This window comes from Phodopus roborovskii, unplaced genomic scaffold (genome assembly GCF_943737965.1).
Source record: "Phodopus roborovskii unplaced genomic scaffold, PHOROB, whole genome shotgun sequence".
In the NCBI taxonomy this organism is placed as follows: domain Eukaryota; kingdom Metazoa; phylum Chordata; class Mammalia; order Rodentia; family Cricetidae; genus Phodopus; species Phodopus roborovskii.
The window spans coordinates 55,667,661-55,911,453 of NW_026126480.1; the positions used below are offsets into that span (position 1 = coordinate 55,667,661).

Here is a 243,793-nt window from a genome sequence, read left to right on the forward strand (position 1 = left end):
GCACTCACACAAAATAAAAATAATTTACAAATTTTAAATGTGATATTTATTTATGATACAAACTGAAAATAGAACAGAACTACTTGAGTTCAGTAAAAATAACTATTAAACACTCATCCCAGGGCTCAGAGTGTAGCTTAGTGGTAAAGCACTTATGAAAGGCTGGTCCAGTATCTGTCACTGAAGAACAAGCAGAACACTCACAGCAGATAAAATAATTTAAAAATATTTATCTCTAATTATGTATATATGATGTGCATATGTGAATAAGTGTCCTCAGAATGCAGAACAGGGCATTGGATCCCCTGGAACTGGAGTTACAGACAGTTGTGAGCTAACATGTGGGTCCCTGCAAGCCCAATACATGCTTTTAACCACTGGACCATCTCTCAAGCCTTCAGATATTGTATTCAATGTTAAATATTTAAATTATTGCCATTACAGTTAATGGAAAAGAAGAGCCAGAAATTGGTCCATTATTCAGCATCAAGCTTGAAGTCATTGCCAATTCAATAAAAAAAAAAAAAGGCAGTATAACAACAGGTAGGGAGGAAACTAATAAACTGTCATTCCTTACTGATGCTATGATTGTTGTGGTAGAAAGTCCAAGAGTTTCAAGAAACCCTGAAAACTAATAAAAGTTCAGTAGGACTCCTGAATACAGGATGAACATACTTAGGAAATAGTTCATAATGTTCCTGTGCCTAGCAATAACCAATTAGGAAACACAAACAAAGAAAGTACCATAGTAGCAGTAAAAACTATCTGTGCAAGACCTTTATGAAGAACGTTACAAAATACAACTGCAGAAGGAACGCAGACATCACGAATAAACAGAGATATATAGCAGCTCGTGCTTGAAAGGCTCAATGTCATAAACACATCAATCCTTTCTAGATTAACCCATAAAGTTAATGCAATTGCAGTCGAATTCCAACTGGGGCCTGGAGAAAAGAATCCTAAAATGCAAATGGGAAAATGAAGGCTAGGAGAAGCCAAGACCATCTCAAAGAACACGTCAAAGGGAAGCAGAGCTGTGCCTACCAGGAATTTTGCAAGCCTCTTGCTGACAGAACAGGCAGCATTGCAAAGAGAGAAAAACAGACCCAGAACATGGAATCCAGCCACTTAATAAAATAAAAAATAAAACGGGCACCAGAGTGCTCATTTGGAACAAAATAAACAAATAAATAAAATGTTCCCTTTTGGAAACAGGGTCTCACCATATAGACTTGGCTGGCCTGAAAATCGTATGTAGACGAGGTTGGCCTCAAACTCATAGAGATCCACCTGCTTCTGCCTCCTAAAAGTTGGGGTCAAAGGTGTGCACCATCCACCCAGTGAGCTTTCATTTTCCTTTTCTCTGTTTTGCGACTCTCCTTCTGCCATCTTCCATTTTATCTTGCTACCCCCCTCCCCATTGTCCCCACCCATGTATCCTACTGTATCCTATTCATATCCCATGTACCTATTGTATCCTATTCATATCTCATGTACCTATTGTATCCTATTCATATCCCATGTATCCTATTGTATCCTATTCATATCCCATGTATCCTATTCATATCCCATGTATTCTACTGTATCCTATTCATATCCCATGTATCCTATTGTATCCTATTCATATCCCATATATCCTATTGTATCCTATGCATATCCCATGTACCTATTGCCGGCTTCCCATCCTTCCTCATCACCCAGTATCCTCTCTTGTTCTTTCAGGAGTTTGAAGTTCAGCAGGGTTTGCTGAACTTTAAAGTTTGCCTATACTTACACTTGTTTACATACATACTCATATACATTATAGGCCAGGATCCACACTTGAGGAAGAACATGTGGTTTTCAGATTTCTAAATTTGGAGCATCTCATTTAATATTGTACTTTCCAGGTGCATCTATTTCCCTGTAAATTACAAGGTTTCATTTATTCTTCACAGCTGAATAACCTATTTTGTGTCTATGCAACTCATCTTCATTATTCATTCATCCACTGATGGACATCTAGGCTGGTTCCATTTAGGTTTCAGCTTTACATGGTTGTAGACACAGGAGAGTCTAGACCGCTCCTGTTTCATATCCTTGACCCAGCATATACAGTGTATCCACTGTGCTCATCTGGAACACTGGAGGCCTAAGAACTCCACTCATCCCAAGAAAACAGCAGCTCCAAGGACTTGGGAAGCAGAGGCAGGCAGATCTGTATGAGTTCAAGGCCAGCTGGATTTAAGTAGCACCTCCCAGGAAAGCCACAGCTGCACATTGAAACTCTGTCTCGAAAATCAATTAATTACTGGGTGATGGTGGCTCATGCCTTTGTTCCCAGCACTGGGAGACAGAGGCAGTGAATTGACAGTCTCCATGGTGAGGTCACAGCATCTAGGCCAAGGCCACACCCTCTACAGACAAAGATAACACACGTGTGTGTGTGTGTGTGTGTGTGTGTGTGTGTGTGTGTGTGTGTGTGTAGGGATGGTATTTTCTTCTTAGGTTTGTAAACATTTGGCAGTTTGAATGAAAATGGTCCTCCTTGGCTCCTGTATTTGAATGCTTTGACCTCAGGTGGGGTAGGCTTTGAGGTTTAAAAAGCCCACACTGTTTCCAGTTAGTGCTCTCTCTGCTCTGTGCTTGTGAACCAGAGTGTAAGCTCTGGGCTACTGCCCCAGCATCATGCTGCCTGCTGTCATGCTCAGTGCCATGACCATCATGGACTCTAATCTGCTGGAATCCTGAGCCCTCAAATTAAATGTTTTCTTCTATAAGTTGCTTCGGTCATGGTTGAAAAGTTTCTATATCCCAACAAGCCTCTCTGCTGATGCAACAATCCAAATCAAACCAAATCAAACCGAATTAGAAAAGGCCCACGTTTAACGGACACAATGCTCCTGGATGGCCTTCCAGCCCCCCACCCCCACCCCAGAGAGGAGATGGGAAATGGAGACCAGAAAACCCATGAATCTGGTTTCTGGGGGGGCAGTTTAAATACCCTGTGGGAGTGGTTTTGAGCATCTTTGGGGGAGGGGCCATCATTTGGCCGGCTTTCTGAGATGCAGCAGGGTTTGGAGGGAGATGGGGGAGGGGGCTTGAGTGGAACCTCCACCATAACATTCCAGACTCGGGGTATATGGATGCCAAGGGCATATTCCACCTTAACAATGGTGTCTTATCACAGCCATAAGAAAGGAACCAAGACACAGTCTTTGCTCTAGCACCCCCTGCTGGGCATCTGGAACCTACATCAGTGCTACTGAAAGGCTTTTCCCACTCAACCCTTCTCTCCTACCACGGTCCTCTCATATCCTCTTGTGCCTGAAAGTTTCCCCGGCCCACTCTGCTCTCTCTTCCCTTTACCATTCACAATGTGACCCCTTTCCCTTCTCATTCCATCTCTGCACGGCACGTGGACTGATAGGGCTTCCCCCACCACGTGGTTGCTAGAAGCCATGCGGATGCTCCTCCTGTCGTGAATGTGTCTCCCGCAGAAGACATTGAAGTGCTTACTCCTGCGACCTGTGACTGCGATTTGATTTGCAAAGTGTCTTGGGAGCTGACCATGTGAGATGAGGCTGTCTGTAATCCAACACAACTGTGCTTGATACAAGGCTAACATTTGGACAGAGAAGTGCACAGACAGAAAGCATCATGGGAGGATAAAGGTGGAGACCACAGCGATGCAAAGACAATCCAAGGGATAAAGAAGATCGCCAGGGAACTATAAGCCGAGAGAAACCCAGATGCAGACTCTCCCTCAAAGCGCCCAGAAGCAGCCAGCCCTGCGAATGTCCTAACTTTAGACTTGCCCCAGAGCCAGAACCCAGTGCACCTCCGTTCAAGCTTCGTTGTGTGTGACACTTGATGCACAGTCCCACTGCACTGTGCAGTCTCTGCATGGAGGAAAGCCACACCCACGGGACCCTTCTCAGTTGATGGGCTCCGAGAGGGAGAGCAGTTCAGGTCTGAAATCTGGGCAAGAGACTATTGCTAGCCCTTGGAGGGCTCCTGATTTGGGCTTTCCACTCACCCTTTTCTTGCTTTCTCTCATTATAAAGGTGTGTGTGTGTGTGTGTGTGTGTGTGTGTGTGTGTGTGTGCGTGCGTGCATACATGGGTAAGCATGGGTGCCGGGACCTTTCCTTCCACTCTATGGTGCCAGGGATGAAACTCACTTAAGATCAACCTCTAGCTCCAGCACCACCCATGCATGTGAGGTCACACACACACACACACACACACACACACACACACACACACACACACACACAAACAGCCCAGTGGAGGATCCTTAGACCTCAGGAAGAATTAAGATAACTGCCTGAAACCCATTGGTAATTCTTGAGAGAACTGTAAAAGCTTGCACTTGGTCCTGTTGGGGATGCAGTCACTCAGTCCTGTGTCTATTTCCTCCACTGCCTTCCACCTTGAGGTGATATGGCTCTCACCTGAGCCTGCACCATGATCTTTGGACTTTCCGTCTTTGAGATTCATCCCGATAAACATTAGCCTGTCTCAGGTGTTTCATCAACATAGCAGCAAGTGAATGGATACAGCAAGCCTCTGTAGCCTGGGCACTGAGCATTCCCCTCAGTCCTGGGGTCCTGTACCATGTACACCTGCCCTCTGTTGTGGATGGGGAAGTTTCCTGTAGCTGTGCTAAGGGCCCTTCAGACCCTGTTGGGTCTGCATCCTCTGCAACCCCCCTTACCTCCTCCCTGTAGCTCTTATATACCAGGAAACTGCCTTAAAATTATATCTCTGCTCACCTGAATTTGTTCCTGGCCATCACAGGTGGGAGTTTGAGCAGCTGTTTTGCCATCCTATGCCAGGGACCACCAGCAGTGAACTCCTTGTCACCAGTCACCAGATCCCTTCCCAGGGCCCATCAACTGAGAAGGGTCCCATGGGCATGCTACAGAGCTGTGCAGAGCTGTGCACCAATTGACACACAGAATGAACCTTCTGTTGACCCCTTCCTTTGATTGCTTGAGAGCAGAGCCTGGGGTCAGGGTTTTCTAGAGGATGGCTGGTTAGGACAAGTCCCCAGAGGATGAGGACAAAGGACAGAGAAGGGGGCTCAACAAACACTACAGATTATTGGTTTCAAAATGAGTGTTAAAGTTTAATCCCCATTATAAGAGATTAGGGGATGCAGGTCTCTGCCCTCCCAAGTGGATTAATCCACTCCTGTGATTAATGGACTGATGAGTTAATGGGTTATCTCCAAAGTGGCTGTTATAAAAGCCAGCTGGCTAGATCTCATGAGCACCTTGCCTTTTGCCATGTGATGCCCTGTGCTTCCTTGGGACTCTGCCAACAAGAACATCATAGAATCGGCCCCTTGACCTTGGACCAGAAACATGAGCCAAAATCAACCTCTTTTCTTGATGGCTTATACAGCCTAAAGAATAGTGTTTCAGCAAGAGAAAAGAGTAAGACAGAAGGAATGTGGTCTATGTCCAGAGCCTGCCAGACACAGTGGCTCCCTCAGTGGAGAGCCCTTCTCCACAGAAGGGAGATCTGGTTGGGATGCCACAAGAAACTGCCAGACAGAGCACGTATGTCCCAGAGCACAGCCGTCTCCTCTGCTGCCTCGGGCTTATCCACTGATCAATCACCATTCCACTCTCTCTGGTGCGTGTCAGTCACCCGTCCAACATGTCCCCAAGTAACAGGGGACACAAATCAAGTTCTGATACCCTTCTGGCTTCCTGGGAAAAAATGGAAAACAAAAACCTTCCCTGTCCCAGCCCACCTCTAGGGCCACGCTGATGGAGTGAGGGGTCAACTAAGAGCCCCCCTTTTGATGGCCACAGTGTTGCCTTAAAGCCTACACCAGAAAGAAGCAAGTATGAATTCCCCTGCTATCCCAGCATGAGCTGCACCTGAGCCCAGCTTTCCACCTGCCCACATTTGTCTTCCACTAAGCTCCTGCTCCCACCCCCAAATCAGCTGCACCATACTGGGAGCCCTGAGTCAGGAACCAAGTGGCCGAGTGCGCCATCTAGTGGGTGATATGGCAAATAACTAGAAGGGATGGGAGAGCCAGGACTGTGGTTCCCCCACCCCCACCCTGTCCCCCAGTGGCATGTCTCAGAGAGTGCTGGATTGCCAAGAAAAGGAACCAAAGAAAGAGGCCCAGGAAGAGGAACCAAAGGAGCTCCCTTGGGGGAGCCTGGAGCCCTGCCCCAGATGCGTTTGCCTACCACTAGGGGGACTGGCACGTCACCCAGGCACAATGGTCAGGCTCTGCCCCCTTCTCTCTCTTCTGGAGCATTTACATCTGGTTTTGCTTGGTTGGTTGGTTGACTTGTTATGAGATATGGTCTCACATAGCCATGGCTGACCTTGATCCTATTGCCTCCTCCTTCCAAGTACTGAGATCACAGGTGTGTGCCACCATATACCGTTAGGGATCATGTAAAATCCATCTTGGGGCCCATAAGGTGACTCAAACTGCCACAGAGACTGACAACCAGTGAATTCAATTCTGGGGACTCTGCAAGCTATCCTCAGACCACCATCCACACTGTAGCATGGGCAGGCACATGTACAGACACACATCCTCACACCAGAGAATACAAATATTTTTTTTTTAATCCATTTGGTGCTGTCTGCCTTATTGCCAGAAAAACAGTAAAGAGGTTTTCAGAAAAGAGTCATGGCTGTCCTCAGTGTCACCATCATCGCCTACTTTTGGACAGAACTGGCCCATGGAGTATCTATCTACCCTCTCAGCCATTCAGGAATCCCAGAGGCTGCTGAGCCAACTAGAGGAGGAATGGATGCCAGAGCAATGACCTTCCCCTGTGCAGACACACCTGTGGCTCAGGATGGAAACACTGCCTGGCTGGAGATGCTGCATGCCCGGCTCTTACCTCTTACTGTTGGCTTCTGGGAAGGTGGGAGGAAGCCACACCATCTGCTCAGGGAGGCTTGTTAAGGGGACAGAAACAGTAACCGCCAAGATTTCCACTTCTCGGTTTCTCCACTTCCCCAAAGGCATGGCGGTGGCTGAACTGGCAGAGCTTTGGGGTTTGCTGCCTTCTTTGTTTTCTTCAAGTTAAGATGCAGTTGAGAATGTAGGGCATTGAGTGCTGTGCTTTGGAACAGAAGACCACGTATCTCCTGGGAAAAGCAAGTGTGACCAAGCCTGCAGTTAGGGTCTGCAGACAGTGCTGCAAGGGACCCACTGATCCCAAGTGCCCTGTCTGCTGTGGGTTTCTCACTGCATCGCTCAGCTGAGGAATTGCTACAGAGACAGTCATAACTGACAAATCCTAAAATAGTTTCTGTCTAGCCCTTTCACAGAAAAAGTTGGTCACTGGGCCAGCAAGATGGCTCAGCACCTGCTTCAAAGCCCGATGACCTGAGTTTGATTCCAGGGATCCACATGGTAGAAGGGACAATGACTCTGTAGCTGAACACCATGCATGTGCTATGGTGTGCAGTACTCACACACACACACACACACACACACACACACACACACACAAAATATAAAAAAAATCAAAGAGAGGAAAAAGTTAGTGATGCCTTACAAATTACAACTACAAAATTACAAGAAATACGAGAAACAGAGGACTGAGGTCAGTGACACCCAGGTCACAGACAGGAAAAGGAGAACAAGCTGCTGGGGTTTTTTGTTTGTTTGTTTGTTTTTTCAGCACAATACTTTGCAACAACAACCCTGGATGGAAACAGAGGTGCTGACAGGTTCCAAGAGGACCAGCAGCCACATGGTGTTGGAAATCAAACCTCCTTCCCCAGGGAAGCAGGAGAAGAGGCCCAGCTGAAGCTGGACAGACAGCAGGAAGCACAGAATTTACGAATAGAGGCTGAAAAGGGGAAATGGCTACTAAAAAGTTGGACATGATGGGGGGGCCTCAGAGTAAAGGCCCACGGCCTGACCTCAGGGCCCCAGGTAGAATGAACTCCTCAAACTTCCCTCTGACCTCCACATGTACATATGCATGTACACACACACACACACTCGTAAACAAAGGCGCACACCTTTAATCCTAGAACCAGGAGTTCAAGGCCAGCCTTGTCTATACGATGAAACCCTGTCTCAAAAATAAATAAATGAATGAATAAACAAACAAACTGAAGGGTAAATGACACTGGCCTATAGGCCCAGCCCCTGGGAAATGAAGTTCAAGGTCAGTGGGATGGTGGTGGTGCAAACCTTTAATTCCAGCACTTGAGAGTCAGGCGGATCTCTGTGAGTTCCAGGACAGCCAGAGCTACAAGCAGAGAAACCCTGCCTTGAAAAACAAAACCACAAAAAATGAAGTTCAAGGTCATCCTTAGCTAGGAAGTTTATGGCTAGTCTGGGCTACATAGACTCCATGGGGGGGGGGGGAGAATCGGAAGAGGAGCTACAGACATGAACAGAACACTATTTGAGTCACATTTAAATTCTTTGTGCAGAGGTTTTTGTTTACAGCCAAGGTCTCAGGTAGCCAAGGCTTGCCCCAAGCTCTTCATCCTCCTACCTCTGCCTCTCCTGCGAGCTCACCAGCAGTGAATCGGTCAACCCTTGGCATCTGTGAGCTCCAAACCTATGGATTCAGCAAATGTTTAATCCAAACTATTTTTAAAAAATACGACATCTGTACTAAAAATGAACAGACTTCTTTGTGCCGTTATTCCCTATTTACATAGCATTTGCATTGTATTGGGTCTTAGCAGAAATCTAGAGCCAATTTAAACTATAAAAGAGGCTGCACCTAGGTTATATGCAAATATCATGCTAGTTTATGCAAATAAGCATCTGCAGATTTTGGTCTCTGTTGTGGGGAGGGCAACCCTCTGCAGATACTGAAGGAAGGACAACTAAGTATGTTGAAATCTTTCAAGGGGCCCAGTATGATGAACACTCCGTTAATCCCAGCACTCTGGGGCTGAGGCAGGCAGATTTCTGTAAATTCAAGACCAATATGGTCTACACATCAAGTTTCTAGGCCAGGGCTTAGCTGTGAGACTCTGTTAAAAACAAAATAAAAATAAATAAATAAGCAGAAATACTTAAACCAAACAATAATTTTAAACTTTTAATGTAAGTGAAAGGCATGCTTGGCGGCATACATATGCGTTCTACCTCACAGAAGTCTGAAACGGATTGCCAGAATATCAAGGGCAGTGTGGACTTCATATTGAGCACCAGACCAACCTGGGGGTGGAGAAATAGTTCAGCAGTTAAGAGCACATACTGCTCTTTCAGAGGACCTGAGTTCAGTTCCCAACACCCATGTCAGGCAGCTCACAACTGCCTGTAACTCCAGTAACTCCTGATGCCCTCCACAGTACAAGTAGAGAACAGAAAACAACATTTAGGAGCCAGCACTCTCCTACCACGTGGGTCCCAGGGGTTAGACTCAGGTCGTTGGGCATGGATGCCTGCATCTTTATGGAATGAGCCACCTTTTGACCTATGATTATTTTTATCATTGTATACATGGAAAATCTTTCTAAAAAAAAAAATCTGAAAAGACAGAACAGTGAAATGGTGCTCCATTTGGCCAAATAAGAATATAAGATTGGGGTTAGCAGGTTAGTCAGAGGATGTAGCAATAAACATATAAAATCTATGTGGCCTTATTAACATAGCAGCTGTGGATGGATGCCTCCCCAAATTAACTCCTGCCTTCCTCCCTGCTAGCAGAAATCAACTCCACTTGCACATGAGTACAATCTAGCCGATGAGCTGGGGTTGGGGGAATGGAAGCGAGGGTAGGGAACGGAGGGTGAGAGGGAGGGCACTCGAGGAAGTAAGCCTGTCTGTGCTAGTCAGCATGGGTCACTTGCTGTAACAAACACACGCCAGATTTCTATAGCTTAACTCAAGGTCATCCCTTCCTCACACAAGTCCAGCATTGACTTGGTGTACCTCCTGAGATAGTCCATCTCAGGTCCAGCAGCAGGCCTGGAGTTCTGCCACCCTCAAATGAGGCCAGAAGGAGTACAACCAGAAAAGCTGTGGGCGTGGCACCTTGTGTCTCTGCTCATATCTGATTGGTCAGGTCAGGTTCTGTGGTCATGTGTCCACCACAGCTGCAGGGGAAGCTGGGAAATGCCATAGGAAAGAAAATGAGCTTGAGTATTGAGCACTGCCTAGACACAAGGCCCCATCCAGTCCCTTCATCCCCCACAGGAGACTCGTTCATTTTCACTCTCGAGAGTAAGAAATTCCATTGCTGTCACCAGAGCATTTTTTGTACCAATGGGTCCACATTTGACATGGGTACTGGGGAGCATAGTAGGATTTTTCTTTAGGCCACAAACTCACAAATAACAATGTGGAGACTTGTTATTAATTATGAGAGCACGGCCTTAGCTTAGGCTTCTCCCACTAGCTCATAACTTAAACTAGCCTGCTTTTATTAATTTTATTAATGTACATTTTACCATGTGGCATTTTATGTTTCTTTCATTCTGTATATCTGATTCCTTCTCTGTCTCGCTGATGTCTGCTCTGCACCTCGATTATCTCTTCCTACTTCCTTTCTCTGCCCAGAAGTCCCGCCTATATTTCCTGCCTAGGTATTGTCTGTTCATCTAGTATTAAACCAATCACAGCAATATATCTTGTTATGGGGAAAATATGTTGTCGGGTATTTGTACACTTTGTGAAGATATATTGCTGTGATTGGATTATAAAGAGCTGAGTGGCCGATAACTAGGCAGGAGATATAGGCAGGATTTCTGGGGAAAGAGAGGAAGAGGAGAATGAATCTAAGAGCAAGAGGAAGACACCAGAGGACATAGAGAGAAAGCGGGATATACAAGATGGAAGAGAGGTAACACCACATGGCAGAACGTACATTAATATAAGTGGATTAATTCAAATCATAAGAACTAGTTGAGACAAGCCCAAGCTAAAGGCCAAGCTTTCATAATGAATAAGAAGTCTCCATGTCATTTATTAGAAGTTGGTGATCCCAACAAGACAGTAATGCTTTGGTGTGGTCAGGCCCTCTCTGGAATTTGTGAAGCTTTGGCCAGAAGCCATCTGCTCCCACCATCAAACCTAAGAATATAAATTGCCCCTTCAGGGCATCTCCACGAAAGGTCCTCCATCTGGCCAGACAGGATGCCCCCAGCCCTCGTCTTCTTCCAGTTACAGATTGAACTAAACAAGGTATTCTTGTCATTACTCAGGCAAAGAAAAGCAACAATTCCAGAGACCAGGAACCCCTGCTCTTAGTGTGAGGACAGAAGCCTCTGTGATGGAGAAGCCCGCATTCCAGAATTTTAAACTCTATAAAGAGTAAAGAGGTGGCACACACTCTGAAAAGCTGCATTTGGAAAGAGGAAATGGAGTGGAGAGCAAGACCTGAGACAAAGGGTAACTTCAACAGAGACTCAAGGTCTGCCCTCTGACCGACCTTGGGAGCAGACCAGCTTCCAAAGGGAGAGATGAACGAGTGAGGAGGGACAGTAATTTAAGAAACCCTACAAGCAGGGGTTGGGGAGATGGATCCTTGGGTAAAGTGCTTGCTACACAAGCATGAGTTCGAATCCCTAGTACACACATTAAAAGCAGAGAGTGTTTATACTCACCCTGTAACCCCAGGAGTGTACACGCAAAGAAATACTAGCTCAGAAGGACAACAAGAGTCTGGGGAATCTTAAAAGCCCCAGGCAAGGACGGAAGAGTACAAAGAAAGTATACATGTAGCCTTGGGCTGGCTGAGCAGTGAGACCTGGCTGAGGCAAATCTTCAGAGCTTGGGACCAAAGCACCTGGCCCTGGAGAGGCTGCATCTCCTCGGCTCACTTTCATCCTTGGAAGGGAGCAGGGAGAAGGTGGGTTGGAGAGCAACAGATCCAGAGAGGAAACAGAACAGAAAACATTTACAAGTTCAAGATCAGACCCAAGCAGAAGACTGAAAAGAGCTTAAGGTGGGGAGGGCAAGACCCAGCATGGTTGGTGACAAGGCACGTGCATGGTTACACTTCAGTGGAGAAGAGCAGGCCTGAGCCAATACAGAAGAAACTCAAAACTCAGAGGTACTACAGGATCCTGGGAATGGATGGCACTACAGATATGTGAGTGGCGAAGGAATGAGAAAGGGGAAGTGAAAGTGTCGCTGGCTTTTCCCTCTGGAGGTGGTGTGGGCAGGCAGAGGGGCTGAGGAATACATCAGGGGTGGAGTTACATTGAATGTTTATTCTGGGACCAGCAATATGGCTTAGTGGGTAAAGGAGCCTGCAACCAAGCTTGATGACCTGAGTCTGATCCTCAAGACCTCCATGATGGAAGGAGAGAACTGACCCCCAAAGGTGGTCTTCTGACCTCCACACACATACCATGGGACACATGCACCCGCCTACGCAAAACAAATACAAGTCTGTTTTAATATATTCGTCCTGGCAAGAAAGAATTGGACGTTTAAACAGTCAAAGCTGCAGCGTTGCGCATCTGCAGGAGTGCATCACGGTGGGTGTAGTGCAGCTGTAGAGTGCATGGGAAAGTGGCTGCAATGACACCTGTATGCAGCAGGGTTAGTGCCTGGGCCAACATCTGGGGTGGTGGCGCTGAACCCTCAGCTTCCTGACTGAGCCAGAAATAGCAGCTTGCAAGCTGGTTCCATGGAAGGAAGGGGCGGGGAGGAAGGACCTACCAGCAACTCTCACGAACTAGAGATCTTTGCTTTGTGACAAAGCCTTGTGACTCCACAGTCACAGGCAGGGGATTGAAGGTCCTGACCTGAACTGTGAATGGGTTCAGTTTCTGATATCCCACCCCATCTGCCAAGCTATATCATTTAGAATGCTCTCAAGAAAATGGGACGATACAACCAAAATGCAGGGAGGGTGGTGAGGCATAAGTAGACACTGTGACCAAAGCTACATTCTTAGCTCTTAGCCACTAATTCCAGCATCATGAAGCTGAGGCAGGAGAACTACCACAAGCCTAAGGTACTCCTCAAAAACAAACAGACTTGCAAACAAACAAAAGGTCACAATGTCGTGTGCGCACACACACACACACACACACACACACACACACACACACACACACAGTGTTACATAACCCAAACTGGCTATGTAAATTTCGCTATGTAAATGATCTTCCTGCCTCCAACTCCAGAGTTCTGGGATGACAGGTGTGAACCACCACACCAGTGACACAGTCTTTCTATCTGACCCCTCTGCTTCCCAAAGCATCAGCTTCATTTGATCCTCAGTCTGCCCTGGTCATAGGGCGGCCACCACCTCAGCTGGGTCCTCTCACTCACCCGGTGGGAAGGATGAAGGCCGTGCTGGTGAGCTGTTTTCAGGAGGGAAGGTGTTCTGATGCGTGGGGCTCTCGTGGTGTGCATGGCTCATGTGGCTTGAATGTTACCAAAAGGCTGGTTCTGGCTCCCGGTATGACAGCATTGAAGAAGCCTGTGGGCAACGGTCCCAGGGACTGATCCCACCTGCTCCAACACTCAGCAGTAGAGACACGTGTCTGCGCTGACTAGCATCCTGCAGGATAGAAAACAGAAGACATGCTTCTAGGCCAGTGGATCTCAACCTGCCTAATGCCGTGACCCTTTAATGCTGTGCCTCATGTTGTGGTGACCCCAACTATAGCATTATTTTCATAACATTCTTTTCAGTGGCTGATTCCTGGCATAGGTGACAAACCATGAGGCAGAGAGGGGCACCTCAGAGAAAACGGGAGCAGCAGAAGCCAATGTCTCCCCAAAACAGCGGGGACTGGTGTTCGTCATGGCTGCAAGGGAAGTATCAGGTAATAGAAGCCCTAGACAAGACTGGAGCGTTGCCTTCTAGCCACTTGTAGCAAGCTCTGGGTCTCTTATTGAACCCATAGTCTGTGGCAGGAAAAGGAAAGTGTAGGGTCCAGGGAGCATTTTGCATCCCTGACCACCTCTCCAAGGCTCAGGTCACATGGGCAGTGGGCATATCTCCCTTCAGGTTGAACCAGGGTGTCGGGAGCAAGACCGAGAGCACCATGGCCCTTGCAACACATGCTCTGGAGGCTTGTGCAGAGGATTGAACCTGGACTGGAGCCACATGGTGACTCCGAGCATTGCTTTCCACAGTCTGAGCAGAAAGCCTCTGCCAGAGGAGTTCATTGCTGAGCTAATTGATGGTGTGTCACCAGGTGAAAAAGAGCAGCTGTGAAACTATCTATGCCTGGGTGTGGAGTCATATGCCAGAAATCCTAGTGCTCAGGAGGTCAAGATAAGAGGGTCAGGAGTTCAAGGCCAGCCTTAGCTATGCAATATCCTGTCTCAAAAAATAAAAAATAAAAATCAACAGCTAGGCAGTGGTGGCACACGCCTTTAACCCTAGCACTCAGAAGGCAGAGGTAGTTGGATCTCTGAGTTTGAGGCCAGCCTGGTCTATAAGGGTAGCTCCAGGACAGCTACACAGAGGAAACTCTTTCTCAAAAAAGAAAGGAAGGAAGGCAGCAAGAGAGAAAGAAACACATTATACTTGGTAGTTCTATATCAATGTCACACAAGCCAGGGTCAGCTGAAAAAATACTTCCATAAGATCAGGCAGTAACCAGGCCTGTAGGACATTTTCTTAATTATTGAGTGATATGAGAGGGCGCTGGTCATTGTGGGTGGGGTCACACCTGGACTGGTGGTCCTGGGTTCTATAAGAAAGCAGGCTGAGCAAGCCATGAGGAGCAAGTCAGTAAACAGCACCCCTCCACAGCCTCTGCATCAGCTCCTGCCTCGGGTTCCTACCTGGTTGAGTTCCTACCTTTGTTTCCCTCCATGGTTGGTGACTCTGGATACATAAACTAAATAAACCTATTCCTCCCCAAGTTGCTTTGGGTCATGGTGTTTCATCACAGTAGTAGGAATCCTAAGGCACCCACAATAGTAATATTATCACCCATCATGGGAAATACCAGGTCAAGAGTGGCAGGAAAGAATTCCTGACCCTTGTCCCTAGGCCTGACCTTGGAGTTTCTAGGAGTCGCATGAGGGACACTCTACACTCTCTAAAGTCACCAAATGAAGCCAGGTGAAGCTGTCCCCCTGGCTTCCCCAGATGTCAACCTTCCTGTCTCTCAGGGGCCACAGCTATAGGTCCAAAACTAAGTCTCCTCAGAACTCCTGTCTATAAAAACCCAAATGTATAGGAAGCTTGTCCAGGGAGGCATGGAAGGGTGAGGGTAGCTAATAGCAGAGGGGGAGAAATGATCCCAGAGCTAGAGATGGGCAGAGCCCCCAGGTCCTCTAAGGAAGGAGGTCCCAGGGTCCATGGCTCACAGAACCCAGAGAAGGGGCTGGACACCAAGAGACCACAGGGCATAGCAAAGGACATCTCCATGGCAACTGTGTAGCTTGGAGAAGAGCCTGGGCTGGTCTCTGTGGGGTATGAATCTGAAGCATCCCCACTGGCCTAGATTTGGAAACTTGGTCCCTGGCTGGCTGGCAGTGCTGTTTCCAGAGGCTGCAGAGCCCTTAGGAGGTGGCGCCTGGCTGGTGGGGGTGAATCATGAGGGAGCACCACTTGAGGATTTCAGGTTTTAGTCCTTCATGACATGAACAACCTCTGCCACACCCTCCGATTGCCATGCCTTCCCTACCATGATGGACTTTCTCTGTCTCTATCAGGTTATCTTGGTCACAGTGACACAAACATAATCCAGTCCCCAAAGCTGACAGTTGTACAAGGTCCCCCGAACCGGCTTTGGGAAGGACCATCCACAGATGGATGAGACTAGATTGCCTCCTGCCTGGAGTCAGACTGGATTGAATATAAAAAGCTGGCAGTGCTAAGAGCAATTTAAATTTTGGAAATGAAACAGTCCCTGTTGGCACATGTATCAAACCCTCTGAGATAGGAATTATCATCACCCTTTTATAGGTGACAAAGTGAACTCACTGTCAGTGAGATGGGACTCATGTCTTAGTCTCCGCCAAGGTTTCCTCCAACTAGAAGACTTTATTCGATTATTTACTTTTAACTGTGTGTGGCTTTTTCAGTTGGCCCATCCTATTATAAAAAGTATAGTTGAGTTGTACCCTGAATTCTCATTGTGGCCCCAACAGACAATAGTATGAAGGACATGGGAAGCAGGCACTGCTGAGCTCTGAGGGCTGGCCCGGCAGGTACCTTGCCCAAGCTCACACTTCAGGCTGGGTAGCCTCCAGTGGGGGAACTCTTCATACCCCAGCTCCTTTGTGCCACGCCTGAGCCAGAAAAGACTCACTCAAAGAGACCTTAAGATAGTACAAATACCTCCAAAATACCTTCCCCTCCCCAAGGACAGAAACAATGGGTCTGGATAGTTCTGAACACTTGCCCTCAGTCTATATGGTCTGGGGATGGAAGGAAGGAAGACTTAGATGTCAGAGCCACCTGGAAAGTCACAGTAGCTAGGCTAAGGGAAGCCGGTGTCCAGCAGCCCCAGAGTCCTTTTGTCCCTCCCTACCCTGAGCTAAACAAACCATACAGTGGCTGTGGGTCAGAGAGATGACTTGTGAGTGCCTGTAACTGGAGTTCAGAGAGTGAGGTCACGGGAGGTGATGACATTTGTTCCCAAGGTTGGTAGGACCTGGTTTGTCTGGCCCTTCGTGCTGATAGGGAATGCTGTATGTACAGGCATTCCCCTCTGTTGAAGCATTGATACAATGCTTCCACATAGTACCGAGAGCAAGTGAGAGCAGAGAAAATGCATACAACCCAGACTTCCCAGGCACCTCCTGTACCCACAGCCCACACCCAGCACGAAGCCAGGGCACCAAGACTGCCTGCTTTGCATAATCCCCTGTTGCCTGAGTCACATTTGGAACTCAGGCACCAATCAGAGGGAGACCCAAATTGACCCTTTTTATTCATGATGGAGCAGTTGGAAAAGCCACACACCCTTAAAGGTAAGTAAAAATATTTTTAAAAAGGTTGGGGCTGGGAAGATAGCTTACTAGGTATTTGTCCCACAAGCATGAGGGCATGAGTTTGGATCCCCAGAACTGAACTATGCAAAAGCCAGGAGCAACAACACACATCTGTGACCCCAGCACTATTTGGAGACAGGGGACTATCCCTGAAGCTCCCTAACAAGCCATCAATACAAACTGGTGGACTTGGGCTCAGTGAAAGATGATCTGCACAAAGTGGGAGTCAGGCATGGTGCTGCACACCTTTAATCCATCACTGAGGAGGCAGAGGTAGTTGGATCTCTGTGAGTTCTAGACCAACCTTGTCTGGATAACAAGTTACAGGCTAGCCAGGGCTACACATTGAGACCCTCTCTCAAAACAGAGCCCAAATAATGATAAGTTGTAACAACATAGGGCTGAAGATAAGGCTAACTGACCTTCCACACACAGGACCCAAATTCAGATCCCCAGCATTCATAAAAATGCCAGTTGGGTGTGGCAGTCCATCTGGTTCCAGCACTAAGAAGACAGAGGCTGGAGATGCCTGGAGCAAGATGGCTAGCCAGACTAGCCCAGTCAGCAAGCTCTGAGTTCAGTTGAGAGGCCTTTTTCTTTTTTAAAGAATGAGGCTCATATACACACTTATATGGACATACACACCACATACACACTCATATGAACACATACATCACACATTTACACATTCATGTGAACACACACTCATAGGAACATGCACACCACACACATACACACTCATATGAACACACACCTCTCACATACATGTAACAGGCTTTCTTTTGATCCATCAGCCAGCTTCCAAATTATAACACAGAGGCTTATTAATAGTTTTGAATGCTCAATTATATCTTATGCTTGTCCTGCATAAATTAATTTATGCACTTATAAATTAATTTAACCTGTTTCTCTTCATCTACATGTCTTTCATCCTGTATGTCTTACTGTTTCTGCTTTTCCTGTGTCTGTATAGCTGGTAGCTGCCTGAATGGCTGTCCCCTGGCATCTCTGTCTCTCTGGAGTCTAGACTGCTCCTCCTACTTATTCTCTTTGCCCACCAGCTCCACCTATCCCTCCTCTGTCTAGCTATTGACCATTCAGCTTTTTATTAGAACAAGTCAGTGCCTTAGGCAAGCAAGGTAAAACAGCAATACATCTTTACATAGTTAAACAAATGCAGCATAAACAAATGTAACACACCATTACATAAAGTAATATTCCACAACACATACACACTCATATACACACACACCACACATACAAACACATATGAACACATACACCACCCATATACACATCCATATGAACACACATACACACTCATATGAACACACACACCACACATGTACACACTCATATGAACACACACATCTCACACATACACACATGTTAAAAAATAATCAGTGAGTCAAATAAAGAGGAAGAGAAAAACTGAACAAGACGCCGAACATTCTCTGGCTTCCTGTGGCACAGGCAGAGACTCAGGTCTAAACCCCACCCCTGAGTCAGCAGCAGGAGGTGCTGTGGGAGACCCTGCAGCACAGACCTACCTGTCCAGGCCCCATTCCCTCCTCTATGAGATGCAGGTGCCTACCAAGCTGCAGCCAGGAGCTCTGCAGTGCTGGGTATCCCCACATCAACCTGGCACATAGCCCATGCTCAGTGCCTGGTAGCCCTCCTTTGCCTCAAACGGACCTCACACAGCATCCAGGGACACAGGAGAGTCACTTATGACTCAGACATACAGTGAATGTCCACTCTCTCTCTGGGGGTCAGACTCCTATAGCACAGGAGCAGGAGAGCCCTCAGACCCCATGATCTCAGAGGCAAGCCTGGGAGCTGCTCTGAAGAAAGTGCTGTGGGCCTGGAGAAATAGAGACTCAACAGTTGAGAGTGCTCCCTGCTCCTCCAGAGGATCTGGGCTTGGTTCCTCTCCCCAGCTCCCTCAGCATTCACAACTGCCTGGAACTCCAATTCCAAGAAATCCAATCCCTCCTGTGGCAGCAGACAACCACACATATATACAGCATGTACTTATACAGACATACACACATATGCATAAATGAAAATGATTGTTAAAAAAAAGTAAAGGTATTGTTTTCTTGTAGATATAACACAAAACCACAGACTGGGTAAATTTTAAACTGTAGATGTTTGTCTCACAGTTCTGGAGGCTGGAAGTCCAGGATCAGCGGGCCTTATCTTCTGAGGCCCTCGGGTCAAATCAACATGGCTGAGGGGCAAGCACCAGGCAGAAGAAAGGAAATCAGACAGAACCCATTTTCATGGGACGCCCACTCCTGTGATAACAAACCACTCCTTCAACAACATCATTAGTCCCACCGGGAAGACAGAGCCTCCGGGCTCAATTACCCAGTGAAAGCCCCACATCTTTACTTTATCTTTTCTTTCTCATTTACATGTATGGGTGTTTTGCCTGCATATGTGTTAGTGTACCACAGGCATGCCTGGAGCCATGAGGCCAAAACAGGCCACGGAATCCCTGGAACTGAAGTTACCAAGGGTCCTAAGAGGTTATGTGGGTGCAAGTACCAGCCCCATATTTGATTTTTCAAATGGAAGTCTCACTATATAGTCCAGGCTGGCCTCAAATTCAACATCTTCCTACTTGCCTCACCCTCCCAAGTTCTGGGATTACAGGCCCCTGCCATCCCCACTTGTTCACGCCATTATAATTGCAGTTCCCACCAAACCTGAGTTTTAGATGGATCATTCAAACCCCAGCAGAGGATCCATCCCAGGGAACACCTGGGAGACAGCTTTGGGTGTAGCCGGTACCCCCAAACCTGGCGTCCTTGGAGGCAGGAAGCCATTTGGAGCGGGGTGTGTTTTGTAGGAACTGCAGGTATCTGAAAATAAAAGGGAAGTGGCTGCTTCTGGACTCCAAAGGTGCACCTTCCCTGAGGGACCCATTCTGGTACCTGCACCAGTGTCTGAGGTGGCAGAGGTGACAGCACCTGGCTATTAGCAGGACAAAGAATGATCCTCAAAGGGTTTGATGACTAGCTCTCAGTTGCCTTGGAAACCAAGTTCCCTGTTCAACCTCCTTAGGCATCTTTCTACCCACCTGTTTCAGTCCTTTTTTCCAGCCTTGATCCAAGCCAAGAAACAGAGAAGGGCTCACACCCCTGCAAGGCAGAGGGTGGGATGTGAATCTGGGGAAAGGAGAGAATCCCACAGTTCTGTCTTTTAGGAAGTCCTAGGGTGAGGGGAAGCATTTCTGTTAATCAGCATAAGAGGGAATATAAAATTAAAAAAAGCAGGGCTGGCAGAATGGCTCAGCGGGTGTTTGTTGCCCAAGCCTGACAACCTGAGTTCCACTATGTACTGAGTTCCAGACAACCAGTGCTACATGAATCCTTGTATGGAAAAAAATAAAACCAAGCAAACACAGCGAAACCTGTTTTGAAAGAAGAAATCTTTGTGTGTGTGTGTGTGTGTGTGTGTGTGAGAGAGAGAGAGAGAGAGAGAGAGAGAGAGAGAAAACAATTGTGCCAGCAATGGTTGCGACATCAGAGGAAACTCTGATGAATATCTGGTTAATATCAAGCCACCCCTATGCATGTGGACTAAACACTTCAGCAATTTTGGCCCCGTTAGACCCCACTGGCCTCAGCTGAGCAGATCCCACCCAGAGCCTCCTAGGCAGCAGCTGCCATGATGGTGTCATCCTCCTCAGGCCTTAACCTCCACCAAGATGACAGGAGAGACTGGGGAGCCACACACATGCCTCCACACTTTTTAAATGTTTTTAATAATCTCTGTGTGTGTGTGAGTACAGGGGAACGGTAACACCCAGGTACCAGTTCTCACTTCCATCTTGTTTGAGACAGGCTCTCTTGTTCACTGCTTCTAGGGATTCTCCTATCACCTCTGCCTCCTATGTCCCCAGAGGAACCCTGGGATTACAGACGCAGGTGCCAGCTACAATGTCCTGGGACTTTGAACTCAGGTTCCCGTGCTTGTGTGACAAACGCTTCCCCCACTGAGCTGTCTGTCTCCCCAGACCCCTCTTTCTTGCTAAGACAGCTCTGAATGACTGGTTTGGGCTTCCTCACAACATGGCAGTTCTGAATAGTCACGCCTCAGATACCAGATGGTAGTCACTAGAGAAGTTTGAAAGCCTGAGGCAAGCCACAAGCTTCTGATAACCAAGGTCACGTGGTCCTTCCACCACAGCTGTCACAGGGCTTCTATCTCAGCTGCGGCAAACGGCCTGGCTGAGCATGGAAGAAGGAAGGGTTTATTTTGACTTGCAATTCCAGGACATACAGTCCTCCAAGGCAGGATGTCATGGCAACAGGAGCAGGGGCCAGCTGGTCCCGTGCATCTACAGTTGGGAAGCAGAGAGCGATGGATGCTCCCTTCTGTGTTTTCAGTCCAAGGGCCCAGCCCACAGAATGGCAGAATGGCATCACCCATATTTAGCTTCAATCAACCTAATCTAAATAATGCCCCCTGACATGCCCAGAGACTGGGTCCATTGTAATTCTGCATCCTTTGATGATGAGAGTCAATACTGAGAGGTCAACATTGGAGGGCAAATACCAAACCCAGAAACATCACCCTGGAGAAGTCAGGCTGACATGCTTTGAAGCCACAGTCTACTGTAGCATCATTAGGAGAGGACCACATGTGTTGCCTGGTATGATGTAGTAATCAGCTTTCCTTGCTGTAACAAATAAAGAGAGAAAACGTTTAACCAGGCAGTGGAGGCGCACTCCTTTAATCCCAGCACTTGGGAGGCAGAGGCAGGTGGATCTCTGTGAGTTCGAGAGAGCAAGGTGAACTGGTCATATTGTCTCACCCCAATGACCTAACAACCTTCTGCCCCTTAGAGCTTCCACTACCGCCCAGTACTACTGTTCTGGGGAGCAAGCCCTTAATGCCTGGAGACTCAAGGCACAGACCATAGCCAGGTGCAGCCCAGCACTGGAGTTCAGGGTCAGCATCAGCTGCATGAGACCCTGCCTCAAAACAAAGAACAACAAAGAGCCAAAGCACAGCACAAGCTGACATCCATTTTCAGGAAGTATTGAGGCAACTGGAGAGATGGCGTGGAGGTTAAGAGAGCTTGATGCTCTTGCAGAGGACCAGAGTTCAGGCCCCAGCACCCACACTGGGCAGCTCACAACCATCTTAACTCCAGCTCCAGAACAAATGTCCCCTTCTATCCCACACACATATGCACACACATATTTTAAAATTTGATTGGGAACCGGGCGTTGGTGGCTCATGCCTTTAATCTCAGCACTTGGGAGGCAAAGGCAGGTGGATCTTTGTGAGTTCAAGGCCAGCCTGGTCTACAGAGCAAGTTCCAGAACAGGCTCCAAAGCAATACAGAGAAACTCTGTCTCAAAAAAAAAAAAAAAAATTAACTGGATTTCTAAGAGATGGCTACACTTAGGCTACACTGGTTACTCTTCCAGAGGGCCTAAGTTTGATTCCAAGCACCCACAGGGCTGCTCACAACCAATATTCCTAACTCTAGTTCCAGGGAATCCAACAACCTCTTCTGACCTCCATGGACACCAGGCATGTATGCAGTACACAGATACACATGCAGGCAAAACACCAATACTTATAAAATTAAAACTTTAAAAATTCATCTGTTTTCTATCCCGATCACAGCCTCCCCCATCCTCCCCTCCCAGTTCCTCTTCCCCATCCCCCCCACCCTACCCCCAAAATCCCCCCTCTTCCATTTGCATTTAGGAAACTGCAGGTCTCCTATGAGTATCAATAAAACAGGTATATCAAGTTTCAGTAAGACCAAGCACCTCCCCATGTATTAAGGCTGGGCAAGGCCATCCAGTATGAGAAGTAGGGTCCCAAAAGCCAATAAAAGAGTTAGAGACAGCCCCTGTTCCCACTGTTAGGAGTCCCATAGGAGGACCTCACATATATGAAGAGGGCCTAGGTCAGTCTCACGCAGGCTCCCTGGTTGTCGGTTCAGTTTGCGAACCCCGATGAGCCCAGGTTAGTGGATTGTGCAAGCTCTCTCTCCCATGGTGTCCTTGACCCCTCTGGCTCCTATACTCCTTTCTCCTCTTCCATAGGATTCCCAAGCTCTGCCTAATATTTGGCTGTGTGTCTCTGCATCTGCCTCCATCGGTTGCTAAATGACGCCTCTCTGATGACAATTGGACCAGGTGCCTCTCTGGTCACAGGAGATGGTCAGTTCAGCTATTTATCCACTATTGCTAGGAGTCTAAGATGGGATCCTCTCCATAGACTCCTGGGAGATTCCCCTGGGCAGTACACACCTTTAATCCCAGCACTTGGGAAGCAGAAGAAAGTGGATCTTTATGAGTTCAAGTCCAGCCTGGTCTACATTAGACTTGTAGGCCAGTCCAGACTGCTCAGTGGAATCCTGACTCAAAAGATAATGATAATTAAATTAAAATTTTAAAAAGGAAGAGAGGCAGCTGAAAATCAGAAAGACTTTGCCAGAACTATCAACCAAATGCCACCAAGGCCTTTTCAGACGCCAGCAAACAACCACAGAGACAAAGGACACTTTTGAGATAAACAAAGATGACTGATCACAGCGGGTCTCTGTGTCAATCCTATCTAAATGGCTAAGATTTACTTTGCTGGGTGTGATAATGGCTTTCCGGCTTTGAGAAAACATCATCCTTTTGAGAGAAGGAATTACATGAAGTCACTTCATGTTTGAGATTTATTTTAGAGAGGAGGTAGGACAGAGCCAGTGGTCCCTGGGGGGGTGGGGCTTGTGGGACAGCTAGGCTTCATCTCACCCCTCTCTCCACAGTGTGTGCATTTGACATGTTGAACACAAAAAGGGAAATTTTAAAGAGAGCCACCAAGAAGGAGCCTTTTATCTCTCCCGCTGTTCCTGACAGCAAGGCCTCGTGCAGAGTCCTTTGTCACAGTAACTTTGAGTTGCCCAGGCCCCTCGGGAACAAACGCAGCTATTCAAAGTCACCTTTCATGAAGCCAGAGGCCAGGCTTGGAAACTGCTGTCCCCAGCTGCTATTGTTCGCTGGACCTCTGTTCATCCAACTGGCAGGTCCCAGCCCCTGAAGAAGAATGAGCCTCCTTCCCCAGACACAGGATGTCCCATCCCCTGGGCTCTCTCCCATGTGTAAGGGGACATCAGTGTCACATGGGCCCCATGGGCTATAAGCTGCATCAAGGAAGGCTTGAAGCTAAAAAAAAAAAAAAAAAAAAAAAAAAAAGGCATGCGGGATGCATGACACATCACAGCCACGTGTGCAAGGCAACCCTTCCCAAATGAGGAAGGCAGGGCACACACTGGCCACGGCCAGCCCTCCTTCAGGTGGATACTGATTCTCGTCAGTGCACCCCACGCCTCTGCTGGGAACCTGCCTGCTTGAAGTTGGTGGTGCTCCAAGGTCCCATCCCAGATCAGCACTCAGGAGTCTGCAGTATCCATGGGTCTCATGTGGGCTGACTCAGGCTTCTTGACAGAGAAGGGGTGAGGGGAGGCAGGTAGTACTGAGAGAGTCACTTCTTGGCCCATTTATAAACCAGACTGTATGTGCATGCATGTGTGTGCGTGCATGCACGTGTGCTGGTGCACATGGAGGACAGAGATCAATGTTGAGTACCTTCCTCAAATCACTTTCCACCTGGTTTTCGGAGGCAGGGTCTCTGGCAGAACCTAGAAGTCTCCATTTGGTCTAGACTGGCTGCTCAGCACATGCAGGGACCCTCCTGTTTCCACTTCTGTAGAGTAAGCATATTGGGCTTACCAATGTGCACCAGTGCACCTAGCTTTTGAGAAGGTACTGGGAACTTGAACTCAGGGCCTTGTGTTTACCAACTGGATGATGTTCCCAAGACCCAGATTTTTGTTGTTGTTGAGACAGGGTCTTTGTAGGCTGTCCTCAAACACACTATGTCAGAGAGTGATCTTGAATGGTTGATCCTCCTGACCCTAACCTCCCAAGTTTTGAGATTACAGCTGTGTGCTACCATGCCTAGTTTAAGGACCAGACCGCGAGGCTAGGCCCCTGCTTCTGGGATTCTGCACTGTAAAGGGTGGGGAGGGAAATATTGAGTGTAGCACTGACCCTTAGTAGATGCCCTGGCTGGTCCATTGTTTTGTTGTTGTTGTTGTTGTTGTTGTTTTTGGTTTTGGGTTTTTGTTTGTGTGTTTTGGGGGTTTAGGTTTTTTGTTGTTTTTGTTTTGGGATTTTGTTTTTTTGTTTTTTTATTTAAGACAGGGTTTCTTTGTATAGTCTTGGCTGTCCTGGAACTCATTGTAGACCAGGCTGGCCTCAAACTCACAGAGATCCGCCTGCCTCTGCCTCCCATGCACCACTGCCCAGCTTCAGCTGCTCTGTTTAACATTAAGCAATGCTCCCCAGCTGCACATAAGTCTGACTTCTCCTGAGCAGGCTGGAATTTTACAAATGGTGCCCTTCCAAGGAGAATGCAGGCCAAGCAGGCATCTCCCCAGAGAGACATCATCTGAGCCCTGTCTTGCCTAAGCACTCAAGAGGGAGCTTTTACAAAGAAGGCATGTGGGTTTAAAATGGAACAAGCACTTGACCGTGTCCAGTGGGGACGAACCTGTGTGCTCTCTGGGACATCCTCAGAGCCATGAAACTCTTTGGAACCTCCACAGAGCCAAAGCCCACGTGCCCCAGAGAGTTTGTCAAAATTCACCTTTCCCTGAGTGGTAGAGATGGCTTCATCTAGACAAGGACTTGCTGAGCTCAGACCCTCAAGGTTCAAGGAAAAAGCGAGGCATGCTACCCTCAGCCCTGGGGAGGTGGAGATTGGAGCTTGCTGGCTGCCAGACTGGCCAATTAGCGAGCTCCAGACTCATCAAAGGACCCTGAGCAGTAGGGGCACATACTTTTAATCCCAGCACTCAGGAGGCAGAGGCAGGAGGATCTCTGTGAGTTCGAGGCTAGCCTGGTCTACAGAGTGAGTTCCAAGATAGCCAGAGCTACACAGAGAAACTATGTGTTGGAGAGAGAGAGAGAGAGAGAGAGAGAGAGAGAGAGAGAGAGAGAGAGCTGTCTCAGGAAGTAATGTGGAAGGACAGTATGATGGCTAAACAAATACTTGCTGTGTAAGCCAGGAGACCAGATTTCAATCCCTGTGGATGTAGGGACACTGAGTAATCACCACCCTTCATCTTCAGCTCTCAACACAAAGAAGGCCCAAGAAGGCCCTGAAAGACTAACAATTGGGTCCCAGGTTTCATGCAGAAGAACCAGTGCTTCTGGATGCCCACAGGCCCTGGGTCTGAAGGAGCAACTGGCCCTGCCTGCTGTTGCCCTGGAGGGGTGCAACATAGGGAGTGTTGGGTGAGCAAGGAAGACTCTGAGGGAAAGAGAAAATGACCTCTCCAGAGAAAAGAGTTTTGACTCGGGACAGTCTCCCAGAGCTCACAGTGCACAGCACCACTGAGATTTGGTGTCCTTGGGGCCAACATGTCCTGCCATGCTAGGCCCCAGAAAGCCAGGAATGGAGCTGATTTAAAAAGGGAGTGGGTTCTCTGTGTAACACTGGCTGTCCTGGAACTCACTCTGTGGACCAGGCTTTTCTCTAATGAAGAGATCTGTCTGCATTTGCCTCCCAAGTGCTGGGATTAAAGGGACACTGCCCGACAAGAACTGATTTTTGATCTGATTGTTCTCTCTTTACTCAGTCTCTCAACCAGTTGAGTAGACTTGGATTTTAGAATTGGGGCTGGATATTTGGTCTTTTTTGGTGGTAGTTTGTTTGCTTGTGATGTGAAAGAGGGAGAGTTTGTGTGTGCCATGGTGGACCTGTGAGGTCAGAGGACGACTTTCGGAAGGTGGTTCTCTATTCCACCTTGCCGAAAGGCAAGCTCTCCTGTTAGTTCTGCTATGCTGTTTACTCCAGCCGAACTGCTGGAGGAGCTTACCAGCTTTCAGCCAATTCTCTTGCCCCCACCTTCCATCTCCTTGGAAGAGTACGCTGGAATCGTACACATTTCTACTTCTGAATCCATTTTTTTACATGTGTTCTGGGAGTGGAGCTCAGGTCATCAGGCTTGTACGGGATGAGCCATCTCCCATGGCAGCAATGTGAATTTTTAACCTCAGATGCTTCCTAGGGTTGAGCACAGTACTTCCTTCGTCCTACCACTGAACTACATTTCCCCATTCCAACCATGGGATCTGTGGCAGGTGTCTATGGTTGTTTCCCTGGGGGCTTAAGGCCTTCTGTATCCATTTGATCTCTGTGAGAGTTTGGAGACAGAGGATTAAAGTAGAACCACCTGCCTACATGACTGAGCCCTCCAGAAAACTTTACATATGGAAGATGAATGGATGGATGAATGGATTGGCACACTTACTGTTGTGAGCTGCCCATAGCTCCAGCTCCAGGGGATCTGTCTGACTCCCTCTTTGGCCTCTGCAGGCATTCACATACATCACACACACACACACACACACACACTACATTAAAATAAATATTTTTTAAAAGAAATATAATCCAATAAATGGTTTTTAAGAGATCCCATTGTGAGGCTGAAGAGATATAACTCAGTGTTTCACAGGACTGGCTGTTCTCACAGACAACTCATGTTTAGGTCCCAGTGCCTACATAACAGCTCACAACACTCTGTAACTCCAGTTCCGGGAGATCTGACACCCTCTTCTGGCCTCTACAGGCATTGCATACATGTGGTGCACAGACATACATGCAGGCAAAGCACCCCTACACATACAATAAAATAAACAAATCTAAATAATAATAATAAACAGTCTCATTGCTAGCATCAGGTATCCTGTGTGGTCCAGGACTGTCAGGAATGAAAACACTCTCACCAGGCAAGACAGACTTAGGGCTCAGGACAGGCCAGACTCTCTGTGGGATATGCATGGTTTGAGCACCCAGGTCTCTTTCGCTCATCTGTTACTGAAGTTCTGTGTGCATGGAGTTACACTTTGGGTCTAAAGTATGAGGTTGTATCAGTTACTTCTCTCGTAGCCATGACAAAATACCTGGCAAGGAGCAACTTGAAAAAGGGAGAGTTTGTGTTGACTCGGTCTGAGGGAGCAGTCCATTACCATGGAGCAATCGTGACAGGGAAAGCTTGAAGTAGCTGGTTACATCAGCCCACAGTCAGGAAGCAGGGGGAGAAAAATGCTGCAGCTTGGCTCATTTTCTCAAAAAAGAAAAAAAAAAAAAAAAGGAGGTGGTGGAAAGATGGCTCAGCAATTAAAAGCACTGGCTGCTCTTCCAGAAGACCAGGGTTTGATTCCCAGCAACCACATGACAGCTCACAACCATTTGTAACTCCAGTTCCAACAAATGCCCTCTTCTGATACTGTCTTCTGACTTCACACACAAAACAAAATAAATATATCTAACTTTAACATTTTCAAAGTAAGTACATGGAATTATTTTGCGCGCGTGCACACATGTGTGTGTGTGGTACTGGGGTGTGTGCATGCACCATGATCATGTGTATAGAGGTCAGAAGACAAAATCAGCTGTTGGCCCTCACTTTCCACCTTGCTGAAGCAAGGTCTCTTGTCCACCAGCGCCTATCCCAGGCTAGCCAGCCTGCAGGCTTCCAGGGATCTACTTCCCATCTTGCCATAGTGGGATTACAGATGTATGCTGGCTGTCTTGTCCTTCTTTTGGGACTCACACTTGAGTGGCAAGCACTTTACCCACTGGGCTATCTCCCAAACAGGTTTTTTCCTCCTAATTTGACCAAGCTGAGGAAGAGGGCAAATTCATAAAGTCACACATAGTCAATTGCCCTTGAGAACCAGCTCTGGAAGATGTACTTTAGGAATTCTCAGCTCCCAGAGTCATCACAGCTACACCGATCCCCCAGGCTGTGGTTGGCTCCCACTGAGGCTGGATGTGTGGGAAAATGCAGGCTGGAAGTCCTAAGTCCTAGCTGGCTCTTAGTGGCTGAGACTCCAGCCTTGGGGTCACTTCTGCAGCTGCATCTCAGCAATGATCCTCTGCTGCTTGACAAGTGAGGCCAATACAATCTGCATGTGCTAAATATGCATTTCATTCAACTGCCCTCTAGGAAAGAATCTTTTCCTGGGGTGAATAAAACACTGAAAGTTCAGGGATATCAGTTCAGTAGGCACAGAGCCCACCTTACAGACACCAAACCACATAAACCAAGTGTGGTAACACATTCCTGCAACCCCAGCACTCAGGAGGTGGGAGCTGAATGGTCAATTGTTCTAGATCATCCTCAACTTCAAAGCAAGTTCTATGGCTAGCCTGGTGGATCTAAACAGGCAAAAAAGCCAGACATGGAGGCACATGCCTTCAATCACAACACTTAGAAGGCAGAGGTGAGTGGATACCTGTGAGCTGGAATCAGCCTGGTCTATATTGCAGCTTACAGGCCAGCCAGGGCTTTGTGTGAGATCATATCTATAAGTAAATAAACAGGTTAAAAAGAGAAAAAGGCTGGGGGGGGGGATGGCTCCATGGGTAAAGCTCACACTATAGAGGATTAGATCCAAGTTACAGAAAAGCCAGATAGGTATGGTGACCACCTGAATGCCAGCATGTGAGAGGTGGGGACAGGTAATGCCCAGAGCAAGCTGACTGAAGAGACTAGCACCAGACCAGCAGCTTCAGGGTCAGAGACAGACCTGCCTTGACATGGGAAGTAGCCAGGAATTGAAGACTGACATCAGAGTTGAGCCCCACACATCAGAGAAAACACACATGCACACACACACACACACACACACACACACACATGCATACATGCACACATATGCACACGTACACACACATGCACACATACATACACACACACACACACACACACACACCACTTGAAGAACCACCACTAATGCATAGTGACTGCTCCCTCTGGATAAATGCATTTCTGTGTTTCGTTCATACAGATCCACTGTCTTCCCACAAAATCGTCTGAGACAGTGTACATTCCTTAGGAGGTGGAGGCACAGAGAGGTTAAAAATGTGTTCAAAGTCACACAGCGAGATGACAGAAGAGGTGGTCTGAACCAAGACCATCTGTCTCTAAGGTACTGGCCACTGCCTCTGCCGCCACTCAGCAGACAAACAGAGTTACTGCCAGCCCAAAAGCTACAAAAAAAGACATCCATGTGCTGCTGACAGACTGTTGCCAGGCTCCAGCCGTGCAGCAGACTGAAGGACAAATGGGAATGGCTAGAAAACGGGCCTTACAGCCAGCACAGAGCTAGGAGAAAATGACAGGAAAATTAAGGAAAGCATCAGGGCTTCTCAAGGAGGGGGTTATGACTCCCAGGCCAGGAAGGCAGGTGTGGGGCATGGAAGAGTCACTGGAACAAAAGATGCTTCTGAGAGGTCACTGCTCAAAAGGAGACTCAGAGACAAGAGATCTAGAATGGGCTCCCCAAGAGTTAATCAGAACGACCCAGCCAGGAGAGCCCAGGACAGGTGGCATCAGGATCACCGTCAGGGCCCTGGAGTTATGGAAGCCTGGTGACACTTAAAGGGGCACAGTGCACTGCTGGGCCTGGGGAGGGGGGCAGGCCCACACTGTGACTTGCTGTGAGAATGAAGAGGACCCTGAGCCCTAGGCAAATCTGAAGCCAAGCTAGACACCAGCAGGTGGTGGCAGCCAGCTTTGACCCTGGGGGAAGAGGAGAGAGGGCTGGGGAAGGGGCCTGTCAGAAGAGGTCTCCAGCCAAATCCGCCTCCGGGGATTAGCTGACTAACACCACTGGAACCCTATAGTCAGACTCTGTGGGGTTCCAAGTCTGAAGGAGACAGAAATCATGGAAGTTCTAAAGAGCAATTTTAACAAAGAATCATTAGCAAGCCATGGTGATAAGGAGGAAGATACATTGGAGGCTAGCCCTGGTTACAGAGGAAGACTCATTCCCCCCAAAATAAGGCCTGGAGCGTAATTCAGTGGTGGAGTGCTCGCCTAGCTTATGAGAGACCTTGGGTTTGCTCCCCCGCATTACAAAAGGAGGTGGCCAAGCGGTGGTGGCACACGCCTTTAAACCCAGCACTCAGGAAGCAGAGGCAGGAGGATCACTGTAAGTTCCAGGATAGTCAGGCCTACACAGAGAAGCCCTGTAAAAAAGGAAGCAGGAAGGAAGGAAAGGAGGGAGGGAGGGAGGGAGGGAGGGAGGAAGGGAAGAAAGGGGTAGGGAAAATGGTTGGGAGACAAAGATGCTAACCTAATCTGACCATGGCATCCAAAGGTGTGGTATTATTATTTGCATGGTAGTGGTAGGGGAGTGTTAGACTGGATAATTTCATCAGGTAGAGCCCCTGACTGGATTCTGGGGCCTTATTAGAAAAGGAAGGGCTTCCAGGTGGTGGTGGCACACACCTTTAATCCCAGCACTTGGAAAGCAGAGGCAGGCAGATTTCTGTGAGTTTGAGGCCAGCCTGGTCTACAGAGCAAGTTCCAGGACAACTAGGGCAGTTACACAGAGAAATCCTGTCTCAAAAAACCAAATAAAATAAAGAACAAGAAAGAAAGGCGGGAAGGAAAGAAGGAAGGAAGGTAGAAAGGAAGGGAGGGAGGAAAAGTCTGGCATAGTAGCATACTCTGTAATCTAAACTCTCAGGTGGCAGAGGCAGTAAGATCACGTGGTCATGCTACATAGTGAGTTCAAGGCCATTCTAGGATAAGACCTGTCGTAGGGTTTCTATTGCTATGAAGAGAGACACCATGACCATTGCAACTCTTATAACTGGGGCTGGCTTACACTTCAGAGACTTAGTTCATTATCGTCATGACAGGAAAGCATGGTGGCTTGCAGGCAGACATGGTGCTGGAGAGGCAGCAGAGAGCTCTACATCTAAGTCAGCATGCGGCAGGAAGAAAGAGCGACACTGGGCCTGGCTTGAGTGTCTGAAACCTTAAAGCCCACCCCCAGAGATACACTTCCTCCCACAAGGCCACACCTACTCCAACAGGCCACACCTCCTATAAGTGCTACTCCTTGTGTGCCTGTGTGGCCATTTTTATTCAAACCACCATAGACCCTATTTCAAAAAAATCAAAACAATGAGCTGGAAAGATGGCTCAGTCATTAAGACCACCAGCTTGGTTCTGTCGGTGTTCTGTGTTGGGTCGGTTGAAGAAAGAGAGTCACTCCAAAATGAATTTTAGACTCTGTAGCAAGGAGGTCCAGCCTCTGATAGACTGAACCTTGAACAGCAGTTCAAAGGCATACTTACTGATTGCTACACCAAGGTTGTTTTGGGGGTAAAGCAAGTTTCTCATATCAAAGTCCCTGATCTAATCTATGTTTTCTGAAAGAAAGCACTGCACCCCACTTTAGTCCTTATTGTATACTGTCTGCAGTACCCAATAATTCTAGATACCTAGGTGTACCAGGAAAGTCTTGTGACCAAAGCCTGCAAAGGCTGGAAAGCTGCTTCAGAAACATGACTACAGATAGCAAAGCAATCACTGTTTCCCACAATGATTTCTTCAAGGTCTAAGTACTTGTAGAAAACAACTACTCATTGTGATGTTTACCCGAGACACAGCGAAAACAACTATTTCATTCTAATGTTTACCCTAGATACAATGATTCTACTACATTCTTACAACAGGTTCGATTCCCAGCACCCACATGGCTGCTCACAGCCTTCTGGAACTTCAGCTCTCCAGGATCCAACATCCTCCTCTGGCCTCCAGGGGCTTGAGTCACATATAAACAGACATACACTCAGGCAAAATACATTGAACAAAAGAAAGGAAGGAAGGAAGAAGGAAAAAAGAAAGGGAAGGAAGGAAGGAGGAACAGAAAAAGAAGATGAGGGAAAAGCAGCATGCACACTCTAGAGGTGACTTGACACTCAGACATACCCTCTGCATTTAGCCCAGGGAAGCCTCTAACTCTCGGTGTAGCTGAAGATGATATTTAGCTCCTGACTGTCCTGCTCTACCCTCCATATGCTGGGATTATAGGTATGCACACCATACCCTGTCCATGTGGTACTCAGGCCTCAGGCATGTGGGCAAGTGTTCTCACAACTGAGCTATACCCCCACCCCCCACCCACATCTGAATATGTTATCCAACCTCAGATACTTGGTTACAATCATGAAGAATGGATGGAAACATGGAGGAACTGCAAAGGCACAGAACAGACACCAAACCCATCAAGGATGCTTTTTCTGGACAAAACATCCACCTCTAGGGCTGAGTGGATGAACTAGGGCTTGGGATTACTAAAATCAGGAAGCGTGGGACATCAGCCTTTAAGAATCACACACTGCCATTGTGTGAAAGCAGATACTGCCATCATGTGAGAGACTCTCCAGCAGTCTTCGGGAATCCATCTGCCTGCTGGCAAAGCTGCAGCTCCAGCCACCACAGCAGGAAGGAAACAGTGTGTGGGTGATGCCACATGAAGCCGTGTGGTGATGCCCACAAAAGCAGACAGGAAGGACCAAGTCCCTCCTTCCTCCCACAGACACACAGCAGCTCCAAAGTCCCCCACTGCCTAAGCCCAATGGGGACATAACAGAAACATGGCTTGAAGAGACAGCTCAGCAGGTGTAGGCCTGGCTGCAGAGCCTGATGCCCTGAGCTTTGTCCCTGGGACCCACACAGTGGAAGGAGAGAACCAGCTCTATGAAGGTAGAGAAAGATAATATATAAACTCTAGTATTGACAGAGACACTTCTAACCTCCACACATGTAGGCATATTCATGTAATACATGCTCACACATAAATACATGTAATTAAAACAAGTTTTAAAATTTTATTTTTATTTATGTGTATTTCTGTGTGCCTGCCTGTCTGTCTGTGTTCCATGTCACACAGAGTGTCAGCTATACTAGAACTGGAGTTACAGGTGGTGATGTGTTGCTATGTGAATGTGGGAACTGAACCCAGATCTTCTGCAAGAGCAGCCAGTGCTCTATACCTCCAACCCATCTCTCCAGCCCCCAGACAACTTTGTTTTAAACAGGGTCTCACTATGCAGCCTTGGCAGACCTGGAACCTGCTATGTGGACCACACCTATTTATGCAATGGTAGTCATTGAACCCAGGACTCAGTAAATACTCTTCCAACTGAAGTTTGTTTTTTAAACTAGGATATCACGCAGCCCAGGATGGTCTCTAGCCCTTAGAGACTCCTTCGGCTCCCACTTGACTCAGTACCATTTGACCTAGACTGTGGGGTCCAGTTCTGATGTACAGCATTGACTACAAAGCAGTGAAGATTCAGGACCTGAGATCCCTGAAAGGCCTAGCACCCCAGCCCAACACTGTGGTGACCAGGCTCAGGGAACAATCTCGAAAGAAACTCAGGAAGGAGCTGGAATTTCTGATATCTGCCTGGGGTTCAGGACACTCTGCCATTGTCCCAAGCTTGGAGGCTGGCACAACCCTGTCCCTCAGAGCAAGAAGCCTCAGCAGGCAGAGCCAAGACAAACTGCTTTAGGGCAAGAGGATGACCCGAAGGGTGAGCTCCTGTCACATGCATCGGGACTGGGGATGAACCCAGGGACCTGCGTTAAATGAAATATGTCAGGTCCAGAAAGAAACACAAGGCCTCAGTCACGTGGGGACTCTGAAACCCTGAGAGAGCCAGAGGATGGTCAGGAGTTCAAAGTCACCCTAGGCTACATGGTCAGTCTGAGGCCAGCCTGGGCCCTGTCACAAATGAACACCAGCCCATCCCCTAGAAGCAGAGAAGATCAGAGTTCCCAGACATTGATAAGGGGAAAGGAAATTGGTCAGTGGACCAGTTTCATAGTTCTGAGCTCAGCTACACTGCAGAGCAAGCCGACTGGAGTTCACCATGTACCTGGAAGATAAGAACTGGTTTGGATTTTAGGTGGTTTTGTTTGTGTGTTTGTTTTTATTCATTTGTTTGGTTAGAGACATGGGTTCCCTACATAGCTCAGGCTAGACTGGAATCCCTGCACTGAAGTAAGCAAGCCATCCTCCAGCCTCAGCCTCAGGAGAGCAGCTGGAAGAGGCATGCACACCTCACTGCCCATGCTGAAGAAATTTCAAATACTTCAATAAGAAGATGAGAGAGGGCAGTGGTGGTGTACACCTTTAATCCCAGAACTTGGGAGGCAGAGGCAGGCAGATCTTTGTGAGTTCCAGGACAGCCAGGGCTACACAGAAAAACCCTGTCTCAAGAAACCAAAAAAAAAAAAGGAGCTGAGCTAACCTGATGTCTATGTCTAATGGTTCTGGATTGATTTTCACAGAAGCTTAAGTGTATAAACTGGAATACCTGACTGTAAATTCCTATTGTTACCATGAAGCAATTAAACAACAACAGGATATTGTTCCCAGGCTCCAGGGAAGAGAAGGTAAAGCCAGAGCTTGAAAGACAAAGAGTTCAAGGGCCCTGGGATCACCTGACTTGGGTTTGAGCTGCCTGAGTGGTAGGATCAAGGACCACATCCCTACAGCCCCCAGTCCTCAGGGGCTCCTTGCAAGGCAGTTGCTGTGGGAATTACCAGAGGCTCCATTAAGCTTAAAGCATAACGCCTGCCAGGCTGCCTGCATAGTCATCATCCTTCTTCTCTCCTCCAGAGCCCCAAGTCACCTCCAGAGCCCTCTTGGCTTCTGGATCCAATTCCCAGCCAGGGGAGACTGCCCTGGGCAAATTGCTGCTGTCAATTGGATTGCCAGCATGTCTGCCCTGCAAATTAATGATTTCACTCATCAGCTCATAAATCACCTACTGCCACAAGCCTGGCCTGGTCCCAGGAGAATGTCCAGGTTCCGAACAGGCTAAAAGCAGATCAGCACTCCCAAACTACAATCCAGGGTCCAGGGTAAACCTGAGTCAAAGGGATATTACCATGCAGGATATGTCATAGCCTTGACCACACTTGAGGGGCTGTGTGGCTTCCTGGGGTAGCACTATGGAGGGCTAATCACAGAATCTCAATAGCAAATCCTCCCATTCCAAGGAGCAATTTGCAAATGCTTAGAGAGCTGGGCTTGGGAGTACACACCTAGGCATTACAGAAAGGAGGACTGGGAATTGGTTAACCTGGGCTATGTGAGACCATGCCTCAAAACAAATGGACTGGAGAGATGGCTCAGCAGTTAAGAACATTCCTTGCTCTTGCAGAAGACAAGGGTTTGATTCCCAGCACCCACATAGCAGAGGCTCACAAGCATCTGTAACTCCAGCTCCAGAGACTCTGATACCCTTTCTAGCCTCTGTATTGTATTCACACCTATAAAATAAAAATAAAGATAAATAAATAAATAAAAATACCACTGACAGAGCAGCTCCCAGACTGACTGCAAAGCAGGGTCTGGCCCCCAAGCAACATTCACCCATCTCCTGTCTGTCCTGGGCAGGCTAGGGGTTAAGCATGGAATGTCAAAGCACACTGAGCCAAGAGCTGACTGACCCTACTGCAAAGCTAGTCCAGGGACTAGCCTTCACCACCCATCAGCCGCAGTGAGGTCTGTGCCCCAGAGACACAGCTGCCAGGGTGCCTGTCTTCTTAAAGCCAACTGTGCTTTCTACCCCTGTCCTGTCCCCTACAGGCCAAGGGCCCACTAAGTCCCAGAGGCATTCCAGAAGCTTCCCTGGACCCAGTACCATATCTGAAAATCAGGATGGGCTAGGAGCACAGCCACACTCCATTGCCCACTTTGGCTGGTGCCCCCTGCCTGGATAATACCCATGTCTGCCCCAGCCAGGCCCAGCTTCCCTGGCTCCTCCCTGGCCCACTTCTCTGCCAGTGGTATGCATTTGCCAACATGGAGTGATTTCTAAGGTTTTTTTGAGATGGGGTCTCAGGTAACCCAGGTTGGCCTCAAACTTGATTAACAGCCAAAGATGAGGGACAAACAGGAGCCAAGCATGTAGCAGTCTGTGCTGTGTCACCAGGAAAAAGCCCAAGAAGGATACTGGGTAACTGAGCTTCCAATCCTCCTGCCTCTACCTCCTGAATGCTAGGATTAGTGAAGACAATTCCATTTAGTGAAGACAATTTCTAACATGAAGTCCTTTGATAACTGAAGCATCATTGTATGAATGGGTGACAGGTCCTGTATCCTTGGTCCTCACCTCCGCCCCTGATCTTCATACATTTGAAGAATAATGGAAGCTGCAAACACAGCCAAGCAGTCTGATGCTTCCAGCCCCAGTGAGACCTGAGACACTGAGACAAGGGATGGAATGGGTCCAGGTCTGTGAGACCAGTTAAATTACCAATGAGGCAAGAAAAGGAGATGCTGAGGATGGACTTCAGGCTTGGTTAAATCCAGCTGCCTAGTGTGTGTGAGGACGTCTGTCAGCTATGTGGGCAGGATTTGGGGGCTTCCTTGTCATCACAGCCTCAGCAGAGATGTTCCTAGAATACAGTCCCCTCATGGGCATAGGTTGGCTGTCTACAGGAAATGGGGTTTGAATCTGCAACAGCCATTCATACTTCCCAGCAGCCCTCCCCAAGGGGTCACCTGGAAGGCCCTGGAGGGGCTCAGTGGGCAGCGGAAAAGAAAACAGATTTTTTTGAGAAAATGCCCATCCTGGGAGAAGGCCTGAGTTCTGTTCCTGCAGTACAAATAACAACTAATGAAAGGCAGAAAAGACACTGTAAGTACAAGAGAAAGGTAGGCTAGGGAAGTGTCTGGGTAAACAGAAGCCATAGGCCAAGAACAGCCTCTGAGGGCCAACACCAGCTAACGCCTTTGTTCCCTTTAAATGGTCTGATCAGCCTTTCTTCTCCGTGGTCATGGGGTTGCCAGACATTAAAGACTCAGGACCCTCCACAGTTCCATCTGGATGCCCTGGCTGAAGGTCTGAATCCCAGCCCCAGTCAGGTGGTCTTGCCTATGATCTCAGCACCCGGGAAGTTGCAAAGTTTGAGGTCAACCTGGATTGTGCATAGAAAGATCCTGCCCTCACCCCAGCCCCCAAAAAACAGAGAGAAAGGAAGAAAAGAGGGAAGAGAAGAGGAAGGAGGGGAAGGGGAAGGAGGATGGAGGGAGGCACAATTGGAGCAAACACCTGTAACCCAGCACCTGGAAAGGAGAGCCAGGCCAGTCTGGTCTGCATGGGGCCCTGCTTCAGAAAGAAACCAAGAAAGTAGACAGAGTAGAAAAAGAGAGAGTAGCTAAAGGATGTATGTGTCTTGAACTCCATTTACATAGTCAACCATGGAATACACTATGGAGTGGCAACGCCTCAGGGACAGATACACACACACACACACACACACACACACACACACACACACACACACACACACACCTGTGTCAAATCCATCTTTCATTGTTGACTGGAGACAGAATGCAATGTGTCAGCTGCTCCCAAAACAGTGAGTGTTGGCTAAAAACTGCACCCGCCTACAAACTAGACAGCCAAAAGTAACAGAGGATGGAGCAGGATGGAGGTTACATTTTCTTGTCATATAAAAAGAAGTCCAGGGATTGCAGAGATGGCTCAGCTCCTAAGAGCACTCACTGCTCTTGTAGAGGACCTGAGGTCTGTTCCCAGCACCCATCCTGGGAGGCCCACAGCCATCTCAGGGGAGGAGACGCCCTCTTCTGGCCTCCAAAGGAATATACACAATGAACACATTTTTTTTTTTTTTTAATTTTTAAAAACTCTCAAAGTCCTGGTGTGGGGGCTGAAACATGGCCATCAGCAGTGTATCTGGTCCCCTCTCTTCCGTCTTTATCAAAACAAAGCTCCCATCCTTCAGGTCACATCCTGATTCCAAGCTTCAGATACCACATCCACATGCCAGGCAGTAGAGGGTGAGAAGGAATAGGACAGCCCCCACAACCGCAGCAGCAATGCCTTCCTGCTGAGTCAGCAGAGTTCTCCAGCCGCCCCACCCGAGCCCTTCTGCTTAAATCTCATTGGCCTCTTCCCAGAGGGCACAGATCAGCTCAGCTCTCTGTTGCTAAAACCAAGGGTATGGCTACTGGGTATGCCAAGAGCAACTCTCTCCTACTCTCAGCCCCCTTCCCATACCCCCATGATCCTGACTGCTGAATGAAAGACAGGCGTGAAAGCTTCTGGAAGCTTCTCGCTGATGCTATGGGGCCTCAGCTGAAGGATGCAGCCTTGAAACTGTCTGGAAGAGCTCCTTCCTGGGACTTGCTGCAACAGGCCCAGTGCCATCTTGCACTGAGTGTAAATAAAGACTGCAGAGCTGTGTTAGACTGATCCCCTGAACTGGGGCCCAACAGAGCAGGCTAGCAACAAACAGGCCTCACCTGCTCCTGTCCTTCAAAAGAAAATATTCTGGGAAATCAGGGCAAAGAGACAACAGCTTTGCTTTGCTTTTTTTGTTTTTTGAGACAGGGTCTCTCTGTGTAGTCTGGCTGTCCTGGAACTCACTTTGTAGACCAGGCTGGCCTTGAACTCACAGCCTACCAAGTGCTGGAATTAAAGATGTGTGTCACTACCACCCAGCTTTTTATCTTTTCTTTTTTTCTTTTTCCTTTTTGTGTGTAGCTTCTCTGTGTAGGCTATCTTGGGACTCACTCTGTACATGAGACTTGGTCTCAAACTCACAGAGATCTGCCTGCCACAGGAAGACAGAGGCAGGCAGATCTCTGTGAGTGCTGGGGTTAAAGGCATTTGCCACCACTGCCTAGCAAAACAGACTGCTTTCAACCAAGACAGTAATGAAATTCTCTCTGCCTCAGTTTACCAAAACTAGCACTGTAAAGCTGGGCTCTCTGACACCCACCTGTGGCCCTGGTTACTGAGGCTGAGGCAGAAGGATGATTTGTGCCCAGAAGTTCAAGACTTGCTTGGGCCATACAATGAGACCCCAGATCAATCAAATTTCTTTCAGAATGACATCATATAACCAAAGCGGATAGATCCATATTTTCCACACTTTGTCCCTGGGATTCTCTGCAAATTAAAAATTAAAAGGCAGGAAAAGTTTGAAAGTCAAACAAAGCCAAAGTTTATTCAAAGGGAACAACTTTAGAAGAAAACCCCCACAGCAGGCATGATGTAAATCTCAGGGGCTTCCTGGAGGAGGATGGAGAAGAGAAAGAAAAGAAAAATCTATGTTGCTGGAGTTAAGCTGGAATAGAGGTTGTTTTGGGGCAGACAAATAACTGTGGGGCAGGGAGAGAATTTAAAGGAAGGAGGAGGAGTTCAAATACTGGAGAAGGCACACTTACACTGTGGTGGCACACGAAGGAAAGGGACAGGAAAAGGAAGTGTTGCACCTTTCTGAATCAGGACAGACCCAGCTGAGCCTCAGAGCCCTCATAGGGACTGCAAAAGAGGCAGGAATTCTAGAGGGAAAGTACAATATCTCATTAAAGGGATAATTATTCTGCCCATCTCTTAGTGTGCGTAAAGAGGGCCTGCTTTCCTTGGACTAGGCACTGGGCCAGGTGATTGACTGGCCCAACTGGATTAATTGTTTTTTTTTTTTTTTTTTTTTTTTTTTGGATTGCTCAGTCTCCACCCAGGTCAGAAATGTAGGGGACTTTTGCTGTGTCCGCCCCCTCTCTGAAGATGTAAGCCTAAAATCTCAAGGTTAGGGTGAAGCTGGGGACCAGCTCTAACCCACTTTCACCATGAAAATCTCAGGATTTGGTTCCACTGCTGTTTGCCAAAAGAGATCCTTGTGGTCTGGGCTGGAATTCCAGTCCACACCCTGCAGCTCAGCTCTAGGCGGGAGTGGCCCTTTCAGAAGGATAAGGAACTGGAGCTCCCTGCTAGCATTCCTGGCCTGAGAACTAAGGAGAGTTCTAGAAGATGCCTCTTCAGGAGCGCTGCCCAGCTGCCTGTCCAGTTTCCACTCTTTGTTTGCATCGCCTGCCCCTGCCTTGGAAAGAAAGTTTTAAATTACATGTTTGTTTGTTGTGTGTGTGCCTATGCTGGAGGTTAGTTTCCAACCCAGGCCATCAGGCTTGGTGGCCTTTTTAAAACCCATCACTTTGGACTTGGCTTCTTTCCTCAGCCCTTTACTCTTTAGCTCACTGTGACACTTAACTCTGTAATGAGATGAAGTGCCTGACATTCAAGCCAGTATGGTGGAGGTAGAGGCAAGTGGATGTCTGTGAGTTCAGGGCCAGCCTGGTCTACATAGCAAGTTCCAGAACAGCCAGGACTACATAATGAGATCTTGTCTCAAAAAGAAAAAAGAAAAGCTGATTAAGGTCTTTAACTGATCAAGGGCTTTAAGGAATTCATTATGCTTTTACCCTTTGACAGACTTGCCCAGCAGGTAGTCAGTCTACTGGGACCCTGATCCCTCTCTGAGTTTGCGGTGCATTGCTCTTTGTCCATTGGTCTGTCCATCTGTCTTTCCTTTGTGGTGCTTGCTTTCCCTCTCTGAAGCAATCTATTCCACCCAGTTGCTCCAGGACATAATCTTCACATTGTGATCTCGGGCTGTTGATCAGAATGGAAAGCTGAGCTACAACACACAGCAATGTCACATGCTGACTGATGGGATGTACTTCAACTAGACAGCAAGCCAAGCCAGCTGTCTGCACTGCTTCAGGCTGTACAGAGCCACAGTGGTAACTAGACCCACAGTGCAAACAAGCTGAGGTGTGTAATAAAGGAGGTAAATGGCCACAGAATCTTCTGGAGAGAGGCAGGATTAGGCTGAGGTGTGGAGAGGCCCATATCCTCAGCTGCTGCTATGTGACTAGGGATGGACAGTGTGTGCAGCCTCTCTGAGACTTGTCTTCCTCTTCCCTGCAGATAGTGACAGCTCCATTTCTGAACTGGAATCACCTAGGTAGCCATTTGTCTAATAGCAATGGTGACAGGAGCTTAGGTCTTTGTGGCACCCAGGCTGGCATACTGCCACTCAACAGTTGGGCTTGGTGGCCCTGCTCTGCTGGTGTCACAGGAGGAAATTCCCTGAGAGTGTTTCCTCTTTCTCCATACAGCTCCAGAAGCTTCCCCTGACTTGGCTTTACAGAGACAAGAATGTCCAGGGTAGAGGTGAAGAGCCTGAAGCTGGGCCCAGCATCTGCAACACCTGTCCAGGACTGCTGGTGGCTGAAAGTCAGATGCCTGTGGCCACTGCTGCCTCAGGGAGGCCGGGAGAGGAGGTACCCCCTCGAGGACTCTGTAGATAGCTTGCTTTACTGTGGCTGGGGCAGGAGGGTAGATGTCTGAGATCCTGGCACAAGGCTGGATCCTGCCATGTGTAAAATTCTGGGAGCTGGGAGTTTTAGCTCATGCATTTAATTCTAGCACTCAAAGATCTGAAGCAAGAGAAATGCCATGCTTGGGCTACATAGTGAGTTCTAGGCCAGTCTGGGCTGCAAAGTAAAACCTTGTCTCAAAAACTTAAAAAAAAAAAAAAATTAATAAAAAAAAAAAAAAAGCCTTGCCAGGTAGTAGTGGCACATGCGTTTGATCCCAGCACTCGGGAGGCAGAGGCAGGCAGATCTCTGTGAGTTCAAGACTAGCTTAGTCTAAAAGAGCTAGTTCTAGGACAGGCTCCAAAGCCAAAGAAAAACCCAGTCTCAAAAACAAAACAAAACAAAACAAACAAACAAACAAAAAACCAACAACAACAAAAAGTCTTTAAAAAAAAAAAAAAAAAACGGCTAAAGCCACAGTCCTATATTGAAGGACTGACCTACGGAGCGCTGGCCTACGGAGCACTGACCTAGCATGCACAAAGCCCTGAGATCAGTCCTCAGCATTGCACAAACCAGGTATGGTGGTGTCTATAATGCCAGTGATGGAAGGTAGGGAAAGGATCTGAAGCCCAAAGTCCTCAACAACACAGCCATTTCAACACCAATCTGATCCTGAGGGAAAGAGGGAAGACAGCAGTGAGAGAGGCAAAGAAAAGAAACTTCCATCACAGACAGCATGGCCAAGGAGGCCGCCCTAATGAGTCCTTCCTCTGTGTATCTCTGTCCCCTTGGGGATGATGGGACTGTCTCTGCCCTGACAGATGCCAGGAACGCTGGTTAAGGGCAGGGTCACAGCCTATATTCCAGGGGTCCAGGAACTGCAGGCCTGAACTCAGCTCTTCAGCGGCTTCTTGAGTAATAGTTCCCTATAGCCAGTGGGGCCTGAGGCAGGGAGGGGCCGCAGGTGAAAAGGAGTGCTCCCAGGAGCCCAGCCAACAGCACAGCAAGCCGGTAAGGATTATCCCTGCTCCAGTTCCTGCCCTGGCTTCCCGCAGTGATGGACCACAAGATGGAGGATGTAATTCTCTTTCCACCTCAAATTGCTTTCGGTTGTGGTATTTTTCACAGGGTTCCTGGTGGGACACTGTCACGCCAATTTGTATGAGCTCAGAAATCAGCCTGCTGGCCACTCTCCCTGTACAGTAACTTCCACTATCTGAGAAGCCAGCTGCTCCCGTCTCCCACCCTACACAAGTGTTTCTGCGGTCCTGTCCCTGCTGTCCTGTGTGCTGTAGCTGTTACCTCATCTCACCCTCACAACAGCTTCTGCATTGTTTGAATTTGTCAGTTAAGGTCCTGAGACACAGAGAGGTTCAGGAATTGGCCCCAGGTCAAACAGCTGAAAACCAGAGAGCCTGCTCACACCCAGGCAGAAAGAAGGCTTCCCCTGGGCTGTACTCTGAAGACTAGATAAGGGTTTCCTTAGCCATCAGCAGAGGGACCCTGACATCCTGCCGCCCCTCTCCTGCCCGGGAAACCTCCAGGCAGAACTGGATCTGAGAGTCACAGTCACCTTCCAGTCCCTGTGACTGCTAAAGTGTGAGACAAAGTTGAGAGGAACTATGATATCCCTGTCCCAAGGTTACACAGTGTGCAGGGCAGGTAGTGATGCTATTGGCAGCATCTGGTCATGAGACATGAGACCTGCTGGGCAGCTTCGAGGACACCTGAGCTGTCTACCCTGAGGGACTAGACTGGGGACAGTGAGGGTCTAGACCAGGAAAAGAGCTTCACAGGGCTTCAGCCTTAGTAAATGTGTCTGGCTACTAACTCAGCAACCATCCGCTGAGCACCTGGGAGGCGGGGGCACACGTTAGGCCTAAACACCTAGGGGCCTTCTTGACATTTGTTCCCTGAAGTCTGGAGTCCTACAAGGAGGAGACGGTGCTGACCTGGAAGACCCTAAGGACTCCCACCCTATATCACAGCAGCCTGTGGAGCCAGGAGGCCAGAGCCAAAGGCTAGTAACAGGGGCACTTCTGGGGGCTCACCCAAGGGTCCCCTCATCATGTCATGAAAGGAGCAAATGGGCTTCAGGAGCCAGGACTCAGAGGTGTCAACAGTGACCCAAGACACAGCGCCCCCACCCCCATGCCCTGTTCCCTTCAACCCAGAAAACTCCAGCCATTCCACCAAGTCTCACAAGAGAGGAGGGTGGTCTGCAAGGGGAGGGGCTCGAAGCAGCAGGCTGGCACCTCAGTCTTCATGAGTCAAGCCCCCCATGGCGTTTTCCTCCTTCCCAGTCCAGGACTGTTGGTAACAGCTCTGCAGGAATGTTTGTCATGGAGCCAGTCAGGCACCTGCGGCCTCCAAGCCTTGGGTTCCCCACACAGCCTAACCTCCCATTCCTTCAGCACTCTAGGCTCCGATTGAGCTCTAGGCGTGCCCTGCTCCCAGAAGCTCTAAGCCCTTACAGGAAGCTCACCTCTGCAGTCACCAAGCTGGGGCCCAGCACCCCAAGTTACTGTGACCACAAATTTCCAACCTCCAGCCTGGAACTGGGAGAAACCTGTAAAAATAAAGAATATTCCGGGGTGCAGCCAGTGATATAGGTGTTACCCCACCTACCATAACATGCGTGTTGCTCTATGGGTCCTGGACAAGGAAAAAGGGACACCAGCTTGGCTGACACAAAAGCAGGATCCAGAGGCTGAAGATGGCTCAGCAGTTAAGGGTACTGCTCATGTGCACACACCTACACCCAGACACACCTCAGAGGCTGGTGGATCCCTGTGAGTTAGAGGCCAGCCTGGACTACAAAGTAAGACTACACAGTGAGACCCTGTTCCATAGTTGGTTTTTTAATTGCTGTGATAAAACACCATGACCAAAGAAAAATATAAGAAAATGTTTATTTGGGCTTATGTTTCCAAAGAGTCAGAGACCATGACTGTAGAGGGAAGGTGGAGAGCTAGGAAAAGGAATCCAGCCAGGTCCACTCATGTCTTAAATTGCAAGCAGGAGGCAGGGAGTGAACTAGGAATGGTGAGAATCTTTAAAACCTCAAAGCTTACCTCCAGTGACATACTACCTTTAGCAGAGCGATATCTCCCAAATATCACCACAAACTCGGGATCAAGCATTCAAATGCCCAGGATTATGTAGGACATTTACACCACTACACCTTGTCACAAGAAGGGAGAAGGGTTAGAAGGAGTTAAAGAGGTGGTTTAGGCATTAAGAGCACTGAATGCTCTTCCAGAGGACTCGGGTTCAATTCCCAGCACCTACACAGTGGCTCACAACCATCTGCAACTCCAATTCCAGGGGATCCAATGCCCTCTTCTGACTTGCATGGGCACAGCATGCATGTAGTGCACAGACACACATGCAGGCAAACACCTACACATGTAAAATAAAATTGTAATTTTGGGGTGGGGGCTTGAGACACGGTGTGTAGTTACTGTTCTACTGCTATGAAGAGACACCAGTACCAAAGCAGTTTATAAAAGAAAGCATTAATTGAGGCTTACAGTTTCAGACGGTGAGTTAGTTCAGCACCATCATGGCAGGGTGTACAGCAGCAGGCAGGATGCAGAGGAGTAGCTGAGAGCTTACACTTTTTCAAAAGATAGGAAGCAGAGAGAGACGGGGCCTGGAGTAGGGGTTTTGAAAACTCAAAGCCCATCCTAGGGATATACCTTTCCCAGCAAGACCAAACCTTCTAATCCTCCCCAAAGGTGACACCAACTGTCAACCAAGCATTCAAATACATGAGGCTTTGGGGCTGCTGGGTTTCAAAGCACACAGTGTTTCTCTACACAGTCCTGGCTGTCCTGAACTTGCCATGGAGAACAGGCTGGCCTTAAATTCAGAGATCTTCCTGTCTCTGTCTCCTAAGAACAGAGATTAAAGGTCTGTTTGAGCATGCTTAGCTATTTGTTTTTTAATTTAAGCAAACAAAGCAAAATGAAAAGACTGAGCTGATGTTTTTCTGCAGCTTAGCACTACATATGGATCTACTAATATTTTAACTACTGTCTTTGGTCCCATGGCCCCACACCCAGTGCCCCACTGGACGGACACTCAGGCTACAGCCTAAAGAGACTTCTGGTCCCCCAGCCCTGGTAGATATGTAGGCTTAAAGTAAGTCTCTATCATTCTGTTTACCCACAAAGACTCGGAAGTCAGATGTGGGGGTGAAAACCTGCTAGAAAAGCATCCAGCTGACCTTACTTTTTGGCGGGCTCACATCAAACCAGAAGAAGCATGAAATCCCAATTCCCTCCCTACTCCTTCCTGTGTATCTCTTTACCCATATTCCTGATTCATCCAGACTATGGATAGCTAACTCCGGTCAACTGGTTTCTCCCCCTGAACCAAGGCTGATTAATTAACGCAAATGCAAACTCAGGATTCACAGTGTAATTGAATATCCTCCAACATTTCCCCCTTTTTGTCTAAGTAAAGAGGAATGATTTTAACTCTAACACAGGAAAAATATGTACAATACGAACAATTATCAGGTAAAAATTACATTCACAATGTCCAGTCTATTTGTATTTGGCAAATTCAGAGAAAATACTCTATTATCTATCCTATCTTTGTGAGTCCAAGTTTTATACCTAAATTACTAACTTGTGATACCAGCCTAAAAATATCCTTTTAGACCTTAAAACATTTTCTTAGATAAATAACTTAGGCTTTTATGTCTCTCAGTCATTATAAACTTTTGTGGGTTCTGTTTGTTTGAATTTGGTAACAAAGAAAACAGTAAAGCTATAACTATCTAGTTTTCAATCCCCATCAGTGACTTGAGAAGGATATAATATTACATGAGTAAACAGGACGTGCAGGGCAAACAACTTCCAAAACTATAGAATGGCAGAGACAGCTGGCTGCCTGAACAGCCACTCACGGCTCCTCTGCAGCACTGGGGTATCCACCTTCAGCCTACAGGCTTAGAGAAGCTGACAGAATTTTCTGTGTAGCAGCACACTTGAAGGGTCATTTCTGCTCCACTGCCACAAAAGAAGGTTTCATCCAAACCTCATTCAAGAGATTTATTGGAAGAAAAGGATCCAGGAGTGGCTGCCCTTGCCAGGGTGGCAGAAGACAGCTGGGCAGACAGCCACAAGCTGAACAGACACAGGGTTTATATAGGGATTCTTCGGAGGTGGAGTTTTTCCAGGGAGATTTCCAGAGTGGGGATTAGCCAGATTTCAGTCCCTGAGCTCAGACTGGCTAGATCTCGTGCTCAGGGATTGGTTGGTTTTCTGCACAGGCTTAGGGTCAGATTTGGCTCTGCTTTCAGGGCCAATGTATGTTTCTTTCACTGGTGCATTTTAGCCTTTTGGCTCTAATTTTAGGACTGGGTATATTTCTTTCACTGGCTCTGATTCCAGGGACAACATGTGTTTCTTTGGCTCTGGTTTCAGGGTCAGGGTGCATTGCTTTGGTTCTGCTCAGGGTGTGTTTCTTTGGCTGATCCTTTTTCCCTACAAAATTGGTACTACCAGGAGCACATGCCTCACTGTCATGAAAAGCCTTGGGTTATTAAAACATCTTAAATGTGATGTTCTGTAGGTCTCTGAAGTGTTTGAAGACCACCTATCTATCTAAAGTACATGATTAACCTTGAAAATATATTTAACTACCAGTTTGTTATAGATGACTATTAATTTTCATTTCTTTCTTTCTTTTGCTTTTGGGGTTTTGGGATTTTGGGTTTTTCTAGACAAGTTTTCTCAGTAGCTTTGGAGCCTGTCCTAGACTCACTCTAGACCAGGCTGGCCTTGAACTCACAGAGATCTGCTTGCCTCTGACTCCTGAGTGCTGGAACTAAAGGCTTGCACCACCACCATCTGGCTAAAAACATCCTTTTTGAAAAGAAAACTCAAAAGCTGATGTCCAAGATGGTGTGGGTCACATGACAATCTATAGTTTTAACATTCTAATATGGAATTAAGACATGTGATTTAAGAAATCCCATTTTTCCTTTTATGCCAGCAAGGTAATTGTGCCTTTCGTAAATTATTCAAAAACACTATTATTATTATTATTATTATTATTATTATGCATTTTTCATACCTGATTAAATGAAGGCATTTGTTAATCTTATAACTTAATTTGGATTGAATTACTAAGCTGTTTGATAAACTATCACCTCTCCTTAATCAAGAGGTCTCTTGTGTTCAAATCTAATCTTTATTAATTTTGTAGGAATCCATAGCATTTCATTTCCTGTGGAAACAAAGCATAATCTCTTGCCCAATGCAACACACTTCCTGACTTCCACTCTGAAATTAAGACATGCTTAAAATTCATAGGCTGGTTTAGTTCAGCAGTTGTTTCCACGATCCGATGCTTCTCATCAGCTGTTGTTCTTTTGCTCATTAAAAAATTCAAAGTTAATAAAGCACTGCTCAGTCTATACTGCTTATCTGTAGGAGTGTAGAATGTCTGCATATGCATTATTACATTTTCCCTTGCTCATTTACTTCATTAGTTCAGTGTCAGCCCTTGCCACATCTTAAACTCCACAGGGCTGGGCCTTCTTTTCTAATTATCTTTAGGAGAAACATTGTTTCTAGGAACATGATGCCTACAATCCCTTTTGAAATGATCTTGTTTGCCACATCCAAGACATTTGAAATTTGGGTTTTCTCAAAACCTTTATAGACCACTTTTCCTATTAAAGGTGCATCATAATTATAAGATCCAATAGCAGTCATATTTCTAATCCATTAGTCTATTGGTACTGATCTTGCCTTTAGAGGCCTGATAATTAATTTTTTTGCATTCAGAATGAGCATTTTTAAAAGCCAAAGATTCAGTTAATATCTATCTGATTTCTGGAGCTAATACTATTTTATATATAGTTGAGACCAATCTTTGCAAAAGAAAAAAATCAGTGAGGGCTTCTTTGGGCCTTATATAATTTTGGTAAATGATTCAGACCTCTTTCCTGATTCTTCAACCTTGTTCCAAGCATTTAAGGATGCTCAACAACCTAGTGCTAAGGTGGGGTAACCAAATCCAAGCTGCCTTTGCAATTTAGCATATAGGCCTTCGCTTAGCAACTAGTCTTAGGAAATATTATACCTCTGGCCTTATTTCCTTGTTCTATGGCCCTAGCTGCCTCTTTCCACCATGTTTGTATCATAACTGAGGATCAGCTTCCAATGATGCAGATGCCAATCTTTCCAGTCTTGAGGGATAATTCTGCTCTGAGCTGCCCATGAGTTTAGTATCTGTTTCACATAGTGTGAATGCATACCACATGAAACAACTCCTTCCTTAAATCTCCTCAAACCTAATATTTCTATAGGGTTCCACATAACTTCTTCATAACCTAAGGTTGGTGTTCTAATAATTTTGGGCTGCCCATATTCAATTTCATCATGGAGTGGTACAATAGGTATCTTATCAATCAAATTTTCATATTTGGCAGAGTTATCAAATCACTTTTTAAAGATAAAATAAGAATTACAAAAATAATAGTAATTATACTCAGCATTATGTCAATCCCAGCTAATTGGTTTATTTCTTCATTTATTTTATTCTCATTTGCAAACCATCAAGAATAGCACTATACAGAGTCCTACCTCCCTGAATTATGATATTTCCCAATTTTTTAAAGATTAATTGATTGGTTGATGTATACAGTACTCTGCCTGAATGTATGCCTGCAGGCCAGAAAAAGGCACCAGATCTCAATACAGACGGTTGTGAGCCACCATGTGGTTGCTGGGAATTGAACTCAGGACCTCTGGAAGAGCCGCCAGTGCTCTTAATCTCTGAGCCATCTCTCCAGCCCAATTATTTCCCATTCCTAACATGGGAAAGACTTTTCTTTTTAGTATTATTCAATTCTCCTTAAGGACTTACCAGGTGTCTCACCAAATCTGCTGATTTCTCAATTTGTCCACAGCAACAGTGCCCTTAGCAGTGAGCTTGAGCCACTCCAGTAATTTCCAAGAGTGAGCCATCTTTCCAGAATCCCTGCAAGTGGCAGAAGCCTACTGGCATGAACTCTGTTCATGTGGTCATGCCCACATTGTACACCAAATGATGTTTTTCTGTCAGCTTAGCGGCTGCACATGGATCTACCGATATTTTAATTACTATCTGTATCCTCACAGCCCCATAGTCAGCACCTTGCTCAGACTAAGACCTGGAGGGACTTCCAGTGGATTTAAACTAAGTCTCTAATATTCTATTTACCAACAGAGACTCGGAAGTCAGATGGCACGAAAACCTGCTTTATCAGAGAAGCTGAGAAGCAACCAGCTGACCTTTCTCCTTAGTCAGTGACCCAACAAGGACTCTCTTCTGCCATCCCAAACCAACAATGACTGCCACATTCAAAGTCCCTCCCTATTCCATCCTGTGTGTCTGTCTATCCATCTTCCTGGCTCCTCTAGACTCTGGATAATTCTGGTCAACTAGCTGCTGGCTCTGCCCCCTGAACCAAGGTTGATTTTATTTAACTGATACAAACACAAACTCACTGCGTCCTGCCTAGAAGCTCCTTAAACAGGAAGGTAAGCAACTCAAAATAGCTTCAGGAAATTCCTGAAACTCACCAGATTCACCAAGATGCCCCAGCCAGAGTAAGCTATAAAAGCTGAGAGTCCCTCTCAGAGGAGCAGAGCCACGCTGCAAAGAAGACCTCGAGATCAGAGCAACTGTCTGAGAGAAGCGGGAAACAGCCACGCTGCCAGGAAGAAGTTTACAGCACTGAGGCGCCTGGGAAGGACTCTCCAACCTGCTGATCTGTCACCCATGCTGGGGTGGGCTTCAGTGATGCAGCTGTCTCTGAGTCACTTCTGCTCCTTTTAACTCCTCACCCATATTCCTGTAAGTCACCCCAGTAAAACTCCTTGGGTCACCAAATTGGACTTTGGTATTATATGTACTTCAGTCTGTCATCTGGGTTGAGCAGACGTGTGCATTGTATCTCCCCAGGAAAAGCTGTCACACAACAACAGTGCACACCTTTAACTCCAGCACTCCAAAGGCAGATCTCTTGATTTCGTGGTCAGCCTGGTCTACAAAGAAAGTTCCAGGAACATAAACATAGGGCTATTACACAGAAAAACCCTGTCTCAAAATAATAATAATAATAATAATAATAATAATAATAATAATAATAATAATAATACCACCTTGGGGACCTGGACCTGAGCCTGTCCCTTGATTTCCTGAACTCAGGTTTTTTTTCCTCTCTTCCTGGGAAGAAGTCCCTATCAGAATCACCTTTTAGAACCCAGTCTTGCACCTGCCGTAGATCTGTCTCCACTTCCATTGAGGCTTTCAGAACCAAGTGAGCAGTAGGGGCTGGGCTGGAGTTTGAGCATCTCTGTAGGACCAGGTTTGTGCCCACCTACAGCATTCAGTGCAGGCCCACAGCCTGGACACCTGCTGTTGCACCCCCACCCCACCCCCACCACCCTGGGCCATGCACCAATGCCTAAAGCATGTTCACCCCAGCCCATCCTGTAGAGGAGGAAGTCACCTGTGGGGCCTCCTGCCTGGCTCATGGCCCCCACACACTCCACCTGCCACACTCTAGAAGGGAAGGGCCAAGGTTCTGGCTGCATCCAGCAGTTTCTGGAGCACCACCCAGTGAGGACAGTGGGAATTTTTCATGACAGAGACTGTTCTTTTCTTCTCTTTACTCTTTGGGGGTAGGGGTGGGGCGGATACAGGGTTTCATATAGCATTGAGTCCACTGTGTTCAAAGGATGGCCTTAAAACTCCTGGTCCCCTTCCTCCACCTACCAAGTTCTGGAGTTACACCTACCCAGTTCTGGAGTTACAAGTTTGCACCACCACCACCACACCCTGTTGTGCAACGCTGGGAGTAAAACTCAGAGGGTTCACACATTGGGCAAACACTCTTATGCAGCAGTGCTCAGGACAGCAGGGAACTGAAATGTCCTGGCAGGCAAGAGTAGGAATATCTAAATAAATGGTGGAAAGGAATGCCTGTGGCTGCACAAAGTAATTAAAAAAATATAACTGGGCATGGAAATGGTTACCACCAGCCTCTGCGTTTGAGATGTGCTATGAGGACCTAGCTACATACTGTCATTCTAATTAAAATTCATATTCATAAGGAAATGGGGGGCTGTGGATATGGCTCAGTTGATAGAGCACATGCCTAGTGTGTACGAAGCCCTGTTTTGTAACACGAGTTCTAATGGGTCTTAATAATAAACGGAATCAGAGAGCTGAAAGATCAGAGAAGCAGAGCAGCCAGCCACTAGCTGTTAGCTCTACAAAACCCTCAGACTGAGAAGAGACTGAGTTCCTATCTCCTCCTGCCTATACCCCTCCCCCCCCCCCCCCCCCCCCCCCCCCCCCCCCCCCCCCCCCCCCCCCCCCCCCCCCCTGCCCCAGCCATCACGCTTTCTGTCTGCCTGTACCTGTTTTCACTTTTAGTTGTTGTTGCCTTTTCAGCTGTGGCTCTCCTATTCAGCAGCTGCCTCTGCCTCTGCCAGTTGCAGCCAGGCCACAAGAGCCAAAGCCTGAGGGAATTCTGGTCCTTCAAGCACCAACTCTTTCAAAGCTACTAAGCAAACTTATTTAAACCTGTCCAGCTAAAGGACTCAAGATTCAAAGTTTGAGGTAGAACCCTCTGCTTCCCAGAGAGGCTGAACAGCAGGCAGCTCACCTAGCACTCCTCTTCTGTCTCCCAAGAAGCCCTCAGGCTCCGTCTCAACCTGCTTCTAAACCCTTCTCCACCTGGCCCCTCCCTACAACTTCCTGTCAGCTAGTTGCTGACCCAGCCTCCTGACAGCAAGTGAATTTTATTTAATCAAACACATTTCTGCATCATTAAACAAATGTTCCAGAGCATAGACAAAAGTAACACACTTTTATAGTTTAATAGTGTTAATAGTCTACTGATGGGACAGACTTAGTAGACTTCCTAGGGGAGGCTTTCCCCTCTCCATGGAGCAGATGGGAGGAGGGAGGTGGAGGGTTTTGGAGGAAAGGATGGAGGAGGAACTGGAATTGGAATGTAAAAAATTAATTTAAAATTGAACAAATAATAATAATAATATTCTACAACATGTACAGACCTCAAGACGGAGCTAGTGGCTAGCTCCATCCACCCTCTGATCTTCAGGCAAGTTTTGTTTGTTAGAGCATAAACAAGATATCACCAAATTTTCCCTCTTTTGTATAAAAATAAAAATATAAGGTTATAACTAAAACAAGAAAAACTATATACAATAACTAATAACCAATAACCAGTAACAACTTGTAGCCAACCCCCTGCACAATGACAAATATCCATAACCCATTGAATGACCAAAATCTACCCACCCCACCACTTGGAAATGTGAATGTCATGTTCTTAAAGTTACTTTCTGCTGTCAGGGAGTGATATCATCCTGGGGATCTTGAAAAGAAAATTTCGGGTTAATTGTCACATCCTGGAGAGGTAGCTGTATCATTTGTTGTCAGTCTCTGCATAATGGAAAGAAAATGCAGGGCTTGTCGCAGATCCTGGCTAGAGCAGTCTATGAAGCTGGACTATCTCAGCTACACACCTTGAAATTGTTCTGAGAAGTTTGTAATCCAAAATCAAACGTTAGGTGCTGTTTTTCAGCTTAGTGGTATTATCATAGCCCTGATGAAATTGTCCTTGTGGGGTTCCATCATCCTTTTGGAGACTTCAAAGTTCACCGATAGGCATGGTCATGGTCCACTGCAGGAAACATAAACATTTTAAGTGTCATATACAGCATATCTCAAAGAAGTTAAAGGATGAATATTTGTTATGTTCATCAGAGTACAAAAATTTAATTCCTAGTTATCTGAAAGAGACTCAAACCCAAAATCATGTACAGGAAGCTAGATGAAGCCTTTTTCTATAATTGGTTAATACTTTATATGACCATTAATATATATATTGAGGTATATATATTAATCTTATAAAATTTTAGATAATGATGGGATAGATTTAGACTTCCTAGGGGAGGCCTTACCCTCGCCGTGGAGCAGATGGGACAAGGAGGGGAGGGGAGGGAGTGAAACGAGAGGAGGGACAGAGAACCGGGATTGGAATGTATAAAATAAATGAATAATAGAAAAAGAAAATTGAAGATAATATTTATACCTCAAGAAAAGCTTCAAAGACTCAAAACAGAACCAAAGGATTATAAGATTAGTGGCAATAAAATAGTCCTTTAATTTTTGTTTTTCTTCATCCCATATCAGGTGGCTCTTCTGACATAAGACAGAAATTTTGGATTTTACTTTAACAAACATGCTTAGGTTTAGAGAAGAAGAGAGCCACACTCCAACTCCAAAGCCAGCTTTAATTTTTAATTGGACTGTGACTACAAAAAGACCATCTGCATTATATGTCTGTAGAGAACAGCAGAAACAAACATTTGGAAAGATTTATAAAACTGCATCCTGTTGGAGACTTGAGATACTGATAGGCCAATTCACTCTTTTTCTTGGGACAACTTTTCTGGGTGATTTGTCCTTTTACTTCACACGGCTCATTTGTCCAGTGGTCTTCAGATTCCTTAGTTGAATGCCTTTATTCTCCTTAAAACACAAAAACAAAAACCTTTCCCAATCCTAATTTTTGGGGAGGTTCCTTTATAGCAAGTTATATCTCACCAAGTGAAAAGCATTCATTAGTTTACATTGAATGGCCATGCTGTTTGATTAATTATCACCTCTTCTAATCAAGGAGAGTCTCGTCAAATCTAATCTTCATCGAGTTGGATGGTATTCATAGCTTTTCTTCTCCTGTGGAAACAAAAGCAAAACCCCTTCCCCAATGTAACAAATATCCTGGTTTCCATTCTGAGGTCAGCACATCTTTAAAGTATACAAGCTGATTTAATTCCACAGTTTTTTCTACTAGCCAATGTCTCTCTGCAGCTGTTGTTCCTTTCTTATTAGTATTCCGGAAATTCAAAGCTAATAAAGCACCATGCAATCTATTTCTGGGGTCTTTATTACTCCTTTCTATTTGTTTAGCATATCCATTAGAGTTCGATTTGATCTTTCTATAACTGCTTGCCTTGTAGGATTGTTTGATATATTTGTAATGTGCTTTGTGTTATAATAAGCAAAAAACTGTTTCATTTTCTTAGAGACATATGCTGGAGCATTGTCAGTCTTAATTTATACAGGTATTCCCATGATGGCCATACTTCTGACAAATGTGTGATTACAGAATTAACCTTTTCAGAACTCAAAGCAGTTGTACATTGAAATCCTGAATAGGTATCAATGGTGTGGTGTACATATTTTAATTTTTTAAATTCTACAAAATGAAACATATCCATCTGCCAAATTTCATTCCTTTGAGTACCCTTTCGGTTACTTCCTGCCAGTAGTGAAATTTGGTTATATAAAGAACAAGTAGGGCATTTCATTATAATTTCCTTGGCGTGTTGCCAAGTGATAGAAAAAAATCTTTTTTCAAATGTTTGCTATTGACACAATGTTTTTTATGAAATTCTGAGGCCTCCAGCACATTTCCTATCAATAACTGATCAATTTCATCGTTACCTTGTGCTAGAGGGCCCGGCAAACCCATATAGGATCAGATGATTCCTATTCCTGATTATTTCTTGTAACTGAATAAATAATAAAAGTCAGTTATGTATCATCTGGTATAAATTCAGCAGTTTCAATATGCATAACAACTCTTTCTGCATATTGTGAATCAGTAACTATGTTGTTTCTTAAAATCCATTAATACCATGTGAATAACATATAACTATTGGACAGAATCATAAGAGCTTTGAGCCACTTTACTTAAATTTTATGATTTGTAACTTGCCTTTCCTGATTTATTTACATCAGTGTAGAATGTAGTGGCTCCAGATATTGGTTTCCCATAAAATGTGAGGAAGGATCCAGTTAGTTCTCTTTATAAATTGAATCCTCTTGCTTTTGGGACACTTGTTAGTCTTTTCAAAAAGATTACTGCAAGCTTTTTGCCAAGAATCATTTTCTGCCCATAATTTATCAATTTAATCATTAGTAAAAGGTGCTACAATTTCTGTGAGGTCTATTCCTGCTACTTGATGAGGTCTCAATTTTCCTTTTAGAATCAACTCAGAGATCTTTTTCACTTAAGTTTTTAATTTTTCACAGTTTATGTGATAGAAAAGATTAATTCTAAGGTAATATCTTCCCTCTGCATTAATATTTCTGCAGGAGAATGCTTAGAGGATAAAATAACCAAAATGCAATCAACCTTTGGATCCAAATGATCCACTTGTGCATCCTGTATTTTCTTTTCCACCAAAGCCAATTCTCTCTCAGCTTCAGCTGATAATTCTCTTGAACTACTTTAGTCCTTGTCTCCATCTAAGGTTTTGAACAAATTACTCAATTCATTTTTTTTTCTATTTCAATAGTGGGCCTTAGATAGAAAAAATGTCTCCCAGCAATCTTTAAAAGTCATTAAGAGTCAGCAATCAGCTGAGTAGTGGTAGCACACAGCTTTAATCCCAGCACTTGGAGGCAGAGGCAGGTGATCTCTGCGAGTTTGAGGGCAGCCTGGTCTAAAGAGTGAGTTCAGGACAGGCTCCAATGCTTGGAAAACAAAACAAAACAAAAAAAGAGTCAGCCATCAATCTCTCCTAATTTGCACCTTTAGGGTATGTAGACCTATTTTATATTCAAAATAAATATTAGAATCTCCTCTTCGTATTTTTTTCAGGAGTAATTTGTAATCCCCAACATGACAAAGTTTTCTTTACGTCTTCAAACATTCTTTCTAAAGTATCTACATTTGAGTCAGCTAATAAAATATAGTCCACATAATGATAAACTATAGATTGGGGAAAGTGCTTACATATTATTTCCAATGGCTGACTTACAATATATTGGTACAGGGTACAGCTATTTAATATTCCCTCTGGGAGAACCTTCCATTGATATCTCTGAACAGGCTGAGAATGATTATAAGTAGGTACCCTGAAGGCAAAGTTTTCTGTGTCTTTTTCTTGTAAAGGTGTAGTGAAACAACAATCTTTTAGATAAAACTATAAGAGGCCATTCTTTAGGCAATAAAGAAGGCAAAGGAATTCAAAACAGTAAAGAACCCATTGGCTGAATCACCTTATTAGTAACTCTTAGATCTGTTATCATTCTTCATTTTCCAGATTTCTTTTTAATAACAAATACAGAGGAGTTTCAAGGGATGATTGATTCTTCAATATGCTGAGCATTTAACTGTTCTGTACCAGTATTTCTAAGACCTGCAGTTTCTCTGTTTTTAAAGACCATTGCACAATGCATACAGGTTTTTCTGTCAACCATTTTAAAGGTAGGGCTATTGGTGTCTTTGAGAGATCAGGAGCTGTTAAGCCCTGTTCTTGTACAACCTGAATGGTCAGTGACTGTTCTTTATAATACCTTCTAATATTTTTCCCAGAAACATAATTTATGGTTTGTTTCTGAGATTGGAAAATGGGGCTTTTTATTTATTTTTATTTTATGTGCATTGGTGTTTTGCCTGCATGTGTGTCTGTGTGAGGGTGTCAGAAACCCTGGAATTGGAGTTACAGACAGTCTTGAGCTGCCATGTGGGTGCTGGAAATTGAACCCAAGTCCTCTGGAAGATTAGCAAATACCCTTAACCACTTAGCCATCTCTCCAGCCTCCCAAGATCAGAGGAATATTAATCTAAGTATTTCATTGCTGTAACAAATCACATCTCCATACATTCATTGCTATGTTAGTCATATATGGCTTTAATTTTCTTCTCTGTCCTTCTGGCCCTATACATTTGAACCATCTCACACTGTTTTACTGAGATAAAGTTCTTATCCCTAAACCTGAACATTTACCTCCTGAAGACACCAATTTGGATACCAAGACTCTGGTACAATTATTTTGACATCTTCACCTATGTCTACAAGGCCTTCAATGACAATATCATTTGGTTTTTTGAGACAGGGTTTCTCTGTAGCTTTAGAATCTGTCCTTGAACTCATTCTATAGACCAGGCTGGCCTCAAACTCACAGAGATCTGCCTGCCTCTGCCTCCCAAGTGGTGGGATTAAGGGTGTGTGCTACCACCACCTGGCAGCAGTATGTTTTCTTTCAATAGGCATTAGGTTCTTTAATTGCTCTGGGAAGGAGTTTCCTCCATGTTTACAGGAAATGACTGAACCAAATTTGGCATGGAGGCCTTTGAGAGGACCTTCAAGGCATGTTCCAATGGCAAGATATTACTTTGACTGTCCCCTGTTGACCTACATTCATTTGTCCAATGGCTGCCTTTGCTACACTTTCTGCATAATCCAGAAGGGAGGGACATTCCTTTTGAATTATACTTAGAAAAAAAAAAAACATTGTTTCTAGGAACAACCTGCCTACAATCCCTTTTTAAGTGACCTTGGTTGCCACAATTGGAACACTTGATATTTTGATTTTTTCATATCTCTGGAAATCACCTCTCCTATCCATGCATCATCATGGTCACAAGATTCAATATTGATTGTATCTCTGATCCATTCCTCCACGAGTGCTGATCTTGCCCTTAATGGTCTAATTAGCCTTTTGTATTGTGCATTAACATTTTCAAAAGCCAGAGATTCAATTATTATTTGTCTAGTTTCTAAATCTGGTATCATTCTACTTACTGCTGAAGTCATTTTTTGTAAAAATAAAATCTGTGAAGGTTTCCTTTGGGCCCTGCATAACTTTAGTAAATGACTCAATTTTCTTTCCTACTTCTCCAGTTTTGTCCCAAGCATTCAAAGCTGCTGTGCAGCATAAAGCCAGGATGTGGTCATAAATTAGAGATTGCTTTTGTACATCAGCATACTCTCCCTCTCTAAGAAGTTGGCCTTGGGAGATACCTATACTCTAGCTCTACTTCATTGTGCAATGGTCTTAGCCTCATCTTTCAACCACGTCTTCCATTGTAATTGAGGACCAGGCTCCTAAACTGCTTTAACCAAGTCTCTCCAGTCTGTGGGGATAATTCTATTACAAGTTGACCATGAGTTGAAAATCTGCTTCACGAAAGGTGAATGTATGCTGTTATGAGTAAGCTGCCGGCCTGATCCCAGAGCCGCACCAGCCCCAATTAACACACAGAGACGCTGTATTAGATATAAAGCTGTTGGCCAGTTATTAGTATTTCTCATTGACTAGCTCTATCTTAAATATTAACCCATTTCTATTAATCTAAGTATTTACACGTGGTCTTATCTTACCAGAGGGCCCGGAATTCTTGTCTCTTGGTCCTACATCTTGAATCTCCCCCCTACTACTTCCCGAATCCTCCTTGTCTTCTAGTCCCGCCTATCTTGCTTTCCTATTGCCCAACAGTGCTTTATTCATTAACCAATACAAGAAACATATTTACAGAATGACATCTCCCAGCAGTATGCCATGTGAGACTATTGCTTTCTTGAATCTTCTTAAATCTAACATTTCTGCAGGAGTCCATTTAACTCTTGTACAGCCTTGGGGATATCTATCATTTGGCATTGTTCCTGTAAGGTAACTAATTAAACTAAAGTTGGTTGTTTGAAAACCTTAAGCTGTTCCTCTCTAACATTATAATGCAATGCCTGAAACTGTTTCTCCATTAAATTCTTCTGTCTGGATCTGAATATCTCTATGATCTGTTTATTGTTTTTCTAAAACTTGTATCTTAGCACTCATATTAACCAACTTTTTAGTGATAAAATAAAAATGATAAAACTGATGTTTATAATTGACATTATATAAGTCCCACCTAAATTAGTTATTCTCTCATTTAATTGTTCTATTTTCAAACTTTCCAGCATATTATCATAGAGACCTCTTTCTTTTATTTTTAACTAATTCTCTTCCTTGAGAGTTCCAAATTGTATCATCAAATCTGCTGACGGTGCAGCATGAGGCTGCCACTGCATAACAAGTCTGATCAGAGAACACAGGTGGTGTACAGCCTGGCTGAGGGCAGGTGCAGCTGCTTGCATGTAACCCTGAGCTGTTGAGCTGAGAGTCACAGCCCAAGAAGAGGTGGTCTAAGGAAATATGGCTGTCTGAAAAATGCACACATATTTATGTGTAAGAAACTCGTGTGCCAATAGCTATCTGAAGGCAGAGCCAGCCGGTCCAGGGTGGGTAATTCCTGTGGCGTTTGGAGCCAGATGCTTCTGTAGTTAGGTTGGTGGCTGAAGACAGCTTTAGAGAGGCTACAACAGGAAAATACCAAACTCCCTTGGAGGCTTGGGGAAAAAAAAAAAGAAATTTGTACCTCCAGCATGTGCCAGTGGCTGCAAAGCCACAGGCAAGTGGCTTTCTTTGTGAATTTGTGCCTTTAAGTTGGGCACCAATATGTAATACAAGTTCTAATAGGTATTAATAATAAAAGCCCAGAGTCAGATATTAAGGAATGAAAGCTGAAAGATCAGGGAAACAGAGCAGCCAGCCACTAGAGCTCTTACCTCTACAAAATCCTCAGACTGAAAAGAGGCCAAGTTCCTGTTTCCTTCCGCCTATATTCCTCTCTCCACCCAGCCATCTTACTTCCTGTCTGTCTGTACAGACTCTAGACCTCTGTGGATAGTTAGTGGCTAGCTCCACCCTCTGATCTTCAGGCAAGCTTTGTTAGAGTATAAAGAAGATATCACCACACTGTTTTCCATCCCTTGTACCACACATACCTGTATGTGCAGTACTTAAGAGGTAAAAGCAGGAGAATCAGGAATTCACAGTTATCCTTGGCTACATATGAAGTTACAGACCAAACTGGGATACACAGGACCTTTCCTAAAGCAAAATGAAAATGTGGCAGCATCTACTTCAAAATATTGAGAAAAAAACTAATAAAAAAGAAAGAGAGGAAAAAAGAAAAAGAAAGAAAAGTCAGTATAGTGGTGCTTTACTTTAATCCCAGCATTCTGGAGGCAAAAGCAGATCTTCGTGAGTTCAAGGCCAACCTGCTCTACATAGTCAAATCCAGGACAGCTAGGACTATATGGGAAGACTCTGTCTCAAAAACACTGTGTGTGTGTGTGTGTGTGTGTGTGTGTGTGTGTGTGTGTGTGTGTGGTTTACCTGTGGAGCATCATGCCATGTGACTCTTTACTTTCTTCACCCTTATATTTTCTGATTTTTCCTTCAAGCAATATTCAATTAATTTGAAGTTTTACTATCTGGTTATTTGTTTGAATAACCTGGAACTACTCAATAATTCATGTGTAAGCACAAACATACCATGGCACACACCTGAGAGGACAACTTGGGTGAGTTGGTTCTCTTCCTCCAACTTGTGGGTCCTAGTGATGGAACACACATTGTTGGGCCTAGTAGCCACCCTTGTCAACTAAACCATCTCACCAGCCCTGTAAACAATTTTAGACTTACTTGTTTTATTTTTTTTAGTGGGTAGGTATTTGCCTGCATGGATGTCTGTGCACCACGTGCATGCCTTGGACCCACAGAGGCCAGAAGAGTGTATCAGATCCCCTGGAAGGACTGGAGTTACAAACAATTGTTAGTCATCATGTAGGAATCAAACCCAGGTCTTCTGGTAGAGTAGCCAGCACTCTTAACCACTGAGCCATCTCTCCCTTCCTCCTTGAAGTTTATTTTTTAATGCAATACTCTATGCTACTAAGTGTCTAATGAAATGAGTCAGTTTCCTAACTTTTGTTTGTTATTTTTTTAAAGCCCAGGATCACCCTTGAACTTGTTGTACACCCAAGGATGACTAAGGATGACCTTGAACTCCTGATCCTACTTGCCTTCACTCCTGAGTGTTGGATTACAGATGTCTGCCACTACATTTGTTTTATGTAGTACTGAGCATGGAACTTAGGTCTTCATACATGCTGTAAAAGCATTCCACCATCTACATCCCCAGGCCCCATTTTCAAATATATACATTTTTTTTTTTTTGAGACAGGGTCTGTCCACATAGCCCTGACTATCCTGGAACTCACTATGTAGACAAGGCTGGTCTTGTACTAAGAGAGAGCTGTCTGTATTTGCCACCCTCTGCCTCCTTGCCTCTCCAGTGCTAGGATTAAAGGTGTGTGCTAGCAATGTCCAGCTCTATTTTCCTAGCTTAAATGAGGTTCCCAGTTGCAGTGCTCAGGAAGAGCCTTGCACACTAGAAGAATTCAACAAACACTTAGTGACTGAGTTCACACCCCAACACCCGCTGATTCCCAAGCAATTCTATTTGATGGACTGGGAAGCTTGAGCTATGGGTGATTTCTAGGACAGTCAAGGCTACACAGAAAAACTCCCATCATCATTTCTCAATTCCACCCTGAATGAAAAGAAAAAGAACCTATCACCTGATTTTTAAAATGTGTAACCAGAACCCAGAGCTTACTAGACCCCATCTTGCCTTAAAGAGGTCTCCAGGCCCAAATACCAATTGGGGGGGGGCTCAAATAAGGAGGGAACATTGGGAAATTTGGCCCAGAGGGCTGTTTTTACCCAGATCAGGCCTGGCCAGAAGTTGTGTTGAGTTATGTAGTTTGAAGCCTAAAATGGGCTTGTATTTTCCATATGTGAGCTAAAATTATCTACTAGTTACAAACCTGGCCAGAGCTGCCCAGACATACACTCGAGATGAGTTTATCATATGTCAAAAACTCAGAAGCAGGGCTGGAAAGATGTCTTTGAAGTTAAGAGTACCAATTGCTCTTCCAAAGGCCCTGGGTTTGATTCCCAGCACCCAAAGGATGACTCACAACTAACTCCAGTTCCAGGGGGATCTGTCATCCTCTGCTGGCTTCAGAAGGCACTGTGTGCAGGTGGTGCACAGACATACATCAAGGCAAAATGAGAAAAAGACAAGATCTCCTTAGTAAATTGGGAGTGGGGGGGGGAGAGAGGGAGAGGGAGAGAGGGAAGGAGAGTGGGGAAAAATGTATAACTCAATTTAAAATGTCAAATTAATTAATTTATTAACTGAAAAATAAAGAAATAAAAGGTTTTTTTTAAAGCTCTGGAGCTGGTGGAGTGTTTTCCTAGGATGCACGAAGCACCAGGTTGGATCATGGCGGTATACACACTCAGGAGGTAGCAGTGGACCAAGAGTTCCAGGTCCAGGTAACTACTCCCTCAGCTACATAGTTCCAGAACAGCCTGGGCTACTGGGTCTCAAAAAGCAAATGATGAAGGTAGAGGGTAGGAGTGGGGGAAGGGGTGGGAGGGTGGCTAAACAAATAATAATCCCCAGGGTCCCCATAAATGTGGGATGGGCTTGTTGGCTGGAAGACTAAGTAGGGATCTCTGGAGCTAGCTGGCTGGCCAGACCAGCCCTATCTGCAATCCATCTGCAATTCAGTGAGTAAGATGCAGGGTAATTGAGGAAGACTCTCAACATCAACTTTGGGTCTCTGCACAAATGCACATAGGCACCTGAACACATACACACTCGCATTAATGTAAAAGTGCACACACACAAAGGGAAAAAAATGATGGGCCTGGGGAGGTAAGTCAGTCAGTGAGGTACACCCAGGACAGGGGGAGGATTTTGAGAGCCTGCATCCCCAGCCTTACAGGAGAAGAAACAGATGGAATCCTGAAGCTGATGATGGGTAACCTGCTTCACCCACCCAGCAGATCAGCCTCAGGTTCAGTGAGAAACACTGTCTCAAAGAATAAAGATGGAGGCAGATCAAGGTGGTGCCTGTCTTTCATGCTAGCATTTAGGAAATGGGAGGCAGATGTATATCTGTGAGTTTGAGGCCAACCTGGTCTACATACTGAGTTCCTGACTTAAAAATTAATTAATTAATATTAAAGATGGAGAGCAATGAAGGAAATATACATATATGTATGCATACAGTGTTACGTTAGTGGAAAGGTTAATGGAAACCCACCCCTGGTGTTGTAATAAGTCAATCAGACTGAAGCATTCAGCAAAGCATTCCTGGGTAGCCTGAGGGGAACAGAAAACCAGGAACCATGAGGTGAATCCAGAGGTGGGGGATTTTTATGCCCTCTGAGGGTAGAGGAGTCTGGACTGAGGTGACTCCAGGGGAGGGCCTGCCCTTATCACCTCGAGGGTGGGGTTTGGAATGGGGCTACCAAACGCACAGGTGCACAACACACACACACACACACACACACACACACACACACAGATAAGTGACAAAGGATGGTGACCTTCTTGACACCCTCACAACAGTCTGCCTGTCCCTCCACCCCCAGCTCCAGACACTCCCACCATGAACACAAACCACAGATACACATTCAGCACTGGATGGAGTTTTATTTTAAAGTCAAAGGCACAGCCTAAAGGGGCTGAGGCAGTGACTGTGGATGCCCAGCCCAGACCCCCCAAGGCTCCACCAGCAGCCAGAAGCAGCTGTGCCCAAGGGGAATGGGCGGGTGACAAAGGGGCTCCCCTGGAGGGGGCACCTGCCTCCTTCCTTAGCCCCACTAGGGGAGAAGCCGGTGATAAAAAAGTGATGTATCTCAGAAATGCTCTGGAGGTTCCCCAGGGTCTCTCTCATTCCCATTACAGGTCTTTGGTGGACATAATTGCACACGGTCCATAAAGTGACATATTGACAGGTATCCCTTCCCAGGAGCAAGGCTCCAAGGGGCTCCTGACTCCTTCCCCATGGCAACAGCATGCTTAAGAAAGGGATAGGATGCCCTTCCTTAGTGGAGTAGACCCTGGGAAGGGCCCTCTCTCCTGACGAGGCAGTGTGGGGGGTGCGGATGGGCAAACCCCACTCTGCTCACAACACCTGCTTCCCTGTGTCCCTAACTCTTATCTGGTAAGACTTTAAAAAAAAAAAAAAATCTCTGCTTATAAAAATACTTCTGCTCTGTCTGGGGTGGGGTGGGTAGGGCAATTCCTGGGAATCGGATGGGAGCCGCTGGCAGAAGTCTGGTGGTAGCACCGGGCTTGCAGGTCACAGCTCCTAAGGAGAAGGAGGTCACAGTGGCGGGGAGCTAGGAGGGGGACAAGGGGCCGTTGGCTCGGCGGGGTGTCCCCTTGGAGGCAGAGGCTGGTAGGCGACCTGAGGAGGCAGGCACTGGGGAGCCGCGGCGGGAGGCCGCTGCCAGACTCCTGAGCTTCTGCTTGCGCCTCTTGGCCAGAGGCGCATTCTCCACGCTTTTCAGAAAGAAGCCCTCGCGCTTGCCTCGGTTGAATGCCTGGGAAAGAGCAGGATGCGTGTTCCCACCTGGCCTGATTTGGGTTTGCTGATTCTCCCTTGGAGCCTCAGAGCGCATCCCACAGTGCCCAGATCTACAAGCCCCAGGCCTCCATCCTCCAGAGGTCAGGACCCCCTCCCTATCTATCAAAGGCTGGGATCGGCCTACCAGCGGTCCCCCCTCATACCATGAAAGTGGCGTTGAGCCCCGAGCGCACAGCTGGCCCAGAGGACTCCAGCACATCGGGCGTCCGAAGCGGAGGAGAAGAGCGTGCACTGCCATCCTGAAGCCATGAGCTGCTTCGCAGCCCCTCAAGCTTCAGCCGCTTGGCGGGGTCCACTGTCAGTAGCCCTGGTGGCGAGGCAGGGACATGCTGGAAAGGGAGACTCACTCTGCTCCAGCACCTGTTCCTTAACCAGGATGCGTCTGATCGAGGACTCGCTTGCCTCATAAAAAATACCCCCCACAAACATGCCCAAGCCTTCCAGCTCCGCACCTCTGACCAACTCCTTGGCTTCCTCCGACACACCCTGCCAGGCTTCCCCGTCCAGTGAGAAGCGCCCTTCACGGATTTTGCACATGATCTCAGCTGCCTGGCTTTGCCCGCCCTGGCCTGAAGACCCTTGGAAGGGAACCTGCCCTGACAGCATCATGTACTAGGAGGAGATAAAGAAGTGAGACCGGTTCAGGATGCAAGATGGGGTACCACAGCACAACTACCCTCTCCACTATAGGGACTCAAGAGTGATGGCTCTCAATCCCACTATCACAGAGACATTGCTTTGCATCCTGGTCTCAAAGACACTGCTATCCCCATTAACACACCTCATAACCCCCGGTTCCTCTGAGAACCTTACCAAAATGACACCCAGGCTCCAAAGATCACAGGACTCATCGTAGCCCTGCTGTGCCAGCAGCTCCGGGGCTGCGTACTGCAGCGTGAAGCAAGGCGTCTGCATGGGCCCCGCGGGGCTCTGCGGCCGCAGTCGCGCGAACCCGAAGTCTATGATCTTCACCGGGGCCCCGGGTGTGTCATCTGCGTACAAGATGTTCTACAGGAGGGAGGCAGGGCAGTCAGTGGCAGCACGGTGCAGGTGCCAGGCAGTCCTGCCCCACCGCCTGGGGCCCGCGCCCACCTCCGGCTTTAGGTCGCGGTGCACCACGCCCGCCTCCTCGTGCATAAAGCTCACAGCAGACACCAGGCTGCGCAGGATCTGGCTGGCCTCCGACTCGCTGAAGAGCCGCTTCTTGCGGATGTGCTCCAGCAGCTCCCCTCCTCGCAGCAACTCCAGGACCAGGTAAGTGTGCAACTGCATGCGGAAGGCACACGGTGGGTCACCACCTCCACCTGTCGGCCTCGGTATCTCGGGAGACCTCAAATTCCACTCCTGGACACACACACACCCACTAACAGCTTTCCAGGACCTCTTTATCCAATTTTACTCCTGGTCCCCTGAGCGTCCTTCTCACATTCTGCTCCTCCTCCATCCTCAACAGTGTCCCACGGTCCTGGGGCCTACGCCCCTCAGATCCTGTTTCTAGGGTTTCCTTCTCTCCCATTCCCCCACTCCACAGGCCACCCCTAACAAGCGTCTGTCACCTGGTCATGAAACACCTCATGCAAATTCACCACATTGGGGTGTGACTGGCACAGACGAAGGGCAGCCACCTCGCGCTGTGTGTTCTCCTCCAGCCTAGGGACAAAGCAGGAGAGGTTACAGTGACCTACCCGACCCTTGTCCCCAAGTCTCTCTGTGGGTCCTGCTCCCACCTGCGACTGAGGATCTTGACAGCGAATTCCTGACCACTCTGGCGCTGGCGACACCGCCGACACACGGAGAAGCTGCCTTGACCCAGAGCTGGTTCCCGAAGGTCCAACTCATACTGCTGGAAGAAGGGCGAGTCCTGGCAGCAAGTGGGTGGGGCGTTCAGATTCTCACCCTACAGCTGGGTGGCCATGTTATGGCCATTGGCCAACACCCAAGTCATACCACCAGCAACCGGTAAAACCAGGCCACAGTCCCCCCCAGTGCCATCCCAGGCCAGCCCACCTGCATCATGGCACTCCTGGCAACTGCTGCTCTGCCAGGCCTGTGTGCAGCACCAGATGCGTCCAGCACATCTGTCATCACTGCATTGTTGTGATCGAAGAGGATGGACGGTGCCACGAAAGAGTATCCCTGCAAGGATGAATGTCAGGGGCAGATGCCCATGGGGGCTACTGGGCAAGTTAGTGCAAGAGCCGAGTTCATCAGAGAGGGACCTCCTCAAAGGGGCAGTAGGAGTACTCCTACATATGGGTGCCCAAGTCTGCGTGGACACATTTTATTCAACCTTGTTTTATGATCACTTGGGGCTGTGTCCTCTACCCCCAAAGTACCTAGCATAGACTCGTGGCCCAGCATTGCATAGAAGGGCTGCACCTGTTATCACACACACTTAATTCAGCCATATCCGCAAAGGGGGAAAACAACTCTCTTCCTCACAGACTTTGGCCTCCTCTGCCATGTGGGGCTGCCAAGGAAAGGCAAAGAGACTACAAGGTGGATCTCTGCCTTTCATATAGACCCGAGTCATGGCAATTTCAGTTTTGTTGTTGTTATTGTTTTGCTTATGCTTCATTTTTGTTGCTGTTGTTTTGGGTTTGTTCATGTTGAGACAAGGTCTTGTATGTAAATCAGGCTGGCCTGAACTCAGAGATCCCACCTGGCTCTGTCTCCCGGGACCTGAGATTTAAAGGCCTGTGCTTCCATGCCCACTCTTTGCTTTGTTTTGAGACAGGGTCATGTTATGTAGCCTTGGTTGGCTTCATACTCACTATGTAGCCCAGGCTATCCTAAAACTCACAGCAGTCCTCCTGCCTCAGTCTCCCAATGCCGGGGTTACAGGCCCTATGTTTAAATCCCCAGTATATAAAGGGGGAATGGGGGCTGGAGAGATGGCTCATCAGCTAAGACCTATGTTTGATTCCCAGCACCTACATAGTAGTTCACAACTGATTGTAATCCAGCCCCAAGGGATCTGACATCCTCTTGTGGCCTCCTTAGGCATCAGGCATGCTCATGGTGCATAAACATTCAAACAGTCCAAAAAAAAAAAAAAAAAGCTGGAAAACATATATACATAAAAAAATAGACGAATAAATAAAATTTTAAACAGGTGAGCAAATGTGACACAGCTGTGGTGGCTTCTGTAGCTGACAACATCAGGCAACCCTAGAAAGTGGAAAGGTCCTGGGAGATGGATGTGTCCTCAGCATGACCCAGGGACTGCAGTGATTTTGCCAGCAGGACTAAAGCAGGCAGTAGTCTCCTCCATTGGGATCTGGTGGGTTCCCACTCACCTGAAAGATTCTAGAGTCCCCAGGTGGAGGGCTGCCAGCGGGGGAGTAGACAGGCTCCAGCCGAGTGAATTCCTCTGCAAAATTACCCACATCCAGCTCTGAGCGAATCTGAGGCCGGAATGGGGCTGGGATCTTCCTGGCAGCCAGTGCATCCCAATCCAGACCCTGGGGAGGAAGGGTCAGGGGAGAGAGGTGAGAACAGGCTGAGTCCTCTGTTATATGGAATAGCCCTTTCCAGATGTGCCTAGCCTTGAGTGACTGATCTGAGTTACTCTTGTTAATACAAGTAAACAACCACCATCTGCCAGCACAGCCAGAGGCACACGCTGATAAATATTTATCTAATAAATAAGGACACCTGGAAATATACCAATCCACGTGCCAGGGCATAGCTCAAGATCCAGTGCTTCCCTAGATGTGCTCAAAGCCTGGGGTCCAGTCCTCAGAATGCATAAACTGGGCACACCTGTGATCCTAGGACTGGGAAAGTGGAAGCAGGAGGATCAGAAATACAAGGTCATCTTCAGCTACAGAGAGAGTGTGAGACCCTGGCAGGATATCAGAAAAACCAGTCATATGAACATGTCACATACAAAGGAAGTCCCTCACCTGGGACTATGAAAAGAAGGATCCCAAGGCCAAAACATGGCTGGCCTGCTACCTAGTCACTGGGTCACAGACAACGTCATCCGGGAAAATTGTCACAGCAGAGGACTCCTGCCTCTGACCCAGGCTCCCACACAGGTTCTCCTTCAGTGACACTCAGCCCACTTCAGACTGGGCCCAGGAGCGGCCTGTCACCTGACCCTGCATCTGCTCTATGCCTTCAGGACAACCTCAGCAGTTAGCCTCTTTAACCCTTTCTCAGCCATTCTGCAACCTGTATATTTGCATATTGTGTGGCTTGTGGACCAATAATTAGAGAACTGATATCCATAGTTAAGATGGGAATAAAAGGGAGGTGAGATGGCTTCATAAATAAAGGCACTTGTGTCAAGCACAGTGGTACACTATGCCTTTAATCCCAGCACTCGGGAGGCAGAGGAAGGTAGATCTCTGTGAGTTCAACACCAGCCTGGTCTGCAGAACCAGTTCCAGGATAGTCAGGGCTACACAGAGAAACCCTGTATCAAAAACAAGCAAGTAAACGTAACAATAAAAGAAACAGCCAGACAAAGGCATCTGCCACCAAGCCTGACACACGTAGTGGAAGGAGAAAACTGACAAGTTGTCCTCTGGCCTCCACATGCATGCCCTGGCTTTTGGTTTACTGAGACAAGGTCTCTCTGTGTAGCCCTGGCTGTCCTGGAACTCACTGTGAAGACCAGGTTGGCCTTGTACTCACCACTACACCCAGTGCAAAATTAAGTTTTTAAAAAAGATTAGAATAAAAGAATCTGTGGGTATGGGGTGGTGGCGCATGCCTTTAATCCCAGAACTCAGGAGGCAGAGGCAGGCAGATCTCTTAAGTTCGAGGCCAGCCTGGTCTACAGAGGGAGTTCCAGAACAGCCAGGGCTGCTATAAAGAAACCCTGTATCCAAAAACAAAAACAAAAAAAGAAGAAGAAGTTGTGATTGCCGTCAGCCAGTTATCAAGTGAAACTGGATTACCTGGCAAGCAGACATCAGCCAATCAAACCGATGCAGCTTGTGAATTTATTGTTACTCAAAAAATTCTGACATTATGGAGAAGTGCAAAGAAGTCCGTCTGCTTCTGATATAATGTACAATAAGCAGTCAGAGGCCAGGACTTAGAGACCCCACTTTCCTGCATCTGCACTCACTGGGCAACTCCCCAAGAGCAAAGGCTCTGACCTTGAAGTAGGCAGCCTCCTGCCCTATCTCCTCCCTTTTCCCCTTACAGGCTTCCACTTGCCACAACTGTCAGTTCCTGAACTTGTAATGGCTATGACATCAAACACAAACAAGCTGGGCCTGGAGAGATGGCTCAGTGGGTAAGAGCCCTAGCTGGTGCTCTTCCAGAGGACCCAGGTTCAAACCCCAACATCCACATAGCAGTTCACAATGGTCCATAATTCTAGTCTGATGCCTTCTTCTTCCCTCCATAGACACTGCACACACATGGTTCACAGACAAACAGAGATAAATAAACAAATATTCCTGAATGAAGAAACACTTTCCTTCAGCTCTCTCACTTCTGAGAGAGAGCAACTGCCTTTTCATTCTTTTCATTGTTTATGTTTAGACTAATGTAACAGATCTAACTAATCTCTACCTAGCATCCATTTTTCCTGTCTTTTTTTTTTAGCACAATAACCCTAACATAACCAAGATGATGCACCTTTTTTTTTTTTTTTTTTTTTTTTTTTTGGTTTTTAGAGACAGGGTTTCTCTGTATTGCTCTAGAGCCTGTCCTGGAACTATTGCTCTGTAGACTGGCCTCGAACTCACAGAGATCCACCTGCCTCTGCCTCCCAAGTTCTGGGACTAAAGGCATGTGCCACCAACGCCCAGCTAAGATGCATCATCTTATAAACACTTCCTTATAGCTGGTTGTGCCCAGTAGCTTGCAAGCAAACGCTGTCAGGTGGAGCCTAGGGAAGTACCGAGAAGGGAAGGTAGGAGTAGCAGACAGATGTCCTCCCTGCCCTTCCTCCTCCTGCTTCTTGTCTTGAAGCAGTCTAGATAGCAAGAGCTTCAGCAGCCCTTTGGAGCCACAAAGCAACCTTGGGAATGGATGCCACATGCTAAGAATGGAGGAACAAACCAGGAAAATATAAAAATAAAAAGCTTAGATTTGTAAAGACAACCCAGTCTCGACTTCTTTCATGTGAGAAGCTTCTCCCCATCTCACACACACACACACACACACACACACACACACACACACACACACACACGCTGTATGTGCACATATACATGTATGTGTGCTTGTGTGTGTGTGGTGTCAGGTGTGTTTGTGTATGTGTGTGTAGTAGTAGTAGTAGTAGTAGTAGTAGTAGTAGCCTCTAAAGAGCTTTCCAAAGACAGGGCAGAAGGAAGTGTCATGCCTCAAAGACCTTGGGGCTTCTGAAGAATGGCAGGTGAGTACTCTCCCAGCACCCAGTCTAAGCTTGGGCTGTTCTAGAAACTCCCTGAAGTGAACCCTGCTCATCTGCATCTTGGGCTCCACTCTTGCCCACACCTCTGCCTAGGGTCATGTTAGCCTGAGAGAGGAAGACTCTGTTCTGAGAGCAACCCAGGAGGCCCTGCTAGGCTGGGATTCCAATATAGAGGTGGAGTGCCTGGCCATAAATGGATGCTCTTGTCACCATGTCAGACAGATGCCATATCTGATGCCTATGTGTAAACAGAAGAAGGCATGGGCTAGGAAAACCACGCAGTGGGGTCTAGTGTAAAAGCACCATGCCAGTCTCTGCATTCTCAGGGAGCTGCCCGGCGAGTGGCCTGAAGACACTGGGGTCTCCACATTCTGCTCTTTGACCCCTTATTGTGTGAAGCATCAGAAAAACATGGACACACGTGTGCTACTCATGCTGCAGCCCAGCCTACAGAGGTGTAGAATATGACAGGAGCTCATAGGTTAAAGGCCTCACCTGGAAAAAGGGGTGACTCTTGACTTCCTGAGCACCCTGGGGACCCGCGCCCAGCCTCTTCTTAGGGTCCTTGCACAGCAGCCGCTGTAGCAGGTCCTGTGCCACAGGCCCAATCCGGAGGGGGAAGGGAGGGGAGCACTTCAAGATCCGTCTGGGAGGATGGGTGGGGGTGTCAGGGGCAGCAATCCCCCTCCCAGCCCAGCCCAGGCAGGCCGTATAGCCCTCAGCTGCCCTCCATGACCTGAACAACTTACCGAGACACCTCAGCCTGAGTGTTCCTCTCTCCCTCCAGTGTGAAGGGCGAGGCCCCTGTCAGCAGCTCGAAGAGCAGGATGCCCAGGCTCCACCAGTCCACAGCCTATGGGGCAAGGCCAGAGTGAAGGCCTTGTGTGCTCAGCCTTACCCCACCACCTTCAACCAGATAACCCACCTTGCCATGTCCAGCCTTGCTTCGGATGATTTCAGGGGCCATGTACTCGATTGTGCCACAGAAGGAGAAGGTCCGCTCTTTCTGAGAAGCCAAGAGGACCCATTTGGATACCTTAACCTCTCCTATGCCCCAAGGTCCCTAAAGGCTTAGAGCAGAACTTGCTCACCTTTAGACGATCCTGGGAAACAGTGGGAATCTTTGTACCTGTCCACTCTGCAGCCCCCAGGGTGCTGATACAGCGAAAGCAGGACAAAGGCCTGGCTGGGAGCACTATGGGCCAAGCTCATCATCCACTCACCTCCTCTGTCAGAAACTCCTTGCTCAGCCCAAAGTCTGTGAGGACAATGTGACCTTCTGAGTCAAGCAAGACATTCTCCAGCTTCAGGTCACGGTATATGATGCCCAGCTAGCAGGAGGAAAAAGGACATTGAGTGTTGTCCTGATAAACAACCTACACAGCCTCAGCCCTGCAAGTCCCCACTAGGGATAAAGAGACATCTTGGAGATCTTTAGCCTGCAGGATGATCTCCAGGGTAGGACTAAGCATGGGCAAGCTAGCTATTAGAAAAGCCACATGTAAGTAAGCTCACACCTGTCATCCTAGTACATACAAGGCTATGGCAGGAGGCCAGCCTAGGCTAGCCAGCAATTTCCAGGAGAGTTGGGCTATAAAGTGAAACCCTGTCTAAAACAATACAAAACCAACCAAAAAGGAAAAAGGAGGAAATGAGGCCCTGGGTTGGATCCCCAACACCACACAAAACTGAGCACTGTGGCACATGCCTGTAATCTCAGTACTAAAGAGACAGAGGCAGCAGGATCAGAAGTCCAAGGTCATTCTTGACTACATAAGGAGTTCAAGGCCAGCTCAAGCTACATAAGATGCTGGGGGGGGGGGGTAAAAGATGGTTCAGCAGATAAACTGCTTACTGGGAAAGCCTCACAACCTGAGTTTGATCCCCAGAACCCATATAAAGGTGGAGAGAATTTATGTTACAGGATCTGACCCACATACATGCATTGCACATATACACAATAAAAAAAAAAAAAGAAAAAGAAAGGAAGGAATAGAAAAGGACCACTGACATAAAGTAAAAGGTCCTGTGGCCAAGGTCTCCAGGAGGAGTGGTGTGAACAAAAAGCCCCATTTCAAAGGCCTTAGGGACTGAGGTCTGAGGTCACCACTTGAGGAAGTCCGGTGAAGGTAAGCCTGAGTTCCTGTTAGAGGAAAGCCCCTTCCAGAAGGTTCTGTGGCAGGAGACCCTACCAGATAGTAGTGTTTCATCCCCGGAGGCCAACGCAGCAATTCTTTCAAGGTCCCCACCCAAGCCATCCCTGAAACATGAAGCCCCTCATCAGGCTCAGGGCAGGTCCCCAGAGAGCAGCCAAAAGCCAGGTCCTCTCTTACCTTGTGCAGGTGTTCTAAGGCCAGCACAATCTCACCCCCATACACTCGAACCTCAGCCTCCTTGAAGTACTGGCGCTGGTAGAGGTGAGTGAACATTTCGCCACCGCTCACATAGTCTGGGGGTGCAGGAGAAGTTGAAATGTTCCCCTATAAGATGGCCTAACCTAACTCCCGTCCCCCTCCAAAGCCAGGATGTGACAGGCCCTTACCCAAGATGAGGTGTAGCTTGGCATCCGTCTGGAAGGCGTAGTGCAGTGTAACCAGGAAGGGCGCCTGGCGCACCAGCTCCAGCACGGAGCGTTCGGTACGGGTATGCTCCTGCGTCTTGGCGCGCTGCACCAACGCTGCCTTGCGTAGCACCTTCATGGCATAGAGCTTGCCCGCATCGTGCCCACCCGCCTTCCGCACCAGGAACACCTTCCCATAGGCTGTGGAAGCAGCAAGCAAGCGGATGGAAGGTGGGCTGTAAATGCAAATGCGAGGGCGGTGCAAGCTGGTGGGAAGAGGTGTGCAGGGGTGCAAAAGGCTGACAGAGCCTTCTAAGGAAAAGGTGAGCAACTCAACTCCCTGGAGGGTGCTCAGCTAAGCCTAAAGAGCAATGTGCAGTGCAAACTAGCCTGGGAAGCTTGCAACTCCAGAAGGCCTGAGGGGCGGGGAGGGGGCGGGGCACGTGCAAACCAGGGATAATCAGAGATCTGAGAAAGGATGGAAATGCTGGCACTGGAGGCAGAGGCGCGCTCCCAGACAGGGGAGGGATGTGCAAACCCGGACTGGGGGATTTGCAAAATACAAGAATGGGGCTCGCAAGGAGAAAAGGGGAGAAGCAATGCAAAACTCTTGGGAGGGTGTCAAACCCCCAAAGAGACTAGGAAATCGCAGCAGGGGGTCATGCACGTACAGGACTTTGCAGAGAGATGTCAACGTGGACGCCCTGCAAGTGGGCATGGAACCCTGGTACGGTAGGGCGGGGCGGGAAAGGGGAGCTGTGCCGGGAAAGGGGGGGCCCTCCCCAGCAGCCAGGCCCAGGCCCCGGAGGATGAGCGGGCAGAAGGCCCAAAAGCACCATGCCAGGGGCACTGGCCCAGTGAATGCAGTTCCTCACCTCCCGTGCCCAGCACCTTGAGCAGCGCGAAGTTCTCCACGCTCACCTTCTCCTCATGCCCAGTCAGGTTGGCTGCGGGCACAGGGGGGGCGAATGAGCCCAGCGGGTCGCTGACTCTTGCCACCCGTCCAGAGCACCGCCTTGGGATCCCGCACCCACCTTCGGTGATCTGCAGCTCCACGGCGCAGCCCTCGTCCTCATCCTCGTCTCCCATGGCGGGCGGGTCTCTGGGGCCCGCGCGCGGCTGGGGCTCCGGGCGGCGCCGGTTACATGGCGGCTCCGGCCGGGGCGGGTGCTTCCTGGTGCCGCCTCCAGGGCCGAGCGGGCGCCGGCACCGCCTCCCGGCTCCCCGCCCCGCGCGGCCGCGGCCTGAGTCAGGCGGCTGGAACGTGACGAAGTGGGGCTACGGGTAGGCAGCTGGAACGGGTGGCAGGGTCTCCCCAGCCCGGGGACCAGTTAGAGTCGTGCAGAGCCTTTGGATGGTACCTGGCCTCTGCTGGAGTAAGCCTCCAAGCCAGATGTCTGCCCAACAGGATATGGAGGGCACCAGAGGTTTATGTCTCAGGATTCAGGGAGGGCTGCCTTCCACGTGGCAGCCATGCCTCTTCTGCTCCTCTTAGCCACCTGACACAAAGCATAGCCCACCTCCTTCTTTAGGACCACACCTTAACCTCAGCAAATACATCAGAGAACTTTATATTCCCTGGCTACAGAAGTCCTAGGCTCTTGATGCTGGGCAGACAATTGGGGCTCTTCAGAATACGCTTCAAAAAGAGGAAGCCACTTTTCATGGGTAAAGGTGCTTTTGCCCCAAAGGGAACCTTCTGAGTTGGATTCCTGGTTCCCACAAGGTGGAAGGAGAGAAATGATTTCCACAAGTTGTCCTTAGGTCTATATATGTCTGCACCAGCATACAATACAAACATAAGACATAATATAAAATAAATGTAATTTCAAAAAAATTAAAGAGGGAACCCGCAGGGCTGATTGCTCAAGGACCCCGCTCCACCTTTCCCAGGGAGCCCCACCCTGCCTTGGGCAGCCTCAGGTGCCCTGACTCACATCCTGCCACCCAGCCTAATTGTCCCTGTATTAGTTTGCTTCTCTGTTGCTGAGATAACTCTGACCAAAGCAAGTTGTGTAAAGGAGAGTTATTTGGTTTACAGGTTACAGTTCATACTCAGAACTCAAGGCTGGCACCTGGAGACAGGGACAGAAGCAGAGACTATGGAGGAGCACTGTTTACTGGCTTGCATCCCTTCTCTTGATTAGCTAGCTCTATTATACAACCCAAGCCCACCTACCTAGGGATGTACCACCCACGGTGGACTGGGCCCAACTACATCAATCAGCAACCAAGAAAATGCCTCTGAAGACACACCCTCAGGCCCATCTGATGGAGTCAATTCCTCAACTGTGAGGTTCTCTCTTCCTAAATGTCAAGTTTGATAGGTGAATATGGCATTCCACCCCTTGTCAACTTTGGCATAGAAGCACACCTCCATTCAAGCATAACTTTTCCTTTCTGGTTTGTTCCCAAGATCTCATGTTAATATCACAATACAAAAGACAGTCCAGCTGGACAATGGTGGTATATACCTTTAATTCTAGCACTCAGGAGGCGCAGGCAGGCAGATCTCTGCATTCCAGGCCAGCCTGATCTACAAAGTAGAACAGAGAAACCCTGTCTCAAAAAAGCAAAACAAGCAAACAGAAAATTACAGTGGCTTGATAGTTGAGGTTAACTTTTTTAAAAATATCCAGTCTCTTAAATGTGGGCTGCTGTAAAAATCCAAAATAGTTACATACTTTCTTACTTCAAAAGGGAAGAATCAGACACAGATACAGTCAGATCAAGCAAAACCCAACATCCAGTTGTGATATAGAATCCTGTATCTCAGGGCCCAGTATCTGGGACTCACTTGTGATCTTCTGGCTGCAAAGCACTTGGGCAGCTCTTCTCCTCTGGCCTGCCATTCATAGCACACACAGCTTGTCTTGTAGGCATAAGTCAGCCCTTTTCCATACCTGTTGCTATCCTTGGCATTCATCTCACAGTCCTGGCCTCTCCAATATCCTGAGGTTTCCATTGCAGCTGAGACTGTACCTTCACCACTGGCCTCCTGGCCTCCCTTCAGGGACTCTGACCCTGCCACATAGTACCAATCCTCAGCTGTTCCCATGACTGTTCCAAGCCTTCAAAACCAATACCTTGTGGAAGACTCTTACACACTGTTTGCCAAGTTCTGCCAATAGCTTGAGATGCAGCCTTGGCCCCTACTAGACTGCAGCTTCTGTGTTTCTGAGAAACACTTCTCAGAAGACTTTGCCTCAATGATGCTGGCTTCCCATTCATCACGGTTGATTTTTCAGCCCTAACTAACAAATATCCATTGTCCCATTAAAGCAAAGGTTTAACTTCCACTGATTCTTAATTCAAATATATCTCCTGGGCAACCTTGATGAACTCTGAAAGTTCACGAGCCAGGCCTCCATTGTCTGCATTGCTCTCAACATGGCCTTCTGAGTTCCCACAATAGTTCTTTTAGCTCCGAGCGTTCAATGCCTCTTTCAGTCCAAAGTTCCAAAACCCTTCCCACAAGACAGTCCAAGGCATAAACCCTACATGGCCAGGTCCATCACAGCAATGACCCACATTCTAGGTACCAACTTCTACATTTTTTTGGCTTCTCTGTTTATGTGACAAAAAGCAACTTGGGGAAGAATAGGTTTATCTGGTTTACAGGTTACAGTCCTCCTGGAAGGGAAACAAGGGCAGGAACATGGAGGTACGATTTAAAACAGAGACTATGGAGGAACATTGCTTGTTGGCTTGCTCCCTTTGGCTTGCTTAGCTACTTTTTATTTTCTTCAAGATTTATTTTCAATTGTGTATAGGTATGTATGTCTACATATGGGTATGTGCAGATAAGTATAGGTACCCACAGAGGCCAGAGGCATTCCCTAGAGCTGGGGTTATAAACAGCTATGAGCTGCCCAATGTAGGTGCTGGGAACTGAACTTGGGTCTTCCAGAAAAGCAGCAAGTGCTCTTAGCTGTTGAGCCATCACTCTAGCCCCTCTGCTAGCTTTTTAATACAGCCCAGGTTCACCTGCCTAGGAATAGACCACCACAGTGGACTGGGCCCTCCTACATAATTAGCAATCAGGAAAATGCCTCAATGGGCATGCCATAGACATAAACCAATCTAACAGTAGCAATTCCTCAATTGAGTTTCCTCTTCCCAGGTGTCAAATTGACAACTTAAGCTAACTATGACAGTTTCCCTTCCCAGTCATCATCCTAGGGACTCCAGGCAGAGACATGGCATACCACCTCTTATAGCACCTTCTTGCCAGACTGTGAGCTCCCTAAGGGAAAGAAGAGGAGGAGGTTGGAAGAGATGAAGAGAGAAAAGAGGTACCCTGAGACACAGGGTCAGGGCCAACCAAAGTCACCAATATGTCTCACTTCCCAGATCCCAGGTCCCACTCATTGTTGAGCACTCACCCAGGCCCTACCCACCTGGCCAACACACCCAGGTTTTGGCAAGCCCAAGTAGCCACACTATAATTCCTTTTGCCACCTGCTCCAGACACAGGTCCCTGGCTACAGAAGCCCATAGATAGGAATCTCCAGGCTCCCAGAGTCAGCCAACAGACACAGAGCACAGATTCAAGGGTTACAGCTTTATTCTCCTCTCCCTCCTGTCCCAGACAAAGCTTAGATATCAGCCCAGGCCTGACCCCAGAGAATGGGCCTTGGCTTCACATCTAGACCAGGCAGAGGGCTCCCTTGCCCACTCTTGCCAGCCTCCTTCAGCTGGGGGATCCCCCAGAGATCGCCTCCTCAATGATGGCTGTGAGACAGGAGAATAGCCCTGACCAGGAGCTACCTGTCGGGACCAATAATAACCTCTGTCCACACATTTGTCCCAGCTCCTTCGTAGGGCCACAGTACACGTTGTGGAGGGCCTGGGAGTCCAGGCCTCTTTTTTCAAGGACTCTTCTTGGGGTCCCTGGGTCCCCTGGCTCTTGTGTTGCCTGGAAGACCCACTGATTCTACAGTGAGGAGAAGGCTTTACACCTAAGCCTCCTGACACCACAGTGTCACTGGCTGAAGGAAGGGGTAAGGGGATGTTTCTCCGGTTTCTGCTCCTGGAGGGCTAGAGAGAAAAGCTGGGCTCAGACTTCCTCCCCAGGAAGATGACCAGCAGTCAAGGCAGCCCACAGGACCCTGAACCTTCTGAAGTCTATCCCCAGAACTGTAACCTCCTGTCATGCTGGGGCTGAGCCTCTGCTATCCCAAACTGTTATGTGCCTGCATGTAAAATGCTTGATAGACTTTAAAAACTTAATATGAAAAAATAATGGTTGTGATGACACACAACTATTAACCTAGAACTAAGAAAGCTGAGGCAGGAGACTGGCCACATATTTGTGTTACACAGTGAGTTCTAGGCCATCTTGGGCTATATAACAAGACCTGTCTCAAGGAAACAGTAAAGCGAGCTGGCTCAGCGGTTAAGAGCATTGACTGCTCTTCCAGAGGACCTGGGTTCAATTCCCAGCACCCACATGACAGCTCCAGTTCCAATGCATATGAAACAAAATAAATAAGTTTAAAAAAAAAAGAAAGAAAGAAAATAGTAAGGCATACCTATAATCCCAGCCAGGGGAGGTAGAGGCAGGAGGGTCAGTTCAAGGCTAGCTTAGTAACTATGTGAGAACATTCTCAAAAAAAGAAAAAGAAGAAGGAGGAGGAGAAGGAGAAGATGAAGGAGGAGAAAAAAATGAAAGAAAGAAAGAAACAGAAGGAAGAAAGGAAGAAAGAGAAAGAAGAAAATCTTAGCTGGACATTGGACATGGTGGATCAGGCAAAGATAGGCAGATCTTTTTGGGTTTGAGGCTGGTCTCAAACTATAGTCTATATAGTAAGTTAAGTTTCAGGCTAGCCAGGCTGCACATGAGACTATGTCTCAAAAAATAAAATAATTTAAAACAGAAAATCTCATTTGTGATTTTTTTTGTACTGACTACATTGAAATGGTAATCAATTAGGCAGACAGAGTTAAATGAGTTGTGTCATTAAAATCACTGTACTCTGTTTTCTGACAGGGTTGCTAAAGAGGAAAAAATATATGCATAGCTCACAACATCATATTCCCTTTTTCCCCCTTTTAAGACAGGGTCTTGCATTAAGTCTAGGCTGGACTTGAACTTTCAATCCTCCTGCCTCAGCCTCCCAGGTGCTGGGATGACTGGCATGTTCGCACTGTATTGCTGTCAGTCTGGGCTGATGGTGATTGTAGACAGTGATTGTTTTCAGGCAGTGTTTGCTGTCTGCCTCCCTACACAGAAATGTTCCCTGCCGTATCCCAAGAAGCGCACCAGCTGGTGTTTGATAAAGGATCCTTCCTCGTCGGAAGAGAGAATCGGTGAATGAGATTTGCCAGGGACTCCAGACAAGTCACAGACCCTCACTCACCTTCTCGACTGGCATCTGTTTCATGTTCCGGGAGAGTCTTAATGGAGCCATCCCACTCCACACCAGATCCTGGGGATCAAAAGGCAGACACTGTGCTATGGTGCCAAGCAGGGGTGGGCAAGGCACACAAGACATAGAGACTAATAGGAATAGGGATGAACCTCCTCCCCGAAGGTGCTGGGTCCACTGCATGATGGAGGCTCATATTCAGTGACTCTGTGTCTCACCTTTGCTATGGGCACTGGGTGCCCCCAGGGGGCCTGGCCTGCGCTGTCTGAACCGCTGCCTTGGAGTGTCCCCTGGACTGAATGACTCAGAGCTTCGCCCCCCGGGGAACCTGGAGCTGAGTCTCCGCCGCTGCCCCCCTGCCAGGGTCTCCTCTCCCAAGCAGAGAGAGCTCTGGGCACGGCGCATGGGTGCCGGTGACGAGGACCCTGTGAGAGGCACATGAGGAAGGATTGGGTGTCATCAGAGTACAAAGAGAGGCCAGTCAAGCAGAGAGCCAGTGTTGGTAAGCTGCACAGGAAAGATAAGCAGGGTGTAGGGAAGAAGGGACCTGGCAGAGGAGCCTGGCCAGTGTGCTGCTGGCTCACACAATAGCTCACTGTGTGGTCTCCAGCAAGGCACCTCACCCTCTCTGGTCCTCAGTTTCCTTCTGTACCATCAAAGATGAATGACCTTTCCCTAATGTTTCCTGCTGCTGTGAGGTCGTAGACATGGTATGGGTTGTATAGAAATGGGAAGGTGGTGATATAGGCAGAAAAGAGGAGCCAGGCAGGTGTCTCCGCAGGCCCAGGGAAAGAGCAGCCAATACCATCAAGGCAGGTTGAAGGCAGGAAGCGGGAAAGGTCTGGGAGGTACATGCGCAGGCCAGATAGTATGGCAGATGCCAAGGATGGGAGACATGGGATAGGGACCTCCTGGTCACCAGGCCCTCAGACCCACCTGTCCCATCTGCCTCCCTGCCCTCAGGGAGCTCCGTCTCCAGGGGGCCCCCCAGGCTCTCAGTGCTGCCAGCCCCATCGGCCCCCAGGCGTGGACCCCCATGGAGGGCCCCCTCCCGCCGGGGCCGAATCAGCCTCTTCACCTTGTCTGCCAGCCAGCTGCCCTTCCTGGGGGCAAGAGGGCATAAGAAGGGATAAGGAAACAGAAGGGAGGGAGGGGAGAGTTGTGTCAGGGGATGAAAAGGGTCAGGAAAACCCTAAGACCTGCATCCCAGCCTGGCTCTTAGGGAACTAGAGGTTAGAGGGTAGGACAGGGCAGAGGTTATCAGGATTCCATTCCAGAAGGTGGGGCCTCACTTGGTGCGGGGCAGGGGCCCAGGTTCCAGCACACGGTACTGGTCCATGATTTTCTCCACCAGCTTCTGCTTCTCACGACGTAAGGCATTAAGCTGGTCCCTAGTAGGAAGGAGAGAATGGGTCTACAGAAGTCCTTGCAAAGCTGGCAGAAGCAGGTGTAACCCAGGAAGCCACATTGCAGGTAAAACTGTCCTATGCCTGGGATCTTTTCCTAGGACCTCGGGGTCGGGGGTGGGGGAGAGCTTCCTGAAGCATCAGGGGGCGTGGTCCTTGCCCTGCGCATGCTCACAGGTACTCTCGTTGCTCTCGATGCAGGTGGTCCCGACTCTCCAGGCTGCGCTCCAGCAGTTCTCTGTTCTCTCGGCTCAGGGCCTGTACCTCAGCTAGCAACTGCCTGTTCTCTTCCTCCTGGGCGCTGCGAAGCTGGGTCAGCAGCTGCGGGTAGCAGCAAGGCCAAAATGAATACCAGGCCCGAAACTGTCCCAGTTTGGCTTGCCTACCTTGGCCTCCCTAGGCTGCCTTGAAACTGTGCCACACCTCGCACTGTGTGGTCAGGCGACAGGCGCTCAGGTCCAGCTGCTGGTTGGACTCACGCAGCTGCTGGCTTTGCATTTCCAGCTGTGCCCGCTCCAGCTCCAGCCTCGCCAGACGGCCTCGCAATTCCCCACGTTCACCCTGGAGCTCCCCTCGTTCCCGAGACACCTCAGCCAGTAGCTTCTGAGCTCTTTGGAGGCAAAGACAACTGCTCTCTAAGAGCCAGGAAGGCCACACCCACAGAAAGGAGGCGAAGCAACACACAAGGGGCAATGACTAACCCACCCAATCCACTCCACACGTGGGACAGGGCTGTACCACAGCTGGTACCTGTCGTGTTCATTCTGAAGTCTCCGCAGCTCCTCCTCCAGGCCCCGCTGCCGATGCCCATCCTGCATCAGGCGCTCACGCTCTGCCAGTAAGGCCACCTCCTGTGCTTCCACACTGGCCCTCTGGGCCTGCAACTGCTCATGCCTGTAGGGACAAGGACCAAACCGCTTAGCAAGCACTGCAACCTTAGCAACTAGGCACTGCATTGTGTCTGAAAGTCTGACACCCCCTACACTACAACCCCAGCAAAGCCCCCAAAAGCAGAACACCCTGCCAGGTGCCACCATTCCTAGCCTCAAAGTTGGGGATCCCAGAGCTGCTCAACAATAGAATAGATATGTGGAGTATGGAATTCCCCCTTGGGTCAGACCTAATGAGGGAGATGAGTAAGTGAGCATGCCAGGGAGAGAAGTAGGGCATCTGGGGAGTCTCACCGGCCCTGCAGCTCACGGTGGGCCAGCTCCAGTGCACGCATGTTGGCCTTGAGATCTCGGTGCCGTACCAGTAGTCCCTCCAGCTCTGTCTCTTGTCTGCGCTGAAGCTGGGCCAGGGCCTCATGATCTCGAAGCAGAGCCTGCTGCTGCCCACGAGTCTCCTCCTGAGCCCGTCTTGCTGCCCGAACCTCCTCTTCTAGCACCCCCAGCTTCCTGTGCAACTCCTGGCCCTGTATCTCCATCATAGACTTTTCAGCCTAGGGTGAAGTAAACAGGCAGGACCACTGCTGTGGAACACCCCGCCCAGAAGGAATGAGGGGCGTGGCCTGAAATCAGAGGCAGGGGATAGGAATGTACAACGGAGGAAGCAGAGGGGCAGCTGAAGTACAGGAAGAGGTTAAAAAGCAGTAGAAAGGCATCATGGTGGCATGAAAATGCTAGGCCACACAAGAGGCCAGAAACACGGATGGGACAGATGGGTAGAAAATAGGGAATAGGTGGAGAGAAATGGCTAATATGGAGGACAAGGCTGAGACAGTAAGGTGATGGTGGATGGGGATGGTGCAGGTGTGAACTCTGAAAGCCAGGACAGGAAGGAGGTACAAACTAGGATGGCTGAGGGCAGAGGACAAGTACTATGGAAACAGGTAGGGCGGCTGGCTAGAGTAGGGAAAAGGGCACAAAATGACCCAAATGGGCAGGGGACAATGGTCCCAGGCTGCCACCCACCTGCAGGCGGCTGCTATGCTCCTGCGCCCGCTGACTCTGTAGCAGAAGTTCCTGTGCCCGGCCCTGCAGGCTCCCCAGCTGACCCTCCAGGTGCTGCAGCTGACCCTGCAGAGCTGCCTTCTCAGCCACCAGTGTGGCATTCTGCCAGAAAAGGCTATCAGTGGTCAAGTGGCTAGCCCTCCCATGCCCTGGGCAGCCCCTGTCCTGTCACTCACACTTCGCTCCACCTCGATGAGCCGACCATTCTGGATCTCCACAGTCCGAGGCTCAGCTCTCACCTCCTTCGCCAGCTCCACAGGGTACTGTCGAAGCTGCAGGGACAAGGTTCAGGGATACAAGTAACAGGTGCCTCACATGGATAGGAAAGTGTTGGACCCCAAGGAAAGAACAGAGCAGTCACCCCAAGAGGCTCGAATGGAGGAAGCAGCCCCACCAGGGTATGAGGTGAGCAGCTACCACTGATCCAGCCCTGGCAGCTTGGGGCAAGGGGCTGGCACTGCAGTTCCCGGGATGGCTTTACCTGAATGAGCTCTTCCTCCAGCTTCAGGGCCCGGGCCTTGAGCTCCTTCAGTGCTTCCTCCTTACTGGTGGCCGCAGCCTGCAGCTCAGCTTCCAGCCGCCGCTCCAGGCCCTGGTACCTAATGGGAGAAACCTTTAACACCCAGCCCTTACTTCCCTGTCCCTCCCTGACTCCAGCCATTGTGCCCACCTCTGGTGCTGGCTCTCCTGTTCTCGAAGGAACTCCTGGCGCTCCAAAGCTGCCTGTTTCAGCTCTTGCTGCAAGTGTTCCAGCCGGGCCCCCAGCTCCTGGCCCCGTACCACAGCCTTCTCTAGCTCCTGAGGGCAGGCAGTGTAGGCGGGGGTGAAAATGGAGAACATGCCTCTCCCCCAGAAACAGAGGAGAGCTAGAGACAGGCCTGAGAAGGAGTTTTCTTGCTCTCTGCCTTGCTCTGCTACCCTGGCAAATGTCTCTAATCCTGTGGGTCTCTGTGTTCCCATCTGGCAGACATGGTAGTGCTCAAGAAGCTGAGGCAGGAGGATGGCTGCAAAGTCAAGGCCAGCCTGGGCTACATAATGAGGCTTAATGTGAGACCTCGTCTAAAGGACCTGGAAGTGGAGTGTGGTGGCCTTGCAAAATGGATATGAATAGATGTGGCCCTAACCCTGGTAGGGAATGGAAGCAGCCCCTGAGTAAGGGATCAGAGATGCACACTAGGCAAGTGGCTTCACCTCTTTGAGCCCATAGTTTCGAATGTACCCAGGAGGGTGATGAGCCCTGCGAGCTGCCACACCAGCCATATGCAGGAGCTCAGTGGAGGTGGGCCTGTACAGCACCCTCCACCACAAAGGGGTGGCTACTGAGAGCAGTCAGAACAGGAACTCAGGATCTCAGGCCTAACCACAGTGCAGGATCGCAGAGGTTGGGTCAGAGACCATGGCAGTTGGGCCACAACATTCCAGGGCAGGGGTGGAAGGCCAACTTTGACCTGTGAGCTCCAGGGGGAAGGAGACCAAACCATTCTGACTCCTGGGGACACTGGAAAGATAAAACTACACAAATGTGACCCTACCAGTCACTGCCTCCGAAGACTAAGACTGCTGTTGAGCCATCATCCTAGGTAACAACCCTGCCCTGGCCACTGTAGTTCCCAACACATGTGAGCATGGCCTCTGTATGAAAAACTACAATTCAGCCAGGCAGTGGTGGTGTATTCCTTTAACCAGCACTCAGGAGAGAGAGCCAGGCAAATATCTGAGTTCAAGGCCAGTCTGGTCTACAGAGTGAGTTCCAGAACAGCCAGGGATACACAGAAAAACCCTGTCTCAAAAAGAAGAAGAAGAGGAAGAGGAGGAGGAGGAAAAGAAGGAAAGGGAGGAGAAAATTACAATTCCCACCAGGCCTTGCTGCCTGGTTGACCACTAGGGCCCTGGCAGTGCTAGAGATAAGAAAGCTGTAGAGCAGATGGAAGTAGAGGCCTGGTCCTGCCCACTCCCTGTCCTGGCTATAGCCCTACCAGGTGCCCCTCCACCCAGCCTGGGAGGCCTCCATGCCCACCTGAAAGCCTCTGGATCCCTTCTCTGTCTGTTCTGCTAGCCAGCTTGGTCAGTGCCACCACATCCAGGTAGTGCCTAGAACTGTTCCAGTCAGGTAGTCATCCCAATCCTCTCTACCCCAGCCTCTCTCTCCCACACTCCAAGTCCTCAGAGCCGGCTGTTCCAGGCCCACCCTTTACTGCCAGCCTCCCACAAGTCCCTCTCCCCAAAAAAGGCAAAAGTGTACTGGGAGCCAGGCACACCCTAAGCTTTCACACATTGTTTTATGAGATTCTATCAGATGGGAACATTTTTTTGTTTTCCTCTCATCTCTATTTCTCTCTGCTCCCCCCCCCACCCCTGGCTCTTTTTTATTCTCTCTCTTTGGTTAGTATTTATTTATTTACTTATTTATTTATTTCTGAGACGGGATCTCACTATGTATTCCTGTCACTAGGAATCGGGCTAACCTCAGACTCACAGAGAGCCTGCCTGCCTGCCCTGTAAGTACTTGGATGGAAGGTGTGCACTATCGCATCCAGCCCCCTCTGTGGCCTTAGAGGCTTGCCGATATAGCTGGCCTCTAACTCTCAATCCTCCTGCATCAGCCTCCCAAGGGCAGGACTGCAGGCAGGTACCACCACAGGAGGGGCAGGCAGTTTTGTTTCCCCTTTACAGATGAGGGACATGACACTCAGAAGTAATTTGCTCCAAGCTACACAGCTAACAATCAAGGGAGTCAGACACATCACGCAGTTCCTTACTGCAGATCTCGGGTCCCACAAATCTGCTCCCTACCTTCCCTGTGCAGTGCCTAACCTGTGTCAACCAGTGCCCCCATCCTGTTCCCCACCCTCACGATTGGGATGGGCCTACACAAGGTATTCTTCTGCTGAGCCTCCGTGTCTTGTCTGTACCCTGGGATGGAGTGAGAATGGCTCACACTGGGGCACCCAGTTCCCAGCCCACAGCTCTAATACCCTTAGCATTGCCTCGTGCTGCTCTTGGCTTTGCCTCCCAGTGTGGACTGACCATCTTGCTTGTCTCCAGCCTCCAGAGGTACCATTCACTCACAAAAAGCCCTAGCCTCTCCCTCAGCACAGAAGGAAGCTTTCACCATACCCAACAAGAGCACTGCTTAATTGCTCCTCAGCCTCACCTCTCCTGACTTCCCCAACTCACACCTGGATCTGCTCCTCCCCAACCTCCTCCTGGAAGTCTTCCCTGAGTATCCAGACTGGACCCGTGGCTCCCTGCACTGTCCTGTCTTCTCCACGCCTGTAAATATGGACATCCCCCCCCCAATCTGGTCACCACTATGCACACAGCCTGATACAGAGCCTTGGCTGGCCTCACAGAGTATGTGAGTGAATGAATGAATGAATGAATGAATGCATTTCTAGACGTTCTCTTCCCTCCATCACTGACCCTATACCCCTGTCAGCCTTACCTGCCATAGTTAACACTGCCACTGCCTCTTGAGTTGCCCAGATTCCCATCCACCAAGGTGACCCTCCTCAAACTCAACCCCACATGGGTCTGCCCACACCATGAGGCTTTCCATGCCAGGAGACAGAGCGGCAACCCCTTCAAAGCCGGCCACTTCTGCGACTTTTTCTGGGTCCCCCAGCATCTCCAATGCCTTAGAGTCCTTGTCCATCCTCATCTAAGCTCTTACTCTTTGAGCATGGAGTGGAATCTTGGTGATTTTCCCTGGAGGCCTCTCACGCTCAGGCAGGCATTCTCACCCCCTCCCAGGCACTCTGCTGGCACTTCGTCTTTAGTAAATGTTGTTTTCTCTCTAGACAGAGTCTTGTGTAGCCCAGCTAGCCTCCAATTCATTATATAGTCAAGGATGTCTGTGCTGTCAACTTGACACACACCATCCATCTAGGATCAGGAACCTCATCTGAGAAAATGCCTTTGTCAAATTGTCCACAGGCAAGTCTGTGGACATTGTCCTGGTTGATGATTAATGTGGAAGAACCCAGCCCACGGTGAGTGGCACATCCCTGGACAGGCTGTCCTGAGTTATATAAAAAAGCAAAGTGAATAAGCTATGAAGAAAAGCTAGTAAGCACAGGCCCTTTCTCTGCTTCATTTAGTTCCTGTTTTGTGTCCTTGCCCTGACTTCCTTCATGATGGACTGTAACGTAATCAGTAAGATGAAATAAACCCTTTCCTACCCAACTTGCTGTTTTTGGTCATGGTGTTTAACACAGCCATAGAAAAGCAAACTAGAACAATGGCCTTGAACTTCGAATCCTCCTGCTTCCATATCCTCATTGCTCAGATGACAAGCATATACTACCAAGTCTAGTTTATATGGACTTGGGGCTTTGTGCCAGGCAAGCTCTCCACAAGATGGACTCCATCCCCAGCTCCTGAAGAACTATCGTTTTGTCACTTGCAGTAGGGCTTGGTCAGGTATGAACCAGGTGATTTCCACAATTACCCTGGTCTGCCAACAGACTATGAGGGCTGCAAGGCACAGCATCTCTGTTTTATACAGGAAGAGGGAGCCAAGGCGAAGGGGCAGGGACTATCACAACCGAGTGCAGGATAGACTACAAGATTGGTAGTATGAGTCCCTCCTGTAGCCTACCCCATCAAGGACCAGCCATCAGCTGTATCCTGCAACAGCAAGAGTGGCCTGTACTTTCTACCTTCTGTCCCATTTCAATGCAGTGAAAGATCCCATACTGTACATCCCAGCAACTGGCCCAGGTCCTTGTTTCCCTGACCCACTGCCCCCACATACCTCCCTGAGGGCTTGTTTCTCCAGGTGCTCCCTCTCAGCCTCCTCCAGATGACCACGGACCTGGCTCTCCAGTGTCTGCACTCGCTGCTCAGCAGCCTCAGCTTGAGCGCGTAGCCTGGGCCCCTCACGTTCCCACTGCCTTCGCTCACGGCCTGCTGCTGCGAGTGCCTCTGCCAGTGCCTCCCGCTCTCGGGAAGCAGCCTCCAGCTCCAGGCTAGCTGTATCCATTGCTTCACGCAGACGGGCCTGCTCCCGGGCCTGGGTCTCTGCCTCCTGATGGGCCTCAGCCTCTGCTCTGCGTGCTTGGGCCAGCTCCTCGGAGAGGCAGATAGCCTCTGCACGTCGGGCCTCTAGTCTTTGGGCCTGGACTTGCAGTTTAGCCTCAAGGCCCACAACCTCTCTTTTTAGCTGTGTCACCTCCTCTCTGAGGGCCTGCTCCTCTGGGACAGCACTGGCCAGGGTCTCCTCCAGGATGGGCTCCTCCTTGGACCAGGCATCAGGAGCCCCTTCTGATGTCTGCTGTGGTTTCTGAGGGGCCAGGTTACTGACCAATGCCTCAGGCTTCCGTTCATCCCCTCCTGCCTCTGTCTTCTGCTTAGGCAGTTCTAGTCCCTGATCCAGGCTCCCCTGATCCTTCAGCAGCTCCTGGAGTTTGAAGTCTGAAGATCTGGGCCTGCACTCAGGGCTCTCCTGTTTCAGGACCTGGGCCTCAGGCACCAACTCCCCTTGAAGAGCCTCTCTGCTTCCAGGCTCTCCTAGCCACTCCTGTACCTCAATTCTGATCTCTGGACCCTGTGGTTGGGTGCAGACAATGGGGCCCTGGAGAGAGACTCCATGGCTGGACTTCTCCCAAGATCCATGTGTCTTCTCCACAGTAGAGTCTGATTCTTGGAGAGTTAGGGCCGAGGTCTGGGGATCCCCAGAAGCCCCCTGGAAAGAACTCGCCATCGCCTCTGGGCATGAATCAGGTGCCTGGGGACACTCAGATGACCTTGTGATGTCCGAGTCTGATGCTGAGGAAGCCAGGTCCAATGATTCAGGGTCTTCACCTCCACTGTGGCAAGCCCAGTTATGATCTGGGGCCAGGGGAGTTGGGGGAGCCCCGTTGGACACAGGCAGCATGGAGTCCTTGCTCTGCTCCTCCAGCAGAGGGTGCTGAGGACATATGAGAGGGACAGTGATGGGTGGGGGGGGGGCATTAGGATGGCAGTGGGGGTGGTAACCAGTAAGGATAAAGATGCTGGGGAAACCTACCTGGCTGCCAAGCTGCTCCCGCATTGTCTGCAGCAGGCTTCGGAGCTCCTGATTCTCCCGCTCCACTGTCCTTAGCCGACCCGCCTCTGCTTCCCTCACCTCATCTTGCAGTGAGGGTGCTGCTCCCAGTAGAGGAGCTGGAGATGTGGCCCAGTCAGGACTCTATTCACTCTCCCTGACTCCCCTTCAACACCTCTAAGAAACAAGCCCTCCCTACTCAGAGTCTGCCTCCACCCCAGGTCCTCACCTCACCCTAGGCCCGACTCACCCTCCCTAGGGGAGCCTGGGGGTGGCTCCAGGCTCCTCTGAAGTTCCAGCTCCAGCTCCACATTTTCCTCCACCAGCTGCTCCAACTGATGCCGCAGAGAGTCCAGCTCCTGGGGTGTGCAGGAGTGGGTCAGCGCAGCCTTCTTCATCTGGCCCAGGCCAAATGTGCAAGTCTGAGCGTCCAATGCGCTACAGAAACCACTTAGAGAAATGTTGGGCATCACTGGAGTCATGGGACACCAGGGACAATGGGCAGGTGGTCAGGGCAAACTAGCTCACCGCATGGGCCTCGCCCAGCCTCGTGCGCAGCAGCAGGTTCTCCCTCTGGGTCTCATGCAGTCTGGCTGAGCGCTCTCGAGCAACCTCCAGCTGTTCTTCCAGCATCTCCTTGGAGGCCTCCAGGGCCCCAGAAAGCAGCCGCTCCTCCTGGTGGGAAAGCAGGAAAGGTCCGTGACAAGATGCAACCCTCAGACCCTGCCTCCTTTTCCTACCACTTCCCTCCATCTGCAGCTCTCTCCAGGGTCTCCCCAGGCACCCTTCTCAAGCTTCTGACCCCCCTCCCGTCCCCCTTCAGGAACCGCCTCAAGGCCACGTCCCTCCAGACCATACTTTACAGTAATCCCTACTTGTTAGCATCTCACTGCAGACTCCTCAATTCTACCCATGGCCCCATCCTTCTCTCCAAAACCTGTCCTTCCATAGTCTCTTCCTCTTCTCCCTTCCATCCGCCCATCCTAAAGGGTTTCTCCCAGATCCACCTGCTGTATCCTTACCCATTTTTCCCTGCTATCCGGGTCTCCCCAAAAAAGTTTGACCTACCCACTACTCTCTTGGCCAGCCTCCTCCCGCACGTCCCGCCTCCAGACCACGCCCACCGTGCTCCGCCCACGGCTCCGCCCCCACCTCACCTCCAGCTGGCCCTTGAAGACTTCGGCTGCCTGCAGCCTCTCGCGACAGCGCCGCAGCTCCTCCTGCAGTCGTGGCAGGCGGCCGGCCCGTTCGCGCAGTGCCTCTGCCTCCTCGCGGTAGAGCTCGGCGCGTTTGGCTTGTCCGGACAGGGCCTGGGCCTGGGCCAGATGGTATGGAACTAAGATCAGCCAGCCACGGGACAGAGGGGCGTAGGACTGCTGGGAGCAATGGACCGTGATGAGGAGAGGACAGTGGTGGGGGACATTGGAGCGCACCTCCTGGCGGAGCCTTCGAATTTCAGCCTCCAATCCCTGCACCTCGGCCTGGGAATCCAGCAGCAGCTCGGCCTTCTCCTCCCTGGAGGGATGGGGTGATGAAGGGTGTCTGCCAACCGCAAACCCACACCTGAGCCCTATCATATCCCCTGGGCTGGAGACCCATCCAGGTTCCACTGGCCCCTTCCCCAGCCTGCAGACACTCACACCTCCTGCCGCAGTCGTCTCAGCTGGGCCTTGGCGTTGGTCAGCTGCAGAGCCAGATGGTGCGAGGGACCCTCCGCAGAAACATTAGCAGGAGCCTCTGGCAACAGCAAGCGGGCTGGCTCCCGCTCCAGTAGCAGTTCAGCCAAGCGCTGGTGGGAAGGCAAAGGTCAAGAGGCACCTTTCAAAACCTCCTCACATAAGGCTTCTTCTAATCCCCACAGAATCATTTGGGGTTATGACAACCGACAACTCCAACAGTGACCGCAAACCCCATCTCTCTGCCCAGCTCCTTGTGCCTGTTGCCTTCCCCTACCTGTGCTCCCAGATCACGTTCTCGCACCAGCCTGGACATCATCCCCATCAGGTTCCGTAACTGCATCTCCAGCTCCGCAGCCACCAGCTCTCCAGACTCTGGTCCAGCCAGAGCCAATACCACACCAGCACCAGGCTGGGTCACCTGAGGGCACGGATAGCAATACATCAGAAGAAGGAGAGTGATGAGTGTTGAGGATGGCTTCAGGGGTGGTGACAGTCCCACTTTCTGTCCTCCACAGTCCTGAGAGAGCAGCAGGCAGACACACAGAGAGGGGCCATGACTAGGTAACAAAGGTAGTGGTAAACTTCCAAGCTAGCCATCTTCTTCCTCGTGACTTGAGACAAAAAGCCTGTCAGCTTTTGCCTCCCAGCAGACCCCTGCTGGACTGACTCAACCTCAACAAGTTCAAGGGCTGATGAGGACTTGGTTTCCAACCAATCAGCTATCCCATCAGTCTTCAAGTGGCCAACCCTAGAGAAGGAGCAAGACTCTTCAGAGGCTTTAGAAACACCAGGCCTTTTCTTTCTCCGTGTGTCTGCTGCATGTGTTTGCTCACCCCCAATAAACGCCTTTCTTAACTGCATGAGATTTCTCTGCTGCCGTCTGGTGTGCTTCACATTTTTCCTACCTTGAATGCTTTAACTGAGAGAGAAAATGAACCCAGCAAAGACCCCTAGACTGTGTTACTTCCAGACTGCATCAGTACCTCTTGGATTACAACAGCCAGCTCGCTCTGGACGTCCAGACTGAGGCCCCGGATGTGACGGATGAAGAGCTCCCGATGTTCACACTGTGGTAGACAGGGGGGCCAAAGCTGGCACACAGGGGTCTCCCTCCTCCTGTCAAGACTCCGTTCTCTTCCCCCTCCCTCTCCTCACCTGCACTGAGGCACCCAACAACAGCCGAAGGATGCCCTCCAGCTCGTCCACTGCCTCTTCTGCTGGGCACAAGCAAGGGGTTAAGGAGGGACATGGAGCAGGGGCAGAGGTCAGAGGGCAGGTAGGAAACAGCACCTGAAAGGGGGTCAAACCCCAATGTCTGGAGGTCTGGTGGTGGTGACAGGATCAGGAGCTGCAGTTCTTCCTACAATAGGCCAACGCTTTAAGAAAGCCACTTCCACAAGGGGTTGCCAGGCTCCTTGTCATGCCTTCCCAATGCCTTACCTGGTAGAAATCCCTCAGTCTCCCCCACAGTTGATGGAGGTTCCACATCCTAGAGGCTGCAGGACTGTCATGGCCCCTGATCAGTCGAAGTCCTCCCCCTCGGGAACTAGGAGCACTGTGGTCACCCAGGGAACATGGTTTGAAGACCCACCTACCCCTAGGCCTTGCCCTCCACCCTCAGGCTCCTCCCATTACTCACAGCTGCCTCCCCTCAGACCCACCTCCCCTCAGACCCACCCCAAGCCACTTACATAATACCCAGCACCCGAAGGAGTAAGGCCCCATCACTCAGCTGCAGGAATCTCTTCTCTGTACAAAGAGGCCCCTCATCCTCCTCCTCTGTCCCCGCTGATTCTTCTGCTTCTCCCACCAGCCCAGCCAGTCCCAGTGCCTGTGGGGACAAACAGGAGAAGTCACACGAACTGATGGAAACTCCCCAGACCAGTAAATCCACCCTGAGCCCCTGGTCTGTCCCAGTACACCCTAGGGTCCCTCTCCTCATCAGTGCCTTTGAGTGCCTCTCACCCCGACCCTAGTCTCTCCACCTCACTCTCCTCCCCTCCGCCCACCAGACTCTAAACACCCTAGCCACCCATCCCCCAACCCTCAGTCTGCCCTGACACTCACTTCCCCCACCCAACCCCTCCCACCTGATCCTCACCCAGGTGGCCAGACTGCCACTCAGGAAGTCTTTGAGCCTGGGCCCCTTGGCCCCCTCCATGTTGGGGGTCAGGGTGTAGTCCCTGTCACGCTGTGGCAGCTACACCTGCTCTGAGAGGAAGAGGAAGTCCCCGGTTGGGGGATCCCAGGGGCCCAGCCACAGACCCTGTACAGCTTCCTTCTTCCGGGGTTCTGCCAGGCTACAAGTCCTGCCTCAGCAACACACACACACACACACACACACACCCTGGGGCTCAGATAAGGCTAGATACAAAGCTGTGAGATGGTGACCTCAGCCTGGCACTCTATGGTCACTAAAGAGGCTCTGGATTTGCCATGGAGTCTGAGCATTGTATCTCCTTCTTCTCTTCAGCCTCATGGCAATCCATCTCAAATCCTGGAACCTGCTGCAGATCCTACCTGTCCCAGCCAGCTCCTCTGAACCCCGGAGGGAGTGGACGCTGACCTAGCTATACTTGGTGTATACTACCCTGAGAAATGGCTGTGGGCCAGTAACCTCAGTTGCCAGGCTCAGTTTCCTATCTGTAAACTCCTTAATGGGAAGCAACACTAATGTGAACAAATAAGGATGGAGGAAAACAAATAGACTGAATAGATGTTTATTCAGGGAGAAATAACTCACAACAGAGACAGATGAACGCCAGCAGGTTCCGGTCCCGATGATGCCTCCGGATGCCCTATCTCCATCCAGCAAGCAAGAGAGTGTCCCCTACCCCAGACCTGGTTCCCCCAGGTCACCTCCACACCTGTCCCTACCCCCCAATGGATATGGTCAGTGCAACAGGTGCGGACAGAGTGAATATCTCACTACACAACACAACACAAACCAGAGGATGTGGCTCAGTCCGTAGAGTGCTTGTTTATCATGTACAAGGCCCTGGGTTCAATCTCTAGCACTTTATAAACCAGATGTGGTGATACGTGCCTGTAATTCCAGCACTTGGAAGGTAGAGGCAGGAGAATCAGGAATTCAAAGACACCCCAGGTTACCTATAGTGAATTCTAGACCAGGTAAGCTGACTTAGCAAGAGACTGCCTCCCAAAATAATGATGATGCCAGGCATGGTGACACACACCTTTAATCCCAGCACTTGGGAGGCAGAGGCAGGTGGATCTCTGTGAGTTCAAAACCAGTCTGGTCTACACAGTGAGTTCCAGGACAGTCAGGGCTATTTAGAGAGAGACCCTGTCTCAAAAAAAAAAAAAAAAGAAAGAAAGAAAGAAAGAAAAGAAAAGTGGTGTTAATGATTACACAAATATGACATTGTAGTCCTAAGTGCTTTCATAGGACAGTCAGGAAAGGCCATCCTAAGAAGGCAGGAGATTAGTGCCCACAGAGTTCAAAGCCAGCTGAGAAGGATGTTCCAGGAGTCAATGCATGGATGCTCTGAGGCAGGTAGATCAGGAACTACTCATGTTTTATCTCTTCTGAGATGTCTTGTTTGTCACAATCGGCATTTCTGAAGTCAGGTGACAGGTACTGTTGCCCTTCAGCTGGTTTCAGTCCTGGACGGAACTGTAATTGCAGGACCAAATCCACATTTCCAAAGCCCCAGCAGCAATTCCTGGAGAGAAGGTGCGAGCAACTGAGAAGAGGACCCTGAGGCCCTGCAAACGGTGGGAGCGCCTTTGGGGGGGCTGGCAGCTGTGAGTTACTCCCTGCACCCCAGCTGGTGAGACCTGTTTGAAGAAGTACAGCTCTATGGAGTATTTGGATGTCCCCAAGTGGGAGGCAGTCAGGAAACAGACATAAGGACTCAAAGCAGAAGTGATCACAGCAGTCGCCTCTCCATGGGAATTCTGCCACTGAGCTCACCAATTCGTCTTGATTCCATCATCCTGCTTGTGTGTGGATCAAAATTTTATATGACGAGAACCTGCATCTAATCAGGAAGCAGATCTGCTGGGAAATATAAAAATGTCCAAGTGATGAAGAGCCCAGGACATGGCTAACTTTTTTCTTCAGTGGCATTTTTTATTACACTTGATGACATCTTGGAGTTGATATAATATGAAGTAATAATAACAGCAATGGAGCTGTGGAGCCACAGGCCTGTAATCCCAGCACTCAGGAGACTGAAGCAGGAGGATCTGGAGTTCAAGGCCAGCCTCTTCATCTAAGGGCAGGTGAGACGGCTCAGAAGGCTCGAAGCCTGACAACTTGAGTTCAGTCCCCAGGACCCAACAGTAGAAGGGGAGAACCAACTCATGCTCACTGTCCTCTGACCTCCACACACTCATGGTGGCATGTGGGAACCACACACAAATGTAACCAAAAATTGAAGTAAATACAAATATAGAAATGACAGCAAACACAGACTTCACATGAGCTGGACATGGTTAATAAGTACTTGGCTCTTATTAACCCATTTGCACTGGACTCCTTTGTAAAATAAAAACTATTCTCATCTTACAGAGAAAAACAAAAACAAAAACCCCGAGGCATAGAGGGCTTAAGAGACCTGCCTGTGGCTGCAGAGCTGGTGACAGGCCAGCTGGAGGAGGGTAGCAAGGCCCGAGGATAAGGAGCAAGTGGTGTGGAGTCAAAGTGAGCTGGGGCTGACGGCAGTGGGAAAGAGGGAGTTGCTGAGCCATTCACAGGGGGCTCCACACAAGCTCTTGTTGAATGGCCCAGCTGTGCCTGGGCCTTCCTAGCAATACTATCCAGGGTTGTTGGCTCCAGGCCTCTTGAATCTTGCTCCCACTTGCCTCCTCCAACAACTTCAGTCCAAGGATTCCTAGAGGCACTGCTACTGCTACACTGGCAGGGGAGGTCCTCCAGAGCCAGCCAGAAATGGTGACTGGCGCTCACCTCCACTGTAGCCCCTGTTTCTCAAGCTCTGAGTCACACCCTTCCTGAGCCCTGAGGCAGCCACCATGTCACGGCTGTTCTTACTTCCTTCATTTAGACAAAGCTGGCTGCACCTCCATCTGTCCTCTAACTGCTGAGTCAGGGGAGGCAGAATGGAGAGCAGGGTACCCAATTTGTTGACACAGACATCCTGTGATTCCCAGGGGTCTATTAGACAGAGTAGAATCCTTGTTGGGAGACTGGCAGGGGTCCCTCCCCTGGCTTGAGCCTTCCCTTTAACTTTTTCAAATATGTATGAATGATTATGCTAGCCAGTTTTATGTCAAATTGACATCAGCTAGAGTCATTTTGGAAGAGGGAACTTCAATTGAGAAAATGTCCCCACCAGATCGGCCTGTAGGTAAGATTCTGGTGCATTTTCTCAGTTGATGACCAATGTGGGAGAGCAAGCAAGTCAATGAGCAGCGCTCCTTCCCGGTTCCTGCTGTGGTTCCTGCTTTCATGTTCCTGCCCTGAATTCCTACCTTGACTACCCTGGATGATGGACTATAAGTTGTTAGATGAAATAAACCCTTTCCTCCAAGATTTACTTTTGGAAATAGTGTTTTAATCATAACAATAGACCCACGAGAAAATAATAAAATATTTAAATATTTAAAAAGCAGGGCTTTAATGGTATACTATAACTAGAACTTGTAAAGGTGAAGCAGGACTAGGAATTTGTAGCCATTCATGTAGCAAGCCTTTTTGTTGGACTTTTTTTGGGACCATCAAAAGCCCCCAATAGTGACTTATTTTTTGCATTTTTTATTAATTTATTTTTTACATTCCAATCCCAGTTCCCTTCCATCCTCTCCTCTCACTCCCTCACTCCCCCTATCCTCCCTTATGGAGAGGATAAGGCCTTCCCTAAGAAGTCTACTAACCCTGTCCCATCATCTAGTTGAGGCAGGACCAAGGCACCTCTCTGCCCCCACACCCCTGTGTCTAGGTTAAGCAAGGCATCTCTCCATATAGAATGGGCTCTACTAAGTCAGTTTGTGCATTACAGTTAGATCTTGGATCCACTACCAGTGGCCTCATGTATTGTCCAAGCCACACACCATTGTCCCCTATATCTAGGGAGTCTAGTTTGAGCTTATGCAGGTTCCCCATTTGTCAGACCTGAGTCAATGATCTCTCACTAAGTTGGGTCAGTTGATTCTGTGGGTTTCCCCATCACGGTCTTGACTCCTTTGTTCATATTATCACTCTTCCCTCACTTCAATTGTACTCCAGGAGCTTGGCCCAATGGCTAGTTGTGGATTTCTGCATCTGCTTCCATCTGTATCTGGAAGAGGGTTCTAGCTTCTCTGGGGTTGTGGATTGTAGGTTGGGTATCTTTTGCTTTATGTCTGGTATCCACTTATGAGTGAGTACATATTATATTTGTCTTTCTGGTTTTGGGTTACCTCGCTTAGGATGGTTTTTTTTTTTTTTTTTCCTAGTTCTGTACATTTGCCTGTGACTTTTAGGATGTCATTGTTTCTTACCGCTGAGTAGTACTCCATTGAGTAAATATGCCACTTTTCTTTATCCATTCTTTAGTTGAGGGGCATCTAGGCTGTTTCCAAGGTCTGGCCATTACAAATAATGCTGCTATGAACATAGTTGAGCAAATGTTCTTGTGGTGTGAATGTGCCTCCTTTGGGTACATGTCCAACAGTGGTATTGGAGGGTCTTGAGGTAGGTTGATCCCTAATTTTCTGAGAAATCGCCATACTGATTTCACAGTGGCTGTACAAGTTTGCACTCCCACCAGCAATGGAGGAGTGTTCCCCTTTCTCCACATCCTCTCCAGCATAACTGTCATTGGTATTTTTTATCTTAGCCATTCTGATTGGTGTAAGATGGAATCTCAGAGTGGTTTTGATTTGCATTTCCCTGATGACTAAGGATGTTGAGCATTTCCTTAAGTGTTTTTCTGCTATTTGAAATTGTTCTGTTGAGAATTATCTATTTAGATCTGTACCCCATTTTTTCATTGTATAATTCAGTAGTTTGAGTTCTAGTTTCTAGAGTTCTTTATTGGTGAAGATTTTTCCCATTCTGTAGGAGCTGTTTTGTCTTATTAACCATGGTCTTTGTTTTACAAAAGCTTACTGAGACTTATTAATTATGAGAGCTCAACCTTTAGCTTAGGCTTATTTCCAAATAGCTTTTTGTTTTGTTTTTGTTTTTCGAGACAGGGTTTCTCTGTATAGCTTTGGAGCCTATCCTGGAACTTGCTGTGTAGACCATGCTGGCCTCAAACTCACAGAGATCCACCTGCCTCTGCCTCCTGAGTGCTGGGATTAAAGTCATGCACTACCACCACCTGGCTCCAACTAGCTCTTATAACTTAAACTGCTTTTATTAATTTACATTTTGCCACTGCTTTTTACCTCTCTTTCATTCTGTATATCTGACCTCCTCCATGTCTCACTGGCATCCCTAGTGCCCCTGTATTCATCTCCAGTTCCTTTCTCTCCCTGGAGGCCCTGCCTATTTTCTCCTGCCTAACTATTGGTATTTCAGCTCCTTATTAAACCAATCAGTGACACATCTTCACACAGTACAAACAAATAATCTCAAACACAATTTGGACTGATGTGGAGTGTCCCCTATGCTGCAAATATGTGTTGATTTTATTGACTAATGAATAAAGTTGTTTCAGCCAGTGGACTGGTGAAATATAGCTAGGTGGAAATTCCAAGCAAAGATGAGAGAAAAGAAAGGCAAGTCAAGGAGATGCCATGTAGTCTCTGGGGAAGCAAGATGAGCAAGATGTATGCTGATAAGCCATGAGCCTCATGGTAAAATATAAATATTATAAATGGGTTGATATATAGGTAGAGCTAGCCAGTAAGAAACCTGAGCCATTAGCCAAACAATCACAAATTTTAATATTAGCCTCTTAATAATTATTTCATAAGTGGCAGTAGGAAGCCTGGGGCAGGAGGGAAACTGGTCCAGTGGAACCAGGCAAGACAGAAAGAAACTTCTCACTGCACTGGACTACACTGTCAAAATAAATAGACAAATAAATAAGTAAAAGAACATACATAGTGGCTCACAGCTGCAATGCCAGCACTTGGGAGGGCTGAGTCCAGAAGCTCTAACTGTAAGTTAGAGAGCAGCCTGAGTGGGCTAAGGGGTAGGTTCCAGGCCAACCGAGGCTAGAGTGTAAGACTGTTGTACCAGCCCCCAAAAAAGAGTACAAAGAAGGATAGAGATCTGGGCACTCCAGAGGTAGAGGCAGGTGGATCTCTGAGTTCAAGGCCAGTCTGCTACAAAGTGAGTTCCAGGACAACCAGACCTGCACAGAGAAACCCTGTCTTGAAAAAAAAGAGGGGGGGGTACAGAGAGAAACTCAAGTGTCTATCATCCATCACTCCCACTGCCCTAGCTAGAGATAGTCACTGGTCCACTTTTGTATCCTTTCTGAGGACATAAGCGAGCCTGGCACAAGTGATGCCTTCTTTTGCTTCAGTGTCTTGCAATCTTGTTTCTCTGGTGGTGTTGGGAGGGGGCCCATGATTTCACACATGCTAAACACATAGAAGCACTGAACTGCAGCCCCAGGAAGCCAAAATCTGTTGTCTTTCATGCCTTTAATTCCAGAACTTGGGAAGCAGAGGCAGGCAGATCTTTGTGAGTTTGAGGCCAGCCTGGTCTACTTAGAGGGTTCCAGAACAGCCAGGGCTACACAGAGAGACAGACCGCATCTTGAAAAACCTAAATAAATAAACAAATGTTGCTGGAGGTCAGAGGACAGCTTTACATGTCAATCCTCATTTTCTACCGTCTTTGAGGTAGGGCCTCACCCCTGCACTGTCAGGGTAGCTGGCCCCTGACCTTCCAGAGACTTTCCATGTTAATCTTCCATCTCCTCAGAACTCCAGGGTTGCAGATGCACAGACTCCACATCTAACTATTAGGTGGCTTCTGGTGATGCAAACTCAAACTCTCACACTTGTATGACAGTCTGACCTGGAATTTATCATATAGCCCAGACTGACCTCAAACTTGTGTTAAGTTTTGAGCCGGGATTCCAGGTATGAACCACTATGGGTTTTTTGTTTGTTTGTTTGGTTGGTTGGTTGGTTGGTTTTTGACAGGGTACCACCTATGTGGTACTGGCTGCAAATTTGCAATTCTCCTACCTCACTTTTCCAGGTTCTGGTCACAGGCACATGCCACTTTAACACTCTTAAGCATCTCCCCAGCCCAGACTTGACATCTTAAGAACTGCACTACTCTAGGCCTCTGCTGTCTCTTCTCCATTTAGTCTCCTAATGATGGATGTTGGACACATTTGCATCTTGTACTGTGAAAGACATGGACACAAGAACCAGCTGTCTCAGAAGTCTTTCTTGATCAGTTCCTTCCCAATGAAATCAACTCCTCAGCTCAGCATGAGTGTTGCACCTGTAACCCCAGCATTCAGGAGGCTGAGAGGAATGGTAAATTTGAGGCTAAACTTGGCTACATAACAAAACTATATCTTTTTAAAAAAAAAAAAAATCTGCTGGGCATGGTAGCAAATGCCTTTAATCCCAGGAAAGGCAAGTGGATCTCTGTGAGTTTCAGGCCAGCTAGGTCTACATAGAGAGACTCTCTCTGCCCTCCTTGGAAAAAAAAAAGTAATAAATCTAGAGGGCTGAGGTTGTAGCTGAGTTAGTAGAGCATTTGCCTCCCATGCAGAAAGCCCTAGGTACCATCCCCAATACAACATAAGCCAAATTAAACCAAATGTCGTGGCACGTGCCAACAATCCAACACATGGAAGAAGGAAGGAGGAGCAGGAGTTCAAGGTCACCCTCAGTCATATAAGGACTATGAGGCCAGCCTCAGCTTCATGAAGTTCTGTAAAAAAAAAAAAAAAAAAAGAGTCCTGGGCTTTGTGGCGCAGACCCTCGTCTTTCCAGCCACAAAGGAAGCTGATGCAAGAGGATTGCAAGCTGGGCTCTCAAATCTAGCAAATTCAAGACTCCATCTCAAAATTCAAAAGTAAAAGTTAGCCAAGTGCTGGTGGTACATCCCTTTAGTCCCAACACTTGGTAGGCAGAGGCAGGCAGATCTCTATGAGCCCAAGGCCAGCCTGGTCTACAGAGTGAGTTCCAGGACAGCCAGGACTGTTACACAGAGAAACCCTGTCTCAAAAAACCAAAACAAAGAAACAAAAAGTAAAAGTTATCAGGTTTGACTTGGTCTGGGACAAGGTCTCACTGTATGTATAGCTCTGTAGCCCAGGCTGGATTCAAACTCAAGATCCTTCTGCCTCAGGCTGTTAAGTGCTGTGATCATGCTGTGTGACCCCTCCCACTGATGGCAGTTTTTAAAAAGGCTCAGTTCACACTGCTGTCCAGCAGAGGGACCCAAGAGAAGGGCAAGGAGCAGAGAATGTCAGACAGACAAAAGGACAGTAAGACTCGGCGCCCCTGCCCCTGCCCCACAAGCCCTCTCTAGATGCACTTCAGGTCTGCACAGTGTAGAGCTGGAAAAGACCGAAGCCCTTGGTTCTCTTTCGGCTTTAAGGTTTCTGCATAGCTATGATCTAACAGGAAGGCCAGCAGGACTGCTACTGGGGCCAGAGGCACAGTCACGGTGAAGCTTTTCCTCTCTGTTTGGGTGACCTAGAGTCCTACCTGGTGTCCTCCCTACCTGGCTGCATTCCAACTCCAGACTCAGAAAGTCAAAACATGAAACAGAGCCTCCAGAACTGGCTGGCAACTCCACAGAGACTCCCTCTTTCCCAGCCACCTGTGGAACAAGCTGTTCAGGTCCAGAACTGCTCAATGACCCATGCTGCCCAGGTGGAAGGTCAGATCCAGCTGGAGTAGAGCCTTGAGCCCTCAGCCCGAGACTCACCAGGTGCCAACACCACCATGTGGCCCCCAGGGCCAGCTGCACCTCTGAGAGCTGTAAAGAGTAAAACCCAGGCCTGCCACCTGTCAGTTAGCCAGACCTTCCTTCCTGCTATTCCCAAGGCTCTCACTTCTGGGCATCTTCCCTGCCTGTCTCCAGGCATCACTGATACATAGACCTTCTCTTTCCAAACCTTCTCCAATGCCCTCTCCCTCTACTTCAAATCAAGCTGAAACCTCTGCCGTGACTTACCACCCTGACTACTGTGATTCGAATCTGAAATGTCCCCTCCAGGCTTGTGGCTTGAAGGTTTGGCCTCCAGATGTGGCTCATATATATATATATTCTGGAAACAATGAGAAAGCAGATCTCTAGGGGCTGGTCTTTGGGGGATGTTTTATCCCTGACTATGTCCTGTCTTGCTCTCTGCTTCCTGTTCAGCCATCATGTGAGTTAGGCTGCTCCACCATGCCTTCCCCAACACAATGGGCTGAACCCTCTGAAATCATGGGCTGAGTCTGTGGCACTCAGGAGGCAGAGGCAGGCAGATCTCAATGAGTTCAAGTCCAGTGTGGCCTATAAAGTGAGTTCCAGGACAGTCAGGACTGTAACAGAGAAACCCTGTCTTGGGCAGGGACGGGGAGAGTGTTCAAGGCCAACCTAAGATATTTGAGATTCTATCTCAAAAACAAATAAGGGATCCAGGTGGTGGCGGCTCACACCTTTAATCCCAGCACTGGATGTTGTGTACAAGTTCTGAACCCCAAAATCACCGAGACCCATTTCAATGCAAAAGCAGAGTCTTTTATTGTTTAATGAGTTCACTGTATTAACTCAGTTCCTCAGTCCCTCCAACACAGCAGGTGGGGCGAGAAGGATCTGAAGGAACTGTGGGGTGGGGAATTTGTTGAGTAGAGAAAGGAGAGTGTCTAGGGGTCTACAGCAGTCTCAGGATTGGTACACTTCCAGGCTTGGGCCACCTGTCCCTTGTTGATTGGTCAACTGGGTTGCTATGGCACATAGGCCTTCCCGTGGTGGCTGCTCTGCTCTATAAGCCACTGTTACACCACTGTTAACATAAAGCACATCCAGAGCCTACCAGCTAACTTCTGATTGGTTCCTTGTCACATGGAAGATCAGGAAGCTCCGCACATATTGCTAAGTCACAGTTATACATCTTGCAGGGTCTTTTCTGCAGCCTGTCATGGCTGCCAAAGCAGAGGCAGGAGGATCTCTGTGAGTCTGAAGCCAGCTTGATCTAAAAAGTGAGTTCCAGGACAGCCAGGGCTACCCAGAGAAACCCTGTCTTAAAAAAAACCAAATAAATAAATAAATAAGGGGCTGGAGAGATGGCTTCACAGTTAAAACGACCATTGCTCCTCCAGAGGCCCTGAGTTCCATTCCCAGCATCCATATGGTGGCTTCAGCCTTCTGTAGCTACAGTTCCAGGGACTCGCATGCCCTCTTCTGGCCGCCACAGGCAACACATGCAGGTGGTGAAAAAGTGCACTTATTTATACACAGAATAAAAATGAACTAATCTTCAAAATAAAATTAAAATTCGAATAAATTTGTTTCTGTCAGACATTTTGTTATAGTAACAAAAAAGAGTAACTAATACACTAATCTAGTCTTTTCTCCCTCCTTGAACCCTCTGTTCCCTCTACATCCTTCTGTCCTTCTCCCTGTTTTCTCTCTCTCTCTCCCTCTCCACAAGAACCCCTCTCTTCTTTCTCAACTACCTACTTCTCACAAGACTTTCCCTTTTTTCTGAGGACCCCAAATCCCATCCCAGATCTATTACATTCTGTAGTGGCTTTATCTTTCCTATGGAACAGATATCCCTGTCACTGCAGCCATAAGACTGCCAGCTCTGTCTTTGTATGAATGCCTTTGTCCCCAGCCATAAAACAGTTGTGGCAGTTGTTTATCTCCATATACAAGGAGGAGCATTATATTCAGAGAGCTTTTTTTACTCACCTGAAACCATGCATGCAGGAAGCTATGGTGCCAAGATGCACAAGGCAGCCAAGTCCATGCTTCTGACTAAGAGAATTCCCAGAACGGACAAGACAAATGAGCCTCCATCTAGGTGTGGTAGTGCACACCTGATGTCCTAATGCCAGGGAGATGGAATTCAAAGTCATCCATTCCTCAGTTTCATGTCAAGTTTGAGGTCAGCATAGGCTACAAGAGATTGTCAAAGAACAAGAGAAGTGCTGGAGCAATGGCTCGGAGGTTAAGAGCACTGGGTACTGTTCCAGAAGACCTGTATCCAATTCCCAGAAGCCAGGTAACAATTGAATCTCCAGCTCCAGAAGATCCAAAGCCCTCTTCTGGCCTCCAAGGATAGTGCATGCATGTGTTGCACAGATATACGAGAAAACGAAACACCAATACACACAAAAATAAAACATTTTTCAATTTTCTTGATTAAAAAAGAGTAATTGCTGCTCTTGCAGAGGACCTGTTAGGTTCCTAGCACCAGCTGGCATCTCATGGCTCTCTGTAATTCCAGTTCCAGGGGATCTGATGCCCTCTTCTGACTTTCAAGAGCACCAGGCATGCACATGGCACACATATGTATTTGCAGGCAAAACACTCATGCACATAAACAAATGAAAAGGGAGGAAGGAAGAAAGAGAGCACTTCTGTACACCTATCATTCCAGCTGAGGCAGGAGGATTGCTTGAACCCAGAGTCCAAGATTAGCTTGGACAACATAGTGAGAACCTAAGCAAAGGAGGGAGAGAGCAAGCATGCAAGCACATTCGGTGGGACTGGACAGGAATGGGAGGAAGCAGAGCTCAAGTCCACCACCTTGGGCTCTGAGAGCTCCCAACACACCTGCTCCCTGAGCCCTCACTGTTGGGTGAAAGAGCCAGGCAGGAATCCATGCACACCAAAGCCACCTGGGGTCACCAGCCACCCTTGTAATTAAAGATGAACGTTAAGGATCTACCACCATTAAACACCTACTGGGCAGGAAAGCAAAACCCTGAAGGGAAGCGAGCTGTGAGAAAGTGTACAAACTCCTCAGGGAGGCCCTCCAAGAGGGCCAATAAAGCACAACCTTTGCCCTGGCTACATAGCCTTGGAGAACACACCCTGAGGAAGGAGTCCAAGAGGAAAGAAAGAGAGAAATGTGTCTGAAGCTGCTGCTCTCCTGGAAGCGGGGGATGCCAAGTTTTCACCAAGAGAAACCAAGAGAGCCCCGTGTCTCTGTCTCACTCTGCCCAGACGTCCCTCATCCTCCCCGCCCTCTGCTCTAGCAGACTGTTCCCACATCTTAAAACACCCTCCAGTGTTTACTCTCAGAGTCCTCGCCTGGCAGTTTCATCACTCCAGACAAGGACTCAAGACATGACTCTCAGAAGACAGCTGCTGAAGGCAGGTGTGTGATGAGGGGACCTGGGGGTGAGAATCTCTGATGATCAAAAAGGAGAGAGGGCTTTGTAAGATCCAAAGTTACTCCCCCCCCCCCCAGACAGGATTTCTCTGTATTGCTTTGGAGCCTGTGCTGGAACTAGCTCTGTAGACCAGGTTGGCCTCGAACTCACAGAGATCCGCCTGCCTCTGCCTCCCAAGTGCTGGGATTTCCAGGCCATTCGGGAAAGAAAATGGGCTCCTGCAAGGTGTCTTCTGGTCTAGGAGATGCTAAGGGGTAGGGGGACTGGAAGATTCACTGCTGGATTATTAGGGTGATGGAGATTGAAGTTGATGGGACACAGGGTTTGAGCACATTCATGACACAGAGAGGCCATGAAGCCACGTAGCTCAGCACAGGCTCCTTCCAAGGCTGAGAGTTTGGACTTTTTTTTTTAGACAAAAAACAAGAACCCTGAATCTAATCTCCTTTGTTTAGCTTTTTTCCTGACCATTACCAATTAACTACTACCCTAAACAATGACAAATATCCACAACCCCTTGAATTACCAAAACCCACCCACCCCACTTCTTTGGAATGTGGGGTTCATGTTCTTAAATTAACTTCTTGTTATCTTGGGGTGATAGCATCTTTAGGTAATCCTGAAAAGAAAAAATTTGAGTTAATTGTCAAGTCCTTAGAGAGTTAACTATATCATTTGTTATCCATTCTCTGCATGATGGGAAAGTTCAGGACTTATCTCAAACCTTGGCCAGAGTAGTCTGTAAGGCTAGATCATCTCAGCTAGCCACCCCAAAATTGTTCTGAGCAGTTTGTAGTCCAAAGCCATTCTTTATGTGGTGTTTTTCAGCTTAGTGCTGTGATCATAGTCTTGGTAGAATCTTCATTGTGGGATCCAATCATCCTTTTGGAGACTTCAGAGATCACATTATATCAGATTATTCCTTTCCTTGGTAATTTTTTCCAGGCCATTCCTCCTTCTTTTTTTTTTTTTAATGCTTGTTTGTCTAAAGGTCTTTAAATTCCTCAAGATGGTTGTTTTTATTTTACTGAAAGACAAAAACAAAACCCTGCCCCAACCCTAACTTTGGGGAGGTTCCAAATCTATTATTTATCAATTTTGGTTTCTCCTGAAATTTTTATCTTCTAAAGCTCTTCTATTATCCAGAGCAGTATGACTTTTTACAATAAGCATTAGGTTCTTTAGTTGTTCTGAGGAGTTTCCTCCATAGTTACAAGAAATGATTGAACTGAATTTGACATGGGAGCCTTCAAGAAGCCCCTCAAGGTGTTTCCCAATGACAAAGAGTTACCTTGAATGTTCCTTGTTGATCTACATTCATTAGTTCAATGCCTGCCTTTGCCAAACTTTCTACATAACCCAGAAGGGAGAGGAGTTTTGTTTGGATTATGTTTATAAAAACCATTGTTTCTAGGAACACCTGTTTACAATTCCTTCTATAATGACCTTGTTTGCCACAATTGAAATACATGACATTTCAAGTTTTTCAAACCTCTGGAAATCATCTCTTCTATTCAAGCATCATCATTGTCCTGAGATGCAATATTGATTGTATCTCTGATCCATTCCTCTAAGGGTGTTGAACTTGCCTTTAACAGCCTAATTAGCCTTTTGCATTTTGCATTAGTATTTTCAAAAGCCAGAAATTCATTCATTATTTGTCTTCTGAATTTGGTATCATTCTATTTACCACTAAAGCCAATCTTTGTAACAAATCAGTGAAGTTTTCTTTTGGGCCCTGTACAATTTTAGTAAATGACTCAGTTTTCTTTTCTACTTCTCCATTTCTGTCCCAAGCATTCAAAGCTGGTGCATGCTATAAAGCCAGGGCATGATTATCATATAAAGATTGCCTTTGTACCTCACCATAACCTCCCTCTCTAAGAAGTTGGCCTTGGGAAATTTCCATACTCTAGCCCTACTTCATTGTGCAATGGTCTTAGCCTCATCTTTCTACCACGTCTTCCATTGTAATTGAGGACCAGGCTCTAAAACTGCTTTAACCAAGTCTCTCCAGTCTCTGGGGATAATTCTATTATAAGTTGACCACGATTTTACATCTGTTTCACAAAAGGTGAATATATGCCATATGAAACTATTGCTTCTTTGATTCTCCTTAAATCTAACATGTCCACAGGATTCCAGTGAGCACTTAAACAGCCTTGGTAATATCTGTCATTAGGCAGTTCCTTTAAGGTGACTGGATATAGTAAGGCTGGTTGTTTGAAAACCTTAGGCTGTTCTTCTCTAACCTTATAATGCAGTGCTGAAATTGGCTCTCCTTTAAATTCCTCAGTCTGGGTTTGAATATCTCTATGATCTGTTTTCATAAGTTTTTCTAAGGCCTGTATCTTGGCACTAACACCAACCAACTTTTTTAGAGATAAACCAAGAATTATCAAGATGATAATTACCATTATTTCAGTCCCAGTTGATTAACCCTTCATTTAATTAATTTAATTGGTCAGCTTTAAATCATGTATTGCATAATCATACAGAAACCTAACTCTCTCCATTGTAACTTTGTTTCCCATTTTTTTTTCAAGACAGGGTTTCTCTGTAGCTTTGGAGCCTGTCCTGGAACTAGCTCTGTAGACCCACTTGGCCTCTAACTCACAGAGATCCCCTGCCTCTGCCTCCCCAAGTGCTGTGATTAATGGTGTGGGCTACCACTGTCCAGTTTCTTGGGTCCCTTCTAAGAAGTAAAATCAAGAGTAGTTTTACTAAATGGAAACAATAGGGCAATAAAGAAATACAAAAAACAAAAACAAAAAACTTTTAAAAACATCATGTGGCTGGGATCTTAATCTTTAATCCCAAGGAGGCGGAGGCAGGTGGATATCAGTGAGTTCAAGGCCACCCTGGTCTACAAATCGAGTTCCAGGACAGCCAGGACAGTTACACAGAGAAACTCTGTCTCAAAAACCAAAACAAAAAAAAAAAAAAAAAAAAAAAAAAAATTATGTGGTAACCCACCATGTGATTAGAGAGAGATCAGGGAGGAAGGATATTCTCAAAAACAAATCAAGGTCATGGGTTGGGGACGGTCAGGTTCCAGGAAACAGAGAGCTACTCAACTCTCACAGTAAACAGACTTTTTTTTTTTTTTTTTGATGTGTTCCTGACCCTCCTGCCTTCACTTTCTGAATACTGGGATTACAATTTCAGATACACCTGGTGTTTTATTTTATGTGTATGAGTGTTTTGCTTGTATGTGTACCACATGCATGCCTGGTGCCTGGAACTGGAGTTGCTGATGTTTGTGAGCTGCCATGTGGGTGCTGGGAACTGAGTTCCAGTCCTCTTTAAGAGCATGAAGTAGCACACACCTTTATCCCAGCACAGGAGGCAGAGGCAGGTGGATCTCTATGAATTTGAGGCCAGCCTGGTCTACAGAGTAAGTTCCAGAACAGGCTCCAAAGCTACAGAGAAACCATGTCTCAAAAACAAAACAAAAAAATAGCATCAAGTGCTCTTAACCACAGACCCTTCTCTCCAGGCCCCAGGCTTTAATGCTAATTTCTTTCTGTTTGCTTTCTTTTTAGCAATGAATGCAAGGCATGTGCCCTGTCACTGGGCTTTATTCTCAACCCTCTGTGTAATTCTTCTGCACAGAGTGTCAGAAAACCCAGAAACTTACTTCAGCTTGATTTACTATAACAGGTATTACAAGGCTGGGGGTGGATCAGCAGGAGATTGTTTGCCCTGCAAGGCATGGCCTCTATCCCTAGCACTGCAGAGGAACAAAGACAAAAGCTTCAGATACAGAGATGGGGGAGCATAGAAGAATGGGGGAACACTGTCCTTGGGGTCCTGCCTGTTTGACAGTTCAGAAGATCTTGACAAACCCTTCCTTCTGGATTCTCGGGGTGACATCTCCATGCAGGCAGGACTTGAGTTCCACACCCTCACTTAAAAGTAGTTAGACAGACAGGGTCAGAATGGGTGTGGAAGCCAGCTCAGCCTGTCTGTTCAGATTTCTTGCTGGCCCCATCTGCAGTGCCTTCCTTCAAGGAATGGGACAGAGCCTCTCCACAATGATCAGGGTCTTATGATCTGTTATCAGACACAGTTAGATCAAAGAATTATTGTTATGTCTAGCTCCAAGATGGAGAACAGAATTTACAGCTTCTATGAGTAGCTTTGGAGAAGAGATATTTTAGTTTAGTTTCTATGGCTGCCTTGGGAAGGGAGTTAGAAGCCAGTGACCATGGTTAATAAACAACATACATAGCACTGTATAAATAGATGATAGACACACACACACACACACACACAAATTGCATTCTGCCTAAGTGTGCCTAACTTATACTGTATTGGGTGAGTAGTTCATTCCTACAATTCAGCACATTCGGAGGTTGAGACAGGAAGATTTCAAATCCCAGTCCACAGATGAACACTGCTTACTGACCTGCTCCCTATAGTATGCTCATCCTGCTTTCATATATAACCCAGGACTACCTGACCAGGTAGCAACCCCCAGAGTAATTGGTCTGGGTTCTCCCACACCAATCATTAATCAAGAAAGTGCCCCCACAGACTTGCCTACATGCCTACTACAGACCAATCTGAAGAAGATGGGTTTTGTTTTGTTTTGTTTTTCCGTTGAGATGCCCTCTTTCAGATAACTCTAGCTTATTTCAAGATGACAAAAAAACAAAACAACATCCATTTGGGGCCTTGGGATGTACTACGTTTGGGGTATGGCAGCTTTCAGAAAACCTTAAGATAATGGGACGATTTTCTCCTGTTCCCCATGTCCTCCTTCATAGGGAGTTGAATGAATATTTTGACATGGGCTTGGCCATGTTGAGGACTCCAAGATCTTGGACACATGGAAAATATAGGCCAGGCTCAAGAGGAGTGGCAAAGTTCTCCTATGGAGTCCAAGTATGAATGTTCACAAACTACTGATGAGTGTGTACAAAGACTAGTAACTGCAGCTTCCTCCTTGCAATGTTTATAGATGAGACTACTCACCTACAGAGACCTCCTATTGAAACTAGGTAGCTCTTTTTTCAAGTGCTTTAACTAATAAAGACACGGAGGTGCCCTGTAGCCACAGTAGAGGTGGCTTTGTGTGTCTGTGTCTGTCCTCCTTTACTATCCTTAGCCAGGGTACCAAGGCCCAGGCTGCACAGGACACAGCATTCCTTTCTGTTTGCTAGACTATGGGTGTGATATCTACAATTCCAGCAACCATGCTGGGTTTTCAGGTGAAAACATGTTCAAATTGGCAGAGCACTAAGGTACAGGTGTGCGTCCCCAGTAGTCACCTAGCTGCCATTGCCACCTCGGGACATCTATCTATAAGCTCCCAAGCAAAACTTGATCTATCCTATATGAGGTCTAAATGAAAATCAATTCCTCAAACTCCAAAAGGTAAATATCCAGACATGAGCTCAACCTGGACTATAGGAGGATTTCTGGAAGATGGATAAATGCCAGCATGCTTCAGGAACATATGAAACTGGCTCCCATCTACCAAAAGGAACCATTTCCCTTAGCTCTGACAGAGCCTGGTGACTATGAGCACATCAAAGTGAATGCTGGCCTCCAGGCGCCTCAGTATCACATACACATTCCAAAGGCTAAGCCAGCATCCTAGTGTTGCTGGAGTTTCTTGTCCCACCTGGTCCTACAGTCACCCCAAATGGATACACAGAGATACTATATTAATTATTAAACTGTTGGCGGCGACTAGACCTTCTTACTGGCTAGCTCTCTCTTAATTATTATCCCATAACTACTAATCTATATATTTCTACATTTCCTTATCTTGCCAGGGAACACCTGGCATGTCCTGCCCTCCCGGTCTGGTGGTGTCTCTTTGACATGCCTCTCTGCCTACCTTTCCCAGAATTCCCCTCATCTCCTAGCCCCGCCTGTCTTCCTGCCTCTATTGGCCAAACAATGTTATATTCATCGACCAATAAGAGAAACATAAAAACAGAAGGACATCCCCCATTATCCTAGCCTTTCTCACCTCTTCTCCTACCCTACTAGCTCATTCTCCATATAACCCTGCTACCCGTTTTTTCTACAGCTCTAGCTCTGCTCTCCTTCTCTCACAGAAAGCCCTGGCCGGGTCCAGTCTGTTGGGCGTGTTCAGCCTACTTCTCTCTCTTTGACTCTTCCAGATGCCTCTGACTGTTCTCTTTCATTTCTACAATAAACAATTTCTCCTTAACTATACCTCAGAGCAGTCAATTGTCAGTTTATATACCCCAGACCCGAAATGGTGAAGTAAAGCTGAGAGGTAGATAGCCACAACTTATTTTAGTTTTCTGTTATTGGCACCAGGTAGCTCATGCTACCAGACTGAGAAGAGAGACTGCTACCAGTGCTCAAGGCCAACCTGGGCTACAGTGAGAATCTCACACACACACACACACACACACACACACACACACACACACACACACACAAGTTGGATGGGGTATAGTATTGCACTGTAATCCCAGTACTCAGGAGAAGAGGCAGCCAAAACTCTTGAGTTCTAGTCTAGCCTACTCTACATAGTCACAGGCCAGAGGCACACAGTAAGACTCTAACAACAAGAGAGATGAGCAGGTCATGGTGAACAGGAAGATGAGTTCAAGGTCATTCGTGTCTTATGTGTGCAGTTTGAGGCCAGCCTGGACCACAGAAGATCCTAGCACAAATAACACCCTGTGTTGGAACCCTGCCTCCTGAGTGCTGGGATTAAAAGCATGGACCACCACACCTGGCTCTTTAATTTTAGGTGTGTGGGTGTTTCCCCTTCAGGTATGTCTATGCACATGTGCACAGTAGCCACAGATGCTGAGAGGGCATCAGAAGCCCTGGAATTGGAATTACAGATGGTAGGTAACTCCATATGGTTGCTGGGAACTGAACCCAGGTGCTTTGGAAGAACAGCCAGTGCTTTTAAACACTAAGCCTCTCTCCAGCCCCAGCTCCCCCCACCAACCCTCACCTGAGACAGGGTTTCTCTGTGTAGCCCTTGCTGTTCTGGAACTCACTCTGTAGATCCGGTTGGCCTCAAACTCAAAAGATCCACCTGCCTCTACCTACACATGGTGTAACCTCTCTTCTCAATGGCTGACCCTCAGGCTTCCTGCTCCAGCAGCATAAAGCTAATGTGTCAGGGTTGTTTGGGGGACATTTGTTCAATTGTTTGGTTTTAATATTGGCCCTTTGGCATCTACAGACCAGGAAAGCTACCAGTCCCTGTTCCAGATGCAGCCTCGGGCCTCCCAAGCTCTCAGGCCCAATCCACGTGGCCTGGCTAGCCTTACGTCAAGCCTGAAGCCTAGCCTGCTGACTCTAGAAACAGCCTTACTGCATTCTCCTGGCAGGTGCTGATCTCCTTACAAGCCTGGAACTGCTCCAGGGCTGGTTTGACTACTAGACATGAGTCCAGGTGCTGTGCAATCAGGGCCCACCAGTCCTAACCTATCCTAAGGTGCCACTGAACCCCGGAAGCCCCTTCTCTCAGCTTAGAGACCCAACCAGTCACAAGAGACTCTGGAGGGGATACTTCTTTAGAAGCCTTCTAAGGATTGGGGGGGGGGGGAGATGGGTTTCCACAGGCCAGTGGAAACGAACGTTGGGGCCTGAGAGAAGGACTGCCAAGGTGGTAAGAGGCTTCGGGAAGAACAGGAGACGCAGCTGAGGGGCCAGTGCTCTCCATCGTCCGTGCAGTGGGTGTCCTGTGGTAGGAAGCCCTGTTCCTCAGCTCCTTCATCTATCTCTAAAGATGTGGGAAAGGACAAGTCTCTGCATTGTGCTTGTCAGGGTCGCTGTGACCCAAGCATCACAAGAGGACAGATGAGAAGTGGCCAGTGACATAAGGGGTGGTAGGTAGGAGAGAATCTCAGGAGAAAAGATGGGTAGCTGAGTGGTGGGTCCCCTTAGTAGGAGAGCCCAGAGTCACCACCTAGCCCTCCACCCCCGAGAGCCCTCCCCCTAGCATCCCATCACAGATCTTTCAACACCTCTCACACTGGGCTCAGATTTAACTTGATCTATACTCTGAACAAATCCTCTGGTGACTGGAAAGGCTGGGGGGCAAGTTGCTTATCATTCTCAAAGTTCTGAACTCCTGCCAACTTCCAGGTGGCTTAAGCCAAGCAGCTCCAGTGCCCAGACTGCCTGATCCTTCTACAACCTAGGCCAGTACTACCTTTCAAGCTCAACCTGACTTCTCGGCCACTCCCATCTCTAGGTTCCTTTCAGCTACAGGCTCTCTTTCACCCTGCCTGGCCTCTCAGCATCTGACTGAGGCAGAGTTGGTCCTAAGTGCTGTACAGTGTTGTGGAATATGTAACTAGGCAAAGATGTGTTGCATTTGTTTATACTGCATCTGTTTAACTATGTAAAATGTGTTGCATTCATGTTAAATAAAATTAGCCTGGGCTCAGAGAGGCAGGATTAGCAACTAGTTGACAGAAGTAGTAGAGAGAACTTGGAAGAGAGGGGGATGCCCAGGGCCAGCCAGACACGGAGGGAGTAGAGCCTACAGAATGAAAGAAAGGTAAAAAGCACTGGGGCAAAATGAAGATGAAAAGGAGCAGGTTAAATTAAGAGCTAGTAGGACAAGCATAAGCTAAGGCTGGGCATTCATAACTCATATTAAGTCTCCATGTCTTTATCTGGGAGCCGGTTGGTGGTTCAAGAGAAAGCCTGCTACAGCACAGGCCTGCTGTTACAACTCGCACTATGCCTACACAGATCAGCCAGGTGCTCTGTAAGCATCTACCTCTTGAACTACAACCTCCTAAACACAGCAAGGGTTTCCCAGCCACCCCCCACCCCCCTGAACATGGATTCTGAGGGTCAGGAGCAGGGCTTGCATCTACTAAGGCACCAAGCCCTACATACCTGGCTCTTGGTCCCTCATTCCTGCTCACCACTGGCCACACCTCTCCAAGGCTCCTTCCCTCAGGAAATGTCCTGTATTGAGCCTGGTACGGTGTGCTCTGATGAAGCCTGGCCAGTACCAGAGATACTCCTAGAGTAACTGCTGTCTGCAAAATGGGAGCCCTGAAGCCAAGCTTCCTATCCTGTGTATTAAGAGTAAATGGAATCAGCCATCCCCTCAACCAAGCACCAGCTGTCTCAGGATGCACCAAGCAAAACCAATCCTGGCTTCCTCTCAGCTTCCAGGTTGGCTTAGAGGATAATTCCAGAATCCTGCCCTGGCTGTCCTCCACTTTCTCCCACAAACCCCTGCCATTGACCTCAGCTCCAAAGTTGCTACACAAAGAGCAAGGGCAAAGCAGACAATTTTATGCCAGAGGCAAAGACACAAATCAGATTGTTTATTGCAGAAATATGGTCAAAGTTTCATTTAAGTGGCCCAAGGTGAGGAGGTGCTGGGCCTCCTGGGTAGGAGGGAAGATGGGCAGGGCAGAGGATCTTCATCTGGCCTGAGTCTCAGAGCTGCGAGATGATGTTGGGGGCCAGGCTGCAGGTGAGGCCTGTGCCATCTGGCTCCACATTCAGTACCTTCACTATGCCATTGTCTACCACCATGGAGAACCTGCGGGAAAGAGGTACAGCTGCACAAGCCCAGACAGCTGCCAGGGCCCCTAGTGCCAAGGGGAAGGCTTCAGCTTTACCTCTTCAGGCGGCGATTCCCAAAGAGAGACACCAAAGACTCATCCAGCAATAAATCTGTCTCCTAGAAGACAGGCAGAGACCAGTGTCAAGAGCCCCCAAACAGGTCAGGGGCTGCTCCCCACATACCATGTCCCTCAAGGGACTGCAGGTTGAGGGAAGGGTGGTGCACTCACCTTCCCAAAGGCCCCAGTGGGGTCAGCCAGGAGCCGAACCTGAGGGACAGAAAATAAATGTCACAAGGAAACCTCCAGCGCCAGTGAGATGATGGTGCAGTGAGTAAAGGCGTTTGCTGCCAAGCCTGACAACCTGAATTCAATCCCTAAGACCCCTCAAGGCAGGAGAGAACCAAATCTCACAGGTTATCCTCCGACCTCCACTCAAGCACCATGGCACAAGTGCCCACCCCACGCATAAAATAGTAAATAAAATGTAACGAAAAACAAGGGCTCCTCCCACCTGGGCCTGGCCCCCACAGGCCCCACCTCACCTTGCCTTGTGCCTTGTGGGCTCGACCCCACTCTTCAGTCACAAAGACATCATTAACACTCAGACATGCCAACACCTGCACTCCCTTGGCCTTCAGAGCCTCGGCTTGCTCCACAAACCCAGGCAGGTGGTTCTAAGAGGAAAACAAAGGGTCAAAAGAAAGACAGCTGTTGGTGTCCCTGAGCCTGCTCTTTAGCTTCCTATTCCCCCGGACCTCTGATTAGGTTAAGGTAGCCAATGTGAAACGCATCATTTCCTTTTCACCTTAGTAACTAGGAAGCTTGGACCTAAATATCTGTGGTCAAGAACATGAAATTCCCATGGGCAAAACCTTTGTCTCATTAGCACAAGTCCCAAGTACAGTTTCAGGGCTTCCTTCCACCAGCAGCACCAGTCATAGGTGTTAGATTTAACTGGGGTCCTTTTCTCCCAGCAGCGGATCCTGGAAAGAACCCTCACCTTAGAACAGCCAGGTGTAAACGCCCCAGGGACTCCAAACAGCACACCTTTCTTGCCCTTGAACAGCTCTGCCAGGTTCACCTTCTTTCCAGGCTCCCCTTCAAATACCTCCACTGAGGGGATGGCATCTCCCACCTGGAGACAAGGACCCCAGGGTAAAGAAAGGCCCAGGAAACCACATCCAGGCAGACAAAGATCTTGATGGAACCGGTGCTGACACCCAGCTAAGTGCTCCTTGTCAGTTTCCAGGAGTCATCTCTGTCCTCTGTATCTCCCAGCTGCCCGACATCTTACAAGCTTCAAGGAAGCCTGGCTTTGCTTAAGGCCAGTTGGTGGCAACAGAGAAAGGGAGAGTCCTCCACAAGTGTTGCAATACTGTGTAAAGGAGCCACCCAAGATGGATCAGTGCACAGAGAGGGGTACACACAGGGCTGTGTTTGGGGTTGAGAAAGTGCCTGGCAACAGGAACAGAGAAAATCCTGTCCACACAATGGAAAGCCAAGCCAAAGTGTTCAGGACAAAGGTTCTCCGGGTAGGTGGAGAGTGTCAGCCTCTCTGGAGGCTTCCTGTATCCACAGGAGGAAACAAAAGAAGGGAGGCTGGGCTCAGCAAGTAAAGGCACTTGCCACCAAACCTTACCACCTGAGTTCTATCCCCATAACCCATATGGTACAAACACACAACTGACTCCTGAGAAACGAGTCCTCTGACCTGCACATGCACACATGTGTTCCCAAATATACACCCTAAATACATACCAAAAAGTGTTTTTTAAAAAAGAAAGGGCCTTTAATCCCAATACTAGGGAGGCAGAGACAGGCAGATCTCTAAGAGTCTGAGGCCAGTCTGGACTACACATCAAGTTCCAGGCCAGTCAATGAGACTGTCAAAGAAAGAAGGGAGGGAGTGAGGGAAGGAGGTAGGGAGGAAGGGAGGAAGGAAGGAAAACAATAAAGTCCAAGGACAGGAGACGGGGTAGGTTCAAGAAGCTTCCAGAAAGAACAAACAGAAGCGGGAGAAACATTCACAGAGGGGAGACAGCAATGGGAAAAACAGAGCCCAGTCTCCAAGAGACCATAGCTCTTTCAAAAGATGAGGCAAAATAGCATCAAGTACTATCACAAAAGGGCTGGGGCTTTGAAGAGGGGTATAAGGGGTTTGAAAAGCGGCCACACAGAGAAGGAGTTATTTCAAGAATGCGGAAAATGACATATCATTCGGTGACTTGAAATGGTGGGGACCTGTCCCTGAACGTCGCACAGTTAATGTGACAAGAAGGCTCAAGGAATGTCCGGGGCGGAGGGGCAGTGAGGGAGTCTTGCAAAAAAGCATGACAGGAAGAAAGCGTCAAGGACAGCCTGCGACCCCGCGTGGAACCCAAAGAGCCGCGACACGGTGGACCCAGGAGAGCTAGGACCGGTCACCTTGATCGGGGCCATGGTCACGGAGGCGCTGCTGAAGCTGCGAGCCCCGCTACGCTCCCACCCTGCTGCTTCCCGGCCTGCTTTGCCTGTCTCGCACGTCCAGGTAGCCTCTGCACGGAGTATCGAACCGGCAATGCTGCCCAGGACGCGTATTCCAGGTTGTAGCATGCCCGCCCTATTACCGCAGCCCCTTGCCGGCCGCTGGATCTGCCCACCGAAGGCGGGTGCCGAATCCGCTCCGCCCACACCAGCTAGCTGCACCTACCACGCCGATTTATAGGGGCTGAGCCGTGACGCTTCATGACGCAGCGGGGCTTACAGGGGTCGCGTGCCGTATTTGCGTGCGGAAAGAGGAGCCCAGTTTACCGATGTAACAGTTTCTGACCCTGAACTGCAAACAGGGGTCGGGGTATTATCTAAGCCTCAAATGTGCCTATTGTACACTCATCGAGAGCCCAGCAGTGCACCTGCTTTGCATATGATTTGCATTGTACAGTGAGTGGGGCTCGGCGTACGCCGTTGCAATCTCCCTGAGAAACGCTTCCGGTATCAGGACTTGACCCAGCTCAGTCTTTCCCATCCCTTTGCTGCCGCAAAACCCCAGAAGTTCCAGCAAGTTCACCACTTCCGGGCCGGCGGTGTCCAACGGCTTCAACAGCGGAAGTGGTATAAGTGTGCACTCCTTCCGGTTCCGGCCTCGCGAGCTCCAGTGTAGCAACATGAAACTGCTCACCCACAATCTCTTGAGCTCGCACGTGCGGGGCGTGGGCACGCGTGGCTTCCCGCTGCGGCTGCAGGTACTTGCATGCAGGTTCTGTCGCCCTTGTAATCCGGGATAGAGACACCGGGGCCGACCCTACCTTGCTAAACCTTTCCTCCCCGCAGGCCACCGAGGTCCGCATCAACCCCGTGGAGTTCAACCCTGATTTCGTGGCGCGGATGATTCCTAAAGTGGAGTGGGCGGCTCTTGTGCAGGCGGCGGACACCGTGAGGACCCCGCCCCTTCTGTCACCCCGGGGGCGGGCTCGGGCTCCCTGCCAAGGCAGAATGTAGTTTGTATGCCCAGTGACCACGTAAGCCTCTTTTCCACAGTTAAACCTGGCCGAGGTACCCAAAGAGCCGACTGAAGGCTATGAGCACGATGAGACGTTTTTGAGGAAGATGCACCACGTGTTGCTTGAGGTGAGAATCCTGCCTGTCACTTGCCTATTGCTCCTACCCTGAGGCTCCCGGTGCTCAGCTTTGTCCTGCTCCCCCACAGGTTGATGTGCTTGAGGGCACCCTGCAATGCCCAGAATCTGGCCGTCTTTTCCCCATCAGCCGCGGGATCCCCAATATGTTGCTGAATGACGAGGAAACTGAAACATGACTTTAGCATTTGTGTGCATCAGTTGTGTAGTCTGTTAACTAGATATGTCATGTGTGACCCCGATCTCCCCTCAATTACTCACTGACCACCTTGTACTTGAGCTCCATAGTATATTTTTTTTTCTCATTAAAGGTTCAAAACCAAAAGCGGTTTCTCTTTGCAGCAAATATACATTAAAATAGAGTCTCTGTACAGCCAAGGGCTCTGGGCCCCCGGCTTGCCCCATGGCCCTGCGCCTCCCTGGCCAAACCCAAAAATAAATATAGTGTTATTGCTCTGCAGGGCATAGAGGCAGTGCTGTCCCCCACCCTTCGAGGTGGGAGCTGATGGGGGGCCCTGGCCACCCCAGGGGTCCAGGGGCTGGAGCCTGCTTGGAGTTATTGCTTCAAGGGGGGGCACTAATGCCCGATGCAAATGAGGAGAGGAGCGAAGGGGACAGGGGCCTTTGCTTTCCAAGCCCCCCTCTGCTCTGGAGAGGGGATCGGATTAAGCAGCAGCAAAAGCATCACCCACTGGGAGACTGTGGCCTCCATCCCCTTCCCTCCCTGAGATCAGTTTCTGCCTCCCACACATCCCCTGCAGCCCCCTATGGCTTCCGCAAGGCCCCCTACACTCTTGGGGGCACATTATGGCTTGCAAGGGGCAGCACTGTGCCCACACCTGGGCATTCACTCCCCTAGCTTCTGACGACTCCCCAGAGCGGGGAGGGGAGGGCATGAAGCCTACTCCCAGGGGCGGATGGCATTGCCCTGGCCCTGCCAGCAGGCTGTGGCACTGCCCAGACTCCAGCTTTGCCCCCTTGGGGCTAACACCCCATGCTGGGCAGATCCTGCCAGCCACCCACCCTGTCCCACCCCTTGCCTCAGTCCATCATGGCCTCAAGCATTTCCAAAAACAGCTTGTGCATGGGCACCTTGCCCTCCAGCTTCACCCCATAGAAATGGGCCAGGACTTTGCCTGCTGTCTGGCGGAGGAGTGGCAGTGTGAGCAGCAGCCTGCCTGCCCGCCTCCGTTCAGCACCCCCTCCAGGGCCAGCCCGGCCAGCTTCATACTCCAGCAGGGCCTCATGCAGGGCTTCACGCAGCTGCTCCACAGCCTCGGCATCTTCAATATGCACAGAGTCTAAGGAGGGGAGAGAACCGCCGGTGAAGGTACTACAGAGGGCAGGGGAATAAGGCACTCACTGCTGTCTGGGAGCCTGGGCCCATCCTTTCTCACCTGTGCCACCTCTTGTCCTCCACACCTTCCCCCACTACTTCCTTGTCAGCACAGCACTGGAGCTCAGAACAATTCAGGACCTTGGCTTACTTATTTTCTATAATTGAGCCTGTATTCCTTATCCATAGAAAGGGACTATGCCACCACTGTTGACAGTTGGAGAGTCTTCTGGGGAGACCTGTGTGTGCCTTCCCCGGACACTCACCAGAATTGGCAAGGGCCAGAGCCTTCAGCAGTACATACTCCTCCCGCTCCAGCCGTAGGGCTTGCAGTCGCCGTACCAGCTGCAATAGGGCTGCCCCCAGATCCCCCAGACCAGCTGCCCGGGCCCCTTCTTCATCCAGGACCAGGTCCTCAGCAAATGCCAGCTCATCCTGCAGTGGCAGTGAGCGCTGGGCCACACCCAGCACCAGCACCTCCATCCACACACTCTGTAGTACTGACATCTGGTCAGACAGTGACAGCGAGGAGAAGCCTGGAGGGGGGGGGACACGACGACAGGACCGGACAGTCAAGAATGCAGCCCAGACAAACGTGGCCCACCTGCTCAGAGATGCCCTGACCACCAAGCCCTTTACCTGGGATGCTCTTGGCCCAGCTGATGGTGACCACAATCTCTCGGTCAAAAAGGTCACAAAGAGTGGCCACAGCAGGGAGCTGTCCATCAGGGCTTGCTGGGTCAGGCATGGCATACAGCTTCTCAGGTTCAACCACCAGCAGATGAGACACCAGAGCATTCACTGGGGCTACAGTGACAGGTGCAGGACTAGTCATGAACACAGATCTGGCAGACCTCTGGAGCCCCTCAGAGCCAAGTGTCTTCCCAGACATTCCCCTCTGGCCTTCCTCGAGAGCCGCTGGTAACCCTGAAGACACAGTGCTCACTTCCTCAGAGAAAGGTTGTGAGCACTAGAAAACCTTTCCCTAGGGCTTGGGTATAGCTAGCATACAGCCCCAATCTAACATTTAGTAGGCCCTAGTTTCCCCAACAACTTAAAAGAAAAAACACCCCCCCCCCAATGCTGGTTTGTTTTTGTCAACATCTGGGAAGAGGGTTTTTTGGGGTTTTTTTGGAAGAGGGAATCTTAGTTGAGACAATGCCTCCATTAAGATTGACCCATAGGCAAGTCTGCAGGGTATCTTCTCCACTGACTATGATCGGTGTGAAAGAGCCCCATCTCCTGAGGGTAATATTGTTCCTGGGCAGGTGGGTCTGAGTAGTGTAACAAAGCATGCTGAGCAAGCCAAGAGATGAAGCCAGTAAGCAGTGTTGTGTGGCCTCTGTGTCAGCTCCTGCCTTGAGTTCCTGCCCTTATTTCTCACAATGACGGAATGTGGCCTCAGAGTTGTACACTGAAATAAACCTTCCCTCCCAAGTTGCTTTTGGTCATAGTGTTTTGTCACTGCAACAGAAAGCCTTCTACTTGGGCATCTGACCTATGAAGTAGTTTATTATCCTTGAATGTACTATACAGCCACCTATAACCCCAAACTCCCAATCCTAGTTTGCCTCCCAAGTGCTGGGATTAAAGTGCATGGGTGCTAAGGATAAAACCCAGGGTTTCATGCATGCTAGACAAACATTCCTCTATAGCCTGAGCTATATCATTGGCCAGTGAAGATATTGTCATAATTATTTCTTGGAGAGAAATGGGAGAAGATAAGACCTGAGTGTTAGGGCATGTAAGGAAGCCAAACAAACCTCTCCAGTAGCTGCCCCACCACCACCCCAAAGCTTAGGAACCAGGACCTCACCTGTCTTTCTTGGGCCTCCAGCTACTGCCAGAGGACCAGCAGGAAAGGGGCCTGGGAAAGGCAATGGGTCCACCTCTGGCCTCCGCTTGTATTTCTGTCGCCCACCTCGGACACGGTCCAGACGCACACCTTGGATTTCAAAACCAGACTGTATCCATAAAACACCTGCTCCAGAGAGCCCTACCCCCCCACCCCCCCACACACACTTTCTCCCCAGGCTTCCACCCAGCCCAGTGGACCACCCCCATCTCAGCCAGGCACTGCCCAGTGCTCACCCTCCTTGAGCATGCCCACCCGCAGGCACTTGGTGAAGCGGCAAGCCTGACAGGCCTTGCGTCTCCGCTTGGTGATCTCACACTCATTGGAGGCCGGACAGCTGTACTCGATGCTCCCTGCCAGGAAGAGGCAGGGCTCCAGTGGCAGCCTCCCAGAGCCCAGAGGGGGCCCAGGTGACAGAAGAGCCCTGACTCACCCCAGGCAAGCACCAGTCTGGGGGTATGGGGAGGAAAGGGAAAGCAGGATTCCATGAGCAGGGCAGAGGACAGCTACTGGGCTGGGGGAACCCTGCTTGGATGAGGCCAGGTCCTGGAGGTCAATCTATTATGTTTGCCCTAAAAGCATGCTGCTGAGTTGCAATGTCCTCATCTGCTGTCAAGGGCCACAGTGACCTCCAGGCTAAATCCAAGGATCCACTGAATCCTCCACTCCTTTGCCTAAAGCATTGCTTTCTACTCCTAGAAACCCTTCAATGCTGTCTTCCTTTGCTTTTAGAACAGGAGCTCCTGGTCCTCTTACACTCTGACAGCTCTAAGGTTTCTTTATGTCAGGGCTGTACTGCCTGTCTCAGTCTTCACATTCCCCAGACTTTCAGGTTTGCATTTCTAGCCTGAACAGCACTGTGCTCTAGACACACATGTCCAGCAGCCCTGGGACACCCCAAGGATCCTCCAATCCCCCACCTCTCCTGCCAAGTCTGCAACCACCTTCCATTGCTCAAGAAACCTAAGTAGCATCTTCCCTTCCTCTCAATCCACTCTAAGTGTTGGGAGTCTCACCTTACCCACCAGAACCCAGCTCCTGCCTGCAGCTTCCATTTTGACCTGTAACCATTGTGGCTCACTGGCCTCCCAGTCTCTGTTCTCTGCAGAGCAGCATGAGGGATCCTGTCCCTCTTCACTGATCAAATTCCCCCACTGAGTTCTCTTATGTATAAGTCCAAGTGAAGCAGTGTCCTACAGGTCCTCTCAGCCTAGCTCTATTGTCTTATAATTCAGTTCTGCACTGCATGCTCCTCAGACAAGGCCAGCCTCAGGGCACGCTGTTCCTTGCCTGGAGCTCTGGTCCCAACAGCCACTTTTGCTCTCTTTCATCCTATCACCTTGGAGGCCTTTCCTGAGCACCCTGTGACAAATCCCTCTTTGCAGCTACTTCTGGCCTGCAGAAACCATCAGGTCTTAACACCATCTGATACATAACACGCGTGCTCAGTTACCCTGTGGCTTTCAGCTCTTGTTTTGTTTTTTTGAGACAGTTTCACACTATGGCCCAGCCTAGTCTTGAATTTTCACAATCCTTCTGCCTCAGTCTCATGGGCATAGCCACTCCACGTGGCTGTTTTGCTTTGTAGTGTTTGTGGGATCTGTGTGGTTGCACCATGTGTGGATATGCATGTGGAAGCCCCAGGTCTGTGTAAGGTGTCTCCATCAATGGCTCTTAGCTTTTTTTTTTTTTTTTTTTTTCCTGAGACAGGGTCTCATTATAATATTATGTAGTCCTCATTGGCCTTAAATTCACTAGACAGACAAGCCTGGCCTCAAACTCTGTCTCCTGAGCACTAGAATAAAGGTGTGCCCAGTATGTCTGACTTTTCCACCTTACATTTTGAAACAAGGTCTTTCACTGAACCTAGAGTTCACCAACTCAACTAAAGTATCCCCAATCCTCCTGTTGCTGCCTCCCAACATCTAGCTTTTATGTGAGTACCAAGCATCCAATGCAGATCTTCTTGCTTGGGCAGCAAACACTTTACCAAATGTGCCATTTCCTCATGCCCCTCTTTAGACTAAAAAAAAAAAACAAAAAAAAAAACCAGGGTCAGATGTAGCCCAGGCTGGCCTCTTAACTCACTATGAAGTGAAGGATGATCTTGAACCTTAATCCTCCTGCCTCCACTTCCAAATGCTAAAATCACGTGCTACCACACCAGGAAAGAAAACACTGTCTTGCTGTATAGCCCATATGTACTCCACATGTAGCCCAGGTTCAACTTGAACTCACAATCCTTTTGCCTCAGCCTCCCAAATGCTGGGATTAGATGAATACCTTGTGAACCAACAGCTTGCCCTGTATGTTCTCTCACAATTATTACTGTCAGCTCCAGTTTCCCAAGGCTATTCACAAGGCCTGATGTGTGTTAGGTACCAGTAGCCCCCTCAGCCTCACAGGGCTGTTCCACGGACCAAGTCACAAATCACACAAGCAGCCAACAGGCCTTTCTCCTCCTATACCCAGTAGGGCTGCTATGCCCAGCTCAAGATGCTTCCTCGGGGAAGCCCTCCAGTCCTGATCCTGACAGGCCCTTAGCACACACCCTGCTCCTTGATTCCAAAGCATGCTACAACACAAAGAGGACAGTTCTGACCAAGTCAGTTCCTTTCCCTAGTCTCGCCTGTGTCCCAGACACAGTAAAGAGCAAGGGCAGTAAAGAGCAAGGGACAATCTGAGTGCTGTAGCACACACCTGTACCCCAACAATTCGAAGGCCAAGGAGAAGGGTCTCAAGATGGAGGCCAGCCTGGGCTACACAGCAAGACATACTTAAGAAAGAAAAATAAAGTAAAGGCTATGGGGACTTACCATCTGTGGTTTATTTACTTATTTATGTGTTTATTTTGAGACTGTGTCTCTCTATCAGTGTAAGTCTGGCTTTCTTGGAACTCAGCTATATAGATCAGGCTGACCTCAAACTTAAGAGAGATCCATCCACCTGCCTCTGTCTCTTGAGTATCAACTGTGACTTTACCTGCCTCCTATTCCTTTTGTCTGTTTTTCAAATGAGACAGGGTCTCATTGTATAGCCTTGGCTGGCCTTGAATTTAGAGACAGGGCTTCCTCTGCCTCCTAAGGGCTGGATTAAAGGTGTTCACCACCACTGTCCAACTGGACTTCCTACTCCTAATACTGGTGAGCCTTCAGTTTTCCTAACTGTAAAGTTATCGTGATTAAAAAACAAACAAACAAACAAAAAAACAAAAAAAACAGGCAGTGGTGGTTCACACCTTTAAACCCAGCACTCAGGAGGCAGAAGCAGGTGGATCTCTGTAAGTTCAAGGCCAGCTTGGTTTTCAAAAAGAGTTCCAGGACAGCCTTCAAACCTACAGAGAAATCCTGTCTCAGAAAACCAAAACTCAAAAAAACATACTTGAGGCTGGAGTGTAGCCCACTGGTGCAGTGTATGCTTAGCATTTCCAGGGCCCTGGATTCCATCACTAGCAACCTCCCTCACCCCATCCCTCAAAAACCATAGTGCAAGAGGAAAGCTGTAAAAAAAAAAAAAAAAAAAAAAAAAAAAATGAATGGAGCTGAGCATGATGGCTCAGGCCTTTAATCCCAAATCCCAGCATTCAAAAGGCAGAGGTCGGCAGATCTACCAGTTTGAGGCCAGCCTAGTTCACACAGTGAGACCTTGTCCATTAAGAATGAAAGAGAGACAAAGAGACAAAGAGAGAAGAATGAGCTGAGGTAATTTACAGCTGTGAGGTTCGTCCCACAGTCAGAATGAAGGTGTATGGAAGGCACCTGGCTCTGACCAGCAAGGAGCAGTTTTAGACTAGTGCACTTCAGCCAAGTCAAAACTAACTGGAACCAGCATGATAGCACATTAATGCCTTTAGTCACAATATTCTGGAGACAGAAACAGGCAGATCTCTGTAAATTTAAGACCAGCCTGGTCTACAGGGTGAGTTGCAGGCCAGCCAGGATTACACAATGAGATCCTATTTTAAAACAACAAAATCCTCACAACACACCTCACTGGAATGTCACTATCAGTGTGGTCCAAAGTCCAGTTACTAGTGATACACAGAGACAGCAGTCTGGAGTATGAAAGCTCAGGTAATATCAGAGTGTCATTTTCTGAATAGCTACAAAAGCCTCCCTATGTTTCAGCTCTCAACACTACTGACCATTTTCCATAGGGTTGCAACAGGGAGCTGAGATCCTGAAAGTAGAAGGGGACAGTATGAACCACAGGATAAGCACTCAAGAAATAAGTGTTCAAAAACTAGTTGAGGTCTGGCAAGATGATTCAGTAGGTAAGGGTACATACATGCTGTCAACCCTGATATCCCGAGTTTAATCCCCAGGTCCTATATCAAGAGTGTTCTCCCACAAGTTATCCTCTGGTTTCTACACACATACACTGGTTTTAAATGTATACACACACGCACATACAAGTAAATACATGCTAAAGAATTATTTAAAAAACTAGTTGCAGTGGGTTTGCCTATAACTACAGCACTTCTGGGAGGCTCAGGCAAAAGGATAGAGCTCTAGGCCAGACTGGAACAATAAGTTCCAGGCCAACTACATAGTAATATAATGTCTCAAAATTTTTTTCTTGTAAATTATACATGTTATAGTGGTAAAGTAACCCAATAGTGGTATAAAAACATAATAAGCCTGCCCCAGAGAATGTTCACATCAATGTCTTCACCATGTCCTCAAATTCTGACATGCTCTCCTGAGTGAGGAAAAAAAAAAAAAAAACAAACCACTGACTGAAGAGTGTGCAAGCCTATCCTTTTTTCTTTTCTTTTCTTTCTTTTTTTTTTTTTTTTGGAGACAGGATTTCTCTGTGTAGCTGTCCTGGAACTCTCCACAAACTCATAGAGTGCTAGGATTTAAAACGTGGGCCACCACGGCAGACACCGATCTCTTTAAAGCAAGATGCTAAAATATAACAAACCTTTATCAGTTACCCATAAAAAAAGAAATTCTGTGATATACTGGGGATAAGTAGGCAACTACTAGAGGCATTAAGAAAGCCAGGAGACCAGGGTACGGTGGTGTACCCTTTAATCCCAACACTTGGGAGGCAGAGGCAGGTAGATGGCTGTGAGTTCAAGGCCAGTCTGGTCTACAAAGCAAGTTCCGGGTCAGCCAGAGCTGCTACACAGAGGTGGGGGGGGGGCAAAGTTTTATGACAGGTGTAGGAACCTGCATCCCATCCTTGCTTATATCCCATTTCAATCCAGTGATCTATGCTAGTGCCTCTTTTTTCTTTTTTATTTCTTGAGATGGGGTTTCACATAGTCAAAGTTGGCTTTCAACTTACTAGATGAAGTTACTAGTAATTAATGATGACCTTGAATTTCTGATTCTTCTAGTTATCTCCAAATTGCTGAGATTTTAAATATGCAACACCACACCTGGTTACACAGAACTGAGGACAGAATCTAGAGCCTCCTGCAAGCTAGGCAAGCACTCTACTAATTCAGCTACATCCTCAGCCATATCTTCTTTAAAGAAACGATGTCCCTGGGAAATACAAGGATATTCAAACTCCAGACTGTCAACCACAAGCAGCACTAGACTATGCCATCACTGTACCAGCACTGTTGGAAGGTGCCAGGCCCAAAGGGTACAAAGCAAAGGGCACAGAAGCAGGGAATGAGGGGTAGAGGCTCACCCTGGATGGTCCTCTTGAAGAAGGCTTTGCAGGCCTCACAGGATGCCACACCATAGTGGTAGCCAGAGGCCACATCCCCACAGACAAGGCAGAGGCGTTTGGGCAGAGAGCTGAGCACTAGCTTCCCACTGCCCTGCTCACCAGACCCTGCCCCCTCCCCATCCTCCTCCTCCTTGTGCCCTGGAAGGCAGCGGGCTGGAGCTGGACCTGGGGCCAGGGTCACTGGGGGTTCAGTCTCAGTCTCTGAGGAACCCTTTGGACTGTCAGGACTGGCTGGCTCTGCCTTGATGTAGAGAGGCTCGATGCCCACCACCTGGCTGGACATGATGCTGGTCACCTGCAGGGAAAGACCATCAGGGTCACAGAGAGGCACTCTGCCACATGGGTTGGGCAACACTGGGCCTAAGCCAAGCTTCCAGGCTCAGCCAAAGAGAGGGAGGAGGCAGAGTCCAAGTCAGGGCTGCCCATGATGAAGAGGGCCCCCAGCTGTCACCATGGGAACAGAGTCTCCAGAGCCTCTGGGGCCAGTTAACTGACAGCAGGTCCTCCTCTTGGGAACCTGGGAGAGGCTAGCTCCCACCCAATCCATGAAGCAGGGTAATCTCAACCTGTAGGCAATGCTCAACCCCTAAACATAATACCTCTCCCCAGTTTTCCCAGATGTTGGGAGGACTCCATTTAGGTACTGAGTATTCAAGAGCAAATCTAGGAACAAGACGGGGGAGGGGGTGGTAGCCACTCTCTCAGGAGTTTCCACATGTCCACACATGTTCACTCTCTCCTGAGGACCTTCTCACTCACACATGGCCTTTAAACACTCAGTTCTCAGTCTCACAGCAAAAGGACACACTCAATAAGCAAACTCACACTCGAGTCTTATAATCACACACTCTTCTCTCTCCAGATTCTTATGAACCTCTCACCTCTGACACGCCACCCCCTCTTGCCTTAGCAAGCCCAGTCCAGCCACACCGTGTAGGGCGCGGCTCCACCTCTTTTGCACCCCAGGCCTTGCAGGGTTCATTCTTACACTCCAGCTGCCGCAGAGTCCACCACCTCCCGCGACCTCCCGGGGCGCCCCCCTCCAGGACCACCCTCTCAACCTGCGCACACCTATGGGAAGTTGCCTAAAGTTACTTGTCTCCCCCTCCCCCACTACCCGCGGGGGACTTCTATCAGGTTATCAGGAAGTAAGAAGAGGAGACAAGGAAGAAGTTCTCCCCCGCGCTGCGATGACCTATGACCCAGAGAGAAGGGTGGCCCAAAGCCCCTGCAAGCGCCCCCACGTGGCCTCTAAGGCCCCTTTCAACCCCAGCCCACCCTGAGGACTCCTGCAATGCTCAAGTGTCGAGCTCAACGCTGCCCGGAGGCTCTTTCCGAGGCCCGAGAATAACCCGGGGCCAAGACTGGTCCTGACCCGGCCACTGCACTGGGCGCGACCCCGCCCGCAACCCGCCCCCCGCCGGCGCTCGCACATGGCCCCTGCCGCGCCCGCCCACCCCCGCGGCCGCGCTCCCCTCCGCCCCCGGACCTGGGGCTCCGACAGGGCTGGCTGGCAGGCATGGGGGCCGAGCGGCCCGGAGCGCCGGGATGAGCAGGGGCCGCCTCCTCCGGCCGCGCCGCCCCGCCGCGCTGCGTCCCCCTCACTCGGCGGCGCCGCTGGCTGCTTGTAGGACACAAAAGGACATCGCGGCCGCTTCCTACTCCGCTTCCTCCAGCTGACAGCGGAGGCGGGGTCGGCCGCGCGCATGCAAAACAGGGGGCGGGGCAAGGTACCTTATGCTAATAATTCGAGGGAAGCGGGCGGCGCCTGCGTACCCGGAGGCTAGTGGGCGGGCCTTAGCGACCCACGCTTGCGCGGCCGCCCCGGGGGCGGGGCCTGAGCCTAGGCAAAGCACAAGGACTCGGAGCCGGAGCAAGGAGCCGCCGAAGCGCTTCTGCGTCATTGTGGTGGGCGGTGCCCCACCTTACAGGAGTGGGCGTAGCAGCTCAGTGGACTCTGTGCAGGCGGTGAACGTATATGTAAATGAGGGGGCGGGTTCTGTGACTGCATATGCATAAGTAATGCATAAGTAAGGGGTGGGGCTTAACGGGGTCGCTCCCCCCACCCCAATGTTGATGGGACACTTGACACTGACTTGTTAGATTAGCACGCCTGCGGACCCTCCAGTAGGAGAAGCAGCCCTAAAACATTAAGTATCCTTGGTTTTTGAGTTACTGGAAGGTAGTACTGGTGAGACGCGGGCGGAGAAAACTCAAGGTCACTACGGTGACCGAATGAAGGTCACGGGAAAAGGCGGGGCCACGTGCGTCCGCCTCACGCAAGCAGCCACGCACTGACTCGGGAACCATGCACATACTCTTTAATTTCTCTAGGGCTCAAATTCCATGCAGATGGGGTCGAGCTTGGGTCCGGGGAATGGGACAGGGCATGGGGCTGACGTCTGGTAGGGCGCTTGAATTGGAGGTTCACTGAGACATACAGAACAGCCTCTGGTTCCGGCGCTTCTTGAGCCCCTCGATGTATCCCTGCAGCTCTTTAGTCATGAAGTGGGTCCTGCCAATCGTGGTCTTATATGCTAGGAAGAAAGCAAAGCTGAGAGCAGGGCTGTGAGCAATGGCGAAGCTTTCCCCCCTTCCCCCCGTAAGCATTACCATTGTGGTTCGAGGAACCACAGGTGACTTGGGGTGGCAGTTAGTGCTGGATTTATCTGGATTGGTATTAGTTTGGGGGATTTTGGATTTCCAAGGTATGATGTGTTGCGGTGAAGAATGGAAGTGAAGAAGGCTGAAGATGCTACAAGCCTGAACGGAGGCAGTGAGAGTCAGAAGCTGTACAGCCTCCCCTGGGCCACCCATAATAACTAATCATCTGGCCCTTTTCCCCCCAGATGCTCATGTCATCAACAGAAGGTTACCTAGATAACCCAATATCCAGTAAAGTTACCCAAATAATCTATATGTGTCGCAGCTCCCTCACCTGGGAGTGAAGCAAAGCTACACAAAGGCTTTCTGTCAGTCCGTCCACTGAACAAATGGAGAAAACAGACCTGCTATGCTCCATTGAATGTGTCTGTGCCTCCTCACACTACTTTTGGAGAACCCTTGGAATATTTGTGAGTGTTGAGGGGATCTGACAAAGATATACACATCCTGAAAGTCCACTCCTGAAGCCCCAAGGCCTGCCAAAGTCACCAGGATCTTTTGTGGAAGCTGGGGTGGGGGTGCTCACTAATGAGGGCTTTGCTGAGAATTTCCAGAACCTCATTCTCCATGAGTTCCATCAGCGGCAAGGGCAGCTGGAAAAGCAACAAGAGGCTCAAACAACCAAGGGACCCCAGTTCTGTGTGGAGCTGAAATGCTCCCCACATGACCTCCCTTGCCTGCCTGCCCCACTTTCCTGAAACCTGCCCCACCCTGCCACTACTGCAAGTTTCAACCTACCCACTACCCACCCATAGCAGTTTCCCCAGACCCCTCCAACCCTGTTCTGCTGCTCTGTCCAGTAGGCTTGATGCGGCGTTTGCTTTGACAGACTGAGTGATGATGATTCTGAAGTAGACTTTACTAGAGAAATGAAAAGAGAAACCAATCATCTTCAGGCCCCTGGATCTTCCCTGGAGCAGAGTTGTATATGGGTAGGCACATGGTGGAAATGGGGTTCAGAGATTAGTTCCACATACTACCTTCCTTGAAGGCTTGTATGGGAAATAGGTTACATTCCTAAGCTTTTGAATCCCACCCAAGTGGGATCCAGAACTGAATGCCCTACCTGTAAATGGAGTCATAAGAATTGTCTTTTATGAGAATAGTGCATCTTGTGTGAGTGTGTTGTTGGGAAGAGAACCCAGGACCTTGAATGAGCTAAATAAATAAATAAAAGCACTCTACCAGTGAGTACATTTCCTGGCCCAGAATGTCCTCTTATGGAAGTTGTGATGTGTAAAGGTCACAGTACCACAAGTCCTATGCCTGACACATAACAAGTGTTCAGTATACATCAATTGCTCTATTGCTATCAAGCTTTTTTGTTTATACATGGTCTCACTATGTGTCTCTGGCTGTCCTGGAACTCAATATTAAGACCAGGTTGACTTGAAACTCACAGATAGCCACCTGCCTCTGCCTCCTGAATACTGGAATCAAGAGTGTACATTTCTATACCTAGCTCTATTATCAGTGCTAATTCCCTGAAAATTTTGGAAACGGAAGGGACAGGATGGACACACCAGTCTCAAACAGTGTTTGGCATACTATGAATGTACTTTTCTTAACCAAGTCAGACGTGGTGACACGCATAATCCCAACACTCAAGAAGATACTGAGAATCCAAGGTCATCTTGGGCTACATAGTGAGACTCTCATTCAAAAAAAAATACAAAATAAAAATAAAGTAACTATTGACTAAAAGAGACTTCAAAACAGAGAGATCAGAGCCAGGGAAAGAACTCTGTCCTTTTAGCAGTTATAGTGACGAAGTTCAATCCACAGATGAGAGAGGGCTTGGAATGTAGTTCAGCAGTAGAGGACTTTTCTTTGCATGCGTAATGCTCTCCGTTTGGCACCCAGCACCATATTAAACAAGAACCCACAATGTCTTTACTATCCTGATGCGTGCTTTCTTCTGCGTTTCCCGGGTTCGGAGTAGTAGGGCGCCTGCCCATAGGGGGCGCTCAAAGAATGTCTGAGTTAAATCGTGATGGATTTAACACCCCCTCGCAGGAAATCCTAGAAGTTTGGGATCCTATGGGCTTACCCCCATTTCGCAGGAAGGGAAGTTGAGATCCTGGCTAGCCCCACCCCTGCGCACACCCATCACCCCAGCGAGACCTCACTAACCAAGGGAGATCACAGATTCGTCGTGCTCCTCATCTACCGCGAAATCACGCTCCAAAGACCTGCCACGGCGCAGCTCTAGCTCTAGACGCGCTTGCTGCTGAATCTCCTCTGGGTTGAGGTTGAGGTTTTCCTTCATAGAAATGGTCTGGCTGTACCTGCGAGACTTCTCTACAGCTCTGCCCTCCTCGTCGAAGTCCTCGCAGACGTCGGCCACCGACACATTTGCTGTAGACAGCGCGGCCGTGCTCCAAAGATCACGAACATCTCCATACAGGGTTGACTTGGCGGAGCTGCGGCGACGGTGTGAGTGTTTGGGCACCGCCTGCGGGTCACACACACCACACACACACACACACACACACACACACACACACACACACACACACACACAAAAGAAGAAGCAAGGGATTCAGGGAGTTGGAGAAGGCAGGGAGAATGGGCTGGAGTGGGGACTGGCAGCGCCCAGGCTAAATGACAGGTTACTCTAGGAGTCCTAAAATGAGTCTGGGCTCAGGGGACTCAGGAAGACTTCTTACTTTGGAAAGGTTTTCTTCCATCATTCCGCACCAACGGACCAGTCACCTCAGGACTCAGTCGAGAAGGGGGTCACGCTCCTGGAAGGGGGAGGGGGCAGAGTCTCCTCCCGGATGGCGATAATGGTCTCGTGGGAGGAGACTTCCAACTGCAGTTGTCATCGTCATCAATACTCTAACTTGCTCCCACCCCCAATATCGATGCCAAGATTGGAGGTGCACAGGTCAATTCTGAATTCGGTGTCTCCTCCGGGCACAGACAGGAGTCTGAATACCTAAGCTCAGCCCAAAGGGACACGACTTGACCGGTGTGGGTGCCCAGGAATGACAGTGAGCTAGATATACCTCCCCCATGATGGCGTGAGGAAAGCACTCGCACACCCAGGAGGACTCACTCGGTGGTGCAGACTTTTTGTTTATTGATGCAGGTTTTGAGGCACAGTCGTGAAGTGTGAGGGACAAGCAGGGCCAGGACAGCGAGAGAGAAAATCTTGTTTGGTGGGATTTGGAAATGGCTGGATGTGAGGAACCAGCTGGGGAAGAGCGGTGGTATTTGGCAACCCTTGGACTCCTCCCAGGGTTGCAATCGAGTTGAACAAAAGAGGGCTCTTTGGTCAAATAAGCCAAACATGCCTGGGCATCAGGAGGAAAGAAGCCCCTGGCGGGGTGGTCCCGGGACAGGGACCCTGCTCCTACACCGGCCTGGCCTTGCCTCGGAGACGTCCAGAGGGTCTCGAGGGCTTTCTGGGGGCATTGGGACGGCGGCGACCCCGAGGCGCACGAGGCAGGGCGCAGCCACGCTCACTCTGTGTGTCTGAGGACTCATCGATGAAGGCCAGATTTTCACTGGGGTAATCCAGAGCTGAAGCCGTTGGCGGGGAAGGTGTCTTGGCTTTCTTTGGGAGCTCAGGGGATCCCGGCCTGCAGGCTGGCTCAGTAACACCAGGAGGTGCTGGCAGGGAGGAGGGAAAGAGTGGTTGCTCCTTCTCTGGAGGCGGGGCACTGGGCCCGGCTCGCTGGGTCACTCGTGCTGTCATTGTGCCGGTCCAGCTAGCAGCCTGAGCCGTGAGGCCACCCATCTGCACAGAGGGGAAAGGGTGTCTGCGGACTGCAACTCCGGGAACTGCCCCTTTACCAATCACATCTGTCTTTTCGCCTGGCCCTCGAGCCTCAGCCTGACACCTCAAGCACACTGTCCCTTCCTGCATTGGCCCGAAGCACCCCATCCCTTCTCCAGGAGCCTTTCTAGAAAGCCCCAGTTTTGTTTCAACCTTCGCTGCCTCTCTGTAGCAAAATGCAGGTTTCAGATAAATCACAAAATTTATTACCAGTATGTCTCATACAGTATTTGGGAGATGTTCTAAAATCTTATTTGTTGTATATCTGAAGTTCACATGTAACTGGCCTGCCTAGTTTTGTTTTTAAAATAGAGTCTCATTCTATAGCCCAAGCAGGTCTGAACTCACAGCCATCCTCCTGACTCTGCTCTGCTTACCAAGTGCTGGGATTTACAGACATGTACCACCCCGTCTTTCTGCGTTTTTATGTACTAACCCTAGCGACCCTATCCATTGAAGTCTAAGGGTCGAGTTCCTGACAAACCTGAATTTACCACCATTTTTCCCAGTAGCTCATGCTCTGAGTCTCAGTTTCTGAGGAACCCACATTTTGGAAGGGAGTCTGGCTAGTCAACCAGCTCCTAAGGGTGCAACACACAAGTGACATACAAGGCGCATGCACAGCAGAGAACAGATCCTGGGAAGCGTACCTCTGCCCGTGTGCGGCGGGACACGGCTCGTAACCAGTTGCCTATGGTGGTGAGCACCGAGGCAAAGTAGGCTAGGCCGAACAAGATCCAGAACCACGCCAGAGGTTGGTAAGCTGAGTTCTGCCGGGGGCTAGTGCCTAAACATTGCACAGGGAGGGAAAAGTAAATTGATGGGGGCAGGAGGCAAATGTGTGAGCCTCTGGTTCATTGCACCTTATTGAGAGAGTTCCCTCCCCAGGGAAAAAAAAAAGATTGCTAGACTATGTAGATGTTTGTATATAGTGAATGCATGCAAGTGGGGGGTGTTGAACTTAATGTATGTATGAGCATGCATGGGACTTGGGCATACAAGATGGAAGTGGGCATTAGGTGCTGCCTGCTGGAAGCACCATGGTGCATTTCATGATGGGTGTGGTAGCTGGGGCAAATACCCTCAGTAGTGCACAGAGAGAAGGAATAAAGTAATTAAGAAAAGTGCTGGGCAAAGGTAGCCTCACCAGGGACATAATCGCCAAAGCCCACGGTGGTGAGTGTCACTATGACAAAGTAGATGGCTTCCAGCTTGCTCCAGTCCTCCAAATAGGAGAACACGAAGGTAGGAGTTAGGACAAAGAGCAGGCAGCCAATCAGCAGAAAGAGCACCGCAGACAGTATTCTCACCAGTCCAGGTGGCACATGCCACTTCTGCAGGAAGGGACAATAGAGAGGGCCATGGAGATACCAGGAGCCTCCAATTCCCTTCTCGCCACACCACCCTACCTCTATCCTGGCTTACTGTGAGGCTTTCTAGGAGTGCACACTCACACGCCAAGAACCTAGTGAAGAGGGAAACAGAGCAGCTCACCAAGAAGATTGCTTCAATGTGGCCGATGCCCCGGCGCAGAGAGGAGCCCAGCCGGTCCCCGACCCCCGCCAGCAGCATCCCGAACAGCGGGATCCCCACCAGTGCATAGAAGATACAAAAAAGGCGACCGGCATCTGTCTGTAAGGCTGTGTTGCCATAGCCTGGATAGAGGGGGCAATGCAGGAAATCTATGTGCCACCTCTCCCTGTACCTACCCCCATAGGGAAATTCCTTGCCCCTTGCCTCCCTCCACATGCCCCATCTCCTCCCCCACCGATGGTAGTGATGATGGTCCCCGAGAAAAAGAAGGCACTGCCCAGGTTCCAAGCTGTTGAGTGGTTGCTGCTATTGGTCCAACTGGTGTCTGGGTTTGCACCCCCTCCCAGGGTTTCAGCCACGAGCTGCAGGACAAGGCGCACAAGGAGGAACCTCAGTCCTTCCCTCTAGCTGGGCCAGCTCCCAACCCTCCCCATTCCTTACACAGCTTATTGGCTATGTATCTCATCTTTCCTTCCCTCCTGTCTGGTTTTAGTTTTTGACAATGTCTCTCTCACTCTCTCTACTTAGCTATCTTTTTGTGGTTGGTTGGTTTGGTTTTTTGAGACAGCATATCACTATGTATTCCAAGCTGCCCTGCTGTGTAATCCAGGCTGGAACTATTGATCCCTCCTGCCTCAGTCTCCCAAGTGCTAGAATTACAAGCATAAAGCCACCATAACGGACTTGGCACAACAAATTCCTGACTTTACTGACAGGAGCACAAATACTGGGAGCAGGTGCCTGGGTTCAATCTTGGTCCCTGGGCAAGTTAATGTGTGGTTTCTCAGTTTCCTCCTCCAAATGGGGGTGATTGTCAGAGCACCAATACCGTAGATCTGGCATGAAGAATGAACACTGGGCATCTGTTGGGTAATTTCCCACATGGACTTTATGACCTGTGTGTCCCTGCTTTCTGAAGACCCCACCCACCATCCCCACTGCTCCTGTGGAAAGTGAGTCTGAGTGACTGGCCTTTAAACCATGTATTGAAAGATAAGACCTCCCCTCCAGAAAAGTTCTCTTCCCTCCATCAAATTTGTGGCCCATTTTAGGATGTTTATATGTGTGTGCTTGTGTACACATGCCACCTCATAATACTGAAGCCAAACCCAGTATTTCATATGGAGTGTTCAGTAGGCATGACTGATTGAGTCAAGCGCCAGGGTCATGTCTTCTTGCCTGCCTGCAGATGCCCCAGGGGAAGTCTGTGTCTGGAAAGAGCTTGTCCCGGATGCTGGGATGTCAGAGCACCCAGAAGATGCCATGAAGAAGGGCCCTTCCCCAAACTAAGCAAGGAGAGAATCCATGGGGAAGTTTACAATCTGTCTCATCTCCCTGATGACAGTCCCCATTAGCAAGACCCACTCCCCCCTGAAGTAACTGCTGTAAACCTTCAAGGTTTCAATTTGTCCAGAGAAGAGTCTAGACTCCTTAGCGCAGCATTTATTTATTATTTTGGAGGGGGAAAAAAGATGACTCTTATAGTCTAGGCTATGTAGTCAAGGATGGCCTTGAATCCCTGATCCTCTTCCTTCTACTAAGTGCTGACATTACAAGTGTACCCTACTCTGCCCCAGGTTTGGCAGTGTTGGAGAGGCAACCCAAGCCTGCAGCATGCTAGGCAAATAATCAACTGAGCCACAGCCCGTGGCCCTCTCTCTTATTGGAGGTTTGTTTGCTTTTGTTTGGAAAGACAAGGTCTTACTAGCCCAAGCTAACCTGGAATTCACAATAATCCTTCTGCCTCAGCCTGAGAGCTAAGATTACAGGTGTGAGCTACAAACATTTTTCTAAACTGGTCTTGATTTTTCCTCTTGGGATTCTGATTTTGCACCCAAAAATACGGCACCCTTCTCCCAAGATTCTCTGATGTAATTCCATTTTTTGTAATAATGGCCTTTGAATAAAGAGGTGAGATATCTGGTTAAAAGTGATTTGGTTTGTTTTAGATTTATATATTTATTTTACTTTCTTACATGTATGTACATGCATGCCTGGTGTCCACAGAGGCCAGAAAAGGGTGCCAGATTCTCTGAGTCTAGAGTTATAGATAGTTATGAGCACTGTGTGGGTGCTTGGAACCAAACTCAGGTCCCCTACAAGAATAGCAAGAACTCCAAACCTCTGAGCCATCTCACCAGCCCCAGCTATCTAATTTCTTATTTTGCAACTTTCCCCCACAATCCCCAAATCCTTTCATCGTCCAGTGTGTTCTAATTTTTGTTTCAAATGACCAGGCATCTGCTGTCTCCAGTTTCTGCTACACACTGAGCTTGCCAGCTTCCACTCTGTAGCCATGCTGTCCCTCTGCTTAGGGGTTATTTGTCCCCACACTATAAATTCTGTCCCTCTCATTTGGTACTTTCCAACTTCCAGCTCTCCCCAAAGCCTCTGCATCTCCCTTCATTCCCAGCACACAACCCAAAACCCAACAACCATTGAGTGCTTAGTGAAGAAGGACGTCTCCCTTTTCATGGCTTCCTACAATGATCTGTCTGTCCCTGGATCTGTGCCTCAGATGTGACACCCTCCACTGAGAAGCCCCATCTGCCTCACCCCAATATTTGTACCTCTACATACACACACCCAGCACACATAGGCATATAATTGCTACAGGACTCACTTATTCAAGGAGTGGCTCTTGGTGTGGAAGAGAAGCAAAGCAGGGAGTCACCCACTCTTCTAGGCTCCCTGTCTCTCCTTTTCCTCTTTCTCATCCCAGAATAAAGCAATTCCATTGTGAAGATAAATAGGTCAGACTCCCTCCCTCCCTCTGTCCTGTGGTCTGGCCAGGCACTTTCCTCCAAGGCACTTCTGAGCAAAGCTTGCCCTGATTTCTGGAAGAGGGAGAGACCATCACTCTACCAACATCTTTGCACTGAATCTGACACCTTAGGAATCAGTTGGAACTCTGAGGCTTACAGGCAGACCTCCACAAAGAACAATCAGGGAATGGGGGATACTCTTTACCAAATGAGAATTATTAATTTATTAAAGTTAAACCAGAGCTTTGCAGAACAGTGACTGGGAAATCAAAGGAAGCAACACAGAAGCTCACTACCTGGACCCATAAGGCTGAAGCCCAGAGCCTCCCTTAGTGGCTGATTGGAAACTAATCAAAAGAAGCTTGGGAAAACTGATACCCCGACCCTTTCCCACTTGCTGGACTGGTAAGAATAAGTCAGTCCTAGGGAAGAGGGACTCCTGAACTGCACCCACAGTGGTAGGAACAGAAGTTCTCAAAAAATCATCTGTACTTGTTTATGTGCAAACTTGTGGACACAGGGGAAGGTGTTCATTGTATTCTTGGGTTTCTCTAAAACATCTGAACTAAAAAAAAAAAAATGCATAGGAACTTGTGTGAAAGAAGCAGACAACATTAGCAAGTAAAACAAAACAAAACAAAAAAAAAAAAACAAAAAACAACTCTGCAGGGAGCCAGGTATGGCTAGTTATTCAGGCTTGAAATCCCAGTACTCTAGAGGCTGAGACAAGACAAGACAGTCCAGAGTTCAAGGTCAATTTGTGTAACACAGTGAGTTTCGGACCAGTCAGGGCTACACAGCAAGCTCCTGTCTCAACAAACCAAAAAGTCATTACCAGGGGTATATTTAAATTTGGCTGGTTAGCTGAAAGAGACATGTGATGGAGCATCTAGGATTTTGTCTGGGACCTAATGATGCTAGATCTGTTCAAATGTAACATCCCATGTGCTCCAGCTATTCACTCATTCATTCCATTCATTTATTGATTCCTTTCCCCTCCCTTCTATCACCATCACACAGGACACCACACATTCCAGGAGCACAGCCTTGTGCCATCAAAGACAAGCAGCAACAACAACATGGCCAGAATACTGAAAACAAACTCCTGGATCCCAGCTCCTGCCCAGCACCCCAGATGCACCCAGTCCTCATGTATGTCTGGAAGCAGCATCCTGAGCAGGACCCCACCACTGGCCCACTCTGCCAACCCACCTTAATGAATATCCTCAGGTTCTCCTGGGTCACACAAGGATGGTCCTTCAGAAACTTGTCTCGGCCATCCTCCAGATCCTTTTGAACCTGCTGCTCATGAGGCTGCTCCAGAGCCTGGAACACTAGAGCCCCGGATACCAAGTAAAGCAGCACCAGTGCCAACAGGGCCAGGAGTGTGGTGCTGCGCATGGCCCTTGCAGAGGCAGGTCCAGCTCCGATTCCTGCCTGGGAAGGAGGAGCAGGGAGCTCCTGGGGAGCAGTGGTCACTGCAGGCCAAACCAAGGATTATGGGGTCAAGATGAGATCTCACACCCACATCCTCCTTTTCTATCTCGGACTCCCCAAGGTTTTGGAGCCCCCTAGCTTTATTGTCCATGGATGTAACCCCTCCCCCCCAGCATCCTCTGGGTAGACACCTAGTTCCAGGTACTAACACTTAGCTCCCGCCCCCCTCCAGCCTCCCTCTTACCTCCAGGGCCTAACCATCTGAAGAGTGAGAGGAAAGGAGACAGTAAGCCAGTCTCAGAAGAGGGCATGTGAGAAATGTGGGGAGTTCTGAGGCATAGGGAGCTCGCCTTGGAGAAGACCAAGGAAAGACCAGGGCATTCCAAGGCAAATCAGGAGAGGCTGGGGCCCACGAAACAGGAGACAGGAATAGCAGGTCCATACTTGGCTCTCTCAACGCTGCTGTGGCAGCCTCCTCAGATACATCTGTCCCCTCCTGCCTTTCCCAAGTCCAGGCTAGCAGGGTTTAGCTGAGCGGGGATCCTCCAGGGTTCCCACTTGCCCGCTGGGCTTTCGAGGAACTCAGAGGCAGATCTGGCTGCAGGGTAGAGGCAAGGCCCAGAGCCAGGGAAAGGAAAGGTGGGCATCAGGTTCCCGGAAGAAGCGAGGTACAGGGTGGGAAGGACAGCATGGATAGATACAGCAGCCCACGGGAAAGCTGTCACCTAGGGGGCAGTGGGAGCTGGCAGGCACACGCGTGCGCTCGTGTACACACACACACACACACACACACACACTGACCGCCAACCAACCGTGCCACAAAGACCAACTGTCCCACACTCCATCCCTCAGTTCTAGCAAACTGACCAGGCTGCAGGCATAGCACTGCACCACACTTCTGCAGACCACGGCACAACAATGGGCGTGCCCACTGTGCTGAGCACCCTAGAAGTCCACATGCACGAGTGCAAACACACACACACACACACACACACACACACACACACACACACCGCGTGACACTGCACACGGGCCACTTGCTCCCACCACCTCCCCCGCGTCCTTACGCCGCCGACGCCTCCAAGCGTGACCTGCCACGGAAGGCACGGTCACACCACTCCAGGAGGGCATCCACGCGCCGGAGGTGGGTGTCCCTCCCTGCCTGCCGCCTCCCATCTCCCAGGCCCGATATCCAACCCACATTCAGCGCCTGCTCCGCACTTACTGTCTGCCCCCTCTGCGGCTGCGGCTTGGGCTGCAGCCAGGTCTCCCGCGCCGGCTCGTGCAGGTACCGGCTGGGCCACAGAGATGGCGGCAGTCGGGGGACCAAGCTGACGGCCTTCAGGCTGGGACCCCTATCCTTTCCACCGTCAAAAGCCCCCTCCCCGGGCGCTTAACCCTACCAGAGCTACGTCTCCCTACGTGCCGCACCCTCGCCACCAGCTCTCGCTGCCACCCGCCTTGCACCCAGCCCTTTACCTGTACCCTCTGGGCTCCCCAATCCTGGTTTGTCCTGGCCAGTGAGTGGCAGAAGAACCAGAGCGGGTTAGAAGCTGAGTCCAACCTTCCAGGCTGGGATCGGAGCCCCAGCACTGCTCTAACCTGGACATCGGTTGGCCCAGGGCTCAGGGTAGCCGCCACACTCATCTCCTGGAATCTTCTAGGTCTATTACTGGACTGGGAAGAGCCCTCTTTTCTCCGCCCATGGGAATAGTCTGGCCCTTGGGCTCAGCACTTATGAGGGAGAGGCCCTCAGGGAGCAAGGGATGTGTAGGGGTGGGGGGGGAGATCTCTTTGAGGCTACCAGGATTTAACTAGCTGTATGGGTTGGGAAGTCACTGATGGTGCATCTCCTGCTCCCCTGGCTGCATCCCCAGCTCTGATCCTCCAGGCCCTGGAGTCAGTCCCCTGGGGGCCAACTGCTGCCTGCCAATCCCAGCAGGCAGAGTAGAGTGCTGGCATTTTCGTAACAGCTAAGACTGGGTCTGCCCTTCCCTATTCATGCTCACATCTGTTTCTTTACTAATCTCCACAGTCTCTTCTGCAGCATCCCAGATCCTATGGCTTTGTGTTCTGTACTTTTTGTTGTTGTTTTGCTTTTTGGAGTCGGGGTTTCTCTGTGTCCTGGCTGTCCTGGAACTTGCTCTGTAGACGAGGCTGGCCTCAAACTCAGGGGTTTGCCTGTCTCTGCTTTATGAGTGCTAGGATTAAAGATGTGTGTCACCATGCCAGGTTTCGTGGTGATAATCAGTACTTTTAAGGCCTAGAGTTTAAGGTGACCACCCCAGATGGTAGGGGGCCTAGGGCAGGCTGCCAGATTCTCTAGAGTCTTCCTGTTCCCAATGACAGTAAAATCATTTTCTGGGTGCTGATTGGAGTGTTTAAGAGGTCAGTGTTTATAAATGCTCAAAGCCTGGCACACACAATTAAGTGCCCTATAAATGTTTGCAATTTTGCTTCCAACCAAAGTGATTGTTCAGCTCACTGCTGAAGCCCCTAGCCTCTGCTGTCCTCTCTGGAGGCCTTGCAGACCTGGCTTCAGGATGGACCCAAAGAAAGGGCATCAAGGCAGACTCATTGCTAGGCTGAGGTCCCAGAGGAGCTGGAATCACCAGGGTTAAGGGCAGGAGTCACAGGCTCTGATGAGCAATACTGAGCCACAGGGCAGATCTGCCTAGATGTCTGTCGTGTCAGGAGCACAGGGCATGAACTGAACTGTTGGGGCCAGTAGGAGCACACCAGGAGCTGACTGAAAGTGGCCAGGCAATTAGGGGAACCCATACCCAAGTGAGGAGATGGAGGCTGTGTCACAGCAACACCTCCTTACACCAGCAGGCTACATTAGAGGTGGTGATAGAAACCCAGCCTCAGGCCAGTGAGGTTGCTCAGTGCTGCATAAGGATGCCTGAAATTCCAAGTTTGAGTCCTGGAACCCCATGGATTTCCCTGGCTCCATGCCTGTATGAATGGCCATGTATGTACACCCACACCCACATGAAAATAAATGAGTATTAAAGGAACTAGGCCTCCACAAAACTTAATGCATTAGAAGACTGTAGAGATGGTTTAGTGGTTAAGACCACTTGCTGCTCCTCCTCCAAAAGACCTAAGTTCAGTCTCTAGCACTGGCAGTTCACAACAGCCTCTAACTCTAGCTCCAGGGGATTGGATGCCCTCTTCTGGATTCCTTGGGCACCACATATAGGTACAGATAAACATAAGTAAAAATAAATCTTAGGCAGGGAAAAAAGATGCCAAAGAGGCTAGGTAGACATGATGGCACAGGCCTGTAATCCCAGCAATTGGGAGCTAGAGGCAGAAGTGTCAGGAGTTCAAAGTCATCTTCAGCTGCATTACAAGGTCTCTGTCTCAAAAAGATGAAACTGGGCCAATGAGATGGCTCAACAGGTAAAGGTCCTTGCCACCAAGCCTGATGACATAAATTCTGTCCCCTGTTCCATATGGTGAAAGGAATGAACCAACTAGTAAGTTGTCATCTGACCTCCACATATGTGCTGTGACAAGTGCTTGTCCACACACACACACACACACACACACACACATGCAAATACATGTCACTTTAAAAATAAAAGTTAGATGGACATAACTGCATACTCCTTTAATCTCAGCACTAGAGAGGCAGATAAATCCCTGTGAGTTCAAGGCCACCCTTGAGCTACACAGAAAAACCCTGACTCAAAAACAAAAGTCAGAGGGCTGGTGAGATGGCTTCCTGGGCAAAGGCACTAACTGCCAAGCCTTACAACCTGAGTTCACTCTCCAGGACCCATGTGGTAGGAGAGAACTGCCTCTATATGAACCCACACACAAACACATACATAATAAATAAATGTAATATAATTTTTGTTTTGTTTTTGTTTAAACAGAGTCTTGCTGTCCAGGAATTCACTAACCCTGTAGACCAGGCTGACATGGAACTCACAGACATCCACCTCCTCTCTCTTCTGAGTGCTGGGATTAAAGGTGTGTGCCACCACTGTCCAGCTATAATACAATTTTTAAAGGATGCCTCAAAGCCACACAATTACAGTGCTGTGTGATCTAGAAGAGGGGTTATGGCTCTCTGCACCGCCAGCAGAAAAGTTTCATGGAGATTTGATTCCCTGCCCCCTTCTGAGATTCAACCTCTGGCACTGGTCATTCCTGAGAAGGACTCAACAATGAAGCTACATCTCCAGCCTGTGGAGATGATTTTTCAATCAGGACAGGTGCACACATATCTAGTCCCAGCTATTTGAGCTGAGACTAAGGCAGAAGGATCACTGGAGCCCAAGAATTTCAGGCCAGGCTGGGCAACACAGAGACAGCTACTCAGAACTGGGAATGCTTAGGCAATGAAGGTCTGTGCAGTCCCTCTGCTGCACCATGCCTGCTAGCCTTATGAAGGTGAGTGGCACCTGCCCAGCCTAGCAAGCCATGTCAAGGGCCAATGTTTGATCAGTCTGATGCCAAACAGGCCAAGGTAAGAAGGAAAAGAACTCAGACAACTGACAGGTGAAGGGACAGGGTACAGACTCTGTTTATTGAGTGGTAGGCACAGGAGAGGTAGCTGTCCCCAGTGTGGAAGCAGAGGCGGCAGATCATGCCAGGGCACTGTGGGCATCTGGCGACCTAGGGTCCTTGTCCCTATCTCAGGGGAATGGCACAAGCTCACTACAGTAGGAGCAGCAAGGAGTTGGCCAGAGGACAGAGCAACCACAGTCCCCTGGCATCCTGGGCAAGAAGCAGCAGCTGTGCTCAGCACAGGGGCCGGGGATAACGGGAGCTGGGGCCTGGGTGCTCTAAGGGGAGTAAAAGGAGGTCATGTCTGTGGTGTGGAATAGAGGCTGTGGTGGTGGCCACCAGGTCCTGGCACCTGGGAGAAGAGCAGAGGCGTGGTCCTTGTCTGGCTGGCCCCACCCCAGCCTGGCTCACGCCCGATGGTACCATACCAGCTGCCAGAGCCCAGGCTGCCGGACATGCTGCAGGCAGAGAAGCAAGGTAAGTCCCAGGAGGCCCAGGTAGTGCCCAGGGTCACATTCATGAGATGGGGGAGCAGAGAGGCTAAAAACAGAGTGCCCTAGGTCAAAGGGCAAACTGCTTCTTGGGGCAGGGGCACTTAGCACTAGGAATCCAGAGGAGGCTCTACTCAGAACAAGTGAGGAAATAAGGCCTGGTTCTTGGTCTCCATTGCCTCATGGAGCCAGGCAGGACCCCAAGACCTCTCAGGCAGGGTTGGGGCTCCTACCTGGTGCTCTCACTCCGGCTGTGCTCCCAGGAACAGCCCTCATCCTCACAGTGCCCAGCCCGGTCAAAGAAGTAGGAACGGGAGCCAAAAACCTGCCCACTGAGGATTCGACTGGTGCTCTGCAGGTGTGGGGGGAGAAGTTGTTACTATGGATTTTCCCCCACAACTGACCCGGGACTCCAGGCTAGAACTGCCAGGGTCCAGCCCTCTCCACTGGACCTAGAGGTGATTGGGAGCCCTACCAGGTCCTGTGGGGGCCGATGTACCCTGAAGAAGCCCACCAGCAGTGTAGTGGGCAGCAATTCCCACACGAAGAGGATGAGGCCAAACACCAGGTAGCCCTTGTTCCCTAGGTCATTCACCAGGTCTGCCTGGGGGAAAGCAGAGGCTGAGGACAGTCTGCCTGCCACCACACAGACCATGCTGCCAGGGCCCTGGCCAGCTGGAGGCTAGATACTATGGTTACTAAACAAGGGGCAAACATGACCAATGCCTACCTGGTCTGATACGTTGTACCAGTCGTAATCGAAGGCATCTAGCCGGCTCCGAGGGGCCAAGGCCAGAGCTGCCAGGTTGTAACAGGCCCGGCTGGCATAGAGCAGAACCATGGCACCCCCTATGGCAGCCGCCTGGCACACACTGGTCCCCTGATAGAGATGACAATAGAGGATCTTCAGGGAAAGGAGGCTTCCATCTTCCTTTTCATCCTAAAGACCTCTACCCAAAGATCCCCCAAGGATACTACATCAGGGTTGGTGGCCCTACCTTAGCCTCTAAGTAGATACTAGTGGAAGGGGCTCGCCGGGCGACGAGGCAGAGACAGGCAGCAAGCGAGAGGGCACAGATGACGAAGAGGGAATCGCTCACCAGGACACGGACCAGCAGAAGGACCCAGGGCTGTGCCCGGCGCTGGCGGGACAGCACTGCACACAGTACATTCACCAGCAAAAAGAGCAGTGAAGCACCCACGAAGGCCCCTCGGACAGCCAGCCTGCAGCCCACAGCAGAGTCAGCCCCAGACCATGGATCTCCTTGGCCCTCACCAACCACCCTGACTCCTCAGAAGACCCCAGGGTCAACCAGAACTCAGATGGTCTAATCCAAACTCTGCTTGTCTAATTTTGCAGATGAGGAAACTGAGACTCAGGTGAGGTGACTGAAAGCTATGGCATCGTAGAAAGAGCACCAGATAGGGGAGTCAAACATCTGGATCTGAGCCTTGACTGGATCTCCTTCCAGCTGTGTGACCTTGAATACATTGCTTGCTCTAACTGGGCCTCAGTTTCATCTCTCAAATGAGAATAAGAAGAGTATCTCAGGCGAGATACTGATGTGAAAAGGTACCAAGGACAGGGGCTATGCAGCCAAGGTCACCAGCAGTGCAGCAGACTTTATCTATTCCATGGATTGTAACTTCTATCTTTTCCCACCATGGATGGTGATGGCGCTCTCTCCCCTGATACCATCACAGCTGTCTGCACCTGGTGCTTTAGTTTTTCCAAGCCCTATCCCAAATGTTTCTGGAGTTCTTCTTGTCTCAACCCTGCTGGGTGGGCTCCTCCCTGCCACTGACCCATTAACATCTCCAGTACTTACAAGCCTCGGCTCATCTCTGGCCGACGCTTCGCCTTGGCCTTGAACACCACCTGGGAGCAGAGACACCCATCACTCCTTTGGACCCTTGGGCTTGCCCTCCTATTCCCACCACACCGGTTCCCGTGGTTACCTGGGCAAAGTAGAGGTTCATAAGCGTCAGTGTGAAGAACTGCAGGCAGACAGGGCAGCAATAGAGAAGCCAAAAAGGTAAAGGCCCCAGGCGGTTGGCCCTGGGAGTATCTCGGAAGTAGAAGGAGAAGAGTGTGGTGCGCAAGGCTGCCCAGAGCAGACAGAGTGCCAGGAACACCGTCTGATAGCTGAGGCGCTTGTGCCCATACAGAAGCACCAGCCAGAGCTGGGCGTAGACAGAGAAGAAGAGCAGAGCATATAGGGCAGTGTAGGCAGCGGTCAGCCCTAGGGTCACTGTAGGTGGTAGTGCAGGTACCAGCCCGGCTGCAGGCACCAGGCCAGAGACGTTACTCTCCATGTCAAAGAAGGAGGCCTGAAACCAGGAGACAGAGATGGAGAGCTGGCCAGAAGCCAGGGAAATACATACGGAGGGATGGGAACTTGCAGGAGGCGTGAGAGCTGGGGACTCTAAAGGAAAGAAGTTGGGGTTGCCAGGCCTTTCCTCTTCAACAGAGACGGGGTTGGGGGATGGGCACGGGTAACCTGGGCCCTGGACCCCTCACTCTGGAGTGTGTAAGGGTACTCTTTCCTACCCAGGGCAAATTGAGTGGGGGTTGGGGGTGTCGCTCCCTGGGTCAGCCCCAATGCCAAGATGGGAGGATGCAGTGGTACAGAAAGTCCCTGGCCTTGGTCGCTCGTGTCCGGCTGGCAGGAGGGGGAGAGCCGGCCGATGCCCGTCAGTTTAGGACAGCGGCCGCTGCGGGGGCGCCCAACGCCCCGCTCTCCCCCTCCCCACGCTTGGTGGCTCTTTCCCCTCCAATAATCCGGATTGGGGGGCTTCTTCCTCTGTCCTCAAGATTCCAGACGTTGTTCCCCCACCGCGTCCACCCTCAGCCCCGGTGAATAAGAGGAAGTCGATGTCAGGTCCTCAGGCCGCTGCTTGGGGAAGCGGGATCCGGTCGCCGGGACACCGAGCGCCAGCTCCCCGGCTCCCGCTGCTCCGCCCCACTCCTGCGCCTGCGCGGGTGTCCGTCCGCCACGCAAATTGCGTAGCAGCCGATGGGAATTCCGAGGCCGTGCGCCGCGCCCGGCGTGCAGATTTTCGAGAATCAGCGCAAGATGCGCTGCCGGCGGGCGTCCGGGGTTACGGATGGTGGCTGGCAGCCAAGAGGCGGAGACAAGGCGGCACGTAACAAGCTTGGTAACCCGTGCTCTGGACCGCCAGCTCTTAATGTTTGGGGGATCACTACTTCCCACGCTTAGACTCCCCAAGCCCACAATGGGATCGGATAGCCCATATGGGGGCGGCAACGACTTCCACGCACAGGTTCGCTGAAGGAAACTTCCGCCCACAACCAAGATGGCACCCCGGTACCGCCCCCTAGCTTCTGTCTGCAGGCCCTGCGCTCCGGCCTGCCTCCGCTTGCGCACACCTATTCTAGCAGCCGAGCCCCCGAGAGCCCTACGGCTCGCCCTCTTTGGTGCCCCTGTCCCTTTTCCCGCACCCGGCGGCCAGCCTGCCTGGAAGGAACTCCCGAGATGGCGCGGTGGATTGTCCCGGAGTTGGGCAGCGCGAGGCCTCCACGACAGGGAGGAGGAAGGAGCGTGCCTTCCCATCCCAGTCACTCAGTCCAGGGAGAGCAATAACTATCGCAACGATCATTGCATCCGGCGGCCGAGCTTCAATGAACGGCTCTACAAGTGCTTTCGCCCATAGTAATCACTGAGCTGTTTACAGAGTTTTCACCAGCTCCCCGGGGAGGTGTCATTAGCCCCATTTTATAGGAGGGAATTCGGGACCAGAGGGGCTAGAGGACTTATCAGCCGAAGCAGACTTCCAGGATCCAAATGGGAACCCCAAAGCAGCCCTCGTTGGCTCCTGCACAAGCCCTAGGCGTGAGGAAGTCCGATCCCGGAATCTGGAGCCTGGGGGACGACGCGGGAGGCGTCGGAGGAAGGCGGCAGAGACCAGCAGGTCGACGGCAGGGGTGGGACCTGGCTTGGGATGGCCCCGCCTCCGGGCCGACCCGGGATTTACTTCGAGAACTGATTGGGTCAGATCTGTGACAGTTCCCGTCGCCCAGGAAACTAGGACCCGACCCGGCGCCTTTAGAACTAGAGGGAGGAGGCAGGCCCGGGTTAGGGGCCTCGAGATCGGGCTTGGGGTGAGACCTATTCGCGTCATAACGGGCAAGCGGGACGCACCAGGGCCTGGACAGAGTTCTGAAGAGAGATTTAGTATCCCGGGAACAGCCTGTGTTCTCTACCAGGCCAGACCCAGCAGACAGATGAGTGCTTGGCAAGCGTGGTGGGCCTCGTGTGTGTGTGTGTGTGTGTGTGTGTGTGTGTGTGTGCTTGTGCTTGGCAAGCGTGGTGGGCCTCGTGTGTGTGTGTGTGTGTGTGTGTGTGTGTGTGTGTGTGTGTGTGTGCTGGTGGGAGAGAGCAGGGCGCCTCTTCCCTTCATCACCACTGTTTGCCTAGCAGTGCCCTGAGTACCTCTTACTTTGTCTCTACAGCCCAGAGTATGTTCCAGATCCCAGAGTTTGAGCCGAGTGAGCAGGAAGACTCCAGTACTGCAGATAGGCGCCTGGGCCTTAGCCTCACTGGGGACCAGTCAGGTCCCTGCCTGGCCCCAGGTCTCCTGGGGAGCATTGGACACCAACAGGAACAGACAGCCAACAGCAGTCATCATGGAGGTAGGTTTTCCACCACCCTCAATCTGCCTGTCCCTTTCCCCCCTGACTACTCTGCCGGAAGTCCCAGATATCTCTGAGCCTCAAATTGCCTCTCCTACAAACCAACTGTCACTACCTTTGTAGACCACTGGGTTAATTCACAGAAATGTGTGGCATGCCCTTAATGATCAAGCTGCTGCACTGAATGCTCAAAACCGACTCTTTTACTATAGCCCCAGGATAGACGTCAGTGGGAGGCAAGCAGATCCCCAAAAAGGAAGTGAGTTCCTAAGGACACCCTAAGAGGTGGTACTAGGAGACTCCTCAGTTCTTGGGTTCTGCCTGGGTTAGGGCCTTCGAGTGGCCAGTAGGTTTTAGGTTCTTTCTTTCTTCCTTCCTTCCTTCCTTTCTTTCTTTCTTTTGTTTTTTCAAGACAGGATTTCTCTTTGTAGCTCTGGCTGTCCTGACACTTGCTCAGTAAACCAGGCTGTCCTGGAATCTTGGAGATCCATCTGCCTCTGCCTCCCAAGTGCTGGGATTAAAGGTGTGCACCACCACTGCCCAGCCAATAGGTTCTTTCTTACCCCATGAATCACCGTAGGTCTGTCCTTGTGCCAATGGGACAGACTGGTGACCCAAGTGACAAACAGAAGACCAATATGAGGGTTGGAGAGTGTGAGTGCCAAAATGGAAGGAGAGGCATTGAAAGATACCGGTTGTCTCTCAGAACTATCCACTCCCCAGAGTTGGGGCATGTCACTCGCTTGCTAGAGCTTAAATGACCTTCATTTCCTTTTTGAGACAAGGCCTCATATATCCCAGAGCTGCCTCGAAGTTGCTATACAGTTGAAACTAGCCTTGAACTCCTAATCCTCCTGCCTCAATACTGGGTTTACAGGTGAGCCAACATGGCTGGCATTCTATATTTTTTTAAATTATATGTACCTGTGTGCCTGTGTATGTAAGTGCAGGTGCCTTGGAGTCCAGAAGAGGTTTTGGGATCCCCAAGAGCTGTTGTAGGTAGTTGTGAGCTGCCCATGTGGTTGCTGGGAACTGAACTCACACCCTCTGCAAGAGCAGTAAATGCTCTGAGCCCTCTCTCCAACACACCACACTTTTTAGCTTCCAGAATTCATGATTGTTCTTTTTCTGCTCCTAGCTCCTATCCATTCTTTGCCCTTACCTGGCTGTTCCATGTCATCCATGAAGTGCACTAACTCCTGCGCATCCATGTCCTACAGGTGGGACAAACCACCAACAGAGGTGCTCAGGAGATGATGTGTGTTGTAAACAGAGAACAGAGTCCCAGGGCTATATGAGTGACTTACCGAGGACGCCAGGCTTGCCTTAGGAGGGAGCAACCCTATAGTTAAGCCTGAGAGTTAGCTGTTCTCAAGCCCATGTTTCAGTAAAGACAAGTGGAAGTTAGGTGCCAGGATAAGAATCATTCTAGGATAACAGGGCCCCAAGTAAGGAAAGGGGAAGAAGGGAAGTAAAGCCCCATCCAATTCAGTCTGCGCAGGTCTTTGAGGCTCCTGTGAGAAAAACTTTGACTGGAATCCTGGGAAGATTTTTTTTTTTTTTTTTTTTTCCTCTTATGTGCTGGGATAGAACCCAGGCCACTGCACTTACTGAGCAAGTGCCCTTCTACTGAGCCACATCCCCAGGCCTAGGTCTATAATGAAGACAGTGACAGCCTGGGAGTTGGGTGGGGAGGAAAGAGGTATTAAGGAAGACACCCAGCACCCTTGAACGTTGAAAGAAGGAGCGATGGGGTGGGTCAGGCATCAGGTAGGAACTTTTAGACATGTAGGTAGGATTCCAGAAGGCTGCTAGTGAGCACAGCAGGGAGCTGATCTGAGTTGTGTTTGTAATAGACAGGCAGGAATAGGTGCTAGAGGGTGTATGCAGAGAGGAAATAGTGCTTGTGGGGTGAGCTGGCACAGTGGCAAGGAGAAGCGCTACCTTGGGTTTTATACCTACTCCAAGGGGGTATGCGCCAACAGGAAGGTGGTGGCAGTTGACTGGCATCGTGCTAAGGTGGAATCATTTGATAAATGACAGGGTCTAGGTTATGCCAGTGGAATGAGAGACTGAGAGGAGGGATGGACACATGTCACGAGAGGAGAGCAAGGAACAAGGAGATGAAGAAGTCAGCACTCAGGAGGACCACTCAAGTTCAATAAACTCAGAGTAGAGAAAGGGACTGGCAGAGAAGCAGGGTATTTTGTATCCAAGATGGGCAAGTCTGAGGCGTGGGGTTGGGCAATGACAGGCTCTGAAACCTGATTTAGGGAGGGCAGTGAAAGCATGGCCTGCAAGTATGGCAAAGGAGCCAAAAGAGTTGCACTCCAGCTTAGTTCCAGCTCCATGAAAAAGCTGCTGTGAATGAGGTTGCCAGGGGAAACAGCCATGGATAAGGAAGGTAGCTGAATGTCCTCTTTGCTTCCTTGCTCTCCCATGCTAGGCAGGGGCTAGACCATGGAGACACTCCCTGAGCTAGTGTGTTTGTGTGTGTATGTGTACTCGTGTGTGGTGGTGGTGGGTTGTAAACATTTGATTTAGTTTTTAGTTGTCTCAAAAGCAATTGCCAGAATTGGGTGTGCTAGTATATGCCTATAATCTTAGCACCAAGCAAGCACTGATGAGTTTGAAGTCAGCTTGCATGAGTTTGAGGCCAACTTACACTCCTTAGTGAGACCCTGTTCCAGAAAAACAAAACAGCACAAAATTCCATAAAGAGATTTGCAAGTGTCAGGCCTATTAAGAGCCATGGAACTTCTGGTCATCTCTGAAGTCAGTTCACCGTGGTCCTGCCTCTCCTGCTAGCTACTTGCACCTTGCCCACTGGGCTGTGAGCATCCCTAGGCAGGGGCTGTAATGCAATGCTACGACAGACTGCATAGTGGGAAGGGGAGAAGGCCATAAAATGGGAGAAGCAGCCAATACTGTCCTCTGGACCAGACTGAGGAGGGCCCTTTGGGTGCTGAATGAAAGGTTAACTGCTTCTACCTGAATTTCCCAATCTGTAAAATGGAAATATACCTGTTCCTACTTTACAGGGCTGAATTCATGTGAACAATGCTTAGAAACTGCCTGGCACAGATGAGGTACAATGGAGGTCCTGTGTCCTACTACTACCATAGTTGTGCTTACCATTATTACTGTGAGTTGGCTCAGGCTCTGCAGAGTTGGGTTGCCATCAACAGTAAGGGCATTGAACATCCACTGTTCTTGGATGGCAAACATGATGTATAGGTTAGACTCTGGATAGAAGTGACTTGAAAGCATTCATTCCTTCAGTACAGCCATTCAAAGTTTAAGGCAGACTTAGTTGGGCTTTAGAGCAAGGATTGGGAAACCATAGTCATGGCCTAAGCCATGCTCCTGAGCTAGGAATATTTTTGTTGTTGTGTTTTGAAGTTTTAAGGTTAGGATTCAGGGCCTCCATCTTAGTAGGCAAACACTCTTATCACTGAACCACATTCCCAGCCTTTGTTACATTTGCTAAGACAAAATCTCACTGTGTTGCCTAGGCTGGCCTCAAACTACTGGGGTTAAGCAACCCTGCTGCCTCAGACAGCCAACTAGCAAGTAGCTGGGACTGCAGGCTTGCAGCCCCTCCAGGAACAGGTCTTTATTTTGTCTTTTCAAGACAAGTCTTTTCTGAGTAGCCCTGGCTGGCCTTGAACTCAATCTGCTGTCCTTGATCTGTTTCTACCTCCCAAGAGCTTGAATTAAAGGCGTGTGCTACCATATCCAGCTGGGAACAGTTTTTATCTATTGAAATGGTTGGTTGACAAACTCCTGGGGGCAAATGATTATTTTTTTTTTCAAGACAAGGTTTCCCTGTGTAGCTCCGGCGGTCCTGTAGACCAGGCTGTCCTTGAACTCACAGAGATCTGCCTGCCTCTGCCTCCCAAGTACAGGGATTAGTGGTGCATTATCACCACCTGTTTTGTTTTAACAATATTTTATTGTAACAGGTAGAAACCATATGAAATTCATATTTCTGTGTTCTGCATTACTGTGTAAAGTGATGGTAGGCACAGCAGTGTTTTGAGTGACATTTTGTTGAATACTCCAGCTACAAGCAAGCTGGGCTATGGTTATTATGGAGGCCCTGACAGAACACTTGGCCAGAGCAGGGCCAGGTGAGGCTCCAGGCTAGAACTCTAAAACGCCTTTCCTTAAGGCTACAGCGCAAGTCTGGGCAGGCCACCATGGAGACAAGGGAGGCACAGGGGCCTGCCCTGCCCGAGGGCAGAGCTTCTCTGCTTGGAAGGGTATAGAACATTACTGTTTTTCACACACAAACACACACACACACATACACTGCCATGTTTTGTGTGTGTTTAAGGGCATGTATGGAGGTCAGAAGATAATTTTTAGGAGTTGATTCGGGTCTCAGGAATTGAGTTTAAGTAATCAGGCTTGTCAGTAAGCACCTTTTCCTGTTTATCACCCCTTGGGCACTCCTACCAGTTTTAATGGAGTATGCCAGGATGCTTCTTGAACTGTGAATTTTCTCATTCAGCCACACCCACTTACCCATCTCTTCCCATTCCCCCACCCCCAGTCTGTCTGGGAGGGTGGCATAAATCCACAGGACTGAGCATCCACCCAGAGAGGATCCACCCATCCCCTGAGGGATTGAACACACCCCACCCACCCTCTTTAAGATCCAAGGAGTTCACAGAATCCCCAGGTTCAGGTTCTTTCCAGTAAATGCAAAGATGTTTCTAAAAGTTCCATTCAGGGGCAGGAAAAGCAGCTCGGTCTGTCGAGTACTGGCCTAGTGTTTGTGAAGCCCTGGTTTCCAGTCTCAGCACCTCATTAACTGCAGTTGGGAGGTGGGAGCAGAGGGCCAGAAGTTTAAGGCCAGTATTTCAGCTACCTAAGACCCTGTTTTCATCACTCAATTAAAAAGTCTCGACACAAATGGGTGTCATTGTGTTGTTGAGGAGCTTGGCATTGCTGAGTACCTTTAGCGACTTGACAAACCTCCATGCCACGGCATAGGCTCTTGGCATAGTTGACATTATTGGAGGAGGAAGAAAATGACTTCTCCAAATTGGCCTACTGTGGCACTGTTGAAGGGGGGCTAAGACAATGAGACGAACAGACTGGTTGTGTTTGCACCAGTCTGTCACTTACTGTGTGACCTTGGATAGGTTGCACACTCTGTGCCTTAGCTTCATCCCCTGTAAATTGAGGAACTTCCCCAGTGAGTTGAGACCTAAATTAATCAATACCAAGAAAGCTTCCAGCCCGACCTGTCAGTGTCCTTGATTGGTTGTTTTTTTCTTTTGTGAGGTTCTGTGGATGGAACCTAGGGCCTTGGGCATCTAAGCAAGAATTTAACACTGTTCATGAAAGCAGATTTGTTGGGGGAGGAGAACATGGGCCACAGTGCCCAAATGCCAGTGCAGGTCAGAGGACAGCATGTGGAGGTCATTTTCTCCTAACCCCTTTCCACAGATTCCAAGGTTCCCACTCAGGTCTTCAGGCCTGTCCTGGAAGCTTTACTTGCTGAGCAGTTTCACCAGCCCTTAGTGAAGTCCAGGATAGGGGTGGGGGGTTGGGGGTGTTCACTGAGCTCCCACCAAGGCCACCTGGAAGTCATTCACACCAGAATGCTGTGGTTCTAGGGCTTGGGTCCAGATGAACTGACATTCCATTGTTCAGTGGAGACAGTGCAGCACCAGGGGACTCAGACATATTCCTTTCAGCTCTGGCTTCCTTCTCTGTGAGATGGGAGAACTCCACATCTGCCATACAGGAGCCAAGGTGGAGTGCTTTTCCTTATCTCCACAGTCTTATCTGTTATCATGGTGATTCTGTGAGCAAGGCTATCCCCATGCCACAGAGAAAGGCACCAAGGTGCCGGAATTGGGGAAGTGGGTTCACAGTCACAAAAAAAGGGGATCCACCTAGCTGCTGAGTAGCCCCCTGAAATATTCTATAAATGGACAGTGGTGTGTTCTGGCCAGGTGCTGTGAGCAGACCCAGGCCAGGCCTTTCATGATGGTTCCTTCCTTCCCTCTGGGTTTCTGTTACATGTCTGTAGCTGGGACCCTCAGGCCTGGAGCTGAGCTGCAGAGTTCTGTCCATTGACCTTTGAGAAAGGGAGTCAAACTTTTCAACCCGGGGGTGATTTTACCTCCTCCCAAGCTTTTCCTGCAGACACTGGGTATGGGCAGCAGCCTGTGTCTGTCTATGGACTCTGCCCCTGGGAGTGGTTCTGGGTCTTCACTGGTCTGGGCAGAGGGGTAATGATGGCAGAAGTCAGGGTTGCACACAGTACCCAGATCAGAGAAGCAGATCACTCACAAGTCACTTGCAGCTCACAGGGCATGTCTACACTCCAATGTGACCTTTACACAGGTGCATTAGTGTGCAGGGTAGGTGAGACTCCCTTCATGAAGGGAGGAAACTAACTTGGAATTGAAGGGTGGCTGGGCAAGGCAAGGCAATAGTTGCACAGCCTGATGGGCCCTGGGTTCCAAACTCAGGGACTTCTGACCTCAGGCTAACAGCCTTGTCAACCTGAGAAAACTGACTTCTCTGAACACCTGTGTAACTATTGTCTGTCCCCCACTCCACCATTTGTGAGGAAGGAGGGAAAAAAAAAAAAAAAAGACTACATGTTGTCCTGTAGTAGAGACTGACCTTGAACTCCTCAACCTCCTGCTTCCACTTCACCAGTGCTGGGGTTGTAAATATGAACCACCGCGTCCAGGACGAGCCTCTAAGTCGGTCTGTAGAACCAGGTGGTGAAGATAGTCTCAGAAAAATACCCCCCCCCCAATTCTGGACAGTCTCCACAAAAAAAGGTGCAATACGGAATGCAGAGAGTTGTTCTCCAAGAGCCTTGCAAAGACCTACTTAGCTGTTGCTATCATGGGATAGTTACCTCTAGTGCCCGTATTTTGGAAAGGCACAGTATCAGTCTTTTTGTACCTTTTTGTACACTAAAGGTGGCCTTCATTACTGGCACTCTGAGCTCCCTCCATTCGCAAAGAAGTTACTGGGGCTATTGGAAGGCGAATGTGAACGACAGCTTGTCGAGATTCACACCTCTTCCACCCTGACTCCTGCAGGCGTTGGGGCTATGGAGACCCGGAGTCGCCACAGTTCATACACCGCGGGAAACGAAGAGGATGAAGGGATGGAGGAGGAGCTCAGCCCCTTTCGGGGCCGCTCGCGTTCGGCTCCCCCCAATCTCTGGGCCGCGCAGCGCTACGGCCGCGAGCTCCGAAGGATGAGCGATGAGTTTGAGGGTTCCTTCAAGGTGAGCGCCCGCGAAATGTGCGACGGTACCTATACCCACGGGCCCCTTCTATCTAGGATATTTCGTGTTGTCCCTTTAGTGTTGCAGGGCATGCCGAGTCTTGCAGTTCTAATCCGCCCCCTGTCTTGTAGATCTCTGACTCTGGGGTTCCATTTAGGATCCCAGCAGTCTGTAGGCTCCAACCAATCCCGATTCTTGAGAGCCTGCCCAGTGTAGGGCATGCTGGTGGCAGTGATCTTTATATTCCAACTCAGAATGTGGGAACTTGATTCGGGACGACAGGGTGAGGCTCACTCAAATAATTTAACTCTTTACTCTCCCTCCCCGAAGGGACTTCCTCGCCCAAAGAGCGCAGGGACTGCAACACAGATGCGACAAAGCGCCAGCTGGACGCGCATTATCCAGTCCTGGTGGGATCGAAACTTGGGCAAAGGAGGCTCCACCCCCTCCCAGTGATCATCTGCTCCATATTTCCGGAACTCTACCCGCTCCCGTCGCCCGCCATATTGGGTGTGGGCGGAAGAGGCCTTGGGTATAAAAAGAGGATCGCTGCGTCCTTTTAACTGGGAGAATTGGCCAACGGCTAGACTCCCTTCCGGTGCGTGCAATAGCCACGAAGGGGTGGTTCTGGTTGGAAGTTTCAAAGCTTTCGCCTCCTCAACCCCAACTTCCGGAAGTGGCAACTTTGTGCCCCTCTCCCGTACCGGGCTGCCCTCAGGCGCCTGCGCCACCCCAGCTTCCGGAAGTGGCAACTTTACCCCTTTCCCGTACTGTGCTGCCCTCCGGTGCCTGCACCAAATTGCGAGCGGGTTAAATCGTTACTTGGCTGCAGTCCTATGCGAACTGGGAGCCCGTGGTCGCAACAAACGTGCTTTATAATAAAGCCCGCGCCTGTGCAGCCGCATCCTCTGTCCCTCGTTTGGGGTTCCGCAAACCGAACTATTATTTCTGATAGTTTTAAGCGACTCCTTTTACCCGTAAGGGAAACAGGCTCTAAGGACTGAGGCCAAGAAATCGAGGCAACCAGCGGATCCCAGCTGCTAGGCTTAGTGATGATGGTAAGGGAGCAGATCCTGGCTGGACCCCTGGGACTGCCAGGCCCTTATCTCTAATATGGTAAATTGGGAACTGCAGCCCAGCCGGCCGCCGGAACTCAGCTCTCGGCAAACCATGCCGCGGCTCCCCAGGGGCGGGGGGGGGGTCATTTGCTCCTATTTGGGTCAGTCCTTGTGAGCAGCTACTGTGTGACCGGCCTGGGGCCTGTGCTGCTCAGGGACCTGGCGGGGCACGCTGGGCGGGGCGACACGATCGCTAGGGAACGGAGAAGCTTCTCATGGGGACCTGGAGCAGGGCCCAGAGCTCAGTTCAGAGATTTATTGGCGCCCCTATAGCCCAGGCCAGTGCTTTGCGCTGGATATGCAGATAAGTTGCGCCACAACCTTGCTTCCCGGAACATGGGAGGGGGCGGCCCCAATGGCAGGGCCTCAAGGAGTAGGTCAGGCTTGAAAGTGAGGCTGTATCTGGGACTGTCACTCTCAGCAGGATATACCAGGATATTGGAAGTTAGCTTATTTTGGGGATCCCAGCCCAGAGTGTTTGGGGGAAATGGAGGTCAGCCAGTCAGCAGTACGAGACATGGAGACATGGAATACAGAAAAGTGGCAGACCTGGGAACAGGACACAGACTAATGAAGGTGGCTTGGGCAATGGTACGAATCTCAATCTCAGAAACAGCAGAGACCTTAGCCCTGAGAAGCCCAACCCTGGCTACCCAGTTTCTCTGGCCTTCCTACCCAGTCTGTTTGCCTGGGGCTGCAACAAAAACAAAGCAAAGACTTCATTGGCAGGAGATAAGCCCAGATAAGAGGCTGCCTTCCTCTGGAGGGAGCAGCCAGTCCCCAACCTCCAGGAAGCAGGGAGAGGCCTTGAAGAAATGCCAGCCTGCCTCAGCTGGAGGGCCTGGCTCATTCTCTTGCCACAGGGTCTCTGGTGTTCCTGGCTGGTTCCAGGCTTGGAGCAGGTCCTCCAGGCTGGTGAAGACCGTCTAGCACAGGACCAGCATGCAGGCCATCCTGCCTCCTGGCAGGTCTCCACTTAGCTATGGCCCAGTATACGACACAGCTTCCATTCAGGGCCTGTTTCCGTATCTGTAAAACAGGCAAAACATCTCCCTCACAGGGGTGAGGGGGCCTCAGGGTATCCACAGAGTATCATAGCCCCTGCCGGCAACAACCCTTAAGACTGCCAGCTTCCTTTATCCTAAAAGCCATGGACCCTTCCCAATGTGACAACTCCATCCCTGTGTCATGCCCTCCGTAGCCCTGGCAGAAGATACTGGGAGCTTGGGTCATATCAGGCAACAGGAAGGAGGGCAAGGAAGACTTCCTGAAACAAGGTCTGAGCCTGAGCAAAGACACAGGGAGAAACTAAGAGAGAGGAGACTAAAAGGGCTATGGAATCTAGGGGCCCAGGGTAGAGAGTTCAGAGCTATCTCTGGCAGGGAATAAGGTCACCAAAGACTTTGGGCAGCTAAGTTCAAACCTTGAGACTTTTTGCTAGGAGTCTGACTACAATGGCACAACCCCATTTTACAAGTGAGGAAACTGAGGTGCCAGAGACAATGGCAGTACCAGAGCTGGAGCCTGGGATGTTTTTATCCACACCACACCGTACACAGGGTCCCTGAAGTCCATTTTTATTCACGTAAAAAATTCCCAAGTATAAAGGGTTGCCTCTGCTTCCCAGAGCTCCAGGGTTCCATCTACTGCTCCTTGGGAGTGGGGGAACACCCATCTTGGGTGAGTGTTATGGTGTATAAGCCCAGCCCTTTTCCTAGGCCTGAGGTTAGAAGGAGAGGCTGAGGACTGAAAAGGCCCCAAGAAAATGGAGTTAGTGTGAGGCATTTGTCTCAGATTTTAAAAAAATAAAATTTCTAAAGATAAAATGTTAAAAAACAAAACAGTAGTGTCTTGTACCCACTGCCCAGTGCCCACCCCAGTCCAGTGGCCACCTCTTGCTCAGCCAGTTTAAAGCTGGGTGTTTTCTTCCTGGCTCTCCGAGTCAGCGCTGGACAGGTGCCCACCACTCCCAGGTGCATGACCATTGCTGGCACAAGCCACCAGGGGGCCATCTCCCAGCCCCTCTGATGTCTCGCCCAGCAGACATCGGCGGATCTCCTGGGGCAACCTGTCACGATGTTCCTGACACTCCTGGGTCAGTTGGGCCAGCAGCTGCAAAAGGATGAGTGTCCCAGAGGGGCCAAGCTGCCCAGCTCCTGTACTACCCACCTGCCTGCCTCCTCCCAGGCCTCACCTTGGGCTCCTCTTCTACTAGCTGCTGAAGCACTTGCTGCTGCCCTGCCATGAGGCGCTCATGGCGCTGCTTCTGGGCCTCTTCCAGCTGCAAGGAAGGGCAAGAGTTCAGCTGAGGGAGGGGCAAGACGGGGGGGGGGGGAAGGGGGACACACTGAAATGAGGGAGGGGGGAACAGGGCTCCCAAGGACACTAAAGGTGTCAGACGTGATGCAGGCACCAGAGGCCGTCGGTACAGTCCCTGGAGGAAAGGCGTTAGGAGCTTTTGGAGAGCAATGTGGCACCGAGCCAGGCTTGGAAGAGCTGAGTTTTTGATGAGTGAAGGAAGAAAGGCGGGGCCCACTCACCCGTCTGATGGAGTTGACTGACTCAGTGATATGCCGCCGATTAATCTCTGTTAGTTCCCTGCAGAGGTGAAAGGGATGGCTCAGTGCCTAGGCTCCCTCCCTGCCTCCCCTCACCCAGTGGCTCCCAGGCCCAATACACTTACACCTCCTTCTTATGTTTCTCTCTTGTCTTGGCCTCTGAGATACTATTGTTGCGCTTCCTGTCCAGGATCTTTTGAAGCTCCTTCTTCTCCCTGGAGCAGCAAGGCGGGACAGGAGGGGATCAGAGGCAGGACTCCTGGCACCAGAGTCCCACCGCACTCACACAGAACCTTGTCTTTACCTTTCATTCAGCTCCTTCAGTCTCTTCAACTGGGTTGTGTGTGCATCCAGGACAACCTCCCTGAGCCGCTGCTGAGCCTGGGGACACAGGCAGCCAGCCAGCAGGTAACACAGGGCTGACAGGTCTACCCAGGAAGCTGGCTCTCCTTGCCTACACCACAGGCCCCTCTCACCTGTCTCAGGTGCTCCAGCCTCCGCTCGGTTTCTGCATCTGCCTGGGCCTGTCTCAACTCCAGCAGGCTCTGTACCTGTGGATTCTGGAACTCTCGATGCTGCCTGGCCTCCTCTTCCTCCTCCTTAATGTCCTCTGTATTGGTGGCTCTGCCCCTGTTAGGGAGAACCTTCTCAATTGTGCCAGGTTCCGGGCCTAATACAGTTACAGCAGGGCTCATGCCAGCAGGCTGCGGCAGGCAAACAGCCAGGTGAGGTCTACTATGCAAATCAAGAGGACCAGCAGGGGCCAGCAGCTGTACAGCTGTACCGTTAGTTCCACACAGGTGATGTGTTCCTGCTTCTTGGCATCCTTTGGAGGAGGCGTTACTCCCAGGGAAGAGTGAGGACCAGTATGGGAACCTACCTCCACCTTCCTGTCATTCAAGCATGCCCACCCAGCATGGAGAGCCACACACGCACCTCCCTCCAATATTCCTGTCAGCACACAACACAGGGCAATAGGCTGCAGGGCACTCACAGGGCGCTGGAGGAGGACCGGCACTTGCTCTCAGCCCGGGCCTGGGCCAAGCCATCCAGACGGCGGGTGAGGGCCATGGCCTTGCGCTGGTGCTTTTTATGCAGCTCTCTCAAGTCTCGTTCCTGTCGGCTCCGGAGCTTCACCATAGCCTTATGGTTTCGGAGCTCCTCCAGAGGGGTAGGGGTCACCTCTGCAAGGGAGAGGTGTTGGTAGCAAGCAAAGGAGGCAGGATAGCTGGTGAGACGGGTTGGGCATGGCTGAACAGGGTGGGGTAGATGCCCTCCAGGTGGCCCTACCCCCATCAGGCTGTGCCCCTTACCAGAGAGTATGCTGGCAATCAAATCATCTCGCTGCCCTGGAGAGCAGAGGCTTTGGTGAGAAGGTAGGCAGTCTAGCAACAGATAGCTCCCCTTGGCCCACTCAGGACAGGCTTCCCCTTACCTGGGCTACTGAGGGACGTGCTAGTGGGGGAGGTGGTAGGACCTTGGGGCCATCGAGGTGAGGCATCCAGTGGGTTAGGTGTGGGATTGGGCAAGAGCTGTGACCCTGGCTGTTGAGACTGCGTCTCCTGATATGTCTCTGTACTGGCCTGAGCCTGCAAGAGAGAAACGCTTTTCCAAAAATGTTTTCTCCATCTCGGGGTCCTTTCACCTCTGGATGCCATATGCCCCATCAGCTCCCTCTGCCCGCACGATAAAGAGATAAACAATAGGTACCCCTGGACCCTAGTCCACACCAGCCAGAAAGGCTGTGTGCTACCAGGTCATTACATGTCTTCAACAATTCCCAGATAATTCTGGAAAAGCCTGGCCTGGCCCCAAAAGTCCTCCTCTGTGTCCCTCCCACCCTTGCCTGGTGGTTTGTCCTCCTCCTGGATGCTCAGCTCTGATTTAATCAGCAGAGGAAGCAATGGCAGAGCGGGCACCAGTCTCTTCGACTAACAGCTCCTCACAGCCCTAATTGCAGTCATTTCTTTCCTGGCCGCCACAGGCCCCATGGGGACCGGGTCAGGACATGTGGCTGAACCTCTGCTCCTGGCGCCTCCCCACTGAAGCCACTACCTCCTCATGGTTTCCCTGCCTTCCAATGCCCCAGTGCCTGTATAGCCAAGCTTTTTACTCCACCTAAAGCTTGAGAAACTCTAGTCTAGACACAACCCAAATCAATGCAAATGAGTACATCCTCTTCCAAGAGTCCACAGCTGAGCTGAGGGTACAGGTCAGTAGTAGAGCATTTATTTACCTGGCCTGCGTAAAACTGGAGCTTATCCTTATCCAGTACTGGAGGAAAGGAGGTAAGGGGTTGGGAAAACTGACTGACTAGTAAAGTGCTTGCCATAAAAGCATGAGGGCCTGCAGTCAGATCTCATGTCTATTATCCCAGTGCCAGGATGGGCAAAGACAGGCAGATTCTTAGACTGGTTCAGTGAGAGACCCTACCTGAGAAAAAAGGGTGGAAAACCACCTGTACATGAACACATACAATAATATTTACACACAAAAGCAAAAACCCACAGCCCTCACGCCCACTGCAAGCCATCTAAATCTCCTGCTAGTGCAACATGGGAGGAAGGTCAAGCTGTAGGGGCAATGAATAGGCTGGAAGCCCAACCAGGCTGCATAAGTTGAGCCACTTTCCACAGCCTCAGTGTCCCATCTCTGTGAGGGACATAGCAATGAGCCAAGGATGTGACTGACCTCACATGGGGCCTGGTGGCAAGCTGGCACTTAGCAGCCACTTGACATCACTTCCAGGTTTGAATGAGACGTAAGAACCCATAAAGGGGAGCAGGTTTTGCAGGCATGAGCTGGGCTATTGAGAAAGGAAACTAGGGTCTGCAGTAAGATACTTAACAGCTTAGTTTGGAGAGAGGTATCAGATGGCAGGGCTGGGAGCTAGGGGTACTGTGAAGAGTTGTCCACTGGTCCCCAATGTCAAGGTAAGCCTAGCCCTGCCCATCTCCACTGATGGCCACTCACCTCACTCTCCCCAATGAGAGCAGCCAGCTGCTTGGCCCGCTGGTCCATTAGGCTGACATGCTTGATGGGGTTAATCAGGGCCTCTGCATAGTCTAGAGGAAGCAGAAGGCCCAGTCTTCAGACCAAATTCCAGGCCACACTCTTTCTGCCAGCACAGGACTCCAAGGCTGGGAAGTCTGACCCCACTTGAACTAGGGCACCTGGTTCAACCATGTCCAAGCCCAGCTCCCACCCTCTGGTTCCTGTCCTGGCCTACTACCCCATCTCACCCTGGTGGTCATCTGGGATATAGTCAGAAGCTTCAGTGTAGATAAGCAGGGCAGGCAGGCACAATGGCTGGTTGGCCTCATTTCGCAGGCAGACATAGTGGTATCCTAGGCGGGCAGGAGGGCAAGATCAGCTAGGCCTAGCCAAATTCCCAAGCCAACTCAGTGCTACCCAAAGCCCAAGCACTCACCTGAGCGGATGGCAGAAACTGGCAGGATTCGGTGCCCAACAAATCTGCCACCCTCCTCAAAGGCTGCAATGCGAAGTGAGGCCAGCGTGGGCAGCACAACCTGTGGGATCCAGACTGCTGAGCTATGGGGCACAGCCAGGACTACCATACCACAGCCTCCTAGGGTTCACCCTCAGAACACAGAAGCCCAGCACAGGCAGCCAGAAGCCCTCAGGGCCATCCACAGGACAAGATAGGACAGGTCACATTGTGGCCTGCTTAGCAACTGTACTGAGCCATGTGTATAAATTCAGGACACAGTTTAACCAGGTCAAAAGTAGAGGTCACATTCCAATGGGACCAAAGGAGTCGGGTGTAAGCTTGGAGCTGTGGTCTCTGGCAAGTGCTTCCTGTCTTGGAGATGAGGCAGGCAGTGCCTGTTCCTCATGTGGGGAAGAAACAGGAACAATGTAAGACAGGACAATGTTGTCACCATCCCTACCCTACAGTCCTTGTCTCTCCTTATCCCCTCTGTCACTCAAGAGAGGACAGGGAACCCAAGCCTGACCATAGGACATGCAGGGCCTGGAAGGTCACTTGCCCTTCCCACTTTCTGATTACCAGGGGTCCTGGTCCCTGCTTTCTGGCAAGTAAGGTTGGCCTGCCAGAGTGGACTCACCTTCGGGAAGTCAAAGGGCTCTTCATCCCACACAGGGTTGAATGAATTCCCCTGAGATGTCCTTGTACGATATTTGCGCCTCGTGTCAACTGGGAGACCAAACATGTCCACTTCGACATAGATACCCACCTTCCTGTCTGACAGGAACTGCCCTGAAATCACCTGGGGTGGACAGCCCAGGAAGGTAAGTAAAGCAGCTGCTGTGTATCTTGCCCTCAGAACACCCTAGGCCCAATCCCTTAGAACCCACCTTGACCCGCAAGGCGTTGGCCACTATGCCATCTACAATGACCTCAGTGAAGGGGTCAAAAGACTTGTCCGGCCGCCGCATGAACTCAGGCTTCAGCAAGTACCCACTGCGCCCATTGTACTCAAACACGCCTGCGTTGAGCTGCATTGGCATGTCTGTAGGCAACACAGGCAGGGTCAGTTAAATGGCCTAGTGGAGGTCATCCGGAGTTCAAGGTCCAAGACCAGTGATAATATCAAATGGATTTGAGGGTCCAGATTCAAGAACTAGATAGGTGAGGGTCCACAGAGTCAGTCAAGGTCAGGGCACCAGATAAAGTCAGGGTTAAATTTTGGGACCTAGGATTAGGTAAAATCAGAAGTCAGGGTCAAGGAGTTTTATGTCAACTTGATCCCAACTATGATCATTTTGGAAGAGGGAACCTCAATTGAGATTGGCCTTTTTACTGATTAATGATTAACTGATTAATTGATATGGGAGGGCTCAGCCCTTTGTGGTGGTCCTAGGTGCTGTAAGAAAGTGCGGTGAGCAAGCCAAGCAAGCCAGGAAGCTGCATTCCTGCACAGCTTCTGCTCCAGTCCCTGGCCTGGCTTCCCTGGATGATAGACTTGTAAGCTGTAGATGGAGTGAAGCCCTTCCTTCCCAAGTTACTTTTGGTCACATTGTTTTACCCCAGCAACAAAAACCTAAGACAGAGGGCCAGAGCTCACCCAAGGTCTGGAAGTTGAGGGCAACAAGCTGGCAACCCACGTTCCAAAAGAGCTGAGGCATATAGTTGGAAGAATCCACACGGGTACCCTTGGGATAGATGCGGCTAAGTTGCTGTTTGTTGTATCTGGAGTTGGTGGTCAAGGCCATAAGGGAACAATTGACCATCTTCTGCCAGCCTCTGCCTCAGGCCCCATCTCCATGTTCCTGGAAGTCTACTCCCAGCAAAGCCACCCATGCCATTCCCAAGCCTCCCCACCTCAACCTACTGATGACCCCATGCAGATGGCTTCTGCAAGTCCCTGCCTGGCCCTACAGTGCCAGCCCCAGTGCCTGGAGAGGATACTCCACAAACTCCATGGGACTCTTCGTCAGCTGCTCCATGGCCTTAGTCTCCACAAAGGATGACATCTCGAAGCACTTGTTCCTTTCTGTGGGTGGTGGAGGGAAAGTATAAGGCCTGGCAGGGCCTGGCATGGCCAGCTCCCAGTCACCCATCCCCACTTACTTCGAGCAGCCTCAAAAGACTTGAACTTGACAGGTTCAACGTAGTTGACAAGTGTCGACATCTCCTCAGTGGCATTGACCTCACTGCTGGCTGTGCCCTGTGGCGCCCAAGCCCAAGGTCAATGGTGCCAGATGTTCCTTACTTGCCCCCACAAAAAGGGGGCTAGCCCTTTCCCACACCTGTAGTCATACTGCCCAGAAGCTTCCTGCAAGATACCTTGATAGTGACCTTGATAGTGACCTTTCTGTTACCTCTACTTTCCAGTATTCCTCTCAACACTCGCCTCTTACACTGGTTTCTCCTGCCACAGGGCCTTAGTACAAGCTAGTCCCACCTCTTCAGGTCTGTCTGACGCAACCTCCCTGCCAGGGCAGAGAGTCTGTAAGTGTGGGTTCTCGCTGCCCCTGTGTGCACACTCATCGGAGGACAGCTTTAAAGAATTCGCCCCTTCCTTCTGCCTTTGGTTCTCGGTATCAAACTCAGGTCACTAGGCATGTGTGGTAGGTACTATTCCCTTACCAGTCCTATGCCCTAATACTTTTTTAAAAATTTATTTTTATTTGTTTATTTCGAGACAGGGTTTCTATGTTGTACTTGCTAGTCTAGAACTCACTATGTAGATAGACTAGGCTGGGCTCAAACTCAGAGATCTGCCTGCCTCTGCCTCCCAATACTGAGATTAAAGGCATGCGCCATCACGCCCAGCTAGCTAGTGTTATTACATTTTATTATTTATTATTTATGTATGTAAGGACAAGCATGTGGAGGCAGATGCTTGTACTAGGGAAACTATTTCCTTGGCCTTGCACCCTAACTTGTAGGCTCATTTGCACACTTACTTAAACTAGGGATCAAGCTCTAGGAGAGCAAATGACCAGCACAATGGCTGTTACCCAGCAGGTGCGCAGCAAACACCGCCCTCTTCCACCCGCCTGTGGTCCTGACCTCATCAGTAGTGGGTTTTTTTGGATCTGTTGTTTCCTCTTCTTCTTCATCTTCTTCCTCATCCTCTCGGTCAGCAGGTATGAGAACATTAGGTCCCCGGTTGAGGCCTTCCTCACCCAGAGACTTCTGGGGCTCCAGGCTGGTCTTCTCAAGTCCCACCTCCTCCCCATTGCTTAGGCCAGGGCAGCTGTCTGAGCTGGGGGACCCTGTACAAGGAACAAGGGTCAAAGGTCAGGACCACGGGCTGATGCTGAGGAAGCCTGTGGTTGTATTGGAGGGGGGTGTGGGCAGGGGGAGTCAGGATGCCATCTTAGAGAAATACAGCTTGGGGAGAAGGAAGGGGTTTGAGTCTGGATGGCATTAAAGTTGGTGGTTGTTCAGAGGGGTCATACATAGGTCAGAGTTATATACATCAGGGGACTAAAACTGAACAGCCAGGTACATGGTAACGTGGCTGGGCTGCAAGTGGAGTTGAGCAACAGCCATACCCAGTGGGATAATGGGGTGGTGAGCAGTTAAGAGTCATGTGATGAGGGACCTCAACAGAGTGACAAGGCAAAGGTTAGCTGAAATTTTAAGGAGCTGGATGAGCAGCATCAGTGGAAGTTATAGGTCAAGTGTCAGGGGCCTGAAGGAAGAAATTCACTGAGGTCAAAGGTCAGAATCCAAAGCCCTACCCTGGCCAGGCAGCAGTGACCAGTTGGAAATCTGGGCTGAAAGGTCACCACTCAGCTGAGAGGTGGTAAGGAAGAAGTCAGGGACTGGGGTAATGGAGACATTGGGGTGAGAGGTTAAGTCTGTGTTAGGATCTGGGCTGGAGGTCAGGCCTGGCCATACCAAGCTGTGGTGAAGAGGGCTCTGTGGTGGCTGAGCTCTCACTCAGGGCTGAGTTGCTCTGCTCCAGTGGCCTCTTGCGAACTGAGCTATCGGGGATGCCTGCACTGGGACGATGTCGCTTCTTATTTTTCACTAGGATACGGCCCATCAGGTCCTGTGGACTAGGCAGGGGGACGCCCGCAGATAGCTGGGCAGTGTGGACAAGTCAGGACCTAGGCAATCACCTTTCAGCCCCAGATACCCTGCCTCAGCTCCAAGCCCCCCATACCGGATACTTATCCAGTGGGTCAATGAGCAGTGCATCCCCAAAAATAGAACGGCAGTACTCAGCCATCTTGGCCTGCTGCTTTGCCCTGTGAGGACAGGGTCAGAGGTCAGAGGTTCCCAGGGGAAACTGAGGCAGTTCAGGTTCAGAGGTAATAAAAGCATGAAAGGAGGGCTGTGTTAGGGTCCATCTGGAGGGCCTCCATTAGAGGCCTCTAGAGATTCCCAGGGCAGGCCCACTCACGAGTCCACATGGTTCTCAAAGGAGAGGATGACAGGGTAGGGTGAGGTCTTGAAAGCTGTCTCAGCGATGGCCTCAAGCACATCACGTAATGGCACCTCAGTGGTCATGGTGAAACCATGGGTAATGAAGGGTTCTTCCTCTGGTGGCCGTCCCTTCCATACATCCAGCTCCACACAGCGGCAGCCCCACAGCAGCACCTGGCGGTACATCTCCACGGACGATGTTCCAGCCAGCTGGCCCGCTGCAGGTGAGAGACTGTGTCACTACCCACTGGCTGCCCCATTCCACGGAGAATTGGTCCCATATTGGAGACAGACAGACCCCTGACACAGCCCAACTCCAGAGCGGTACACTCTGACCAGCTGTTACTTCTCCACTCAGTGTGGAGTCAGCACCATCTACCCCAGAAGCCCTCAGGAAAGGGCAGACATCCTAAACCCCAGTCCCTGGTATTCACCAGGTAGGAGCAGAGTAGGCATACAGTAGCATTTGCACAACCAGCTGGCTCCTCACATTCTCTCACATAAAACTACCCAGCAATGCCCTACCACCCTGAACTATGGAATCCCCAACACTTTCCAGAGCTCCCTAGAACCTAACTGGTGTCTACTATGTCTATTCCTGCCACCCATTTCTAGCCTGCAGCAGCCTCACCACCTGCCTAGGGAACCACAGTCCCTCCCTATCTCCAACCCAACCTTCACAGAACTTACGACAACCTGCCAGGTTCTAGTGCTTTCTCTTCTTCAGGCTCTCCAAAGAACCTGCCTACCACTCACACTGACGTTTCCCCTTCCTGGCTTTCTCTCATTAGCCCTCTCCTTCTGGGTACTTGCCCCTTGGCCCAAGTTCCCCGTACACCTGGCTTCTTCCTTGCTTTTCCTGGGCTATGCACATGCTAAGCTAGCGCTCTATCCCTGAGTCACACTCCCCACCCCCATCCCTTTTTTTTTTTTTTTTTTTTTTACTTCTAAAGCCATCTATCTCCTGCCCAGATATCTGTCCAGGCTACGCCTGCACAATGCCAACAGATATGCTCTCAGCTCCTCCTCAGGGATACTTCAAGATACCCACCCATAAGGGACAGCCCACAGAGACACTGATTCTGGGACAGGTGGCTGTCCCCTGGCCCTTCTCCAGTGTTGGCCCATGAATGATCAAGTTGAAAGCTCTCCTCAACGAAGAAGCAGTGTGAGGACAGAGGACGTGGCTGTCTTCTCTCCCTGCCCTCTCTCACTTGCCTGTGAGATAGGTATTGTGTGAAGAATTGATGAAATATGCACTCAGTGGCTGCGTCATGTCCATGCTCAGATCCAGGGCCTCCAGCGGCAGGATGCCGTTCTCCTCTCCTCCTAGGTAGCGGCTAAAGCCCTCCATAGACATCTGGTCTGGGGATGGGTGCCAACAGGTCAGCTGAGCTTGGCTTGTCCCACCCACACTCTCCCACTGCTACCAGTCACTTACCTCGTTCCAGGAACTGTTGGTTAGGCTCATACTTCTCGATGAGCAACCGAGCCTGCGAGGGGCGCAGCGGCGGATACAGCACTTCATTGAGCCTTGGGTCTCTTTGCTTCTGGTTAATAAAGTCCATGAGCTGCTCCAGAGTGAGGTACGGCTTGCCCTTGGCACCTCTGGAGGGGCCCAGAAGCTGCGTCAGGCTGTAGCCTCAGCTCCCACCTCGTGCTAAGCCCTCACCCACTGGGAGACCTAACTTCAACAGCCACAGACTGGTATTGTGGGCCTCAGTTTCTCTGTCCACTGTCCTGACCAAACAGTATCAGACACAAGATGGAGTAGCATCAGCATTCACCAGGGCTTTAGAAGCTGCTAAATGCTCAACCCACCACTCTAAGCCTCTAGACCCCAGGACCAATCTTGGCTCTGGCTTCCCACATTGTGCTGGCTCAAGCAGGTCCCATAACATGTCTGAGCCCCTTGGTTCTCATCCTGAGTGGGCCGACTAAGCCACCTGTGACAAAGGCACGGCACAGAGCTCTAGAGACCACAGGAGCATCCTATGGAGGTCCCCCCTTTCTTACTCTGACACCTACGAACCTGCCCAACCATACACCACTTTTCACTGGGCCAGAAGCCAGAGGCAGAGCCCAGCCTATGGGAGCCCCTCGCCAGGCCACTTACATCTCAAGCAGGATCTTGTCAATATCTGGTCGCAGACACAACTTGTTCAAGAATCGCTCAAAGATTTCCAAGGAAAACTCATCAGGCCGGATGGACTCACTCTGAGGGTGAGGAGTATGGGGTGAGAACCCATGACAGCCAGTTCCATAAAGTGGGCCCCTACCATGACACCCCATCCTGCCCCACCCTCACCCTGGCACTGGCCCCACACACCCGGTTGAAGTTGAGGCCACAGGACTCCAGTGCAGTCTCCACCCGCTTCTTGTCTGCTGAGAACATCTTCAGAATGCTGATGCAGGCGGGAGGGGTCAGGGTCAGTTGGGGGGCAAAGATCACCAAGGTCAGGGCAGGAGAGAAGATGCTGAGGGGAAAGGGGGGCTCACTTCTTGACCGGAATCCTTCCATCCTGGTTCACCTGCAGCTTCAGCTTTGTGTATCTGAGGAGGCAGGTATGAAGGTCAGATCTTGGGACTGGGCAGCTGAACCCCCAATGCTCCCCAGGGTGACCCACGGCTCACGCTTTCCGCAGGAAGGTGTTCCGGGAGGCGTTCTGAGCCAGTATGTTCATAGCCAATTTGAACAACTCCTCCGACCAGACCTGGGAGTTAGCACAAAGAGGAGAGGACTGAGGGGCTGGCCCAGCCATAGCGCACATCTGCAACAGGGTCTGGTTATAGAATATTAGGACAAAACTGGGAGTGGTGGCTCACGCCTGTAATCCCAGCAGTTGAGAAACTTAGACAGGTATTTCCTTGAGTTTGAGACCAGCCTGGGCTACGTGATGTCTTTCAATGAAGCATCTGCTTTCCTGGGTTGTCTCTTGACCCCGCCCACCTTGACTGTGTCATCCTGAACGGCCATGAAGTTCAAGAATGTGGTGTTTACTGGGTCTGGCCCAGCCACCACTGTCATCAGCTTCTCCTCCAGCCGGGTATCAGGGCCCCCAAAGCCCAGTACTTCTCGAATCTTGGGGTCCTGTGTAATGAAAGCCAAGGGTGAGAATAAGGGGTACCTTCCCCTGACAACCTTGGTCGCATCAGTACCAGGCCTCTTCTCTCACCTTGGGCAGGCGGGCATAACGACCTGTCCGTGTGTCCCTGATGGAGCTGATGTCCAGCGTGTCCACCTCCTAGGGAAACCAGAGTCAAGGTTTGTGTCCTTATTCTCCCTACCCAAGCTGAGGAATGCCTAACTCCTAGCTAGGTCTCACCCCCAAGACAAGGGAGCTAGGCAGGGCTCTTGTGTAGGACCTAGGCCTGAGTCAGCAGCATCAGCACACCCTCACCATGTTGGGTCCTGTCCAGTACAAGAAGAAACCATTGGGATCCACACGCAGGGTCACCAGGTTCCGACTGGAGGCCTCCTGAGGGTAGCATAGAGGACAAGGATCAGGGAATAAGAGCAGGGGCAGGCTTGGTTCTTGATCTATTCGAGCTGGTTTGTACTAGTGAGCAACAAGAAGCTCCTCCGGCCTCCAGGAGTCCCTGGAGATGAAGACAAGTCCTCAGCATGGCATTTCAGGCTCAGCCCCCAACACTCCTCCCCAGCTTCACCTTTCCATGAGATTCTATCCTACTGGGCACCAAGCTACTCGGTTCCCATCACCCTTCCCTGAGCTTTCCTTTCTTCTCTACCTCTGAAACTGCTGTGGAGGCCCCCAGGAACCCATCTGAACTTCGGTTTCTCCAGAAGGCTCCACAGCCCCCTTACATAAGCATACTACTGTATGAAAGCAGGGGACTGGGAGCCTGGATCTAAAGCCTGCCAGTGTCCCTTGATGCCTCATAGCAACTGGTCACCTTTAGATCTGCCTTAAAGCCTTCAGCATCACCCCATGTTATAAAAGAGCTTCCAGCCCCTTCAGGAGGACGAAGCAGGTTTCCCCTTCTCTCTAACAGCTCTAAGATGACTGACAGGAGGGTAGGATATCAGGAATATGTGTATTTTCTGAAAAGGACCCAGTCACTGATGCCCAGAGCTACTCATATGCTCAGGACCAGCAAAGGCTTATACTCCAGCCAACAGAACTCCCCTTGAGCCAAAAGAGGATTCCCACCCCCCACATTGCTGTTTTCAGACAATCCTGCCACCAACAGTGCACTCCCAGGCCCACAGCTCCAAATGTGAACCATGTCCAGTTCTACTCCCTGAATTTCAACAACATCCCTTCAGGCTTTCCAAAGCCCTGTGAGGTATACCCTGTCATCATCTTCATTTTACAAAGGAGGAAACTGAGGAGCCAGGATTTGCAGGGTTATACTTGCAAAGTCCTGGGACCTGAGAAACATCCCAAGATCCCTGCAGGGGCCCAGCTCTTGGTTTCAGCAACAACCTCACAGCCATCTGAGACATCAGTTGGAAGACAGAGAATTGCACAGCCCCACCCATGTAGTCTTGGTTTACAGAAGGATAGCAGCTGATCCAGGGACACAGGTCCCTAAACCTTTTGAATGTATGGTCCTTCTACCCTAATGGGAGACAAAGAGACCCAACCTCTCCAGGAAATTCCCAACCTTGCCCCTGGGTCTGACTACACAACCCCCAGTAGTCCTAGAGAGGGGGAGATTTGTAAGTACTGTCCCTAGAGCCCCCACAGAACCTTCCCCAGGGGTCTAACTTCTAAAGGCCATCCAGGCTTCTGACTCTTCAGTCCCAAACTGTGTACAGCACCCCCACCCCACCCCAGGCCCTCTCCCTGTTTCCACTTCCTTATTTGGGTTTATCACACTGCAAGGAAAGGAGAAACTTTTCCCTTTAGGCTGGCCTGGGGGAAGGGGTCTCCTGGGGCAGCTGGAGTGCCCAGGCAACCCCTTGCCCAGCACACCTGCAGCTAAGGCCACGCCCCCACTCCCTTCCCTTAGTTCCCACTCATGCCCCACCCAGCCGGAAAAACCTAGCGTCTTCCAGGCCTATAGCCCTACTGGGAAGGAACAGTAAGGAAGCTCAGGCCGCTGGGTTGAGGCTCTCGAGCGAAGGGCCCAGGGGCCAGGGGAGGGAACGATAGGAAAACGTGGGTGAGACATGCGATCCGGATAAGAATCCGCAGGTGGGCATCGAGGAAAGCAGTAAAAAGTAGGGGCCAGGATTTATTGGGGTTCAAAGTCCCTAAGTTAAGAAATGGGGGGCAAAGTTCCCAGAATTGGAGGAACTTGGAGAGGGACAAAGTCTCCAGTAAGGGGTGACCTGGTGCTCCCATCTGAATAGAAAGCTGGCTGGAATCCTGAAGCAGGGCAAAGGGGTACCAAGCAGGACAGGGTGAAAAGTGATGAACAGAAGAGAACTGCTCAGGCGAGGCACTGGGAGGAGGGGGAAACCAGTGGCACCCCACCTAGAACAAGGATGCCCTACATCCCGTGGGTCTCCAGTGCCGGGCGCAGAGGTCCGCGGACCAGACCAGTATCAGAGAACGTGAATTCGTCTGGAAAGGGTGGGAAAGAGAGTTCAAAGAGGGGCAGGATTTACTGGGGGTCAAAGTCTCCATGCAAAGGAGTGGAGAGCCCAACTGACCACAGCTGAAGGACTGGGTTGCGGGGACACACACACACACACACACAAGTCTTCAATTACTGAGACGACAGGGGACTCAAGTTTCCGGAGTTCAGCAAGGCTGGAAAAGGGGGGTGCTGTAGTAAGGCAACACTGAAATGGGGGTCCCCTGGCATCTAGCCGAATGTGAATGGAGTCCTCCGATCTGGGAAGAGCAAAGGAGAGCCGCTCTTACCTCGTCCCATTTGATAAACTTACTCCCGCGTCGCAGGGTCTCCACCACGGTGGGCGGCTCCAGCTGCAGCGCGTGGACGCCGGGCCTGGCGCCCGCCATGGCCAAACCAGGGGCGGCTCGGGGACCCACCGAGCCCCGACAGGAACCGACGGCACCGCTGTTCTTTCCACACGCTCCCGCGCGGCCCGCTCCGGCCCCGCGGCGTCAGCGCCCGCCAGCCAGCCAGCCAGTCTGTCCCGGACCGACCGGAGACTCGGCGCCCGGCCCCGCCCCCGCTCAGCTCCGCCCCGTCGGGCGGTGCCGCCCCCTCCCACCGCGGCGTCGGGCCCGCCCGGCCCGCGGCGGCGCCCCCTGGCGGTCGGGGCGGCGACTGCATATGGAGAGAGGATGGAGTAGATTTGGGGGGGGGGGTCTTTGTTGGCCGGCTCAGTAGCACTTTATTTTTCCAGGGTCTTGGGTAAAATGAGACAACTTGGGATCACGGAGCTATTGAGGGTGCACCTGGAAGACGGTTGTTAGAGCTGCTTGAGTTGGGCCAAGGTCAGCCCGTTGAGGGCTCCAAGGGGAAAAGGCGGAGATAACAGGGCTGGGGGACGCAGAGCCTTGTACCCCACCCCGCCTCTGCGGCACTTAACTGAGCTCAGGAAACATCACCCCATCTCTCTCCATCCCACCCCACCCGCGTGCCCTCACTTCGCCTCACCCCCTCCTGCTGCAGCGCGGCACCCCCTCCCAGAGAGCACTTAGCTAGCTAATGGGCCTCCCGCCGACAACCGCCCCTCCCCCCCGTCTCTAGCCCAGGAGGCCCGGAGCATGCCACCTCCTTCGAGGACCCTGGCATCCTGACTTTCTGGAGAAAATCTTGGCTCAGTTCTTGCACTGCTGACCCTGTGATAGGAGCTAGCCTCTGTGAGCCTCTTAGTAAAAACTGCATAGTGAAGGATGATTGTTTGCCCAGAGGGGGCAAAAGCCTTGTGGGTGTCCCCAAAGGAGGGGCTGTGCAGTGCCTGGCCCACAGCAGGTGCCCTGAAATCTGTGTTCCAGCGATCAGAGGAACGAAAGGGGCAGGCGCATGGGCACCGTTAGGGGTGGGGACTGCAGCCCCTCCCGCAGGGCTTGGCGGGGAAGGGGGGGGCTCCTGCCTGGGGGCCCCTGTGGGAGCCCCCCCAATACAAAGAAGGCAGCAGCTGCAGGTTTAAAGTAGAACTCATCCAGAGGGGCCAGCCAAGTCACCTAGAAACCCAGAAAGAGTTGGAGCTAGCTCTGGGGGAGGAGGGTCAGCCAAGGAGGAGCTTCCCTACTGGCGCCTTTGCCCCAGGCTCTCAGGCCTCATGAGGAGCCCTGCCTGGCACTGGCTGTTCTTCAAATCCCCACCATAAAGGCGGCAAACTTAATGAGTCTAGATGACTCTGGCTGTGGTGGCCTTGTGCAGTGGTGTGATTATTATCTTCACTTGAGGCCCAGAGAGGGGAAGGGACTTGCCCAAGGTCACACAGCTTCCTGAGAGGATTTCAACCCTCATTCTGACTTCCTGCCTCTGATCCCAGCTCTGTAGGAGACAAAAGGGAAGGGGTGGTGTGCAGGGCTGTGATCCCCTTCCTCTCTTAAAAGGGCCATTAAAGGAAAACCCTTCAGAGATCTCAGGTTCATCAACCTCTTCCGGAGAACAGAACCATTCAAGGGGGAGGTTGGCCTCTGTATCCACAAGCTTAGGTTCAAATTCAGGACTCCCTTGTCCAGAAGCTAGCTGTCCAGCTAGAATAAACACACACCACGTGTATAAGCCAGGAAAGAAATATCTGTGGGGATGTCAGAGGGGAAGGGGCAAGGAAGGACACGGGTGAGCTGTGGCACAGGGAGCCCTGCTCACCAACACCAAGGTTAGGAGGCCCTGGAGGCCTTCCCAGAAGCTTCTGGAAGCAGGTCCTAGGAAAACAGGATGGGAGCTGTTTGTTGGGCCTGGCCCTTTTTCTTCCCCCACAGCTAATCTCTTGAGGCCAAACAGCCCCCCATTAGAAGGCTCCTTCCTCCTCGGCCACTCTCTTCCAGTCCTAGAATGGTAATAGTTTCTCGGCAAACAATAATGGGGGGGGGGGCGGGGGACAAAGGCAGCCTTTCAGGCCTCTACCCTCGGTTAAGGGATTGGTCTCAGCAATGGGTCCCTCCCCAGGGCCTCTGCTTCAGGGAGGTACTACAAGCATCCTTAGCTACACTCTGGTGGGAGGCGGCCACATCCCTCTGGGAAAGGTGGAGCATGAGAACAGGAAGCTACAGCATAAGGCTGGATGAGAGGCTAGGCACACTCTGGTCATAGGAAGGCTGATGGGTGAACCCAACAGGATAAAGGCTCAGAGTCTGAGCTCCTGGTCACAGGGAGGTCAGGATCCTCTGGCCCCTGGAAGAGGCTCCTGGCACAGGAGTGATTGTGCCAGGAAGTGACTTCCTGGGCAGTCAGGACTTGAACCTAATCCCTTGTGCTCCAAGGCTAGGGTTCCAGCAAGAAGCCCACATCTTTCTTCTCACACTGAATGGGCACAGGAATAGACAAGACAGACAAAACAGCCAGCCCCAGGAAAATGAGGGTGCCCTGGGGATGACATACAAAGTAGCCAGAGGGAAAAGCAGGATGGGCAAGCCCCAGAAAGGACCTGGCATTTGAACTGAACTGGAGCTGTTCACATTAATCAGGAAGGTCAAAAGCCAGAAAAGTCAGTATTCAATATCATCTTGGGGGCAGAGGCAGAGCTAAAGTCTTCAGAGTCATGGGCTCCACTCTCATAGTAGCCATTGGGCATTAGGGGCCATTAAAGTATCTCTAATTCATGAGTACCTTCTAATTACAAACCAACCAAAAAGACCTACGCTACCCTTGGTGAGGTGAGATGGGCGTGCAAGGAATATAGTCCTGGGAAAAGTGACCCTCCCATTAGTTCACACATGGAAGGGGTCAGACTCTGGATAGGCATGTCACTGCCTAACCATGCAATGGCAGGAGCCATCCTCCCTGTCCCCACATCCTAGGTGAAAGGAGGCTAATGTCTCACAATGGAAGGAAGGAACATCAACTTATTTCAGTGTTTCCCCTACTGAAAACAGGGGAATCTGTCCCTGCCAGCCCCTTGGTACGCAGATCACCTCCCATCCTCACAAACAAACACCATTTCAAACCTGTCTTCTCATTTTATTTATTTATTTATTTATTTATTTATTTATTTATCTCAGGCTGGCTTTGAACTCACTAAGTAACCAAGAATGATCCTGAACTTCCAATCCCCTGCCTCCACAACTGTTATTACAAGCGTGCACCACCACAGTTTATATGGTGCTGGGGGATACAAACCAAGGCATTGTATATGTTAAGCAAACACTAGCAAGAGAGCTACCTCCCCAGACTCCACTCCCTTTATTGGGCTGGGAATCAAACCCATGCCTTTGTACATGCTAGGCAAACATTTGACCCCTGACCTACATCCCTGGCCTTCCTAGCTTCTCTCCAAAAATAGCATCAAGGGGGCTAGTGAGATACCTTAGCAATTAAGAACACTTGCTCTTCCAGAGGACCCAAATTCAATTCCCAGCACCCATATGGTGTCTCACAAACATCTATAACTCCAGTTCCAGGAATTCAAAGCTTTCTTCTGATTTCTGCAATCACACAGTGGTACACATGCATACATTAAAGACAAAACATACATACATACATACATACACACACACACACACACACACACACACACACACACACACACGGTAGCATAATGGATGAGCTCAAAATCCTGGTTTTGTGTTTGGATGTAGCACCATCTGTGTGGCCCTGGGCCAAACTTACCCTCTCTGAACCCCACCTACTGAGAAGCTGTCCCTATCCTGAGGCTGTGTGGGACTGAAGAGAGTGAGCCAGCCATAGAGACATCCAAAAAAGTGCTATACAACCTTGTTGGAGAGTATGAAATGAGGTGGGGTTGAGGGAGGTGGGGCTAGTAGACTGCCATAGTGTGTGTGTGTGGGGGGGGGTCATACAGCCTTGGCTCAAAATCCCAGGTCACCCTTTATATAGCCCTATGCCTATGACTTAATTCTGTATTGTCACAATTGAAGTTCCCACGGATTTTCCTATTTAAAGAAGTCCATCATTCTTTTATGGTCATTTGTGGGGTCGTTAGGATGGAGTGGTCTGCCTGAGTCTGAGAATGTTAGGGGCTTGAGTTTTATAGGAACCTGACAGTTTCCTAAGGCCTGTAGGTTTGACAACTAGCAGGATGACCGAAGGTTGGGTATTAGCAAACAAGGTCCTCAGAGAGAAAGAGAAATGAATGAACGAACAAATGAATGAGACAATTTAAAGCTTCAGACAGAGTGAAAGAAGGAAAGTGGCCTCCTAAAGTGTGAAGGATAAAGGAGCTGTTGGTAAAAGTAGCTCGCTGCCCTCACAGAGCAAAAAGCAAAAAGCCAGACGGGTTCAGAAAAACGCTCATTTGGGGCACTGCTATTATTATTATTACCTTTATCATGGTGAGTTTTGGTTTCCCCACATGCTAGCTCTTTGCACCCGGGTTTCCTCCTTTGCACACGCTCAAGCTGCGGGGTGCTGGGCCGCGCCCAGCACAACCTAGCCATTCCGGAGGGGCGCGCCCCAAACAAGTTTGCGCTTCGCGGCAGGCTCTGCAGCTAGTTGGGAGGGGCAGCGTCTCAGCGCGTTGGACTACATTGCCCACAATGCCTTTCGCGCCGCCATCTCAGCTGGTGGGCGGTGGTCGTCGGGGGTGCGGGCTATTGTAGGCCGGAGGGCCAACTCTACACGCCCCCACCCCGGGCTCCTCCTTGAGGGGCGTGAGACAGATCCATGTAGAGCGTCCCGGCACCTGGATAGTTCCTGGACGCCTTTGCACTCCCCCATTCCCGGAAGCCCGGTCCACGTGTCGGCCGGCGCGCGGAAGTCCCCTCGCCCCTTGCTGACCAAGGATCTTGCACGTTCCTCACCGGATCTGCGTCCACTCGGCCTTATTCCTAGACCGCCTCTGTTTCTGCCTCAGTGACAGAATAAGACAGGGTCAGAAAAAGACTGCAGTCCTGGCGGGCGTGCAGATCCAGGCACTCGGCACCTAGAAGTCTAGGTTTAAGGCCAGAGGTTAAATTACGGGGGGCCGACAGACAGGCCCGGTCCCTGTAAAGTAGATCCTCCCCTATCCCCTTTCAGGAGGCGGGGTTGGGGAGAGGGGCCTGAAGCGGGGCTGGCCCTTTAAGGGGGTGTGGTCGGGGGGCGGGGGAAGAAAGCAAGACAGAGAAAGCGGCGGCGCGGCGGCTCGGGCGGCGGCCGCGGGGGACAAAGGGCGGGCGGATCGGTGGGGAGGGGGCGGGGCGCGGCCAGGCCAGGCCCGGGGGCTCCGCATGCTGCAGCTGCCCCCGGGCGCCCCCGCCGCCGCCCTCGCCGCGGAGCCGCGCAGAGCGGAGTCCGCGAGCTAACCGGAGCCAGCGGCCCGGAGCCAGCCGGCGGGCGTCCGGGAGGCGGCGGCGCAGGGAGGGGCCCGAGCGCGCACGTGGCCCCGGCGGCCGCCATGGCGGACAGCGGCCCCGCGGGGGGCGCGGCGTTGGCTGCCCCGGCCCCCGGACCGGGCAGTGGGAGCACAGGGCCCCGCGTCTACTTCCAGAGTCCCCCTGGGGCCGCAGGCGAAGGCCCGGGGGGCGCGGATGATGATGGCCCGGTGAGACGGCAAGGGAAGGTCACCGTCAAGTACGACCGAAAGGAGCTACGGAAGCGCCTCAACCTGGAGGAGTGGATCTTAGAACAGCTCACTCGTCTCTACGACTGCCAGGTGTGCTCCCTACCCCGTGCCGATACCCTAAAATCGGACCTAAGTCGGTTTGCACAGAAACCCCACCGTCTGTCACCAGTCAGTGGGAGCCCCGCTGCCACGCCACTCGGCTTACACTCGCCTCTCCCCAGTGTGTGGTTTTTCTTGCCTGACCTGAGTCACTGGCTTTCACCGTTTCCTCGGACCTTGCGTCCTTCGTGGTACTGCCCCAGGTTAAGCTTGGTGTCCTCCCCAGTTCTAGAGGGATAGATAGCCTGGCTTGGGACTGGAGGTAGATATCTAGCCTGGGCTGACAGGAAAGGTCTAATCTGGTTAGTCTAGTCTGGGCTAGCGTAGACATTAGTTGAAAGGCACAAGTGTAACTGTCTCAAGTGTATAAAGGATCGGAGTTGCTCTAGTAGACTAACCGGCCATTCTGCTTATTCAGACGGTGACTCAGGCTCCCAGGGGTAGGGTGGAGGAGTGGGCTTGCCCTGAGATGCCTACCCTAGCCCAGCCCTGGAATGCAGCTGCCTCCAAGTGGGATAGCTGTTCCCTTGGGGAGGGGGGTGTACCCCTTTCTCTATAAAGCATGGGCTCTTTGTTTCCCCTTTATCAAGCACGGGTCTTTCCCATTGACCCCTCACCCTTCACTTCCTTCTCCCTCCCAGGAAGCTGTGACAGGTGTTTGGGGGAGGGGAGGGGACGGTGATGAACTGGGACAGCTGGCCCCACCAGTACTCTGGTAAGCTAGAGGTCATGGATACTGAGATGGCACATCTGTTGGGTTCAAAGCCCAAGATTCCCAGCCCTGTCTGTCTGGCGCCCCTGGTGCCCACTGTCAGGGACAGGAAGTTCCCCCTCATTGGGCAGTTTGCCTTGGCACAGACTTGATCTGTTTTCCCTTCCAGAGCAGCTGTCTTCCGCTGGGCAAGGAAGGCTTGTCTGGTTTTGAGTTAGGCAGGGAGTCCTTTCCACACCCTCTGTAGGCTGAGGTACTGTCCTTCTTTTCAACCTCTATCCCAGGAAGAGGAGATCCCAGAGCTGGAGATAGATGTGGATGAACTCTTGGACATGGAAAGTGATGATACCCGGGCTGCTAGAGTCAAGGTAAGCTGAAGGCTGCCTGGAGACATGTCCCTTAGAGAGGCTCAGCCTTGGTGCCACACCTTCTTTAGCTTGGGTCATCTTATGCCTCTGGAAAAAATGAGGCTCATGGAACTTAGCTATGTTCCTAAGTGGCCTAAGTCCCTTGGGAGGGTATAAGTGAACTGGGAGCCTCTGTCCCCAAAACTCACTATGTTTTCCCTCACCAGGAGCTGTTAGTTGACTGTTACAAACCCACTGAGGTAAGTCATTTTCCCTGGCCTTAGGGTGGGTATGTGTGGCAAATTATTGTCTTGGGTCTTAGCCTCCTAACAGCCTCCTCCTATCTAGGCCTTCATCTCCGGCCTGCTGGACAAGATCCGGGGCATGCAGAAGCTGAGCACACCCCAGAAGAAGTAGGGTCCTGACCCAGATGACCATGGCTCCCACAGGACAATCGCTGTCCCCCAACCTCGTAGCAACAGCAATACCGGGGACCCTGCAGCCAGGCCTGGTGCCACGAACAGGGATCCCTGTGCCTCTGCCTAGGGGCCACTTCCCTTGCCCTCAGTTTTCCATTTTTGGGGTTTTTTATTGTTATTAAACTGATGAGACTTTTTGTGTTTTTGTATTGATTCTGCGGCGCAGGCCCTTTAAAAATAAAGCTAGGATACACCTTTGGAGCAGCTAACAGGCTTGGCTGGTCTTTTATGGGGGACACATTGCTTTAGAATTGTCACCAGCTTAGCTACTCCCCAGGTGACCACAGGCCTTCAGGCCATGTTGCCATGGTGATATCCCTTGCTGGCTACCAGCAGTCTTAAAAAGTTTTCTATCTGCACTGGGTAAGGGTCTTCAGGCCATTGAGACCTTCAATGTCTACACTTCAAGGCTCTGCAATTATCAGGAAAGCTGAGACTGAAGAGGACTTTGTTTTCTCTTTCCCCATGTTGGGGATCAGGTGGGTGCTTACTCATTAATTAGACCAGTGCCCCATCCTGACCTGGCTGAAGCTAAGCTTCTGAGGATCCACAAAGAAACAACAGACTCAACTCTTGGGGTTTTAAAGGTTTTTTTTGTTTTGTTTGGAAGCAGTCTGGTCCCTGACAGGGGCTTCCTACCCCTCTGCAGCCTGCTACAGTTCTGAACGTCTCTCAATCTTGAGCAGCTCCACCTCAAACACCAGGGTTGCTCCACCTGCAGGGAGAAGTGTGGTTAGACTGGGGCTTGGGACTCTGGGAGAGCCAAGGGGCTGGGGTGTTAGGGGTATTACCTGGGATCTTTGGGGGAGCTCCCCGCTCTCCATACCCTGCCAAAAACACATAAAGACACAAAGTTAAGTTGTGGCCCTTCTAGCCCATATGAAGGATGATCTTGCCACAGGCAGGCAGAAATGGAGAAAGATGAGGGCACCATCCTTCTCTAGCTGGGTCATACTACAGCTGAATACAAGCCATACTTGAAATGGCATATATACTACAGTGACTAGATAGTGTGGGGACCAATGGGGCTCAAGAGACTTTATCCATTTTAGGCACCTCTAAGTGTACTCCCCCCCAATCCCCGTAACCCCAAGGACCTCTTACCCAGCTCAGATGGGATCACTAGCTTCCGCTTTTCTCCTTCACACATCCTGCAGGATGATACATGCTCAACACATGAGGCACTCAGACTCCCAGACCCTTCCCCCCACAAATGGGCCTTTCCTCCCACAGTTTATCTTCTGGATCACTACAACATGTACCCCAGACTCACCCAAGCAGCCCCTGGTCCCAGCCCTTGATGACCTGGCCAGTGCCGAGGGAGAAAACAAAGGGCTGGTTCTGTGGCAGACTGCTGTCAAACTCAGTCCCATCTTCTAGCTTCCCCTGTGGGACCATCGGAGAACTAGTAAGGAGAGGTGACCACTCCAGAGCCCCCTTCACCTAGCCACTCTCCACCCTATTAATATAGTCACCACAGCACTGGTGACTACATTCCTTAAAAGGGACAATGCCTTGGTAGTTAATGTACAATAATTTTAATGCTAACACCTAGCTGATGAGTAAACTGAAAGGCAAGGAGCTTAGAGGCCAAAGAGGGATGTGTTCAAGGTCATTACCTAATTGACAGAAGAATGAGATTCCCAGTCCTTTCTGGTCCCCAGAAACTGTCAGAGCCCCAGAACCTATACCCCAATACCTACCGTGTAATGCATATGTAAAACATCTCCCTTTCTAGACTTGATGGGACAGTGGTCCACGCGTTTCTTCACTCCAATCTGCAGCTTCCGCTTGCCTTCGGCCCCCGTGGCTGTGTTGAGGGCACTCAGGCAAATGGACAGTATTGTCAGGACCCAGCTCAGCCTCATGTCTCTGTAGGCACAGCCCACCTCCCTCAACCAAGGGGGAGGGTCGTGGAACTTCAGTCAGTATCTGGAGGATGTCACCCCCATTGTATCTCGCCTGTTCCCAGAGAATCCCACTATCACCACCCTCTCCCCTAGGCTCTGTGGCCACACTTACCAGTCCAGTGAGAAGGGGACTTGGCGGAGGACCCCAGCAGCGAAGGGAGGGGGTCAGGGGAGGCCACAGCAGCCAGGGCCCCGCCCCTTTATTCAATACCAGACCTTCCCTTCCTCCGGGTCCCCATCTCCATTCAGTTCCCGCCAGCCCCTTTACGCAAAGTCCAAACCCTATCTGGTTGCATCGGACTAGTCCCGACCGTGCGACCCCACTCCCGCCACACCCAGCTGCCTCCTGTCCAGCACACCCACACCTCTGCGGCTGCTGCAGGTGGCCGGCCCCGAGGCACCCACACATCTCCGCTAGGCGGCTCTGAGGAGTCCCGGTGCTCCGGAAGCACACCCCATCCCGGCCCCGTGTCCCCACCACCAGGGGCACCCCCCCAGCTCTGAGCTCTCGGGGGCCTCCGGGGAACCCAGACTGGGCCCGAGTCAGCGGGGCGCCGAGCCCGCTCCACCCACACAATCTCTCCAGGGGGAGTTCTGGGTCTACTACGACCCCAGGCGCGACCACCACGGAGACCGCCCCCACGTGGAAGACCCGGGCCATTACTCGGGCTTAGTTCTTCGCAACGCTTGTCGGCCCCGCCCTTCAGATCGTGTGGCTCCGCCCCCTGACCTGAAGCTCCGCCCTCGACAGTGCTCGGCCCTTTCTCCAGCACAGGTGGCACGCCACTCACAGGCTGAAGACCCGCTTCCAACTCCTGGTAGCCAACGGCCTTCGTCTCCGGACCCAAGGCTCCACCTTCCACCTCCTCTGGCTCCTCCTCTAAACGCCAGGCCCCGCTCCCCAGTCCTAGCCTCTCCACTGGCCGCTGGGCTCCGCTCTCTACACCCCCTAGTCCCGTGGTCCCTCCCACCGCCGTTCCGTGTCCCGCCCCGAGCCCCAGGGCTCCGCCCCGTACGGCATGAGAGCCCGCCCCCTGCGGCATTGCCAGACACTGAACCCCAGCCCCAATTCCCTGGTCTACTATCCCTTGCTGGCACGCGGATTCTGGCCCCCTTCTACCCGCCCTACCCCAGCCTGCCCTCCTGCACCCGAATCCCCCAGCCCGGGCTGTGGCCCCCCGCTCACCTCCTCACCGCGCCCCCGGAGCCAATCCCTCTCTCGTGCTGTCACCTCTGCGCAGGCGCGTCCTCGTCGCTACAAGGCGGGACACGCTGCCCGCCCTCATTGGACCGTCCGAAACCCGCTGCCTCACTCTCAGGGTGGGGCTTCTCGCCTAGCCCCACCTCCTGAATTACCTCGTGGACATCACTTCCGGCACCCAGGTCTCCTGTCTGGCTTAATAAAAGTGATTTTTGAAAGACAGAAGGCGCTTCTGGCCAAGGTGATATGGTCAAGCAAAAATAAATACCTTTTCCCCGAGGGGTTCTTGCCAGCACCGTGCTGACATTTTTTTTTTTTTTTTGGTTTCTCGAGACAGGGTTTCTCTATGGCTTTGGAAGCTGTCTTGGAACTACCTCTTTGTAGACCAGGCTGGTCTCAAACTCATAGTTCCCGCCTGCCTCTGCCTCCTGAGTGCCGGGATTAAAGGCATAGGCCATCACCACCCAGCTACCGTACTGACTTATTTTGTCTTCATGACCCACACACCTTTAGCTAGTTGCTGTGGGAAGAGCCCAGGTTTCAGGGCGATACTTCCGGTTTGAATCCTAGGTCTTCCACTTGGCTGGCTGCGTGACCTTGAGCAAGTTAGTTCTCCTGGTGGTGTTCTGTGACACCCATCCCACAGGGTCCTGACCTATGCGGACCCCTTTCATCTTGTGGAATGCAGCATCCAGGCTCACCTTTGGTTGTTGCACACTGAACAGTCAGGCCTGCGGTGGCCTTGCTGGGGCTGGTCTACCAATACCAGTACACATTTGTCAACAGAAGGACCCTAAAATTCAGAGGAAGCCATATCTGAATTAGGTTAGGGAGTGGAGTTGAGTGAGTTCATACCTGTCCCAGGCCAGTTTGCCTTACTAAGATCATGTGTTCAAAAGCCAAAGGAAGATAACCATGAAGCTGAGTTGAAGGAAGGAAGCATCCTGCATATCTGATGAAGCTTAGTGGGCTCAGAGGTTTTAGCGCTCAGGTTCTAAACGTCATGGAGCCAGAACATGACCACCAATATCACCGCTGAGAAAGTTATTTAAACATAATAAAAATAGTGTGATGTCCCATGCCTTTGGAGGTGGAAATAGGAAGGTCAGAAGTTCTCTGAGCCAGCCTGGGATACATGAGACATTGCCTCAGAAAAAATAAAAGTAAAAGTATCACCAGAGCTGGAGATGTAGCTAAGTATTCAGGAATAGGTAGGTTTGATTTCCAGCAGTACATAAGCCTGTGTAGTGGTGTAAAACTGTAGTTCTGGTATTTGAGAAGTAGATGCAGGAAGATTAGAAATTGATGTTATCCTTAGCTACATAAGAAGTTTGAGGCCTGTCTGGGCTATGTGAGACTCTTTCATAAATGCATAAAGTATGTAGCCATCATCATCAGGAATTCTTCAGTTTACCTTACTCCTGCTTTGGTACCACCAAGATCATGACCCTTCTTTAGGGTAGCTTCTTTCAGTCAATTCTGTTACTGAATGTCTTGTAGTAGCGCAAAACCTTGGTGTCTAGGCTGGGCTTCCCGCTCTATCCGGGACAGTGGAGAAAGGTGGACACTGAGCTTAAGTGGGATAGTTAGGAATATCAAGCAACAACTAATGAACCCTGGGGTACTAGGGATTGTACAGGTGGAGGAGACTTGTGGGGAAGGTTCTTTTGTTTTTTTCTGGGACAGGGTTTCTCTGTGTAGCTTTTAGAACCTACTCTGGAACTCACTCTGTAGGCCAGGCTAGCCTGGAACTTACAGAGATCCTCTTGCCTCTGCCTCCCGAGTGCTGGGATCAAAGGCATGTGCCACCAACGCCCAGCAAAATCTTCCTTTATAAATGTATTTATTATGTGTACAGTATTCTGGCTGCATGTATGTCTGAATGCCAGAAGAGGGCATCAGATCCCATTACAAATAGTTGTGAGCCACCATGTGATTGCTGGGAAATGAACTCAGGACTTCTGGAAAAGCAGCCAGTGCTCTTAATTTCTGAGCCATCTCTCCAGTTCAGGAGGGTGGTTGGTTGGGGGAGGTCTTAAAAGAGGCCTTCCAGCCACAAAGGCAGGACTCTGAAATGAAAAGAGAACAACACTGTAAGGTGTGCCCAGCAGGGAAAATGGGAGTTACCTCCTATTGTGTGAAGAAAGTCATACTTGTCTGGAGCCCAAAGGGTTCCAATGGTGGCAGCCATCTGTTCTTCCTATGTGAATATGGGGAACAATTTGTAAGGTCTGGGTCCTAGCTTAATTTCCCTGGCAAGGGCAGACAGAATCTTTGTGGTAGGTAGGGGGCAGAGACTTCATGTAACATACTTGATGAATCTGTGGTTGTGGCTTTGCCTGGGAACTGTTGGCCAGCCTGGAAAGTGGCAAACAATGACATAAGTAAGCAGTGATAGTGCCTTCCATCTCTTTTATCAGGGTGTGGGGGATGTCACAGTTATAACAGAGCCAAATCCCATTTGCAGAGGTTTGGGGTCTTCACAGTGAGGGGAAGCAGAGCAGCCAGAAGATGCTCACCAGCCTGGGGTGGTTAGCTAAGCTAGTACCCTGTTCCCCCTAAGGGGAGATATGAGGTTCTTTGCCAACTATTAGATGGCAGTGCTAGGAGAGTTCTCTAAAAGTCCAGGTCCTGGGATAGCTTCCTTCCAGTCTGAGTTGGTTCTTGTATGCTCCTGTCTTCTCCCACTAAGATGGGGCCTGTGAGGCAAATGGCCCTGCAGAGTCAGTCTGAAAAACAACTTGTCACTTTCGAGGCTTCCGACACCTGGGGAATGGAGGAAGAGATGTTTGTGTGGGCTAGAGCCTAACTCCGAGCTCTTCTTTTATATTTGTTCTTTTTTATTTTATTTTTTTATTTATTTAATTTTGGTTTCTACAGAGAGACAGGGTTTCTCTGTAGCTTTCGAGGCTGTCCTAGAACTAGCTCTTCTAGACCAAGTGGTCTCAGACTCACAGAGATCCTCTGGCCTCTGCCTCCCAAGTGCTAGGATTAAAGGTGTGCGCCACCACTGCCTGGCTCATTTTTATTTTTTTTAAATTTTGTTAAATGTACTGGAGAGATGGCTCAGTGGTTAAAAGCACTGGGTGTTCCTCCAGAGGACTCAGTTTAGTGCCCAGCTCCCACATGGCAGCTCACAACTGTCTGTAACCCCAGTTCTAGAGGACCTGACACCCTCACACAGACATACATGAAGGCTGGGAGTGGTGGTATAAGTGTTTTATGTAATTATGGCTTAATCATCCTGGTGTAATGGTGCACACCTTTGATCCCAGCACATAGGAGGAAGAGGCAGGCAGACGTATGAGTTCAAGGCCAGCCTGGTCTACAGAGCAAGATGCAGGACAGCCAAAGCTATGTAGAGAGACACTGTCTCAGAAACAAAATAAGCAAGAAAGTATTTTGCTATTTTTATTTATGTGTATATGTCTGACTGTATAAGCACATGTGTACAAGTGCCCACAGAGGCCAGAAGCCGGAGCTGGAGGCAGCTGCAGCTGGAGTTGCAGCCCTTAACCAATTGTGTTCTGGATCTGTACTCAGTCTTCTGCAGGAGTAACAGCCACTGAGCCATCTCTCTCCACCCCCTCCTCTTTTTATCTTTGGAGACAGGGTCACTAAGTGTGAAGCTAACTGATTTTAATATGATGGTTGATGTTCCTTTTGTCTCTGCCTGGCCTTCTAACATAGATTACAATGTGTCACTCCTACCTTTCTTCCTGGGAGTTAGGGATCCAGATTCAGGTCTTCATGCTTAAATGGTAGACATTTTACCAGCTGAGCCATCCTCCCATCCCTATTTATTTACCTATTTACTTGAGACTTTTTTGGTTTGTTTTTGAGACAGGGTTTTTTGAGTAGCCCTGGGTGTCCTGGAACTCACTTTGTAGACCAGGATCGCCTGGAACTTGGAGATCCTCCTGCTTCTGCCTCCCAAGTGCTGGGATTAAAGGTGTGCACTACCACAGACTGGATGATACCTTTTAATTATGTATGTGAGTGATTTTCTTGCATGCATTTATGTGCACTGCATATATGCCTGGTATCTTCAAAAGAGGGCATTGGATGTCGTAGAACTGGAGCTATAGATGGTTATGAGCCACCACGTAGGTGTTGGAAATCAAGCCTGGATCCTCTGTAAGAGCAGAAGGTTCTCTTAAACATTGAGCTATCTCTCTCCATCCCCTATTTATTCAAGTGGGCCAAGCTAGCTTCAAACCTACTATGTCACAAGGAATGACCTTGAACTTTCAAGTGCTATCATGTGCTCAAGATCAAACTCAAGGATTCTTCCATGCCAGACAAGCACTCTATGAAACTGAGCTACATGGGAGACAAGCACTCTGTCGACTCAGGTACATGTCAGACAAGCACTCTATGAACTCAGCTACATGTGAGACAAGCACTCTGTCAACTCATCTACATGCAAGTCAAGCACTCTATCTATGAACTCAGCTACATGGGAGATAAGCCTCTAGCTCCCGAGTGCTACAATTCCAGATGTGTATCACCATTATTTAGCCAAAGCTCCTTCTTGTGGATTTGTTTTTATTTTTTAAACAAGGTGACACCACCTTGCCTGGCTCCAGTCTTCTTATGCATTTCTTTTTCCTCTTTTTTTTTTTTTGTTTTGTTTTGTTTTTCTCAAGACAGGGTTTCTCTGTGTAACCTTGGCTCTTAGCTGTTCTGGAAATCACTCTGTAGACCAGGCTGGCCTTGAACTCAAGGAGATCTGCCTGCCTCTGCCTCCCAAAAGGAATTAAAGGTGTGCGCCACCACTGCCTGGACTCTTTCCCTTTGGAATCCCATTTTCTCCTGATACTCCAGGGGTCTCCAGAGCCTGACCCATATATCACCCCATGGCCTCACTATGGATCAGACAAGGGCTGTTTAAGCACTGTAAGCAGAAGCACATGGGGTTCCCATATTCCTTGCTCTCTCAAAGCCTATTGAATAGAGCAAATGTCTATCATAAGAGCTTCTATGAAGACATAAATCTCTGCAAATCGGAAAAACTCTTCTTTAGTTCCACTCCAGCCAGGAGATGGCTGATTGCTCGGAGATGAGATCAGATGCCGCTAACACAGTGCTCAGCATCCTCTACAGGTAGTAGCATCATCTCTCCCACTAACTTGTACATCTGAACTTGAGCTGTGTTTTTGCTGATCTGGTTGTCAGCAGATATACAATAAATGTTTAACACATGCAGCTGGCTCCTCCTTCCCTGGCCTCTTTCCAGCTGGCAGGCTCACCTGGACCTGTCCCAGGACACAGCCTTGATACCTTCCCACACAAGTGCCACCCCACAGACTCCTCACCTGCAGGTGTCTGGGTTGAACTCTAAGCCCCGCCCTTGGCAACGGAGGAAGCTGCGGCGTCGGCAGCGGCAGCGGCAGGTCCTGGGATCAGGGCGCTGACGGCGCTGGGTGCAACGTGGACAGAGGGTCCTGGGGCTGGAGTGGGATGGATGATGTCAGCTGGGGAGGGTGTTCCCGGGGCAGAGTCCCAGCCCGTGACAGAGCGGGGCTGGGGGCGGTGGTGGGGTATGGCAGCCCTAGGAGGAGAAGCAATATGTCTGGGGTGGAAAGAGTCTTTCCAGGATCTAGGACTGGGACAGAATACATTGATTTGAGGATTAAAAGGGAAGGGGTATCAGGTAAGAAGAGAAAGCAAAGAGGGGCTGCAGCCTTCTGGCTTACTTGTGCACCTGCTAGCCTACCCATGTGCTCTCTCCTGGACCAGCAGCAATTCTCAGGAACTCACCTATCTGATTTCACAGCACTCTCCCTTTTTTTTGGTCTGAAAAATGAGAGAGAGAGGGGTTAAAGAGGTTAAAGAAACCCAAGCCTCCTGCTCTCTTTCCCCAGGGTCCATGCCTACTTCTGTCTGTACTCTTAGCCACCTAGTCCCTACTATGGTGCACCCCCATGCCTGCATGCCTGACACCCCACCCCATGCTACACTTTGTGTACTTGGAAGTTAGACCTGGCTGGCACCTGCATTCACATTGGCTGTGTTCTTCCAGGGACATCTCCCCCAGCTGACTGCTCGGGTACTGGATCATGAGGATCTGTACTCAGGAGAACGAGGGAGAGATGGTGAGCGGTGGGAGACAGTAGAAAGACAGAGAAAGGGATGCTCATGGGCTAGAAGAAGAATGGCCAAAACGTCCCACCGCCTGTGTACCTGTCTCTGGGCTGACCCAGCCCCCAGAGCACCACTGTCCCATCAACACACATGACTCATAGGCCCCAGTACCTGCATTCGGACGTGGTGTTGCCCAATGGGCACACATTCCAGGCCATCGTCGGGGCAGCAGCCACCACAGCGCTGCACAGTCACACAGCTGGGCACTAGTTGTTTGACCACATTGCCCATGAGCTCCATGCTCAGAGGGACCACCACCTCCCTGGGCTGGCATGTGGCACGTGCATAAACATCTATCCAGGACACCACTGTGGGCAGACCCAGATGGATTAAGTTCTTACCAGGATTCCTGAAACTGCTTTGAGCATGTAGCCTCCCTATTATCCTATTACCACCACCCCAAACTTCCCTTTAAACCTGTCTTCCTCTGTCTTCTTTCTCAAGAAGCCATTAAGCCCTCCACCTCGGTTTCCTCATTTGGGAGAAGAGGCATCTCCCAAAGGAGTTGGGATCACACAAGATGAGGGACATAAACTCAGGGCATGTGCCAATCCCTCTTAGTACTGGCTGGTGTCAAGGTATTATTACCTTTCTTCTGGTGGCTGGGGCCATCAATCTGGGACACAGGAGCCTGTGGAAAAGAAGATACCTAGGTCCAAGGTACTCTCTATAAGGGCTGGCCCTGTGACTGTGTAAGTGCTCTGGCCCTGAGTCAGGCTTCTTATTCCTTCCTGACTTCTTTCCAGATTGTTCTGCTCCCAGTACCTCGGCTCTAATTTTCCTTGTCCACTTAGCCATTTGAGACTTTTCCCTAGCCCAAGACCCACCAGACATACTATGGGAATGGCACTAAATTCCAAGCTTTGGAGCTGGGCTTGTTTTAAGTCAGGAGAGGGGACAGTGGGAGGCAAACCAGGTTTGGAGGGCACTGAGGCAGCTCCGCCCCCCAGGAGCTCAGGGAATAGGGTGGGGCAGGGGAGTGGCCTGGGGGCTAGGGTTAAGGCTAGTGGGCCTTCGCAGAGGGGAATCCAGGGTTATGGCCAGTTGGACCAGTGGATCCCCTCCACCGAAGTAGCGGGCGCCTCCCTACTTCCGCCAACCTTGAGAGGGCACCGCGGGCGGGCAAACTGGATGTCGTGGAGGCACATACCTGGGTGCGGGCCAGCTGCAGCAGTGCAGCGAGCAGCAGGCGGCGGAGCAGGGGGCTCATGGTGCCCGCGGGGGCCGCGCGCCGTGGGGCCCCGCATAGCTCTAGCCCGGTGGCGTGGGGGGCGGCGGCAGCCAGAGCCCCATGGCGCGGGCGCGGGGACCCGGTCCCCGGCGTGGGGGGCGGCTCCTCCGCAGCCCCCTCCCAAGCCCTGGGCGCAGGCAGCGCAGCGCAACGCCGCGGTGGCGGCTGGAGGAGCGGGACAGGCAGGCGGCCGGTCGCGGCGACGGGGACGGCGAGCGGCGGGGACGACAGGGGTGGCAGGGGGCCTGACCGGGGCTGGCGGGCTGGAAGCTCATGTGACCTAAACACGCGCTCCCCACCGGGTTGCGGGCGGAGGCGGGGCAGGGGCGGAGCTGGTCCCCTCCAAACGCCCCCTCCGGCAGTTACAGGGGAAAGGGGATGCACCGCCCAGAAGGCCGGACTCTGGGGTCGCTACACCAAGAGGTGAAGGGTGAGAGGTAATGTATGACCTAAAGGACCCAGCTGGACAAGAATCTGAAAATGAGTTTATTGCACGTGCTGTGGGAAATGTGTAGTCCTGGACAGGCAGCTAGGAGAGGACCAATGCAGGTCCCACCTAAGTGAGCCCCTCAAGGGCTGCTGTCCTGGGGCACGATCCCAGGACCTTCTGGAGGCAGGGAGGGTCCTTTCCGAGGTTGCTGTCTCTGCTGGCGCTCCTGCTGAATCCTGGCTCTGTTGGCCCTGGAAAAAAAAAAGATAGGTCCTGACAGGGATCCTGAAGGGTGTGGTTCTGGGGCAGAAAATGAGGCAAGATCAAGCATGACAGACCTGGCTCTAGCCCTCGTGTCATTGTAGATGGCTGTGATGATCCGATCCTTTTCATCCATGAAGCTCCGGTGCACCTGCTCCAGCTTCCTGTGAGGGAATTGCAATTTATCCCTGGGTCTCCAGGCTCTGTTATCTCTGAAGCCCTGGTCCTCAACCTGGTTCTAGCATCTCCCATACAACTCCACATCTCTCCTCCTAACAGACAGTCCTGTGATAAGTTGCAAAAAGGCAAGCAGGGGAGGGGGATGGCACGAAGTGGTCCAGGTCAATGCAGGGCTGGGTGGTACCCTAATCAGATCTGAAATCGGGGTGCCCCTCCCAGGAAATAGAAAGGGGACCTATTTCTCTCATCTCCATTGCTGAACTAGACAGTACTGGCAGTGGACACCATCCTTTGGGTTTCTGTACTGCAGAAAACTGGAATTATAGCATGCCTTAGAGTGGTGTGAGGCCCTGGATGCTAGCAAGGACTCTCTGTCACTCTGCACCTGTCCCCCTCTCCTTTCTCTTTATTTCTGTATTGAGACAGAATTTAATGTAGCTGCAGCTGACCCCAAACTCAGTAATGTAGCTAACGATGGTCCTGAACTTAAAAAGATTTCATTTTGTGTGTGTGTGTGTGTGTGTACGTGCGCGCGTGCGCGCGCGAGTGCATATGCATGTGTGTATATCATATGTGTGCAGGTTTGCTTGAAGGCCAAAAGAGGGCATCAAATCTCCTGGCAGTTGTGGGCTATCATATGTGGGTGCTGGGAATTGAACTCTGCTTCTCTTATAAGAGCAGCAAGCAATCTTAATCTCTAGTCCCCAAGCTTCTCATCCTCCTGCCTCCCTCTCCTGAGTGCTGGGATTACAGGTACAAACCACCATGCCTGATTTTATGACATGCGAGAGAGAGAACTCCAGGGGTTTGTCTGTATTCTTTGTGTATGGTTTTGGATGGCTCTAGCCTCACCAACAATCAGTACCAAAGATTAACATTGAAGTTATAAGAAACAGAAAACAACTTTAGTCTTTTTGTCCAGTGCTGCCTTTACCCAGCAAGGCAAGGCTCCAAAGACTGATTTCACAAAGTTCTTAGCTTGAGAGAGACAAAGTATTTGGGTCATAGGCTGCTGTGGCTGCCTGGCTACTCTTCACCCACCCTCTGCCCAGGACCCCAGGAAGAATGGAGAGGCACCTGAAAGCGACATAGTGCAGGCTCATGCCTGCCACCATGAGCAGGAGGCAGTACCCCAGTACCCGCTGGTTGTGTTTACGCTGCTGCTGCCTTGACTCAGGCCCCTGTGGCCTCACGTTGTGAAACTGGGCCCAGTATTTTGCATTGGGGGGTTCCCAGGAGCTGCTGAAGAGCAAAAGGACAATAGAAAGATGATGCTCTCTGAAGGCGTTAGGGTGGGGACGGGATGATAGGGGTCAGGACTATGGTACCTGTGTGTCCCTTGGGTATGCTTAGGTTGGGCTCTGGTCCCTGAAGATTTTGGGGGACTAGCTGAATGCAGCTGGTGGTCATAGTTGCGGCGACTCTCCTCGCGGCTGAGCACTCGGTATGCCTCATTCAGCTCCACAAAGCGGCTATGCAGGGTTGGGTTCCCAGGGTCTCGGTCAGGGTGCAGCTGGGTGAAACAGCGGTCCCCTTATCTCATTTTTCATGTCCTTCCCAGAGACCTATCCTGATGATGTCCACCCATAAAGACTGACATCACTCCCACAGATTTTGCCTATGGGACACTGCCTCTCACTTTGCTAACCCCTCCCAAAAGCCAGAGAGTCAGAAAATACAGACTCCTACCCCTCTCATTCAAGAAAACCAAGGAGATATTTCAGTTCAGTTAGATGCCAATTTGGGTTACTGTGAGATTCTCAAAACAAAGAAAGAAAACACCCCAGAAGGACCCCTGGCTTTGCTGGATCCTTTCCTCATAGAGGATATTGTGTACCTCCTATTCGTGTAGGTAGAATGATGGTGCTACCAGCTAGCTACATGTACAGACCTATCCCAGGAAGTTGGAGGGCCCCTGTGTCTGGCTCAGACCTCATCTTCCTCCCTCCTCACCTTGGGGATACCAATACCTCTTTGGACTTGGTAAAGAAAGCACGTTTAACCTCTTCAGCACTGGCACCAGGATGCACCCCCAATAGTTCATAGTAGTTAGTCTGAGAAGACCTGTAGAGAAAAGCCCAAATCTGCAGAGGCTTAGGAGACCAAAGGTCACCATTGCCCCATCCTCCCATCCTCTCTGGGCACACCCTTCAATTCAGCCACCAGGAATTGAAGTTAGTCCCAAGACACATCTAGCCCCAGATTACCCTTCTCTTTAGGGTATTTCAGAAATTGTTAGGACTTCTTATTTTCAAAGTGTCATGCTCAGACTCCTATACCACAGACCCAAAAGGTTTCTGCTGCTTTTTTTTCCTTTTTTTATTTAAATTTGAAACAAAGTTGTTTTGCACATCAATCCCAGTTCCTTCACCCTTCCATCCTCCCATATCACCCCCACAAAATCCCAGCCCATCCCCTTTCTGCTCCCCAGGGAGGGTGAGGCCTTCCATGGGGGAGTCTTCAAAGTCTGTCATATCATTTGCTTTTTTTGTTTGTTTGTTTGTTTGTTTTTTAATCAGGGTTTCACTCACTAGCTCTGTCTAACCTGAACTCCCTGGGTAGACCAGACTAGCCTTAAACTCATAGAATTTGCCTTTGCCCCAAGTTCTGAGACTGAAGGTGGGTACCACCATCCTAGCTTAAACGCTTCTTTAAAGTGTTATTATTTGACTTTATGTATATGAGTGTTTGTAGGTGTGTGCACCTCGTGAATGCCTAGTGCCTGCAACAGATCAGAAGAGAGTGGCTATAAGTCCTTGTGTTGATGCTGGGAACCAAATCTGAGTCCTCTGTGCTGGCAAGTGCTTTTAATCTCTAAGCCATCCTGCAGTCCCTAAAGACTTATTTAAAACCGAAGGTTTAACATTGTGATGTGAGGTGATGTCCACTTGTAATCCCAGCTCTTGGGAGGTGGAGGCAAAGTCAGAAATTCACTGTCATCCTTTGGCTACTAGTGAGTTTGCAGCTAGCCTAGTCTACTTGAGATCCTGTATAAAAACCAACCAAACAAACAAATAAATAAAGGATTTCCTGGCCTCTTATGCATGAAGTTCTGTGTTCTGGGGCCAGTAATGAAGGAAAGAAAGATTTCCAAGCCAGGCATGGTGGCTGTGCCTGAACTCCAGATACTCTGGAGTTTGAGTTTGGAGACTCAATTGGGCAACATAGGAAAACTCCATCTCAAAGGAAAAAGCAGATTCCCACCCTCAACCTCCCCCCCCACACACACACACTTTATTCCTCCTGACCAGCATCTCCAGATCGCAGCCCAGCAATCTAAATCTTTGTTCTCAACCTCCTCTTTCCCAGTGTATGCATGAAGAAGGCTGACAACATACCAGAACTATGGAAAGAGCACTCACTGGGTTTGATCTGAGCTCAAATTCCCTATCTGCCACTTACCTCACTTGATCTTGGGGCTCTGCTCTGAACTCTTGAGGCTCAGTGTCCAGCACTGAAGGTGAGAGTTATCTAAGACAGACCTTTATCTAAAGGCCCTTGGCATATAATGCAGAAACAGCTATCTTAGAACACAGGGCTCGCAATAGAAAACCACTGAACAACATGGCCAAGATCTGGGGCTCAACTCACCGCTGCCCTGTGGCGGCTGTGAGAAGCCGGGTGGAAGGGCTGCGGGGCCACAGCCGGCATAGGCGCAGGGGCAACAGGAGCAACAGGGATGGCATGATGACGGCGGGCGGGCATCTGGGAAAGGGAGCCCCCCCAAGAAGTGTGCATTGGGTCCCCATGAATCGGGCCGGACTTCGGTTGTCGGGGCACAGGGAAGGAGCCTGCCTCAGTTTCCCACAAAGCCAGACTGAAGCAGATTCCAGAAAGGCTTCTTTACTCAAGAATCAGACGCGAGTGCTACGGCCGTGCCAGCACTGGCCTCCAAGTCCAGGTCACCCGCTCAGGACCAGGGGCATCCCTTCCCACCTATATTGCGTTAGGGGGGGCGTGCAAAGGAGGAGCCACAGCCAAGTCCCGCCCCTGTCCCCCACTCACAGGCTCCGCGGTCGCCGCCATTTCCTGTGCTCGTACAGGCCCCGCCCCCATGCCCTCATTGGTGTAGGGCTCACACCACGCTTATTGGGCAGGAAAGAGAGGACGAGCAACAAAGGACCCGGCCCCGTAAGCTCATTGGTTTAAGGTGCCAGAGTCCGTGAAGCGGAAGCGCCGGGGTTCCTGAAAGGTACTGGTGTCTACCCGTCTGGTGCCGAGTCTGACCTCGATGAAGGCCTCCCAGCGTATCCCTCTCAGCAGCTAGGTGTGGTTCAAAGAGGCGCTTTCACTGCGCCGTGGCCCACATTCTCCAAACAAGAGGGACACACGGAGACTGCGTTGCCGCGTGACCAGCCCCTCCCACCCCAGCTTCTCCTGGAGGATCCCAGACTATCAGAAGCAGCAGAAGCCAATGGTATTCAAGAATAAAAGTCCTTTATTGTCTTCAGTGCTGTAGTAATTGGGCTGGGACGCTAGGATGACTCAGGTGGGACTTGTCAGCATCCGACTGTAGAGCTGGATGGCGATTGTAGAGGAGGATTGCGCCTTTGGCTGAAGGGCAGAGTTGTGCCCACATCTCCGTCTCTTGAAGTCTCTGTACCCTCTGTGAGAAACCAGTGAGACCCAGACATCAGATCTCCCTTTCTACTGGGACTGTGCCTATAGTTGCTGAATCTCAGTACTCCTGTAGTGTCCCCGTTCATGGGCTTTTCCCCCTTAGGTAGGAGCCAAGCCTCTAGGAGTTCTCTGTGTCACCCAGTTACCCTTTTCCCCCATCACCAGACCACTGTGAAGGCCTCAACTCCACACCTGTGTCTCCACAAAGATGATTCCTGTAGACTCGTGGGCCTCAGGTCCCCCACTCATGTAGTAACTCCTGACATCCTCTGAAGTTAGGCTGCACCTAGACAAGAACATGAGGGTGGCTTGGTGGATGTCCAGACTTTATGGGAACCCCACAGAACTCCCGTCGCCTCAAACCCACTCCTTCCCCACCCAGGACCCTGCACCCCAGAGCCCACTCACTGGACATAGAACTCTGCACTGGCTCTGCCCGCGCTGGTCTCATTGCAAGCGATGCCCAGTAACAGTGGCTGACTCAAGGTGTGCAGTGGCAGGTTCACCTGTGGCAGGGAGTCCCACCTTGTCAGGATGACTGACCGCTCAACGGCCTGGTTTTTCTTTTGTTAGTTTGGTGCTTTGTTTGTTTTTGTTGAGATACGACCTCAAGTAGCCCTGGCTAGCCTTAAACTCAATGTTTAGAAAGATGACCCAGAATTTCTGATCCTCTGCCTTCTCACCTCCTGAGTGCTGGAATTACAGGTATGCACCACTGTACCTGGTTTACATGGTACTGAAGATCAAACCCCAGGCTTTGCACATGCTAGGCCAGTGTTTCTCAATCTGTGGTTCACAATCTCTTAGGAGGTCAAACTACCCTTTCACAGAGGTCTCCTAAGACCACTGGAAAACATATTTACATTATGGTTCATAGCAGTAGTAAAATTACATTTATGAAGTAGCAAGGCAATAATTTTATGGTTGGAGGTCACCACAACATGAGGAATTACATTAAGGGTTGCAGCATTAGGAAGGTTGAGAACCACTGTGCTAGGCAAACAATCTAAGAGCTAAACTGAGCTATAGCCCCAATCCTCAATGGCTTGTGACCCTTGGCATTTTTGTTTTGCTAGCCAAGTGCCCCATTATACAAAATACAGGCTCTGAGTGTGTTCATTTTACAGATGAGAAATGGAACAAATTGTCCAGGGAAGTTGTTTTACCCAAATGAAGCTGATTTAGTAACCAAGAATTTCACTATTTTTTTCAGAAAACATAGGAACAGACTAGACGAGACGTTTTTCATTATTTCCACTGTAATAAAGAATCTGAGGGCCCAGGAATCGAGGCTTCAGTGTTAACGCTATAAGCTCTTTCTCAATGCCAGCGAGGCTCATGTAGACCCTCACTCTGGCCCAAGCCTGTGGATTTCAAGCAAATCTTACCCCCTCACTCATGACTATCATGTCTGGAGCCCTTGTCACTCACCTCATCACAGATCTCCCGTAGGACACTGAAGAAGAGTTCATGTGCCACCAGTTCCCCAGGGAGGTCCTTGTGCTGGGGGGTGCCACCAGAGCACAGGGCCTGTGAAAAATTTAGGCTCAGCCTTCATCTACACCAATTCCCACACTGTTTTCCTCTTGTTGGCTGTGGGCAGATTCAGTGTGGGAGTCTTGGCAATCCCCTAACCCAGGCCCTCCTATTCCAAATAAGCATCAAAAGTGTAGCTAGGAAGGTTTACATGGATTGATTGGGTGAGAAAAGACATCTCCCCTTCAGCCTCTCTGCCCATGTTCCCTAGCTTCCATAGGTGTGTTTCAGCTTAGATCTATAGCTGGATCTTCCAAATGGCAGTGAGCATCTTGTTTCCTCCCAGTAGTAATGAGAGTCATGGGCTGTGCTCAGCTGGGCCCATACTTTCTCCTAGACAGCCCTCTAGCAGGAGGCTACAGGCTCAGAAACACCAGGCCACCTTTCCCTTTAAGAGAAAATAAAACCAGAACTAGGAGCTTGGATTTTGTGCCAAGCCAGTCATTTTACCTGAGGTTCAGGGTGCCCTCCAGGCACATCCACCATTCCAGGCGCCTCAGCCACCTGCTGAGAGCGGCTCAGGAGGACAAGGAAGCCATCAGCTGTGACCAATGTGGCACCCACCCCCAGTGGGTCTGCCAGATAGGCTTGCTTGTCACCCCAATCTGTAGCTCCCTGCTGTCTCAGCCAGGAGGCTGAGCTGGACCAGTTGGTGCCCAGGAAGTCCCGGTAGGAAGTTAGTCCCAGGTTCAGCAGCAGCTGTGGCCGAGGTGAGCTGGATACCAGTGTGGCCGAGTGAAGGCGGAACTTGGGGGCATCAAAGATCCAGGGTTGGGTCTGTAGCCGGGCCTCCCAGATGGCAGTAATGGTCTTGTCTCCTCCAGGCAGTGGACGACGATCATGAGCTGGGCTCAGCTCTACTGCTACCTGCTCCTGGGACAGTCCCCCAAGAGGGCACAACAGCAGAAGGGACACCTCAGGGTCCATGGCTTGACAGGGAAATTCTGGGGGAAGACACAGATGGCCATCCTGTCACTCGAGGGAACGAGCTGACCCTCTTTTCCACAGAACTCCTGAAAGTGAGCCCACCCTTCTGCAGATCCCCTACTACTTCTTGGGCCCAATAAGCGCCTGGATTCCTGCTGCCTCAAATCTCTAAAACCTTTGGGCATCCATACCACCCAGCAGCAGTAGGTGCTCCAGTGTTCATGAGCCCCAAACCCAGAAGTACTACTTCCAACCTGGAGACGGTGTATCTACTCCCAGGATCTGGAAGCTGTCTCTTAGAATTCACCGGCGTCCTGGCCCCCAAGCTCCACCTCTTTCCTCTCAAGCGGAAGTACCTGCCCCTTTCCTTCGCGGCTTCCCATTGGCCAGTCCGTGTCCGGGCCTGCGAAGTGCCCTCCTAGAGCGCCTAGTTCACCTTGGTGTCTACTCTCACTCCATCCACAAGACCTGGGCAGCAGCAAATCCGCAATCCGATTCCGGAGAGCGGGGTCCCATCGGATCCCTTGGACCTCGTGGCTGTCAGTGTGACCCTGGGCAAGACTCACCAGCTGGGGAATGAACAGTGCGATTCTCCCATCCTGAGCCTTTGTGACTCTATGGGCAGAGTGGCCACACGTCCCTGTTCCCTACAGGTCTTGGCAATGAACGCCCCTGGAGGAAGGAGGCAGGAAGGTAGAAGGGCCCATAGACCCCGGGAACAGGTGTGTACCTTTCCACCCTCACCCTCATAGTGGCTGGACGGGGAGGAGACACTCTGAGACTGGTCTACTTTTGCAGTAGGACATTCAGGGGGCTCAGGCCGTCACTGGACTCTTTCAGGACCGAGATGTGCAGCTGTCTAAGGCTCTGTCCTATGCCCTACGCCATGGAGCCTTGAAGCTGGGACTTCCCATGCGAGCTGGTAAGTGAACATGGTGGAAGCTGGGAGGAAAAGTAGGGGCCCAGAGAACAACTGGAACCCTGTCTCCTCAACTTCAACCCTGCCCCAGGAGGGGCACAGAATAGGCACACTCTCGGAATGCACAAGAAAAACAAGGCCCAGTGTTTTTCTCGTGTCCTCTGGAAGAGAAGTCCCTGTCCAGACTGGGCCTCATAATGTTTCTTTCAGCCAACTGGCCCTATAAACACTTCCGAAAGATGGAGAGGGTATATACTGAGGCAGCTGCTATTTATTGGAAGGCCATTCTGGGAAAGTACTTAGTGCTTGCTGTTACTCTCCCTGAAGCAGATATGCTGTCTGTTTTAGGATTTATTTATTTATTATTTATGTTTGTGTATGAGTGTTTTGCCTGCATGCGTGTGTGTCTGCACTACATGCATACCTGGTACTTGTGGAGGCAGAATAGGGCACTGGGTCCCTGGAACTGGAGTTCAGACGGTTGGACGCTGCCATGGGAGTGCTGGAAATCAGACCCCAGCTCCTTTGAAGGTCAGCCAGTGTTCTTAATTGATGCACCATCTCTAAAGCCCTTTCGTTTTCATTTTGAGACAAGGTGTCATATAACCTAGGCTAGCCTGAAAATACCTTCAACTCTTGATTCTTCTGCCTGAATCTCCCAATTGCTGGACATATAGGCATGTACAAATATGGCCACTATGAAGGTGGTCACCTTCCTGTGTAAGTTAAGAAAAATGAGGCTTGGAATAGAAGTCTTAGCAGAGCGGAGGTCTTGCCTAGCAAGTGCAAGGCTCTTTGTTCCACTACAGTATAGAAAAAAGAAAAAACACGAGACCCCAAAAGGGAAGCCTTCCTAAAAGTCACACGAAAGAGGCTTATGTGACCTCCCAGGCCTAGCCTTTGTTCCAGTTGCCTATGGCTCTCCTGTCAACCATCGCCCTGACTCCTGAGCCCACCCCCATCCTGCAGATGGCTTTGTGCCCCTGCGAGCCCTCCTGCAGCTGCCTCAGTTCCACAGCTTCTCAATGGAGGATGTGCAGCACGTGGTGGACACCAATGGAAAGCAGCGGTTTGCCCTACAGCCAGGCGAGCCCAGCACTGGCCCTCTTATCAGGGCCAATCAGGGCCACTCCCTACAAGTGGGTGCCAAGGGGCAAGTGGGAGGGAGAGCCAGGTGGGACCCCACTTCACAAAGATCTTATCCTGTCCATTCAAACACTCATTCCCAGGTACCTGAGTTGGAGCTGATGCCCCTGGAGACACCACAAGCCCTGCCTTTGATGCTAGCCCATGGTACATTCTGGAAGCATTGGCCATCTATTCTACTGAAGGGCTTGTCATGCCAAGGAAGGGCACATATCCACTTGGCCTCAGGATTACCTGGGGACCCTGGTGTCATCAGTGGTCAGTGTCACTTTCATCTATTCTGGCCCCCACCTTAGGCTCCCTACCAAGGGTCGCAGCTTCCTTTGTGTGAGACCACTTGCATGGAGCAGTATATCCCTACCCCACCTAGAGACTCCCTCTGCCCAGGTGCCCCAGGTCCAAGTCTAGTTGTCCCCACAGGCATGCGCCCAAATTGTGAAGTAGTGATATTCATCGATGGACCCCTAGCCCTGGCAGGTACGTGTGGACCCTCCAGAGACTCTCCCATATCTGTCAGAGAGGGGCACCAGTCACATCTCTAGCTCTGTGAGCAGATGGAATCCTCTTCTTCCGCTCTGCCAATGGGGTGATCCTGACACCAGGGAATGCTGAAGGCTTCCTACTTCCTAAGTACTTCAAGGAGGCCCTGCAACTACGACCTACCCGTGAGAACCAAATTACCACCTACCCTGTATTCTGAAGCTTGAGCCCTCTGCCCTCAAACTCTTTGAAAGTTCCCTACCATAGGCTGACTTATATGTTCTTTTCTCTTAGCAACTCTTGTCTCATCCTCAGGAAAGCTTCTCTCCTTGGCTGGTGATAAAGAGACGGAGTATCAGAGTGGCCCCAAGCACAGCTCCAGAGGAGGGAGAAAGGTCCAACAATAAAATATTTATTTATTAAAAATCTGAAATCAGTCACAGAAAGTCCAGCTTGAAATCAGGATTCCTTGTTCCTTATCTGTATCTGGCATTCCTCATGTGCTTAGGGACTACATATAGGTCAGGGATGTGAGCTTCTGGAGGGGCTCTGTGTGGCTCAGGGCCTACCATCTCTAGGCTGGATGGTGGCAGTGTCTACCCCACCCAGGGCCCTGGCCTGCCAGTGACAGCAGGTGAAGGTACCCGGCATGGTGCAGTGTGGAACAGTGAGCTCAGGTGAATGTGGGCTTGCAAGGGTCCCTGGAGGTGGTGAGTGGAGCAGGGGCAACCTGCTTTCCCTCAGAAGGCCTCATGGCCACCTGTAAGCTGCAGGAACAAATCCTCATCCAGTTCCTCTCCGCGAGCCCGCTCTCGAGTAGACAGGAAAATGTAGCCACCAATGTACTCATGTACGATGCGGCAGCTGGCAGACACACAGCTGAAGGCCACATTGATGTGTTCATCAAATTCAATGGCCACCTGCAGGTGGGTGGTCACAGGTCCAGTGGTCAGGGGCAACAAGCAGCAGTTTCTGCCTTGCCCTAGCTATGTCTGAGCTGGCCACCTGCCCCTGTCCTCCCCTGGGGCCTACCTGTCGAATGTCCCAGTTGACATTCCATTGACGCATGTTGCTGAAGCGCCAGGTCTTGACCACGTCACCCACGGCCAGGTCAATGCGGATTAGTCTGTTGTTGGCAATGCCCAGGATCTCATCTTTCCTGCTGCCCTTGAACCTAAGTTCCGTGGGGTGAGGGTATGAGTGAGAACCATGTGTGGCCCTGGACCCTACCCTGTGCACACTGCTCCAGAGCCCTCAGGGTAGAGCACAGCTTCACCTGCCCCAGCTCTGCAGCCCTACAGCTGCTCAGCCTGAGGCAGCCTTAAGCATCTGCTCCGAAAAACTAGGATTGTTCATGGACTCCCAGGCATGGTACAGCATGTCTGTCATCCCAGCAAAGGACTGAGGCAGGAATTCACACCAGACTTGATACATGGTGAATGAAGCTCTCTCTGTACCTGCCTTGCAAGTATGAAGCCCTGAGGACTGATCCCTGGGACAGTCCGGGAGAGACTGCTTAGTGGATAGAGCTCTTGCCTCATGAGTAACCCTAACACATCTACCGTGTGCCTACGGCAAGTCGGGAGCCAGAGACAGGAGTCTTTGCACAGTCTGCTGCTAGCTAGCCTGCAGTACACAGTGACGAGTAAGAACTCTAGTTTCAAACAAGGTGGAAGGGAAAGGCTGTCCTAGAGGCTGTCCTCTGGCCCCGCACAACTGCCACAGCAAGTGCACAGACACACAGATTTAAAATAAAAACATTAAGAAAACAGCCTGAGCGCTGGTGGTGCACACCTTTAGTCAGTCCCAGTACCAGGGAGGCAGAGGTAGGCAGATCTGTGAATTTGAGGCCAGCCTGGTCTACAGAGTGAGTTCCAGGACAGCCAGAGCTGTTACACTGAGAAACCCTGGCTTGAGGGGGAAAAAAAAGGCCAGCAGGAAGGTTCAGCCCCCTGAAGCCTAATGGCCTGAGCTGAGCTTACTCCCAAACCATGTGGTGAAAGGGGAGGACCAGGCTCCTGTAAGTTGTTTTCTGACCTCCACATGTGCACATGCACAAAATAAAGAAGCTGAAAATGTAAACTGTAAGCTGAGGGGCTGGAGAGATGGCTCAGCTGTTAAGAACACTTACAGTGCTTATAGAAGACCCAGGTTGGGTTCCCAGTACCACATGGGGGCCCTTAACTCCAATTCCAAGGGCTCTGGTGTCTCTCCTGGCCTCTGTGGGCACTCGGCACTGTATGCAGTATATATGTACATATGCAGGCAAAACACACATACAGGAAAAACCAAATCCTTTTTTCTTTTTTGGTCTTCTGAGGCAGGTTCTCTGTGTAACCCTGGCTGTCCTGGAACTCACTCTGTAGATCAGGTAGGTTGGCCTTGAACTCATAGAAATATGCCTGCCTTTGCTGGAATTAAAGGCATGTGCAAGCACCGACTGGCAAAAAAAAAAAAAAAAAAAATATATATATATATATATAAATATATATATATATATATATATATATAATATATATATATATATATTACCAGGAACAGAGGCAGGTGGATCTCTGTGAGTTAGAGGCCAGTTGGTTTACAGACAGAGTGAGTTCCAGGGCAGTCAGAGCTTACACAGAGAAACCCTGTTTTAAAATTCCCATCCCCCCAAAAAAGCAAAAATATAATAGAAAAACAAGATGGGCAGCCCCTGAAGAACAATGTGGGAGGGTACCCCCACAGACACAAATGCATACAAGGTGAGGGCATCATAATGGCATTTGGGAACATTAAGCACATAACTCATGCCATTAAGTAATGATCTTGAGTGTATCATCAACCACCATTCATCTCTCTGCACTTAGGAACTGAGTTCTCAGGGTCCTCCCTGAAGCACCAGGGACAGCTGGCCAAGGCCCAGAGAGGGAAGCATCTATGACAAAGTTAGGATAAGAACTGTGTCTTCTGCTTGCCTGACATGAGTTCTGTCTCTTGGATATCTATGACAGTGCACTCTGGGAAATACACAGAATCTCAGGGGAGGTCCACAGAGAAGAGGGGACCTGGGACCCATCTGGGTTGTGAGCACACAGCATCAGGCAGCAAGTGAGGGCAGAAACAGTGCTTTGTTTTGCAGGGCTGGAATCATACCTGACCACCACATAGGAGATGCCAAAGTCAGGCAAAGATTGCCAGGCCTGGATGAAGCGCAGCTGGGCCTCTATCAGTGAGAGCTGGGCCACATTCTGGTGAGCTTCCAGGATCCGTGGAGTGAGCTGTGGAACCATACTGTTAAGGGACTCTTAGGGCCTCCCTTTATCTAAAGTCCCTAAAATCCCCCCTCCCCATCTCCCTGCCTGCCCTGTTGAGGGTATCACCGAGGTGCACACGTGGCTAAATCAGGCCCTACTTTAGACATGGAACACGTTCAGAGAGGTCCCTGAGACAGCAGAAGGAAGAAACAAGCAGTGTTTCTTAAAGAAGAGGGTTCTATTGGAGGTCCAGGGGTCACGGGTGGCTAGGTAAACACTGTGGCAGTTCCCACCCACATTTCCTTTGGCACCTGCTTGGCCTTGAACTTTCGCTGGAAACGGGGAGCCACAAGGCCATAGGGATTAAGGCTCTCAGCAGAGGCTTCAGGGCCCTGGAGGTTGTTCCCTGAACCTCCACTGCCACCACCTGCCCGTTGCAGGCTAAGAAAGGCCAGAATGGCCTGCACCTCACTGGCATAACTGCTGTCCGCCATAGTACGGCCCTTGGAGGCCAGCCGGCAGGCAGCCATCCATTGTGCATATTGCTGTTCCTGCAGCAAGGACAGAGAATGTGGTGAGTATGCTCTGGCCATGTTCATTCATACCCTGAATGTCATTCCAGCCCTGCCCTCCCACTCCTGTTACCCCTTTGGCCCAGCTTGCTCACATCCTGGCAGCGCAGGTAGATCTCACTCATGCCTTCTGGTGAGGGCACCAAGAGTTTGATGCAGAACTTCTGGCCAGAGACATTGACATCAGGGACCACCTCACAGCCTGCAAGGAGAATGGGGTGGCTAAGGGGTTGATGTATGGCTAAGTGGCAGTGAGGTGGTGCACACCTTTAATCCCAGCACTTGGGAAGCAGAGGCAGGTGAACTGCTGTGAGTTCTACAAAGTGAGTTCCAGAACAGGCTCCAAAGCTACAGAGAAACCCTGTCTCAGGAAAAAAGAGGGCCCTGTATAAAAGCCTGCCCAACGCTTAGCTGTCTCAGGGCAGACGGTATCCACCCAGGTCCCTAGGAGGAAACAGGCTGAGCACAGTTGCTAAGGGGAATTCTCTCACCCTTGAGGTTGAGCTGCTGGATAGGATCCCCGGGTGCTTCATCCTGGCTCTTATAGTAGGACAGCGTGGTGTCCTTGAATACCACCCAGTGCTGGCGGTAGCCCTTCAGGGTCAGCTTCCTGGGCCTGGAGGAAGTAGGAAACTTGTGACCCATGGACTCTCCGCCTTCCCCCTCTCCCCCTCTCAGCTGGCCCCACACTTAACCTGAAGATTCGGAGATGGTCCTTGAGTTCCGGGATGGTGGTGAGGCTATCCTGGGGAAGGAGAGAAGTCAGAGGCAACCTTGGGTCCCCTACATGGTCCTGACCCCAACCTCATTCCCAAGCCCAAGCCCCTCCTCACCAGCATGTCTGAGGGTGCTGACCCCTTCAGCTTCACCTCCAGGTTGTTCAGGGCCGCATCCAGGTCATCCAACCCCAAGTCCCCAGAGGCCGGTTCACCCATGTCCCCACTCACGGACAATTTGTTGATGTGGTACTAGGGACACATAGTCAATTAGAGCTGAGTCTGAGGCCTATCTGCCCCACAGAACCCCCATGCTGGACTTCTTTGGAGATGGGTCCCTTTCTGGAAGGCCTTTTGACCCTGTATCCCAGCACCCCGGGGCCCTAGGCACCTGCAGGGCAGCAAACACCATCATCTCCTCCTCAGTGCAGTCGATTTCCTCAGTCAGCAAGTCCCAGCGGGCCTGCTCATACAGCTGGGTCAGTCGCACCGGGTCTGTCTGGAGCAGAGGGGGTCAGTGGGTCCTGTTTCTACCCTGAGGGCCTGCCCACTGCCTAGGTAGGCAGTGCAGCTCTCTCCATAAACCTCTGTTTTGTACAGGCCAGCCTCCTGTTGAGGCAAGCGAGGAGGAAGACAGCTCCTAAATGAAGTAATGAAGTGCTCCCAGTATAGGAAGAAGACAGCTTCCCCTGAGCTAGTTCCCTCACAACTCATCTCTCAGGAGAGTGCAGGCCACAGGAAAGCACTCCAGCTTTCCCTGAGGAAGTCATCCCATCCCCAGGGTGACAATGGACCACTAAAGAGAAGAAGGAGCGAAAGGGCTCTAGAGTCAGGGCCTCCCAGGCACCCATGGAAATGCACACTCGGAGGCCTGAGAGCAAGGGCATCAAAAAGGCAAGGAGAGGAGACAGCCTTGACTAGGAAAGCCCAGAGTTCACTCCCCAGTGCTGTATGAAACTGAGCCTACTGGTGCTTGCTCATAATCCAGCACTTTGGAGGGGAAGCAGGAAGATCAGGAGTTCAAGACCATCTGTGACTAAGGTCAACCTGGGCTACATAAGACTGTAACACACACAAATATACAATGGCAGAACAGAATGGCCTATCAAACCATTAAGAGGATTAAAAGGCAAAGCATAGAGTTGAGAAGTAGACTCAGGAGCCATCCTCTGACACATACTCTTATTTAGAGTGTATAGAGCACACACACAAATCAGTAAGGACAGACAACTTAGTATAGGAACTGCAAAAAATATAAACAGAAATGGCACTGGAGAGGCTATCCAAGTGGCTAACAGCTAAAAAAAAAAAAAAAAAAAAAAAAAAAAAGTTAGACTCTTATTAGCCACTGGGGAATGTGAGTCAGGTTCACAGAAAAAATTGGACTACTGGTTGTCTTGGGCAAAAACTGAAAATGGACACTAGAGAATTTTCTGCAATAGCAAAAAATATTTTAAAACTGGATATGGCAGAGCTGGAGAGATGGCTCAGTGGTAAAGAGCACTGGCTGCTCTTCCAGAGGACCAAGGTTCAATTCCCAACACCCAAACGACTGCTCTGGCTGTAACTCCAGTTCCAGGACTTCTGACATGCTCACACAGACACATAAAATAAGAAAGGAAAACTGGAAGTGGCAGTAGTTGTACAACCATGCACAATGATCAAAAATAAACTGCTCAGGATGGGTGGTGCTTGCAGTATGTAAGTCACATCTTGGAGATGCTATGGGGCAGACTTTTGGCATGGTAGATGCATTATAATAAGTAGCAAGGGCCAAGTGATGCTGAGGCTGGGGCCACTGAAACTATCAGTTGCTGTTAATTGGGAGGGCCTACTGGAGGTGACCCTGCATGCCCTGAGTCCCACCTCTTCCTCCTCTAAAATCTATGTACACAGTGTCCCAAAATGCACATTCAGCTTCAGATCTGCAGGCTCCAAAGCCCGATTCAACTAACCACAGACTAATAACATTAGGGGGAGTGATGGGATCTAGTTGGGTGTGGTGGCTCATCCCTGTAATCCCATAATTTGGGAGGTTGAGGCAAGAGGATTATCACAAATTCCAGACCAGTCTCAGCTACATAGTGAATTCAAGTTTGTTTGTTTTGAGATAAGGTTTTTCTGTGTAGCCCTGGCTGGCCTGCAACACACAGAGATCCTCCTATCTCTTAATGCTGGGATTAAATGCTTGCAATGCCATATGATGCTGCACTCCTTTAATCATGGCACTCAAACTCAGGAGGCAGAGGCAGGAGGATTTCTGTGAATTCAAAGTTAGTCTAGTCTATATAGCAAGTTACAGACTATCCAGAACTACAAATGAGATATCTTCTCTTTCTCTCTCTCTCTGTCACACACACACACACACACACACACACACACACACACACACACACGAGAGAGAGAGAGAGAGAGAGAGAGAGAGAGAGAGAGAGAGAGAGGTGCACTGGGTAGGAAATCACTAGTTACCTAAAAATGGATTAAAGTACAGGGGACATCAGTAGTTAAGCAAAGGAGTTCTTATCAGGGCAGGACCTGGAGCTGTCAACCTGGCCTTCTTAGTGCTTCCTTTTTTTTTTTTTTTAATCCTGAGACAGGGTTTCTCTGTATTGCTTTGTAGCCTGTCCTGGAACTCGCTCTGTAGAGCAGGCTGACCTCAAACTCACAGAGATCCGTCTGCCTCTGCCTTCTGAGTGCTGGGACTAAGGCATGCACCACCAACACTCAGCTGCACTTGGTACTTCTTTAGCCCCCACTTCCACAAATACTAAAAAAGTAGTTTAAGTCTACTAATATATATATATATATATATTCAAATAAGTATAATTGTTATTATTATTATTGCTTGTTAGTTTGAGACTGGGTCTTATGTTGCCCAAGCTGACCTTGAACTTATGCAGCTAGGATAGGCCTCAACAGCCCACCTTCCTGCTTCAGCTTCCCAAGTTGTTAGGATTACATCATGAGGTCTGGTTTTTCTCACCTGCTCTGAAAGTGGTACTGTATTGTTGGTACTGTGTGGAGGGGCTGGGTTAAGGGGCCCTGTGTAAGTCATAGTGTGTGGGGAATGTCCAGACAGTCCTCTGCAGCCCCTCTTTAACTTTGGGTAGGTAGAGTTCAGTGGGTGAAGGAGCCCAGCCCTGCAGGTCCTGGATTCAACACACGATACCATATATATCACCTATCAGAAAGAAGTCTGACCATGAAAGGAAATATGAGCACAGCTATTCTGGGTTCTGCTAAGAACACTGTTTGTATGTTACTATTTGTAGTCATAGCCACATTGTTTTCACCAAACACCATAAACACCAGTAGATTGGTAAGACTCACAGAAATGTGTGTACTATGTGAAAGGGGAGGGGAGAGGAGAAGGGCAGAATAGCTAAGTCTTCATCAGCTGACCATCAATAGCCGTGTGAAAAACTGCAAGGTCACAGAACAGGGTCTGGACTCAGGAGCACACACAGAAGTCCCAGCTAGCCAGACTTGGCTTTGGCCTAAGTTCAGGATTAGCCTGGGTAACAAAGTGAGATGTTCCAGGGGACCCAATATCCTCACATAGACATACATGCAGGCAAAATACCAATCAATGAACATGAAGTAAAAGTAAAACAAATAAAAAAGTAAACACTAAAAAAACTACATTGTTCAAATTTACCTTTCCCAGAGAATAGAGTGGGGTAGAGAATGGTTTTGCTGAGTGCTGAGAACTTGTAGTCCTGTGTGGGACTGAACTTGTGGTCCAGTCCTGTGTGGGAGCAAACTGTACAGAGCCACCTGCTCTCGCTACAGGGCAGGTGTGGTTAGAGAAGCAGGTAGGAGATGGAGCTGGAGGCTAGCAGAGGCTGGGAAGGATAGGAGCAGGGACATAGGAGGGTGGGGGAAGCTGGCGTTGCCTCATCAGAGACTAGTATGCACTAGGCCACTGCAGATGAGCTGTGGCTGGGCCTTACTGAGGTTAATAGCAAACTACTAGAGGTCAGGCTGGTTTCCCAGGACCTTAACTCTGTCCCTAGTCAAGGATTTTTGCATTTTATCTGTTTGCAGTGCTGTGGGTTACCCCAGGGTCTTGCACAGGCTAGGCAGGTACTCTACCTCTAGGTTACATCTTCAGCCCTGTAAAGAAGATTTTATAATACTGTGGCAAGTCAGTGTTGTCAGGATGACTATACATAAGCACCCAGAAGATGGGCCTCTGGGCATGTGTAGAGATTATGTTATGTCAGTTGATGTGGGAAGACCCGCCCATGGCAGGGCAGGGAGCCATACCCAGGGCAAGAGAGCCTGGGTTTGGTAAATGGGGAGGGAGCTGAGTACCAGCAGGCATGGGTTTGCCGTGCTCTTCTTGGGGTGTCATCTGACCAGATGCTTCCAGCCTGTCCTGACTCCAGCCCTGATGCACTGTACTTGAGTTGTAGACTAAAGCCCTTCATTTTTGAGTTGCTTTTGTCAGAGTGTTTTACCTCAGCATCAGGGAACAAAACCTAGACAAACAGAACTATTTTACAAATAACCATAAACTCAGCACTCAGAGGCAGTAGGGTTGCATCTGAACTACAAAGTGACAAAGTGACACTCTTTTTTTTTTTTTTTTTTTTTTTTTCCAAGACAGGGTTTCTCTGTGTGGCTTTGGAGGTTGTTCTAGAATTAGCTTTATAGACCAGGCTGGTCTAGAACTCATAGAGACTCACCTGTCTCTGCCTCCCAAGTGCTGGGGTTAAAGGCGTGCACCGCCACTACCTAGACAAATTGACACCCTTAAATAAATAAATATGGGTTTAGGAAATGGCTCAGTAGGTAAAAACATACAAGACTGATGCCTAAGGTCTGACACCCAGACCCATGTGGGAAAGCTGTATGTGGTGACTAGATCTGTAAGCCAGTACTCATATAGGCAGATGGGAGACAGAAGCCTGGACACTTAAAGGCCAGCAAGACTAGAGTACACAGGAGGCAGAGGGAACTCCGTCTACAGCACACAGTACTCCAGTAAAACAATTCTCACTGTTGTTTCTGTAGCAACAAGGTAGAAGGCAAGGACTGACTCCCAGAAGTTGTCCTTTGTATGTACATTTAAAATATACAAATAATAAAATCTTTTAAAAATATATTCCTTTCTAAAGAAGGCAGAAACACCAAAACCCAGAGAGGAGGAACTATTTCTGTTCTTCCAAGCAGTAGAGTAACAATTGCTTAAAACAATCTAAGATATGTGGGGCTGGAGCGAAGGCCCAGCTGTAGAGAGTGCTGGGCGCTCTTCAGAGTAGCTGGGTACAGTTCCCAGTACCCACATGGCCACTCACAACTGTCTATAACTTCAATTTTAAAAACCCAGTGCCCTTTTCTGGACTCTATGTGCACCAAGCACACACATGGTAGCAAAGACATATCTGCAGGTAAAACACTAAGACACATAAAGTAAAAAACCTTGAAAAATACTTAGGGTATCTATTACCCTCGTTTGACTATTATGCATTCTATCACATGTGCTAAATTATTATAGTGTAGCCCATAAAGATTTATTAATCATATAAATGAGTTAATAACATGTAATTTGTTTTTTACTTTTTTGAGACAGGGTTTCTCTGTGTAGCCTTGGCTGTCCTGGACCTCGAACAGGCTGGCCTCAATCTCACAGAGATCCGCCTGCCTCTACCTCCTGAGTGCTGGGATTAAAGGCTTGTGCCACCACTGACTGCTAAAATTAAAAAAATTTTTTCAAGACAGGATTTCTCCTTGTAGCCCTGGCTGTCCTGGAATTCACTTTGTAAATCAGGCTGGTCTTGAACTCACAAAGATCTGCCTGTCTCTGCCTCCCAAATTCTGGGATTAAGGGCATGTGCCACCACTGTCTTGTTAGCATCCAGGCACACCGTGGCCCCGCCCCTTGGGGGGGCACATGGCAGAAGGTACCTTGGCTCTGTATTCAGGCACAAAAGGTCCCTTTAAGAGACGAGCTCTGCCCATTCCTGTTCTCAGGTGTTCACCCCACCTCCCCCACACACTGTTCCTCTGGACAGGCAGGCAGGTCTTTTCCTGTCTCTCTCTCTCTCCCTTCCCTTCCCAACTACCTCCCTTTTCTCCCAATAAAACTTCCTATGTAAGGTCTGCCTGCATGGCATGGTCTGTCCCTCCATGGAGTTTCTTGCCAACACCTGGCTAAAATTCAGTCACGACAACCTAGTTTGATCCCTGGGGCTCACATGGTGGAAGGAGAAAACCAATTTCTGTAGGTTGACCCCTGACCTCTACACATACACTGTGGCACACAGACCCCCCCCCAATACACAACAAATAATAGGATTTAAAAAAGAAGGGGCTGGGGGATGCTGTTACAGAATATTTAACGTGCAAGCAAAAGGCCCTGAGTTCCTATCCCCAGCACCTATGTAAACAGCTATAACCCCAGCACACCTGGCAGAGACAGGCAGAACCTTGAGCTTTGCTAGGTAGCCAGGCTCACTGAATTAGTGAGTTCTGGGTTTCGTGAGAGACAATGACAGAAGACACCTGGCAATGACCTCTGGTGTTATGTGCACACATTGGGCAGCTGAGGAAGAGAAGAAGCAGAAGCAGAGCCTGGGTACAGCTACAAGAAGAGGGACACACACCCTTAGCCCATGAGACATAGAAGCTGTGAGAGAGAAAGAGTTCCAGAGGAAGGGGTGTTGGCTATGTCCATTCCATAAATGAGCAAATAAGATGCAGGCCTGTAATCCTAGCCATTGGAGGTCCTGGGGCAGGAAGACTGAAAATTCAAGCAAGGTCTGCCTGGGTTACAGAGTGAGTTCAAGGCCATGGTCTACAACTTAGATGACTTAACAAGGCCCTACCGCAAATTAAAAATAAATAAATAATGAAAGTTCAGGGCTGGAGAGACAGCTCAGTGGTTAAGATTACTGACTGTTCTTCCTGAGCACCCAGGTTCAGTTTCTAGCACCCACACGGTGGCTCACAACTCTCTGTAGCTCCAGTTCCAGGGGATCTGGTCTCTTTTGGTGCCAGGCACATATGCTGTACAGACATACACACAGAGAAAATACCCATATGCAAAGTAATACTAAAATAATTCCAAAGCGCCTGGGATAGCATTTGTCAAAAAAAAAAAAAAAGGTCTAATACTTATTATAAAAAAAAAAAAGTGTGGGTGGGATGGGACTGTGGGACAGACTGCATGGAGGGCAGTGCGTGTCCTTTGTGTGTAGGTGTGGGTAGAAGGCACCAGGACAGTTTGGCTCAGAAGAGAGGGTTGAGGGACTCTGCTGATAGCTTGAAGAAGTGCTCTGTAGAGCACCATGTGTTTGCAATGAGGGGCTACAGGAAGGAAGAGGAGTCTGTGGCCCCTCCCCCAGCAGTTAGTGGAGACAGAAGGACAGACTACATTGTTGCTGAGGAGAAAACAGGCGTGGAGCGCTCAGAATGTGGCACCCTGAGGCCACCCTGTAAAGCTTCTTCCCACCTCCCAGGTCCTGAAGGTCCCAGTGGCCTCCCTGTGCCCACCTGAGACCCACACTCCCCAATACCCACCACTGTCTACATCTCTGCCATGAGCCCCAGCAGGCAGGTCCTAAAGAAACCAAATGTCTCCATTTGCCTTAGCACTGGAGACCCCAAAATGCACGCACTGGTGGGGTCAACACAGAGGCACAGAAGAACAAATGTATGGTTGGACAAACTGACCCCTACAGTGGCCAGCTTCCCAGAGCTAGACCCTCTTATTCCAGAATGCAGCTCACCTTGGGATCCAGGTCAAAGAAGCTGTAGTACTTAAATCGCAGCCAAAGCACATCCCCAGCCTTGACACCTTGCTGCATGAGGCACCGTGATGAATCCAGCCACCTGGGTATGACAGAAGCAGGGTGAGGACACAGGAGAGGAAGGGCCTAAGAGCAGGAAGCAGAGGGCAGGTGAGCGAGACTCTGAGCATGGTGGCCTGGGTATGGGGCAGGCACCTGCTGTGGAGCTGGGTCTTGTCACATAGGGAGCTGGGCCTTGGCAGGCGCTGGAGCAGGAGAGGGTCAGGTGGTGGCTGTGGCCGGCTCAGCATGTGGTAACAAGCCTCCGTCTGAGTGCTGTCTGAGAAGTGTGCTGGCATGCCTCTGAATAAGGCAGGTGCCACACCTGCAGTGTGGGTAGGAGTCAATCAATCAGACCTGACTCCAGTCTGCCTCCCAGGCCTCACTCTATCCTGGCCCCAGCCCTGGGGGGCATGCTCACTCACCCCCAGCTAGGACAACCTTGGTCAGGTCGTGCACCTCTTCCTCAGGCTCCTTCTCCTTCTTTTTCCTCTCTTTCTTTTCTGGAGCACGAAGCAGGGACAGCTCCTCCGGATGCCTGATACCTGAAGGGAGTAAGGCTTCTGCACCAAGGGCTACCAGGTCACCTCCCTACCTTCCCATAGACACCCTGGGGAAGTCACAGCCCTATGGTAAGTCTGGAGGAAAGGCGATAGCAAGAACAAGCTTATATGGCTTAGCCTGGGAAAGGGAAGGGGCCCCAGCTACTCACTGAGGAGGCGGCAGATGGCCGCCACAGCCTGGAAGAGGGGCTTGGAGAAGCTGGCAAGCAGACGCACCACACGACGGTTAGGTAGTTGCAAGATGATGGGTCGGTGCTGTGGCCCAAAAAAGAGGCGGGCATCTGCCAGGATGCCATACTTGTCCAGGGTCCAGTGTGTCTGCAACAGCCATTGTCTCTTCTGCTCCCACCAAATGGCATGGTCAGACCAGTCCTGCTTGCGATCTGTGAGGACCCAAGGGTGTCCATTGGCCTTCAAGGGTCCCACCAAGTCTTTTTCATTTCTGCCCTAGCATGATGCCATAGGTGAGCCAGACTGTGTTGGCTCCAAAGTGATAAGGAATGGTTGATAGTTGACTCCTTACATCACTTCTCAGGAGTCCCCAACCCAGAATTTCCCCAAACCCAATCTCAATGACCTCACTGCATACACTATTGAGGTGACTTCTTACAGCCTGTGTGTCTTGTGGGATGTTTGGTTCAATGCCCTTTCTATCTTTTTTCTTGTTTTTTTGAGACAGGGTTTCTCTGTGTAATCTTGACAGTCTTGGAACTCGCTCTGTAGACCAGGCTGTCTTAGAGATCTGGCTGCCTTTGCCTCCTGAGTGCTGGGATTAAAGGTGTGCGCCACCACTAACCTGGTTTAGCTTCAGTTTTCTAGTTGTTAACAATCATCCTGACTCATGGCGGCTGACCAATGTCTGCTACATACAAAGTGGTGTGCAATTTTGACACTTAAGAGAAGCATTCATGGGGCTGGAAAGATGGCTCAGGGGTTAAGAGCACTGGCTGCTCTTCCAAACATCCTGAGTTCAGTACTCAGCACCCACATGGTGACAGTGACTCACAACCACCTATAATGGGATCTGATCCCCTCTTCTGTCATGCAGGCATACATGCAAATATACTCACATGTATAAATAAATCTTTAAGAAAAAATTATAAAGAGAGAAATATTCATTTGGAAATGAGAACATATCACTTGTCATCTGACCAGAAATTGGGATGATAACAATGGATGACATAGGATGTTGCATCCTCCCCCAACAAATGTGAATACAAAAATAAATGGGGCAAAAAAACTGCTCTGGGCACACAGCCTCCTGGATTTTGCTGAGACTGGATTTCTTGCAAGAGTCTAGACCTACCTCTTGTCCTCCTATTGAATTTTGACCCTTGGTCCCTATTCTGGATTCATGTCTGCCTCCCCACGGTCACCTGTGCTGCCAAACACTGGAAAAGCTTCTCTGCCTAGCTCCTCAGAATTCTGAGCTCCCTTCCTTTACTCTGCCCCCACTTCCTCTTTGATTGGCCTTTTGCTTTTAGATTTGTTTTTGTTTTGTTTTTAATTTTTGGAGACAGGGTTTCTCTGTGGCTTTGGAGGCTGTCCTGGAACTAGCTCTTGTAGACCAGGCTGGTCTAGAACTCTGCTTTTAGTTTTTAAACTTGAGGCAGCGTTTTACTATGTGGGCTGCAAATTCACTAGGGTTGGGACTGCCTCCATGCCCAGCAACCTTTGCTGTGGCTTTGTTCTCTTCAGGAGGCTGTCCCCACCCACTCCACTCCTTGCCTATCTTTTCCCTCTCCTCAGCCATGCCCTCTTCTGGGGGTTGGGTTTCACTCCTGTTTATCACTTCAGCTGCTATCTTCCTTGGGGAATCTGCATGGCCTGAGTCTCTACTCAGAGGCATGTTCATTATTTCCTTCATTCCAGATTCCTGTTCACCTGGCTCCATAGCCAGTGCTGGAACACTGAATTTGGTAAGGACTAGCTCTAGCCTTCCAAGTATTAAGCTGAAGCCTACTGTGGCTGGACAAAGGAGCCCTTCCTTCCCAGACCATCTAACCACCATGCTTTTCATTTCTAGTCCAACCTTGAGTGAATATCAATTTCACTTCTAAATCCACCTTTTCTCTCCTCCCCATCTGGCCCCTTGAGCCCTAATCATTAGCCACCCCTAAACCCCACAGACAACTGGATGGCCTGCTTTGGTCTCTCTGGCTGCAGTCTCTCCCCTGCTGACAAGGGGCCCTGCAAAGGTCTGCCTTAACTCAAAGCAGGACTGGAGAGATGGCTCAGTGGTTAAGAGCACTAACTGCTCTTCCAGAGGACCTGGGTTCAGTTCCCAGCACCCACATGGTAGTCACACCTGTAATTCCAGTTATAGGGGTCCTGACACCTATGGAAAACATCAACATGCAGAAAATAAAAATAATTAAGCTGGGTGGTGGTGGTGCATGCCTTTAATTCTAGCACTTGTGAGGCAGAGGCAGAGGCAGGATCTCTGTGAGCTTGAGGCCAGACAGACTGGGTTTTCCCACAATCAGGTACCACCTGGGTTTCCTGTTTGGTCACCAACCAGATGTCTTGAGGCTCTAGCTCAGAGCCTCCTCAAGACCGCTCTGAAAATCACCTGTTCTTATTGTCAGGTGCCCCAAGGAAACTCTCACTATTTGGCTGGCCTCATCACTGCCAGTGGAAGGGGTGGGGACAATGCTCCCATTGCTGAGGACCGAGGTCCTGGAATTGAAGTGGGTTGGCCTGAGGAGCCCGGCAGTGGTATTTGGTGAGTTCAGCTCTTGGGACCCACCATTCTGACTTAGCCCAGGTCAAGCCTCCTTCTCCATCTGACATCTAGTTTCTGAGGGACCAACCCTCTGGCCCCACTTCTGCTTTCACAGCCTCCTTGGGCCCTGCCTCTGGCAGTCCCCCTCCCTGCTTTAGCCCTCTTATTTGGCTATGTTGGGGCTTGTCCTGCCCAGTCACTCTGGTCCTTGTCCTGGACTACACATAGGGGATTTGTTGGGTCTAGAAAGCCTGCTTCCTACCCCTGTCCTTACTCCAGATGCCTAGGACCCAAGCTTATAGTACAAGGCCTTCAGGCTATCAGGAGCTTTTGATGGGATGCCTTCCGGCTCCGACTATCAGGGGCTTTCCTGCCATCCGCCCAGGAAATGATAGCTCTCTTTCTCCACTAGGAAGGTTGATGAGAAGCCCCTATGGGGCCTTCTGGGTGACTGATATCACACCAGCTTACTCTACCATAACTTCCTGTGGGGGCAGGGCCTTCCACCCAATGTCACCAGCCTCCAAGTGGCTGGCTGGGGAGGAAATGTAGGAGAGTAGACCCCAGACCCCTCCTAGCCATCCTGCAGACCTTGGAACATGACTGAGGCCTCAGCACAGGCAAAGTGTGCGGGTGACCGTGTTCTGCCATTCCCTTGAAGACTAGACAGAACCAGTAGGGGTAGGAGGAAGGACGAAAAGGGAGAGGAAGTTGAAGAAATATCTTCTTTGGAACCGAACAATTATGCTGTTGCCTGAGTCATTGTGACAAGGTTATCATGCATGGCAGGGCAGGGGTGGCCCAGAAGTGCCAGGAATAGCTGTCATCTGTGCCAAACTGAGGACATGGGGGTCACGGGCACTCACTGATCTCCTCCACGATCTTCAGAAGCACCCCACCAATGTGCGACTCTCCCGTGACTCGGAGGGTGACAGACTGGGCCTCAGGATCCTCCTCGCCCACAAACACCCGCAGCTCCCAAGACGAGTCAATATAGTCCCCGGAGGCTGTCTTCATGCCCGCCATGGCTGTGGCTGCTTCTGCTGAGGCAAGGTGAGCAGAAGCTGGGATCTGGCAGGCTGCCAACAAATAAGCAGGAGCCCTATGGTACCCTGGGTAGGTGGGTAGGCCCTGGGGGTACTGACACAAAGAGCTACTGTAATCAAGCCAACCTGAGACCCTCTATCATGTGTTTGGGCTGAAGACAGTTCCTTAGAACTTTCCAGTCAACTTAGGTCTTACGGGTAGGAACACCAAGGCCCAATAAAGACATACTAAAGCTGGGCTGTGATGGCATGTCTTTAATCCTTAGCACTCAGGAGGCAGAGGCAGGCAGATCTGAGTTCAAGACCAGCCTGGGCTACCAAGCACGTTCCAGAACAGCCAGAGATGTTATACAGAGAAACCTGGTCTTGCGGGGGTAAAAAAAAAAAAAAAAAAAAAAACAAAAAACAAAAAACCCCATCAGAGCAGGTCGACTCTCCTACTCACAGCTCTGCCAAGCCCACCTATCCCACAGCTGGCTCACAGCTCTCGGCCAGCATTCTAGCCCGCACAGGCCTCTGGTGTGATAGAAAGAATGGCTGTCCAAGCAGACTAGTAGGCCAGGGGACAAAGGAGTCCTCCTGTCTTGCACTTACCTAGCCTGTGAGGGGCTACAGCTGCAGGAGGCGCTGGGGTACCTGTCACCCCTGGCCTGGGGTTGCCTAGCCTTGTCCTGTTCAGTTGCTTCCTTCAGAGGTCAGCCCTTGGTGGCCTTATCAACAAAGTTGTGCTAGTCTCTCCCCAGGGCGGGCTGCTGCTGGGTACAGGAAGCACACTGCCAGCACGTAAAAGGGTTCCACAGGGCCCTTGCTTTTGTTACCACAGGAAGTGAGGGAAGAGCAGAGGTGGGGTGATACCACAGAGCTCTCCCCACCCCACCTCCCTGGCTTCCACTGGCTGTATCTCCAGCCTGCTCTGAATGGGACTACCTCTGGCCAGCAGGGAAGCCTTTTCATTGTTTCCTACCCCAAAATAGGATTTGTTTCCAAACCTACAGCAACGTCAGGGCTTCCATTCCCCTATCAATGTCTGTACCTCTCATGAAACCTCTATGTGACTCCCTTCAGGACTTTTATCCTGTCCCTTTAGAGGCTCTGGCATTGGGATACAAAATGCTTTATGTGCAAGTCCCCTAGTGCCAGCTGAGCAGGAACCCAGCCTGTTCAGGTTAATGATCTTTGTGGTAGCTGACCATTGTGGAGGTAAGGCGGTTCTGGTGAGTCTCAGGGACTGGGGGTGGGACAGGAAGCCAGTTTATGCAAACACAGGAGAGGGAAGTATAGCCTGCTGCTGGCCTCAGCATCTTGCTAGCCCAGAAAGCAGCCTTCTGGTAGCAAATGAGGAAGTTCAGTGTTGGCCAGTGTGGAAGACAATGGTGAGGGGTTTAGGACTAAGCTCTCTAAGGACTAGGGCAGCAGGAGCTGTTGGTGGCACTAATTCTCAGGTCTGCTTCCTGATCTACTTTGGCTTGGGGTTGGGTCTAGCATTCTCTACATCTAGCTGGTTTACTCTGAGATTATACTGTAAGGAACAGTATGAGACTGTGGGTTGATCAGCACTTCCACCTAGTGGCCACCCTGACAAAGTACACAACTAACTTTTCCACCAGGAAAAGGCCAGGCTTCCAACCAAGTAACTGTGCATCTTTAGGGAACAAAGAGTCACCAGAGACCATAGCAACATATAACCACGCCTGACTGGCTTGTTTTATTGAAGGACGTGGGGTAACAAGTGAAGACAGCTGGGACCCCAGGTAGGGAAGAATACCCTCCCCTCCCCGTATGCACCCACTGCCCCAAATAAAAAATAACCAACTATAGGGGAGCAGCTGAGACAGTGACGGGGGGTTTGGAGAGGGCAGGGAAGGACACTCGAGGGCAGCAGTGAAGAGACCATGCGTGTGCTGAGAGGGTCCGAGGTGGCGCTGGATGAATCTGTCTTCCTTGCAGGCATGTATAAATATAAAGATGAGCCTTTCTCCCCTCCCCCCCATGCCCAGTGCTGCTTGCCACCGTCCCAGCTCGCCTTTCCACATTGGCGAAGGGAAGAGGGGAAAAGCAAGTTATCACCGAATTGCAATCAGACCCACATCCATCAGCTTCTGGATCTTCTGTGCTATTACAGGGTTCTTTAAGTGTCTAAGGAGAAAAGATGGGAGTTAACTGAAGCACATTCTTAGAAGGCTGCTATTTCCTCTACCCAAGTTCCCTGGCCCTCAGAACAAGCTCAAATTAAAGACCCTGTGCAGATAGCAGCACCAGGAGAACCTGCCTGTCCTACTGTGTGTCTACATAGCAGTAAGCAAGCCTAGCAAAAATGACCTTCCTGAGCTGGAGAGATGGCTCAGAGGTTAAAAGCACTGGTTGCTCTTCCAGAAGTCCTGAGTTCAAAACCACATGGTGGCTTACAATCATCTATAATAAGATATGATGCCCTCTGCTGGCATGCAGGCATATATGCAGACAGAACACTGTACATAATAAATAAATGTGAGAAAGAGAAAAGGGTGGGGAGAAGGCCTTCCTGACAGAATCTTAGGCTGTCAAACTATTAGGAAAGAAAGCCTCTATACTGCCAACCTTTTCAGTTAATACTGAAAAAACTCAGGACTCAAGAGATGAGTTATTGATGAAGAGATGGCTCACGATACTTATTGCTCTTGTAGACCTCGGTTTGGCTCCTAGCACCTACACAGTGGCTCACAACCCTCTATAAATCAAGTTCTAAGAGGGTGTGACACCCTCTTCTGACTTTTCCAAGTACCAGGTATACATATGGTACATATACACATATGTGAAAGCAAAAAGCTTATACACATAACCTAAATAATACACGTTTAAAAACAAGACAGACAGAACTCTATCTGGACACATCCTCTCACCTCCTCAGCACCCCCACTGGACTTACTCGCTTAGAGCCTGGGGATCCTTTTGCATCTGCTCCAGGATGAGCCTCATAGCTGGGTCACTCATAATCTGCTGCACCTCAGGGTCAGCCATGGCCCGTCGCTTCACATCCTCAGGGCTATCATGTCTGTTGTACTGTGCCATCATACAGCGCTGGTAACCATCTGCTGCCTCCTGCATTCCAGAAAACACCAACAAAGGTAGGAGTCACCAATACTACCTGGCCCACTGTTTCAGCAGGTCCAAAACAGCACATCACTGACAAAGGGAAAGAAACAGACAAGAAACTGAAGCATGTGGGAGGATATGAGGGACCACAAAAAACACCCAAAGGATAAACAGTGGGGTGACCCATGCAGGACAGCAGCAACCCACCTTACAGCTGGAGTCCAGGTCTAGTGCCTTCTGGTACACATCCATAGCTTTTGTATAGTCCTTCATGGCTTCCAGGGCGGCTGCTTTCCGTGTGTAACCCTTAACTATAACAAAAAAGAGAGGTGAGGTCCAACTCAATAGCTCTAGGCTGTAGGCTCCTCCACATCTGCCTACATGCCCAAAACCTTTAACCTTAATAGGATCTGGGGGCAAAATCAAGGCACAGGAGAAAAATGAAAGGCACTTACTAAAGGTTGGCTCCAGCTGGATGCACTCCTCACAGTCCTAGGAAGCAAGAAAAGTAATTACGCTTTTTTCCCTCCAAGGTGCTAACAGCCAGATACTGTGCCCTCCTTAGGAGCCAGACAGAGGTCTTGGCTTTGACTCTGCTGCTCCTGTCAAAACCAGACCCTGGATTTTTGAAGAGCAAGTTAAACAAGATGGGAGAAAGCTGGGTAAGAGCACCAGGAAGGAAAGCTCTTGATCACCATCCCACAGGATGACCATTGGATCCAAGGCTGGTGCTATGGGCAATAAAAATGCATAGGATACTTACTTCTATTGAGAGCAAATATACAAACGACACTCAATGCTTTCAGACTTGTGTTCTAAAAGCCTTATATACTTTGTTTGGACAAGCAGAAATTGAAATAAGTGATTTCTGTGAGTTACAGATCAGCCAGAGTTCCATGGGACTATCTCAAAAATAAATAGAAAGTTAGCAAAGAAAAGTACTGCTGGCACCTGAGCCAAATCCTTCCCTCCTAGGAACTAAAGGCTCACTCTAGCACCATCCAGCACCAATCAGTTTTTGACAGCACCCCTGCAGCCCTAACTACAGTGATGTCACTTTCAGACCATTCCCCAAAGATAGTGGTATCAAAAACAAAACTCCAAGTTGAGAGGCAAGGAAAGAGGACTTCAAAATATTGTCAGCCTGGTCTTATTCTAGCGAGACTCTGCCACAAAACAAAAACAAAATGAGGAGCTGGTAAGCTGGCTGAGTCATGGAAACATAAGAAACCAGCATGGCAATGCACACTTGTAACCTCAATGCTGGGGAAGCAGACAAGGCAGACTGCTGGAGAGTAGCAAGCCAAATCTCAGTGAAACACCCTGCCTATAGCTCCTGAGGAAAAACCTCTAAGGTTATCAGTGGCCTTCAAGCACAAGCACTCACATACAGAGCCAGGTATTGGTGTGGGGTATTTGTACACTGTGTGAAAATGTATTGTTGTGATTGGTTCAATACAGAGCTGGATAAACAATAGCTAGGAAGGAGGTATATGCAGGACTTCTGGGCATAGGAAGTAGATGAATCTAAGTGTGCATCAGATGCCAACAGAATGAAAAAGCCATGAGGCAAAACATAGGTTAATATAAATCAGTTAATTCACGTTAATGGGATAAGCCAAAGCTAAGACCGAGTTTTCATAATTAATAAGAAGTCTCTGTATTGTTATTTGTGAGCTCGTGGCCAGCAACAAAGATGTTACAAGGTATGGTAGCTACTGACTATAAACTTAGCACTCAAGAGGCCGCGGAACAATACTAGTGAGTTTGAAGTCAGCATGAACTAAAAAGAAGAGAATATTAAGAAAAACAGAAAAGGGGGCTGGGAACCTGGAGAGATGGCTCAGTAATGAAGAGCACTGGCTGCTCTTCAAGTCCTGAGTTGAATTCCCAGCAACCATACGGTGGCCCACAACCATCCACAATGAGATCTGGTGCCCTCTTCTGACATGCATAAATGCAAGCAAAACACTATATATATAATAAAAAAGGGCCGGAGAGATGTTGTTCTTCAAGGACCTGACTTAGTTCCCACCTGGTAACTTATAGCCACCCATAAAATTCCTATTCTGGGGGATCCAATGCCCAATTTCTGACCTCTAAGGACACTAGGCACATATCTGGTACACATACACACATGCAGGCAAAACATTCAAAACACATTAAAAAAAAAAAAAAGACTGGAAAGGAAGAAACATTAAGGACAAATGGGGAAGAAAAAGGAGCCACAGCAGCTTATGAAGCTCAACCAATGATTTTTTTTTTTTTAAGAGTTTCTCTGTGTAGCCCTGGCTGACCTCAAACTCACAAAAATTCACCTGCCTCTGGCTCTCAAGTGCTGGGATTAAAGTTGTGTGCCAGCACTGCCAGGCTCAACCATTGATTTTTTTCGTGCAGGAGTCAGGCAGACACAGACCTCTAATTCCCCACAAGCACCACCTATTGCCAGCCAACCTAGAGTCTTACTAAGAACATTAACCTGATGAGGAAAGGACAGAAGGGAGAGATCTGCCCCCACCACAAAGGCTTACTGTTACCGACACCCCCAGCAGAACTTCCTAGGCCTCACCTTGAGTGCTAGCTGAAACTCCAGGAGCTTGGTGTAGCAGGCAGCTCGGTTACTGTACAGTTTGGCATCTCTTGGGTTCCGTTTAATGGCTTCTGTATAGTGCTTCATGGCCTGGGGGTAGTCCCCTAGGGAAAAAAAAAAAAAAAAAAAAAAAAAACAATTCTATTAGCTCAGCGGTCTTGGAACTCATTATGTAGCCCAGGCTGCAGTCCTACCTATCAGTCAGCCCAGCCGTCCTGACTGATAGGATGTGCGACTAACTAAGGATGATTTGCTATAGTTATTTTGACACAGGATCTCACTCTAACCTAAGCTGTCCTGGAACCAAGTGATCTGTCTGTCTCAGTCTCCCAGTTGCTAGGACTGTATGTGTATACCCTCATACCAGGGCTTTTAGGGACTGAGAATACAGTGGACAGCTTACCTAACATTTCTATACACTAAGTTCCTGCCTCTGCCTGAGTATTCAGTTTAAAAACATGAGCCACCCTCGACCCCCAAAATTGGCTGTGTGGTAGTGGTATACACTCAGGAGATAGAGGGTCAGCCTGGTCTACAGAGTTCCAGGACAGCCAGCACTAACACATTAAAACTCTGTCAAAAACCCCCACCAAAGCCACAACACTCAACAGAAAGGACTTTATGATAGCCAAAAGCTCCCCATCCCCACTGCCGCCGCCCCTGGGAAGTGTCCTGCAAGCAGGCACAGGAAGTCAAACACCAGAGTCAAAGCCTCATGGGCAGGGCTGGTACCTTTCTGGAAGCATTCATTGCCCTTGTTCTTCTCCTCCAAAGCCAAGTCAGGGTTGATATAGGCCAGTCGCTCTTGCTCCTTTAGGATTTTCTCTGCCTACAAAGACAATCACCGGCATAGTAATTTAAACTCTTACAAATATTTGAACAGTGACTGGACTGAAGAGCCAAATTAGAATTTAAAAGTTTTCTTTTCATTTATGTGTGCCTGTGAGCCTGCACACTACAGTCCACATGAAGATCAGATGAGGTAGTTATCATGAAGTTCCCTGGAACACATGGGTTCTATGAACTGAACTCGGGTCATCAGGTTTGGTGGTCAAGCGCCCTAATCTGCTGAGCCCTTTGGGTGACAACTAATTAGGATTTAGATTTTCATAGTTCTAAGGCAAGATTTTTTTCTCATTCCTGGGCTGGGGATGTCACTCAGTGGAGTAGACAGGCACCACAGAAATACCCACCCCCTTAAACACAAGTACCACACAGCTCTTGTTGTTACAGCCCATACCTGTGATCTTAGCTTTCATGTAATAGAGGCAGAATCGTAAGGAGGCCAAGGGTCATACCTTGTCTCAAAAGAGGGGGAAGGGGGTAGGTCTACCAAGCTGGTGGAAGGAGAACTTACTACCCTAAGTTGTCTTCTGACCTCCATACCACCTACATCATTTCACGTACCTACCCTACACAAATAAATGTATAAAATGCTAAAAACAACAAAATGAAGAAAAACAAGAGAACAGTTCTATGAAAGCAAAACATGGCACAATTTTCTGACAATATTTTTTTTTGGGGGGGGGTAGTGAAAGATGGGTTGGGATCCTTTACTATGTACCCAGGTTGGTCTTGAACTGCTATCTTGTCTCCACAGTAGCTCATACATAACACAGTCATATGCTACCATGCTAAGCTTGACAAATCATTTTGTGAAATTACTGCCTGTAAGGTCATATATTTGAATGCTTAGTTATGGGGGTGGTGGTGGTGGAATTGTTTGAAAGAATTAGAAGGATTGGGATGTATAGTCTTGCTGAAGGAAGTCTGTCAACTCTGAGGTTTCAAAAGCCCATGCCAGGCCTAGTCTCTTCTCTTTACCTACACATCAGGACATAGTTTTCAGCTACAGCCCCAGTGCCTGACTGCCTACCTGCCACCATGTTCCCTGTGATGATGAACTAAACCTCTGAAATGGTTAGCAAGCTTCCCAATTAAATATTTTTTCTTATAAGAGTTGCCTTGGTCACATAGCAATAGAAGAGTGTAAGACATTCCCCTATATTTTTATTACAAATGGTATCATTCCACTCTATAAAAGTAATAAAAAAGAGACCAGGCATGGTCAGGGGGCAGAGACAGGTGGATTTCTGTGAGTTTGAGGCCAGCGTGGTCTACACAGTTTCAGCACAGCCAGGACAACATAACAGAGAGACCCAGTCTTAACAACCCCTCCAAAATGATAAGGAAAACATTTTAACAATATTAGAATCTTGCCATCAGCCCCAGAGCATTTCCTACATAACATTACTAACCAGAGACAGGTGGATATCTGTGAGTTCAAGGCCAGTGTGGCCTACAGAGCTAGTTCTAGGACAGCCAAGGCTCAAGGCTACACACCCAAAAATCCCTGTCTCGAAAAATAAACAAGACCAAAAGACACGTTAGCCCTATTCTTTTCAGACTCACCTGCTGGCACTTCTTGAGCACATCTGGGGTTCGGTGCTCTGCCAGAGACTTATTGTAGAAATGGATAGCATCCTTGTACCTTTCTTCTTTGAAATAGGAATTGCCAATTCGGGCATAAGCTCTGATGAAGACAAGAGGGAAAGAGCATGCTGAAGGTAGTCAGAAGCAAGGTCAGACCTCAAAGAAAATACAAACCAATTACAAGCAAAGAAGGCACAGCAGCCTACACGGCAGCCTAGAAGCCCTACAAGGGTCTCAGCCCCTACAACCTCCTCCTGGGCCTTAGCATGGCGGATTCAGTGGCATACTTGGCAATCTGTCGGTAGTCTTCTCTGTTCTCTCTGCCCACTTCAATCGCCTTCTCACACAGCTCTCGGCATTTGTTGTAGTCACCTTTCTCAAAGTGCACAGCTGCCAGGCAGAAGAACAAGAAACTGTCAGTCCTTGTTCCCTCAAAAGTGCCTACCAGCTCTCTTGTAATTGGTTTCTGGGCCTCACCTGCTTGATTAGTTATGTAAGTCATATTGGTGGGGTCCAGTTCCTTTGCCCTGTCATAATGCTTCAAGGCCATGTCAAAATCTTTCTTCTTGTAGGCTTCATTTCCCATCTCTTTTTCTTTCAGTGCCTAAATAGTGTTGGAAAAGTAAGTGCTTAGCATCTCTATCAGATGACAGCAATGCTCTGTCAAAGGTGTCATGTGCCACCAACATAACCAGTAAGTAAGTTCTCCCTTGAAAAGGCTTCTTCCCTTACTAGCCATAGTCAAGTGAGTGACGGTTAAAGTGAACTTTAACTTCACTTCCTGACTCTGAAACCACTTTTTCCCATCTTGGATCTTTACCAGGCAGCAAAGGGTTTCTCTAAGGGAAAGGAAATCTCTAACTCAAAGCAAGTGAAGACTATGGCAGGTTTTTAGCCACAAGCTAGCTGTTGTGGCTATCTTGAGATCTTAGCTGTTAGGGAATAGAAGGTATGGTAAGAAGATCGGAAAGGGACACAGGAACAGCAGAGTTCTCAGGATTACTCTTTCCACCCACATAGAGGGCCTTTTTCCAGCTGATACACCCTGAGCAACAACACTCACCCATTTAAGGGTACTAAATTCGGCAACAATCTGTTGTTCCTGACTATAAAGAGAGAAACATAATTCTTTAGGCACATGTCTTCTGCTCAGGAAGAGGGTTGCTAAGTGGACACCAACTACATCCAATCAGGAGGCCAAAGCCTTGGGACTGATGCAGGTACCATACCAGGATCACAGCAGGGACCAGCACCCCTTACAATTATATCTGCTCTAACCAAAGCTCAGGCTTTACAGCATGCAGTGAGGGTTCATTTTCACTGATGAACTGAAGCACTCAGAAATCCAGCATTACTAGGTAATAGCTTATGAAGAGCATCTTTTTTCATACATACAGCAACAACAACAAAAGCAGGGTCTCTATGTAACAGTTTGGCTTTTTTTTCCCCCTCAAGGAAAGGTTTCTCTGTGTAGGCCTGTCTAACCTGGAACTCACTCTATAGACCAGGCTGGCCTCAAAGTCAGATCTGCCTATCGAGCTGGCTTCTAACTCAACTTCCTGCAACGACAGGCATTCTTTCTGATGTATTTTATGTATCTATAAAAAAATTTTTTTTTCAGCTGGGTAGTGGTGGTGTACGCCTTTAATCCCAGCACTAGGGAGGCAGAGGCAGGCAGGTCTCTGAGTTCAAGGCCAGCCTGGGCTAGAAACCTAGTTCCAGGACAGCTAGGTTATTACAAACAGAAATTGGGGATGGGGGTGGGTGTATTCTGGGGGTTGGATAGTTGGCTCAGTAATTAAGAGCACTTGTTGCTTTTGCAAAAGACCCAAGTTCAGTCCCTTACACCTACAGTGGTTCACAACTATTCATCTGTTAACTTCAGTTCCAGAGGATCTGACACCTTTTGACCTCCATAGGTACCAGGCATGCATGTGGTGCAGGTACATGTATGTAGGCAAAACACTCCTACATTAAACAAAAACAAAAGGGCAGGGTGTCGGTGACACACAGCTTTAGTCCCATCACTCCCAGGTGGATCTCTTGAGTTCAAGGCCAGTCTGGTCTATAGAGAAGAGTTCTAGAACAGTCAGGCCTATAAAGATAAACACTGACCCAAAACAAACTTAAATATTTTTAAAGTATTTTTTTTTTCTTTTTTGGAGACAGGGTTTCTCTGTGTAGCCCTGGCCATCCTGGAACTCAGAATCTCCTGCCTCTGCTTCCCGAGTGCTGGGATTAAAGGAATGGTGCCACTATCACCTGTCTAAAAGATTTATCTTACATGTGAGTATTTTGCATGCATGTACACCCATACACCACATGCATGCCTGGTGCACAAAGAACAGAAGATGGCATCAGATCCCCAGAACTGGAGTTATCAATGGTTGCAAGGGGGTACTGGGAATCAAGCCTGAGTCCTCTGCAAGAACAACTGTTCTTAATCACTGAGCCATCTCTCCAGGCCCCTATTAATTTATCTATTTATGTATGTGTAATCACATGTGCCACCATGGTGCATGTATGGAGATCAAAGGACATCTTACAAAACAGTCAGTTCTCTCCTACCATGTGAGTTTTCAGGGAGGGAAATCAGGTTAAGTTTGGCAGCAAGTGCCTGTATCTACTGACTAAGCCATCTCACTGACCCTAATGCATTTTAACTAATTTTTTTTCCTTTCAGGCACAATTTCACTATGTTGCCCAGACTGGCCTCAAAACAGGTCAGGTGATCTTCCTATCTCAGTCACTTAGTAAGCAAGCTTAGCACATACTAAATATTCAAAACTATGGGCTGCAGAGAGCTAATAAGTCAGTTAGTAAAGTGTTTGCCTTACAGACACGAGAATCTGAATTTAATTTCCCAGAATCCATGTAAAGAGGATTGCCAGCTTACTAGGAGGCTGAAAAGGTATATAACTTAGTAGGTTAGGAGTACTGGCTGCTCTTCAGAGGGGTCCAGATTCGATTCCCAGCACCCATATGGCAGATCACAGCTGTCTGTAACTCTAGTTCTAGGGAATTCAATACCCTCATACTGACATACATGCAAGCAAAACACCAATGCACACAAAATAACAAATAAGTAGATGGATAAATAAAAGAATTAAGCCACAAGGGTGGTAACCATAGAGATGGCTTAGCAATTAAGCTTTTGCAAAGGACCCCATACGGTGACTCACAACAACCTATATATATAACTCCAGATCCAGGGATCTGACACCCTCTTCTGGCTTCCATGGGCACTAGGGATGAATGTAGTGCAGAATTCCAGCAACTGGGAGGAAACTCATCCTAAGTTTGAAGCCAGCCTGGCATGCAGAAGGAAACTGTTTCTGAAAGTGTCAAGCCCAGGGTTGACACAGGGTTCATGCATACTAGGCAGGCATTCCACAAACTGGGCCCTGTGCCCAGACCCATTCTCATTTCTTAGCTACAGTCTGCAGACATACCCAATTAATACTCTTATTTCTAATTGGTTTGGCTGCATGTAAATGCATGATAGTTTAGAGGAGAAAAAACAGAACCTGTTTTTTATTCTCTGGAAGATCTTCTTCCATTGGTTCTGGCTTGGCCTCCTTTTTGGGAGGAGGTGGGGGTGGGGGTGTTGCTGCCTCTTCCTCTTCATCCATACTCCCCAGATCAACCCCAAGGAGGACACTGAGAGTAGTCATGATCCGGGGATCTTGTATTTTCCTGGATTGATTAACAAAAGAAAAAGAAAATGGGTTGGAGAAATGTTTCTACAGTTAAAGTAAACAGCTCTTGCAGAGACTCAAATTCCTTTCCTGCACCCAAACTGAGCGGCTCCCAACCTTCTGAAACTCTGGCCTCCTCAGGAACCTGAACTCACTTGTATATTCCCATAGACAGACAGACAGAGACAGACACACACACACACACACACACACACACTTTAAAAGAATAAAAATGAACAATTTCAAAGAGAAACAAAGGCTTGAAGACGTGTCTCAAAGATTAAGAATGCCCATGGTTTTATGAATGAAGACCCAAGCACCCATATCAGGTGGCTCACACATGCCTGCAACTCCAGCTGAAGGAGAGGAAAAAAAAAGTCTTTACAAAAAGCAAGACAAGGCTGGGTGGTGGTAGCACACGCCTTTAATCTCAGTCTCTGAAGGCAGAGGTGTAAGGAGTAAGGAATCCTACTTCTTACACAAAGGCAGGTAGATCTGTGTTCAAGGCCACACTCACTGGTCTACAAAGTAAGTTTCAAGACAGCCAGAGCTACATAGAGAAACCCTGTTTCAAAAAAACAAAATAACAACAAAAAAAGCAAGATGACTGAGATACGGCAGAGTCAGGAGAAGTTTGAAGCTGGCTTGATCTACATAATAAGTTCTATAATAGCCAGGGCAATGCAGAGAAACCCTGTCTCAAAAAACAAAATAAAAAGAAAATCACCTAAGTAGCTAGAATTACAAATGTGCACCACCAAGCCTGCATTCTACAATTGCTCTTAACCTGTTCACTGCTAACAGATTACTGTACATAGATGATCCTTACCCACGGACAATGGCTAGAGCCAGGGGTGCAGCTCAGAGACAGCATTTGCCTAACATGAGCAAGGCCCTTGGTTTGATCCTCAGGACTACAAAATTAAGCAAAGCTAGAATTCTAGAAGAGTCAGGGTCATAAGAAACATTCCAGAGTGCTATTGTAAGCTATTCAACCACTTCTATGCAAACTACAAAAGCTGCCCTACTCAGTGGTGAGAAAACAAAGGCAGAAAAACCCATGGTCCAGACCAGAGAGCTTCTGCCAGAGAGTTCCTGATGCCTTCTACTCACGTGCCCAGGTCTGAAGGCTTGTTCCGTAGCTGTTCTATGAGTTCCCGGTAGGTAGGGTCACTGAGCAGTGTCCTTGTCCTGGGATCATTTTCCAATTTCTGGTACAGATTAGGCAAGTTGAAAGGATTCATGAATTTCCTCTCTGTCCAAATGAACACAAGTACACCAGTATGAAATGTATACTTGAGATACCATGACATCACCCACCATCACCACCACTTTGGGGAGGGCAGGATTGTTTTCAAAATTAATCCATTAAATAAAAGAGCACCCACCTGCCAACCTTGCCTCCATGTTCTGCAAGCCCTCCTTGAGCTGGAGGTTATTTGCTTCATGTTTTAAACCCTCTTCATAGGTTCGTTTGGCTTCTTCGAATCGGTTTAGGAACTCAAGGGCTGCTGCTTTTCTTGAATAACCCTTAGCGTTCCCAAACATAGAAAATAGAGGTCATGCACAGATAAATTCAGATCAACTTAAAAAACCTACTAGGCTTTTTAATTACTTAAGGCGTACATGTGTTCTCCCTTAGTATCTGTGTGTACCTGATGTTTACAGAGCCCAGAAGAGGGCATTAGATCCCTGGAACTGGAGTTAAAGACAGTTCTGAGCCACCTTGTGGGTACTGAAAATTAAACCCAGGTCTTCTGGAAGAGCTGCCAGTACTCTTAACAGAGTTATCTGACCCCCCCCCCCCCCGCCCCCGAGACAGGGTTTCATTATGTAGCTTCAGGTGGTCTCAAACTCAACTTGTCTCTAATTCTGGGACTAAAAGCATGTACTTTTAGACGCAAATGATACTCCCATGAAGACCAACCAGCAAATAAAGGCTACAACACCAATGCTGACACTAAAAGGATGCAGGCAAAGGTGCATAAATCCCCATGTAACCCACGGTTACAAGCAGTCAGTTTCTTTAGAACTGTTTTATTTCTTAGCAGTACAACTAACAAAACCTGTTTTTACTATTGATGGTAACAGACTTGGTTGGAGAAATAATGTTAAACTTCATATAGGGTGGGCAGACAAGTCAGGAAAGCTTACTAAAAAGGGACTACAGACCACACCCAAAGTCTTCAGCTTACCTTGCCCCAGTCAGGCTTCAGGTCAACAGTCCTGCAGCCATCTTCATAGGCCTTCTGGTAGTCTCCTTTCTTGGCATAGGCTGCAGAGCGATTGCTATAGAGCACATGGTTCTGGGGATCTAGTTTAATTGCCTCAGAGTAGCACTGTAAGGCATCATCAATGTTCCCAGCGCTCAGGGCCTTATTGCCCTTCTCCTTTAGCTCATTCACCTGAAGAGGAAAGGAAGGCATCAATATAGCTTCACTCCATAACATTCATTCTCTCCCGTGGGGTGTTGGATTATATTTACCCTTCCTAAGTATCAACTAGCTGGCTACTACTTATTAAGAGGGAAAGTTAATCTATCCACATTCTCCCACACCCCTGGAAGCTAAGCATGGAAAACAAAGGAGTATGAAGACTTCAGGTCAGCAGAGAACTCAGCCCCTCTAGAGCACACAGCTTCCTTTGAAATTCACGGGGCTGGAGAGATGGCTCAGAGGTTAAGAGCACTGCCTGTTCTTCCAGAGATCCTGAGCTCAATTCCCAGCAACCACATGGTGGCTCACAACCATCTGTAATGAGATCTGGTGCCCTCTTCTGGCCTGCAGGCGCACATGGAGCCAGAAAATAACACCCAAAATAAATCAAAATAAATAAATAAATAAAAAGCAAATTCTCTTGTCAAAGCTTTCCAAAAAGAGCTGAATGGTAAACTGAGTGCAGGAAAAGCTAAGCATGCTCAGATATAGTCAGCATGGTGGCACAAATATGTACTCCCAGTACTCAAGTACTCAGAAGGCCGAGGTTGAAGAATCCGAAAACTCAAAATGGGGGCCAATGACATGGCTCAGTGTGATAAAACACTCAGGCCTGGCAATCTAAGTTTGACACTTGGTCAATAAGGGTGGAAGAACAGAACCAATTCCAAAGTTGTCCTACAACCTCCATCATGTGCACACCTGCAGGCACCTCTCTCTCTAGTACCCAACAAGCTATAGGATAAGAGGCCTCCATTCCTCTATGCTTAGTATGACTCTACTGCCATAATTTATACCCAATTATCAGCAAGAGCCAAATGGGAATTTACTGTGCTGAATCTTAGTGGTAGAGCTAGTCCCCAGCAACGCTTTACTATGTATTACTCTATCAGGAAATGGATGAGAGGATGAAGACAAGTATCACCTAATCAGTTGCCAAGGAGCTTCATAAAGTAAAGACTTTGCTTAAGCAGAGTTCACCACAAAGTCACATCTTTTCTGTTTTCCCTTCATAACACTTTGAGACAGTCTTGGGTTTAATTTCAAAGACTAGCCTTGAATTTGAGATCTTCCTGTTCTGGCCTCCCACTAGCTGAGATTAGTGAACTAAAAAGGGTCTTCTTTTCATTATCTCTCTCTGTATATTATAAAGGGTTGTTCTTAACTAGGTTGACCTACAAAAGGTCAAGAACTTCATAGTGACAAGCTGTGGTGGCACACACCTTTAATCCCAGCACCTGGGAGATAGAGGCAGGCAGATCTCTAACTTCGAGGCCAGCCTAGTTTATAGAGCAAGTTCCAAGACAGCCAGGAACCCTATCAAGAAACCCTATCTGGAAAAACAAACAAATGCCAAAACTTCTTATAAGCCTAGCTAAGGTAAAACTATACCTTCACAGCTCCCTTTAAAATGCAAGCACAGACTGCAAAATGAACAGTGCAGGATACATACACACTTATGCTGTTGGGGTGGGAATGTTGCTCACTTGGTAGCTGAAGCCCCAGGTTGAATCCCAGCACCAGGCATGGTGACATAGACATGCATATATATATACATGTTATTACAGGGCTTATGAGGTAGAGGAAGGAAAATAAGAAGGTCATCCTTTGGCTAGATAAAGTAAGTCTAAGTCTAAGGCTAGCCTGGATACATGAGACCCCAACTCAAGCAAGCAAGGCAACCCATTTTGAGTCAAAGCTGTATTAAAGTTGTTATAACACCTATTATTAAACTATCATCTACTCATGATTCAGTAAACTGACAATAGAATTTCCTTCTTTCAGATGGTTTTAGAACCCCAGGGCATACCATAGGAACTTCTGTAGAACAGAAATCCTAAATCAAAGGTAGGCTGGGTCTGCCCTGTAATCTCAGCACTTAGGAAGGGGAGGGAGACCCTATTTATGGGGAAAGAGGATGAGGAGCAAAGACATGGGAGACTGCCAAAATCCCATTCCTTGAAAGGCCAAGGGATAAATAAGTGGAAAACTCCACTCAACTGATATTAAGAGGAAGCTGATTGTTAGCTATCATCTACATAGAGAAGGGGTTTCATAGACCTAAAATTCACCATAGACCAGGCTGGCCTATTGCCTCAGCTTCCTGAGTGCTAGGTTTATAGGCATGAGCTTGATGCTCCACTTGGAAGAAGTGTTTTTCAAATGAGTACTGACAGGAAATCAACTGTTAGGAAATCAACTTTGAGGGCACATATCCTGATTTAAAACAAAACAAAACTAGGGAGCTAGAAAGAATGCTCAGAGGCTAAGAGCATATACTACTCTTTCAGAAGATCTAAATTCAGTTCCCTGCCAAGTGGCTCCCACATCAATGCACCATAGGTGCACAAAAATACATCTCTTTGTTACAGGTCTCTATGTAGTTCTGGCTGTCCTGTAACTCCACTAAGTAGACTCAGTGTCTACTTAGTCTCAAACTCAGAGACATAACAGCCTCTGTCTCCCGAGTGCTGGGATTACAGGTTGGTGCCACCACCAGTCTGACTCAAATGTACAATCTTCAAAATTCAAATTTATTTCTTGTGTGCATGTCAGTGCACAAAAGTTGAAGTCAGGGTATCTTCCTTTATTGCTCTCCATCTTATTCTTTGAGACAGGGTCTCTCAATGAGCCTTGAGCTCATAGACTGGCTAGCAAGCCCTAAGATCCTCCCCTCTCCCCAACTTTTTGGGTAGGCGCTGACAATCTGAACTCAGGTTTATTATTCTTTTTGTTTGTTTGAGCCTGTCCTGGGAACTCACTCTGTAGACCAGGATGGGCTCAAACTCAGAGATCCACCTCCCTCTGCCTCCCGAATACTGGGATTAAAGTCATGTGCCACCAATGCCTGGCTTTTTTTTTTTTTTTAAATCCAGACAAGGTTTCTCTCTCTAACAGCCCTAGCTAGCCTAGACCAGGCTGGCCTGGAACTCATAGAGATCCTCTTGCCTCTGCTTCCCAGAGTGCTGGGTTTAAATGAGAGTGCCACAGCCTGGCCTCAGGTTCTCATTCTTACACATCAAGCTTTTTACCAACTGAGCCCTCTTCAAGGCCCAGCACTCAGATCTGCCTAACTTTTAAGTCTGCAGTCTTGAGCTCAGCCATTCCCTTAGCGTCTACCATGTACATTTGCACACTTGTACAATGGCTGGCAGGATTTCTTTCTTTCTTTTTAAACTGAGGGGGAGTTGGGTGGACATATAGCTCTATGGTAGAAAAGCTCTAAATGTTCCAGACCCTGGGTTCACTAGCCAGCACCACACACTGAATGAATTGAACAAATGAATGATATAAGAAACCAGCCCCTTTTTGTTCTAACAGAGCAAGGTGCTGCTAATTCCAAAAGTGGTTTTGGGGTTTTTTGGTCTGTACTACAGCCTATCTACCCCAGACAGAACTTCATTACTTCAAGGGTACAAAAAGTTGGTTAACTTCTCCATTTCCAAGTCTTACCAATGAAGCAGGGAAGCCCCAAGAACAAAAGGTTTTACTTTGTACATCATATTAAAAGTAGTAAGCTGTCTTTTTTTTTTTTTTTTTTTTTGGTGCGTATTTGGATGAATCACGACAGCTTCCAAGGTAACAAAATCTCTCCAGGCCTCTCACAGCTGCGGGCCACTGTGGCCTGAGATAGTCACTAAGGTAAGATCTATGCCCTAGATGCTGAGCGAGGAGAGGCAGGGACTTCACTATCGGCTCACAACTGTCTATAACCACTAAATCCCGTGTGATCGGAAACCGAATTTCCAAGCGTCAGATTCCTACTCATATTTAAAAGAATTAAAAAAAAAATGAGAGGGGGGAAGGGAGGGAGGAGGGGAAGGAGAGGTAGGGGGAGGGGCGACACATGCATCTCGAGCCGCAGTGAGACTCGGTGACACTGTCCGCGCCCGCCTCCCCTGCACAGTCGCGCGGGCCCCTTTCCCGGGCGCACGCAGCTGCCGTGTTCCCCGAAGGACCGCCGGGGTAATCGGTCACCGGGTCCCTCCAAGTTCGCCGCCGCCGACAGGGACCTCCCGCGTTGAATGGGCCCCGCACCCAGAAGCCTCCGGGCCCGGCCACGGCCCGGCCTGCTCCCGCTCCGCTCGGCGGGCCGCGGGGGCGACGGGCGCTCGCCACTCTCCCCTCACACGCCCGGCCGCGGCCCTCACGCCCTCGCCTCGGCCGCGCGGCATGGCCCCCGACCCCTCGCCTCTCCCCGCCGCCAGGTCTGCGCTGCCCCGGGGCCCCGGCCGCCCCTCCCCCTTCACCTGCTCCATTGCCTGGCCCAGAACCCCGTTGAATCGAATTCGTCCGCTCCGCGTTCCCAACCGCACGCGCCGCCTTCTGGAACCTACTAGAAGCTGCCGGGACCCCCCGGTTTCCGCCCCTTCCTCGCTTGCTCACTGGTTGAATGCTTCCAGGGGGCTCTATGCTGCTCTTCTATTGGTTTTACGTCCAGTCAATCATTGTGGCTTCTTTCTCATTGGTTCCCTGTGGGTCTTCTCGCCTGCCCTGTCTCCTCTGCGCCTCGGGATTGGGCGCTCCTCGACAAGCCCCGCCTATGTCAGGGCTCGGCGAACTGAGGGAGGAGACTTCCTTGACGGCACGGATTGGCTAGTGAGTCCGTCAATTGTGGCTGACCTGGCCGCGCCCATTGGTCCTGTTCTTTCTGGAAATTTCCACGACTCTCATTGGGCTGAAGGACTCCTTGACGGAACCGCCTTCAGAAAAAAAATTCAATTGGGTGTGTGAGTGTGTGTGACGGGGGAATTGGCCGTACTTGGCCCTGATTGGTTTAGGCCGCTGCCCTTTAAAGGGGCGCTCGCCTGGTGGTTCGTGGGAGCCCTGGATCTGACCGCTTGTCGCCGAGGCTTTGACTGCAGCCTAATGGGCTGTCCTTCGTTAGCCTGCGACTCTCAGCTGTGGAACCTGAGCCGGCTGGCGGTCCAGCGTTTTCCCACATCCCGGTTATCAAGCTCCGAATGTTCCCAAAACGCCGCGGGGCGGTGACTCGGCTACGTGTCATCCCTGGAGTCGTACACCTTCTCTGAATTCAGATGCAAGCTTTGGTCACCAAGGGAGGTCCTGCCAGTGGTTTTACTTTGGTGGCAGGCTCAGCGTGTGGTTTATGGAACAATGGACGCTGCGGAGGGGTCCGGAGAGGGCTTGGATGAGGGCCTTTGGCTCTGTGGTGCCCTCTCTTGTGCCAGGGGCGCCAATGCACACCCTTTTCTCTTCGCTTATACTCAGTTTAAGCCGGGCGGTGGTGGCGCACGCCTTTAATCCCAGCACTGGGGAGGCAGAAGCTGGCGAATCTCTGTGAGTTCGAGGCCAGCCTGGTTTACAGAGTAAGTTCCAGGACAGCCAGGCAGGGCTACACAGATTTCTCTGTTGGGCTGGACAGATGGATGGCTCAGCAGTCAGTATGATATCCTGCTCTTTAAAGAACCCTAGTTCAGAGCCACAAAGAGCAGCTGCACTCCGGCAACTGTAACTCCGGCTGCAGGGGATTCCACACCTCTGGCCTCCGTGACGATACACACAAATTAAAAACAAGAGAGATGACTCAGCGGTAAAACCATGCTGCTCTTCTGAAAGTCCCAAGTTCAATTCCCAGCAACTACATGGTCGCTCACAAACCATCTGTAAAAGATCTGGTGCCCTCTTCTGGCCTGCAGGCATACATGCAGGCAGACCACTGTATACATAATAAATAAACCTTAAAAAAAAAATAGAAAAAAAAAAAAAAATGTATTTTGTAGTTACTTTTCTATTACTGTGAAAAGACACCATGACCAAAGCAACTGATAAAAGAATTTATTGAGGCTTACAGTCCATCATGATGGATGGCATGGGAGCAAGTAGGCAGGCTCGGTACTGGAGCAATAGGTAGCAAAGAGCTTACATCTGGTCCACAGGCACAAGGCAGAGAGGGAGAGAGAGAGAGATATCCAAATGGGGGTAGTGTAGGCTTTTGAAACCTCAACGCAGGTTCCAAGTGACCCACATTCTCCAAGGGCACACCTTCTAATCCCAAACTGAGATCCAAGTATTCAAATATGAGGCTGTGGGGGGCATTCTCATATAAACCACCACAGTGTATGGAGGCAAATATCTAATCTCAGTGCTGGAGAATCTGAGATGGGGATACCTACCTGGTGCTTACAGGCCAGCCAGTTTGGCAAATTCAGTGGGTGAGCTCCAGGTTCATGTGAGACCCTGTCTCAAAAGAATAAAACTGCCCCCCCCTCTCTCTCTCTGTCGTGTGTGTGTGTGTGTGTGTGTGTGTGTGTGTGTGTGTGTGTGTGTGAGATCTCAGCACTCAGTAGGCAGAGGCAAGTGGATCTCTGAGACCAACCTGGTCTACAGAGTGACGCTGCAGGATAGCCAGAGCTACATAGTGAGACCTTGTCTCAAACCTTCAGAAAAGTGGAGGGGCTGAAGAGATAAACGTGTTGGCAGTTAAGAGACTTTACTCCTCTTGTAGAAGACTCTGGTTCAGTTCCCCAACCCATCATGGTAGCCCACAACTGATCAAAAAATCCAGTATGAGGGGTCTGACCTATTCTGGTCTCTGAGGGCACCAGATACACAGATGCTGCACAGACATACAAGAAAGAAGCACACATACACACCCAAGCTTAAAAGAAACATGGAGAACAATTACATTGTCTTTTGACCACCAATATGCACACATACACACATGAAAACACACACATGCGCGCACACACACGCACATATATAATTAAAAACACAAGGTTTATGTCTTTAGATGGAGATTATTGGGGCACTCTGAATCTTAAGCTCCTAGTGTCACAGTAAAGTCACGCTCACTTGGAAGCGTGAGCTCTCTTCAGGTCCCACATATCTAACATGAGCTGAGAGTTGTGCCAGGGAAACCAATGTCTCCTTTCTCCTCTCAGGTCCCTAGAACACAGCAGTGTCTACAGAGCATCTACAATGGCCCTGTGCATCCCCTGGGTGTCCCTGTGTGATTTGGGCCTATGTTCCACAATATTGATGTACAGGGTGAAGGTTGGAAAGTGAAGGCTGTGTTAGCTTGAGACCACTATTCCTACAGAGCAAACTCCCAGCTTTTACAGCTGCCTTTTAATGGCAGTGTGGTGTGGAATGATTCTATGAGCTCTTCATATGCTGGAGTGAGGATTTGAGATAACCCTGGCTTCCTTCCCCTACAGAGGACAAAGTTCTGCTGAAGGTTGCTTTGAAGTTTACTAGTCTCAGTGGCCCTGACTCCTAGGTCTCCTGCAAAGAGGCTGGGTTCTGATTAGTTGGGAAAGTTGGGGGAGAAAAAAGAAGGGGGAGCTCTCTCCAGTTCCTGTGCCAGGCCCTACGCCAGATGCTTGGAGGACCAGAACAATGGTAATTGTCTAATAATTAATTAGACAGCTGAGGGCAGCACTGATGTCTCCACCAGGCTCATGCCTATAAATCCCATCTCAAACGACTCCTAGAATTTTAGCTTCCTCTCAGAGCCAATTCCCAGCTTCCAGGCTTGTCTGATTAGTTCCTGATTTATTCCCTTCGTGTCTGGCAGACACCCCTATATTGTTCTTTAATCTGGTAGCCTCAATAGTGGACATCACTAGCCCCTTCCAGCAGTTTTCTTTGATTTTCTTCCCCCAGAGAGCTCTAGCTGTGTAGTCCTGGGGTGACTCTGAGCTTGGAATCCTTCTGCCTCTGCTTTCCAAGTTCTGGGATCACAGGCTTGAAGTACCATGTCCAGCTTCGATGTGTCCTCTCATTCACCTCACACCCAGTCCAGGAGCAAGTGCCATCAGCCAAAGGGACCTGGCACCTCTACCTCTGACTGCAATGGAGAAAAGTGCGTTAACTCCCTGATGTGGTAGCCAGAGCAAGAAGAGGACACTCTAGGATACTTTGCAATGTGCTCCAAGGTCATGTCTTGAGCCCAGAGTAGATGATGGATGGGGGCTTTCCCCTCAGATGTTTTCCTCTCAGAAGACTAGCCACCTTGGCCATGGCAAACAGGAGCTGAGAACCCCCCTAAAGGTTAGGGAGTCACATTGCCTCTCAATTGGGGACCAGTGCATGAGAGAGGGACCTCAGTTTCTAGGATAACATCTCCTGACACTGGGATATGTGCATAAGTGTTTGCCCACTTATGTGTGGGTCTATGCACCATGTGAGTGCCAGGAGACAACATCAGATCCCCTTGAACTGGAGTTGCAGAAGATTATGAGCCACCATGTAGGTGCTTGAAAACAAAACCAGGTCCTGTTCTTCGAGACAGGATTTCTCTGTATTGCTTTGGAGCCTGTTCTGGAACTAGCTCTGTAGACCAGGCTGGACTCGAACTCACAGAGATCTGCCTCTTTCTGCCTCCCAAGTGCTGGGGTTAAAGGCATGTGCCACCAATGCCCAGCCCTTTTTAAGTTTTTGTTTTAAATTTTTTTATAATTTATTTATTTTTATTTTATGTGCATTAGTGTTTTGCCTGCATGTATGTCTGTGTGATGCTGTCAGATCTTGGAGTTACAGACCATTGTGAGCTGTCATATGGGTGCTAGGAATTGAACCCAGGTCCTCTGGAAGAGCTGTCAGTGCCCTTAACCACTGAGCCATCTCTCTAGCCATTAACTTATTTTTTTAAGATAAGGTATCACTAAGTACCTTATCTTGGCTGGCCTGAAATTTGCTACATAGACTAGATTGGTCTTAAACTCACAGAGATCCATCTGCCTCAGCCTCCCAAATGCAGGTATTAAAGGTACCACCACACCAGGCCTTATAGAAGTCTTTGAGACAGGCTCTCTTATACCCGAAGCTGACCTACAATTTCTGATCCTCCTTCTGCCTCCCAAGTTCTGGAATTACAGATGTGAGCAGCCAGACCTCTTTCCTTTATTATTTTGTGTGTGTGTGATATGATGTGTGCAAGTGATAGATGTGTGTGTGTGATACAGCACACATACAGAGATCAGAAGTTGATTCTCTTCTACCACCATGGGTTTGGAAAACTGAATTCACCTTGTCAGACTTTTGTGCTTTTACTTGCTGAACCATCTCATGGGGCTTCCTTAACTCTTCTTGATAGAGGATTGTCTGTATCCCTGGCTGGCCTTGGACTCGCTATGTAGCTAATGACGGCTTTGAGCTCCAGATCCTCCTGTCTAAATTGCCCCAGTGCCAGGGCTACCAGTGTGCAGCATCATGCTCAACTCCTCTGACCTTTTGAATTTTTTGTCTTATCAGCTGGAAAACCTGTAAAGTGCACCTTGAGTTACCTTACAGTTTTATTTTTCTAAAGGAGAATTCAATTCTTTGCATAAAAATATGTAAACAAGGGGCTGGAGGGCTGGTCCAGAGGTTAAGAGTGCTTGCTGCTCTTACATGAAACCTGGGTCCCATTCCCAGCACCCACATGGAAGCTAACAACTGTCTGTAACTCCAGTTCCAAGGGAGTTAGCATTCTCCTCCGGTCTCCATTGGCTGCAGACACTCAGACAGTGCACACATATGCATGCAGACAATGTAAAAATTTAATTTAATAAAATTAGACTAAATCTTTAAAACAAAATAAGCATCCAGGGTCTGCTACTAAAAGCACTTGCTGCACAAGCCTGATGACCCAAGTTCAATCTTCAGCCCCTGGGACCCAGAGAAAATGCCTGGTGCAATGGTGTGCATCTGTAACCAGTGCAGCAGAAACATGAGCTAGGTAGGGGTTCAGAGATGATTCTGTAGTTAAAATTACATACTGTTCTTGCAGAGGATAGGAGTTTGGTTCCCAGGTCCTGTGCCTAGGCTATTACAACTGCCTAAAACTCCAGCTTCAAGGGATCTGATGCTTCTGGCTTCTGCAAGAAGCTAAAAGTTATCCCTCCACTAGAAGCATATATGTTTAAAATGAAATAAATATGGGCTGGAAAGATGCCACAGCAGTTAAGATCAAGTACTGCTCTTGCAGAGGACTTGAATTCAGTTCCTAGCTTGCATATCACAAGGCTCATGCCATCTGTAAATCCAGCCCTAGGAATTCTGATGTCTCTGGCCTCCTTGGGTACCTGCACTCACATACTCAAATGCACACACACACACACACACACACACACACACACACACACACACACACAGAAAATAATCAAAATAAAATAAAATAAGCATGCCAGAGGAGAATCAGGAAAGACACTAATGTTATCCTCAAGTTCCCACTGTAAGTGTACATGTGCATGTGTACCCACATACACACATGCCTTCATGCATTTGAGCAGGTAGACACATGTACAAATTCTCCATACATATACATGCAATAAATAAATTAAATAATATATCTCCTCAATACCTTCCCATT

At 49.6% G+C, this 243,793-nt stretch overlaps 18 protein-coding genes and 1 pseudogene across 38 annotated transcripts; 4 read left to right on the plus strand and 15 right to left on the minus strand.

Annotated features, from left to right (window-relative positions):
* Window positions 1–64,147: 64,147 nt before the first annotated feature.
* On the minus strand, window positions 64,148–75,228 carry Rps6ka4 (ribosomal protein S6 kinase A4). 2 transcript variants are annotated; one of them, XM_051193730.1, is made up of 17 exons: window positions 75,063–75,228; window positions 74,904–74,975; window positions 74,011–74,229; window positions 73,802–73,917; window positions 72,692–72,799; window positions 72,394–72,474; window positions 72,218–72,321; window positions 71,964–72,114; window positions 68,407–68,571; window positions 67,115–67,243; window positions 66,835–66,968; window positions 66,664–66,757; window positions 66,200–66,373; window positions 65,921–66,115; window positions 65,560–65,719; window positions 65,251–65,414; window positions 64,148–65,063 (listed from the first exon to the last, which is right to left on the minus strand). In XM_051193730.1, exons 1-17 carry the CDS (start codon window positions 75,115–75,117, stop codon window positions 64,860–64,862), a joined length of 2,325 nt encoding a protein of 774 aa, XP_051049687.1. In that variant the 5' UTR covers window positions 75,118–75,228; the 3' UTR covers window positions 64,148–64,859. The 2 variants fall into 2 exon arrangements, with proteins under 2 accessions (XP_051049687.1, XP_051049688.1); XM_051193731.1 differs by having other exon boundaries at window positions 74,950–74,975; window positions 75,063–75,186.
* Window positions 75,229–78,952: 3,724 nt separating this feature from the next.
* On the minus strand, window positions 78,953–93,701 carry Ccdc88b (coiled-coil domain containing 88B). The gene is made up of 27 exons (XM_051193781.1): window positions 93,566–93,701; window positions 93,156–93,295; window positions 92,905–93,019; window positions 92,755–92,824; window positions 92,620–92,678; window positions 92,448–92,531; window positions 91,739–91,882; window positions 91,426–91,574; window positions 91,219–91,300; window positions 90,943–91,101; window positions 90,314–90,460; window positions 90,036–90,144; window positions 89,768–89,904; window positions 88,514–89,668; window positions 84,428–84,555; window positions 84,239–84,356; window positions 83,934–84,029; window positions 83,719–83,859; window positions 82,990–83,246; window positions 82,556–82,699; window positions 82,229–82,415; window positions 81,981–82,126; window positions 81,692–81,790; window positions 81,336–81,502; window positions 80,618–80,824; window positions 80,391–80,459; window positions 78,953–79,068 (listed from the first exon to the last, which is right to left on the minus strand). The coding sequence occupies exons 1-27, from the start codon at window positions 93,623–93,625 to the stop codon at window positions 79,013–79,015; spliced, it is 4,425 nt and encodes a 1,474-aa protein (XP_051049738.1). The 5' UTR covers window positions 93,626–93,701; the 3' UTR covers window positions 78,953–79,012.
* Window positions 93,702–114,966: 21,265 nt separating this feature from the next.
* Prdx5 (peroxiredoxin 5) lies at window positions 114,967–117,855 on the minus strand. The gene is made up of 6 exons (XM_051193785.1): window positions 117,672–117,855; window positions 116,248–116,382; window positions 115,790–115,921; window positions 115,476–115,514; window positions 115,302–115,363; window positions 114,967–115,222 (listed from the first exon to the last, which is right to left on the minus strand). The coding sequence occupies exons 1-6, from the start codon at window positions 117,837–117,839 to the stop codon at window positions 115,117–115,119; spliced, it is 642 nt and encodes a 213-aa protein (XP_051049742.1). The 5' UTR covers window positions 117,840–117,855; the 3' UTR covers window positions 114,967–115,116.
* A 454-nt stretch (window positions 117,856–118,309) lies between these two features.
* Trmt112 (tRNA methyltransferase activator subunit 11-2) lies at window positions 118,310–119,186 on the plus strand. Its single transcript, XM_051193786.1, has 4 exons — window positions 118,310–118,468; window positions 118,557–118,658; window positions 118,764–118,853; window positions 118,933–119,186. Exons 1-4 carry the CDS (start codon window positions 118,391–118,393, stop codon window positions 119,038–119,040), a joined length of 378 nt encoding a protein of 125 aa, XP_051049743.1. The 5' UTR covers window positions 118,310–118,390; the 3' UTR covers window positions 119,041–119,186.
* Window positions 119,131–129,466, minus strand: Esrra (estrogen related receptor alpha). Of its 3 annotated transcripts, none has more exons than XM_051193783.1 (7): window positions 129,233–129,466; window positions 127,702–128,038; window positions 122,289–122,405; window positions 122,014–122,142; window positions 120,837–121,004; window positions 120,464–120,733; window positions 119,131–120,162 (listed from the first exon to the last, which is right to left on the minus strand). In XM_051193783.1, the coding sequence occupies exons 1-7, from the start codon at window positions 129,449–129,451 to the stop codon at window positions 119,903–119,905; spliced, it is 1,500 nt and encodes a 499-aa protein (XP_051049740.1). In that variant the 5' UTR covers window positions 129,452–129,466; the 3' UTR covers window positions 119,131–119,902. The 3 variants fall into 3 exon arrangements, with proteins under 3 accessions (XP_051049740.1, XP_051049739.1, XP_051049741.1); XM_051193782.1 differs by having other exon boundaries at window positions 120,837–121,124; XM_051193784.1 differs by lacking the exon at window positions 129,233–129,466 and adding an exon at window positions 128,625–128,820 and having other exon boundaries at window positions 120,837–121,124.
* A 576-nt stretch (window positions 129,467–130,042) lies between these two features.
* On the minus strand, window positions 130,043–133,228 carry Catsperz (catsper channel auxiliary subunit zeta). The gene is made up of 5 exons (XM_051193788.1): window positions 133,077–133,228; window positions 132,541–132,862; window positions 131,186–131,268; window positions 130,934–131,000; window positions 130,043–130,280 (listed from the first exon to the last, which is right to left on the minus strand). The coding sequence occupies exons 1-5, from the start codon at window positions 133,098–133,100 to the stop codon at window positions 130,171–130,173; spliced, it is 606 nt and encodes a 201-aa protein (XP_051049745.1). The 5' UTR covers window positions 133,101–133,228; the 3' UTR covers window positions 130,043–130,170.
* Window positions 133,229–133,472: 244 nt separating this feature from the next.
* On the minus strand, window positions 133,473–140,291 carry Kcnk4 (potassium two pore domain channel subfamily K member 4). Its single transcript, XM_051193789.1, has 7 exons — window positions 140,171–140,291; window positions 139,702–139,967; window positions 135,960–136,086; window positions 135,686–135,846; window positions 135,339–135,525; window positions 134,842–134,978; window positions 133,473–134,152 (listed from the first exon to the last, which is right to left on the minus strand). The coding sequence occupies exons 1-7, from the start codon at window positions 140,235–140,237 to the stop codon at window positions 133,766–133,768; spliced, it is 1,332 nt and encodes a 443-aa protein (XP_051049746.1). The 5' UTR covers window positions 140,238–140,291; the 3' UTR covers window positions 133,473–133,765.
* Window positions 140,292–144,442: 4,151 nt separating this feature from the next.
* On the minus strand, window positions 144,443–147,897 carry Gpr137 (G protein-coupled receptor 137). Its single transcript, XM_051193790.1, has 7 exons — window positions 146,901–147,897; window positions 146,771–146,820; window positions 145,940–146,165; window positions 145,672–145,821; window positions 145,417–145,545; window positions 145,175–145,293; window positions 144,443–144,908 (listed from the first exon to the last, which is right to left on the minus strand). Exons 1-7 carry the CDS (start codon window positions 147,255–147,257, stop codon window positions 144,749–144,751), a joined length of 1,191 nt encoding a protein of 396 aa, XP_051049747.1. The 5' UTR covers window positions 147,258–147,897; the 3' UTR covers window positions 144,443–144,748.
* Window positions 147,752–148,567, minus strand: LOC127228772 (uncharacterized; annotated as a pseudogene).
* Window positions 148,568–148,735: 168 nt separating this feature from the next.
* On the plus strand, window positions 148,736–157,772 carry Bad (BCL2 associated agonist of cell death). 2 transcript variants are annotated; one of them, XM_051193791.1, is made up of 4 exons: window positions 148,736–148,874; window positions 149,416–149,595; window positions 156,678–156,868; window positions 157,199–157,772. In XM_051193791.1, the coding sequence occupies exons 1-4, from the start codon at window positions 148,748–148,750 to the stop codon at window positions 157,322–157,324; spliced, it is 624 nt and encodes a 207-aa protein (XP_051049748.1). In that variant the 5' UTR covers window positions 148,736–148,747; the 3' UTR covers window positions 157,325–157,772. The 2 variants fall into 2 exon arrangements, with proteins under 2 accessions (XP_051049748.1, XP_051049749.1); XM_051193792.1 differs by lacking the exon at window positions 148,736–148,874 and adding an exon at window positions 149,173–149,218.
* A 456-nt stretch (window positions 157,773–158,228) lies between these two features.
* On the minus strand, window positions 158,229–174,495 carry Plcb3 (phospholipase C beta 3). 2 transcript variants are annotated; one of them, XM_051193796.1, is made up of 32 exons: window positions 174,249–174,495; window positions 171,813–171,890; window positions 171,588–171,656; window positions 171,362–171,502; window positions 171,046–171,125; window positions 170,911–170,964; window positions 170,741–170,816; window positions 170,528–170,628; window positions 169,853–170,019; window positions 169,630–169,776; window positions 168,389–168,629; window positions 168,149–168,233; window positions 167,881–168,067; window positions 167,044–167,249; window positions 166,099–166,195; window positions 165,937–166,021; window positions 165,593–165,717; window positions 164,883–165,037; window positions 164,633–164,794; window positions 163,975–164,074; window positions 163,787–163,891; window positions 163,518–163,609; window positions 161,980–162,133; window positions 161,858–161,893; window positions 161,539–161,728; window positions 161,021–161,174; window positions 160,849–160,925; window positions 160,670–160,759; window positions 160,527–160,584; window positions 160,181–160,267; window positions 159,879–160,098; window positions 158,229–159,015 (listed from the first exon to the last, which is right to left on the minus strand). In XM_051193796.1, the coding sequence occupies exons 1-31, from the start codon at window positions 174,345–174,347 to the stop codon at window positions 159,895–159,897; spliced, it is 3,702 nt and encodes a 1,233-aa protein (XP_051049753.1). In that variant the 5' UTR covers window positions 174,348–174,495; the 3' UTR covers window positions 158,229–159,015; window positions 159,879–159,894. The 2 variants fall into 2 exon arrangements, with proteins under 2 accessions (XP_051049753.1, XP_051049750.1); XM_051193793.1 differs by lacking the exon at window positions 158,229–159,015 and having other exon boundaries at window positions 159,548–160,098.
* A 5,126-nt stretch (window positions 174,496–179,621) lies between these two features.
* Window positions 179,622–181,817, plus strand: Ppp1r14b (protein phosphatase 1 regulatory inhibitor subunit 14B). Its single transcript, XM_051193797.1, is given in 5 exon segments — window positions 179,622–179,670; window positions 179,673–180,061; window positions 181,067–181,150; window positions 181,357–181,389; window positions 181,478–181,817. Coding segments are annotated over 5 exon segments (609 nt in total). The 5' UTR covers window positions 179,622–179,636; the 3' UTR covers window positions 181,547–181,817.
* A 364-nt stretch (window positions 181,818–182,181) lies between these two features.
* On the minus strand, window positions 182,182–184,871 carry Fkbp2 (FKBP prolyl isomerase 2). Of its 10 annotated transcripts, none has more exons than XM_051193799.1 (6): window positions 184,705–184,871; window positions 183,312–183,480; window positions 182,882–182,994; window positions 182,713–182,759; window positions 182,400–182,435; window positions 182,182–182,323 (listed from the first exon to the last, which is right to left on the minus strand). In XM_051193799.1, exons 2-6 carry the CDS (start codon window positions 183,474–183,476, stop codon window positions 182,262–182,264), a joined length of 423 nt encoding a protein of 140 aa, XP_051049756.1. In that variant the 5' UTR covers window positions 183,477–183,480; window positions 184,705–184,871; the 3' UTR covers window positions 182,182–182,261. The 10 variants fall into 10 exon arrangements, 7 of the variants coding, with proteins under 7 accessions (XP_051049756.1, XP_051049757.1, XP_051049758.1 ...); XM_051193800.1 differs by having other exon boundaries at window positions 183,312–183,501; window positions 184,705–184,859; XM_051193801.1 differs by having other exon boundaries at window positions 183,312–183,497; window positions 184,705–184,821.
* Window positions 184,872–186,697: 1,826 nt separating this feature from the next.
* On the minus strand, window positions 186,698–192,160 carry Vegfb (vascular endothelial growth factor B). 4 transcript variants are annotated; one of them, XM_051193807.1, is made up of 7 exons: window positions 192,017–192,160; window positions 191,455–191,497; window positions 190,978–191,174; window positions 190,716–190,789; window positions 190,483–190,518; window positions 190,038–190,172; window positions 186,698–187,077 (listed from the first exon to the last, which is right to left on the minus strand). In XM_051193807.1, exons 1-7 carry the CDS (start codon window positions 192,074–192,076, stop codon window positions 186,963–186,965), a joined length of 660 nt encoding a protein of 219 aa, XP_051049764.1. In that variant the 5' UTR covers window positions 192,077–192,160; the 3' UTR covers window positions 186,698–186,962. The 4 variants fall into 4 exon arrangements, with proteins under 4 accessions (XP_051049764.1, XP_051049766.1, XP_051049767.1 ...); XM_051193809.1 differs by having other exon boundaries at window positions 186,941–187,077; window positions 190,038–190,273; XM_051193810.1 differs by lacking the exon at window positions 186,698–187,077 and adding an exon at window positions 187,115–187,485.
* Window positions 192,161–192,562: 402 nt separating this feature from the next.
* Dnajc4 (DnaJ heat shock protein family (Hsp40) member C4) lies at window positions 192,563–197,033 on the minus strand. The gene is made up of 7 exons (XM_051193806.1): window positions 196,974–197,033; window positions 196,560–196,673; window positions 194,939–195,032; window positions 194,297–194,481; window positions 194,046–194,210; window positions 192,866–192,952; window positions 192,563–192,778 (listed from the first exon to the last, which is right to left on the minus strand). The coding sequence occupies exons 1-7, from the start codon at window positions 197,030–197,032 to the stop codon at window positions 192,667–192,669; spliced, it is 816 nt and encodes a 271-aa protein (XP_051049763.1). The 5' UTR covers window position 197,033; the 3' UTR covers window positions 192,563–192,666.
* A 355-nt stretch (window positions 197,034–197,388) lies between these two features.
* Nudt22 (nudix hydrolase 22) lies at window positions 197,389–200,403 on the minus strand. Its single transcript, XM_051193811.1, has 6 exons — window positions 200,306–200,403; window positions 199,575–200,068; window positions 199,020–199,118; window positions 197,997–198,094; window positions 197,781–197,874; window positions 197,389–197,574 (listed from the first exon to the last, which is right to left on the minus strand). Exons 2-6 carry the CDS (start codon window positions 200,049–200,051, stop codon window positions 197,416–197,418), a joined length of 927 nt encoding a protein of 308 aa, XP_051049768.1. The 5' UTR covers window positions 200,052–200,068; window positions 200,306–200,403; the 3' UTR covers window positions 197,389–197,415.
* An 84-nt stretch (window positions 200,404–200,487) lies between these two features.
* On the plus strand, window positions 200,488–203,029 carry Trpt1 (tRNA phosphotransferase 1). Of its 2 annotated transcripts, XM_051193817.1 has the most exons (8): window positions 200,488–200,590; window positions 200,705–200,773; window positions 200,892–200,973; window positions 201,940–202,109; window positions 202,200–202,374; window positions 202,537–202,593; window positions 202,671–202,781; window positions 202,912–203,029. In XM_051193817.1, the coding sequence occupies exons 2-8, from the start codon at window positions 200,714–200,716 to the stop codon at window positions 203,001–203,003; spliced, it is 747 nt and encodes a 248-aa protein (XP_051049774.1). In that variant the 5' UTR covers window positions 200,488–200,590; window positions 200,705–200,713; the 3' UTR covers window positions 203,004–203,029. The 2 variants fall into 2 exon arrangements, with proteins under 2 accessions (XP_051049774.1, XP_051049773.1); XM_051193816.1 differs by having other exon boundaries at window positions 200,489–200,773.
* Window positions 202,988–220,127, minus strand: Fermt3 (FERM domain containing kindlin 3). 3 transcript variants are annotated; one of them, XM_051193812.1, is made up of 15 exons: window positions 219,842–220,127; window positions 219,068–219,241; window positions 215,626–215,859; window positions 215,339–215,458; window positions 215,070–215,238; window positions 214,854–214,956; window positions 207,509–207,616; window positions 207,235–207,369; window positions 207,097–207,146; window positions 206,893–207,017; window positions 206,497–206,603; window positions 206,141–206,380; window positions 205,729–205,853; window positions 203,629–203,770; window positions 202,988–203,516 (listed from the first exon to the last, which is right to left on the minus strand). In XM_051193812.1, exons 2-15 carry the CDS (start codon window positions 219,225–219,227, stop codon window positions 203,337–203,339), a joined length of 1,998 nt encoding a protein of 665 aa, XP_051049769.1. In that variant the 5' UTR covers window positions 219,228–219,241; window positions 219,842–220,127; the 3' UTR covers window positions 202,988–203,336. The 3 variants fall into 3 exon arrangements, with proteins under 3 accessions (XP_051049769.1, XP_051049771.1, XP_051049772.1); XM_051193814.1 differs by having other exon boundaries at window positions 219,068–219,244; XM_051193815.1 differs by lacking the exon at window positions 219,842–220,127 and having other exon boundaries at window positions 219,068–219,264.
* A 795-nt stretch (window positions 220,128–220,922) lies between these two features.
* Window positions 220,923–237,827, minus strand: Stip1 (stress induced phosphoprotein 1). Its single transcript, XM_051193818.1, has 14 exons — window positions 237,726–237,827; window positions 233,236–233,445; window positions 232,429–232,570; window positions 232,154–232,295; window positions 230,870–231,038; window positions 227,820–227,946; window positions 227,630–227,732; window positions 227,322–227,442; window positions 225,642–225,738; window positions 224,889–225,013; window positions 222,775–222,811; window positions 222,527–222,630; window positions 222,153–222,325; window positions 220,923–221,383 (listed from the first exon to the last, which is right to left on the minus strand). The coding sequence occupies exons 1-14, from the start codon at window positions 237,732–237,734 to the stop codon at window positions 221,311–221,313; spliced, it is 1,632 nt and encodes a 543-aa protein (XP_051049775.1). The 5' UTR covers window positions 237,735–237,827; the 3' UTR covers window positions 220,923–221,310.
* Window positions 237,828–243,793: the final 5,966 nt, after the last annotated feature.

Excerpts from the sequence above, each read along its gene's own strand:
- Fermt3 (XM_051193812.1), bottom strand. The coding sequence starts at position 219,227 with ATGGCGGGCATGAAGACAGCCTCCGGGGACTATATTGACTCGTCTTGG. Across the intron at positions 203,771-205,728 it reads ATCTCCTATGTGGTGGTCAG|GTTCAAGGGCAGCAGGAAAG; the intron begins GTATGATTCCAG and ends CACGGAACTTAG. Across the intron at positions 203,517-203,628 it reads TCAACTGGGACATTCGACAG|GTGGCCATTGAATTTGATGA; the intron begins GTAGGCCCCAGG and ends ACCCACCTGCAG.
- Nudt22 (XM_051193811.1), bottom strand. The coding sequence starts at position 200,051 with ATGGACCCTGAGGTGTCCCTTCTGCTGTTGTGCCCTCTTGGGGGACTG. Across the intron at positions 197,875-197,996 it reads AGTGCAGAGTTCTATGTCCA|GTGCAGCCTAACTTCAGAGG; the intron begins GTGAGTGGGCTC and ends GTTCTTGTCTAG. Across the intron at positions 197,575-197,780 it reads TCATCTTTGTGGAGACACAG|AGGGTACAGAGACTTCAAGA; the intron begins GTGTGGAGTTGA and ends GGTTTCTCACAG.
- Catsperz (XM_051193788.1), bottom strand. The coding sequence starts at position 133,100 with ATGATGGAAGAAAACCTTTCCAAA. Across the intron at positions 132,863-133,076 it reads TGGAAGAAAACCTTTCCAAA|GCGGTGCCCAAACACTCACA; the intron begins GTAAGAAGTCTT and ends TGTGACCCGCAG. Across the intron at positions 131,269-132,540 it reads CGAATCTGTGATCTCCCTTG|TAAAGTCTACTTCAGAATCA; the intron begins GTTAGTGAGGTC and ends TCATTTCTCTAG.
- Plcb3 (XM_051193796.1), bottom strand. The coding sequence starts at position 174,347 with ATGGCGGGCGCCAGGCCCGGCGTCCACGCGCTGCAGCTGGAGCCGCCC. Across the intron at positions 168,630-169,629 it reads ACACAATACCTATCTCACAG|CGGGCCAGCTGGCTGGAACA; the intron begins GCAAGTGAGAGA and ends TCTCACCTGCAG. Across the intron at positions 160,099-160,180 it reads TAGTAGAAGAGGAGCCCAAG|CTGCTGGCCCAACTGACCCA; the intron begins GTGAGGCCTGGG and ends ATCCTTTTGCAG.
- Vegfb (XM_051193807.1), bottom strand. The coding sequence starts at position 192,076 with ATGAGCCCCCTGCTCCGCCGCCTGCTGCTCGCTGCACTGCTGCAGCTG. Across the intron at positions 191,498-192,016 it reads TGCAGCTGGCCCGCACCCAG|GCTCCTGTGTCCCAGATTGA; the intron begins GTATGTGCCTCC and ends TCTTTTCCACAG. Across the intron at positions 190,790-190,977 it reads AACACCACGTCCGAATGCAG|ATCCTCATGATCCAGTACCC; the intron begins GTACTGGGGCCT and ends TCCTGAGTACAG.
- Esrra (XM_051193782.1), bottom strand. The coding sequence starts at position 129,451 with ATGCGCGCGGCCGACCCCGCCTCCGCTGTCAGCTGGAGGAAGCGGAGT. Across the intron at positions 128,039-129,232 it reads CAGCCCTGTCGGAGCCCCAG|GTGACCAGCATCATGTCCAG; the intron begins GTCCGGGGGCGG and ends CTTTCCCTGCAG. Across the intron at positions 120,163-120,463 it reads TCTGGCCCTTGCCAATTCTG|ACTCTGTGCATATTGAAGAT; the intron begins GTGAGTGTCCGG and ends TCCCCTCCTTAG.
- Prdx5 (XM_051193785.1), bottom strand. The coding sequence starts at position 117,839 with ATGCTACAACCTGGAATACGCGTCCTGGGCAGCATTGCCGGTTCGATA. Across the intron at positions 115,922-116,247 it reads TTACACCTGGCTGTTCTAAG|AACCACCTGCCTGGGTTTGT; the intron begins GTGAGGGTTCTT and ends TTTTCCTCTTAG. Across the intron at positions 115,364-115,475 it reads CCACTGGGGCCTTTGGGAAG|GAGACAGATTTATTGCTGGA; the intron begins GTGAGTGCACCA and ends CCTGTCTTCTAG.
- Fkbp2 (XM_051193798.1), bottom strand. The coding sequence starts at position 183,927 with ATGTGTGGGTGCCTCGGGGCCGGCCACCTGCAGCAGCCGCAGAG. Across the intron at positions 182,995-183,311 it reads TTTTACATATGCATTACACG|GGGAAGCTAGAAGATGGGAC; the intron begins GTAGGTATTGGG and ends ATGGTCCCACAG. Across the intron at positions 182,436-182,712 it reads AGTGATCCCATCTGAGCTGG|GGTATGGAGAGCGGGGAGCT; the intron begins GTAAGAGGTCCT and ends TGTTTTTGGCAG.
- Bad (XM_051193791.1), top strand. The coding sequence starts at position 148,748 with ATGGGAACCCCAAAGCAGCCCTCGTTGGCTCCTGCACAAGCCCTAGGC. Across the intron at positions 149,596-156,677 it reads CAACAGCAGTCATCATGGAG|GCGTTGGGGCTATGGAGACC; the intron begins GTAGGTTTTCCA and ends TGACTCCTGCAG. Across the intron at positions 156,869-157,198 it reads AGTTTGAGGGTTCCTTCAAG|GGACTTCCTCGCCCAAAGAG; the intron begins GTGAGCGCCCGC and ends CCCTCCCCGAAG.
- Trpt1 (XM_051193816.1), top strand. The coding sequence starts at position 200,669 with ATGGGCAGAGTGGCCACACGTCCCTGTTCCCTACAGGTCTTGGCAATG. Across the intron at positions 200,774-200,891 it reads CCCATAGACCCCGGGAACAG|GACCGAGATGTGCAGCTGTC; the intron begins GTGTGTACCTTT and ends GGACTCTTTCAG. Across the intron at positions 200,974-201,939 it reads GGGACTTCCCATGCGAGCTG|ATGGCTTTGTGCCCCTGCGA; the intron begins GTAAGTGAACAT and ends CCCATCCTGCAG.
- Rps6ka4 (XM_051193730.1), bottom strand. The coding sequence starts at position 75,117 with ATGGGAGACGAGGATGAGGACGAGGGCTGCGCCGTGGAGCTGCAGATC. Across the intron at positions 73,918-74,010 it reads CAAGCTACACCTCATCTTGG|ACTATGTGAGCGGTGGCGAA; the intron begins GTAAGGGCCTGT and ends CTGCACCCCCAG. Across the intron at positions 67,244-68,406 it reads GGGACTCTAGAATCTTTCAG|GGATACTCTTTCGTGGCACC; the intron begins GTGAGTGGGAAC and ends TCATCCTTGCAG.
- Trmt112 (XM_051193786.1), top strand. The coding sequence starts at position 118,391 with ATGAAACTGCTCACCCACAATCTCTTGAGCTCGCACGTGCGGGGCGTG. Across the intron at positions 118,469-118,556 it reads GCTTCCCGCTGCGGCTGCAG|GCCACCGAGGTCCGCATCAA; the intron begins GTACTTGCATGC and ends TCCTCCCCGCAG. Across the intron at positions 118,854-118,932 it reads TGCACCACGTGTTGCTTGAG|GTTGATGTGCTTGAGGGCAC; the intron begins GTGAGAATCCTG and ends GCTCCCCCACAG.
- Stip1 (XM_051193818.1), bottom strand. Across the intron at positions 232,571-233,235 it reads TGAAGCCTGACTGGGGCAAG|GGTTATTCAAGAAAAGCAGC; the intron begins GTAAGCTGAAGA and ends GGGAACGCTAAG. Across the intron at positions 222,812-224,888 it reads AGTTTCAGCTAGCACTCAAG|GACTGTGAGGAGTGCATCCA; the intron begins GTGAGGCCTAGG and ends CTTGCTTCCTAG.
- Ccdc88b (XM_051193781.1), bottom strand. The coding sequence starts at position 93,625 with ATGGAGGGGGCCAAGGGGCCCAGGCTCAAAGACTTCCTGAGTGGCAGT. Across the intron at positions 82,127-82,228 it reads GCCTGACCACACAGTGCGAG|CTGCTGACCCAGCTTCGCAG; the intron begins GTGTGGCACAGT and ends TGCTACCCGCAG. Across the intron at positions 80,460-80,617 it reads ACCCAGTGCCCATAGCAAAG|GATCTGGTGTGGAGTGGGAT; the intron begins GTGAGACACAGA and ends TTTGATCCCCAG.
- Dnajc4 (XM_051193806.1), bottom strand. The coding sequence starts at position 197,032 with ATGAGGGCATGGGGGCGGGGCCTGTACGAGCACAGGAAATGGCGGCGA. Across the intron at positions 194,482-194,938 it reads TCTTTACCAAGTCCAAAGAG|CTGCACCCTGACCGAGACCC; the intron begins GTATTGGTATCC and ends TGTTTCACCCAG. Across the intron at positions 192,779-192,865 it reads GACACGAGGGCTAGAGCCAG|GGCCAACAGAGCCAGGATTC; the intron begins GTCTGTCATGCT and ends TTTTTTTTCCAG.
- Kcnk4 (XM_051193789.1), bottom strand. The coding sequence starts at position 140,237 with ATGCCCTCTTCTGAGACTGGCTTACTGTCTCCTTTCCTCTCACTCTTC. Across the intron at positions 136,087-139,701 it reads ACCTGAGGATATTCATTAAG|CTCGTGGCTGAAACCCTGGG; the intron begins GTGGGTTGGCAG and ends CTTGTCCTGCAG. Across the intron at positions 135,847-135,959 it reads GACCATCATCACTACCATCG|GCTATGGCAACACAGCCTTA; the intron begins GTGGGGGAGGAG and ends CCCTCTATCCAG.
- Gpr137 (XM_051193790.1), bottom strand. The coding sequence starts at position 147,257 with ATGGAGAGTAACGTCTCTGGCCTGGTGCCTGCAGCCGGGCTGGTACCT. Across the intron at positions 146,166-146,770 it reads CCAGAGATGAGCCGAGGCTT|GCTGGCTGTCCGAGGGGCCT; the intron begins GTAAGTACTGGA and ends TGTGGGCTGCAG. Across the intron at positions 145,822-145,939 it reads GTATCTACTTAGAGGCTAAG|GGGACCAGTGTGTGCCAGGC; the intron begins GTAGGGCCACCA and ends CATCTCTATCAG.